This window comes from Acomys russatus, chromosome 27 (assembly GCF_903995435.1).
Source record: "Acomys russatus chromosome 27, mAcoRus1.1, whole genome shotgun sequence".
Taxonomy (NCBI): domain Eukaryota; kingdom Metazoa; phylum Chordata; class Mammalia; order Rodentia; family Muridae; genus Acomys; species Acomys russatus.
In genome coordinates, this window is record NC_067163.1 from 45,609,567 (window position 1) to 45,897,924 (window position 288,358).

Sequence of the window (288,358 nt, forward strand, 5' to 3'; positions counted from 1 at the left end):
ATATTGGTAAGTGATTGTGAAATATGTATAATATAGGAATAAATTGGGGTGGACATCAAGTCATCTACTTTTACATTGTAGGTTTGAAATTAACTGAAGATGTCAAGAGGCCCACTGGATAAGTATATGATGAGTTTGGGTGAAAATCAGAGCCACAAATCCAAGTTAAGAACAATTCTGTATAGATCTCTATATGTGTATTCTATATGTAGGTATACACACACACACACACACACACACACACACACACACACACACACACACACACATATATATATATATATATGAATCCAATAAAATAGTGATGAGATGGCTCATCAGAAAACAGTGCTTGCTGCCAAGCCTGTGACTACAGTTTATTTTCCAGGGCACAAGATGGAAAGAGAAAACCAATTATTACGCCGTCCTCTAAAATCCTCATGTATACCGTGACACGTGTGTACCACCTCCTAAACACACACACACACACAGCAAATCAATAACTCCAAAGAGTGGTCAGAGAGACAAATGCAGCACTGAAAATAAAAGTAAAAAGAGGGAGGCGGGGAGGGGTGGAAGGATAGAGCTGAAATGGTATTGGGTAAGTGCATCATTTAGACGCTGACCGAGAAGAATGTATCACTGGGGAAGACTGGAAAAGTAAAGTTTTGTGTGCTACCATTGACTTCTTGGTTTTATTGGGGATTTAAAAGAAAAGAACAGTAGAGATAGGACTAGCTAGGATATAGACTATACTTGTTGAAGTGGAGGAGGAGGAAATAATTTCAAAAGAAAATCAGTAAGTGGTGGTCATGGTATAAAATATTGCTGAGAGCTGAAGGATGAGCCACTGATCAAATCTGGCAATAGTACCTTTCACAGTGGGATTAGGAAGGCCAGATATAAGTACATACATAGCTGCACGGATAGATCTGGTATCAGAAGACAAAGGAATTTTCATTGCATTTCTTTTTCCTGACTCAAGGCAACAGTTAAACTGAAAAAAATGATGGTGGGATTCTTTCATTTATAAAGGAGTGCAAGTCAGTATATAATTCAAGGAAGCAAAAGCAGTGAAAGGCAAATTTGGAAAAGCACTAGTTGCTTGGAGCCTGCTCACACTGTATGGTAATGTCTCAAGGTGAAGTTCTTTCCAACTCATGAGCAGAGACTTCAGATATACAAACAACTCCAGAGAGCTGAGGCTATGTCACTCACAGAGAAACCTGACTGGATAGATTCATTACTAACAAAATTCAGGGTATCTGACTGCATATTCTGGTGTCAAACAGCAGTGTTTTCACCTCGTAGCAAGAATTCAAGAAAAACAATGACAAGTTGGGGACCATCTCTAGGACAGAGAAGGCCCCCCAGGAGTCTATGGGGTGACCCTGGATGAGATTCATAGCTGCAGATATGGAGCATGAAGTTGCCCCCTGCAGTAGTCAGGTGAGACTTCCAGTGGAGGGAGGGGGATGCCAACTCACCCAAAAACCTTCCATCTAAAGTTTGTCCTGCCTACAGAAAATATGGGATGAAGCTGAAGAGGAGATTGAGGAAGTGGCAAACCAATGACTGGCCCAACTTGAGACCCACCCCACAGGAGAAAGCCAACCCTGACAATTAGTGATGTTCTGCTATTCTTGCAAACAGACAGAGCCTAGCATAAATACCATCTGAGCGGCTCCATTCAGTGCCTGTTGGATGCAGTTGCGAAGACACACAACCAAACAATAGGCCAAGCTCTGGAGTCACGTGGATGAGCAAGGAAAAATTAAGGAAGCTGGAGGGGTCAAGGACACCATGAGAAACCTACAGAGTAAACTAACATGGGCCCACAGGGGCTCACAGAGACCAAACCACTAACTAAAGCCTACATGGGCCATACCTGGACCCTCTACACATATGTAACACATGTGTAGCATGATCATCATGTTGGCCCTTACTGGTGGGAGTAAAGAGCTATCTCTGAACCTGTTGCCTGCCTTTGGGTCCCTTCCCCTTAGCTGGGCTGCCTTGTCTGGCTTCAATGGGAGATGATGTGCTTAATCCTGGTGTGACCAGAGGTGCCAGGATGAGTTGGTGTGACCAGCTTAGGGCCCCCTTTCTCTGAGAAGGAGAGAGGGGAATGGGGAAAGGGGTATGAGGCTGGTACTGGGAGGAGAGGGGGGAGGGGGCTGGGATCATGTTCTAATGTGATTACACTAAAAAAAATGTCAAAGAGAGTTTGGGCAGACATAGTAATGGTAGGAAGTAAAGCTGTAATCTAAAACAAGCAGAGACAAACAATGCAAGAAAGAAAGAAAGAAAGAAAGAAAGAAAGAAAGAAAGAAAAGAAAGAAAGAAAAGAAAGAAAGAAGAAGAAAGAAAGAAAGAAAAAAAAAAAAAAGAAAGAAAAAAGACAAACTCAAGAAACTCTTCTTGATATTTGATAACAGGACAAGATGAGAATATTTAAAATACATGCTGCCTATTATGGTTTCATAAATAAAGGCCCTTCGAAGTAATGGCATTTTAAATCATAAGGTGCCTTATTAGAACTCCAGATCATCCAAGCATCTTTCCTCATTAATAGTGTGGTGGAAATGGGTAGACTTTGAATCCAGAGAGATCCCAACTTTTAACAAAAGTCAAATTATGCCAAGTACTAGGACAGTTCTTGAAAAGCAATGCATACTTCCTGGTTTCTTATGGACACAGGGGAGGGATGATATTATTTACAAGATGGTGCTAAATGACCAAAATTGTTTTTTGAAAAACTTGTGGGTTACCAGACTCAGTGAAAGCACTGAACATTAAATTAGTAGCATCCCTACCATTAACTACTATTATTCAAATTATTTAACTGAGTACATGGCCTTAGAAAGAAAAGGTAGCTGCTACAGACATCGATTTTGGTGACAAATATATGCCAGTAGCATGCATTTTAGAAGATATACATCTCTCTCTCTCTCTCTCAAACACACACACACACACACACACACACGTAGGCTCCTGCACTGATACACACATGCATGCACACACACACACACACCAGCACATGCACACCAGGCACATATGCACAAAGAGACTGAATATAAGCACCAATAATAAAAATGAAGTAGCCATTTGACACTTTTTTAATCCTTCTGGTTTTGTGTATCAGTTATACAGTCAGGAAGCTGTAGTCAGTTCACAAACACTATACAGTGAGCTGTGTCATAGATAAGAAAACATATGGCTTTAATTACCCTTGGCTAGGTTATTCAATACTTGGTGAAGTGAAGTTGGATTATCAGCAAGAAAGAAAAAGAAAACTAAAACAAATAGCCACATATCTTATTTAGATGACTAGAGAAATTGTTTTTACGTGATGTTTTTCACCAAAGTGTGGCGTAAGAATATTTTCAGAATTTATTATACATTGTAAACTTTGACTTCTTATAGTTGAAATATCATTCTGAAAAATGTATCAATCGCAGCTGTGCTCTAGTCTAGGAAGAGATTTCAAAATGAACTTTGGTTAAGTAGGGGTTCAAAAGCAAGTAGTCCTCAAATGGGCGGCACCATTTTGAAAATAAAAATGAAAATAAATTAATCTATAGAGATCATAGAGCATCACTTAATTTGTGATATGCTTCTTAAACCCTATAAGATATATTCTGTTCCTGTTTATTTCAATATGGCTTGATGTCATGTTCAGAAGGAAAAACTTGAGCTGGAAGATTGGCATATTATTTTAAGGAGTGCATTCAGAGAAATGATGACGTGAGCAAACATATTTTGTTAGAATAAAGCAAATTTGTACTTCCCATTTTCGCTAACTGTAACCTTGGGAGAGTAGAAATTGTGGAAAATAATGCTGTGTGAAAGAAACCCTGATGTTGTGTTCAATGCTGGTTTTTAAGCATGTGTTTTCATGAAGTACCAGAACACACATTACCATTGGTAGAGGTCAGCACACAGAAAATGACACATTATTAAAAAGTTGAGAGCAGCAAGAGACACCAGTTACCACTGGTGAGATCTCTATGGCACTCCCTTGGTGAAGGAGGTTGGTGTTCTGTCACAAGATAACAGGATCCCCTATATAGCAGGTACCATCTTGATATTTACCAAGTGGTTTGAAAATTGATGCTGACAGCAAAACGCACACATGCACATTCATAGCAGCTCTACTCATAAATGCTAGGCCTTAGAAGCGACTGAGATTCCTCTCAAATATGTGAGCTGGTAAGTAGCCTATGGTTAACGCAGACAAAAGATGGATATAAATGAGCTATCTAGATGCAGTTATGGAAACCAGAAGCAAGTCTGAAAGGACTACATGTTGTATTAATCCAATGATGCTACATGCTGGAAAAGCCCATATAATGGAGAGCAACCTATCAGCAGTGAGTAATGTGATCGTTCACTTCAGTTCTCAACATTACAGAACCTGGAATCAGCTTGCAAGAAAGTCTCAGGAGGCAATGGTTACACTTGGCTTGGTGTGCAGTAATGTCTGTGCGGATTCTCTTCAATGTGTTGATTGATGTGGGATGACCCAGTCCACTCTGCACTGAAACCATACCCTTTGCAGTGGTTCCCTAACTGCCTATGCATAGAGAAATTAAGCTTGCGTGCATGCCCTGGTACTTCTTTGCTCTTGATGTGAGATGTGACTAGCTACCTCAAGCTCCCATTGCTCTGAACTCCTGCAATTACGGACTGTAACCTGTAACTGTGACTTAAAACAAACCTCTTGTCTTCCGATTTTCTTTTATGTTGGGACATTTTATCACAGCAACAAAAAAGAAACTATAATAGGCAGGGCTTATGCATATGTAAATAATCAGAATAAAGAAAATCATTATAGTAGTTAAAATATTATGTGCAATACTTTAAAGGTGAATGCATTCCATGACGTAGTTGAAAGTCATAAAGCAATCAGTAAAGAGGTTACTATTGTGAGGGCTATAAACTTTGCAGACAATGCTGTACCAATGTAACTTAATCAATTATATATCAATCAATCAATCAATCAATCAATCAAATACAGTACTCCTGGAGAGATCTTGGCAATGGAAGAGTCTGTGAATGTGTGGGAGGTACCTCTTCCCTTTGGTCTCTGTTTCATTATGAAGTAAGAACTGTTAGAAATTAATAAGTTTTCCATCCCTTGGTCTTCCCACTTCCCCTAGTCTTCAGAATAGTTTAGCATCAAAAGTACACATTTGCCAATCTACGAGCAAAACGTTCTTCCTATGCATGTTGATGTGTGATTGAGAATATTTACTGATTTTGGGGTCACATAGATACATGATGATTATAAAGATTTATAGCCATAAGCTTTCAGATTACATATTATTGTCAATGTCTTGACAAGAGAAATAAACAAATTATATTTTTGGATGTTTATGACTATAAAATAGTAGCAAAGATTTTTCTAGAGACAATTAAAAATAATCATATAAGGAAGTGGTTCTCAACCTATGGGTTAACAACCTGTGTGGCTCAAATAACCCATTCACAGACTTCACCTAAAGCCATCAGAAAGGGCATATATTTATATTATGATTCATAATGGTAGCAAAATTACAGTAATAAAGTTGCAGTGAAAATAATTTTATGGTCAGTACAACTTGAGGAACTACATTAAATCATCAGAGCATTAGGAAGCTTGAGGAATACCACTATGAGCCTTACAGAATTATATTCCATACAATAATCATACAACATGCTTGTCTAAAAAGGTTTTGATTTTGGATATGATCAATATCAATAGATCTGATAGGATGTTGAAATGATCACCTTAAAATGAGAGAAATTTTATATTATTTTGGCTTTGGATGTTATATTAATTGTAACTGCCAGAAGAGAAACTAAATATTAAAAAATATTTTATTAATTTATTCATATTACATCTCAATTGTTATTCCATCCCTTGCATTGTCCCATTCCTCCATTCCTCCCACTATCACTCTTCTCCCTTTCCCTATGTCTGTGACTGAGGGGGACCTCCTCCCCCTGTATATGCTAATAGGCTATCAAGTCTCTTCTTGGTAGCCTGCTATCCTCCCTCTGAGTGCCACCAGGCCTCCCTATCAAGAGGACGTAGTCAAATATGGGGCACCAGAGTTCATGTGAAAGTCAGTTCCCACCCTTCACTCTACTGTGGAGAATGTCCTGTCCATTGGATAGATCTGGGTAGGGGTTCAAAGTTTAGTGCACGTATTATCCTTGGCTGGTGCCATAGTTTGAGCAGGATCCCTGGGCCCGGATCTGCCCATCATAATGTTCTTCTTGTAAGTTTCTAGGACCCTCTGGATCCTTCTATTTCCCATCTCCTATATTTCTGTCACCTAGAATCCCAATAGGATGTCCTCACCTCTATCCCACATTCCTGGTAAGTAAAGACTTTCATGAGACATGCCCCCTGCCCCTTGGGCTATTGTCCACTTATGTGTGATTATATACAATTTGAGTCTCTCTGCTTCTGGGTTAGCTCACTCATTATGATCATTTCTAGCTCAATCTATTTGTCCACAAATTTCGGGAATTCCTTGTTTTTAATAGCTGAGTAGTATTCCATAGTGTAAATGTACCACAGTTTCTTTATCCATTCTTCTACTGAGGGACACTTAGGATGTTTCCATGCTCTGGCTATTATGAATAAGGCTGCTATGAACATTGTTGAGCATATGTCTCTGTTGTGTGGTGGAACATTTTCTGGGTATATTCCAATGAGAGAAATAGCTGGGTCTTAAGGAAGCCCTATTCCCATTTTTCTGAGAAAGCACCAGATAGATTTCCAAAGTGGTTGTACCAGTTTGTATTCCCACCAGCAATGAAGGTGTGTTCCTCTTTCTCCACATCCTTGACAGCATGTGGTTTCAACTGAAATTTTGATGTTAGCCATTCTGATGGGCGTAAGATGAAATCTCAGTGTAGCTTTAATTTGCATTTCTCTGATGACTAACGAGGCTGAGCCTTTAAGTGTTTCTCAGCCATTCGATATTTCTCTGTTAAGAATTCTCTGTTCAGTTTACAAAAGATTTCAAAAGTTGGATGGGGATATTGGTTTCACCCAAAGTTTACAAGGAGGAGATAATGACATATTCAAAATCTATGCTTCCCATTCAAGTTATTCTAATCTCTTCTCATGACTGCAAAATTTCAAACACTAAGTCATCATGAGAATGAAAATTGCTCTTTGAATTTGCAAGCCTATTCATCAATAACTCTATTCACCTCATCACAGGAGGTAACATTATTAAACAAGAAATGTCATTGTATACGTGGTAGAAATGTTTTCACTGCATACAACCTGGGAAACACTTTAACAAATGCTTTGCTAAGGTTTAACTGTCTGATCTCAAGCTTATACTTATCAATCACCAGTTACAATTTATACCAAAATTGCTTCATATACGTAGCTCTTAAGGTCACATGATACAAGTGTCAAAGTGTCTTTAAGCATGTAATGACCGGGCTGATTGGTAGCAATGAAAGTAGAGTATTATTGAATGACTTGCCTGCAGTATCTATAGAATTAGCCAACCTATTACGCAATCTACTATGTCCAATTATTTTGTTCAGAAGAGCTCTAATATGGGCAACTTGAAGCCACATATTTAAAACATAATTTTGGTTAAACCAGAAAGAGTAAACATTAAGACAATAAAAATGCTACACAGCTTAAATTTTTTAGCTTACAAGTAAAGCTAATACAACTGTCATCTTGTTTCCTGGACCTCCCTGGAGAGAAACAAAGGGGATTCATGTACTGCTGGTAGCTTTCAAAAGCACAGAATAAATTGGGGCAAGAGCTGTGTTTTAAGTAGCCATTTTGGGTCAATAAACAATTCTTTCTAATGACAAAACAAGCAGCTTGTCTTGTTTAATTGGAGCAGAGGGGTTTTCAAATTACCTTCTTCAAAAACAGGTACATTTAGAAGCCAAAACAAAAATATTTGTTATAAGATAAACAGCATAAACTGTAAGTCGGTTTGGGGGTAAATAATTTGTATTATTCCATCAGTGTTGTGTAGTGCTGTACAGTCGTGTGTGTGTGTGTGTGTGTGTGTGTGTGTGTGTGTGTGTGTTTGTGTACACATACATATTAACCTGGGAGTGAATCACAGCGATGGAATGCCTACATAAGCTCATGTAAATTTCCAATGTCCATCCTTAGCATCACAAATAAGTATTATTAAAGAAGCAAAATAACATAAAAACCTTAGAGGGAAAAAAACCAAACCCTCTTATCACTATTTAGCTAATCGTGGTTTTCCTCAAATCATGAGGCCAATGAAACAAGATGGTTTTGTGATATCATTTTTTTCTTCTGAATTTCAGAAAACTCACAGGAAAAAGTGCGGCAAAACTAATGTGTATAGCTCCGCAGCCACATCATCATCTGAAAGGGAATATTTTTAATTAGCATTAAAGCAACCAGAACAGCAGAGCTCTCAGCTCTCTAACTCGTAAGTGCAGGTCTGCAGGTTTGCTAGCCCAAGGTCCCAGATGATAAGTCACAAAGAATGTGGAGCTAAGAGACAAAGGCCTATTGAGTGTTCCAGGGACCGGCTGGCCAAAAAAGATAGGGACAAATTCCTGAGAGAAACAGGTACCGGGCATGGTCGAGTGAGTAATGAGCCAAGGCCCCTCATCCGATCTTATGGTGTTTGTTTAATCCCCCCTTGAGGCCCACACACAATGTTCCAGGTTTGAGTTTAACCAGATGTGTCGTTAGCTCAGATAAACATCTACCCTCAGGTTCCCAGAAGAACAGGAACCAAGGAATGTTCCGTGTGATCAAGTCTGACCTTACCCCAGCTCTGCCTACGCAATTTGCTGATGTTCAAATGTTTGAAACAACCAATCATGTGTGGCCGCGCCAAAACTTCCCGCTCCCCCCCCCCCCGCCTTTGTCCATATAAACCCCAAACCCCTGGGGTTCTGGGTCAACCCCTCTACCCGGAGCTCCGCCAATAAACTACCTCATGCGTTTACAGCAAGATGGTCGTTTGTGTGTCTTTGGGTGCATGCCATCCCGAGGCTTGAGTGAGGGTCTCTCTTCGGGGGTCTTTCACATCCTGCTAGAGAGGTCCCTGGGGCCCAAGGTGCTAAGACGCATAAAAGGACTCCACATCAGTGAGAGCAAGATGCACTCCTGGCAATTGAAGGACCCTGACTGCTTATTCTGGGGCCAACACCAGGCTTTTGTTATCAAGGGCCTCTCAGAATCAGAAAACACTTAGTGAGGCACTTGGCCAAAATCTATACAGATGGGGGAAACACCTTTATTCAACTTATTAAATTTAACATGGTTTCTCCCTGGCAGCAATGGAACCTGCAAGGAGATGGAGGGATGACCTGTGAACCCCGGTAGGGAGGAGTTATTCATGCTCTCTCTGGTATTGGGACTTGGCAGGGGACTCAAAAGCTCAGACAGGCTTGCATTTCCCACCTCCATTTACATCTTCATGGCCTCATGCAGAGAAGGGCAAAAGGCCAACCGATTTCACTCAAAGGAAAAATGTGGCTATCCCTCAGAATTGTGCTTTTAAAAATGTGTAGCATTCTTTGTTGAAACATATTTTGGATTGCTGGCTGAAAGCGACCATGGTAAGTTATTTATTGCTAGCAAAATGTATTCCTGGTCTTTAATCCATAAGCAAATATCTCTCATGATATTTCTTCAGTCTTTTTTTTTAATGTAATTTTTAACCAAGTGAAAAAATAAATATATATGTTTGATGAAACAAAGTTGGGAAAGATGAGAAGAAAAAAAATCCTCAATATTTTTATAATATATAAATATAATCAGAATTTATTCTATTTTGTGGTAAAAATAGATGTGGTTTGTATGTCCGGTACTTGTATTACCGTAGAGGAGTGAGAAAAACAATGAGTTTGATTCACTTTGGGCTTCTTGGCTGGTCCTGTGGCATTAAGAAAATTGTTAATGTACTCTATTAATATTCTAACCTACATAAAAGGGCATCGAGTCAGCACTCTCCCAGACTGAAAATGAGTGGCAAATAGGCAGGGTATAAACTACTGCAAAAGTCTTCTTTATTATTTAAAATAAGTAGTACGCATATGCAGTGTTCTAGGTTGCTTCACTCCACCTATACACTGGATGACGTTTAAATCAAGTCCAGCAGAGCCTTTCCTCATTCACTATTGTGTTAAAAAACATTCATAACCCATTCTACCAGCTTTTCCAAATGTGCAGCCCTTTCCTGTTACCCATACTTGCCCTGTTGCGCAATAGCACAGGGGACGTTTTGTTCATTTCTAACTGTAAATTGATAGCCATTGGTCACCCTTCCTTGTCCCTTATGTTCTTGTTAATGTGCACAGCAAAAGTTGTCGTGACCAATGCTTTCAGAAGCAGAAAGTTTGCAATGTTGTGTTCAGAGTGCTAAAAATCAACTCTGGTGTTATCTAGAGAAATAATCATCCTCAGAATAGAGCACACAAATTGGTTATCCAATAACAGATGGTCAGTCCTGAAACATGTATACAGGTGCCATCATATGGATTTAGTTGGTTATACTTATGAATTTTCAATAATCATTGGGAAAAAAGACCATGGATTTGAAAGAGAGGGAGGATATAGAAAGAGGAAAGGGAAAGAGGGAATGATGTAATTACACTATAATCTTACAAGTAAAAACAACTATCAATTGAAAAGAAATAAAACTTTAAACATAATATCAAAATATAGAATAGGCTCACTAATGAGGCAAACTTCTTATTTAATACATAAGTAACAGAGATAAATTAAAAAGATACAGAATGCATCAGGAAAATTAATTTTAACTAAATTAAAATTTAAAAAATTGGCGAATGGTGGTGCGTGCCTATAATCTCCATAGTTGGTGAGGCAGAGGTAGGTGGATCTCTGTTAGTTCAAGGTCAGCTTGGTCTAAGAAGCAAGTCCGTAACTGCCAAGGCTACACAGAGAAACTCTGTTTTGAGAACCAAGTCCCCTAAATTAAATTAGCAATACACACTTGTCCATAAATTTCTATGAAATTGGAGTGTGTGTGTGTGTGTGTGTGTGTGTGTGTGTGTGTGTGTTGGTGTGTTGTTTATGTGTGTAAAAAATTGAATCAAAAAGATTTTGCAGAAGGTAAATATACTTGCTAGGACTAGAGTCCAATCTTCTGGGACTACATGTTAGAAAGAATGAGCCAAATTCATCAAAAAGTTATCTTCTGACACACTTGCCCTGTGCCACATTCACTACACACATACAGACATACGTATATACACACACATAATACATACATGCACATATGTATTTATATGTACACATGTGTGCATACTTACACAAAATTAACAAGTAAATAAATGACCGTATTTAAAGTAGAAATAAGTATTTGTGAAGTAGCTGGATTCTTACTTTCAAGTGTTCACTCTCCATGCATATGGTTAGGTTTCCTTTCCAGTTAACGAGGAACATTCAGTGTACCCTCATGTATACCAAAAATAATCCTAATGTAGGCTATGTACTAATTTGCATCTATCTTTTGACTTAGACTCTATGTGAGATGATAGTAGTTTTTATTTCCATAAAGGAGCAAATTTATCTTCAATGAACTGAAAAGAGGTTCAGAAATTTGCAAAATAAATTAAGTTCTTTGTCCACATTCACAAGACATCAGAATAGTACAAAAAGGTCTTTCCAAAGTCAAACAAAGTAGAATTCTGAGTACTCCTTAACTCTTCAATCTGTCATATGTATTTATGTAAGATATGGTAATATAAGGAACAAGAATTTTGATTAAAATAGATATTTTATTAATTTCTAATAGAAATGTTTCCTCCTAAAAGAAAGTAACTTACTATCCCATTTGGATTCAGAAAACATATGGAATCGTTGAGCAAGAAAAATAATTTAGGCAAATTAAAACACACATATTTAAATACTTACTTGTGAATATGCACTTACCAGTATGGTCATACAATTCCGTATAATATATATATACACACAAATGAATACTTAAATGTGTTTTTACTGACTTTTTTCTGCATACAATTATTAAGCCTTCATTGAGTTAGTTGTGGCTCAGTAACGTCGCATTAGAGATTGTGCCTATGTACCTGAGACAAAGCAACACATTATCCAACTCCTGTAGAATTAATTAGACAAGCTTGGCAGAAAATGTGGTATGTGTAACTGAACTCTTCAAAGTTTAGGAAAAGAACTGCAATTCTAGCTCAGCCCAATAACACCAAGAGAATTAAAGTGAAGAATAAATTGTCTTCTGTGAAACCTCTCCCTTCTTGTGGGCTTACTAAGCCCCCATTCCTCCTATACTTAAGAATACATAGCCTGATTTGACCATGTCCCCTGGAGGGGGAGACCTGGTGGCACTCAGAGGAAGGACAGCAGGTTACCAAGAAGAGACTTGATACCCTATGAGCATATACAGGGGGAGGAAATCCGTCTCCGTCACAGTCATAGGGGAGGGGAGTAAGGGGAAAATGGGAGGGAGGGAGGAATGGGAGAATACAAGGGATGTAATATGAATAAATTAATAAAATAAAATTAAAAAAAAAAAGAATACATAGCCTGGAGACGTACTGTGAGAGCTAAGCGCTTATGATTGCGCATACGTGTACTTTGTCTCACCTGTCACTTAACTATGGTTTGACTTTCGACTATAATTTGAACTGAGCATCCCAGAATCAATAAATCTACATGTATGCATCTAATCTAAATATAATCTAGCTCATTCTATTTTAGCCAATTTAGACTGAATTGCTTTTTAATTTATGTTTAATTGCTCTTTTTTAAAAAATTTCGGTTTCAAATATATCTTTTCTGTTTCAATTTACATTAGAATTTTTACATAATTCTATCAATGTTTTCCACTATCTTTTATTCCATTTTTTTTTCCGTCGAAGGGTTAAAAACTGTTGCTTACAATGAAAATTCAAGATCTTTGCATCTTTTTCTTTTATCTGCATGCTCCTTGAAAAGAGCTATTTTCTTTCTGTGTTTCATTTGCTGTGTTAGCCCATCTATCAAACAGAGGTTTTTCTGTTTTTATTTTTGTTTTTAAAGTCAGTCCAGTGTGTGAGGGCATCACTGTTTGAAGAATGGAAGATGTTTTTCCCTTGTTAGTAAAAGCTCAAGATCACTTCCTGAAGGAATTCCCCTCCACTCCCAGAGGTAAACAAGAAGAGATGAAATTCAAGCAGGATCACAAAGGCTTCTTCTTGCTCTACCAGAAAGAAAAAGGGAGATTCATCTTCTATGAGGAGCAGTTGGTGAGGAGAGCCAACATCTTCCTTCTCCTAAAGGACCTTTTTCCCTGAGCCATTTATCTGCCTGTTCCCTGGGAAACTCTTAGATGTACTTGGTTGCAGGAGACTGTCTAGAAGTTCATCTACTTTACAAAGAAAAACCCTGCGAATGTAATTCAATATGTGTGTATATGTATATATATTTATATTTAGATATATTACAGTAGATTATTTTAGTTACATTGGTAAATAGAACACAAAATAGAGAGTTTGGAGGGAGAAAGGAAGAGAAACAAATGCCAAGCACTAACGTCTAAAAATCCCCTTTAATACATGGAAACATGCATCAGAAAAAAAAAAAAAAAACAGTCTAGGAAAACTTAAGAGAAAGGTGCTATATATGGTTATCATTTCCTATAACACAAAACGGCTGCTTGATTACAGAAAAACTGCTAATAAAGACGTTAGCAACTATGAAAGTAAATAAGGTAATGGTTGCTAATAAACTATATGGTAAACATCTGAAAAGCTGTTAAAATACATAAAATGTAACACAATGTCTGTCTATCTAACTATCTATCTACCTATCTATCTATCTATGCATTTCTGTGCATACACGGTATCTAAACAAATCCTCTATGGCCTCCATAGCAAAACATCTCTAAAGATAAGAAAGTGACCCTTACATCTAAGCAATGACCAGCAGCCAGTTAATTGGAATTGAGCCTACTCAGTCGGAGGGAAATCATGACAGATACAGTAAAAAAAGCCTGGCCAACTCCCTATGGTTAGTGTAATCACAGGTCTTGCAGGAGGACCTAGGGTTCACAAGTTCTTAAACCAGTTTAATGTCTAAATGCATTATAAATAATTTTTGTTATGTCAACAGATTAGTGTAACTCCTACCTTTCATCAGAGAGGCTTCCTTTTGTTTTTTCCCCCCAGTGGACAAAAAAAAAAATCATTATAAAGAAATATTGGTCAAAATTCAGAGTATATTTGGATATGAAATACCCAAAGCCAGTTGATAGATCACAACGTAGCTGCCACACTGAAGCTAAGATAACTTTGGAGAAGAAGGGTTGAAAGAATGTTAAAGCCAAAACACTGACTGGGATGCCTTCAGAGATGCTGTTTATTTTTATTACATGACAGAGAAAATGAACCCATGGTTTCTGAACAAGAAAGACCTAAGCACAGCTGAGCAATGACCATACCAGCGGACAGCCTAACGTGGATAGGGGAAATATCATTGGACCTGGCCACTATATGACCAGCAACAGGCAATGTATGACTTCTGACATAGGAAGTTAGCTGTCCCTAGGCATGACCTCTAATTTGTTATTCATCCCAGCCATCGAAACATGTACAGATGAACTAAACTATGAAGTCAGCAAGTCATATTCGTGTGTGTGTGTGTGCATCTGTGTGTGTGTGTGTGTGTGTGTGTGTGTGTGTGTGTGTGTGTAAATTATAGTAATTAAAGACAAAGAGGCCATGAATTTGAAAAGGACATTGTAGGACACACGAGAAGGGTTGGTGGGAGAAGGCTGGAATGATGGAAATGCAGAGTTTCGGTATGAGTTCACAAAAAAAAAAAAAAAAAAAAAAAAAGAAGTAAATATTGGTGAAACCTTTCTGGAAACAGGTTTGTAATAAGAACAGTTAAATTTTAACATGTTCATGCATTCTATAGAAAGTAAATATGAATTCTCAGAGGCCTTCCTTAAAATAATTTGAAATTGAAAAAGCTGACAAGGTTTTATATTAGCAAAATGATTAATAGTATAATACATTACATATATATTAAATATTATCATGGGCATGTCATGTATCAAGAATGGTAGAGAATTATAAAATGTTGCCTGCAAGGTTTTCCCTGAAATTTACTTTGTTACATGATGGCAGAGGTCAATATTCTACACAAAGTATAAGTTGAAGTACGCAAATGGTTTATGGAGAAAAATATTCTGTGCAAAATGACTTTTAGTACCTTTGCTTTAGAGCAAAATTTTCAGTTATATCTTAGGATTAAAATATCTTCAAAAATTGTTTTGTTCAGAGGTACATTATCACTAAGCAATGTTTACACATGATCTATTGCTTGGTTTCATAAATGCTGCTCTAGGGAGCAGATGCTTTATTCAGAAAACAGTACTGAACTTGCTAAGTTGCTATTTCATTATATTAAACTGACAACTCTTTTGTGCACTGACATTGATGAATTCAATTTCACTGTGTCCATTTTCCTCTAGGCTTAATGAAGTCTGGGTGGGCTCGAATTCAATTTGATATCTGCTTATGAAAAATCTAAAACCAAAGGGCAACCTGGAAAGGACAAATGTGACAACTGTGCTGAGTTCACTCTGTGTCAAAGCCATAGTCCTGTTAGAGAGAATAATTTGAGGGGTGCCCTGGCTCCCACCACAGGTCCGAGCAACAGCTCACACAGAGCAGCCAACATGCAGGGACTCACAAGCCTCTTTAGTTCCATTGTCCAGTTGACAAAGTCAGTTGTGTATTTCCCCTGTGGACTTTGCTATCTTTTAGTTAGTTGTAAGGTAGGAGACAAAAACAGGTAGGGTTTTTATTTCTAGATGAAACCACATTCTCAAGTCTCACTTTAGTGCTAGACTCCTATTCTGATCTTTTAAAAATTTTTTTGAAACTCAACTTTCCCTCTGCCTTATAATGTTCTATAATTGTCTGGAAAGCACTCCATTTACTGTAATAAAAACTGTTGGGGGGGGGGAGAGAAAGAGAGAAAGAGAGAGAGAGAGAGAGAGCGAGAGAGAGACAGAGACAGAGACAGAGACACATAGAGACAGAGACAGACAGAGACAGAAGGACAGAGAAGGAGACAGACACACACACACACAGAGACATATACAAGCACAGAAGGAGAGAAGCAGGGGAGAGAGACAGAGAGACAGAGGCAGAGACAGAGACACACAGAGGGAGGGAGGGAGAGAGACAGACAAAGACACAGATAGAGAGAGACAGTGAGAGACAGACACACAGAACGAGACATGTACACACAGACAGTGGAAGGGAGGGAGGGAGGGAGAGAGACAGACAGAAACAGACACACAGAGTGTGTGTGCATCATGGTAGAATTCAGCTTCAAGAAAGGTTTTATTCTGGCCTCTAGTATCTATAGGTCTCAGTCTGTTGTGGCAGTGAAGGCATTTGGGGATTGCTCTGGTCAAGAATAAGTTGGTTGGTTCACATCTTCACAAGGTATAAGCAGAGAAACCTGGCCAAAACAAAGAGATACAGTGGCACACCCTTTATTTCTTGTTTCTGCCACTGAGGCTGCACATCCTAAATCTCCCATGAGTTTAAAAGAGCTATGGACTGACCATTCAAAACATGTGACTGTGGGAGGTATTGCATAGCTGATGCATTTCGAAATCGAAACCCTTGCTTTAGAAAAGCTGTATTCTAACTTCCTTACTCTTCATTTCTGGCTTACACCTGAAAGAGAGCTACAACTGCAATGAGATTTGGCAGCTCAGTATATGTGATAGCAAGGGCGATTTCTTTTTCTATCTAGTCGTCTTGCTTGTTTTGTCTGTTTTAGAGAGCTGTACAAGAACCACCAGACCTAGCCCACAGTAGCATGATATTCTACTACTTTCCTTTTGGATATGATTCAATGTATATAGTGCTAACATTTTGTTTCCATAACACTATTAACTGTAGAATTTGGATTACCCTAGTCCCCATTTTAATGCCAAGTTGATATAAGGGTTGCTTGTATATCACTTGACCACTTGTCCACATGACTCATATTTATACAAATGCTGAGGTCATATGAGCTCTACTTTGCCTATTTAAGTGTCCTACCTATTAGTTTGAAATTGCCTATATTGACCAATATAAATAAGTCTAGAATAATCATCTGGTTTATTTGTTTCCTTTTATCTGTTGTGTGTGTGTGTGTGTGTGTGTGTGTGTGTGTGTGAGAGAGAGAGAGAGAGAGAGAGAGAGAGAGAGAGAGAGAGAGAGAGAGAGAGAGAGAGACAGAGAGAGAGAGAGACAGAGAGAGAGAGAGAGAGAGAGAAAGAGAGAGAGAGAGAGAGATTAAGTATTAATCTCCCTGTTACATGCTGAAACTTTTTCTCCAACAGTGACTACTTTTAAGAGTCTTTAGAAGATGAGGAAGAGAGCTTAGTGAAGAGACTATCAAATTCCTTCCTCCCATGAAAAGATAAACAGAAATCTCTCATCTATAAACCAAATACGGAACCTGAGAGTGGCTTTACAGTCACACTTCTCAGCCTCTACATTATGAAAACTGTGCCACCCAGGTTATGCTGTTTCATTTTTGCTTATATAGAATGCGACACTTCCCAAGATTTATTAAATCAGTCAAAAAATAAAATGTTCCCCTCAAAATAATTCTTTTTAAGATGAAATGCTCAGTTTCTTGAATCAAAACAATTAAAATAACATGTATGGTGAGAACAGTCATAATATAAAACAGTTGCTGTGTATCAGTTATGAATAAGATGTCAGATACCTCATGGAGAATCCCTGAGTGTTTCACACGTCAGAGTTCGATAAACACTAAATGTAGCAAGCTTTCCTACTCTCAAATCTTGTCTGTATCTGTTAACAGGAACAAACATTTATTTTTTTCTTTTTTATTTAAATAAACTATTCAGATTAAATCTCAATTGTTTTCCCCTCACTTGGCTCCTCCCATTCCTCCCTCCCTCCCCTTCCCTATGTCTAAGACCTCCTCCCCCATTATATGGTCCTAGGCTATCAAGTCTCATCTTGGTAGCCTGTTTATCCTTTCTCTGAGTGCCGCCAGGCCTCCCCACCACAGGGAAATTGTCAAATATGGGGCACCAGAGTTCATGTCAGAGTCTTTCCTCACAACTGTGGAGAATGTCCTGTTTATTGGCTAGATCTGAATAGGGGTTCAATGTTTACTGCATGTGTTGTCCTTGGTTGGTGCAGTAATTTAAGGAGACCCCCTTGGGTCCAGTTCCATCAGTCATGATGGTCTTCTTGTAGGTTTCTAGGACCCTTGGTTCCTTCTATTTCCCCATTCTCCCATACTTCTCTCACCTAGAGTCCCGGAACAAACATTCTGATATTTTGCCCACATATAATTTGTAAAATTCTTAGAATAACATTCTTAACTTGATCCATTCTTTTATTCATGTGTGATTTTTTAAAAAATAATGTTGTGATTATATTAATTTTTGTTTATATACATTGCACTAATGGATTATAAAGGCTTAAAAGAACCTTCAAAAGATAAAATTTAAATAAGTCTTCCCTCTGTTTACTGGAATACGCCTTTACCAGAGAATAATCTTACCTTGTTCAAGTTTAGTTACCTGAACATACAAATGTGATTATATGTGTATCATACACACACACACACACACATTTACACATACATGCACACACATACATACATACACAGACACATGCACACATACATACATACACAGACACATGCACACACTACATACATACATACATACATACACAGACACATGCACACATATACATACATACACAGACACATGCACACACATACATACATACACAGACACATACACACATATATACATACACAGACACATGCACACACATACATACATACACAGACACATGCACACACAGACACATACACAGACACATGCACACATATATACATACACAGACACATGCACACACATATATACATACACAGACACATGCACACACATACATACATACACAGACACATGCACACACATACATACATACACAGACACATGCACACACAGACACATACACAGACACATGCACACATATATACATACACAGACACATGCACACACATATATACATACACAGACACATGCACACACATACATACATACACAGACACATGCACACACATACATACATACACAGACACATGCACACACATACATACATACACAGACACATGCACACACATACATACATACACACATACACAGACACATGCACACACATACATACATACACAGACACATGCACACACATACATACATACACACATACACAGACACATGCACACACATACACATATACACAGACACATGCACACACATACTACCCACTAGTACATTTTAATTGATGAAGACGGAGCATTTAGTCAGTAGCTATGATGTTCTGCCTAAATTTCAAGTGGGAGCTTGATATGAATATGGCTCACTAAGTTGGCTTACAGTGGGATAAACGCTCAGTTACTAAAAAGCCTTTTGTTTCTCTGCCAAGAACATGTGTTTCTGTCTTTTTCAGTAGCCCCTTTAGAGAAGGGATAGTTCCCAGGATCCCCAAGCTGTTCCTGCCAGTACTGTAGGCACAAAACAATGTGCTTTCAAGAGAATAGCTGTCTCTCTCGCACCTTGATGACTTTCCCCCTCAAGGTTTATAAGCATGCAGACTGTAATGGCAAGATGCACCGTTTGCTTGATCTGAACATCACCAGAACATGTTAAGATATATTGTATTTCCCTTCACAAAGATCCTGAGCCAGCTTTTAACGTAAATTACTGTCAACAAATTTCCAAACTAAAACCACTAAAATTTGGTATTGAGACTACCATTCTAGCAAAAATTTTATTTTTTATGAAACGCCAATTAGATTTAATATAACTTATCTTAAAATCGGTCTTTGATTTATAATAGCTACTTACGGAGGATCCAAGATGGCGGCGAGCAGTGTGGACCACGTTTGGAGGCTCCAGTGAACAATTCAGGGAATTGCACAGATTTCTGAGCCAGGAACTCAGAGGTCCGAACATCACGGCAGCGGGAGTGCTCCACGGTTCGGAGGGACCAGGGTGCAGAGGACCTGCGTGCCCCTGCACACGGGAGGAGCGTGGTTTTTCTCTGATCGGAGCGGCAGCTGCAGAGGCAACAGCACCAGCGGCACCAGCGGCACCAGCAGCAGCGGCTGAGGTTTGCAGCTCATAGCCTTCCGGTGGAGGCGATTGGTGTGGTGGCTGGTGGGAGTTGCTGCGGGAGAGGGGACTCGGGGCAGGATTTGGGTCGCGTGGAGCCTTTTGACCCAGGCTGGACTCGGCAGACAGTTCAGCCCCAGAGTCCCGGGTATTGGCCCGGCCCAGCAAGCAATTCTGCCTGAGGCACTAACTCAGCGTGGCCATAGCTCCCCTGCTGTGGCGCAGGCTTAGTTGAGCACGCTGCTCCTCACTAGGCACCACCTCAGCTCAGCGGCAGCTCCCCAGCGGTAACACAGTCTGGGCGGAGCACTTGGTTTCACCACAGGCGCTAACTCAGAGCAGCCGCAGTTCTCCTGCTGTGGCGCAGGCTTGGTGACGTGCTCGGTTCCATCCTAGGCACCACCTCAGCTCAGCGGCAGCTCCCCTGCGGTGACACAGTCTGGGCGGAGCACTTGGTTTCACCACAGGCGCTAACTCAGAGCAGCGGCAGTTCTCCTGCTGTGGCGCAGGCCTGGCCGAGCACTCAGTTCCACCCTAGGCGCCACCTCAGCTCAGTGGCAGCTCCCCAGTAGTGACACAGTCTGGGCAGAGCACTTGGTTCCACCATTGGCGCTAACTCAGAGCAGCCGCAGTTCTCCTGCTGTGGCGCAGGCTTGGTGACGTGCTCAGTTCCATCCTAGGCACCACCTCAGCTCAGCAGCAGCTCCCCTGCGGTGACACAGTCTGAGTGGAGCACTTGTTCCACCACTGGCGCTAACTCAAAGCAGCCGCAGTTCTCCTGCTGTGGCGCAGGCTGGACAGAGCTCTCGGTTCCACCAGCTCTAAGACTATGGTTGGACACAGTGTGCAGTTTGAATCCAGAATTCCTGGCTGAGATTGGTGGTCAGTTCGGGCCCTGAGTCAATAACTGACCACAGCACGCACTTTGGGCCAAAAGGCCCTAGCGGAGCTTGGTGCGTAGTCCCAGCCCAAAAATTCTGGCTGGACCCTGTGTGCATTTTGGGCCCAGAATCCCTAGCTGAGCTTGGCAGATGGTTCAGGCCCTGAGAATCTAGCTGAGTTCAGCCCGTGGTTCGGTCCCAGTGCTCCTGGCTGGACTTGGCAGGGAACACAGAAGGCTGTGGATACCTTGGCCTGACCCAACGCTCATTCAGAGACCCAGAACGATTGCAGGATCCACGGAAGAGGGGAGCTGAGGATCACTGGCTGTGAGAGACCAGAACAACAGGGCTAACCTCCTAACATCCACACCAGTGAAGCTTTGAGCTCCCAGCCTAGGGAAATCGTGAGAAAACAAGTGAATCTATCGTCAGACACCCTCCATTCAACTCTGGAAGCTACCCAACAAAAACAAAGATGGCAAGATGTCTAAAGGACAAAGAAAAAGCATACGCAAAAAACTCCAAAACAACATGGCGTCTCCAGTTTCCAGCTATCCCAAAGAAAACAACCCAGAGAACTCAAATACAACGGAAATACAAGAAAATGACCTCAAATCCTTAGTAATGAGGATGATAATGGAGGAAACAAATAAAATTCGTAATCAAATGCAGGAAGACGAAGACAAACAGGTGAGAGACATAAAAGAAAGCACATAGAGTGGAACTGGAAAAATGCAGGAAAATGCGAACAACCAGATGAAAGAAATAAATAAAATGGTTCAAGCTCTGAAGACCTATAAAGAGGGCAATGGAAGAAGACCTCAGGAATATACAAAAAATCAGATGAAAGAAATCAAAAATCAGTTCAAGATCTGAAAATGAAAATGGATTCAATGATAAACACACAGACAGAAGAAAAACGAGAACGTGAGACCTCAGAGAAGAAGGCGAGCAACACAGAGGTGAGCTTTTCTAACAGAATCCAAGAGATGGAAGAACGAATCTCAGGGCTAGAAGATACAATCACAGATATTGAATATCAACCATTAAAGAAAATGCCAAATCTGGAAAAACTCCTGACACAAAACATCCAAGAAATTAAGGACACCATTGAAAAGAAGAAATCTGAGGATAATAGGCATTGAAGAAAGAGAAGACATCAGACTCCAGGGCCCAGAAACTATTCTCAACAAAATCATAGGAGAAAATTTCCCCCAATCTAAAGAAAGAAATGCCTATAAACATACAAGAGGCCTACAGAACACCAAATAGAATGACCAGAAAAGAAAAACTGCCCGCCACATAATAATCAAAACACAAAACTTGCAGAACAAAGAAAAAATATTAAAAGCTGCAAGGGAAAGGGCCAAATAACATTTATGGTAAACCTATCAGAATTACACCCGACTTCTCAGCAGAGACCATAAAAGCCAGAAGGGCCTGGACAGAGATCCTGCAAACCCTAAGAGAACACAGATGCCAGGCCAGACTACTTTACCCAGCAAAATTATCAATAACCATTGATGGAGAAAACAAAATATTCCATGACAAAAACAAATTCAAACAGTACCTATCCACAAACCCAGCTTTACAGAAGGTACTAGAAGGAAAACTCCATCCCAAAGGATCAAGCTACAACCAAAACTACCCAGGAAATAGATAACTATCCCATGGCAAAATACAACTACACAAACGCTCGACTGGAAACAACATCAAAATTAAGACTCTTAACAGTCCACTGGTCATTAATATCTCTCAACATCAATGGCCTCAATTCTCCAATAAAAAGACACAGACTAACTGAATGGGTACATAAACAAGACCCAACATTCTTCTGCATCCAAGAAACACATCTCACCCATAATGAAAGGCATTACCTCAGGGTAAAAGGTTGGAAAAAAATTTTCCAAGCAAATGGTCACAAGAAGCAAGCAGGTGTAGCCATTTTAGTATCGAACAAAATAGACTTTCAACCAAAATTAATCAAAAGGGATTAGGAAGGACACTTCATACTCATCAAAGGTAAAGTCAACCAAGATGACATCACAATTCTGAACATCTATGCTCCCAATACAAGGGCACCCACATTTGTAAAAGATCTCCTAAAAAAGCTTAAACCACACATCGATCCCCACACAATAATAGTGGGAGACTTCAACACCCCACTCTCACGGAAGGATAAGTCATTGAAACAGAAACTAAGCCGAGAAATAACATCATTAACCAATGCCATGGGTCAAATGGATCTAACAGATATCTATAGAACCTTTCATCCAAACAAGAAAGAATACACCTTCTTCTCTGCACCCCATGGAACCTTCTCCAAAATTGATCACATCGTAGGTCACAAAGCAAGCCTCAATAGATACAAGAGGATTGAAATAATACCTTGTATCCTATCAGATCACCATGCTCTTAGGTTGCAACTCAACAACAACAGAAATAACAAAAAGCCTACACGTATGTGGAAACTAAACAACTCTCTGCTAAATGACACCTGGGTCAGGGAAGAAATAAAGAAAGAAATCAAGGAGTTTCTGAAATTCAATGAAAATGAAGAAACAACATATCCAAATTTGTGGGATACATTGAAAGCAGTGCTAAGAGGAAAATTCATAGCACTAAGTGCCTTTAAAAAGAAATTGGAAACATCGCACATAGGTATCTTAACGACACAACTGGAAGCCCTAGAAAAAAAAAGAAGCAGAAACACCCAAGAGGAGTAGACGCCTGGAAATAATCAAACTCAGGGCTGAAATTAACAAGTTAGAAACTAAAAAAACAGTCCAAAGAATCAACAAAACCAAAAGCTGGTTCTTTGAGAAAATCAACAAGATAGACAGACCATTAGCCAAACTAACTAAAAGGCAGAGAGACAGTATTGAAATTAACAAAATCAGAAATGAAAAGGGAGACATAACAACAGACACTGAAGAAATTCAAAGAATCATAAAATCCTACTTTGAAGGCATATACGCCACAAAATTTGAAAATCTAAGGGAAATGGACGATTTTCTTGAACAATTTCACTTGCCAAAGTTGAATGAAGAACAGATAAACAAGCTAAATAGTCCCATTTCCCCTACAGAAATAGAAGCAATCATCGATGGTCTCCCAACCAAAAAAAGCCCAGGGCCAGATGGTTTCAGTGCAGAATTCTACCAGACCTTTAAAGGCGAGCTAATACCGATACTCTTCAAGCTACTCCAAAAGATAGAAATGGATGGAAAATTACCAAATTCATTCTATGAGGCCATAGTCTCATTGATACCTAAACCTCACAAAGACTCAACAAAGAAAGAGAATTTCAGACCAATTTCTCTTATGAACATAGATGCAAAAATACTAAATAAAATACTTGCAAAACGAATACAGGAACACATCAAAGATATCATTCATCATGACCAAGTAAGGCTTCATTCCAGGCATGCAGGGATGGTTTAATATACGGAAATCCATCAATGTAATCCACCATATAAACAAACTGAAAATAAAAAACCACATGATCATCTCCTTGGATGCAGAGAAAGCATTTGATAAAATTCAACACCCATTCATGTTTAAAGTTTTAGAGAGATCGGGGATACAAGGCACTTTCCTCAACATAATAAAGGCTATATACAGCAAGCCAATAGCCAAAATCAAAGTAAATGGTGAGATACTCAAGGAAATTCCTCTCAAATCGGGAACAAGGCAAGGCTGCCCACTCTCTCCATATCTCTTCAATATAGTACTCGAAGTTCTAGCCAGAGCAATAAGACAACAAAAGGAGATCAAGGGTATCCAAATGGGAAAGGAGGAAGTCAAATTATCCCTCTTTGCAGATGATATGATAGTGTACATAAGTGACCCTCAAAACTCCACCAGACAACTCCTAAAGCTGATAAACACCTTCAGCAAATTGGCTGGATACAAAATTAACTCAAAAAAGTCTGTAGCCTTCCTATACACAAATGACAAGCTTGCCGCCGAGGAAGAAATTAGGAAAACCACACCCTTCACATTAGCCACAAGCAATATAAAATATCTAGGAGTTACCCTAACTAAGCAAGTGAAGGACTTGTATGAAAAAAATTTCAAAACTCTGAAGAAAGAGATTGAAGACGACCTGAGAAGATGGCATGATCTTCCTTGCTCATGGATTGGGAGAATTAACATAGTAAAAATGGCCATCCTACCAAAAGCAATCTACAGATTCAATGCAATCCCTATCAAAATACCTACACAATTTTTTAAAGACATTGAAAGTTCAATTCTGAACTTCATATGGAAAAACAAAAAACCCAGAATAGCTAAAACAATCTTGTACAATAAAAGGTGCTCTGGAGGAATCTCCATACCTGATCTCAAACTGTACTATAAAGCAATGGTAATTAAAACAGCATGGTACTGGCACAGCAACAGGCTGGTTGATCAGTGGAATCGAATCGAAGACCCAGAGATGAATTCACACACATATGGTCACTTGATTTTTGACAAAGAAGCCAAATCCATTCAATGGAAAAAGGATAGCATCTTCAACAAATGGTGCTGGTCTAACTGGAGGTCTATGTGTAAAAAAATGAAACTGGACCCATATTTGTCACCTTGCACAAAACTCAAATCCAAGTGGATTAAAGACCTCAACATAAAACCAGAGACACTAAGCCACTTAGAAGAAAAAGTGGGAAAGAGCCTGGAACATATTGGCACAGGAGACAACTTCCTGAACAGAACACCAACGGCCCAGGCCTTAATGTCAACCATTAATAAATGGGACCTCATGAGGCTGAGAAGCTTCTGTAAGGCAGGAGACACTGTCAAGAGAACAAAGCGACAGCCTACAGACTGGGAAAAAATCCTCACCAGCCCTACATCTGACAAAGGTCTAATATCCAAAATATATAAAGAACTCAAGAAATTAAACACCACCAAACCAAATAACCCAATTGAGAAATGGGGCTTGGAACTAAACAGAGAATTCTCAACAGAGGAGTATCAAATGGCTGAGAAACACTTAAAGAAATGCTCAATCTCCTTAGTCATCAGGGAAATGCAAATCAAAACAACTCTGAGATTCCATCTTACACCCATCAGAATGGCTAAGATCAAAAACTCAAGTGACACCACATGCTGGCGAGGATGTGGGGAGAGAGGAACACTCCTTCATTGCTGGTGGGAATGCAAACTAGTACAGCCACTTTGAAAATCTATCTGGTGCTATCTCAGAAAAATGGGAATAGGGCTTCCTCAAGACCCAGCTATCCCACTCCTTGGAATATACCCAGAAGATGCTCCAGCACACAACAAGAAAATTTGCTCAACCATGTTCATAGCAGCCTTATTCATAATAGCCAGAACATGGAAACAGCCTAAGTGTCCCTCAGTAGAAGAGTGGATAAAGAAACTGTGGTACATATACACTATGGAATACTACTCAGCTATTAAAAACAAGGAATTCCCGAAATTTGTGGATAAATGGATTGAGCTAGAAATGATCATAATGAGTGAGTTAACTCAGAAGCAGAAAGAATCAAATGGTATATACTCACTTATATCTGCATACTAGCCCAAGGGGCATGTCCCACGAAAGCCTTCACTTACCAGGAAACTGGGACAGAGGGGAAGGCATCCTATTGGGACTCTAAATGAGAGACGCATAGGAGAATAGCAAAATAAAAGGATACAGATGGTCCTAGAAATCTACAAGTAGAACAATATGATAGGCAGATTTGGGCCCAGGGGTCCCGCTCAAACTAAGGCACCAGCCAAGGACAATACAGGAGGTAAACTTTAAACCCCTTCCCAGATCTAGCCAATGGTCAGAATATTCTCCACAGTTGAGTGGAGAGTGTGATACGACTTTCTCACGTACTCTGGTGCCTCACATTTGACCATGTCCCCTGGAGGGGGAGACCTGGTGGCACTCAGAGGAAGGACAGCAAGTAGCCAAGAAGAGACTTGATACCCTATGAGAATATACAGGGGGACGTAATCCCCCTCAGGAACAGTCATAGGGGAGGGGAATAATGGGAAAATGGGGGGGGGGGAGGAATGGGAGCATACAAGGGATGGGATAAACATTGAGATGTAACAATAATAAATTAATAAAAATAAAAAATAAAAAATAAATAAAATTGGTCTTTATTTTAATTCATTTTATTTTCACCTTATTAATTAATATGTTACTGCCTAGATAATTATTAGTTTTTAAAGTTATTTCATACAGTGAAATTTTCACTTTGGTCTATCTTATATGCATTTATTTTTTGGAATTAAGATGTAATAACATCACTTTCCTCCTTATCTTTCCTCCCCAATATTTCCCATGTACCTCCTTGTTCTCTCTGAAATTCATAGCTCCTGTTACATATATACGTGTGTCACTAATACAAATACTTCTCATAAAATATCTTACCAATTTATATATATATATAAACACATATACCTATGTCCAAATAATGTACTTATATGTTTACGATTTTAAGGCTGACCAGTTGTTATTGTAGAATGTGGGAATGGAGAGAGTTGTTACACCCTCACCTGAGAGTATGACTGTTCTCTCTTATACCTTCTGGAAACAGTCTGTAATTCTGGCCCAATTCCATACAGCCTTGTGATTTCTGTTGGTGGTAGAGTATATAGATGCTGGAAGGTTAAGTGAAAGGGAGTTCTGTCTGAACCTATGTACTTTATTTGCCACTCGTGTCTTAGAAGAAGAGAGTAGACATTTGCCCATGTCTCCCAGGGAAAGCACTCTCACAATATGTGACTTCTTCTTCAAGGATATACCCAATTTCATATCTAAATTATCTCATGTGATCTTGGATTCTTCCACAGGAAGATGTGCACAGGCTTTACATTTTCTCTCCTTTGGGGCGCTCCTAAAAGTAAACGATGGGTGGACAATTTTTCTGACTAAAAAGTGAGGAGTAGAGATAGACAAGATTTAAGAGGGTCTCTTAAATTATCTTTGAGGGTTTCCTTGCTGGTTTTCATTCAAACAGGCTCAGATGAGAACATTAATAAAATAAAGGTGACTTCTTCACAGATATGATTCTAAAATCCATGCTATATCCCAAGGAGTCCTGTAAAAGATTCAGCACTATAGGATTCCATGGTGTTACCATGCTGTGAGGAAATGCTGGTGGGTTGTGCCTGTAAACACTGCCCTGGCGTTTGGCTAGTGCCTAGGCTTGGCTGCCCTATGCATTTTTTTCCAGCATCCTAGGTCCTAGGGAGCTCCTTTGTCTTGCAGTCTCAACCAGAGATGGATAGTGATCAAAAGACTGGTGAGCATGAAGCACACTCACCTACACTACACCTAGGAGAAAATGTCTGAGGTGTCCTGTTGCTAATTTTTAGACAGCCCATGCAAAAATAAGTCTATTTTCCACAGTAGTAGTCTGTATGTATCCATAATTTATTGCATATTGCTTCCTTCATTGTGATCCTGTTGTTTCTAACACTTGCGCACATTCCCCTGAAAGACCATATTTCTACCATCACCTTATCGACGCTTCAAGGAGCAGAACTTATCACAGCCAGCACCGGAGACCGTCCAAAATGGATGATGGGAAGAACACCGAACCTTTACTCAACTGGCCATAAGTTCTTAATTTGAAATAATGAATGGTTTCTTGACTTGACATAATTAGATCTTGTCACTTTGGGAAGAAATGTGGCCTTCGAAAACAATGAAAATATAACTGAGCCTTTCCTGCCATGATATTGTAACTAATATGCATTTTCCATGTGCCATTTCATGATCAGATGGCTCATTTGTGGAGAAAGTGTGAATTATTTTTAATCACTTAAAGAGATACAAATAGAAACTAAAATGTAAAGGAATTAATATAAATAAAAACATAAAAGGAAAAAATAAATAAAAATTTTAGTGTGAGCAGTATTTAATGAAGGTAAGAAATAAGCCAATACTTAGTCTACCTCAACCCTTTCTTCACTGAACTTTTCTCTATAGTCAAGCGTGGAAAAAAGAAAGACAAATTAACTTAAATAATCTGGTTATGAATATATATATATATATATATGTTTATATATATATATGGAAATAGCCTAAACATACTCTAGCATAGGCGAAGAGGTAGAAAAGTTGCATTCTCGGAAATAATCATTGTAAAGTCTACTATTCTTTTTTTGGCCACAAGGAACACTCCCATCTCTTTAAAATACAAATTATTCTCCTGCTACATCGGGTGCAATATCAGTGCAAACAACTCTATCAAGCGTCCTATTATAAACTATAATTCTAGGCTTTATAGCTTGGCTCTTTCAGACTAAAGCATGTTGGGCAGAGACTAAGCATACAAATCGTCAGCCAAAAGACATTACATTGGGTTGAGCTGTCCTTTTTCGAAGACTGTAAATTGGAGCATTCTGCTCTGCGTGCAGAGAGTGCTTGGCAGGGTCCTGTACAAGTGCCTTCTGGTATTGTGACAAAACCCACAAAGTTTTAAAGGAGAAATTTGATTTGGATGGTTTATTTTTCCAAATTTGAACAAATTATATATGTTAGAGTTGGGTTTTATTCTGTGAAGAAAAACTTCATCTCACATTTAGTCCAAGTGTGCACTGGATGGTGTAGCTGATATCTATAGCACTTGATGGAATCACTGCATCATGATAGTCTGTGTGGTGATAGCCTTCTGTGGCTACTGGGTGATAGAGGCTTAGATTAGCATGCATATATCAGTCAGAAAGATGTGTTTACAAAGATTTCTGAAGAGCTTCAGGAATAGAAACAGAATTAGACATAAAAGACTAGATATATCAACCAGTAGAATATTTTCTCATATATATTTTTATATGCATGTATGTATGTATTTATAAGCATGCATATATTCCTTGAAAAAATATCCATTGAAATAGCACATAGAGCAGTTGGGTTTGTGTTTGATTTTCTTTTTGGATTATACTATCACTGTTCATGATAGAATGATGTTGGAAGTTGATGGTGTTAGAGTGTCTGAGTGATGGAGTGTTGAAACCACAGAATGTTATTCATTGTTTGTTTGGTTGGTTAGGTTTGTTTTGGTTTGGGTTTTGTTTTTGTAGCTTTGGCTGTCCTGGAGTCGCTTCATAGACCAAGCTGGCTTTGAACTTACAATGATCTGTCTGCCGCTGTCTCCTGAGTGCAAATATTCTACTGTTGCTCAGGACCTCCAAATGATTTTTGTTTTTATAAACACTGGCATTGTGGGATTAACAGAACGTGGCTCCATGTTCCTGCCTCTGTGAAGCATTAGAAGACTTTCTACTTTTATTAATAACACTGCTTCTGGGTTGTGAGGGAATGTCAGCGGCCAGAGGAGCAATACCAGAAAATATTCAAATGTATGCTCATGTGGAAAATATTTTTAGTTATCATCGCCTCATTCAAAGACTTACTTATAATAATATAATGCCAAAAAAATCACCTTTCACTCCATTTTACACATTCTAAATCTTTAATGTCTATAGGAAATTCCTTTAATAATTTGACTATTCTTTCTTTTTGATATTAGTTGATGAATGTGTTGTCTCATTAAATGTTAAACGACAAACTACATCGTCTTTCCTTTAACACTGTATCTAAAAATTACCCAACGAATCTGCTTTTCTACTAGCTGCTAACGATATTGACTACCGAAATCAATATACAGGAAACATAATGACCTCTACCTGTTTGTTTTTATTACATCTTCAGGGAGCTCTGATATCATTTATTCTGTCTCCAGATTTAGTTTTCTTTTTAAAACCCACTCCCATATTTGTCTGCAGGTAGAGAAGAGAGAGGAAAGCGAGGCAAAATTCAAGTAATGCATCATTCTGACACATCCGTTGTTCGGTCAGTGGTGTGCAGTCTGCTATATCTGATATAATAAATGTTTACTGTATTTCCACCTTAATGAATGCTGTAGCCTTCTGGACTTCTTTTTGTAATTCCATGGTGTATGTGTGTAGACAGAAAGAGACGGTGTTGTCTGTTCAAACTAATACAGAGTAAAACTGGATGGAAAAATTAGATTCAGGAGCAGCTACTTCAATGCAGCTTTCTCAGAGAATCAACACACAGCTGCAGGGAGCATGGTGCAGCAAGAGTGACAGCTGCTGGGTCAATTTAAAAAGGGGCAGTGAGCAGAAGGCCTTAAAAAGAGAGGCAGGCTTTGGTTTGCAGCGATCAGGGTCATTGTCAGTGGGAAAAAACTGCCTTTCTTTTAGAAGAATCAAATAAATGGTCTCTTTAAAAAGTTTTAGAACAGGGGACCCCATGATCTATGTGAATGACAATTACCATAGTCATGTTTGGTAAGGTAAATATATAACATAAAAGAAGTAATTCAGTTGGGTAACAAATACAAGGTTTTACTAAATGATGTAAAAATGCAGCATGCATCTAGCAAGTGATGGAATACATGCAGAAGTGTTCCAGTCTCATAAATAATTTTTAGAGAAAATTGAACTGACTCACTTTCTTCAAATGTTGAGTAAAATTTGTGGGAGGCTCCTTTCTTACCATACCCAACTTTGTTTAATGTGTAATTTCCTTTTAAAGAAGATTTTATTTGTAATTTTAATTAGTTGGACAAGTGTGGGGTGGTAGGCAATGTGTATTTGATTGCAGTGTCTGAGGAGACCAGAATGGAAAGTCAACTCCCCAAAGGATGGAATTACAAGCAGTTGAGTCACCCTAGTGGATGCTATGATTCCAGGCCACTGAAAAAGAACTGCAGTTACTCTTAACTACTGAACTATTACTGCGGCCCCATGCACATTTCTTTTTCCTTTTTAAAAAAGATTTACTTACTTATTATGTACACAGTGAGTTTTCTACTGTGACAATGCAAACAAATCTGAAAATGAAGTCCATGCTGTGATCTCTGTGAATTTAGAGGGAGCCAGGTCTTTGAACTCATTTCTTAACAGTGACCTGGGTAAAGGCTGACTGTGCTAAGAGAAATTTTCTGACTCATATTCTTGTTCTTTATTAAGAAGTCCTTCCGTTCCTTCCTCCCTGCCTCCCTCCCTCCCTCCCTCCCTCCCTCCCTCCCTCCCTCCCTCCCTCCCTTCCTTCCTCCCTTCCTTCCTCCCTTCCTCCCTCCCTCCCTCCCTCCCTCCCTTCCTTCCTTCCTTCCTTCCTTCTTTCCTTCCTTCCTTCCTCCCTTGCTTCCTTCCTTCCTTTTCCTTCCTTTCTTCTTTCCTTCCTGCCCCTCCCTCCCTCTTTCTCTCTTCCCCTTCCCTTTCTCCCTTTCTCTAGGATGAATTGACCACAGGCCTTAAAATGTTTGACCATTACTGTTTCTCTCAGCTATAAGAGCAGCCATATAACACTTTTGGAAAATAAGACATATAATCAAGTTTGAAAGTAGATGTTAAGTCAACAAATATTCAGAATTAAAACTAATAGCATTCTTATTATGCATAAATTTCCCATTGATAGTATTACTGTATAATTTTGAGGGAATTTTTTTGGGAAATTTAAATAGTGACATTTCCAATTTGGTTGAAATATTTTCTTCTCAAATTCCCAGGGCTCCTTTCAGCTGCCCATAGAAGTTCTGACTTCATCTTCTAACAACTGTTATTATTGTTACTCTGGGTATTATTTCTACTTTAAGACATGTCCTGATCTTTCTTCTTTTCTCCATACATATATGTTTATTCACTGTACAAAACCATGAATGTTTACATCCGTGCCAAAGGGATCAGTTCACTGACTGACGGATGGGGTGCTGCATAAATTTAATCTTAGAATTTTGGAGACAGAGGCAGTAGTTCTCTGTGAGTTAGGAGCCAGCCAGGTCTACAGAGTGAGTTTCAAGACAGCCAGGACTACAGATCATCCCTATTTCAAAACAAACAAACAAACAAACAAATGAACAAAAGACAAACAAAAAAAAATCCAAAATAATTCAGCTTCAGTTATAGCTTACCAATATTCATTCACTCTATTTGTGAAACAAGTTCTCCAAACTTATCTATAACATTAGCAGATAGGAATGTGTCCTTGCTATATTTAAAACTCATCTCAAATATGTTTAATTTAAATTTGCAAGTAGATGAAACTACATACAAGTAAAGAACAGAATGTGACTATACAAATAGCATGTTTAAATTTAAAGAAATATGAAATAAAACAAGCAAATAAGATTTTAAGGAAATTTGAAGAAAATAAGTGTCTTAGGGTTTTATTGCTGTGAAGAGACAGGATGACCACAACAACATTTATTAACAGAGACATTTAATTTGGGGCTGGCTTACAGTTTCAGGGGTTCAGTGGCTTGTTGTCATGGGGGGGGGAAACATGACGTCATGCAGATAGACTTGAGAGTTCTACATCTTGATCTGTAGGCAGCAGCAGAGAGTAAGACTGGACATGGCTTGAGCATATAGAGGAACTCAAAGCCCACTTCCACGGTCACATACTTCCTCCAACAAGACCACACCCCATTCGGGTAAGGCCACACCTCCTAATAATGCCATTTCTCATGAACCAGGCGTTCGCATTCATGAGTCTATGGGGGCCATTCTTAATAAAATTGCCACAAAGCAAATAAAAATTTAGTAGCCATAGTGATTTAGACATTAAACATAAATGTTGTATAATATAATCAGACATTAATGTACAAATAATTATAGTAAGTAATGCTTTGAGAGTTATATAAGAAATGTTAATTTTAAATTACAAATGTAATGAATTGTGAGGTGTTAGAACAATGATAAGCTTATTATTTTTTATTTAAACTATGAAAACACATGTAGATGAATATAATGCACAAAAATATAGTATAATATAGTATACCTGATACATCTTTCACTTTACATGACTATAGCTTTTATTAGAAGATTTTAATAAGTGTTTATTTATCATGAGAAATTTAAAATATTTTTCTTGAATAAATATTGATATTCACCTACTCTTTGACTATATTATGTTGAACAAACAATTTGAAACTATATTTACCAAACATGTAATTTTATATAAATAAGAAGAATATATCTAGTTTTGTAGCTAAAATAGATTTTTTTAGTGATTCAAATAAATTTTGGGGACATGCATTATTATTTTTGTCATGATTTCGAAGAGAGAAATATCTGAGTTTAAAATTGTTTAAATTCTGATGCAAAATATCACTAATGCTCAAAAGCCTAACATATCAATTAGTATGAAAAACAATAAAATTAAACATATCAATTGCCCAGTATTATTAAATAATTACAATTTTCATAGACATTTATGAGCATTTACTTAGAACAAAAAAGTGGAATAGTAGGACAAGATAATGATCATTAAGTTTTGAGTTTCATATGTAATTAAAATTAAAAGTAAAAATAGTAGGTTTAAAAATAATTTAAAAATAGGTGGATTGGAATACTTTCATTTTTACTTAAGTTTTCAAAAGTCTGCTGAGTTTGTATCTGTATGGAAAGCATGTCTGAAGGTTATATCTATATTTCCAGGCTAATTTCGTCATTTCTTGTCTTGATATTGACTGTATATTCAAAATACGATACCAAAAGTTAGAGTCATGTTAAGTTCTAAATGATCTTCAAAAAAAAATTGATGCTAGCTGCATAACTATTTTAAACACATAATGTATTTATGTTTATATAAAGAGGCCAAAGGAAATTGTAGAGACTTAAAGAATTATAACATTACCAAATATTAGAACTGGAAGAATAGCTGCAGTTATTTCAGGATCGCCCTGGTTTATTGGAGACTCACATGATTAGGCAAGAGCCTGTTGCCAGGGGGAAAGTTTAGTTTGGGTCAACATGCTTCATGTTCCTGAACGCTCTCAAATCAGGACATAAATGAAAATCTATAGCAAGACAGTGATTGTGGTTGTTTTAAACCCAGCTAACAAACCCTTCAGAGTGTATTCTCTCTTCTATGAAGTGCGTCACTTCCTGATTATGTACACGTGTAGCAGAAGTTGTCATCTTTAATACAGAACCTAAGGTGTAGCAAGGCTTTGCTTATTATTGGGGATAGGGCTACACTGTTCAAAATGGAAGACATCATCACTCTTAAATTATTTCTTTACTTAGATTTGTGAAAAAATTTTAACTACAACAACAACAACAATAAACAGGGAGCGGTCATATGCCTTATATTGAACGGCTGTAGTTCCAAGTCTCAGCTAATTGCCTGATATTGTGATCCATTAACAAATGCTTGATGTAAACAGTTTACATTCCCTTTAGGAAACATTTGTAACTCAATGGAAATCTCATAACCAAGACCTTTGACATCTGGTCTTTCAAATAGTTCTTCCAGCAGGCAGGTCAGTCCTGGCTTCATTGCAGTACAGGAATTTCATGAAGTTAAATTTTTTACTTGAAGGTCAAAGTTTCAAAAGGAAGAAGGCACCAACAGCAAGCACTCTTTGAACTAGACTAAGAAAGGTCAACACTATTTCTACTGCATTATACTGTTCAAAACAATCAATCAGAAGTAGAATGAAACGTAAGGGAGGAGTCTCACTTCTCAATGGAAACAGCAATATATTTGTTGCCATCTTTAATAAACCATGTCTTCCAAATATTTTGAATTACTGTCGATATCTGTAAAATGCACCTATATCAAAGTACCACATTAGTGAGTAATCAGAAAATGTTTGCTCAATGAAATAACTCTACTTAAATGGAGGATGGTCATGTCATTCATGAAACTGGGGGTATAGAGGTGGATCAGCAGTTAGGTACACTTGTTGCTCTTCTGAAGGACCTGAGTTTGCTTTCCAGCACACATTATGGAGGCTCATAACAGTCTATAATTCCTGTTCCAGGAGATCTGATGCTCTTCTCTGGGCCTCATTAGCATCAGACAGGCATGTGGTGAACGTGTTTAATTGTACTGAAACTCTCAAAAATATGCATATACATATATATATATATATATTTTAAATGTCTTTAAATAGGCTTAGATGCCCTATAAGTTTGCATAAACTATGATGTTTGCGATTTCAACAGATATAATGGGACTGACTTGCCAATGGTTGAATTGTCTAAGACAGGTTTACAAAAAAAGCTCTTTCAGACTGTGCTCAAAGACTTCAGAGTTTTTATATATCTTCTTGAAAATATTGTTAGTGAGTCATTGTATGAGAACAGTGTGAATACTTTCCCATGAAATAGCTAGCTCGACTTGCATTGAATTGTAAGAACTTCAACAGTAAACATACTTCCAACAAAAAGTTAAATGTTGCCTTTGGCAGAATAAATTCCATAGGAAAATGAACACCATCACAGACCAGTCTCTATTCTTAAGGCTGACAGTGGTCTGATTCATAATAAATAAATAAATAAATAAATAAATAAATACAGTTTCCTAAGTAATGTCATAATCTGTATTCTGTGAGATGAATAAATGGAGCTGATTAAGAACTCCAATTATCAAATAATGGATGTAATTTTTCTTGGATTCCTAAGAACTTTAAAAAGTACCACACTATATATCTACAGTTTTTATAAACTATTTTATAAAGAATATAACTGGACTAGTTTGAGGAATATATATTATGCAATACCCCTCAGCAAATTAAGCCAAATGATGGTGTTTCATTACACCCAGTTCTTACGGAATAATGACGCTGGTGCATCGATCCAAAGACTCATTGATAATTTGCTTATCATAAATATCAATGGAGGAAGGAAGGACTGCATGTGCAAAGATCATGGCTATTATAGTTGTAAAGCTAGCTCTTTCAAACTCTTACCATAGAGCCTTAGTCTTGTAAAACCACTCAGTCCCTCTGCCTCAGCACCTCAAACATACAGTTGGAAGTATTGGTTTCATGTTGAGGAGTCAGTTCAAAAAGAAAGAGAATATCTGAGAAAAATCTTTCTAGAGAGACACCTTTGAAATATTTTTAATGTGTTTTAATGGTAAAGCATTAACCATGGATATTATCATAAAATATGGGTCTTGCCTAGAGTAGAGTCAATAAATGATATTTTTATGCATACCTAATTCACTGCTTCCCATTTAATCTTCAATAAATTCCATAATATACTACTTTTTTTTTTGAGACAGGGTCTCTCTGTGTTATCCTTGGCTGTCCTGGAATAGTTTTGTAGAGCAGGCTGGCCTTGAACTCACAGTGATCTGCCTGCCTCTGCCTCCCAAGTGGTGGGATTAAAGGCATGAACCACTATGCCAGGCTAATATACTACTCCTTAAAAATATGAGTCTCAGTAATCACAAGGGTAGATTTTCCTGTTTCTTCCCAGAATGTTACTCATTATGATTGACTAAATTACTGTTTTGTAAAGAAATTGTTTCTATATACTGATACTTTGTTGACTCATTTAATCAAACATATGTTGTGAGAGCATTTTTATCATTTAAAATCTAAAGTAAGATTTATTTAGTAGCTCCGATGCTGACTGTCACAGCAACTATACACACAGAAATTAGCTTCTCTGTGACATTACTTTGAAATGAAACCTGTTACAATTGTTGACCATTGGGCCATTTAGCTAGTGGTGTTTGTTTTCTGTAGTTTTCTCTGTGAGTATCCAGGGGCTGCTTCACCGCTTCCCACTCTCACATTTCTCTCCTAAAGTATTTGCTCAGCTTCACTGGGAAGTCCTGTCTTTGGTAGGCTCCAGCTTCCCCTACAGAGCCCTTCTGAGTTACCCTGTTGGAGAAGCTTCTTGGGGATACACGTCACCCTGACCTGAAACGGCTAGTGTAGCCCGTGCTTCTAAGAAAACAGGGAAATACACAACCTAATTTTATAATCTATTTGCCTCCTAAAGGCCAGTAAATATTATTTCCTTCCCTATTTTTGTAAAAATTATTATTCATGGCACACTCAATAATTTTCTTTCCATTCTTTGAACATGAAACTAAGATCAGGATGTCTCAAAATGGAAACTAGGTAATATCATGTCTTCTTAAAACAGTTTCAAGTTAATCCACATAATCCATTCTCCTTTGTTTAGAGACTTCCTTATTAGGAAGTTCACAGTTATGCACAAGTATTTTTAAATCTTCCCAACAACTGTTTAAAAGTTTTTATGATAGACCCATAGATGTCCAAGCTAGAGTTTCCTTTGCTCTCCTTAATTAAGTGCTTGGTATTTTCTCTCCATCTTGAAAGTTGAGAAAGTATAATTAACACTGTGACAAATTGTTTTAAGTGCTATGTTTGAGAAAGAGCATCAATTAGCAGTTAACATCAATATTGATGATGTCTATGTGAAAATTGTGAAAAAAAAAGTCTTCCTACATGTAAGAAAATGATTCTTTGTGTTTGCTAATGTAATCCTGTTGCAAAGTACAGTATGATAATAACCTTAGCATTTTATTTCCTAAGTAAGAAAAGATTACATGTGAGAAAAACTCAACTATTTATAGTATATAATATCTTAAAGGAAAATAGTATCATAAGTTCGGTTTCATTAGTTCAACAAAATGAAGCTTGGCAACCAAAGGAAGTATTAACATAAGTAGAAAACGGTGGAATTAAACCAACACTATATGATGCAATGTGTGTGTGTGTGTCTGTGTGTGTGTGTATGTGTGTGTATGGATGCACTTTGCTTATATATTCAAACTGTATTTAACAACATAATACAACATTCAGTTTCTTAACTTAAGTCAAAATAATGTAGATTTTTATTAGGAGCTCTTATCAGTTTTGTGTTTACATAAATTATATGGATGATATATGTAGGATATTTAAATAATTCACTTGATATGTATTTTTTAAAAAGTTTCTGTGTAGTAGATTAATGATGTCCAGTTGAGCACATGAAATAAAATATGCTTTGCTATTGCATGTGTGGGATCAATAAGACTTGGCATAATAAGTCTGAGATCAAACTCATCCAGTAGTAATCAGTCAAACAAAGAGGAACTTCAGACAGAAATTCCTGATAGGTTATAATTTTTCAGCTTAGACATAAAAATTAAGGACTAACTGAGGGAACATGTAAGGTAAAAATAACAGTGTTTAAAGAAGAAACTTGGAAACTTAGAGCAACATTTCATCATGGCTTAGCAGGAGGCCACTTCTTAAGTCCGTGGCATGAAGAGCAGCAAAGGAGTCTGGGATTTAAGAGGCCAACGCCTTTGGGGTGGGAGTAGTGGATAAACCAACTGGAAGTCTAAGGGCTCTCCCAGAGAAGAGAAAGAATGGAAGTAAACAGGAAGTAAACAGATGAGAAAACGAATAGAAAAACATAGACTGGACAAACAAAAGTGTTAAAGATGAGTGCTGTGAAGAAACAGCTCCAGGGCAAAATAGGAAATGGAAAAGGATCCCGGAAAAAAAAAAAAAAAAAAAAAAAAAAGGGAAGGGAAGGGAAGATAAACAAACCGGAAATAGAAAAATGAGTCAGGAAGATGTTATAAAGAAAAACAGACAGGAGGAAACAGCATAAGAAAGATGAAGGCGTTACAGCAGGGATATGCCAAGGATCCTCTTTTGAACCTTAGACCTCAAAATCAGCTATTTTGAGTAGATAAAATCAGCTATATAAGCCAACAGGTTGATACCGGTCAAGACCGCCACTGCCACTTGGCGGTCCCAGTTACACACTGAGTAGGGAGTTCTATAATGACAATTCAAACCCATTAAATGATTGGACGAGATACCAAACCCCTCACCAAACTGGTACACAGGCCACAGGACAATGGCGGTGGTGTATAAGAGGACAGACAGGAAAGCTATGCTCGTCAAGAAAGTCGGAAAGGGGATGATACAATGTCCCAGATTCAGCAGGATGGCCACCATGGTTAGGATGAAACATATGATATAGACGCCCACGCACCACTCCAGGGCTGATATATGCATGTAAAGTTGTGGGTTGTTGATGAAGACAAAGATGAGGCAGCCTACGAAAGATTCAACAATCTTGAGCAGCCCCGACACAGTGGCCATGTAGCTAGGGATCTCACCAGGCCTTGCCAGAGTCCAGGTCACTTCTGTCGCATAAGCCACACAGGAGACGCAGGAGATGACAGTGGCTCTAATAGCCTGTGTTCTGGGGTATCCATAAGCCATGAACCGCACATAGGTGGTCGAATAGATGATGGAAGAAGACAGACTGAAGAGGAAACCATAGCAGGCACAGGTGATGGGGAATTCCAGCCATGACTTGGCGTAGCGCCTCTGAAGTCTAGTCAACTCCACACTCAAGACCATCAGGGTCATGGCGAAGCAGAAGCACCAGGAGAACAGGCACCAGCTGCCCAAGGTGCCCTTCCAGGCACCTACGTAGAGCACTAGTGAGAAAGCCAGGCAGGTAGATGACAGCTGCAGCAGACGGATAAGGCCCAACGGCCGGACCAGCACCCGAGGGGACCCTACGATAGTCAATGACTCCAGTCCTGGGGTTACCGAGTTCGTGATGACGGTGCGAGTCACTTTGACTGGAGTGTCAGCCATCTATGTTGAGGACCTGATGGAGAAAGTTCAGGATTGTGAAGAGAGATTGGATCGCAAACTGGAAAGAGACGGGTTAGAATCCGTTCCCAGACTGAGGCTTCTGAAGCTGCTCATGCCGTTGGCCTTGAAAAGCTCCTCAAAGTGAAAGCGTATCTGTACTCCCTTGCTGTGTCTTAGGCAGTTATGTGTGTTTTAAAGGCGGTAGGTGTAGGGGTAGGCAGTACGTAGTATACTTCCCCTTTAAGTTAAAAAAAATTCCCCAAACTCTGGCGGTCAATAATTTATAGCATCGACTTGAGGCTTTAAGTACAGGTTTTCAGTACCTAGATCCCACCTGACTTGAAAATGGCTCAAGAGTTTTTTTGTTTTTTTGTTTTTTTTTTTTTTTTATCAGGCTTACTGAAATCTCCCTGTCCTAAAGGAAGGAAGACATGGACTGATGCCTTTGCTCCGTACTCTCTTCTATGTATCAACAGCAACAGCAACAACAACAGCAACAACAACAATACAACAACCACACACACACATATATAACACACGCGCGCGCGCGCACGCACACACACACACACACACACACACACACACACACACACACACACACCCCTATGTGAAAAATGTACATTGTCAGCTCTGGTGTCCCCTGTCTCAATGTTAAAAATAGACGTGTTGCTGCCTTTAAAAGTTTTCTAAGGCTACCAAGAAAAGACTTGATACCTATGATCATATACAGGGGGAGGAGGTCCACCTCAGTCACAGTCATAGGGCATGGGAGTGGGAAAGCAGGAGGGAAGGAGGAATGGGAGGATACAAGGGATGGGATAACAATTGAGATGTAATATGAAAAAATTAACAAAATATATTTTAAAAAATTTTCTAAGACTTAGAGCCTCTCCCCCCTTTTTAAAATAAAAGACGATGACTAAGTAGCCTCATTATTATTTTAATAGTTTTTTGAGATACGAACCTGATATGTAGCTAACACTGGTCTTCAACTTTTGATTCCTGTCTCTGGGATTACAGCTGTTCCTTTGTGCTGCTCTTGTAGCCTTATTTTTCAATAAGGAAGTTTCCTTTTTAAATACATATGTATTATATTATATTGTTGCATTTTATATTTTCTTTTTTTAAATTAGTTTACTTATTCCTTTTACATCTCAGTTGTAACCTCTCCATCTTCTTCTGACAGACTCACCCTCCCTCACTCTTCACCTATCTCCTTCCCCTGTTCCTCAGGGAACGGGAGTGCCCCCCCCCCCCCCGCCAGAACCTAAGCAGGCAAGCTCATCCAGTCCCATCAGGACCGAGGAAATCCTCTTCTCCTGTGGCCTGGTGAAGCAGGTGCACCAAGGAGAGGTCATCAAAAAGCCAGCAACAGATTCTTTGTCAAAGATAGCTCCCTAAGCCCTTATCAGGGGACCCACATGAAGCCGGAGCTGCCCAGTGACTAATTACTGTTAATGCACGAAAAAATAAAACTTTTAAGATTGATAACAATGACCTACATGAGGATATTTTAGTTTGCTTTATAGTTCCATAAGCAAGATATATAGAATATGCTTACAGAGATAAACCTTTGTGATGAAGGGAGCTTCTCTTATCTTTTGCTTGAGGGCTGAAGAGATGGCTCACAACCAAATAATACTATTTTTTCCTAAACAAAATATTAAATATGTTTCAATTATATAAGAGTAAGAGATAAAAACTTGTCCCCGTGTATGTGTCACTTGTGTTCTCATGGTGTCCAGTCCTGGCAAGTGTCAGGATACCTACTTGCCTGTGTCTTTCAAACTGAATTTATAAAAATAGTTCAACCTTTAAATGTCTGAGGCTGACAAAATTTCCTGGAATATTAAGTATACATACAGCTAAGTAGTATATGGAATATTTTTAGGGCCTATGAAGATTTTTATATCTGTATAATTTTCATATAAGCTGGGCATGCAAATAATACCTTTCAGAGAGAATGCATATGTGAATGACTACACAGTTTTATGTGTGGCAAAAATCATAAGTCAAATTCCTTACTGATGAAGCCGTTTCTCTACTTGACAACTGTTGAAGACATCTGAAAAACCCCATGAATATTAAGGCACTGTTCACCAGCACATTTGGCACTTAGAAGTCAGGCAAATAGAACTCATGAAATATGAAAGGAGTGTGCCATGTCGCTTTGTGGAAAATATTGCCATTAAGATGATGTACGGAGAAATTCACACCTTCATCTGCTGGGAGTACTCAACAGTATTTTCAATCAACTGTATTGATTGATACTTGCTTTGATAGCGTTGCCACTGGTTTATGCTTTCCTTTTCTTCCAGATTTAAGTGGTCCCAAAGCTAAGGTTATGTGAGAGACTAATGTTATTTTTGTATTTATCTTTTAAACACAGAACTATGCCTTTCCTGGTATTGTAATCATTAATATATTACCCTTTATACCAGCTACCAGTAATAAGACAGGTGTATTTTTTTTAATTTAATTAATTTATTCAGATTATATCTCAATTGTTATTCCATCACTTGTATCCTCTTGTTCCCTCCTCCCTCCCGCTTTCACCTTATTCCCCTTCCCTAGGTCTATGACTGAGGGGGACCTCCTCCCCCACTTCATGGTCATAGGCTATCAAGTCTCATCTTGGTAGCCTGCGTATTCTTTCTCTGAGTGCCACCAGGTCTCCCCACTAAGGGAAAATGGTCAAATATGGGGCACCAGAGTTCATGTCAGAGTCAGTTCCCGCTCTCCACACAGTTGTGGAGAATGTCCTGTCCATTGGCTAGATCTGAGAAGAGGTTCAGGGCTTATGCTTGTACTGTCCTTGGTTGCTGCGGAAGTTTGAGCAGACGCCCTTGGACCCTGATCAACCTGTCATGATGTTCTTCTTGTAGGTTTTTAGGACTCTCTGGGTCCTTCTATTTCCCCATTCTTCTGTATTTCTCTCACCAGGATCTCAATAGGATATCCTCACATCTATTCCAATCTCCTGATAAGTGAAGACTTTTATGGGACATGCCTTTTGGGCCAGTGCCAATTATAAGTGAGTGTATACCATGTGAGCCTTTCTACTTCTGGGTTAACTCACTCATTTTTAATTCCATCCATTTTCCCACAAATTTCATGATTTCCTCGTTCTTAATAGCTGAGTAGTATTCCATGGTGTACATATACCACAGTTCCTTTATCCATTTTTCAACTGAGGGACATTTGTTTCCAGGTTTTGGCTATTATAAATAAGGCTGCTAAGAACCGAGTTGAGGATATGTTCTTGTTGTGTGGTGGAGCATCTTCTGTGTATATTCCAAAGAGTAGAATAGCTGTGTCTTGAGGAAACTCTATTCCCAATGTTCCTGAAAAAGCGCCAGATAGATTTCCAAAGTGATTGTACAAGTTTGCATTCTCAACAGCAATGAAGGAGTGCTCCTCTTTCTCCATATCCTTGCCAGCATGTGGTGTCACTTGAGTTTTTGGGACAGGTGTATTCTTATGCACATGCTCTATTGAAAGATTTCTATTGCACCTTGGGCTCTGAAAATCCAGGTTTCTTATTAATGTTACCTTATAATGCTAGTGTCAGGAACTATTGGTCCGGCTTAGTGACACGGTGCATTTGTTAATTATTCTTTTTTTTTTTTTTAATTTATTTATTCTTGTTACATCACAATGTTTATCCCATCCCTTGTATCCTCCCATTCTTCCCTCCCTCCCATTTTCCCCTTATTCCCCTCCCCTATGACTCTTCCTGTGGGGGATTACCTCCCCCTGTATATGCTCATAGGGTATCAAGTCTCTTCTTGGTAACCTGCTGTCCTTCCTCTGAGTGCCACCAGGTCTCCCCCTCCAGGGGACATGGTCAAATGCGAGGCACCAGAGTACGTGAGAAAGTCATATCCCACTCTCCACTCAACTGTGGAGAATGTTCTGGCCATTGGCTAGATCTGGGTAGAGGTTTAAAGTGTACCGCCTGTATTGTCCTTGGCTGGTGCCTTAGTATGAGCGGGACCCCTGGGCCCAAATCTGCCTATCATAATGCTCTACTTGTAGGTTTCTAGGACCCTCTGGATCCTTCTACTTTGCTATTCTCCCATGCTTCTCTCATCTAAAGTCCCAATAGGATGTCCTCCCCTCTGTCCCAGTTTCCTGGTAACTGAAGGCTTTCGTGGGACATGCCCCTTGGGCTGGTATGCAGATATAAGTGAGTATATACCATTTGAGTCTTTCTGCTTCTGGGTTAACTCACTCATTATGATCATTTCTAGTTCAATCCATTTGTCCACAAATTTCGGGAATTCCTTATTTTTAATAGCTGAGTACTATTCCATAGTGTATATGTACCACAGTTTCTTTATCCATTCTTCTACTGAGGGACACTTAGGCTGTTTCCATGTTCTGGCTGTTAGAATAAGGCTGCTATGAACATGGTTGAGCAAATTTTCTTGTTGTGTGCTGAAGCATCTTCTGGGTATATTCCAAGGAGTGGAATAGCTGGGTCTTGAGGAAGCCCTATTCCCATTTTTCTTAGATAGCACAAGATAGATTTCCAAAGTGGCTGTACTAGTTTGCATTCCCACCAGCAATGAAGGAGTGTTCCTCTCTCCTCACATCCTCGCCAGCATGTGGTGCTGCTTGAATTTTTTATCTTAGCCATTCTGATGGGTGTAAGATGGAATCTCAGAGTTGTTTTGATTTGCATTTCCCTGATGACTAAGGAGGTTGATCATTTCTTTAAGTGTTTCTCAGCCATTTGTTAACTATTCTTGAAAGCTTGACTTTCACTTAACATACAAAATCTTACATCCCAACCTTTAAGAGCAAAGCAATTCATTTCTCTTCTCTTTAGTTTATGGTACTTTGAAATATCAAATACAGAATTCTTATTCTAAAAGACAAATGCAAATACCACATTTAAAAATTTAACATTTTGAGAATGTGGAAAATTATACTGCCTATTAATAATTACATTATTATAACTATTTGATACTATTTACCTTAGCATTTCTTTTCTAAAATATTCTATAACATTTTAAAATATACGATGTGAAGCAAAATTATTGTATGTATGTATGTATGTATGTATTTTATTTATTTTTGGCTTTTAGAGACAGAGATTCTCTGTGTAGCCTTGGCCATCCTGGACTTGCTTTGTAGACCAGGCTGCCTGCAACAGACAGTGATCCAACTGACTCACCTCCCCCTGAGTGCTGTGATTAAAAGCATGTGCCACCACACCCAGCTAATTATTTTCCTTTTAATTCAAAGAAAATGTTACCTCTGCTGCATCAAGAGATATAGAAGATATGAAGTATCATTTTCTCTAACTCTCCTGTTGTGTTCTGTAGTACAGCTACCCCTTCTTGTTTCAACTAAGGCATCAGAATTACAGAAAACATACACTCCTTTCTTAATCAGTGGTTCTTAACCTGTGGATTGAGACCCATTTTGAAGTTGAACTACCTTTTCACATGGGTCGCCTAAGAACCTTGGAAAACACTTATATTTACATTATAACCCATAACAGTAGCAAAATCACCGTTATTCCATAGCAATGAAAATAATTATATGCTTGGGGGTCACCAAAGCATAAGGAACAATAATAAAGCATAACATCTTTAGGGAGGTCAAGAACTACTGTTCTAAATGGACTCAGTAGGCTATACATTTGTGTAAAATTATAAACACAGAGAAATATATATTAAATATCAATAGTAACTAAAAAAGAAGAGGTTATATATTTAGGAGCGAGAAAGTGAGGGTAAGACACAGGAGGTTTCAAGTAAATAAATTTAAGAATAGCAAATAAATATTTTGCTTGAAGTAAATTTTTAGAATTCAGTGTTCTTATTCCATTATTAAATGGAAGCAGAGAAATTATATATAGAGAGAGTTATCATGTATGATTTTCAGCAGTAAACTCACTGTTTCCATCCCTATGCAGGGCAGGCTCATGTGTGTGGTGACATTGCATGTTACTACACATCTCCAAAGTACACACAGAGATAGAAATTCACTATCTCTGCCTCTCTCTTCTTCCCCTGGCCCCTCGCTCTCTAACTCATATACCCATAAAATTTTCATTAAAATATATGTCATTAAATTATAGTTGATTTGCTTTTTTGTGTTATTAAAGCAACAATTCAGTATAATTCATCACTACATACTTTTTGTATTTTGTTTTGTTTTGCCTTTTTGTTTGTTTGGTGGTTTTTTTTCCCCCAAGACAGGGTTTTTCTGAGCAATGTTGGCTGTACTAAAATTTGTTCCGTAAATTAGGTTGGTCTCAGGGATCTGCCTGCCTCTGCCTTCTGATTAAAGGCGTTCATCATCGCCACCTGCCTCATGATTGCATTCTAAATATACACTCTTATATCCATAAATAAATGGAGATCTTACTTTCATCAAAGAAGCTTCTCATAGCAGCAGGCAGAGATAGTTAGGGAAAGCCACAACTTGTCAAAATACAAAGTTTAACTGGCCATAGGTTGCCTGACCAAAGTTATTAAATCTAGAGCCGACTCCCTCTGCAAGCTCTGGAAATATTTTGGAAAAGGACATTAAAAGTGTGCAAGAACCAGAAGATCAGAGCAAATACTGTTTGATCAGTTGTGCCTTCTAAAGAAATAGATATAATTGGTGAGGGTGTAGGGAGGAGCTGTGGCAAGAAATATGATCAAGATATGTTGCAGAAAGTTCCAAAAGATTCAGTAAAAATATTATAATAATGAGAATCAAATACATGGTCAACTCTTCAGATTGTGGAAAAGCACTTTAAGATCTGTTTTAGTTCTTGGCATAGAGAAGAAATTCAAGGATGTGACCTTATGTAATGTTTCATTTTGTCTGCCTTCCATAAATATACAAGGAAACACAAGACCTCAAGAATAAATCTGTTATGCAGAACAGTGTCTCTTTATGATAAAATATCCTAATTAAGTTCTCAGAAATCTATCAAAAATTGTTTCAGCATCAGTATTGGGTCTTATAGACAAAATAATTTTGTGTTTTCAGCCAATAATTTAGTTTCCTCCCCTGCTGATAGAGCTGTTAGGCCTAGTCTTGTATAAGTAAAATAAAAAAATGTGTACTTGGCTCAAAGTAATCGTACAGTATATTTCTGTATTTTGGTTACCTTAATCATCACTTAAACATAAAATTAATAAACTAATATCTGAAGAAAATGAGAGTGATTGTGAGCATGTGTATCCACACTTCTATCTGAAGTAGATTGTATTTCCTGTATTTACTATTGATAACATATGAATCAATATTTAAATTATTCCAATTTGCTGAAAAATTCAATTGTGAGGTTTTCAAATGTTATGTTAGAGACAAAAGCAGGTATGTTTGCTCAACGCTATAATGTGATGAGAGTTAAGTTAGCCTTCTGTTTATGCCTGAAAAGCACCTAAGAAAAGGCTTTAACAATACAAATAAGCTCAGGAATTTTTTAAATTGAATGTCTGTTTACTCCACATTTCCGATCAATGACACCGTTCTCCTTAGAGGATGGCTATCTCTTTTAATATAGATTGTTCTGCATTGCTTAATAGAATTCATCTGTCTCCTTGCCTTTATTTCCCTAAAATAGGAAAAATGAATCACTTATAAATTGTTTTTAATTCATTATGAACAGTGCTTTGAATAAGTTTACTCACTTATTGACAATCATGGCCCCTGTATGAGAGTTTTGCTTTTTACTTAGACATTTTAATGAACAAAGCGGTTATCCTCTATATTTTTTATGTTTAAGCAAATATGACTGAGAAGTTTGAAATAAGATTCTCAATGGTAGCTGTGGTATGTGTGTGTGTGTGTGTGTGTGTGTGTGTGTGTGTGTGTGTGTGTGTGTGTGCTCCTGTATGTACATATATTACGTATATTTCTATGGCTGAACATGTGGAGGCAAGAGGTCCATGTCAGGTATTTTTCTTGGAGTGATGTTTTTGTGCACTGTATGAAGATTATCCTTATATTATTCAAATAATGAATGCTGATGTCTGTGCTGATGCAGAACTGATTACAGGCCAGACTCTGGTATTCAGTAATATGAAGCATCTCTTGCTTTAGTATTTTGTAAACATTGCTATCGCTTTCAGATTGGTTAAATAAAAAATTGAACAGCCAATAGTTGGGCAGAAGAGTAAAAGGTGGGACTTCTGAGGTGGGAGAAAGTTTCTCAGGTGGGAGCAGAGAGGAAGGAGGCACATAAATGGAGAAGCAGTTGACAGAGGAGAGACCAAGATGGCAGGTAACAGGCTGTGGGGTGGAATGTAAGCCAGGTACCTATTGTGAGGTCAGAATCGCTAAGCGTCTTCCCAGCTATAGTGCCCTAAACTTATAATAAAAACAAGGTCTCCCTGTCATTAGTCAGAGCCAGGGTGGGCATGGAAGGCCATTGGATTATATATTTTAATACATTGCTCTCTGTTTTCATAAGATTGCATCTGGCTTTGAACTAACACTGCCTTAGATGCTCTGTGGTTAAGCAGTGTACAGATGAAAAAGATGACAATATGCCCCCAAAATATGTAATAATTTAGCTCTGTTACTGTCATTAAGAAACTCTATATAAGTTTTCAGATAAAATAAGTCAGATAAAATAAGGCCTCAATTTATATCCAATAATAATTATCAACCTGTCATTATATATATATGTGTGTGTGTGTGTATGACTTCTTTACATGGTTATATAATCTATATTAGCATGTAAATTATATAAAATATCATATATTCATGAATATTAGTATTTACATAAACATGAATATGTTTATTATACTAACTAATATATTTACATTAATATATTATATTTTATGTAAAAATTATATTTTGCTTGGTGATATAGTTATACTTAATTTACATGGTAATATATGATACAAAATATATATATAAGCATGCAACAAATCCTTCAGCAGGTATGGTCCAAAGTTATATATTTAGAAATGTGTATATCTTTATACATATATATGTGTATATATGTGTGAAACAATAATTACATTACAAGAGGCCATGAATTTGAGAGAGAAGAAGGACGATCGATGCAAAAAGATTGAGGGAGAAAGATGAGTGATGAAATGAGGTAATTATATTATCACTTAACTATATACTAAAAATAATAAAATATTTCTACTTGTTATCACGGAACTTCATTTCCTTGAGATGAAACAGGAACCATACTTCAAGGAAATGAGGTTCATCTTCACACAGAGGCAGGAGATTTAGAGACCAAAGAACGTGTCTCCCTATTAAAGACAAGAGATGGCAATGTGAAGATTGTTAAAGAAAGACAGGCACTCTCCCAGTTACAGCTCCTTTAATACTTCACTCCTACATGGGCGTGTATAGCAAAGTGCTAACAGAGTCAGTACACTGACATCCAAGATATCAGTGATCTCCAACCTTCTGTGCTATAAATAACACCTTCTATGTCTGCTTTGCTAAGCATCAGTAACAAATTGGGCACTTTCAAAAAAAACTAATTTTAAGTTAAAGTTTTATTCTCTCAGTTGATCTAAACACACTTCAACTGTTTAAATAGTTGTATGTTTCTATCAATGGGTCAATGTAGATGCAGATCAGTTGAATCTGCCTGTTTTAAAGTAAAAAAAAAAAATTGTAAACTTCTGACATGTCATGTTTGACATATATCAGTAACAGACCTAGAAAGTAATGATGGCATTAAACTATTTAAATTGAAATTATACAGAATATCTGCTGTTTTGAAGATATAAGAGAAGATTTTAAAAAATCACAAAATCCCTCAGTTTAAAAATCCTAACATAAAGTATATAATTGCAAGTGTAATATGATTCATGAGAAACAGTTTAGGAGAAAGGAACATGGCCCATTTGGTGAAGTGTTGGCCACTGTAAAAGGACAGCTGCATTGGTAAGTGCTTAGAATCCCAGAGCTGGGAAACAGAGACTGTAAGTTCACTGAAGGTCATGGACCATCCATTTTCATAAATCAGTGAGTTCCTTGAAACAGCCTGAAGAAGTCATTGAAGAAGAAAGTAGCTGTCTACTCCCCCATGCACACCATAAATAACTTAGATATAATATTCTGAATGAGCAATTGACTTGATACATGCTTTGTTCTTTATTTTTTTTTTAACAATTTTATTGTTAAACAATTTTTGCATATACATTTATATTATTACACATATATACAATAAACTACCTACAGCAAGAAGAACCATGACACAATGGGGAATTATATATATATCTTACATTCATAGTGTTTTGGATATTTGTATTTGGCAGCCTTGAATAAAATATCTTTCCTATCTTGGTGAGCCTAAAATTCTGAATGTAAATCAATATCTATTGTATCTCATCATTATCAACTTAAAACTTCTATCTAGACCTAAAGTATCTTAAACAGAAAACAAAACAAAACAAAAAAACCTTAATTGTAAAGCTAAACTATCTGGTCTTTGAACCCATCAGAGACTTGAGAAGAATAAAATTAATTATCTGAGAATACAGGAAGTGCAGGTTAGCAGCTTCCCAAACAGGAAGATGACAGAGACAGTTTGCGGCCTGAACAGTCACCCAAAATTCTCTATAGGGTTGAAGCATCGTCTTCAGCCTTCTGGCCTAATATATCTGACAGATTTATTGTGAGGCAGGAACTATTGAGGACTTGCTTACCCTGTCTTGGTGGAGTTTGACTATCAGCATTCATGTTCCAGACTTAGGTCAGATATTAGTGGAGGAGGTCTCCCCTTTCTGAAGATCAGGACAGGAAGAGGGAGGGGATGAGGGAGGGAGTGTGGGATTGGGAGACAGTGAAGGAGGGGACTACATCAGGGATGTAAAGAATTCAAACTGCAGAACAAGCAGGTGACTTATATTGCTAATCCCGCTACATGGGAATAGCTCTGGGACTGGCTGAGACATATGCACAGCCAATGCTTCTTGTTGGTTACAGAGTCCCTATGACTTATTATTAGATGCCATATTTCTACGGCATAAATGAAGATTTACAGATGTCTTTCTTCTGCTCATACAAAGAGCAAAGAACCAGACTTTATCGTTCTGTGCATCCCCAACATCTCATACATTTATAACTTTGGGAATGTATAATGCTTGCAAGAAAATTTCTGAACAAAAGACGCAGTTACGGACACTGGATCAGACCTGGCAGGATTCATTCCTTTCAGCATGCTGGATGCTGACATCCTGTGTCCTTCACGTTCCATCACCAGGTGCTTCAGTTGCTGCTCCTCATCAGAACAGGACAGCTTCAATGAAAACTTCCAATCCCAATTGGTCCAGAATTTCAGACTGTCCTACACAGGACTCTAATTAAGCCTGGAATTTCTCAACATTCAGAAACTAGACCACAAATGCTATTGCTAGCTTATTTAACCATTTTCCCCAATTTTATTTGGGCCCCTGCAGAAGTATTATTTGTCCTAGATCCATAATCAAAACAAACAAACAAAAAACTTCAGAAAGTCCCATTGTGTCTTTAATTTTGAATATACAAGTTTACTGAAGGCTGAGAATTTAGATTCTCTACATTATATTTTAATGCAATCCAAAATTAAAGCTAACAATTTCTCCATTTATCTTGTTTTATTCTGAGTACTTTGGATTGTGTTACAGATCTGATCTTATTCTCGTCCAGAAAGAAAGAATTTAACAGGTGACTAAGTGACTTTTTTTTAAACCAAAATTTCCCAAAATTTTGAATAACTTCCTGAAACCTCTAAAAATAGTTTTATGAACATGAAAAACAAGAGAAGCCGACTCACTTATTTGAGACAGTTCTGCTGCAATTCTACCTGAATTATATCTCTGTTGCCCAATTAAAAAGCTAATATACTTGGGGCTGGAGAGATGGCTCAGTGGTTAAGAGCACTGCCCGCTCTTCCAAAGGTCCTGAGTTTAATTCCCAGCAACCACAAGTTGGCTCACAACCATCTATAATAAGATCTGATGCCCTCTTCTGGCCTACAGATGTACATGCAGACAGAACACTGTATACATGATAATAAAGAAATCTTTTTTTAAAAAAAGCTAATATACTCAAGCAATATGTAGCTGTTGGGGAACTAAGTTCTTATTGGCTGTCTTAGCATAGTGAATTCAATCTGACAGAAGCTCCAAACAAAACCGTGTCAAATTGCATATTGAAAGTAAGATTAAAACAGATTCTGCATGCTGGATGAGCACTCAGGTGCTCCATGTTTTCTTATGACAGAGTAGCTTGTAATGAGCCTGTTCACCTTTTTTTTTTTTTTCCTATCTCTTACTTTTTCCTTCTGAAAAGTCAACAGTAGCTCCAGGCAGTCACCTGGGGTGATTAATGACAGAGGCAGTGGCCTCTGCTTTGCAATGTTGTACTGTTACCACAAGTTTTCAAGGTCATTATTTCCTTACGAAAAGTTCAAAGGAAGTTAAATATGCATAAAACATGACCCACTTTTGTAATAGAGGCCACACATGGTTGATGGCAACCCATTTTAATGAAAAGAAAGACAAAGACAAGACATGATCACCATAAATACCTGCCGTGTGATTCTACTACAGATGATTTTAATGACAGAGGGAAATTAGCCAATGTTGTATAGGTGTCCCTTACTTTGGATGTCTATAAAAGTCTGACATCTCTTGACCTATATAAATGAAGTACACTCATGTGAGATGCACTAAAGAAAGTCAAGCTGGCCCATCCCTTCCGTGCCTTCTTTTCCTGAATCAGATTTGTCACAGTCAAGCGTATTGGACGAGGAATAATTTTTCTGGGTAAGGATGAAGGGCTTTGTTTCACCTTTTAGTTTATAACCCACCATTGAGGGTAGTCAGGTAGGGACTCAAGACAGGAACCCGCTGTCAGGAGCTGACACAGAGGCTACTGGAGGGTTGATTCTAAGATTCAGAGAAGCAGGAAGTGTGCCAGGGGTCAGAGTCTCCTGACAATGCACGGAAGCTATATCCATAACTTCTCAACCACACGGCTGCCTAAACAAGAACCTGACAGTCCCAATTACCAGTTAGACATGCTAATGTGTTAAAGGGCCACTTCATTGGAGCCTGTCCCTAGACAAAGGATTGCCATTTTTTTTTTCTTATTGACCTTTTGTAAAGAGAAAGTTGACGAATTCTTTCAAAGAGGAAACAAACAAACAAACATCAAAGCTCAAACTTTTTAGCTAAGACCGAAATGAAGAAAAGCAGGGAAAGAAGGAAAGACGGAGAAAGGGGGCCAAAGTAAAAAAGGAAATGAAGGGTAAAATGGGTGGGAGATAACCCCGTGCGCGCTCTGCGCTATAGAGACACTGAATTGTTTGAATTCCGCTTGCTTTATCCTATAGTCTACATATTAGTGATCTCAGGATACTTCAACATCCGTTCATATCATCACAGCTTATAACGCACCCCTGTTGCAAAAGTTGCTGGAAATGGGAAAAAGGATTGATACTAATCATTCCGAGGTCGATGTGATGGCAAATCTTGGTTATTTACTTACCTGCACCTGGTATCTACTCTACATAACCAAGCTGCTGGGCACACTTGGGAAGGATTTTCTTGATCAGAGTATTTGTAGCCTAACACCTACTCTAAAGGAGGGCAATAGTGTCTGCTGTCAGGCCAGGCACAAGGCCACTTTGTTCCTTGCGTTTGCTCTTACTTGCCGGTGAGCTTCTTCTAGCCGGTGGTTGATGGTCTCTTCTCAGGTACTACAAGTAACTTCATCAGGAGGCCTCTTTAGACTGAAGAGCAAAAGCTTATAGGAGTGCTTCAGGACTGAAGGGAAAAGCCGGAGCTGATACAACATCCAGTCTTATGAAAGAACAATTACAGGATTTCCCACCTTTCTTATGTGACTACAGCATTGTTGGACAAGACAGACCATATCCTCTAAGACAAAGTAATAAATACCCTATCAATATATATTCTTTCTATGAGTTCTGTTACTTTAGAGAACCTTAACTAAAATAAAGTTTCTTAAAATATACATAAAATTAAATAGAAGTTTCCTTAATATTTACAAAAGTGAAATATTTTTCTTTTGCCTTGTACTAAAATTAGAGAGATGGTTTATCTGTGTTTATAGTTCTTCTTTAATGATGATATTATATTTAAAATATGTTGTCAGTTTGTCTTAATCTATTTCTACTTGTGTTGAGCTATTAATGTTATAAATAGAGTAACTTAGGTACCATAGTATACAATGTCTTCAATAGAACAAAATATATTAAGCATGTAAATGAAACTATTCAAACAAAAATAGATAACAAAGGATAGCTCTTGTTAAAAATATTTTAAGAAAATGTTTCCTATGCATCATAAATAGTACTATAACATTCTCAATTGCAAAATGTATCTTAAGTGCTTTCATAAACCAATAAGCTCAAATGGAAACCCAGAGGAAGAAGAAACCAAAATAAATTGTCTATTAGAAAACAGATGTCCTGCAAATGTTGTCACTTACTATAGTCACAAACCTAAGTGAAGTGGGATTAATTATTTTGAATGGTGGATAAATATACCCATTATGATTTGTATATTATATTATATATTGATGTATGTAAGTATAACAAACAAATGTAAGCATATAATGTGATTGGAAAATCAAGTTCTTTGAAAGTTGTTTCTGATCATTGTGCCTAATCAATCAGAAAGCACTGATACTTCAAAGAACAGAGTGCTGCATGCAAATTTATATTCCATTGTAGAAATTCAGGATGTCTTATGCTTTTATAAAAAAGATAGTATTACTCAATAATTTATTAAAATATAAATATTGGTGCCATATTTTAATTCCAGCAGTGGGAAACAGAGACAGGGGCATAATTGTGAATGCAAAGACATAATGTTTTACATAGTGAGTGTCAGGGCAGCCAAGACTATATAGAGAGATCTGTCTTTTAAAAAAAAGCAAAATAATGAAAATAACATAAAAACAAATAAATATATCTTTGAAAGAAGGAAACAGTTTCAAGAAACAGTATCAAAGGTAAAATAAAAACATTTTCATCTCTGGGATTAACTGTTTTCTTTTGATTTTGTAAACTCTTGTCTTCATATTATTTTTTAAAAAATCTATGAATTAGATGCCTGTTTGTCTGGGTCACAAGAAGAGATAAAATTGGCAATGTTGAATTTTTCTCATCTGAACTGTACTGGAAGTAATCAGGGGTTAGTGAGATGTTATCATCCAAGAAATAAAGCTCCCTTTAATTATTTCAGAAGAGACAAGTGAGAGGCGGAAAGAAAGAGAGAGAGCAATGTAAGATTTCACACCTGATCGTAGAAAGTTGGGTGGTTGTACATAAAATGTTGACTTCATTTCTGTAAAGAAATTTAAGGTCAGTGAGTGTACCTTAAAAGGTCTGATGATTTCAAATGCCTCAATGACACTCATATAGAGTCATAAAAATGAGGAGGGGTGGTAAGGTGGTTTATGAGATAATGACCTTTGCTAATCAAACTGATTTGTTATTATGGCTTAGATATGAAGTTTCCTGCCACAAAGCTCAGATATTAGAGCCAGTTCTTGCATTGCCAGTGACACAAGCAGTGCTTAGAGAAAAAGCTTAGACCGTACAACTTTGCTTTCATTTCTGGTTCAACCCTTTGACGGACTTAAGATTAGACTAGAGTTGAGGTGGAACTCTTAAAGGAGGGTCCTGGTTGGAGGATATAAATGTCTGTGACTTTGAAGATTATTTTATAGCCTGTGGATTTGGCTTAGTGGATAAAACTCTTGCTTCTTGTTGTGTGTGACCGCAGGCCTGCAATTTCTGTGCTCTAGAGGCAGAGGCAAGGGATCCTGGTGCAGCCTATTTAGCTGACTCAGTGACCTCTGGATTGGTGTGAGAGATCTTGTATATTTCCATAAGATGAGGAACATTTTGAGTAAGAAAGCAATGTAAACCTCTTGCTTCCATGCATACATGTGCACACAGACCACACACACACACACACACACACACACACACACACACACACACACACACACACACCACACCACTACCACCACCACCACCACACACAGAATTAGAAGGAAAGAAAAAACAACAAGAAAGTGATTTCTTACATTTGGCCTATTGCTCAGACTTCCTCTTTTCTGCTTCCTGGGGATAATTTAAACACCACTGGTCTTTTATGCCCCTTCTTCCATAAAATAGCTGAATCAGCCAATTATGGACATAAACCTCACAAACTATCAAATAAAATTGCGGCTTCTGTGTTTAGATTGTTTATGGCAGGAATTTTGTCACTCTAACCCAAATCGAATGATCCAATGGTTATTTCTAGTTATGCCCTTATAGCTGTACAACAATGTCTGACTTTGCAAGGCATACTCAGTAGGCAGCCTTGGCTTAACATAGAGGGGCTTGGGATCCCAAGTACTCTAAGCAAAGGAGTGTTTTCCCTATGGAGCTTCACTGACAAAATGGGTAAGACCTTGTAGGATAACAAAAAATATGAGATACTATTTTTTTTTTTTAATTACAAAATTTCTAAACTGAACAGTCATGAAAGCCTGCTACTCAGGAACTGCTACAGATGAGTGGACTCCTGAGTAATCTAAGAAATGGATTTTTAAATAATTTCCCCAGATGTATCTTAGTTGAAATTCTGCCTCCTTTCCTGAATTGTTTACCTTTCCTTCTTTCTAATATTTCTGCTTAGATGGCAGTATAGTGTTACTGTACCATTTAAGTCCCACAAAGGGAACACTGCTACATAGCAGCCAAAAGGATGGAATCTATATCTGTGTGGAGACATGCTATTTTCTCTGCTCTTAAGAATTCATCCAGTTGGGCCAGCCAATCACCAAGCCAGGAAACCATATCTCAGGAAAGCAGGTCCATCCTAATTCTTGGTAAAATGATGGGTGGAGGGGCCAAGGGAAGGCAGTAGTAATCTTTTCTTGTGAGGTGTGCTTGTTCCTTATAGGAGTCTTTCCCTGAGTGCAGTGTCTTACACAGAAATAGGTGTGCCACATGGTAAAGCTGCTTTTTCTGAATTGTTTCCTTTCTTCCCTTCTTTCTGTGTTTTTTTCTAACTATACTTTCTTTGAACATTTTGGGCTTATACTTCGGGCTTTATTTTTTTCAAGCTCCTCTCTTTGTCCTAATGCTTCATACTCTTTCTCTAAGCAGTTGACAGCTTTGCTGCCCTATGCTTTTTATTTCAAACTCTTGTAAACATGTCCTCAAACTTCTGTGTGAGCCTGTTCTTAACTCTTTTAATCACTGAGACTAAGAGCCTCGGAAGAAATCTTCATTATCCGTACTTCTACTTACCTCATATGTTTATTATATGGAATAAAATTTTCCATTTATGGGACAGGCGTGGTAAGGAATGCCTTTAATACCAGCCCTAGAGAGGCTAAGGGAGGTGGATCTCTGTGAGTTGCAGCCAGCCTGGTCTAGAATGTGAATCCAAACCAGCCAGAGCTCTGTTATACAGAGAAACCCTGTCTCAGAAAACAAAAACAAAAACAAAAATCTCCACTCTTATTATTTATTCTGTAGACATTTGAATTTTTAACAAGGAGCCAGGCACTGGGTTGTGATTCCATAATGTATTAGAAATTATTGTTCTGATCTTAAAAGGATCAATTAAAAAATTATTTACTCTCTGAAAAATTACTCCCTCAATTCCCTTGTCAGCCTAATGCTGAATTCCAAGATCATGTTTCATCTGTGTTGAAAGCTACTACTAGGCATTTAAATGTATCGTTTCACAAGCACAGATCTCATCTTTTCAACTATAACTTAATAGAGTGAGATATTGATAGTGTTTCCACTTCCTCAAATGTCATACTGTATGGCTTTTCTTTAAAGTTTATTTACAAACAGAACAGGCTGGTGGTTCAACAGATATTCAGAATGATTGATTCAATGTCTCTATTTAATTTAGAAATTGTATTGCAAGGTAGAGTATTTTCACGGACGAGAAATAGTGACTAACATCAGATGCATCTCTAGCCTTACGTTGTGTATATATGTGTATTATACATGCATAGTACAACAAAAAATACATTTTTGCAATTAGAACATAATTCAGATCTGTGAAATAAGGATGTACACTTGAATAAAATCTATTTTCCTGCAGTTCACTTCTATTCTACCTTCCTCTACTGCATGAACTAACAAGAAGTATTCAAAAGTACTAGACAAACTAGTTATCCTTTACCACGTTGACATAGCATGTTAACAACTATTTATATAGTCTTGGCAGCATTTGGGTGATAGGCAGAAGTCTACAGTTTAGTGAACGTCCTTGCTAAAAACAAAAACAAGACAAAAACAAAAAACAGGAATCTCGTGCTCACACTATCCATCATCTAACTTTAGCTGTCTCAAGTGGCAGCTGTTGTTTTTATTTGTGTGTAAAATACCTGACTTCTTCTGTAATAAAGAAGCTAAGGATCCCACTGCTGTCTTTCCAGGAAAAGGGAGCAATAAAAGTGCTGTTCTGTAAACTCCACGCTTTCTAGTTAATAAAACACACGATGTAAGAAGTAAGAGCAGTGGAGTTGATCCGGTCTACAGGGCCCTCTAAAACAAGACAGGATGTACTGTCTCCTTAATCGCTTGACTGGTTTGTGTAGCATCCAGGATGAAAAAGTAATCCAACCATATTTCTAGTCTTTAACTCTGCCACATGCATGAATTGATGACGCAGAGTTATGTCCTCATTGTCGTGTGGAATTCCGCAATCTACGGGACATCTCTAGTTGTGAAATAACAAAGACCTTCTATGATTATTTAACTTTTTATTCGAACCCCAGATAAAAATTGAAGCTCACCAATGTGACTGATAAACTATTAACATTCGCAAAGGTTTTGTTTTAAGATTTATTTATTTTATTTATTGCATATGAGTGCTTTATCTGCAGAAGGGGGTATAAGATTACATTATAGATGGTTATGAGCCACCATGTGGTTGCTGGGAATTGAACTCTGGACCTCTGGAAGAGCAGGTGGTGCCCTTAATCACTGAGCCATCTCTCTAGCCTCATTGTGAAGGTTTTGAAAGAAATCATTGTAAAATAAAAGAAAACAGGAAATGAACAAATATGCCACAAAACTCATCTACTCATTTATTATCTCTTTGGAATTTATAACAATTTATGTAACAATTGAAGTGATGCTTTCTTTATTTTCTTGGAAAAAAAGGTTTGTTAAATAAATAAAAAACATGTGCAAGAATTCAGACTTATTTAACATATACAAAGCAAGCATTACCATTCACCAAAGAGCCTGAAACAAATGTTAATTGCCTTGGTAGGATAGAGGGGAAAGAGTTAAAATACTTTGATACCTAAGTTATACTCAAGAGTTTAGAAATATTTACCTGGTGCCATATCATAAGTTAGTTCATGTCTGTCATAGCACACCATGCACTCAGCTTGACAGTATGACTGTTTTCTGTAAGTTTAATTTTGTTTCAATTTACAACTTAAATGCTTTGGATCCATTATAAAAGGTGGAGCACCACTTGTAGTGTCCCTGCATGTTTGTGTATATGTGTGCCTCAGTGTGTGCATCTAAAGCACATTTTAAGGTATCAAATGAAAACCCATCAGAATTCTTTTCCACATCAATAGATGATAATGCATCATAAAATGAAAATACTCTGCACTACAAAGTCTGATCTCATGAACACATAGACAAGAACAATTAAGAACTGTCTAGACATAGCTGAACCAAAAAAAAAAGAAAAAAAAAAAAAAAAAAAAGAGAGAGAGAGAGAAAAGAAACTTTTAGTTCAGTGTAAGGAAATGGCAAGATTCCAAAGCTCCGGGATTTGAAAGAAATCTAATAAAAAGATCAGAGTTACAACTTGACCTTATTTTATTAAAAAGCCACTCTCTCTGATCCACCTGTGAAAGGGGGTTTAATTTAATTTCAGAATAGAAAAAGGAGAGATATCTTAAAATGATCAAAGGCACGCTAGATGGACCATGCGTTCATTAAGAATATTTAATAGACTACATGTAAATGCCCAGAATAGAGGTTTTATAAGGTCAATGTTCACTGAAATTTTAATTGAATAATTAGTCTAAATTCTAAAGTGGGTATTAAAATGATGATCTTTTAAAACAGAATTACTGAAGGCACTCAATGATTTTTTAATTAGGTAGTTAATTAATTATATTTTCAATTTTAAATTGTAGGTTACAGTAAATTTAACTAGACTATGTGTTCATTGTATATGATACTAGGTACCACACCTTAAAGCTTATGCTATAATTATTCTATTCCTGTTTTTATTGTCATCTTTAGTGACAGTGTGTATGATTTACATGACTCAGTTCTCCTTTTCCTGATTAAATGCTGGACAGCCAAATCAAGTATATGTTCCCATATTTCAGTTATATACTATCATGTTCTTATATAACACAGAGCTTTTAATTTAACAAATTTTAGAAAAGCATAAAGTTTATTTTTATTATTCTTATTATTAATGAGAACTGTGTTCTATGTGTATATTATGAAAATAGTTTAATGCAACTTATAATGGTTGATATCAATGAGTTAATTATATGTCCTCAGAGTCTCTGTGGGTGCTCTTATCTTCAGACTAACAGACACAAAATGTGACTGCATTTAAGGAATCGAAAATAACCACAGTGGACATGTTTTAATCTTCACCATTAGGAAATGAAAGATTTTCCTTAGTAAAAAATTTTGCACATAGATGAGTTTTCCCAAAAGCTGAATGTTATGACTTTAAAAAATAACTTTAACGTTTATAACATTAAATGGATATTTAAATAATATATTTCATCCATTTTCTTGCTTTTTCAACCAAGAATATTGAACATGATTTAAACTTTTCTCGATGACTGTAGGTCAAAAATGAATGCAAATTAATTTAACCTAAATTAAGTGCTGGGGTGTCTAGAATTGCCGATGATGTCAAGAACTTAATTATGCATCTGTCTGAAAATTAAGAATAATTGTTGCACCATGGTTAGAAATTGGGGACACAGAATATTTTCTTAGAGGCATTACTTTTATACAATTGCCACCAACAGTGATGCCTGTCACACCTTACAGGAATGGCTATGAAGGTAACATTCTTTAATTGCCCTAATACGTTGATGACTCACAAAGGTCAGACTATAGAAACATTTTTCAGAGATGCTCTGAGTAGGACTACATCCCTTAAGATTGACATACTCACATTGCATGGATTAAAGGTATAAGCAGAGGCAGAATGCATTCTGTTGATATATTGTTGAATTTATGTTCTAGAAAGCTTCTGGGTCCTCAGCAATTACAAGTGGAAAAACAAAATTCTCTCTACATATAAAGACAAGTACTAAACTGTTTGGGAATTTATGAAACTAAATCTTCATATTTCAGAAAGAGTTACAAGAATAAAAGGTACACCATTAGCATTGTTGCAATTATAATAGCCTTTTGAGATTAAAGCACTCACTTATTCTTTTGGAAAGAGTTCAAATGAAATACTAGATTTATATTGTTACATTCATTTCTCCCTTCCGTATTAATTACAGGTAAAAGCATACATATCATGATTCCTAAAACTTTACTTGTTGATTTTCACTAAATTCTAAGACTGAACTTAGATTTTGTTCACAGTTGTAGAAGGTTAAGCCCACTACCACACATAAGTGCATGGTGCACATGAATCATATGTAACATGAGATACATAATGAAGGGATATGTTGAGTGAGGTGTGTATATGTGTCATCATTTTATAAATTATATTAGCTCATTTAGTACTGTAATGCTTTGTTTGAAATTTATTTATATTTTAATATTCAACAGCAGTAGCCAAAGATATACCTCAAAAGTATTTTTAAGGAGATATTTCTTGAAATACTTCCTAAGAGAAGAAATTCATCTCAAATATTAATACCAATAATTGTATTGTTTGTTTTGTTTTTAGAGAGGGTTTATCTGTGTCATGGAGGCTGTCCTAGGACTTATTCTGTAGACCAAGCTGGCCTAGAACTCCAAAATTTGCCTGCTTCTGCTTCATGAGTGCTGAGATTAGAGGTGTACGCCACTGCCATCTGCATGGACATCAGAAGAAAATGGCTCAGAGAATCAACTAACCATGCCTCATAGGGGCTCACAGAGATGGAACACACAATCAGGGAGCCTGCATGGTTCTGATGTAGGCCCTGTGCTTAAGTTACGGTTGTGTAGTTCGGTATTTTTGTGAGACTCCTAACAGTGTGAGGCGGTCTGGCTTTGACTCCTTTGCCTGCCTTTGGGACCCTTTTTCTCCTAATGGGTTACCTTGTTCAGCTTTAATATGAGGTGAGGTGCCTAGTCTTATTGTAACTTGATATAGCGTGGTTGGATGATTTTCCTGGGAGGTCTGCCCTTTCCTGAAGAGAAAAAAGGGAGTATGTCAGTAGGAGAGGGCTGGGGGGGGGGGGGGTGGGTTGGAAGGAGAAGAGGGAGAGTAAATTGTGATCAGGATGTAATATATAAGATAAGAATAAAATTTAAAAATATTAATATTGAATGAAGATGCTATTTGCAGTTGGAATTTTTTTAATTTTAATTTTGTTAATTTATTCAGATTACAGCTCAATTGTTATCCCATCACTTGCTTCTTCCCATTTCTCCCTCCCTCCCACTTTCACCCTATTCCCCTCCCCTAGGTCTGTGACCGAGGGGGACCTCCTCCCCCAGTATATGGTCATAGGCTATCAAGTCTCATCTTGGTAGCCTGCTTATTTTATGACATACTAATTAATTCTCTGGCCAGTGTCGGCTCCTGTTTCTCCATTCTTTGCATCTTCCATGGTTCCTGGTGCTTTGCACTGCAAAGTGAGGGAGTTGTTTTGGTCCTTGACAATGTGGAGTGGAACAGCAAGTGGGCCTGCCTTCATGTTTGTGCCTTGAGTCCCTTGCTACCCTGACTTGCCCAAGGATAAACTGTTACCTGGATTTGGAAAATGAAGCAAACCTTTTCCTCTCCAAAGCTGCCTTCTGCCAGGGCATTTGCCACATCAACAGGACTGAAAGTAGAACAAGCCATGTCAAACTCTCAAGAATGAAGAATGTCGAATTATTCTCATGCCATTTACCGGAAACACATTTAAAGTGCTGTTATTAACTTTATCTCTGCCAACAATTCATTTTTTTCTTGTCCTGAAAAAAAATATCTCTACTTGTGCTTTCCTGTTCTAATTATTTTGGTTTTTTTTAAATTTATTTAATTTTTTTATATTACAACTCAATTGTTATCCCATCACTTGTATCCTCTCTCCCTCCCTTCCTCCCTCCCGTTTCACTCTATTCCCCTCCCTACATCTAAGACCGAGGGGGATCTCCTCCTCCACTATATAGTCATAAGCTATCAAGTCTCATCTTTGTAGCCTGCTTATATATTTTGAAAACAAAAGATCAAAATGTAAGTTTGCCTAAAATTATCTGTGAAGTCAAATACCATCCCTAATAATGGTCTGAAGTTAGGAACAAACATTTATCTTGATACCAGATAATAAATCATTTTGAATGTGGTGATACTAATACTTTAATTAGGCCTCAAAGTGCACCCACTTATTATTGTGACTTGCAGCTGGGCAGACTATTATTTTTATCCCATCAACTCTGGTAGAAGCACAAAAAGAAATAAGAAGTTGTTAAATTCTATTCAATTCTTCAGAATACTGGTAGTCATTGCCCTCACATGCCAGAAATTGACCAGCAATTCGTATAAGAATAAATATATGAATATAAGTATATTGTACACGCATTCATGTATGTCTGTGTATGTGTGCAGTTTCTTATGAAAATCTGAATAAGAGAAAATTTAGCTTTCTTCATAAACACATCAATATCATGGAAATGAAAACATTCACATAAACCCAAAACTGGAGATATTGCTGAAGGCTTGTGGTACTGTGTGGAGGATATTAGCTAAAGATATATATTTTTAAGAACTAAATTCACGACTCAAAGAAGTGAAGAAATTAAATAATCAAACTAAAATCTCAAACAATTATCTGTAAAAGAAAATTGGGTTAAAGTTGTATATTATTTTGAGGAAACAATAACTTTTGAACATAGGAAGTGTTAAGGAAGAAAACTTTCCTGGACCAAGGCATGGAGAATATTAAAAAATGTCTAATTGTTCCTATAAGAGACTGTAAACGAGTAAGTTATGCCATCATGACTTGGAATGACATTTAACCCTTTACATGGTTAAAATTTTACAAAATATTGTAACTATCAAGTTATCATATTTACAACAGAGTTGGGGCACATTTCAAAAAACTATATTCCTTTCCTTTGAAAAAGTCTTAGAGAAGTTGATAATGTCCCGAGGAAACCAAATCTTCATAGATGTGTATAATGATTCAACCTGCGCACAATTTCCAATATTATTTGCAGTCAAGGGCTTTTAAAGAAAATTTTGGAAAGCTCTAGTTTGCATAGTTACTTTGGAAGAGAATTCCTGTGTATACATGTGTAGTGTGGATATGTATTTGCTCATGTGTTGTGGTGTACGTGCTTGTGGACATGTGTATGGAGACCAGAGTTTGATGTCAGTGTCTAATTTTTTGGATATAAGTTTCTCACTGAACCTGTAATGTGTCAGTGGTTGGCCTAGCTGGACAGGATGCCCCACAGACTCCCTTGTTCCAGCTCAATCTAGCCATTCCTAGCAAAACTAGGGTTACAGATGCACACCACCATGGGGAGTTTTTAGATGGGTACTGGTGATGCAAGAATAAACTCATGGCCGGGCGTGGTGGCGCACGCCTTTAATCCCAGCACTCGGGAGGCAGAGGCAGGCGGATTCCTGTGAGTTCAAGGCCAGCCTGGTCTACAAAGTGAGTCCAGGATGGCCAAGGCTACACAGAGAAACCCTGTCTCGAAAAAACCAAAAAAAAAAAAAAAAAAAAAAAAAAAAAAAAAAAAAAAAAAAAAGAATAAACTCATGGCTTTGTGGTGACTACTTTACCCACTGAGCTATCTTCTCAGGCCCATTTGGACATATTTTGTACAAAGTTCCAAGAGACAAGGAGTACAGACTAATCGTCAAGACAGTGTTATCCATAAGGGGAAGTTCTCAGTCTTCCACTTCTTGCTGCATATATCCCTTTCTGCAATCTCACAAGATCTCTGAAGCACTGATTGCTGAGGCAGCAAGAGTATTGAATGCAGCTTCAAATACCAAAGTCGGAGAAAGCTGCTTAATGATGTTTAAGTTTGAAATTAAAAAATAAACAAGCTAACCATTGTGTGCCTATTCTTGGATGTTACTGAGAGGTTGCCTCCAGTTTCCTACATCTCTCCTCTTCAGTAAGCCATGTACTGTTGGTGGTCGCCATCATATAAATAAGAACATTTAATGCATCGCAGATAACTCACAGGGAATGAGCATTTGTGAAAAGTATGGACAGGATTTTCACTCTTAGGTGGGATCATGGCAGAGAGGCACTCCACATTCTGAGAAGTTCAGCTTTCCTACAATCCCACCTTCCTCATATTTACGAACATGTTTTATCGGTAAATTTTATTTCTATGTGAACAGGGAGATGTTATCAAAAGAGAGATCATTTTTTCATATTATCAGGCTTCATAGTCATAAATATTTCATAATTAGTCATATTGTTAAACTTCGATCTCATTTTATCATTCATTGATTAAGGAATCAATAATATTTTTGATCTATTGGTCTCTAGGGGGTGTATTGACAACTCTAAATGCTTGTGTTAGTTATCTGATTTTTATTTGAAACAAATTCTCTTGTATCACAAGCTACTCTGTGTCTTGCTATGTAACCAAGGATGACCTTAAATGTCTTATCATATTGTCTTTACTTCCTAAATGATGGTATTACAGACCCGTGGCAGCTAAGTTTTTCACTGTTGTGATTAAACCTACAGTTGCATACATGCTAACTGAGAAGTCTGTTAACTGAGCTATATAACCAACAGCATTTTTCATGTATCTTTCTGAGGCTGTTTACATCCATCTTCTGTATTCCTTAGAGCTACAATAAGTACCAGACCCACCACGACTCAAAGAAGCCTTGAAAAAGTCTTCTTTCTCACCATGCTCCATAAGCAGTTATATTGTTTGCAAATACACTGTACCATATATTAACATTATCAATTTGTCAAGTTATTATGAATTAGAAAGTATTACTTGAGTACTCATATATAAAATTAAGACCTATAGTTTCCTTCTTAAAACTACAAAACCATTGAGCACAATAAAAGAGGGCCTAATCACAGTTCCTAAACAGTTTTCAGTGTTCTCAGAAACTGGCATGTGGTATCAGATATGTAAGAGCCAGTAAATGGAAAAGAAAGTTAATATAAATGTCAGAAATGGGAGTGAGGGCTTCATGATTTATATTAGCAGGGGGATGAGTGCTCCAGCTTTTTGCCAAATACAGGAAACAAAATTAAACAACCAATGTTCTCAGTTAAATGTAACACTATATCTAGTAAACAAATAGCGTGTGTCCAGAGAACAAATACACAACCAACTTATTTTCTTATGGCTAAGGAAATTATACTCACTGGACCATAATCTAATAAGGTAAAACAAATATTAGCCTTCACATGCTTGTCTCCTCAGTCTCCAGAAATAGGACATGTTTGCTGGAAACTTGCTCTCTTTTCCTGTGAAATATAGTCTTTATTTAAGTATGTATACTTACGCTCATCTTTTTAAATAGATGTTACATTTTTCTCCCACAGGCAACTAGAGAGGTTATATGGTGTTAGTCATGAAAAAAACCTTTGCTTCCACCCAACCACTGGATTTTTAAACTTTGTATGATAAAAAGAGATTGCACTGTAATGTTAGTAACAATACTTTATTTCTTTTTCACATTATATAATGTGCAAATGTGTTTGAAATATTAATAAGCATGAGGGGTTTCAGGAATGAAAATATGACTTTAGACAAAAACAAGAGCTAGATTCTAGAAGTTTAAGTTTAAATTTCCTTGTGCTTACAGTGTAGTCTCAAAGAATACAATTTTCTAACAGTGGGAGTAGGGACTGTCTCTGACTCTGGTGCCTGCCTTTGGATCTCTTTCCCCTAGCTGGACTGCCTTGTCAGGCTTCATTGGGTGTGGGTAAGTTTAGTCCTGCTGCAAATTTAGGTACCAATGAGGGTTGGTACCATTCTCTGCGAATGGGGAGAGGGAAATAAGAATGGGTCTGGATGAGAGGAGAGAGGGCGCTGGGATCAGACTATAGAGTGATTACATGGATAAAGAAGGGAAAAAAAGAATACAATTTAGTTTTCCTTTGCGCAAGGTCTTTGGGAGGTATGATGTTATAACTAAGCTGTCCTAGAAGCTAGTGCAAAGACAAAGGTGGGCACAACAATAGACGTTTGAGCGAATCATTGAACACCAGACTCTAGAGCATTGCTTGTAAATATGAACTGATATTGCTGTCTCCCTTTCAGGGCTTCATGACCCACATTAGCAAGATGTATTTCACCTCATGACATTCCAAACACTCTGGAGTTACTTGCAAATATGCTTTCTAACAGGTATGTGTAAATAATAGGAAATGCACTCAAATTCCTCTTTTATTACAGAGATAAGCAAAATAGTTTAAAAGCAAATTCAATCTTTCTTCTTCCCTCTCCATCCCTTGAGTAACCAGGATTTGCAATTATTCATGGATACCAAATAGCACATAGTGATTTTTTGTTTAGCAAGATACAAAGATTCAATTTATTCATAACTATTTAAACAAAGCTAGTAATATTCTGAGACAAATGTACTGAAATGTCCATATAGCACACAGCATTCTTAAAGTATACCAGCAAAATAAACTGAAGTACTAGTAATGTTCATAGTAACTATATATCTCAATATTTTCTTGAACCCATATATATTTCTTTTTAATTATACACTTAGTATAAAGGCTATCACACATAAATATATAATGTAAAACAATTTCAAATGTTAGGAAAATAAAGTATAGAAGTAGTTGAATAAGATATTGACATCACTTACATCCTAATTATATCAAGAATTTGGCTCATAATATAATGGTTTGTGAAATACCACATCAATATAAAGGAATGTACATCAAGGGCAGACTAAATTGTCCTTACTCATGTTTAAATCTGCCAAATTGCATCTTCTCTTTCTGAAATACACATTACCTGACACATTATATATTTGTAAATTGCTTCCACTTCATAAAATATTTCTTATGCTAAATGAAACACAACATTAAATGATAAATATCATCATAATTCTAAATAAATATGTATATCACTATTTCAGAGAAACACCTACTTAATACGAACAGTACTGACTGAAGTGATTTGGGCTGTTAATTTTGTGTTTATGTAAAAGCAAGCCAGGGAGGGTGACAGCAGGAATTGGCTTGTAAGAGGGCATTTAAGGACCTGTATAAAATGAATTTCAAAAAAGCTAAAATGCCCCAGTTGAAGATGAGATTTTAAAGTAGTATTATCTTTTTATTTTGTACAAAAATCTTAAGCCTAATATTAAACTCTAACAGATATTAACTGATATTATCTGAAATCATGTTGACCAATACAATATTTAGTACATAGTGTATGAACTCTCTAGACTGTTACTTTTTTATTAAGATAACTTTGAAATAGTTCAAATGAATACAACAGAGCTAGTTTTGGATTTGTTTTATCTGATCATGAAGTATTCAATATTATGATATACAGATAACATAAAATTTCATCAAAAGTTCACCTGTTAAAAGACTGCTTTAAATGTCAGAATTATTCATGGATCCCTTGCACATTACTAAGACATTCCATTTTATTATGGTTTACATTGGAAATTTCCCCACATTATTACAGTAAAAATTATTGCAAGACAGCAGATTGTATGGGTATGTTTATAGTTTGTGTGTTATTGCTCTAAAGAATAGACTAGTTTAGGTTTTCCTCATGTTTTACTAATATATAAAATGCTTCATTTAACCTAATTGAGCAACTGTTTAGCTCCCTGGTAGGTATTTTATTTCCTATGGGTAGAAATTCTGTGCTAAAACAGATTAATAAATTGTTAAAAAAAAAAAAAGTACAAATTTTTATCCAGAAGTAATAGATGTTACATTCCAATCAAACCCTGGGTGTCTTTCCTTGTATTCAACATCCTGTTAAATTCTTTCTCATTATGCTGTTTTGATCCTTATAAACAAAGTGATCTTTGTAGAAAGTGTCCTGATTAAAATCTTTCTTACACTATATCAGAATGAGCATTTTGTCATTCTTTTGAGACTATGATTACAATTTTCTAAAATGGATTAATTTTATCAGAATAATTTCTTACTCTAAATTTTTCAAATCTCTGAATTTTTCTAGAGTGTCACTTCATATTACATTATTGTTCAGCTGTCTGTCATTGCATCTACACTTTTGGAAACTCTTTTCAAGTTCATTTTCAGTTGTGCTTGTCCTCTTATTTTCTTGTCTTGGGATTCTCTTTACTTTAATTTTAAATTCTTGGAGTCCTCCTAGCTTTGGCCTTTCCTTCTCTTCAGTGAGTCCTTGGGTCACCATCAGTACTTCTTTATGCTCCCGGAATATTTGTGCTTACAAAATTTCAATGCTAGTGTAGCCAGTAAGAGAATCAAATAGTCATGCTGCTTAGGGATAAACAGCGCTTTAAATCTCTGTTTGGCCAATGAAATTCAAAAGGAATTGATTCATTCTGTTTCCATGTTGTTTCATTCCACTGCCAGTTAACACCAATGAGAACCACAGACATCCTCCAGTCCTGAGCAGTGTCTGGGTTGTCACTTTGCCGCTGGGATGTGCTTACGTCTCTCGTACCTTGTAGCGTGTTTTGCTGTCTGAGATCATGGCTTACGTTAATTGACATAGGTGGTTTCCATCATCATAGTCTCATAAGTGAACTTGATTGGGAAGAGCAAAGAAAATATAGACTTTTAATTTTCTTCTCAACACAGAAGCATTCAACAAAATAAATCAATAGCACAAAGGCAAAATTTTATAGAAACAATGGATCGTTTTACCCTATTAATAATACCAAACCACCATACCCAAAAATGTTGACAAAAAATAATGGTAGTGATTGTCTGAAGGTATAGTATGAGAACCCAAGTCAGTTATCATTCTCTTAATGCAGTTCTGAAACTTCATATCCCACACAGATGTACACTCACAGATTTGTGTGATGGTGTGTAATGGACATATGACTACATATGTGTATTGTGATTTTTTTTTTGGGATGCTTTATATATATTTGCATGATTTCAGCCTATACTCAATAATGGCAGCTTGATCTGATATAATTTTACAAAACAATGACTTTTTCTTGAAGCAAGCCTTAGGACAGATGCTATAATTCAGTGAGTAAAATGACTTCCCAACAAACCTGATGACGCGAATTCCATGACTGAGACCCAAATGGTGGGAGGAGAGAACTGACTATAGAATGTTGCCCTGTGACCTTCACATGTAGGCTGTGGCCCATGTATGCCCACATAAAACACACAAACAGGAGCCCTTGTGGCCCTCAAAGAAAGAATAGGCAGGCTACCAAGATGAGACTTGACAGCCTGTGACCATAAAGTGGGGGAGGAGATCCCCCTCGATCGTGGACCTAGGGGAGGGGAATAGGGTCGGGGTGGGAGGGAGGGAGGAACGGGAGGAAACAAGTGATGGGAGAACAACTGAGTCGTAATCTGAATAAGTTAATAAATAAAAAATAAAATAAACACACATAAACACATACACACAAAGTAAATACCTAAATGGAAAACATCAGGAAGCAAATTAAGATGCATGTTATTTGAGAAACTAGTTTATTTGAAATTTTAATTGTATTTGGAGATATTATTTATGATTTTGATAATACATAAGTTTATGTTATACACTAAATAAGAATTCTAGTTTTCTTCTAAGTAACTGTAAAATATGCCATCTCCATCACTGAATCAGAGTATTTTCTGATGGTTTCTTAAGATATTTATTGAAGTGATGGTACTGAGAAAAGTTACTTTGCAACATACACAGGTACATTAGATGGATGTGAAAAAACAGCTGCACAGACTCTCCAATTTGAGATGAAGCAATCCCTTTCTATGTCTACTCAGAATGCTGCTTATGATTAGGAATATATAGCTGGAACAATTATTCAGCTCTTAAGAGCTCATGCAGAGGACCAGTGCTTGATTATTAGTACAAAAGTGATAGTTGGAAACCACCCAAAATTCCAGTTTAAGGGTATCTGATGCCTTTGACCTTTGCAGGTGAGGGGGCCCGAACAGGGATATGATGCTCAAACATACATGCAGGAAAATATAGTCACACATAAAGTAAATAAATCCAATAGAATTTAAAAAATAGGAACAAAATGTAGGATATATGAAGAGAATAAAAATAATAATAAGAAACACCAGTGTGCTGGACTATGTTCTTTACTCAGCAATTTGAACTGAAGCTTCTGAGTGTTATTTCAGGAACGTGTAGACAGACTGAAATAGAACTGATGTAATTGGCAGCAGTTCACTCTTTCCATTAGATATTCAAGTCATGAAATGCAATGAGAATGAAATTTTCTTTCAGACCCAGTAACATTTGATCTAAATAACTGTAATGCAAAGCATACATAATTCCTTTGAACAAAAGAGATATAGTTAGTCATAAGTTTTAAGTAGCCATATTTGCTACATGAATGCAGCATTAGGCATTTACTAGTTGACAGTAATATTTATTTGTTTGTTTACTTATTTTTTTAAATGTAAAGTAACTAAGGCTAGACTCAAACTCATGACCCTTTTGCTCCTAACAAACTAGAGCTTCTTGTGAAGGTCATGGCTCTTAATCATATGATTTGGTAACTATGAAGAAGATTCAAACACTGATATGGCAAAAATTGTCACCCCTAATAGTATATACCTCTAATCTCAGCACTCAGCACCCAGAAGGCATAGGCCCGCAAATATCTGAGTTCAAGGCCAGTCTGGACTACAGAGTGAGCTCCAGAAAGTACTTGGCTATACAGGAAACTCCTGTCTTATAAAACAAAACAAACAACAACAACAACAAAAAAACCAAACCTGGCCTTGTCTTGCTGGCTAATTTGCTGTTGTTAATATTATTATTATGACTTATTTTATGTTATGTGCGTGAGTTTTTTATATATGGATATATGTGCACCACATACATCCTTGCTGCCCATGGTGGTCAGAAGAAGGTGTCACAAACTAAGGCAACTAAGACAAAGATGCCTGTGAGCCACTGTGTAGATGCTGGTAACTGAATCTGGTTCATGCACAAGAACAAGCTCTCTTAGTCACTGAGACATTTGCCCAGTTCCTTGCTAACTTTATTAATCAGAAACATGTACATGGAAGGCGTAAAATATATAAGATTTAATTAATGTTTTGATTCATAAGTTGGATTGCAGACAACTAGGTAGTATGGGAAAAATTCACTACAGTTAACCCAGGATCTGTCTTTTGGTTACTACATGGGATTTAATGATCAGCTGGTGTGTGGACTAATCATATGCTAGAAGAAAACTATTATTTATGATAGATAGAAAAACATTGTACATTTGTAGGCTGACTTATTTCAATTTTAATATTCTCTTGACTTAGCCTTTAATTGGTTCTTCAGCAAAACTTTCTTGTAATTTAAACTGCTTTAGACATCTTTACTTTGATATCTATAGGCAACTGATATTTTTGTTATATTTCTTTCATTCACAGGCATGATATACATATATAACACACATAATGTATTTGTATGTAACACACACACATGTATGTATACACACACACACACACACACACACACACATACACATTGCAATGAACATGAAATTTTCTTTCAGAACCAGTAATATCTGACCTAAATATCTGTAATGCAAAAGATTCATAATTCCATCCAATAGAAGAGAAATCATTCATTATACTTGGATCCATGGCTTCAGTGTTAGCCTTTTGCTAGTGATTGTGATAGTGATGTCATCTACTTATCTCTCTCTCTCTCTCTTATTTATTTATTCATTTATTATAATGCAGGGTAGCCTCAAACTCACAATCTTCTTGTCCCCAACCAAAAACTTTGTGTGATGATCACGGATATTAATTACATGATTTATTAACTACGAAGAAGTTTTAAAACACTCATAACGCAAAACTTATCTTTCATATATATATATATATATATATATATATATATATATATATATATATATATATATATATATAGATAGATAGATAGATAGATAGATAGATAGATAGATACAGATAAAGCTTCACTGGTTAACTCCGGAGGTAACATTAGTGAAAAATAATGCCGCTTCCCTTTCTTTTTTAAAGAAATATTTATTCACTTTAACATCCTAATTGTAGCTTCCTCCCTTCTCTCCTCTCAGTCCCACATAGCGTCCCTATTCACCATGCCCCACCTCCCCTACCCCTTGAAAAGGGGTATTTCTTATATTTCTTCTTTCTTTTTCTTCTTATTTTGTAAGGCTAAGGATCATTCTTTTATAGAACGAGTGGCTGTTTAGGTTATGCTTTTAAGTTAACATTTATTGAAATATGTCACTTAAGATTCTCAGTAGAAATTATTTGCCAAATTTATCTCTTAATTTCCTAAATTTTGTTAAACTGAATGTTTATTAGGTACATATCACCTTTTATTCTTAAGTGTTACCTCTGATTTTTATTTCTTGATTTTTTTCTAAACTGTATTATTGCATTCCAAAGTGTTGTCTAAACATTTTATTCTATTTCACAACTGAAATAGTTTTTTTTTTCTTTTTAGATTTTTTTAATAGCCTTTTCTAATGGAGGGTTGAATGTTGAATTAAGTGTGTAAGAACTATTGAAATACAATTCTTCTCCATTTCTGACATTGTTTATTTAAATTTGGCAAAGTAATACAAAGGTTGACCTACAGGAAAGTTCCAACACCCATTTACTGATAGAGTTCAGTGTGCTTGTGGCTCAAAAGCTAAGCAATTGAATAGATTCACTTTGTCTTGATTTAATTTACATCATCTACAATGAGACTAAAAGAGACATTAAGTCAATGGTCACTGACTGGGCACTTATGAAGCACAATGCAAAATCCTAGTGCATGGTTTGCTACATTCAAATAACTTTTAAGTAACTCCTTACACAGACGTTAGTCAATAAAGATGGGAATATTACTAACAAAAGATGATACATTGAGCTCTGGGGAATAGATTAAATTTCATGTGGTTATAGTATAAAACTTAATGTTGCATTATATTTAACAGAGAAATAGGCAAAGTGTCTGCTATAGAAAGCAGTGGGATGTAGTTGCTGCCAACCTACCTAAGATGAAGACTAAAGTTAGAGACAGTTTATTATCAGACTTCGACCTTGTAGGAGACAAATATACAATCTGATCCATCCATAAGAGAAGCAGACTGTTGGTCCGTGTATTAATGTTGACAATCATAAATGATTTTAATGAAGAACTTTCAAAGACTGATAAAGAGAAATTAAGAATATGAATGAAAAATCTAAATTATTATCCATATGAATACACACACACACACACACACGCACGCACACACACACACACACACATATATATATGAAGGAATGGATAAAAGTGAATTAGGAGAACCTAGAGAAATATGTGGTTTTACTCAGTTCCATGGGTGGACCTTTTGTAAAACAATTGTGAAGCAAATCAATTGTCACAGTGGTCATTAATGTTTCTGAAATATTAATTTCTAAGGACTTTACTATAACAACACATCGAATTGTACATTGTCTCAGTAGAAGCTTTGGTCTCTCAGTGACTGATTAGTAAATGTTTTGAAAATAATAGAAATTGAGTATGGGTATTCTTTCCTTTTATTTCAGTAACAGTTTTAAAGCCACATAAAATTTGAAAAATTGTGGTATATTTCGTTGGTTCTACAGTTTGTTTTCTAATTTTCCATGATACTAAAATGTTGTAGAAATTTTTGAATAAACAATTTATAAATAGTTCATTACTTACATATTTGCAGTTTAAACAAATATATTTCTGATGATAAGTTGTCTGAAGACAGATTAATCAATGATTATTAATATGCCTGGTTGAATTACATAATAGAATCAACTTCATTGTCAAAAATAGTAAAAAGTATATTTATATTGCTTCTGCCATTTAATAAGTATTGTTGTTGTGTTTGTTATAATACTTTTTTCAGAGATAAATATTTTAAAACATTTTTGTAGAAGTAACTTTTCTTTCCTCAAATGAAGGGAAGAGATGAGAATCATACCCAAGTTGTGTGAACACATATTTTCGGCTGAGCCCAAAGTGTTTCCCTACGCCTAAGCTTTGAAGCTTCTAGCTGCCATACAGTTTAATCTGTTGTAATCCTAGACCTTCAGCTTTCATCCTATGTCTGTTAACCTAGGTCTAAAATGTCTCAGCCTCTGAGAGTTACTGCTGAATAAACTCACTTTTTCTAGCTTTTTCTGAACTCTGGCTGGCTGATTCAACTCAGCTCTTGTGGCTCAAACTCCTTACCAAGCTCACTGATTCAATCAGGCTTCTCCCAGCTTCTGACAGAATTGCTCTACTTGAAAAAACTGACTCTGAACTCCACAAATTTAATTGCACAAATTGTACTGACTACACTAATTTAACAAAACTGAACAGAACTACACTAACTCAACTGAACTCAACAGCATTGCTTTTGAATAGCTTCTCCCGTGAGAGTTGGATGTATTGTATCTCTGACCCATTCTGTCAAATCTTTGTCTGATTCTTCACTTTGTCAGTCCCTTATTTAGATGTCATTGTTTGGGATATCATTATAAAAGAAACTTTAAGCCAGGTAGAGGTTCTCAGTACCTCAGTTATTATGATAAGCTCAATTGTGTGGAAAGTTCTGGAAAGAGAATGAACACAAGCCTCAAACATATCCCACTTAAGGGAAAAGTAGATGGATTAAAAAAAAAATAGGGTCCTCCATTCATTTATCTGAGTTGTTAGCTGTAGCATCTGTGGGACTCTGCATAATGCCCAAGGGCAAGGAATGCAGCCTCTGTTTCCCAGGATCCTTTGCTCTTACCTAGGGAAGTGTCTAGAGCCAAGAAACTACAATCTCTTGGGGAAATTGCAGCTGGAGACGTAGCTTGAGAATGCATCACTGAGTTAACAATTTGACAGTCTGATTTGGGTTTGACTACTTTCTGCCCAGATGCTTCTCAACAATGACCACCAGAAGAAAGAACCGAAATGCATATATTGACTCGTGTATGCCCCACACCCCACCTCCCTTTCTGTCTTCACTTCTTATTGTCTCAGCCCCATACCTCCATAAAGCACCTGCAAATACCGGTAGAACCGAAGGAAAGGCAGTGAAGGAGCTGCTGAGCACAGACAAGGGTGTCCTGAAATAAGTCTTAAGTATGCTGACACTCTACATCCTCCAAAAGCATGCTGCATAATCACAATGACATCACTTACAGAAGACAAATTCAAAGACAGCCATAGTAAAAACTTTCAGAGGGATGCCAGAGATCATTCAGTTTTTAACAGTCTGACTGTGGGGGTCTGTCCACATGTGGCTGGCCCAGCCCATGATACTGACCCTGAATGGCGTATTCTACCATGCCTGAGAAAAGCTATAGCAGGATGTGGAGAAACTAGACTTATGAATAGAAAAGGGGATATGATAGCATGTGTCATAGAGGAAAGCACATTAATTCTGAAATTGGTTTGTAAATATTTTATTCATTTGAACTGAGAAATGATAAGTATTATCAAGAGTCACCCTTCATAAAATAAAAGCAATGTATATTAAAATCAAATACCAAATATTCATTATGTCTCTTATTTTTTTATCTTTCTCTCATATATCATGACCCCAGTTTCCTCTCTCTTCCCAATCCCTCACCTCCCACCTCTTCCCCCATTCCTCCATCCACTCCTCCTTGGGAAGAGGACAACCTCTCAGGGATATCAACCAAACAATGCATATCAAGTTTCAAAAAGACGAGGCACATGCCTTCATATCAAGGCTGGATGAGGCAACCCAGTAGGAAGAAAAGGACTCCAAAAGCAGGCCAAAAAGTCAGAGACACCCCCTCCCACTTTTAGGTGTACCACAAGAACACCAAACTGTACAACTGTAACATTTATACAGATAACCGAGCGCAGACTCGTACGGGCTCCCTGATTGCTGGTTCAGTCTCTGAGAACCCCTGTGAGCCCTGGGTATCAGTCATGAAAGCAGATTATGTTAATTAACTGGAGGATTTTCTCAAAGTTCTTGAAGGTGAACATTGACATTTATCTCAGTCATCTTGATTTACTGAAGTTATATAGAGAACGTAGGTGAAGAATCAAAGAATGAGATCATTATGATGAGACAAAGCACCTCACAGAAAGTGCTTAAATATTGGACTTTTTTTTTTTGTCTTCTGAAGTTAAATTTAATTAGGAATTTAGTAGGTAACTAAAAGTAATAGTGTATGACTAACACTGGAAATCATTAAAGCAGACTGAATATTGTTAATATCAGACAGTTAACAGTAAAAACTGAGGACACATATATTCACACATGGAAAGCAAATTTAGTATATAAATCACAAAAAACATAAGTAGATTTCTTTATAAAAAGACTGTCTATCAGACTGTATAAAAATTAGCATCTGTTTCAGTAATTTTAATGCTGAATTTCACTTCTGCAGTAACAGTTAACTTACTCTTCTAGCAATTTATCTACAGTACAAAATAAAACAGAATTAAAAACTTGTTTGACTAGAATTGAGGAAGAAAAATATAATAAACAGTTTTATACAAATATACATATTAATTCAATATGAACTTTCTGCTAACACATGAGACAAATGCACAGGGAAATAATATTGAAGGCTATCCAAGGAACTCTCAAGTCATGTGAAGTCACCTCACCCAGAAATTACATGATATAAATGTTAACTTAGAAATTCAGTCCATATACATAAATAGGTGGCCACGATCTCCGTGTGTGTGTGTGTGTGTTATTTTTAATGTTATTTCATTTCTCTGCAGTAATGTCAGTTACAAATATCCTATTTAAGTTATTTAGTTTACTGTTTGTGGTGTGTGTGTGTGTGTGTGTGTGTGTGTGTGTGTGTGTGTGTGTGTGTATGTGTGTGTGTCTGTGTGTGCGTGTTTGTATGTGCTCTTATGTGTAGAGACCAGAAGGCACCTTTCACTATTACTCTTCAGGAGTTATCCATCTTAACTTTTTGAGAAAGAGTCTTAATTTAATTACAGTATTCAGTTGTTTCAAAGTGAGGCTCCATGTTATAAAATCATTATATTTGCCAAATTGGGCTTGTTTCTTCATTTCACATTACTTTATAGTTCAGGAATGCATATACTACTATGTCGGAAATAAATTTTTCCTGACACTTGGAATAAATCAGAGCTTTACTTACCACCATGTGCTAGTTTCAGTGTGCAGTTTGGTGTTGACCTTTTCACTGATATTTTTGCAATTAGTAAGTTTCTTTCCCCTTGGGTTTTACATACATGCACACATATAAACAATCAATACATCCTCACAGCAATAAAAATAATTGGTGGATTTAATTTTTACCCTCATTTTTGCATTATTCAACCTGAATTTAAGTTTCTTCAATTAAAAAATTTAAATTCATATCAGGTTTAGATTGCTTCATTCTTCATTTCTCCTGTGATCATATCCATGACATAATTTTAAGTAGTGAAAGTCTGTTTCAGTCCTTGGTTGACTTTTACCATCTCTTTGCTACTCTGGTTCTATATTCAGTCATTTGCAAAACTTCTAAGTGTTAGGTTAACACGACTGAGTGATTTTGCAAAACCTTAAAATACTTTCTAAACAAAACAAAAAAAATTACAGAAACTGACAGCAAGTAGGATCAATTTTGTGTGTGTGTGTGTGTGTGTGTGTGTATATGGGTGTTTTGCTGCCTCTATATCTTTGCCTGATGTTCATGGAAGCGAGAGAGGTGGACACTAGGGTCTCTGGAACTGAAGTCGCAAACGGTTGTGAGCTGCCACATAAGTGCTAACAAAAGAACGTGGGTCTGCTGGTAGAGAAGACAGGGCTTGTAACTACAGAGCCATCTCTCCATCCCTAGTACAGGATTCTGTCAATAATAAGATGATGATGATGATGATGATGATGATGATGATGATGATGATGATAATAATAATAATAATAATAATAATAATAATAATAATAATAATAATAAACAACAACTAATACAAAAACAATGGGGCTAGAAAATGTCTCAATGGCTATGTTGCTCTTGCAGAGGCACAAGGTTTGGTTCTTAGCCCCTGTATAGTGTTTTATAGTTGTTTATAACTGCAGGACTCAGAGGGATGAGTGCCCTCTTTTGATCTCTGAAGGGACCAGGCACATACTTGGTGCACATACTACAAGCAGGCAAATCGTTCTTACATAAAACATATTAAAAACAAAACAAGCAAAAAATCCAGAAGAAGAAATATGTAGAAGCACATAACAGAACTAGTTTCTTCAGGGTGCACAAGCATGTTACGTCATTTGAAGCTCTAATGAAGTTTGCGATGTTCATGTGATTACCTGCATTTTATAGTTGAGAAAACATGAAAAAAAAATGAGTTTAAATGACTCATTTGACTACCAAGCTTCCAGGCAATGAGAGAAAAGAAAATTACAGTTTTATTTCACTTTAAAAGTGACACATTTCCCCTTATATCATGTAAACATTTAAAATGTATATTTTCACTATTTCAATGTAAATTTTTATTACTTGTTTTATTTTTGATATTATTATATAATTTTATCTCTGCAGTCATCTCTTTCCTCTCTATTTTTAAGCCCTCCCTTAAACCCTTTTTTTTTATTATGTTAGAAATTTGTGGCATATTTTTTTTATTAAGAAAAGTTGATTTCTTAACAAAGATTTTTATTGTTGTTGATTTGTTTTATTAAGGTAAAATATTTTCTATGACATTGTTACATGTATTAACTGGGAAATGTTTTCTATCTTAAGGTTTTTTATTTATGTCTATTTATGTGGAAACAGCCACTATTACAATAAACTTAAATTTTCTTTCTGTTGTGAGTGTAACTCTGGAGACATTATATCATTAACCCCAACTTAGCCTGGACTAATTTAGAAAAAATTTAACTGAGACATTTTAGGGCATGGCTAATCTCAACTGTGGACCATCTATGTCTAAGGGTAGCTAAGTGCTCATGAAACTCACTCTTTCTGTTGAATGTGCAGCAAAGCTGCCATAAACAGGCTCTCAAGTCAACTGCAAGTAGCTGAAACATGTGGTGAGCAGACGAGTCACATGGGATCCAGGGAATGAAGTTGCACCTTCCCCAAACTCCCTTTGGAAGAAAACCCAATGGAGCTCCAGCAACCAGGACATTGACTGTATCTGTTAGATAAGTGAACATTTAACCACTGATGATTTTAAGGATACTATGAGAGACGGTTGGGAACCTTTGTACCTTCCTTCCCAGGTATCTGTAGGTGTGCTATATTCAAGGGTTCCCTACAGGAGCCATAATCTGAAGATGCTCAGTTCTAGTGTAGCATTAGAATACATGTGTTTTCTTTAAGTCATATTTTTGTTATTTCTAATAAATAGTATAACATAAATTCTTTGTAAAAGTTATACTATAATATTTAGTGTGAGAAAATGTCTTTATATTTCCAGGATACATGATGTATTTCAGAATATTTTTATACATGGCTAGTTGGATTTGCTTATAAAGAGCACATGGATTGGGAGAGACAGAGCTGTGCCTGACTAACTCCATTCCTAAGATCTTTAAAATGGTGAACATGTCATTATTTTACATTGCTTTTTTACAATATTTAAGTTTTTCATTTCTACTCGGGTTAATTTTGAATGTTTGCTCTAATATCATTAATAAATATTTTATTTTCTTATGATAACCCAGAAAAATTACAAGGATTACAAAGCCTAATGAACATATTCAAAGCTTAAAGCAAAAGTAATGACATATACAAGTGTAGATTTCAAAATTTTATTAGAATCAAGAAACATGCATATAAATTGTTGTTATTCAATAGTCAAGGTTGATTTCTTTCACAAACAAAATAATTTAATATTAGAAAATATAGAAATATTCACAGCAATGTTGCTTTGAATATTTCTCAGCACTGAATTAAGCTTTTCTGTGCCATAAGAGGCAATTTTATCTAACATGTAGAAGCTCAGATGTTAACTTCATAATTAGACTGCATTGTGTATAGGGTTGGTTAAGAGGTAACTAAGTTGGTAAATTTTAATCCATGCATGTCCTCATTCAAAGAGGAAAATAGAGAAGTCATTTATAAAAAGCAAGACATGAAAGAGAAGGCAGAAAGAACAGGAAAAAAAACCAAGTGCTCAGAGAAACCGATTTGGTTTGACCTTAGACTTTTATCACCTAGACTGAGACCATGCGTGTTAGCGCCTGAAGTTATGATGCTTTCTTATCACCATCTTTAGAAGGTAAACACATTTCTTACTTGGTGTATATTCAGGATTGTATTTTCACGGATACTTTTTAAAAATCATTAATCTTTTGGATGTATATAGCTGAACAATTAAAGTCACAATACCAAGTCTAGGCTAAATGGTACATCAAACATATTAATTCATATGTTTCAACTGCTGTCTACAGTTAAAATGTGAGCCCTGGGCATTGGCTGGCAGCTGTCTTTCCTACCTCACCTGACCAGGTTTGCTCTGCTTTGTTCTACTCCAGCTCACTGGCTTAATTAATCCTCAGTTTGAACCTCTGATGTCATGAGTCAGGAAATATCTTTACCTTTCATAATATTACTGAATCAGGTATTGTTACAGAGAGACAGTATAATAAAGTTGTGAACAGCAGTTTTGTACTACTGAACTCCCCGTATTACAAAATTGAAGGGTGAATTCAGGTGTAAAGTCACTAAGTCTGTGTAATTAGAATATCATTGCTTTATTTTTTTTTCTCCAAGCACCATTCAAGTCTACTTTGGCCTCTAACCCTCCCAGAAGCCTTTTTATGTTTTCTTAGTATATTTTTTCAATTTCTATTCAATTTCTCTTTCAATGTTATTTTTTGGTTGGTCTTTGAAACATAGCCTTATTATGACAGGTTTGTCTGCAACCGTTAATATCCCTGCATCAACTTTCTCAATAGCAATGTAGATGGGGGCAATTAAATTTTAATTGTACCCCAAACTAGTCCCTGCTCATGTTAGCATCATTCATGTTCTTTTAAAGAAAAACTTATTTTTAACATATACTTCTTATAATTAATATTTGTTTCATTTCACATGAAATAAAAGGCAGGGATTTCATTCCCTTTACTTGGTGACAAGATCAGTAGGTAGTATAGAGTAGTGAGTATGTCATTGTAGAAACACATGATGTCCAGAGTATAATTTTTATAGCTAATCCCAGGGCTACCATCTATTGGAAATGCTTTCAATAAATGATAATTCTGACAATATAGATTCATTGAGGAGAATGGACAAGATGATGGAGACACTCTGCTTGGCAAGTCCTTTCTCTCCATAGTTATGGACAGTTATAAGTAGTTATAAGTAGAACCTTATTCTTCAGTTGAAACAGGCTGATCTGTCACTAGGGTGAAATCTGTGTTGGTAGCAGACTAACATCATATTCTCAAGCTTTAAAGAAAATAAACATTTTTAACGTTGCAATAAGAGATGGTAAGTCTATTTTTAAGGATCAGAGGAAAACATAATTATTACAACTTTAATATATAATAGAATTGTTTTTCTTGTGAAATAATGCATGGATATTTGTTGCAAAAGTTATATAACTGTTTATCTTTCTTTAATTAATTAAAAAATTCTAAAGATTATGAATGTCTAAGGATTTTCAGACCAGTCTCAGCTACATAGGGAGGCCCTTCTTCTTCAAAAAAAAAAAAAAAAAAAAAAAAAAAAAAAAAAAAAAAAAAAAAATGAAAGTAAATAAAATAAAGAGAAAATGTCTTTGAATAAGAGATGTACTTAAATAAGAAAATATTTAATTTAGAATACTATACAAATGCATTTCCAATTTTTTAGTACATAAGATTAACTATTGACATAGATTTTGTCTTGCAAGTAAAAATGAAAATACCTTTAAATAGTTTAGCTTAAGAAAAATTAAGATTCAGAAATAAACATGTGTCTTACATGTAACAAATCTTTTCTATTCTCAAACCAAAATATGCATGTCATTACCAAAGAACCTTATCATTACCTGAGAATGCATTTTCTCCCCTTTGTGTTCATGCTACAGTGGATGAGGAGAAATGTGACAAGGGACCAGTTGTGGTAATGTGGTAATTAAAGCCTGAACGGATGTCAGCATTAATAAGAGAATCAAATGAAGTGTGTGTAATAAATGGTTGCCCTCAGCTGTAATGGCGGGTCTTGTTTCACTGGAAATGGAGTCTGGAACTAGTTCAATCCTCCATAACGAAGAAACAAAAAAATTGCTAAGTCTACAGAGAAATTCATCTGACTTACCAGTATGCTTTGCAAGTCAAAATTTCAAAGGTGTTTAAAACTTCAAACTTTAGAGGTTAATACAACCACATTTAATGCCATTAAAGAATCTAAATATATAGTTTCAAATTTTCTAAAAGATAACTCAATATGAAAATATCGGTTTGGACAACAAACTTTCGAAACTCAGAAACGTGTATTATATTTAAAGGGATTAACAATCCTAACTAGTTAGAGATGATTTTGAAAAAAAATTAATCATGTAATTACTATATATTAATTTTTATCATGTAACATAAAATACAGTATAAGTCAACATAAAAAGTAGTCATAACTGGAAATATTTTCATACTAAGTAGGTATACATATATTTGTGAAATATATTTGTCACAAAGTCTCATGTGGTACAAGTAATATATTTGTAATTCTCATGTGAGTAGTTTTACACACTGAATCAAAATATTCCCTTAAACTTGGAACTGGGAATATTTTTGAACAACAAACTTTAAACACAGAACAAGAAGTTTTAAAAAAGTCTTATTTTTTTTTTTTTTCTGCTGAGAGTCCCTTCACCAGTACAACTTAACCACTTTCTACCTTCCAGGAGGAGAAGCGAACACAATGGGGCACTAATGTCCACACAAACATGTGACCCAAGGGGCCTTTGGCAACTTGACTGAACCCTCCTAAAACACACCACACACACACACACACACACACACACACACACACACACACACACACACACACACACACACACACACACACACACCACACACACCCCAAACAAACAAACAAAAAGAAAACAAAATAGGAAAAACCAAAACACATAGCTGCAAAAATGAATGCATTTGATGCTTAAGACACTTTGACAATCTGCTACCAAATAAACAAGTTTGTTACACATCAAAATTCTACATTTTCATAATATACTGCCATAGAATTTTCAGAAAAGATCATATTCATTGCGTTCCATGGGACTTGAAAACACTTTCAGATTGTTCCAATTTTCCTATCATTTGGAAAACCCTGTTATGAAAGGATACCATGTTAAGTGATACAGTCCCTGAAGACTACAGTCCCTGAAGACATGCTCAAGAACTATTTCCTAATTGGTCTTATTTGAAACTAGCTAAAAGGAGTAACATATATATTAGTTATTTGAAAATATACAATCATGTCCTTGTCTTTAATGGCTCATTTATGAGTTTAAAATCCGTGACACACAGAAAAAATCAAATTCCCTGTGTTAGTGAGCTCCCTTCTCTGAAAGGCTATAAAACCTCATAGTAGAACATGAAGTATGAACAGGAAAGTAGATCATTCAGTTCTGCCTTCAGATGTAATCCACAAAAAAAGGAACAGTCATGCGACTTAGAGGACTTCAGAGGTTTGATCTTACTAAGTATGACATTCCCATTTTTCCCTGTCAGGTTATGTAACCTCAGCTCTTGCTCCAGAATAGTCCACATTACTGATCAGTGAGATCTCAATGCCGCTACTCTGTTGCTAATCAAAAATAAGAGTAGACTCCATATCGCCTCCACTGCAGAACTGTTGACTCTCATTACAGCTATTATGGTTTCTCTAATAACTGTAGTGTAGAGATACAAAATAGATTTAATCATTCTTTTCTATCATGTGATTGACTATGACATTCCAACAAAAGTCATTGACTTCAGAAATTACCCAATCTCTTGATTGCTGCTTGACAGAATTTTAAATAAGTAATTTAGTAAATTTTTGCCCAGGCTCAACCAAGGGTTGGGTTTTAGCAGTTAAAATTTCTCTGTGGATCTGTGCTTATTTATATAATCCAAATGAAACTGGAATAATCAAAATATCCTGGAGCTTTTTAACACCTTTATTTATATAATAATAATTAAATGTGAAATCTGTAGATGCTTGATTAATTCATTGAAAACAGAAAATGATGATTTAATGAATTGCCAAAAAACAAAACTGTGAAATCACACATTCTTACTGTTTTCACTGCAACCATTGTAAAAAAATTTATGTTGAATATTACAATTTAACTAATCAAACATATATGGAAAGGAATAAATTATTTCCAGAATATCCTTACTTATAATAATGTTTCTGTATTGAAATTTTAAGCACTCCCTAGAATTCATGTATGTTGTTCTCACAGTCTTCATGTTGTCATCATTAGATTGGAGAGCTATCACATCTGACATCTGGATAGGCAGACATTTTCAAATTTTTGTCATTAATTGGCCCGTGGATGAATATTTTGATGGATAAGAAGTCTCCCAATCCTTTGCATTGGGAAGTGTTAAAGTTTGGGCCTTCTTCCAAGTTTGTGGTATTCTCAAGTGTGCTGCCAATCCAAAGTAGAAATTTTGATCTGAGATCAATCTATAGGAATATTAAATATTTTATGGTAAACAAATTCACTTTCCTTCAGTTATATACCAATTCAAGTTGAATCTACAGTTTCTACCAGTATTTTAGAAACCTCTGGGATTAACACAATAGACAACCCATATTCACCTCTGTCTATTTTTGATAAATTGATTCTGTGCTAATAAATATTAATATCATAAGGCAAAGATAATCCTTGTCTATGATTGGCTAATATAGGATTGACTTCAAATGTACTGTTTTAATTTTTCTGAAAAGCTCCCTTCATCAAGAACAAAGACAAAACAAATATTAATATCTCAAAGCAGAAATGACAAAAGTAACAAACTTTATGAAAGCCTGTACAGAAGCTTAGGGAAAATAATTTATACAGTTAATGAAAATTAACTACATTCAGTATCAATTAATTCACTAGTCAAACCTTTTATGTAAGCAATGACAAGAATTAGAATCAAAATCCAAGGGAGGAAAAGATGCATTGCAATCACCCTGGGAGGTAAGAGAAATTCTCCTGCTTATAATCGTAAGGGATTCATTTCAGACTTGCCTCAGGATGCTGATATGTAGCATCCTCTTCTGCCGTATTCTCCTCCCCTAGCCCTCTGATGGCGGGTCCTCCTCCCTCACCATCTGACCACAGCCTACCAGCTCCTACCAGAAGATCATGCTTCATATTTACAGGTGCTAATTTATCATTTCAAATACTACAGTATTTCACACAATAGCTGAACCCTTCTGGCCTTAGAGGAAAAATCTGAGGAGTATATTAGATTGTGTTTAAAACAATTTTTCCTCCACCGAGGTGGGGAAAGTGATCAAATTGTGGGCAGTAGAGTCCATGTTAATGGCAGTCCCCGCTCTTGCACCCCTAAACATGGAGAGTGAGTTGTCCAAGGGCTACATCTGAACGGAGGGTCTAGATTCTTTGCATGCATTGTACTTAGTTGGTGCATCAGCTTGTTCAGGTCTGATGGGCCCAAATCCACCAGCCTTGTCTTTGAGAGCTGAGTAGTATTCCATTGTGTAAATAAAAAGCTCAGGTGACATCACATGCTGGCAAGTTTGTGGAGAAAGAGGAACACTCTACCACTGCTCATGGGAGTGCAAACTTATACAACTGCTTTGGAAACCAATCTGGTGCTTTCTCAGAAACCTGGGAATAGCTTTACCATAAGACCCAGCTATAAAACTCTTGACCATATAGCTGAAGAATGCCCCACCACACAACGACATTTGCTTAATTATGTTCATAACAGCTTTATTTGTAATAGCCAAAAATCTGTAAACAACCTAGATATCCCTCAACTGAAGAATGGATACAGAAACTGGTACACTTACACAAAGGATGCTAACATGAAACAATCTATTAAACAGTTCTACCTAACGTAAAATTGCTCCGCTTAAAATCATACACATTGAAAAAGTAACTCAAAGGACTTTGTGTTTTGTATATGTCAATGTTTTTAAGGCCCGCATTGGATTTTTGTTATCATGTCTTTATAAAGTACATTCCCTACTTTATAAACATTTTACTGATTATTTATTAATAATGTGTATGTCCATGTATGCAGAGGTTCTCTCAGATGCAAGAAAAGGGCACTAGATTTCCTGGAGCTAAAGACTCAGGTGTTTTTGAGCTACTGGTGTGGGCTTTGGGAACCCAAATCTGACCCTCTGAAAGTGCAGCAAGTGTTCTTTATCACTGATCACTTTATCTAGTCAGACACCACCTTTGCTACTATTATTTTTAATTACTTTATTCTTGTTACATCTCAATGTTTATCCCATCCCTTGTATCCTCCCATTCCTCCCTCCCCTCCCCCTATTTTCCCATTATTCCCCTCCCCTATGACTGTTCCTGAGGGGGATTACCTCCCCCTGTATATTCTCATAGGGTATCAAGTCTCTTCTTGGCAACCTGCTGTCCTTCCTCTGAGTGCCACCAGGTCTCCCCCTCCAGGGGACATGGTCAAATGTATCAAATGGCTGAGAAACACTTAAAGAAATGCTCAACCTCCTTAGTCATCAGGGAAATGCAAATCAAAACAACTCTGAGATTCCATCTTACACCCATCAGAATGGCTAAGATAAAAAATTCAAGTGACACCACATGCTGGCGAGGATGTGGGGAGAGAGGAACACTCCTTCATTGCTGGTGGGAACGCAAACTAGTACAGCCACTTTGGAAATCTATCTGGTGCTATCTCAGAAAAATGGGAATAGGGCTTCCTCAAGACCCAGCTATTCCACTCCTTGGAATATACCCAGAAGATGCTCCAGCACACAACAAGAAAATTTGCTCAACCATGGTCATAGCAGCCTTATTCATAATAGCCAGAACATGGAAACAGCCTAAGTGTCCCTCAATAGAAGAGTGGACAAAGAAACTGTGGTACATATACACTATGGAATACTACTCAGCTATTAAAAACAAAGAATTCCCGAAATTTGTGGATAAATGGATTGAGCTAGAAATGATCATAATGAGTGAGTTAACCCAGAAGCAGAAAGAATCAAATGGTATATACTCACTTATATCTGCATACTAGCCCAAGGGGCATGTCCCACGAAAGCCTTCACTTTGCTACTTTTAATAGAAAAAAAGGTTTAAAAAATACAGAAAAACTGTATTGAAAGTAAAAGTAAAAAAATTCCTTATTAGCATATTATTCTGTCTTTCTACACATGAAATGATTATAATGACATGTGATAAAGATTTACAGGTATTTCCAAATAATAAACAAATGCTTAGAGACTATAAAATAGATATGAACTGTGCAGAATAATAAATAATCAATGACCATATCAGTACGCCATGGTTTCTTTTCTTTTTTCTTTCTTATTTTTTTCAACACATTTTCTCTTTGAATGGCATTTTAAGAAGATAAACTATTTCTGGAATATATATATACATACATATATGTGTGTGTATGTGTGTTTCATAATTTATTTATATATACTTATCAACATATAAATATACTTATGTGCATTTCTATGCATTTAGACAAGCCAAATCACTAACTTGTTATTTTGGTTGTTAAGAGCCAAGAGCTTAAACTTTTATCTGAAATAAATAGATAAAATATAAGCTGCAAGATTAAGAATATTTCCTTAATGGAAGTCCATGTTCTCTTGTTCATTTCAAAGCCAAACAATAAACAAGCACACCTGCTTGCATTCCAAACTGCGATCACCTTGCCCAAGAGCAAACATTTGTTCATAATCTGGAACTGCTATAGTCAAACTAGAAACATATTTCACAAAATGGCATCAGTTAACGTTCCTGGTGCTTTAAAGAAATAGGAAAATCTGTAAGAGGGTGATGGCTATTGTTGAAACATATTCAGAATTTCTGATGATATGGGGTTATTTATCATAATCTTAGCGTTTAACAATGAGTATACTGGCAAATCATTGCTATATATACTCTCTTGGGCTATTGGGGAATATTTTTTTTAACATTTCTTAAAATTTTCAAAATTGATTTTTTGAGAATGTTATCTATAACCAGTATTTGTAGCAGAAATGTTTAACATAGTTATGATCTCAACTTCTCCTCTGAACATTGAGTACAGGACAAGGTAACACTAGGAAATCCGGTGAAATCTAAGAAGGGAAACTAACACTTAGGAAAAACCTAATTATTTTACAAAATATTAATAGGCATAAGCTTGTCCTCATTTGGATGGAAAAAGAGCACGATTGTGTTGGGGCAAGATGCTATTCTTATTTTTCAAAGTTATTTGGGATTCAACTTCTTTGAAAAGATATACCAGAAAAAGTGTTTAGTACATCTGTTTTCAAGATACAGAAATATTTTAAACTGTTGGGAGGCTTACAACATGACAGATCAACCTATTTCCATCTCCTCTTCCACTTTTCAGTTACAGATTGAGTATATAAAATTCCCCCAAGAAGCTGTTTATGGTTTATATCACTGTGGTATGTTTAGGACTATTGGTGACAAAGTTTACTTAAAATAGAAGCAACCTGTACTCATATTCAGAAAGATTCTTAAAGTCAGGTTGGCATTATTCCTTAAACTTAATGAAGTGTTACCTTTAGCTTCCTACTTTATGTATACAAGTGAGTAATTAATTTAAATGTTGAAACTATAAATTTAATGTATGTAAAACACACAGGACACACACACAAACACACACACAGACACACATACACACTTACACTTTTTCCCCAACCTATATTCCTCTGGGGCTGAGAAGACTGCATCTATTTAAATCACTATATAAACATTCCTTTTTCTAAAATTATAAATTAGAAACTTTCAGATCTTATATTTTCAGAACAAATATATGGACTGCGTAAGTTGAAGCCTATTGGAAAAACACATCAGAAGCCTTTTCCCTGAATCTGCGCCGAGCTGAATCTTTTTCTATGCTGTTGCACATATTGAACTTTTATAGCATGAATAAAATGACAGTCTTGCTCTCTTTGATCATCTGGCATCTTTTGCAAATGTAACATAGATGGTTTTATGAAGTAGGTCAAAGCATTAAAAATGTCGCTTATCTTAGATTATACTGTTTCTCTACTGACAATAGAAGAGACAAAATCCACTCAATTATAAATGCCAATTTAATGTATCTAGGCCTTAGGTGCTCATTACTTGTAATCCTTCAACACCAGATGTCCCATTTTTCATAGATGATCTGTTATTTACTTTCTCAGTGAGATTCTAAAAATCCTGCTGGCGTACAACATTGACTTCTTTCATTTCAGAACACAAAAATACACATTTCTCAGAGTTTTCAATTTTTAGTTCATAAAGTTTATTTGTTTTCAAACAGAGACAGTTGACTTACAAATCACTCAGTGCAACCATTCTATTTTGCCAGACCATAGTCTACAGTAACATTTTTATTTCAAATTTAATTCTAATTTTGTTTCCTTGATGTTGTGAGCAAAGTAACCATATTTAAAAATAGAGGCTACAGACTAGATGGCTATCACAGCTGAAGAAATACACCTACATAAAATCTGGTATTGTAGATCATTTTGCATACAGAGTAATAAGTTCTCCATGCTCCTAGTTGAATCCTTAATAAGAATCTTAAGATAATATAAAAAAAAAAACAGGATAAACAATAAACAAGTTCCTTGCAAAATGATCCCCTCTGGAAAAGAGTTAAGATTGCTTTTGTGCTATACTTCAGGCAAGAAATGACCAATTTTACACTTAACAAGATGACATTTGTTTCTTTATTTTAGTTACTGTCCTTTTGTATTATTGGGTGTTTAACCAATAATGTTGCTTTTTTTCTGGAGGAATAAACAAGATCATTTTTTTTTTCATGATATGTCATACCTGTCACTTAAGGCAGACGCTCTGAGTTAGCATAGCCAATTGCTCTATGGGACATTCATTATTATAAATAGATATAGAAAGAAAAAATAGTGAAAAGTTAATCGAGCACATGCGAATTATTAAATTTAAGGGAAATTTCATTCATAAAGTAGGTACTATTCTAATTATCTCATGATTAATATACATATGAAATGATTACGCATCCCAATTTCCTCCAAAAAATGTTTCCTATTACATCTTCAAAACATATTTTGTATTAAGGACCTTTAAAATCAGCTGTACCTAATATAACATTATTCATAAAGTTGTGCTTTCACTTCAAATATAATTTCTTTTATTAAATTAATCCAAAATTTTATAATGAACCTAGTTGTGTGTATTCCCTGGACTAAGGCATATGTTGCAATACTTATTCTTAAAAGTTTATTTATTTACCCTGGGTTAAAGCTGGAGATTTTAAGTTCTGTTAAAGAAACAATAAAAATACATTTCTATATAACATATATTTTGAAATTTCATATAGTAAATTCGTTTCTCTAGTTAAAAGTTGGATATAAGTTCCTTAAAAACAAAGATAGAACACACACAGATATCCATGTATCATTTACTAACATACATTATAAATGCATTATTAGTAATTTAATCTTTCACAAACACTGCAGAGGACATACAGAGCAGCCTACCACACACAGAAGACAAATAATAGAGCCTATAGCTCCAAGATTCTGTGTGCAGCCTATGTATTCACTGAAGAGCCATTATGCAGAATGTGGTTATATTGTAAAAAGGAAATATACATAAAGGATTACAGACCGATAATAAACCTGATGTATACAAATACAGCATTCCTTTCATTCTTGCTCTCTGATATTAGTTTTCTATTTCCAATAGAAATATGGGTTGGTTATACCTATGTGGTCAATAATAGTTGACAGAGGAGTAACGCAGACTATATAGTCTATACTATCTAGGATATAACTAGCTGATAAAAGATGTTTTACAAATATTTTATCCTATAATAAATGATGTATAAGTATCAATGGAAAGTCGGTTCAAAAGAGGAGTTTTAACTATTACCAATAAGCAAAAGTCAACAAAACTAAACGAAATCGATAGATCCTGTAAAAGTATCACATTTGCAGCACTAGATCCTATACTCCATCCAGCCAAGAGGGTGTGTCCAGTGTTGTACTCTTCATAGATTTGTGCTACTCCCAGGTTTGGTCAGAGAAGCTCATTATTCCAGTGGGCAGTGATTGTAGCAGAGAAACACACCTTGAGAAAGATCTGAGAATAAGTGACCATATGTGATCAGATAAAGTCGAGACATTGTATCAGTCCATCATCCAACTACCCAAGGCTTAACAAATAGTCATCATAGAAGGGGAAGAAAGATTGTAAGAGCCAGGAGACTGGGAAACATACTGTGAAATGCTATTGTCTAGACACGACATGGAGTTTAGACACAAAATCTCAGTCGCTGGAAAAGCCACTGAGCACTCAGAGTTTAATAAGCTGTTTTGGGAACCTGGAAGATAAGCTGACAGAATTGTAGGCTGTAGAGGAGGCCTCACTGTAAAATCTTAGAGGAGAGTTTGAGACTTACTCAAAGACTCTATTGGAGTCATCATATGATATTTTGAGTTAAGAGTGTATGGAGAGTGCGGAGGCTGAAGATTCACCCACGTTTCGAAATGAATTGAAAGTTAAGATTTTTTAATCAATTACTTCATTTATTCACTTTACATCCTGATCAGAGCCCACTCCTTCCTCTTCTTCCATTCTTACCCTCCCTTCCTCTTACCGCACCCTTCCTCCCCTAGTCCACAGAAAAGGGAGCCCTTCCTACCCACCCACCCCAGCTCATCAAGTTGTATCCTCTTCTCTTATGGCCTGGCAAGGCAGCTCCTGGAGAGGGGAGTGATCAAAAAGCAGGCAACAAATCCAGGCGGGGACGGGGAAGGGGACGGAGGGGGCAGGTGTTGTCATAGAGATTGAAGGAACACCAAGGACCATGCATGATGAGAACCTAGACCCCTTGCTAAGATGTAGCCGAGAGGCAACACAGTCTCTTTGGAGGTCTCATAATTTGAGAGTAGGGGCTGTTTTAGACAAGGACTCTTGTGCCCACTCATTGGTCTTGCCAGGGTACAGAGGAAGAGAAGGCAGGCAGTCCAGATGAGACTTGATAGGCTAAGGTCAGATGATATGGGAGGAGGGCAACTTCTTTCTGATGACTAGGGGAGGGGGAAGTGGGGATTAGAGAGGGAGGGTGAGACCAGCGGGAGACAAGGGATGGGGCTCCAATCGGAGTGTAAAGTGATCAAATTTAAAGACAAAGCAGACAACAAAATCCACATCAGACAGCCCCTGTTCCCCTTACTGTGGGACTCATATGAAGCATAAGTGATCCATTCACCACATTTGTGTAGGGGGCCTAGGTCTAGTCCATGCATGGATCTTGGTTAGTGCCTTAGGTTCTGCAAGCACTTCTGAGGCCTGCTTAGTCTACTCTGTTGGTCTTATTGAGGAGATCTTGTCACTTCCAGATCCTTCTATCCTTCCTCTCACTTTTCCACAAGACTCCCTATGATTCACCCAATGTTTGACTGTGGTCTCAGCATCTATTTCGAAGCACTGCTTGGTGGAGCCTCACAAAGGATGATAGCTGTGCTAGACACTGAAAGGGAAATCATCTATCTAGACAAGTCTTCTAGTGGTAGGAGGGGATCATCAATCAATTCATAAAAACTTTGACTCAAGATCTACCCTTCCTACAAGATGTATAAAGATAAAGATAGAGCAAAGATTGAGGGAATGGCCAGCTAATGCCTGGCCCAATCTAAGACCCACCTCATGGGAGAGAGCCAACGCTGACATTATGAAGGATATTCTGCTATGCTCACAGACAGAAGCCTATCATAATTGAATATTTTAAAATATTATGCACAAAGCTTACCTTTTACTAAGGTTTGAGCCACTATTATCGGCAGCTACCTGACTGCTAAATCATACTGAAAATTATTTTTAAGATTTATAGGTGTGTATTCCCAGTATGTAAATAAACAGTAATTCTTATAAAGTATATTCAAACTCTCTGCAATACTGTGTTTTGTGCCTCAGGAATATTAAAGGTGTTATTATTACAAACAACATAAAAATGCAGTAAGTTATTAAAATTTAGTTATTGGATTGTAATCTCTTACTAAATTAATGTATAAGAAAGAAATAACTTGGGACTTTTGATATTATCCCTAACATTTTATTTCTCAATGTTAAATTAAATTTAAATTTAAAAAAAATTTTAAAAATTGCTAAATGTAAAAGAAAATGTGCTTTACCCTCATCCTGGGATGGTAATTTAATGAGGTGCTCCAAATACAATATTTTCAAGTGAACTAAGCTTATTTTATAGACAGATTGGTTTTTGTTTTGGACCTATGACATATAAAACTTTCTCAATAGGAATAACTGTTCTCAGGAGGATATATATATCATTTCAATAGTGAGCCCATATTTTATAGCTCAAAGGTAGCTTGTTTATTTATTTGTTTGGTTTCTATTTATTTATAATATGTATTTTTTCATTAGTTTCTAAACATGTGGGTCATGACCTCTTTGGGTGTTGAATGACACTTTCACGGGAGTCACCTAAGATCATCAGAAAACACAAATATTTACATTACAATTCATAACAGCAAAATTATAGTTATGAAATAACAACAAAGATAATTTTGTGTTTGGTGGTCACCACCATATAAGGAACTGTATTAAGGGGTTGCAACATTGTGAAGGTTTAGAAGTACTGCCTTACTTGGTATCAGAGAAACTGCTAATGTTGGAATTTACCTGTGTAGACGCACATAGTAACCAAAACAGAGAATGATTAATTAGCCATGATTTAAGAAACAAATATCCTTTTGAGACAATGGGGGAAATTGCTAAGATCAGAACACTCTACCATATGTGGAGCAAGGAAAGTGAAAGGGAATATGACAAATTTCTTATATATTGAATACAATAAATTTTATTTAATAAATTAAAGTCTGAACAAATCAACTAGAGACAAAGAGACCCTCTGCAGTATTCATATTGCATATTATATATCCTGCTAGGAAAAGCCATAGATAGCTTCCAGGCTTGGCTCCTATTTGTATTTTGAATACAATTTTTATTTCAGTTATAAGTATGCATCCTCTTACGTTGCTTATAAAGATGGCCAATAATCTACATGTCAAATCCTTCAAGACTGAGGAATGATAAAACCAGAGGGAGCTATGACAAGTGTTCATTGACACTGCCCTCCTCCCTTTCTCTTGCTCTCATCAACTTTTCTTTTTACAACTAGCCTCCTTCAGCTTCTTTTCATGTCGTGTATAGCTAACGCCAGTTCCTCGTGAGCCTCCCATTAGTGACCTGGAGAAGACACATCACTCAGAAAGATAGAATCTCCATGTAAGTCATGGATTTTGTCAATTATCTACATCTACCTATATTTCTCTTTCTCTGATAAATGATAATTGTCACCCCTAAAAATATTCCTCCCTGAGATTGTGATGGAGATAAAGGAAAATCTTCCCTGTTTTCTTCAGGTTTGAGTTTGAATAAACCTGCTTGTTTCACCCTGCATGTTTCCTGAACCTTGGTATCACAGTTCACAGCAGCATGAACATGAAATTCAGGGAAGAGATGCAGGAGCAATTTATTAAAACACATTTTTATTCACCTTGAAAACACTGATTCAGTTTTTGGTTGTTATTTTTTTCATATAGTTTTAATGGAAATAAGGCTGCCTTATAAATGTCACAGATTTGATAGGAAACTGCAGACTTTCAATATTATCCCTCCATTCCTGATAACCAACTCTTGTTTTCTATAGATTCTATAAAAACCATCGTCAAATGAATCTTGGGTGAATCAGACTTTAACCAGGTTGGAATTCTCTAATAATTTCAAGGAAGTCAGGGATGACAAAAAGCCAGTTGAAATAGGCAAGTACAGAATCACCAACATATATGCACAGAGTAATGCTTGCAGGGTTAGAAGGTGCTCTGGCTGGGATTAACATTTATGATCCCTAAGAGATATATGAGACCATATTACTTATACACGAAGGACTTTTGCTAAGAATACAGGGTGGGATTACACTCAGTTTAATATATGTGAAGACATTCTAAAGGCAAAATTTCCCACTAGAAAACACCATTAATTTGCCCAATTATGTGCACATGCTGACAAGGACATCTGAACAGGTCAGTCAGTTTCATTCCTCATCAGTCATTTCTTACTCACAAAAGGGCAGAATTACAGACTTGGTGTTCCGTTGTAGATTTCCCAAACCATATAAAGATTATTTTAGCCATGCTTAATAAAAGTTAAGACTAATGCAAGTGGAAGTTTAAAGAATCAGCATTTTAACTAGTTTAAAAGAAATATAGACACTCTTGATGATCTGAGTGTAATTTTCCAGCTAACATTGTGGAAAGTGGAAAATAAATACTTGTTCCTTCATGTGTTCAATCAGGATGACATTCTTTCCTCATATTTTGGCTGCTTCTTTTTCATAGTTGTCACAGCAAGGTTGGCTGTCAATAAATTTTAGTTACTAAAACACAGAACATAGTTTATGACAAGGCCTGGGGTGAGTAATGGTCTCTTAGGCTTAAAAGCTTCTAAAACTGAAGTATAGAGTATAGTTATGCATACACACTTTTACAGAAATGGTTTTGAGTAAAATTGTTCACACAAAATCCCCATAATAAAAGCAGAATTTTATTTTTGCTGTCTATTCACTTTATCAAATGATCATTAGGTTGCTAGAAATCTACCATTACATTAAGATCAGAAGGAAAGGATATTAGAGATTACATTTTCATTTGTTTAAGCCAAAGAAACTTTTCTCTAAGGATCTGTTTTTGATTGATTGATTTATTCTTGCAGACTCTTACAGAATGAGCAGGGGTAAGACAAATGAGAAAGTAAACAGAAGACCACATTTTGCCTGTATCCTTCACCTGAGGAAACCTTGAAATCTGTTACAAGAAGATGCCCACTGTGCTCAAAGACTCACAAAAGCCAGCATAGATAAAGATGAGGACGGTACCAAAGACAAATCATGAGTATTGACAAGTAGCAACAGTTCACAATGTAAGAGTGCTGGCTAAACAATGACTCAGGAATTTATTCTAAGGAGAAAGTAAACTTACTAAACTGTCTGAAGCAAGACAGGTGCATGGAAATCTCTGGTGCTATGAGGATGGCTACCATGTGTAGCACAGTTGTAGAATGCTTCTTAGCCTAGACAAGGCTCGGGGTTCAAACTTAAGTAATTAAAACACTGAAGATGAACATAAGGGGCCCAAAATCTATATCAGTGTATAATCACTGTGTGGGGATAAAGGGAAAAAAACTCAAGACTCTCACACAAGCTGTGAGATAGGATTTGATGATTAGCAGAATATAGTAGAAGTTAATGATGATATCAAAATGATGCATACCATCATTTTTACTTGTAAGCAGTAGAAATTTAATCCAACTGATTCCAGAGGAAGTGAAATATAAAATTCTAATTAGACACTAACAGCATCAGTGACAGACATGAGAAGTTTAGCTCAGACATACCTTGACAAAAGTGACTTTCCACATCAGGGCTGTTCCCTAGACACAGATCATACATGAGCTTTGGACCGAAACAACCATAGTGTTTTTTTGTTTTTTGTTTTTTTTTAATTTTTATTGATTGGTTGGTTTAGTTTTAATTATTTATGTTTTCTTCTGCTGTTATTTTGTTTTATTTTTGTTGTTGTTGTATCTGTTTGTCTGTTTGTTTGATTGGTTTTTTGAGACAAGGTTTCCCTATGTAGTCTTGGCTATCCTAGACTTGATTTTTAAAACAGGCTGGCCTCGAACTCACAAAAATCCACCTGCAACTGACTTCCTGAGTACTGGGATTAAAGGGGTGCCCCACCACACCTGGCCATTTTTTGTTTTGTTTGTTTGCTTAATAAGGAAATTATGTTGTCTATAACACTTGAGATCAGTAGTTTTTTTTTTTAACCTTTCTTTTTTCTTTATTTAGTGCCTTCTTACACATTCACTTTATGAGATAAGGAGATGACTCAGGAGACAAAGGCTTGACATGCAAATCTGAGGATTGGAGTGCAGTTCAGAACCTCAGACCCACTTTAAAACAGAGCATGCATTGTTTCCATCAGCGGTTTCACCACTCAGCAGACAGTGGCAAGGCAGACTCTGGGCTGCCTACATCCTTCTGTATTCTCATTCTCCTCTCTCTTTTGAATGAACTCTAAAAACAAGTTTGATTGACTTGCTATCTCAGTAAGAATATATGTAAAAGTATATATATATATATACATATGTATGTGTGTCTATTTACATTTATATATATTTATATTTATTTAAATATAAATATTGTTTGCTAGCATGCAATTCTGTTTAAAGTGTAGAAGTTGAGGGTATGTCGACATTTTGTGACCTTGTCTCAAAAAATGACTGAAAGAAATCACACTTAGACATTTCAACAAGGAACTAGTATTTAAAAAGAAATGAGTAAAGCCAAGCTATATATATTTTATTTGTTTCATAGTCCTAGTATTTGTATATGAAGTCTTGTGTACATGGCTATATTTAAATGTTCTTATTACAGGTATAATAATAAACTTGCAGAGTATTAGAATGTGCACTATCACATTCACATATGACATATGTTCTAAACCTTAAATCATTACACAAAACAGTATGATGATGTATATTTCTCTTTCCCTGCTAGAAACTTACTCTGGCTCTGCTTACTCACACAGTGTGAATATATGCCTAAGGCCTTTGCCACAGGCATATCTAAATTATTTCATATACTACTTATTATAGGTTAGAATTGAAATTTCTCATATTGTCAGAGCTTATAAAACAATTCCCAATATCAAATCCTTCCACTTGCATGACAAGCAACACTGGCTTCTGCCCCAAAGCGATTTTTCCCCCTGGTTTTGACAACTTTAAGGGAAACAAAGAGACTTTGTATCATACAATGCACCGCCCCCCCTTTTTTTTTTCAGAAATTGAATTTCTTTTAAAATTTATTTTCTCCTTAGAGAAATCCACATATGAAACATGGAACTAAAATGTTATATCTCTCATTCATTACCAAATACAAGGTGATATTCTGCTCCTTCTATCACTTGTGACAACATAAATTAAAGCTGGAGTTTAAGTAAAGGAGTTTAAGGAGCAGGACCACTTCTTATATAAAATTATACCATTATATACAAAATGCCCCATGATAGTTATTGGGTTTGATCAAAGTGCTCCACAGTTTATGTTTAATGAGTGAGATCATTAAGTAAGTTTATAATCAGTGATAAATGAAGAGCTTTCTCTAATTTCATGTTTTTCTTGGTAGAGCAGCTGGAAGCAGAGAGCATCAGAGATGTAATACAGGCCCTGGATCATGTTAGAATACCAAATAGACGAGCTGGTTGACACCTGCTCCTTGCACCCCAACCACCGGGAGTGTAATTGGTCCGGACCCTGGTCACATGGGAGAGAAGGGATTCAGAGTGAATCTCCTTTTGATATTCCTTGTCAAGCCAGTTCTGGGTTTGTGGAGACAGGACTGGGGAACGAGACAGGAAATTAGTAACCCATTGGGCCAGGGCCTTCGTTCCCACTCTTCACTGCTGTGTTGAGCATTTATATTACACAGTGAGCCCTACGGTGTGAAAAAAGGTAGTGGAAACACAAGCTCCTTACTTTGAATGTGTTAAAATGGAAATACATCCTATGTGGGACATTTATTGCCTGTGCTCTCACACGTGTACCTCACTAAAAAAAAGCCAAAAAAAGTAAACCCTTACTATACGTAGTATGTACATTTTTTCTTCCAAATATAAACTATATAACTTGTTCCAAAGCAAGATTCTTAATCCTGCTGGGTATGAGTAGGTGGTATTTGGGGTTATGACATTTTTTCAAACAGAGTACTTTCATGTATATAAATAATTAAAATAAATATCATACACGCACATACATATGATATATCATATAGTTTTGTCATTTATGCAAATTTTAAACTAACACATATTCAGTCACTCACTATTTCAAGGAAGATTAAGTTTATAAATATAATGCTTTGAAGATGTGAGAGGGGAAAAATGCATTGAGTGATCCAGATCATCCTAATATATGCATGATTCCAGAAGAAAGAGAAATAAGGAGCCTAAATCAGTGAGAGGTTTTGAAGATAATATGCTATTTCTCTTTTTTTGCAAAGATGGAAATTGAGCAATGGACCATGAGTCCCACTGCAGAAGCCCTCTGGCACCCTAGTCCAGCAACGGAGTACATTCTTACATAGGTCTTCCAGAGATCAGCCCTTCTGAAAATATTTTATGTTGGTGCAATCATGTTCATTTTATACATTTCATAGTTATGATGTAACAACTGATTGCTGCTTTGGATTTCTAGGAAAAACACTATTAATGTAGAAAAAAGTATTTACCGCCAAGTTAAAACTTAAGTAGAAGGAAAACAACTCAGTGGATACAATGCTTGCTGTAAAAGCACTAGGTGAAGTGATTTGATTCTCACTATTTGTGTACATGGTGGGCCTTGTGACCAGGATATTTATCCCCATAAAGAGAAGATAGCAGAGTCACAGGATCTTACTACTTAGCCAGTTATCCAGGGTCCATGGGAGAGTCATTACGGAAGATATTCTATATTCATGTCAGGTCTTTGAATGAGCACACATACAAATCTGCAGATGATGCACATTCGTGTACGTGAAGACGAACAGGTGTCAGCAAGCATGGTGAATGACATAAAGAAACCAAAGGGGGCATCCTTGTTTAGTTACATAAAAATGTGAGAACTTAAAAGGAGAAATAGGAGAAAATGCATCCTTGTGTTATAAAATATCCATAAAAAGAATATGCAATATGAAGGTCAAAAATGAGGTAATAACAATACAGCCTTCATGTTTCCAAATTTCCCAGCTCTTGGAATGTACTGTCTGCGTGTAGCTAGAAGAGGCTTTAAATAGAACAGAGATTTCTATTTACTTAGAAGCTTTCATTTTATCTTTCTGTAGCTAATAAAACAAGAAGTTGGTTCTTACTCAAAACCTGGCGGTCACCTAATCATCCTTTCTGGCCTTTCTTGCCCCCCAAATAAGCTGAGGATTTGCTTTGTTTGTTTGTTTGTTTGTTTGTTTTTTCACTTTTATTTTTCTTTCTTTCTTATTTTTTTACTTTTACTGAAAATAGATTCTTCTCTCCTACAATATATCCTGACTATAGTTTTCCCTCCCTGTATTCCTCCATGTTCCTTCCTACCATCCCTACCATCTGAATCCATTCCCTTTCTTTCTCTAATGAGAGAAGAACAGATTTCTAAGTTATAACAACAAAGCAAAATGAAAGATAATATGTTGAAGCAAAAACTATCATATAAAGCTGTAAACGGCAACCGAACATGACTGGAAGAGTACCAAGTGCAGGCAAAAGAGCCAGAGACCCACTGCTTCTCACACTCATAAGAACACTAAGCTAATTGCTGTACTGTATATACACAGAGGACCTGGTATACATCCCTGTTGGTCCTGTGCCTACTGCTTCAGCCTCTGTTATCGTATGTGCTTGCTTACTTGATTCATAGGGTATAGTTCTTCTAGCATCCTCCATCACTTCTGGCTCCTACAATTTCCTCACTATTCCCTGAGCTCTGAGCGGAGGGATTGAATGTTTTCCCTCAAGTGCTCTAGCTATAACAACTAGTAACTGCCGATGAGCAGTTTTTCTGTAATATATTTCCTTTACGCATTTCTTTTTTTCTTTTTTTTTTCTTTTTTTACTGTTTCTTTTTTTTCTACTTATTTTTTTATTAACTTATTCTTGTTACATCTCAATGGTTATCCCATCCCTTGTATCCTCCCATTCTTCCTTCCCTCCCATTTTCCCCTTATTCCCCTCCCCTATGACTGTTCCTGAGGGAGATTACTTCCCCCTGTACATTCAGAGGAAGGACAGCAGGTTACTTTATGCATTTCTTAATCTGTCATTTATTTCACTGTCTGAAGAGATTGCTCTGAAGTTCACACCATTTATAATATTCTAGACGACGAAAGCTCAGTTTCTAGAAACCACAATATATGCAGTGATTTCTTTTCTTTGTAGGGGGCATTGTTTTCAAGATAGGGTTTGTCTGTGTAGGCCTGCCTGTTCAGAAACTTGGTCTATAGATCATTGAATTCACAGAGCTCCTTCTGCCTCGGTCTCTCAAGTGTTGGTACTAAAAGCATGTGCAATCACTGCCAAGAGGCACAATTTGTTCTTATACTAGCATGACAGTCCAGGTCAAGAGTGTTGAAAACTTTCCCCTGGTGTCCATGGACCAAATATGCACATATCAGCATGTATCCCCACCTAATTATTTTCTTGTTTGAATGTAAATATTATTGCCCATAAGTTAAAGATGGGCTACAAAAGTATTTCCCCTTCACTATAGTAAGCGCTGTTTAATGTAGCCTATCTTACGATATGATTATATAGCGTTGATAATCTTATCTATCAAAGCCTGTGTGACATTTGTATTTTAATCATTATCAAAAGTAATAGGAAGAAGTAAACAGAGACATATTTTGTTGATGATATCTACTAGACATTGACATCCTGTTTGGAGTAAATGGTTCAAAAGAAAGAAGGGGGACTATAGACACGTTCAGGAAAGATAGAAAAAAAGTAGATTAGTGAATCAACTCCTCGACTTAATGCCTCAATTGTCACTCAAATATATTTTTAATACACTGATATAGAATTTTGTACATAGATGCAAAATAAATTCTAGATACAGTGGTATGTAGAATTCAACTGTAAGATTATTCTTCTCACAAATTTCATACATACATATATAATACACATCTTAGAATATAAATATGCTAATATGAGTTATTGTACACATATGACTCAATTATAATACAAGGTTCATTTCCAATGCTTTGAAAGTGCTATCACGCTGTTTAGGAGAACTACATTATACAAATTAAATGTTAGTAAATTAAATCAATGTCATGTCAATTGCTAGTCTACTTTTATCACAAGAATATACATCTTAGGTACAGCAGATAGATATGTCTCTATAGAAAAACAAAGTCTTCAAAAACTCCAGAGACATGCAGAATATGGCATTTAAACTGTTTTTATTACTTTAAAGATTCACTGACAATGAGACAGGTTAACTCCTGGCAATGCCTAGCCTACCTCAAAGAGGATGATGAGCATCAAAGAACCTCCTTATGGAAATGGCTTCAAAGGTGGCAAATGAGCCACTGAGAAAAAGATCCTCATTTCTACCACAGACAGATTCTGCCTAAAGAAGGGCAAGCTTGGATGCAAGCAGAGTCAATGGCCAAACTCTTCCAAGACAGGATAAGCAAGTCCTCAATAGTTCCTGCCTCACAAATATGACTGTCAGATACATTGAGTCAGAAGGCTGAAGAAGATGCTCCAATGTTATAGAGAGTTTTGGGTGACTATTCAGGTAAAAAACTATCTCGTTCAACTTTTCATTTGGAAAGCTACTAACCTGTACTCTTGGCATACTCAGATAATCAAGTTTCCTCCTTCTCAAGTGTGAAGGAGTTGAAGACCAGGTAGCTTAGTTTTACAATAAAGCATAATTGTTTAGGGGTTAAGATGTTTATAGGTCTAGATAAGTGATCTATGTTGATAATGACAATATGTGATGGAGATTGATTTAAATTCAGAAATTTAGATGCACCAAGACAGGAAAGATGTCTTCTTCAAGGATGTCAAATACATATAGCCAAGAGACTAAGAATGTAACCTTTATATAATCCCTGATTATGTCACAGTTCTTCTTGCCAATCTATTGTATATATGTGTAATAATATAAATGTTTATGTACAAAAATAAATTAATTAAAAAGTAACAAATGTTAAACTAAACATAAGTCTGTGTTTGGCAATGATATTTCTCTAGACATTCTGTGGAAATGAAAACTTTTGTCTGCAGATTTGCACTTCAATTACATAGTGACTTAGAAGTGGCTTTTTTTTTTTTTTTTTTTTTTTTTTTTTTGCTTCTTTTGCCTTCCAGATTCTTTCTTATTTGAAAGTATAGAGAAGATAAAAGATTGAGGGCAAGAAGACAAGTACATTAAGATGACATCAAGCAGAGCTCCATCTCAGAAATTTCTCAAGTCTTGGTCCAACTGTATTTCCTTTGGGAACAGAAACTGGGAGTTCTTTCATGTACCATGTCTACATTTACAGCACAAGACCTAAGTACAGGAGACAGACACTGATGGCTCCTCCTTATTTAATGTCAAGGACAGAAAGACTAGTTTATTGAAAAGCATTTGCGAATCTGTTTCTGTTTCCATACAGGAGCATTTCAGTGGAGTGTTTTCAATCACTTCCCTCTGACTGAACCGCCATGCTAGGCCACAAGGGAAGAGGAAGAAATCAATCCTGATGTGACTTGATTGAGCTGGGCTTTGTGGGTGTGATTGCTTCCCTTTTTTGAAGAATAGGGGAAGGGGGTGGGGGGAGAAGAAGGTAGAGAAGGGAGGGGATAAGACTGGGATGTAAAGTGAGTAAATAAATTAATTAATAGAAAAAAAAGAGTTGACTCTGAAGTGCCCCAGAGTGTTAGGGTTTTTGGTCCTTACCTGTTGGTGCTGCTTGGTGGAATTATAGAACCTTTAGGACAGCCAGCCTAAAAACAGTTTTTAAGCAATGAAAGAAAGTGGAGAAAGGAAAAACCTGGTGAGCAATGTACCTTTCAAAGAATTTTGTGTACTGTTTACCAGTAAATAAGGTTTTGTTTTCCATAGGCATGGAATTTCTCATCAGCCTCACTTGGTTGCTGGTTCAGAGGTCAAATATGAAAAGAATTGAGTTTCAAATGTACGGGTGACTCTGTTATAGAATTTTGAAGTAAGCCGAGGCCAAATGTCAAAACTGTTTTTCCACTTATCTACCACATTATACCCTTGGGAGCACTGCTGTATTCATATGATTGTGAAGCCCATAGGAGGTGGAAATATTGTGAAGGTTGCATGCAGAAAAGTTCTTATTGACCCAATAGCTTCCACCTAGCCTCCTTCACACATATAATATTTTCTACCTCTTGAAAATAGTCTGTGAATAAAAAACAAAACTTAATTCTAAAAAAAAAAAAAAAAAAAAAAAAAAAATAGAATAAAGGACTATTAGACCAGGAATGAAACCGGAGAAATACAATGCTGTCATTGCATGCCATTTGCGATTCATTTCTTTAAGTAAGCTTTTTTTTTTTTTTTTTTTTTTTGTTTTTTTTTGTTTTGTTTTGTTTTGTTTGTTTAATGTTCTAATGTGGTGGTACAGCCTCTTTCTGTAGATTAGGTTAGCTTTGAACTTGTGGTGTCTTTTCTGCCTTCCAAGTTCCAAGTTCTGCAGTTGCAAACATGTATCATAATGTTTGGTTCTTACATTGTTTTATAGAAAATAAAATTACTATATTCATACATTATCTTATTGCCAATAAATAACATGATTTGTGAAGCACTAAAATATTTTCCCCAATGCCTCTGCACAGAGTGTATTGGATGGATATGCTTAAACTTCATACAGTCCACTTTGTTAACTTACTTGTTCCCTCTCTTTTATTTCCCAACCCCCCTGTCTGTTTGACAGTTCCTCTCAGATAAGCACTTACTGAATCCTGCCTATGTAAAAGGGACAGGCTTTTCACGTGGCATTCTTAGGAACTCATAATAACACTATACACATTTTCTCTGTGAATTTTTGTTTTGTTTTGTTTTTTTGCTGAGAACCATCTCTAGCGAAACATCCTGCCAGCTTGAAGCAAGAATGTCACTGAATTTTTTATACAGTGAAGAGCCATAAAAGTAGGGAGGGAGGCTGTTGAATCAGTGTCTTTTCTCCAAGGTAGAAAACCTGCAGTGCAACAACTGAAGTATTCTGGCCTTCAGAAGGATCAATGAAAAAAAAGAGCTTACTCAAAGCAGCTATGCAGTGGCCAACTGTGGGGCAGGTATAGTTGGCATTTACTCAAAAATAAAAGCATAAAGGATGTTTGGGTTTAAAGTGCTCCCTACTGTCAAAATTATAAAAGGATTTTCCCCTATGTATCTGGCATCTTATAGAAAATTGATACTCACTGCGCATAAGTGGGAAAAGATCATATTTCAAGAGAAAAATGCTTGGGGTGGATGCCACCTTCTTGCCAAGCTAATTACCCCTGGTATCATATATGAAAGAATGGATGAAGATCGGAAACTACTTGTGGGTTAACGATATAGACCATCTGTAAGGCTATGAGTTCCATATGCAACAAAGCCTGAAACTTCTCTCATGGTGCAGGCAGATTGCTAAGTATGCCACTTGCAACTAATGACTCATAGTGGTTTTTACATGCAGACATTCACACCTATGTGCTATATTGTGGATCTTAAAAGTCAAAGGATATTGTTAGTCTCTAAAGTGCATCACTCATGAACAAAGGAGTCCAAGTACAATCTGCAGAATCCATATAAGATCGCTAGTCCTTTCAATGTGAACTCATAATCTTGGCTCTTGGAAAGTAAATGCAAGTAGATTCCTGGGTCTCAATAATTTGCCACTGTGCTTTAAAATGGTAATCCACAAACCAATGAAAGTTGTCCTCCTGCCTCCTGTCTACATAAATGCATGTGTATGTGCATAAGTAGACACACACACACACACACACAAACACATGGCATACAGAGAAAAAACAACAATGAAAACAATTATGAAATACTACAAAGGCCTGTGTATTGGAAGCATGGCTCATGTAAGAGGTACAATTAGGAGATGGTGGAAGTGGGGTTTAGTGGGAGGAAGGTGGTCTTAGTGTGAAGTTTGAGGTGATTGTATGGTATCAGCCATATGTCTTCCTGTCTCTTGATTCCTGGTCCCAAGTCAAGCAGGTTAGCTACCTGTGGTCGTTCCAACATGTACTATTTTGGCCAAAGCAACAAAGACAACTGATGATGGAGAAATCCAAAATAAATTCATCTGTTGAAGTAATTGAAATCCTAGGTTTATAGACAAACATTTTGTGTTTCTTCTTTAATATTATTTGTCAATATTAAGATATCTTAAAATAAAATATAGTTAACTAAACGTGTGTTATCTCCTGAGATATATGACTATCATGAAATAATGATTTTAATTGCTTTTGTTTTTTAATTTTTCTTCCATTGATCTCTAATATTGCTTTTAATTTTTAGTTTACATAAATAATGAGTATATATTGAGAGACACTGTTCTTTTATGACAATATTTTATTATTTAAAAATATTTACATGCATATAGACTGTTTGGGTCAAGACCAAAGCTGCCCCCCCACTCCCTATCTTCTTGCACCCCTAATTTGATGTACCATTTTTTAAATATTACTGAACCCACTTAGTGCTGCCATCCCAACTGAAGGCGTAGGACTATCTTTTGAAGCATGGGTAACCCCTCAAGTGATGCATCCCTGATAAAACTAACCCTCCCTCCCCAGAATCCATCAGTTCCTAGTCAATCCTCAGATTGGAGTGCACATTCTTGAACCTCCATCTATACAACAGCCATTTAATACTCAGCAGACACTGCATTCCATACACATCAAGGCAGAAAATAGGTAAGTGTTTTAAAACCGAGTCAGACAAGGATATATTTCCTAATCCAAAATTCCAGTTTTCAACTTTGATTTTTAATAATTTCACGATCTCCCACTAGACTGGAGGGAAATTAAGACTGGGGCTAGGAAGGTCCTGGAGCTTAGAAAAGATCCTATGACTGCTCCCTTGCCAATCGGCATAATTATTTAAAACATTCTACTTCTTATCCTTGGACTTATAGAGAAATGTAGCTACCGTTCGTCATAAAGGAAGCCTATCTCTACCACAAATGGAGACCATCACCAAAAGAAACAATCAGACATAGTGCAAAGATCAGCAGATCTAGACAGCCCAGCCTCAAATGAAACAAATATCGCAGATCCAGTGTCTGTAGCAGCCACAATACCAGGATGTCTGCGTGAAGCAATCACCTAGAAATAGTGGCAGGGACAAGACTGGAACAATAGCACTCTCAATGGATACGTTAGATAGAAAAGGGAACTTCTATTGGCTCCTACCACTTAGAAAAAGAACTACAATCAACTAAACACTGCTTGGTGAAGGAAAATCAGTTTTTCACAGAGATGAGATTCCTTATTGGTTGTTTAGTGCAGTGTGGTCAGCCTGGAAACCATATACAAAATGGGCCCAGAAGGCTAAATGTGTATGAATGCACGTATGTATGTATGGATGGATGTGCATATATGTACATGTAAAAAATATAGATAGATATGTGTATGTTCAAACATATAAATAACCACACATATATATATATATATATATATATATAACTATACACAAACATATTTGTGCTCGCATACATATGTGTCTGTGTGTAGCAATAATAAAGAAAAAGAGGATGTTAGCCTGAGAGAGAGTTGGGAGGAGAGGTTTGAGAGAGTAGCTGAGTGATGTTGGAAGAAGAAAGGGAGAGGGAGATTAACGTAATTCTATGTTAACTAAATACACGCCGAGAAAACAATGCTCCTATTTCTTTTTTCCTTTCAGGAGTACACAATTTAGTGTTTCATGAAAGTTGTTAATGAGCTATGTTGAAGTTGAGTGCATTACACAGGACTAGCAATGTGTTTCCTATGAGGCTTTCAGTGTCTTCTTAGAGAAACACATAAGGCTGATAAAAAATTCCCAACAGTACTATTATTATAGAAGAAATAACAGTCACTTAAAAAGTAAAGTAATTTGTCTAGGTACACACAAACAGCAAAGAACTATTTTCCAGACAGGTACCAAGGCTGTCTGACCCTCAAGGTCCTTCCATCATGGCCCCTCAGAAGTATATCGTGTATGCTAGTATTCATTTTCTTATCAGAAAATACATCATCTAGAATTCTCAAGGTATCGATCAAATTTATATCTACTTAAGATTCATGGATTCTGAGTGTGTAGGGCAACATACCTGATAATTACTTATTTGTGCCCCATATAATCTAAATTGAGTCATTTTAATAATAAGCCGTTAATAAATTATATAGCTTAATATTAAGCTAAATTTTGTTTTGATAAAAAAGTAATTTTGAATCTTTACAGGTTTACTGTTTCTGCATTTCTTTTTAAACAAAATAATCTATTAATGAAATAATTAATCATAGTTTGCATGACTGGGGTTCTTATCCACTGAAATTCTGAGTTGTTGTTTGATTGTTTATTTTGGCTTTTCAATACAGGGTTTCTCTGTGTAGCCTTGGCTGTGAAATTTTGTATTTTAATCAACTAATAAGATTAAAAATATAGTGTTCACAGGATGCAGTCCATAACATTCTAAAATTCTAATTGTTCTAAATATGTAGATTTAGATAATAAAATCATATATATATTCATATAAATATACATATAAACTAATATTACATAGACAAACATAAGAATCTTGAACATACATGTTTCCCTTATAAATATTTGTGCTAATATTCAAGATTTATCCACTAGATTTTTTCACAGAAAAGAAAAATATTTTTGGCTCATCTAAAGAATTCACATTAGGCTAATTTTCTTACTATAAGATTAGACATTATTTATTTTATAAACCTGACTAGGAATTAATTGTGTCTAGTTGAGAAATCTAACCAACTACCCTAAATTGTTTTCATCTAAAATTATTAATTGAATTGAATTTTTTCAATTACTTTGGTTCTAAATATTAGGACTCCTGAGTAAGACAAGGAAAAAGATTTATGTGGTTTTTAGAAAAAAAGTTTTTTTTTGGAAATCCTTACATAATTCTCCCTTTTTTCTCTCCCTTCTATACTCTCACTTGCTCTCTATAAAATCCATGGTCCCTTTGTAAAATTAACTATTCTTATATGCAAGATATATATATATATATGTATGTATATATATATATATATATATATATGTATGTATATAACTTATATACATGCTGTCAGGGCTGATCCTTTGATAAAAAACAAGGACAACAATAGACATGTTAAAATAGACGGGGTGGGTTAGGAGGATAGTTCAGGAGGCCTCACCCCAACCCAAAGTACTGAAGGTAACTAAGGAATGCTAAGAACAATTGCCATAGTCTTCACCAGGAATGAGCATAACAATTGATAACTTATTTGTGTTTTGTTTACAGGCACACTAAAATGTTTACATTTGGTTGAACTGCATTATTTGTATACTTATTTATTGTTTATTTATTATTAAATAAAGTATGGTGTTAAATGACTATATTGTTTGTGTGTTAAAATAATAGTATAGGCAGATATTTGGTATATAGAACATGATAAAAATATAAGCTACAAAATTATATCCAGTTGAAATATCACTGCCATAATGACATAATGTTTTGGATTCCTTCATAATAGTATGTGGGATATGAAGAGTATTTAAAGATAAAATAAGATGAGCAATGATCTGTTGGAGGTTGGTAATGTGTACATAAAGATTCACTGGATTATTATTTGTTTACATTGGGAATTTTAAAATAGAAGTTTAATAAGTATGTATAACAAGTATTTATCTTTAATTAATTGCAACTGTCATGAGGAGACTGAGGTCAGTGTTAGGTGGAAGTAGCTACTCTGTACTCCACCACTCCTTCCAGAATAATTTGTTATAAGCCAGCCAAGTCTGATATAAACACAAAAGTAAAATAAGCAAAATTTTAACATATTCACACTTAGTTTTTAACACATTAACCTACCCATCTACAAAACATGGACTCTTTAAAGGAGTAAAAATGTGGTTGCATCCTTGACTTGCTCTATAAATGGTGTTAGCCAAAGCTTTCCCAAATAGGACATCTGACTGCTATTGCTTCATTTTTGTGATCATCATTAACTATATTTATGATAAACATACATTATATTTGTATTTACCAGCCACCAACACTTGCATTTGTATAAAAGAAAAGAGTGAGCTTTATCTTCTGCTTAGCCACAGATTTCAGTTCTCACTTTTGAAATTACTTCTGCCTATACAGTTGGGGTCTTTTGCTGATGGTATGCTGGACAAAGGTAATGCTTCCCCGTATTCTCACGCAAGCAAACTTGTAACACAATTTCACGGATGGTTGCGCACTACAGGGTAATGTCATGCAAGGAAATGCCATGTGAGTGTGACAGGTGGTACTAAAGTGGAATAGAAAGTTTGGACCAGAGGTCGGAATTCTTAACTAAGGTCAAACAGCACAGAAACTCAGCACAGAAACTTTGCAACGGTTGCAAAGATATGAAGAGATGGAAAGGGCAGGCATTTTGAACTAAATTTTGCCTATGGGATGAGACTGAGACATAGTTAAGCAGTCATAGGGCAGGGAAACTGACAATACTTAGAATTTTCTAATAGTTGGATTTCATGAAACTATGGAAAAGAACAGCAGTCTTGAATTTCATGTAATTAAAAAAGAAAGTGAATTAACTTTTATCCAATGTTTTTGATGCATTTGGAATCTTAGCTGTAATACTGACCTTTATTGTAAAATAATAACTGCTTTTATAAATTCCTGGCGTATGGCAAGACAGTGAGAAGTCCGTGAAGGAAAAGCTGTCAGAGGTAGCCACAGGTGGATCTATGTCACAGATCCAGAGACGTGCTGCTGTTTAATAATTACTGGGATTTTTCTTGCTAAGTTATATTCGATTTCAGAAAAAAACTAAAGTAAGACAGCAAAATCATAGTCCTCCCCACTAACCAGGCAATAGAGCAGCAATCCACTTATTTTGTTTTCATATGAGTTGAAGTGTTTCTGGACAACTTTTTAATTAAAATATCAGGGCACTCTTTATCCTCAGGCCTTACTTTGTAGTTTTAATTCACCTATCTGTTGAGATAGAATTATAAAAATGGAAGCGATTAGATAAAATCAATTATATACTTCTGTCAGAATTCCTAGTTTTTGGAAATCAGGGTCTAAGGAAGAGACTGCGTTTGCAGGTAAATAGGGGCCAATCTCATATCAGTTATGTTCTCTTGAAATTAACATGTACACTTTTTCGGAAATCAATATATTTATATTTTTAAGATATCTTTAAACATTTTCAAATAAATTCAAGATGATTAGTTTATTCAATAAATAGAAACAATAGGCAAGTGAGAAATTTCTGAGATTTAACTTTAGGCGCTCGCCTATAATCCCAGCACTCGGGAGGCAAAGGCAGATGGATCACTGTGAGTTCAAGGCCAGCCTAGTCTACAAAACAGGTCCAGGACAGCCAAGGCTACACAGAGAAACCCTGTCTTGAAAAACCAAAAAAAAAAAAAAAAATATATATATATATATATATATATATATATATGTATATATATACATATATATATTATTAACAAAGCAAAATAAATCTTTATAAAGTTCTTCATTTTTGATAACCATTTGAGATGGTGAGTTGCTTTCCTTAAAGAGAAACTCTTACTGAAGTAATTAGGCTAATTTTTAATTCAGAACATATTCTTTAAACTTCCCAAGTACCCTTTGCCATGTGACTTGGAATTATAGTGAAGATGTGACAACTGGTCTGTATAGCAGTAAAGGAAATAGAATTTTTCACCCCACAGACAAGAACATGAATTGAGATATGGGTTTTGGTTTTGAGATTCATAGAGAGGACTTACGCTGTGAAATGTGGTCTCGTAAGCTAAGGAGAAAGTTCTTTTTTTTTTTTTCATATTTCAAATACTTTAATATAATCTGTGACATATTGTGACCCTTAGGTAATAGGGCCATGATGTTGGCCTTATTGGACATTGTTGGAGATTTAACTTAATAGTATTGGTCATGAGCTAATATCTACTACAAAACAAACATAGTGGTTTCTGTTATTTTCTTCACTGATTAGAGAGTCAAAATCCGAGTGCATAATGTTCAGCCACCATTGAAAGAGGGAAGAATGCACACTATCATTGAGGGCTGAGTATGGAGATAAGTGCATTAAATACACACTTTTGGCAATATTTCATTTTCATTTCATCACTAAAATGAGCTTATAAATTCTTTTCTCATTTTATATTATTGGCCTTGATTTCCATTAAGTGCAGGCTACAAGAGCCCCTTTATGCCAGAATCAGGTACCCATGACCATATATGAATATTTTACATAGTGATTTATTAATATATGTGAGATTTATTATTGTATGTGAGCTTCTGGAAACTACATTGACCCAAGTTAAGACCAGCTGGGTACTGAGCACTTTCAGTGCTCCTGAGTTCTATGTTAAAGATTATCACAAATAGACGGAAAAATACTTCCAAAGTTTAGCATTCATGAAGTTCATTCTGTTGACCCCCAGGCAACATTTATGACAAAAGCAAGATCAATCATAAAACAATTTAGGTGACGTTAGCAATTTTATCTTCTCCTCTAATAATTTGTTAACAACCACCCTTTAATCAGGTGACATACAAAAAAATTAACAGTTCTTAGATTCTTACACAAAACAATCTTAATTAACAAACAATAAACTAAACATCTAAATTAGTTCCAAATTTATGTTATAAATCTTCTTGGTTTGTTGAATTAGTTAATAGCAATGCCTTTATCAATAGTGATTTCCTGAGTTTGAAGACTACATAGTTTTGGTCTTTGCTTCTTTAAAGCAGTACAATGAATTAGCACAAATGCGTATGAATAGAAGCACTTGTCCCCCCGGTGCCCCCCCAACAATGGAATATTAAAGTGTGGAACCTATCAATGAATGTAAAACAAGACTCTTGCCACTCACGACCTGGCTTAGCAACTTCACGAGATGCTTTCTAAAAAGCTTAAACAGACACACAAATAATCAGCAAGGGACAATGAAGTGAGATATAGCTCAGGGGCAGAATGATTATCATGTGTGAGGTGCTAGAGTCAGCCAGTGCCACAAAAATGAATAAATAGTAACTTTAATATCTGTATTAAGTTTTATAAAAAATTAAACACTTAATTGAGTTCTTATTTCGGGGATCAAATTATGCTTGCCAGACTCAATAGTTTTCTACAAAATATAAACTTATATGTACAGAAAATTAGACATTTTCCTCTATTTTCAGCATTTGCATTATTATATACAGAGAGATAATCTTTTAAAACCAAATTGCCATCTTTCACATCACAATTACATAAAGTTAAACTGGATTAATGACCCAAGAAGAGTTTTCTTTCTCGTCATATCCTGTAGCTTTGCATCTCGGTGCTTCATAAACATATTTGTTACTCATAAACATTCTCATTAATGATTCATATGATACATGCCATATTGAGAACTGCGCTAAAACAAAGGGTGATTTACTGATATCTGAGCCTGAGAGTTCATGTTTTCTAGCCAGCTAATAAGAGATACTGACACTGGCCTACAGATCATATTTCAGATAGCAATAATTTCATAATATGAAATAAATTACTGAGCACTCCAAAGATGTACCTGAGATTTCAGACTATCAGATTATTGTATTCACTTACTCTGTATAATTGCGTTTTTAGCAACATTGTTCTGGTTTGTAAGATATCTGCATATTTGTGACCAAATTTATTACAGTTATAGGCTTTGTAGATCACATTAAACATCCTAGTATCACTGTTTATTTATTTAAAAGTAATGTTTCCCAAAGACACTTGCCTATAAAATGATGCCTAGAGAACTAACAGAACTGTAAATACATCCTCTATAAAGTGACCAGAGTCTTTGGCCAATTCCTTGAGGGATGAGGCATACACAAATCTCTGCTTTGTTGACACACGTCAGCCACCAGCTGACTCAGTCTGATTTCAGGTGTCTTTTTTTTTTTTTTTTTTTTTTTTTTTTTTTTTTTTTTTGTGGTGGGATAGATTTTTTTAACACATTTTTATTGAAAGATAAAATAATTCATATTATATCTCATTTTCTATCCCATTCCACACATCCTCCCATTCCTCCCTCCCTCCCACTTTCACCCCAATCCCCCTTCCCTATGACTGTGACCAAGGGGGACCTCCTCCCCCTGAATATGGTGCTAGGGTATCAAGTCTCTTCTTGGTAGTCCTCTATCCTTCTTCTGAGTGCCATTGGGCCTCCCCACCAAAGGGACATGGCCAAATATGGGGCACCAGAGATCCTGTGACAGTCAGTCCCCAGTCTCCACTTAACTGTGGAGAATGTTCTGTCCCTTGGTTAGATCTGGGTAGGGGTTTGATGATGGTGGCATGTTTTCTACATGTAGAAAAATGCAATTGGACCCATACTTGTCACCATGCACAAAGCTCAAGTCCAAATGGATTAAAGATCTCAATGTAAAACCAGAGACACTAAATCAGTTAGAAGAAAAAGTGGGGAAGAGCCTGGAACACATTGGCATCGGAGGCAACTTCCTGAACAGAACACCAACAGCCCAGGCCTTAATGTCAACAATTAATAAATGGGACCTAATGAGGCTGAGAAGCTTCTGTAAGGCAGGAGACACTGTCAAAAGAACAAAGCGACCACCTACAGACTGGGAAATAATCTTCACCAACCCTGCATCTGACAAAGGTCTAATATCCAAACTTTATAAAGAAATCAAGAAATTAAACGCCATCAAACCAAATAACCCAATTGAGAAATGGGGCTCAGAATTAAACAGAGAATTCTCAACAGAGGAATATCAAATGGCTGAGAAACACTTAAAGAAATGCTCAACATCTCTAGTCATCAGAGAAATGCAAATCAAAACAACTCTGAGATTCCATCTTACACCCATCAGAATGGCTAAAATCAAACATTCACGTGACAACACATGCTGGCGAGGATGTGGAGAGAGAGGAACACTTCTTCATTGCTGGTGGGAATGCAAACTAGCACAGCCACTTTGGAAATCTATCTGGTGCTACCTTAGAAAACTGGGAATAGGGCTTCCTCAAGACCCAGCTATTCCACTCCTTGGAATATACCCAGAAGATGCTCCAGCACACAACAAGAAAATTTGTTCAACCATGTTCATAGCAGCCTTATTCATAATAGCCAGAACATGGAAACAGCCTAAGTGTCCATCAGTAGAAGAATGGATAAAGAAACTGTGGTACATATACACTATGGAATACTACTCAGCTATTAAAAACAAGGAATTCCCGAAATTTGTGGACAAATGGATTGAACTTGAAATGATCATAATGAGTGACCTAACCCAGAAGCAGAAAGACTCAAATGGTATATACTCACTTATAACTGGACACTAGCCCAAGGGGCAGGTCCCATGAAAATCTGCACCTACCAGGAAAGTGGGATAGAGGTGAGAACATCCTATTGAGACTCTAGGTGAGAAAAATATAGGGGATAAGGAAGTAGGTGGATCCAGAGGGTCCTAGAAACCTACAAGAGGAACATTATGATGGGTGGATCTGAGCCCAGGGGTTCTGCTTGATCAAAGGCACCAACCAAGGACAAAACATGATTTCAGGTGTCTCAATTCACATAGAGGTACTTTTTTGCCCCATTGGCTCGGTTTCCTTGTGCAGCTGTTTTCAGTTGATAATGACCAGGGCCAATAAGTTTTTCCACATCTTTCCTGGTTTCCTTTTAGCATAATTCACCTTTTGTTATGCATAATAGAGACAAATGTTCACTCTATTATACTTTGAAACTTCACAATAGTTTTAATAACTTGCAAAACCAGTAATGAACTGAAAGAACTATAAATAGCAGAAGGGTATTCAGTGACACTTATTTATACCACTGTAAGTGGTATGAGGGCAAAATGGAATAGTTTCATACAAACAGACATATTTTCCTAAATTATATTCAGTCATCCATGAAAAGACATACTTACTTCAATGTATACAATCACTGTGTATACTATGCTATAATGCAACAATATTAAATGAAAATATAGAAATCGGATACACATAATGAATTAATAATTTACATAAAAATTTTACTGTAAAAATATCATATGCTATAACAAACTCAGTAAAACAAAGAAACTGTGTTATCAACTATGGCACTTAACAATGCTGATTTTTTAAAAAAGAAACAATCTAATTGTTTCTGTAAAATCAGCTTTTGAGAAACAATTTAACTAGCTACTAGTATGAAGGTATTAATTGAAAATTTGGTTCTATTACATGAACTAGCATTTCTTTTATTCACTAAAGACATACGAGTTTGAATACTTACTCTCTACATTAAGAAGAGAAAAGCTGAAAGCTGTCATGTGTAGTAAGTAAAGTCAGAATCGACAAAGCAAGATTCTCTTCATCACTGTTTCCCCGTCATTTCAAAATTCCTAATTGAGATTCAAACTTGCAAAACCTTAAACAAAATGTCAGAAGAATTCTGACAAGTTTTTAAAATAAGTGAATAGTGAGTTTACTCATCTGAGACTCAGTATTAATTGATTCAACTAAAATTTAGGTCATTATGATCTGTAAATTTATATTGAATTTGAATTAAAATTAAAAGTCTAATGAACTCGGAAATAATTACACCAATCAAATGATCCCTTTCTATAAATACAAATTGTCAGTACATCTAAAATATAACTTCCAACAAGACTATCCTAAAATAACCTGCTTACTCATGTCCAATGAAGAGTGCACAATAAAACCTGCCTGAGTTCAGCTATATTAAGAGGGACGCTGGTAGGATGCCCGTTCACTGTTAAGTGACAGGGTACAGTTGAACAACGACCAGCAGACAGAGCTGAAGAAATGCTTTGTGAACAGGAATTGCTAGGAGTTCAGACAAAATGGTATTGCGTTTTGGGAAGAATAAGAGTAGTACACTCTTCTGGAGTGTTCTTTCCAAAAAAAAAAAAAATCACCCACTGTTAACACAATAAAAAACATGGATACATGAATTTATAAGGAAACCCACTATTTGTATGTGCTATGAAAACATCACAAACACTACACACACACACACACAAAAAAAACTTGGCTTCAACTCAAAGACATGCATGAAGTAAAGTCTTGCATCTAATTTATTTTTTAGTGTTTTCTTTCTGTTGACTATGAACATAGTTAAAATCATACATAGGTATATTATATGCACATGTATAAGAATGTTTATACATTAAAAAAATGAAGCCAGATAAATGTGTGCTGTACACTTAATGAGTAGGAATACTTGTTTTATCTTGTTACCTGTAAGTGTTGCTTATGTTTTCATTTTCTCATTTCCATAATCATATTTTACACATTTAGTCGGCTGAGCAGCTGCATTAATCCATGCATTGTATTTGTGTCATTTATAGATAAGTAAAATGAGTTACAAACCAGATCATGATTTCATCCCACGTCATCTACTTCTCCCTTATTAGACTGCCTCTACTATGATGATATGAGAGGATAGAGGTCTGCAAGAAGTTTAATAAGAGAGACCAGAAGTAAAAGAACAAACAAATACTAAAATAATGTCCAGTTCTTGCAAAAGAATTAGTGCCAAAGCTATGCACTGGACATAGAAATCTCAAGCTTATATGTAAGGGGACAAATAAACATGTTTTGTAGGGATGCTTATGTCTCAAAGGTTCAATTAAAACAGTCCCCATGGAAGCAAGTAGAGTATATTCGATTTAAATTAGTAAATGCTATTGATTAATGGGTTCTGAAATTACAATGAACAATCACAGAGTATTGATTGGAAAACAGTCCTCCTCTACCTAATATTTCTGCTATTTTGACCTAGGCATTTACCTTTTGATCTAGGCATGAATCTAGTGTAATAGAGCTTCTTATCCTACCCCCTGAATGGTATGAGTAAAGAGAGAGGCTGTTGCTCGCAAAGCAAGTTATGTCAAAGGAAGTCAATCTACTGAGGTTGCAGTGCTGCTGGCATTTTCTTAAAATGAGTGTCTACCCTTCTGCTTGTACATCAACAGATTACAGACTCTCCTTCTTATTAAGACAGACTAAACATAGACACCTTTGTATGGCATTCAGAGAACATTCTAAAGTTGAGCTACCTTCCAGGCATGAGTTGGATTAAAAAACAAACCCTGATGGCTTTGAAATACAGAAAGGATAAATTATGGTAAACACCATTCTGATAAAATAAGAGAGCCACGTGAACATAAGGGTAGACTGTGACAGATGTGTTTGAGGAACAGTAAGTAGACAGTGCTGAGTACAGTGAACAAGGCAACCATGTGGGGACACATGCAAACAAGGATAGATGGGCAGTGCTGACCCTGTGACAAGGCTCTAAAAAATCTGCAAGAGGAGCATAAAAATATCACAGAGGCCTACAAAAATGAACAAATTTTGGCAGAAAGGAGGAAAAAAAGTACAAGATCAGTTAGATATCGGGGAGACTATCTATCGATTATTACATAGTTGTCTAATATTTTCAATCACAAGTGAAATAAAAACAATTTATGTTTAGAAAAATTATGGCATATTTTGACAGTGCGTTTGTCTTAGTATTCCTTTCCCAGACATTGAAAATAAAATAGGAAATTTTGGTATGTCATTTTTGTATTTTCAAGCAGTTTCTAAAGTTCACTTCTCAGGTTGGATTCCATTAATCATGCTTAAGATATACCTTCTAAGTTGTGACTTTAGTCCTGATGTGAAGCCACTAATCCCTCTTCACCAAAAGTATCCTGTTCTCATGTTTTAAATGATATGACTGTGACTGAGTGGGACCTCGTCCACGTGTATATGCTCATAGGGTATCAAGTCTCTTCTTGGTAGCCTGCTGTCCACCAGGTCTCCCCCTCCAGGGGACATGGTCAAATATGAGGCACCAGAGTTCATGTGAAAGTCAGACCCCACTCTCCACTCAACTGTGGAGAATGTCCTGTCCATTGGTTAGATCTGTGTAGGGGTTCGAAGTTTACTGCACGTATTGTCCTTGGCTGGTGCCATAGTTTGAGCAGGACCCCTGGGCCCAGATATGCCCATCATAATGTTCTTGTAGGTTTCTAGGACACTCTGGATCCTTCTATTTCCCCATTCTCCCATGCTTCTCTCACCTAGGTCCCCCTCAGTCACAGCCATAGGGAAGGGAAGTAAGGGGAAAATGGGAAGGAGGGAGGAATGGAAGGATACAAGGGATGGGATAACCATTGAGAAGTAATATGAATAAATTAATAAAATATATTAAAAATAAATAAATAAATGATATGTTTAGATGCTTGATTTCACCATTTACTGCATCATCACCCATGGGAATGTAACTATATCATGAGTCGTTATATTACAGTGCTGTCGTGAAGATACACTGAATGTTGTTTGAAATTAATCGTGGGGAAGATCTCCAAGACATTTAAGAGCTTCAAGCAAGCATCTCAATAATGACGTTGATTGGAAGTAACCATAACATTGTGAATTAATATCAATATAGAAGTCACTCTCTACCCAGTGTGATCAGTCCAATGTGCTGGTGTACTACTCTTTCATGTAGCTGACAGTGCTTTTCTCTCTGCTCTAATATTGTCCCCCTTGATTGTCATAGTTTTTAGTTATTACCCTCAACACTTGACTTGGAAATAACTTCAGTTATAATTAGGAAAAAAAATCAAAATTAGAGGTGTTGTTTAAAGTCAGAGTGTGTTATATATAGGAGACAATGACAACACTGGACTCTTCTCAAAGTACTTTGTTATCCTTTAGGAACATTGGGAACTGCATTTAAAAGTCTTCCTCCAAAACTATGGGACTAAATTCTAGATATGGGAACGAATCAAAAGCTTTCAACACATTCCTAAATGTGGTGCTTCAAATACCCTGAAAGATCCTCCATTCTCTTCCAGGATTTTTATTTGTAGGAGAGATTTTGAAGGTCATGGTGTCATTGGGCATCACACTTAAAGACAGTGGAGCTTCAGCCTGGGTAACTTAATAACTTCGATGAGGAGAGAATGCACAGTAGTAGGGGAAGCGTATTTAACAGTGAGCACAATGTGTGCATCTCTACTGCCTTATGTGCTTCACACAGCTCAGGTTTTTTTTTTTTTTTTCAGGCCATAGGACACAGCTTCTCTTTTGAGTTCCTGAGCATAGGCCATTGTTCATCTAAAAATCAAGTCCTTCTCTACCTCAAATAAACCCGCCAGCTTCCTCTTTTCATACCTGTTCCTTCTGAATAGTATTTTATGGTAAAAAAAAAAAAATCCCCTAACAAAACCGATATCCTACTTAACTGCCAGAATTTGTGAATATTATCTCATCTGTGAATGTATTCAATACCTTCAAAGGAAGAATATTTATTCTGATGTACTTATGTGGGACATAAATGATTTCCAAAAATGAAAAAAGCAGTTAAAGTTTTCAGTAATTTGCATATATGTATATATATTAGTGTATACATACATACATATTTTTATATATTATGTGTCTCTGTGTGCTCGTATGTGTGTAAGTAAATTTTGTTTATTTTATATAATTTTAGGTAAACATAAAATAATGATTCCTTATGTCTTTATCAAACAACCTTGGTTTTGTTTTGTCCCTCTTCTGTTTTTCCTCAACTAGAGCTACATCCTCCTATTTCATATCACCTATATCCCTCTATTGCCCTCTATAGTCCTTTTGCACATTCTGTGTGTTTCCTCCAAATTATGGACTTACTGCTGAAGATGGGTGCTAAGAACTGCAGATGAAAGATAATGTGCATAGTGTATCTTTATGAGTCTGAGTTATGTCACTCAATACCTTTTCTAGATGCACTGATCCATTTACCTGAAAATTTCATGATTTCACTTTTCTTACAGTAAAAAAAGCGTTTCACTGTGCACATGTACAGCACACATTTTCATCATCTGTTCCTTTACTGAAGGAAGTTTAGGCTGTTCCCATTTTCTGGCTACTGTGAATAGAGCAGCAATAAACATTACTCATCAAAAATCTGTGAAGTGGCATGCCACTTCCCACTGGGCTGTACAGTACACTTATCTTTTGCTTTTTAAGCATTCTCCATACTGATTCCAGAGTAGCTACACCAGTGTATTTTCCTACTAAGGGTGAATGAGGGTTCCCTTTTTCACACATCCCTGCTAGCATTTGTTTTCAACTGCATTGTTTACCTTAGTTTCTGTGACTGGAGTGAGATGAAATCTCAAAATCATTTCAATTTGCATTTCCTTAGTTACTAATAATGATGACCACTTTTTGAGTTATTTCTTAGTCATTTTTATTTCTTCTATTGAGGATTATTTTTAGAATCAAAGCTCCTTTTTAAAAATTTGCTCATTTGCTTTCTTAATTTATTTTTTAAAAAAATTTGTACATTTAGTATATCAATCACCAGTAAGATGTACAGCTATAAAAGTCTCTATAACGCTCTAAGTTTCTTCTTCACTCAGTTGACTGTTTCCTTATTTGTTTAGGAACTTTTTAATTTGAGAAAGTCCTATTTGTCAATTGTTGGCCTATAAAGTTAGTGTGAGACTTTGTCTCCTAGAAATGGCAGAAGAAACAATCTGGAGCAATGACAAAATCAATAGTCATACTAACAGAGAGGGGAGAATGTCACATAGGTTATCACTCCTAGACAAAAAATAAAACAAACAAAAATCTAAAAACACCAAAACAATACAACGAAAAAGACAGGCAATTAGTGATTACTGTTAAAGCTAGATTAACGTCCCCTAGGATGAGCGTTCTAATTATTGCTGTCGAATGCAAAGTAGTCATCCCTGAAATCCGCCCCCACTGTGTGTGTGTGTGTGTGTGTGTGTGTGTGTGTGTGTGTGTAAAAATCATAGAAACAATCAAAGAAAAAACAAGCCATCCATAAGGATGGGAGTGAGGTGAGACCGAGAATAATTTGGAGGGATGAGACATGAAAGAAGTTGGAAGAAATAGAAGGAGTAAGTGAATTAATTATGTTTTAACTGGAGTATATTAAAAAATAAATAAACTTAAACAAAAATACAAAGAAACCTTGAAATCGACACATGAAAGGGAGATACACAAAAAAGAGAGTCACTGTGACAAAGGTGGAGACAAAAATCACACACCTAAGTGTGAATTTAACACTAGAGTTTGGGAAAGGAGGAAGCTGTGCTGACATTTGCAGTCTTTTTTTTTTTTTTTTTGTAGCAGTTACAACAGGCATTAGTGTTTAATTAATTAAGTAATTAGAGTTCATTTTGTTTTTGAGATATGTTCTCAATATGTAGTTCTTGTTGGCCTGCAACTTATGGTATGGCCTAGGTTGGCCTCTAATTTGCAGAGATCTACTTGTCTCTGCCTCTTGGGTCCTAGGGTTAAAGACACTAACCACCACACACCGCTCAACCTCCAGTGTTTACTGCAGTGTTCCTATTAACAAAACTGAATCCTTTGTGTAGGCACACTCTGTTTCTATTCATTGAATGTCAAAGTTCAGATATTTCTAGGTCTAGCACAGAATTTCGATCAACTGAGTATTTTTCACAAACGTTATTCACGAAATAGATGTTAAACTGTAATGTGTTGGTTCAAGGATGAGCCACACCTGGTTGTGCTTCTTTGGAACTCAGCATCGATAAGTAAATAATTAGATGACAGGTTTCTAAGTAGCTGCATTATAATGTGGCATGTTTCTGTAAAGTATTAAAAGACCTGGACTGTCTTATCTAAACTCTGTACTCTCAGTCCTTCCCCTGATGTCCCAAGCCGTAGCCCACCGCTAAGGTTTTAGAAGGACCTAACACACTTCCTCCTCAATTTTGTTACAAATTTCACTTCCTAATCCAACTTTAATTTTTCTTGACTAATTCTCTACCTAACTAGAAATGTCCTTTTCTATTATTTATTTATTTTCCTTCTATTTTGTTCTTGAATGCGGGCATATGGTTGTGTCTTATTCTGTTTTTTTTTTTTTTTTTTTTTTTTTTTTTTTTTTTTTTTTTTTTTGTCTCATATCTCCACATCTACATTATGAGTACTTAGCATTATTTCTGCCAAAAAAATGTTGAATAAGTAAGACATATTGACAACCAACATTTTGGATGAATTTGTCTTATCTGAAGAAAGCTTTTTGTAAACTCCTTCAACAGAGTGGTTTCGTATGTTGCTTGTGAAATCGGATGAGAAAATTAAAACATCCTTAAAATGCACTAGAGAGAGCTAAGACTTGTACTATCATTATTTTTTAAACTTCATTCAGAAACAAAATTAAGAATAATTAGAAGTGAGCAGTAGAAAATGTGCTAAAGGTGAAACAGCTGGGAGCAACTTACATCATCCAGTTGGCCTTTCAAACAAAGCTCACTTCAGAAAAGTTAGCTCCATGGCCATTCTTTCTACTTGAAATGCAGTCTGTGCTAATAGACGACCATGCAGTAACAAGAGCATTTTACTGCCATGACACTTAGTACATTCTTCAGAGCTGCAATAGTAGCCTCATACAAAGCAACAGCCCCAGAAATGAATTGGTGTGAAAGCACTGCTCTCACAAATAAGTTCCAATTCCACTTTTTACCATATTTAATAAATATTTGCTATGCTTAACATATGTGCTTTAACCTCCTTTTTGTCATAGATAATATATATACATATATGTATGTGTAATGTAGTTTAAATATGTAGTTCATATTCATATAATTATGTGTTTGCTATAGTAAGTATAAAATTATTCATTAAATATTTTTAAAGAGCTATTATAATTTTAACACCTAAGCAATTAAAGGTTTTGAAGTTGATGATTATAATTTTTGGTGGATGAGATAATAAATATGATTTTATTTTATCTAGTAGAGTTTATGTTATTAAATGTGATAAAATGATATATACTTGTCTAAATATTCAGCATTTAAAAAGAGATATCAATTAAATAGTGAAGGCAAATAAGAGGAATAGTTAAGAAAAATAAATGGCAAGTGAAGAACATATATAAAAGTTTTATAAATATACTTAAGTACAATGAAAAATATTTCATAAATTCTCGGCATAATGGTGTCTATATAGGTTGGAAAATGTAAATTTAATCTGAAGTTTTCTAATTTTTCTGGAGTGAGCAGAGAAAAGGAATTTGGATGCCAAATTCAAAGTATGAACTTAACAAATAGCTAATGCTGTAGTTGCAAAGTAACCATGTAGAAATGATCACAAATAAGTACATAATATAATGTTCTTTCTAGTCTATGACTCAGGGTTATTTAATATTTACTATCAGTTTTTAGTAGCAAATATTTACTTCTGAGATTTTTGATATATTATAAAACAATACAAGCCAAACAAACAAATGACAAAAACGAAAATGAAATTGAATTGGGAAGGGCAGGGAGATAAGTTCCGGATCCCAGAGTTAGGACAGGAAAATATAAGATTTAAGGCCTGCTTCACAGGAGAAAACACATGTCTGTTGCTGTGAATGTGGCCAAGGGCCCACGCCCAGGGAGCTCCTAGGCACTAGGGATGGGCCTACTATTACTTTGCTTAAGGTCATGGTTTCTCCAACTTCCCGCTAAATCTAAATCTCTACCCACAGGTAAGTGCAGATCTCAGGCCTCATCAGAGTTGTATGTGTGTAAAAGACAGTGATTAATGAAAAGATTCACACTGTGTACAAATTAAAGTACTGTGAATGGGATCAAGTAAAACGGAAGATCTATACATAGACTGAGCAGGTTGTACTTATATATTTAGGAAGAAAAGGTGCCATGAATTTGGAAAACAGCATGAAGAGGTGTATGAGAGGACCAGAAGGAGAAAATGTAGAGTGAATTGATGTGATAATGTTATAATCTCACAGTATAAAGGAAACAATATAAAGAGTTACAAGGAAAAAGTATAAGATGTTGGGAGAAAGGAGAAGGTGACTGTAAGAAACTTCAAGGAGAACAGTGGGATATCAATGTGATCAAATCACACTTTATGCATTTACAAAATTACACAAAAAATAGATTGCATTCATCTATGAATTTTTTGAGATATTATACATCCAGAAGCCACAATTCACTGAATGTGAAAGAAAAACTGGCATCAGCTTCCTACTCAAAATGAGATTCAAGTAAAACTTTTAGAAATAAAAATATCCTTAAAATGCATATGAAGAAAATTGAAGAGATTCGTTCACTTAAAAGTTTGACTTGAGGCCTAAGCACTGTGTGTAAAATATTGAAGGAGTCAGTAGTGCAAAACATAGAAAAGATTTAATAAGATAAAAGTCAGAGTGCAAGTCAAACTTATGTGTTAGAGCACCTGTCTTCTCGATGCTTTCATCATCCGAGGAGGATGATTGATTCCGGTACAGTTCCAACAGTTTAGATGAAAGAATGTATCCGGCTTTGAAGTTACTCTCTGTACAAGTAGCATTTCGGAAATAAAACGATGGATTCCTCTTCCTTCTGTCATGATATTGTAATTATAACTGAACATGCAGCGGAGTTAATAAAAAAGAAATAAAAATACGGATAAATATAAAAGTACAATAAGGATACAAATTCTGTTTTATTTCAATACCTACACTTACAACTTTTCTAAGATATTTATAGTCACTATATAAAGCATATGCTCCTATAGTAAGTCTTTTTAAAAGAAATTGATGTAATACATGATAAGATAAATATCTTAATATCCATCTTGTTTCTTTGTGTTATATATTTATTTTGCTATAGCAATCTTGAAAGAGGGAGTTTTTAATTTTCTTTGCTTCTTATTTTCCCAAATTCTCAAATTGTTTTTAATCAACAGCTAAACATATTAATCTGGATGCAGAGATTAAAATCTTCATAGAAATAAAAACTGTCTAAAAACCAAGGAGTGTAAATATTTTGTTACTGTCAGGACATGAAGTTTGTGGTACCCATGGTCATTAACTCATGCTAAAGGATAATTATGATATGTCTAGATTATGTAAGAAAGGTAATTCTTCAGAAAAAGCTAGAACAGTATTTATTTACATTTCCCTTTGTCTTGAGAAGACTCTAGTCCTTTTAGCAAATTAATCTTATGCATGCCAGAAAGTAATAAAGCACATAAGAAGATGATGTAATATAAAGCGTGCTTAAGTGTGAGCTGTTGGTATCTTTGAATATTGGCTACATTCTCTAATCTCTTGAAATGCTTTTTTAAAATTGAGGTGAATGTAAATGTATATTCGTTCCCTTTTACTATGTTCATTTAGTCAGAGACGGCAGGGCAGGATTCTTTCTATGTCCCAAGACTAAACCTGTATAGAGGTCAATTACACTAAGGAGACCTACAGTACTTGAGGGGCATCAAAATGAATAAGGGTTCATGTTTGTGCATAGCTGGATGCCTTTATCTATATGGGATCAATTAGAAACTGTAAATGCAAGTTAAAAAATGCACCCCATGGAAGAGAGCCAACCATTAACACTACTAATGATACTCTGCTGTGCTTACACACAGGAATCTATCAGAGTGGTCCTCTGAGATATTCCACTCAGCAGCAGCTTGAAACATGCTGAGACATGAAACAGCCAAACATTGGGTAAAGCACAGAGAGTCTAGTGGAAAAGTGGGTAGGAGTGGAAGCCTAAAATGACCTAGATGTGAAAGGAGTTTCACAAGATATCCTATCCTATGAGCATATACAGGGGGAAGAGGTCCCCCTCAGTCACAGTCATAGGGGAGGGGAGTAAGGGGAAAATGGGAGGGAGGGAGGAATGGTAGGATACAGGTGATGTGATAACAATTGAGATGTAATATGAATAAATTAATAAAATACATTTTTAAAAAAGAAAAGAAAAGAAAAAGAAAGAAAGAAAGAAAACCAACAGAGCCAACCAGGGTCCAGATGCGTCTGTGGAATCTTAGTCACCAACGAAGGACCAGGCATGGGCTGGACCTAGGTCCTCTACATAGATGTATCCGAAGTGCAGCCCAGTCTTCATGTGGGTCCATTAGTAAGGGGCCGAGGGGCTGTCTCTGACATGGACTCTGTTACCTGCTTTTCGATTGCTTTCCCCATGACAGGACTCACTGCCTTGCCAGGCCACAGAGAAAGAGGACACACTCAGTCCTGATGTGACTTGATGAGCTGGGGCGGAAGAGAAGAGGGTGCTCCCCTTGTCTGAGGAATAGGAGAGGGAAAAGGAGGGCGGGGCTGGGAGGAGAGGAGGGAGCGGGATACGACCAGGATGTACGGTGAATAAACATTTATTTATTTATTTATTCATTAAAAATAATAGAAATGTAAAACCTTGATATGACATTATGGGACAAGGAGCCTCCAAAGATGCCTATGAGTTCATTTTGGGTTGGCTTTTTACTGTTGATCAAGCAGCCTAGCCTTAAGACTCCACCCAGCAGAAGATCCAAGCAGATGCTGAGACACACAGCCAAACTCTGGGGGCTGCAGTGGGGGCATAAGGAGTCTTATGGAAGAGTTGGGGACTAGAGAAACCTGGAAGTGACAGGAGCTCCACAAGAAGACCAATGGAGTAAAAAATCCCATCGGAGGATGGGGTGCTGCAGAGACCGATAAATCCCCATATTATGGCACCCACAAGGAGACTGTGGGTCTACCCCATCTGAACAGAGGACCATGCATAGGGATGACCTAGACCCTCTCTGCTCAGGCGCAGTAGATAGGCATCACAGTTTCCTTGTGGGTCCCATAATATGGGGAGTAGGGTCTATCTCTGACATGGAGTCTGGCCGCTATACTTTCATCACTTCCCCTTGATGGGCCAGCCTTGCCAGGCCACAGAGGAAGAAGATACACAGACCAGGTGAGACTTGATAGCAGAGGTTAGATGTTAGGAGAGGAGGGCTCCCCTTTCTGAGGACTAGGGGAGGGAGGGAGGGGGGTGGGATCAGGAGGAGATAAGGGAGCGGGCTACAATTGGGTTGTAAAGTGAAGAAATTAAAAAAAAAAAAAAAAAAAAAAGAGTAGTTTGTTTCCATCGTGAAACTCTCTCGGATAAAACTATCATTTGCAAGTGGGTTTCTTGATGTCTTCCATCCTTTCTGGCTCTCACATTCTTTTCTTTCCCGGACACTTAGTGGCAGGGATTTGATGGAGATATGCCATAAAGCACAGAGTGTTGCAGGGTATTTCATTCTCTGAACGACTTCCGGCTGTGGGTCTCTGACTTGTTCCCATTTGCTGCAAGAATACTTTCTGTGTTGGTGGCGGAGCAAGGTACTGATCTGTGAGTGTAGCAGAATGGTAGAGCTCTTTTATTGCTGTATTTTGTTGTTGTTACTCTTGATGAGTAATTCACCTAGGACCCAGGGCTCTCTAGTATCAAGTTCTTGGTCACTGAAGCAGTGTGGCATATGGGTTCCATCTAATGGAGTGGTCATTAAGTTAAACCAGATAATTCTTGTTTACTCCCACAGCTTTGTGCCACCATTGCGCTGGCATGTCTTGCATGTAGAACACGGATGTAGATCAAAGGGGTCGAGGGTCATCGCTGAGTTGACGTTTAAGTTTTCCTTTGGTATTGTGCAGAGGACTTCCAACACTAATGACGCTGGTATGTAGGGATGAAGGCTAGGGATTAATTCCACTTATTTTTATTTACTTAAAAAATCTGTTTTTATTCTGTGGGTCTATATATACATACATATATATATCATATATAAAAATCCACTTTGATATTTTTATCTGATTCCTGAGTTAACAAATGTGTGGGTCTCTACATATATATCCTTTTCTTTTGTCTTCTATTGGTCTCTTTTCTTCTGTTACTTTTGTCCTTCCTATTTCTGATGTGTTTGTTTTTGTTTTATCTTATTTTATTTATTATTATTTATTATTATCTCATAGTATCGTCTTTTTGTTGTTGATGTTGTTGTTTTGAAAGATACAGTAAGGATCTGATTCTGGATGTGACAGGAGATGGGGAGAAACTAGAAGTAAGAGGAAACAGTAATAAGAATATATTATGTGAGAAAACATTATTTTCAATAAAAGGAAAAATGTTTACAATTATATTTGTAAGGCAAGCTAGATTTTATCCTCTCACAATTTGAAGTGCTTGCAAAAGATCACATTGATAATAAATAAATTCAGTCATGGAATGTTAATATCTTATCAATAAATAGCATTTAATGTACACGTCTAGACATATAGGTAAATATAGCAATTGATTTATGCATACTAAATTATTTTAAATGTGTGCCAAAATGATCCTACAGACTATGCCCAGATTTCACTCATGAGTTTAAAACAAAAGGCAAATTTGGATTATGTAAATATTCATAGAGTAACCACCTAACAATTGTCAAAAATAGGACACTTGAGATCTCAGTGGATGCCACTCTGGCTGCTGCACATAATACCCAAGGAAACTGAGAATGTCTGCATAGTGACCACTTTCTGGGTCTAAATGTTTTGATTATTCTTACTGTTTGTGTGTATGTGTGATGTTAGCATACTGTATAAATGTGGTATACCTGTGCTGCAGTGTGCATGTAGAGAGTGATCCTCCCAACACGGGCTCTGGAGATCCAATTCAGATAACAAGGTTGGCAGGGTAAGTGCTATTTCCCAGTGCGCCACCTCCTCAGCCCTTTCTATTTATCTTCAAATAAACTGTAAAAATAAAGGGGCTTTCCTAAAGCATTTTACCAAAATTAAATTTGTCCTGGGTATTTTGGTATTTTCTTTGAGGAATGGTAGTTTTAATTTAAATCATATAACGACTTATTAAATTATTACATAAAATTATCCAACACCTTTCGTAAAATGTTTATGCAAAAATTTAAGATTAGTCGCTAAAAATATCATCATAGAAATGAATGTAACTTTTTCATTCACAAATATATAACTCGTCAGTTTAATACCAAATTAAATATAATATAAAGAGATACATGTTTTATATGTGTATATATATGTGTGTGTATGTACATATATGTGTATATTTGTTTGTGTTACTTTTCTCATTACAGTCATCGTGTAGTTTCAGTGCACCAGAGTGACGAAGACTGGTCATAGTAACTCTAGTCTTGACTGTGAGAGCTTGTGGCTAATTTCCTCACTTGGCATCAATATCATGTGAGAACCAGGTCTAGCTTACAACCAACAAAAGATTAGCCCCCCTCCATTACCTGGTCCCACAACCTATCCTAGCTAGATCCACCAGCTGTGGACCAACTCTTCATATACAGAACAGGTATCTTATGTTGTACTATTCCTGCGTATTATGTTTCCCAGTTTAGTTTTTTTTTATTTTTTATCCTCCCATTCCTCTCTCCCTCCCATTTTCCCCTTACTCCCCTCCCCTATGACTGTGACTGAGGGGACCTCCTCCCCTTGTATATGCTCATAGGGTATCAAGTCTCTTCTTGGTAGCCTGCTATCCTTCCTCTGAGTGCCACCAGGCCTCTCCATCCAAGGGACATGGTCAAATATGGGGCACCAGAGTTCATGTGAAAGTCAGTCCCCACTCTCCACTCAGAACCTGGAAACAACCTAAATGTTCCTCAGTTTCCCAGTTTCATAGTTTAACTGGTTATTTTTCTTGGGATGTTCCACTCGGCTGGCAGGATGTAGCTCTATTTTTTCACCCTGAAGTCAGATAATTCACATTGAATTGGCAGGAAATCTCAAGGGCAAATTTCCTATGCAAAAAAAAAAAAAAAAAAAAAAAAAAAAAAAAAAAAAAAAATCCCTAGATATTCATTGCAAGGCATGTCCATCTCTGTACTTCTGTTAGGTTGTGGTGTGATTACACTCTTACCTTGGTGAGGCTTCATGACTTTGCTAGTGTTTTTTATTATTACTTTTGATTTTATTTACTTGCAGAGTGGTTATCTTTATCATATACTTTCCATTATATATTCTTCAGCTACTTTATAAGATTTGAAATTAAAAAAGCAGAATTAAGTTTTAAATGCAATTTAATTGTTCAGTCTTTAGTTAATATACCCTTTTATAATTTTAGGTTAGGGAAAAGAGGGCCATTTCTTTATGGATACACTTCCTCATATAGAAAAGGAACTAGTGATGAGAGGGACTGTCATCTCATCAGCTTTTTCAGTGTACTGAATCCGTAATTTTTAAAATTTATATGCAGAATTTACATACTTGACTTTCATAAGGTAATCTGGAAATTTTGAATTTCCGGCAGCACTTAATAACTCTGCAAAGATACTGTTTTTTGGCTATAGCAGCAGCAGCATATGTGTAGAGCACAAAACTCATCTAGTTAAAATTTCCCTATCATCCTTATCATGAAATGGTTTTACACTTTGTTTACATTTCTAATGTTGTACAAATGGTTTGTTCTGAACACAATTAGGTAATTCCTTCGTAGAGTCAAATCATCCTGCATGGCTTTGTTATTAGTAAAATTGAGTAACTTTGCATTACCAGATGTATTTGCAAGACATGGGGAGTGTGCTGGTAAGTAGCAATGGGATTGATACTGTGTTTCAATTCAATATTTTGTTATTTCTTATAATATTAAAATCAATCACTGGCCAAACATAGACCAAACAAAGATGATGCTAAAACCTTATGCAAACCTAAACTTAGAAAAATCCATGAAACCTCAGCCCTATAGAAAGAACTAAAGTCAGAAATCAGCCACTGCAACAAAACAATATCAGTGCCCACACACAAGGACAAGCTGCTATCCACTCTACCAGTACAGGACTGACCATCAGCACTTCCCTTCCAAGGTTTTAGTGCCCAGGTTATCATAGTGACCTTTTTGTCTGGTTTCTTGATGCATCTGCATTTCAGGTCCACCCAATAAGATGTTAGCTAACTCTTTTTTTTTTTTTTTTTAGCTTTCTTTTTTTTTAAATTTTTTATTTTTTTTATTAATTTATTCTTGTTACATCTTAATGTTTATCCCATCCCTGTATCCTCCCGTTCTTTCCTCTCCCCGACCATTTTCCCATTATTCCCCTCCCCTATGACTGTTCCTGAGGGGGATCACCTCCCTCTGTGTATGCTCATAGGGTATCAAGTCTCTTCTTGGCAACCTGCTGTCCTTCCTCTGAGTGCCACCAGGTCTCCCCCTCCAGGGGACATGGTCAAATGTGAGGCACCAGAGTATGTGAGAAAGTCATATCCCACTCTCCACTCAACTGTGGAGAATGTTCTGACCGTTGGCTAGATCTGGGTAGGGCTTAAAGTTTACCGCCTGTATTGTCCTTGGCTGGTGTCTTAGTTTGAGTGGGACCCCTGGACCCAAATCTGCCTATCATAATGTTCTATTTGTAGGTTTCTAGGACCCTCTGGATCCTTCTACTTTGCTATTCTCCTATGCTTCTCTCATTTAGAGTCCCAATAGGATGTCCTCCCCTCTGTCCCAGTTTCCTGGTAAGTGAAGGCTTTCGTGGGACATGCCCCTTGGGCTAGTATGCAGATATAAGTGAGTATATACCATTTGAGTCTTTCTGCTTCTGGGTTAACTCACTCATTATGATCATTTCTAGCTCAATCCATTTATCCACAAATTTCGGGAATTCCTTGTTTTTAATAGCTGAGTATACACTATGGAATACTACTCAGCTGTTAGCTAACTCTTCATCAACTTCTACAGCCTACTTTGTGCTGAGGAACGCACATGCCATAACAAAAGAATGAGGCATACAAACAGATTTTCTACCTGTATTAATGTAGATATTATTTGAAGACCACTCCATTCAATTAAAAGAAACGTCCCAAATCACATTGCTAGTGCTACAAACATACAGCAACCTAAACATTGTCTTACAGAAGGTTGCTTTTGTAGAGATTTAGCTTGTATGGATGAATCATCTGTTTTACTATTTTTAAGAGAAAAATTTCAATATTATCTTTAATGCTCCACTGCCAGTTTTGTTTCATTTGTCACAATATAGTAAGCTTAATATTTCATAGTTCCATGAAAAAGATGTGTTAAATATAGTTCTAGTGCCATTAAGATTATGCAGAATAATTCAAGGTAAAATTAATACTGCCAACAAGTAGATTTTTGAGAATCTATTCTTATGTGACTAATAGCCCATATTTAATTAAAAGAATATATTTCTTTTTTATACTTACCAATGAAATATACCAAAAATTTAAATGTATGTATTTTATGCTCTTATTAAAGCCTTTTTATAGAACCAATTACATTATACCGATTTAAATGGTTCAAATAACATTATTATTATCATTTGTGAAAATCATATATTCATACTGTATTTATATAATTTTCACCCCACACTGTCTCCACGTACACTCCTCCTCAGGACTCTGACTCATCTTCAAATTTACCATCTCTTATTTAATTATTATTATTGAGCATGCATGCACACATGCACATACATACATATATACATAAGAAATACATACATCATACACATGTATAAATATATTCCATTGAGTCAATTTAGTACTGGTAAGATGAATGTGTATTTAAGGATGACTACATGGGATTAAATGCACAATTTTCGCATTCTGAGAACACTGTGGAATAAAACATCATATATACAGATGTTGCTGATCTTGACCAATGTCAAGTATGTTTTTTTGTTTGTTTGTCTGTTTTTTGTTTTTTGAGGTAGGGTCTGTCTGTGTAGCCTTGGCTATGCTGGACTCGCTTTTAGAAGAGGCTGGCCTCGAACTCACAGCACTCTCTCCTGCCTCTGCTTCCCATGTGCTGGGATTAAAGGTGTGCACCTCCACGAATCAACTATGTTTTGAAAACTTCATGGCTTTTTTCCCCCTTTACCATGACAAAGCAAATAACAAAATCATATTCATTGCTCTTAACTTGTTTTGTCATGAAAATTTTTACTCAAGGTTCTTCTTTCTTTAGGAAAAGTAATGTCTTGGATTCCCCCATAAAGCTGAAGGCACCTTGATATGCTCTCTACTGCTGTTTGTGAACAATGGTACATGGATTGCTCACCAAGTAATAGAGTATCTGAGACAGAGGCATTAGCAGCTCTTGAATTGTAGCTTTTCTGGAGTATTACTGAACTATGTTCTGAACATATTGTAAAGGACTATCATTGATTATAAAATTCAAAGAGTGACTAAGTAAAAAAGATTGTTTATTTTTAATGTATTCACTTTACATCCTGATTGCATCCCCCTTCCTCGACTCCTCCCAGACAACATTTTCAAGCAGTTAAAAATCCACATTTTCTGAGCCACAATTTTGTCACACAGGAGTAAAGATATGTATCTTTTATGTATAGCTGTAATTTTGTCTTTTAAAATATTTTCATTTATTTAACGAGAGTTTCTTGCATATGTATAATGTATTAAGAGCATATCCAACCTGTTATTGATACTCTCCAACTCCTCAGGGGTTCCCGTATAATCTTCCTACCAAATTCATCATTTGCCCCTTTTTTTAATATTCCAATTTTTCCAATTAATGCTGTCTACATGAGTGTGGATATGTCAATCATCCACTGCAGCCTGGATAGCATATCAGTGGCCACATCCTTTCACATCAAGCTATGACCATCTGTCAATTGCTCCCCATAAGAGAGAGGGACTTAGTTCTCTTAACATGCTAGATGGTGCCATCCGGTAGATATCCTGCATGTTCCAGAGTCAGGTGCTTCAGCTCCTGTTACTGATCAGAACAGGACAGCTCTCAGAACACATTTGAAGAAATCTTCCAATTCCAATTGTTCTAACTTTCATACTGTCCCACACAGAACTCTTATTAAGCCTGGAATTTCTGAAAATTTAGAAACTTGGCCGGCCACAAATGCTACTCCTGGCTTGTTTAACCATTTTCCCCAATTTTATTTGGGACCCTGTAAAGGTATTATTCACCCCAAATCAGCCAAAATAAACCCTAAGAGAATGATGTCCTATTTCCCCTAAGGGGGGTTGGGTATTGTTTTAGTTTGCTCTTTTGGGCCACAGATGTTTATTTTCATTGGCAGTTGGTTATAAGTTATTATTGGTCTTATTCAGAAAGAAAACAAGATTGGACTTAGGGATGTCTCTGTTTTTCTTTCTTAGGTATGGAGATAGGGGTTGAGAGAAGGGGGCACATAGAAATATATAGGGATGATAGAACAAAAAGTAGATTATTGAACCACCTCCTCAACTTAAGGCCTTAATTATTAATCACAAATAAGGTCATTTTTAATTCATTGATATAAAATTTTGTATATTGATGCAAAATAAGTTTAATTTTGATACATTGGTATAGAATTCAAATTTAAGATTATTTTTCACACACACTATATATATATATATTTCTACTCTAATAGCAGGTATTGTATGCATACAACTCAATTATAATTCAAGGTTTATTTCCAATACCTTGAAAATGGTATTGCAGACTGTTTAGCATAATTACGAAGTGCAAGCTAATTGTTAGTTGATCAAATCATGGTAATGTCAATTACTAGTCTATTTACACCACAAGAATATACAATCTAGGTTTATCAGATAAATATGATTTGATAGACAGATAAGGTAAAATAGTTAGATAATGTCTTCAAAAGCCTTAGAGACATATACAATATAACATTTAAAGATGTTTCTATTGTTTTAAAGATTCTTTGACAACAAGACAAGTTAACTCCTGGCAACACCCAACCTATCTCAAAGAGGATGATGAGCGTCAAAGAATCTCCTCATGGGGATGGCTTCAAGTGTGGCAATTTAGTCACTGGGCAAAATGTTCTCATTTGTGGCACAGACAGAAATCTGCCTATAATAGGCAAACTTGCGTGCAGGGAGACTCGACAGCCAAACTCTGTCAAGATAGGATAAGCAAGTCCTTAATAGTTCCTGCCCCACAAATAATGTCAGTCAGATACATTAGGCCTGAAGGCTGAAGATGATGCTCCAACTTTATATAGAGTTTGCAGTGAGTGTTCAGGCAGCCGACTGTCTCTGTCATTTTTTTTTTTTTTTTTTTTTGAAGCTGCTAACCTGCACTTCCAGTTTACTCTGGTAATTACATACTATTCCTTCTCAAGTCTCTGATGGGGGTGAAGACCAGATAGTTTTGTCTTAGAATTAAGCTTAGTTGTTAGGGATGCTGGCGAGGATGTGGAGAGAGAGGAACACTCCTTCATTGAGATGGGAATGCAAACTAGAACAGTCATTTTGGAAATCTATCTGATGCTATCTCAGAAAACTGGGAATAGGGCTTCCTCAAGACCCAGCTATTCCACTCCTTGGAATATACCCAGAAGATGCTCCAGCACACAAGTACATTTGCTCAACCATGTTCATAGCAGCCTTATTCATAATAGCCAGAACATGGAAACAGCCTAAGTGTCCCTCAGTAGAAGAATGGATAAAGAAACTGTGGTACATTTACACTATGGAATACTACTCAGCTATTAAAAACAAGGAGTTCTCAAAATTTGTGGACAAATGGATTGGACTAGAAATGATCATAATGAGTGAGTTAACCCAGAAGCAGAAAGACTCAAATGGTATAATCTCACTTATATCTGGACAATAGCCCAAGGGGTATGTCCCATGAAAGTCTTTACTCGCCAGGAAAGTGGGACAGAGAGGAGGACATACTTTTGGGACTCCAGGTGAGAGAAGCATGGGAGCATGGGGAAATAGAAGGATCCAGAGGGTCCTAGAAACCTAAAAGAAGAACATTATGATAGGCAGATCTGGGCCCGGGGTCCTGCTCAAACTATGGCACCAGCCAAGGACAATACATGCACTAAATTTTGATCCCCTACCCAGATCTAGCCAACAGACAGGACATTCTCTACAGTTGAGTGGAGAGTGTAGTCTGACTTTCACATGAACTCTGAGGCCCCATATTTGACCACGTCCCCTGGATGGGGAGGCCTGGTCGCACTCAGAAGAAGGACAGCAGGCTACCAAGAAGAGACTTGATACCCTATGAGCGTATATATGGGGAGGAGGTCCCCCTCAGTCACAGTCTTAGGGGAGGGGAGTAAGCAGAGAATGGGAGGGAGGGAGGAATGGGAGGATACAAATGATGGGATAACAATTGAGATGTAATATGAATAAATTAATAAAATATATTTTTAGATTTAAATAGATGTTTTAGGTTAAAATGATGAGATATGATAGATATTGATTTACATTCAGAATTTTAGACACACCAAGATAGGAAAGATGGTTTCTACAAGGTTGCCAAATACAAATAGCCAAAGCATTAAGAATGTAACAGTTATATAATTCCTGATTATTTCTTCGTTCTTTTTGCTGTATGTAGTTTATTTATGTGTAGAAATATAAATGTATATGTAAAAAAACAAATATGATAAAAAATTTAAAAAAAGGAGTCAGGGCCTTGTGTACACCTCCCCATAATGGCTTAGTTCTATTAGCTTAATACCATGTAAATCATCTGTAATTATTAACAACTGTCATGAGTTCATGGGTCTAACAGCCATCATTTTTAAAAATAATCAGTCAGTATGGGTTATTTCTTTTCACTTAATTTGTCATCTACATTGTCTTATGTGCCAAGTTTACCTTTTGTGGGGAAAATCTCAAAATACATTCTTGTTCAAATGGAACAAAAGTGAGAAGAATTTAGACTATTGTAATAAAATGAAAAAGGAACATTAAACCAAAAGGCAGATAAATAGGATCACAATATAAATGGTTTTTGTGGGGTGAGTGGGACAAGATTTCTAGAGAAGACTGTTTCTGGAAAAGTCACTCATTTATTTCCCTTTCTTTATGTCCTGTTGATATGCTAAAATCCACGATTGTTAACATCTGACTAAATATAGCACTCACATACACACATACACAGACACTATATTTAATATTTATAAATTTTATATATTTACAAATATATATTTGTATATTGTGTGATCCATTTCCAATTGATATCTTTCTTACTCTTTCCAGTCCCAGATTACTGATACAAATCTTGGAACTAAGCACTTGTAAAATTATATTGACAATATCTCTACTCAGACTTTTTTTATCTCCTGTTTTCAGGTGCATTACATTTTCATGTTGTGCCAAGTAGAATGTAACATAATGTTCAAACACTGTTCAGATTAAAACCGTCATATTTATACTTAACATTAGATGAATTGATGAAAATAAAAGTAGAGCAGACATTTACAAGTTTCATATAAGGTAAAAGCTAGTATCAAAATATGGAATATTTTATCACAAGAAAGACCTTATTGCTTATTTTCTGACATTTTCTAATACATGTCCAAACAGAGAGGCTTTAGTTTATAATTTCCACCCCTTAACAGCCTATGAAAATTATAATAATTAACAATATGACTATGAAAAATATTTCCGACTCCTAATATTTTCCTTCCTTTTGACCCTTCCTTCCATAGATTTCAATTTCATTAAGCTTTTAACTATTCCATTTCAGTTAGAATTGAGATACCAATTTTCTTATTGAAGTCTGCCTTCACTTCTGAGTCTATGAACAGAATGTCAACTTTAATGTAGACTTACCTAATGCAATTCACTTTTCCGAATATCTTCTCCTAATTATGGAAAAGACACAACCCATGACAGAAATAGTAATTACATTTGCCTCGATGATATAGAATTAATGCAACCCCAGCAAAACTCTTTGTTTATTAATGGTATGTTTTTTTACATTCTGTTCTAAAAACATCTCCGAATGAATGATTAATACTCACATCTCTATTACCCTTATACTTATATATAGATTTATAAATTCGATGTGGGAGCTATGGTGATGAATACAGTAGGCTCGATGCTTCACAGAGGAGTCTGTGGCATGCAAATAAAACTTGGCTCTTTTCAATGTCTCATCTTCCTACCAGCTCCTGTCAGCTCACCTCTTTCATTTGTTTCTGCCAACACACAATTGCTTTCAAGCTAAGAATCCCTCTCTTATTTTCCTTGGCTTCCGCGTGAGCTCCTGGTTGGAGTTAAGATGTGTGCTCACCCTTTCAATCAAAGCACCAGTCATATGTCTAGTACACTCATGTACCACTCATAAAGGCGATAAAAAAATCTTTTACTCATCAGTTTTCCTGCCTTTGGGAAATTTATAGATAACCAAATTACAAATATTTTCTGTCATTAACTACTTCAAGTAATATGTTTCTTCATCTCTCATTATTTATTCTCTAAATAAGGAACAATTTTTTTAGTGTTTTATTTGTATCTGTACTTTTTTTTTTTTTTTTTTTTTACTTCATGTAACTTGTCTGTCTGATTTCTTTAATTAACTTCTGCCCATGCCCTTCCCTACTTAAGTTGTGCCTTTCAGTTTGACTATAGATATTTTGGTCTTTGATGTTCATCCCACTCTTACATATTAAATAAATTTGAATATGTCCTGTTCCAACATATCTCTACAAGTATCTATATCATTACAATCATAAAGACACATGATTAGAAGTTTATAAACATATTTTAATTTTGTTATAATTTATTCATAAATCTAGTCATTTATGTGACCTATTCTTAGCTAGTGTGTAGAGGACAATAACCTTGCTCTCAGGGAGTACTCTATTCTAGTAATTACCTGACATCGTCAATGATGTTTATATTAGTTCCTTAATTTCTAAACACAATTTACCTCAGCTTAGTATTATGAAACAAATTAATTCATATAGCCTCTCTTCCTATTTCAGCAAACAGAAGAAAAAAGATGGGTGCATGTGGTCTTGTGGTAGTCTTTTGACTACTCCTATTCTTAAAGAAAATTTTTCCTGAATACTTGAGGTAGAGAAGGATAGAAGGGTGGAAAACATGTCTTGATTGACTTTTCTCAGCTGTGTTCTTTGCAATGATAGTATTCCCGCCTTCTCTGACCAATCCTTTGAGATGTGTATACTCCCCTAGAGCAAGTACCAAGTTGGCATTGGTTTATTGTAAGGAAAAAATGAGAAAGAAGAATTATAGCAGGGAAAACCTTTTCATCAGAGATAATGAAAAAGTAATTTAAGAAACCATACAAAAGGGAAATGCACTACATATAATTATATTAGTAATGTTAACGCAGTAAAAAACATTTTTATGAATGTTCTATAATGGATTCTCTTTGGGTGTTTTATAACAAAGTGCAAATATCAGTAGGTTGCATTAATATGATATTTAGTTTTTTCAAGGCAGGCTGTGTAACAAAGCCCTGGCTTTCCTGGATTCACTTTGTAGACCAAGCCGGCCTTAAATTCACAAAGATCTGCCTGCCTCTTCCTCCTGAGAGCTAAGATTAAAGATGTGCACCAGCATGCCCAGTGATTTTCAAACATTAATTCTTAGCATTCATCTTTCCTTCTTTATTCTGTGTACAAATCATATAATATGTTGATTTGTTGATTTCTAAATGGTGAGTTTTGTGAATAAAGAAGATCCCAAGACATATTTTTTAAGGTAGATTCAACAATTAAAAATAAGGAAGATGGCTTGAATCTCACAGGCAAGGGAAAATAAAACAGATATCTGAAGTAGCAGCAGGAAGGCAACTGGATGGAAAAGGGATAGATAGTGGAGGGGACCAGGAGGATGGGGGAAGGCTTAGAGAGAGAAGGGAAATCAGTGGGGGGGGGGGATCTGCGGGGCAGAGGAGGCTTCCAGGAGTCTATTGGGGTGACCCTAAATGAGACTTCTACCAGCAGAGGCATGGTGCCTGAAGAGCTCACCTTCTGTAGCCAGGTGGTGACTTTCAGTGGAGGGAGGGGGACACTAACCACCCAAACAGACCTTCAACTCAAAATGTGTCCTGCCCAGTAGATGTGCAGGTATTTAGATGGAGCAGAGATCGAAGGAATGGCCAACCAATGACTGGCCCGGTTGAGACCTACCCGATGGCAGAGAACCAACTCCTGACTGTATTAATGATGCTGTGTTGTGCTGGCAGACAGGAAGCTAGCATAACTGTGTTTTGAGAGGTTTCTGCCGGCAGCTGATAGATGCAGAGACGCACAGTCAAACAGTATGCAGAGCTCTGGGAATTTTATAGAAGAGGCTGGGGAAGACTTGAGGGAGATGGAGGGGTCAAGGATACCACAAAAATACCTACAGTGTAAACTAATCTGAACCAAAGGGTGCTCACAGAGACTGAGCCACCAACCAAAGAGCATGCATGGGCTGGATCTAAGCCTTTTACACATAAGTAACTGATAGGCAGCTTGGTCTTCATGTGGGTTCCCTAACAAATAGAGCATGGAATTTTCTGACTTTGTTGCCTGCCTTTGAATCCCTTTTACATAACTGGGTTGCCTTGTCTGGCCTCAGAGGGAGAAATTGTGTCTAATCCTGCTTAGATTTGATGTACCAAGGTGGGTTGGTATCCATGGGGGGGGTCTTTTCTAAGGATAAGAGAAGAGGAGAAAGGAGAAAGGGGTGTGAGTATGGGAATGGGAAGACAGGGGGTGAGCTGCAATCAGACTGTAAACTGAATTTAAAAAATTAGTGACCTATCTAGCCAATGGTCAGAACATTCTCCACAGTTGAGTGGAGAGTGGGATACGACTTTCTCACGTACTCTGGTGCCTCACATTTGACCATGTCCCCTGGAGGGGGAGACCTGGTGGCACTCAGAGGAAGGACAGCAGGTTACCAAGAACAGACTTGATACCCTATGAGCATATACAGGGGGAGGAAGTCCCCCTCAGGAACAGTCATAGGGGAGGGGGGTAATGGGAAAATAGGAGAGAGGGAGGAATGGGAGGATACAAGGGATGAGATAACCATTGAGATGTAACAAGAATAAATTAATAAAAAAAATTGGTGGCCACCATGCATATCAGCAACATCATACCATGAGACTTCATGCAAGGCTTAGTGTACCTGCTAGGGACCTGGCAAGGGATATGTTTTCTCTAATTTTACTACATTTCTAATTGGTCTGTGGCTTGCTGATACTGGAAACAAATCTGTAAATGTACAAGGCCAGAATATAACAAAAAGTTTAAAATACTTAATAATTTTATTATAATTAATTCACGTTATATCCTGATTGTAATCCCCTCAATTTAATCTTCCTTTCCCACCCTCCTTCCCTTTTCTGCTGTATTCCTCTCCTCTAGATCTCTGACAGGTGGGGTCCTTGTCCCCCACATCTGACCATAACCTATCAGGTCTCACCCGGACAGCCTGCATCCCCTTTCTCTGTGTTCCCACAGGGCCTCTCCACCAATGGGCAGTGATCAGATCGCAGGCACCAGAGTTCATTATTAAATTTTCTTATTCACTTTACATCTCAAATGCTGCCCCCTTCCTCCACTCCTCCAATAAAAATACTTGAAATGCTTCTAAGCAAACAAAGTCACTAACTTCAGTAGCTTTCATGTAGGAGTGTTGAGTAAGAACTCAACATTCCATTGAATCACACTGTAGTTGTTTCAAACCGTATTTAAAATATATTGATTTCTGAATAATTGGAACACATTTGGAAAAAATGTGTTTTTCATAAATATTAGTTATTGCAAACTATAATTTCCATTGGGGAAAAAAATCAGAAATTAGTACCTGGCAAGATGTCTCTTGTTGCACAAATAAGAGCACCTGAGGTCAAATTCCCCATATCAATGTATGATGAGCAATGTCGCTATGTGCATACCTGGAACCCAGCACTGTATGTAACAGAGCAGGTGTTTCACTGGGTCCTATGGACTGCCCCCTTACCTCCAGTTTCTGTGAAAGAACTCATCTCTGTGAAAGAACTCGGGAAGGCATGATAGAGATACACAAGAATGGCCGTCCTCCTCTGGCCTCTGTGTGTACAACTAACAGTGGAAATTCATTCTAGCAAATGAATATTAGGTGATGATTTTGCTATGCACTTTCCCAAAGTTTATTAAATAGCCCTTTCTGGAACAAGCCATGTCCTTCTCTATAACCTAATATTCTCTGGGTTTTATAGATTGTTACCATAATATATGACTCCAGAGTATGTCAAAATAGTGAGTGACTCCTACAGTCACCTTATTATGATGATGTCTGCGTATCTAAAGATATGTAAAGGCAAAAAAAAAAAAAAAAAAGACTTAATGAAAGATATGGTATAGAAGATCAGAAACGGCACCCTGCTTACCCCAGTAATACCAGGAGAAAAAGAGTCACAGTCCAACTTATTGGAGTTTGTATAACATGAGAAATACCAGTTTTAAAGAATCATTAACAGGAGAGAGTCTAAGTATCATGGGAGCGGACATCTCAATCTCAGAGCAAAATGAGTCCCCTCAAACTAGACATAGGCCTCTGGTGTCACGCCCAACACACAGAAGATCTTAGGAGTAATTAACCATATGGTTGATATGTCTCAAGGTTACTATGAACAGTTTTTCCCTTAACCTCAATACAGTGCCGTAGGTTAGAAAAGTGTTGGCTACTCTGTGGGTGGATTGAGCTCATTGAGGACAGGTTGCTGTGGACACCTGGATCTGACTAATGTAAGACAAGGGCGACCTTTAGCAAAGCAAGGGAAGCCTATGCAAAGCCACCAGCAAGATGACCAATAATAAACTGAGTTGATGTGAAATAGCCAAACTGGAGCCATTTTTTACACTATCCATAGTAAATTTTTCTTCAGAAGAACCTATTTTAAAATAAATCAGAAAGCTTAAATTCTGAATTTAAAACTACTCTGGTGAAATACAAACCTTAGCAGGAAAAAAGCAACACTTTTATTTTTATTTCCTGTCTGTACATGAAAATATAGGTTAAGAAAATGTAAAAAAAATTAACAAGTGTGAATCAAAAATGGGTTTATTGAATGTGTTAGTCTATTCTTTTAACATAAGCTTCACCTTTCATTGTAAAGATCCTCATATATTTTTATTTAATCCTTCAGCTTTATGTTAGTTAATTTTTCTTGCCAATGTTAGAAAAGAATGCCAATTACAGGTGACAATAATGTGGCATTCTTCTGTAACTCGTCTTGAAATTGCCTGTTGACAAAAATATAATATTTTAATTAAATTTGCCTCTTGATCCTAAACAAATACTAGACAAAAAAAAAATGTAAAAATGGAATATATGTGTAGAGCACTAACCAGGGTGGACTTTCAGAACAAGAAGATGCTCTGGGTTAATCAGTGTGTAGGTGACAAGCAATTAGGAAGGCCAGAATAGTCATACATAATGACACATAGTACACACTTTCCACATGGACTCAACATTAGTTCCTGTGCCACGGTGAACAAGATAATGTGAAATTGATTCAAGCAAGAGAGGAAATGTTACAAGGGGCAGATGCAATAGCTAGGTGTGATAGCATATGGAATAATGAGGTGTAAAGACTGCATGAGGCCCTCCTTGGCGTCATAGCAAGACCTTGTCTCAAATAAACATACAGTACAATAAGAACAAATGACAACCAAAAGGAATAAAGTAAGAAGGACATACCTGTGTCCTGCCTATTTAACACCGAACTTTTGAAAAATACTCTAGCATAATGATTAAATGCTTATTATAGTAAAAAATAAACTAGTAACAAGGCTGGTTATCAGCAAATACTTTATTTTTATATGATTGATAAGAGAAGAAGGTTGTATACATGCTAGTGATCAGGGACAGGAATAGCATGGTGTGTCATGACACGAGGATGACTACAGCAGCACCAGCACCCGCCATGAAGACCTCTTCAGTGTTGGTGTATCATCTTAGGTGATAGCCCTCGTTGATATATTCTTTGGCTAACAGAAACATTCTTTTTCAGCACATGATTTTATTTATGAAATTTGTACTGCCTTACTTCAAAAATAAAAACTAATCTCAATAGCTTGCCTTTCTGTACAGACACTCTGTTTTTACAAATTAACACATAACTCATAAATAATATGCTGACACAGATTTCAGCCACTTACACACATATGTGTGCATATGGTTAGATATTCAAGTGGATCAAAAATCCATACTAGTGTATTTCAGGTTGTAGTTCAGTGTAGTCTCCTTCCTTCATCTTTAAATTCTAGGCTTTTATCAAGATGGATAAATTCCTCAAATCTATGTAGTTAGTCCCTTATTTTAATTTAAAGTACATGGTAAGTAACTGTGCACTACCATCTTAGCCCTGCTTGAGCATTTCTGGGTAATTATTTAAAAAGTTTCTCTGTGATGGTTACATGAATTACAAAAATTAGTTAGTAATCATACTGGAAATGACAGGATCCAACTATCATTCACCTAACTCACACCTGGGAACGAGTGCTTTCTTAATGAAGATCTCCATCTTGCCCTACATGGGCCGTTTATCAATTTCTCTGGAGTGACACTAAATCAAGTGGCAGCACATGGTAATGTAAATCACACTCTAATTTAGTTGTCACTGTGTTGTGACACTTGGTTAAAAATGCTTTTTAATTGTGAGTATAAATTATACATGAACAATTCTTAGTGACAGTCTTAATACTCCATCCGATTATTTCACCCAAGGGGGACTAGCAAGCATCATCAACATGAGGCAAGAGTATGCATCAGACATCTTAAATAGCAATTTAGGGAGAGATAATGATGCTCATGTGTTCTGCTCATTTTCAACCCAAAACTAGGTATAGAGAAAAGGGAGAAAGTAACAGAGAATGGAAGATGTTTGAATATTTGGGGGACATGGTGCACAGATCTGTGACCCTGGAAGATGATCGTAGATCTCTCGTGGTCAGTCTTAGAAATGAACTCTGTAATCTTGGCAGGCTTTTTCCTGGTCAGAAAAGAAATATATGGACTTAGGAAAAGAGGGATTTTTCTCCATCCCTATTTCAAATTAAAGGGATTTGGAATTTGCTAAATTCTACACTTTCTCACTTTCAAATCATTGGGACTTCAAATAAGTAAATGCTATCAGAGCCCAATGTGGTCAGTATACTACAGGATCATAATCATGAAAATCATCCTTACATAGTAGCAATGATATTGTGAGTTTTCTGCCTTCTTGAATAAAATTTAACATGACTTTGCACTGATAGCCTTTGGAAACTTAATATATGCTCTTAGATATGAAGCTATCTCATTGGTACTATTAATATGTTACTGTTACATAGATTGCTAGAGAGGGAAGCACATATTGAAAATTAGATGTCATTGACACTTTAAAATAAAGACTGAAATTTCATCTTACATAATTGTTTTGAGGCTCTAATGTTTTCAGGCTCTGATTAAGTATCATAAAAGCCAATGTGACATAATACACATGACTATATGCTTCAGCTTAAAATCATCACTTCTACAATATGTATAAATTGTTTAAACAGCATATTTGCCTGCCATTTTTAGATCTTTTAGGTCCTAACATTGTATGAGATTTTGAACCTTGACCTTAAAGGGAGAGTTTTCACAATTCCTCTTCTAGCCTAGCTTTTAACATTTAGGACCTGTTTTTATGAGGATATAGAGTAAGAGGAAGACTAATACATTGCTGTTGGGAGTGCAAACTTGTACAGTCACTATGGAAATCGGTATAATGTTTTCTCAGGAAGATGGCAATTGATAAACCTCAATATCCAGCTATACCACTCCTGAACAGATACTTCATCCTACTACAAAGACACTTCCTCAACCATGTCCATCATTACTCTATCCAGAATAGCCCGAAACTGGAAAAAGCCTAGAAGTACCTCAACAGAACTATGTGATATGGTACATTTACACAATGGAGTATTAGTCAGACATTAAAAAAATAAGAACATGGAACATTCAAGAAAATGAATGGATTATAAAAATCATCAAGTGTGGTAACTGAGACCCAAGAAAGAGGAAAATGGTATGTATTTATTTACATGTGGATACTAGCAGATAAGTCAATTATAACCAAGCTACAATCCATAGAACTACAGAGAGTGGTTGTAGATTAACGGATTTGTGGGAACATTAAGATGTCACTAAGAAAGGGGAAAAGGATGGATAGTTATAGATAGGTTGAAGGGTGGAATGGAAGAATCCAGTGTGGAATTGGAGTTGATAAAGAGTTATAGGAACAAATAGAAAGCAAAAATTATGGGGCCTGAGAGGGGTAGTAAAATATATATGTATATGAAGGCAATCTAAATAAGTAAATAAATCTAAATAAAATCACCAAATAATTGGGAGACAGAGTTCCAACTGAACATCAATTGTCAAAACCTGAATCTTCCGGTAACCTCTAATTGAGTAAAAGGACCTCACATGTTTCTTCAAACAACCTAGGCTGTTTGCTATAGGTTGCTCATGCAAATGACAGCAAGGCCCTGTTGTTGAAACCAAAACCTACACAACTATTAAAATGAAGATGTCAAATTGGATCCTACAGACTTCACCTCATATCTGACAGCACTTGGATGATGAAACTACTAATGATATTCATTATCCTCATAGACCAGCGCCTAATCCTGCTATCAGCAGAGAAACTTCCTCCTGCAGCAGGCGTTCCCATAGAGACCCACGGGCGGAACATAAGTGCAGAGTAAGAGGACTTGGAATACTCAGCCCTAAATGTTATGTCTCCTTCAAATGCCTCCCCTCAGAGCTCTGGAGACCCAGAAGAAGGGAAAGCAGAGAGAATGTGTGTAAGAGCTAGAGGGGAGGACACAAAGCAAACAAATCCATCTAAATCAGCACAAGCAAAGCTCATCTGAACTCACGGTTACTGACGCAGCATGCAAGGATCCATAGCTGGTCCTCTGCGCATATATTAAGGCTGCTAGTTTAGGGTTTTTAGAGGATTCCTAATGATCACAAGTAGGTCTCTGTGATTCTGGTGCCTTCACTTCACAGAATCTCATTCCTTTTGTTTGGTTATCCTGCCCAATTTTGATATGATAGTGTTTGTTTTATCTTATTACATTGTGTTTTCTTATATATTTTTTAAAAAATGAATGAATGAAAAGAAAACATAGCCACTAGTGTAAAGGTTATCAGTGAAACTGTCACTTAGAGCTGCAGGACAGGGAAAATGAGTTTTCCCCAGTAGAGTGACACTGGGCATATAAACTATTCTGAAAGAGGCCTCTCATGTTCAGGAGCAGCTAACCCACACATAATTGGACTCCACCATTTTTCATGTTAGCTCTTATAGTTTGGAGAGGTTATTTTGTTTATTTTTTGTTTACTTTTTTGGATGTAGTTTTATATTGTTTTCTTTGCTCTGTGTAGTTTTGTCTTAGTTTCGCGGTTTTTGTTTCTTTTCTGAGAAAGAACTTAAAAGTTCGGAGATGGTAGGGAGGGGGAGTGGATATGGAGGATCTTGGGGGATGATAAGAATATGATAAAATGTTCATTTGAAGTTGAATATCATATTAAATAATGAAAATGCAGTGATAAAAAGGAAATTACATTAAGCAGTGAAGCAGCTTTAAAGTGTGTATGTGTGGCAACAGTTATAAGAGGAATGTTCCTTTATCTCTCATTGTACTATTAAGGAGAGAAAGGTATGGCTAGCAAGCAGTTCACAATTGGATTGCATAGCATCACCTGTAAAGTGTCTAGGGCAATGAGAAATTAGTAAATATCTATATGGCTAAAAAAGACAAAAAGCTATAATCAAGGCAAGATCTGATCATGGTATACATATAAATGGTAAGACAGAGGGAAACACAGAAGGGTGGAAGTATAGAAATCACACGCTGGGTGACTGAGAAAGCACTCATTGACATAATAACAGAGAGTCTACTATGTCTTGGCACTCACAGAAACCAAGGTGCCCAGGCCATGCCCCAAATAAATTCTTCTTGAAGCCCTCTTCAAGGGAAGAAATGAGCCTTATTCCCAGCAAGAGTGACTCCTGATTAGACTTACCGCTAGCAAGCAAGATGATAGTATATCATCTTATTGAGAACTATGTAGACAGTGACCGATAACAATCCCTCATTTGTGTAGATTGCATTGTTTCTGTATGGATGCTATCTTGTTAACAAAACTAGTGGGAGACTTGATTTCTATTGAGTCCATTTACCTGATGATGAACTGAAAAACCTAGCGGCGCTTTTAATCTGAGATCTGACTAAAGTCTAATGGTCAAAAAAAATATAAATGTCTGCTTTGGAATTTCATATAATCAAACCTTCTGACATAAAAAAGTCTGTGATTTTTGAAAAATTGTATACTGAAACCTCCCCAGAAACAGCTTGCCAACTAGATATACTTTAAGATAATAAAAAACAGCTTTAACCAAGCTTTTAATAACTTTCCTAGGATTGAGAACAATCTGAATCTAGTTTGCATCATGATATATAATATATTAAGGAATAATTATTAGCCCCTTACTATGTGACTAGTCTGCAATAATCACACTTGTTGGAATTGCCAGGTGATGTGCTGCCACATACACTTCAGAGAACCCATATATGCACTTGTATTGTATGTACACATAATATGAGGCTTCTATAGCTAAACTCTTCACTCTGGTAGAAATAACTGACAAGATCTAGGAACAATGTTGGTGACTAAACATGATACTCAACACCTAAGATATCACATATGGTATAGGCATTGCCACTAAAATATTTTGACTAGAAGATAGTATCTTAATTTAACTTCTGGTATTATTTAATGTGTACTTGTCCCAAGCCTCCATTTTTTTCTGGTACACAGTTCCAAGGATGGATAGGATGATCATGTATATTGAACTATATATATATATATATTTTTTTTTTATTTTTTTTTATTAATTTATTCTTGTTACATCTCAATGTTTATCCCATCCCTTGTATCCTCCCATTCCTCCCCCCCCCATTTTCCCATTATTCCCCTCCCCTATGACTGTTCCTGAGGGGGATTACGTCCCCCTATATATTCTCATAGAGTACTATATATATTTTTTGAACTATATATTTTTTAAAGAAAAATTTTGTCTGTTTTGCCTGCATACATGTCTGCCTACCATGTGTGTGCACTGCTCATGGAGGTCAGTAGATGGCGATAAATCCCTGAGACTGGAGATACAGACGGTTGGTTGTCCATACCGGAAGTCCTACTTCCAGTGCTCATAACTTTTGAGCTATCTCTGCAGCTCCTCATAGAAAAGTTTTGATGCTCATGTGTTAAAAAATGTTTGCTTTTATTTTTCTTTCTATTTTAATGTTAACCTTCATATTTCTGTTAAGGAAATTTTGTCATACAAATGTGTCATCGTGTAGGGTCGTTTGAAGATAACAATGGAAAGTGTCATAATTAGTACTTTTGTAGGCTTAGCTCACCTTCCTTTTTCTACACCTGTTGATATCCTCCCACAGATGACAAGGTTGCCTAACCTAACAATTCAAAACTGAAGATACCTCATAAAATTTTACTCCTTATAAAAATAATAATTTCAAGATGGCTAAACTGTTGCTTTGGATGTTCTGGTATAGCTGGGTATTCTGTATTATTTCTGGTCATTCCAATCTGTTAAAAACTGGTGTATACTCAAGTATATTCTCTTCAATAAATAAGCCTAAGTAAATGAGTCTAAATTAAATAGTCAAAATTATGTTCAATGCAAAGTGAATATAAATGATGCAGTGTGTCTATGACTTTGTGTTTAAAGACTTTAATTTTGTCCCTCTATGACATCTTTGAAGTCTCTGAAATTTTTCAACAAAGTTCAATGAACAATGCTTCTTTCAAACTTTCTTCTTCCCTTTTATTTGTTCCTCAAGACATTCATACAGAAATCAAGACAGCATATGCAAAATGTAAAATCAGGATGATACAATTCATCTCTATCAACATTATCAAGGCCAAGTAGCAAGTGTGAGAGTTAAGTAACGACTCGTGGTTAAGATCATCCCCTTCTCTTTCAGAGGCCTAACAGATGCTAGTATACAGTTTAGTCAGGGCATTGCATGTCCGTATGTTGGACTCCAAGGGCACCTGTATTTGTGTTCTGTCTCTGTCTCTGTCTCTTTCTCTCTCGTTCTGTCTCTCTCACTTCTTAAATAAACAAGTCTTATACATAGAACTGCAATTGATGAAAACCCCTAGTTCCAAGGGCCGTGATGTTTCCATTTTGATGTCAATAAGACAAGTCCTTCTCATTGGCTCTACTAGGTGCTAAATTTTTATGTCTTTGGTGGATATCTGGAGAACATGACTCTTCAATTGTTTACCTTGCACAGTGAGAAACACAAACAGTTCAGAGGCCTCCAAATATTTGACTACAATACAACTGGACTAGTGGTACAAAACAGTTATTTTAAATCATTGAATCATTTTTTTATATTTTTGTTATTTTTCTTTTTTATATATAATCTATACTACTAGACATATATGCAATAAACTACCTACAGCAAGAAGAACTATGAAACAATCAGGAATTATATAAATGTTTCATTCTTAGTGATTGGGTATTTGTATTTGGCAACCTTGAAGGAAACATCTCTTCTATCTTGGTGAGTCTAAAATTCTGAATGTAAATCACTCCCCATCATATCTCATCATTATTAACTTAAAACATCTATCTAGACCTAAAAACATCTTAACCTCTAAACAACTAAGCTTAATGGTAAAACTAAAATATCTGGTCTTCAAACACATCCGAGATGTGAGACAGAATAAAATTAGTTACCTGAGTGGACAGGAAGTACAGCCTAGCAGCTTGTAGAGTGAAAAATAATGGCAGAGACAGTATGCTGCCTGAGCAGTCACCCAATACACTTCAGAGTGTTGCAGCAGCATCTTCAGCCTTCCGGCCCAAGTGAATCATTTTGTTATAACATTCACAACTAAGAACGAAAATAGGCAGGGGAAAGCTTCCGAACCAGGAGCAACTAATATCAGAGACTTGGAAGGAGAATCAGAATATGAATTTTTTCCTTAATAAGGAATAAATGAGGCCAGTTAGACACAGTATTATCACAATAGGAAAGAGTGGAGCTCATACCAAAAACTAAATTTCATTGAGGATGAAACGCAATAATATTGCTAAAGTCATGACTTGAATTACTTATTATCTTAAATGTTCACCTTTTTATAAACTTATGCATTATTTTTATTATCTTTTACATTTAAATTATTATAGCAAAATCTTTGCAATTAAGATAGTAAGCAAACAAATAAAGAAACAGGTTGGATATTGACTTCAAGGACATTAATATTGATTATGCTTAGATATGTAGGATCAAAGAGACTAGGAAAACACAGGCTTTAGTCTTTCCTTAAGAACACCTTTGTGCTTTCAAAGCTTTAATAATTATAGTCATCACCATCATACATTTTTTAAACTTAATTTTAAATGATTCATTTTGTTCCTCTGAGACCCACTGTTATTAACAGTTGGGTACTATATGCTAGCTGTCAAAATATTGGAAGACACTTAGTACATTTATTCTTGGACTTTGCCAAGTGTGGTAAAATGTTTGCAAAATATACCGTATGTTAGGAGCAGAAAATGACTTGACATCCACATTACACCTGCTCACTGCAAATGCTGTGCTGCAAACTTTCATGGTGATGACTTATTCAAAACCATTGCTGGAGAAGCTAGTGTGAGTCTCTTCTGCCTTGTTAATATGTCAATACTGAAAACATACTAGAAGCAGGTTTGTCATTCTTTTCCTTATTCCGGCTCACTTTTTTTCTCATCACTGTGGATATCTGGACAGAGTGGCAGCTACACCTTAATCATTATGGAAGGCAGTATCAGAATAAATCAGTTCTTTAGGATGATAGGCTTAGAGACAGAACTTAGGTAATCTCATCTTCCCCAAAATAGATTTCTTTCAGTGACTGATTTTCTCATAGAGTCTATCTCGATTAATTTGATCTATGCCATTCTCTCTATGAGAGTCCAAACCTTGTCAGATTTTTGCTACTTCTTTGAATTTGTATAGGCATGATAACTGTGTGATTTCCTGAAGATATAACATCCATCAGGATCCTAAATATGGAAACTTGATTATTCCTCAACGAGTCACTAAGAGACTAGGACAATATAAACTATATTTTTACATGAACTGGATAATTTAAAATACTTTTTTTCAGACTACAAGTAAATTTTCTCCATGGACAAATGATCTCTTCTATCTCAGCTACAAAATTGATGCGTTCACTCTGCAAGGCAGAATCAATAATTTTATCATAGTGTTTCCTATGTTGCTTTTCATCTGAGTGGCTTCTCCATAGCCTCTCAAGCTTAGCAGCTGATAAATTTAAGAAACACTGAGTTCTTGTAGCTTTTTTAAAAAAGAAAACACATATAAAAGCATCTTTAATGTCTAGCTTATGCAATAATTTTTCTCCTTCATGTTTCAAGGTATTAATTCAGTTTTGGCAGAGGATGGGATACTACTACTAGCTTATTTGTTCTATAGAACACAATACTGACATACAGTGACTCAAACAGAATTCCGGCCAAAAAAGCAAATGGATATTTGTCATCATTTTCTTAGACACATATGCACATTTGAGTAGGTATCAAGTCAGTGTTAAAGATACTGTTTTCTTGTTTTTTATAATTAAAGGGTGTCTGACATCCATATTTCTCATTTTCAAAGTAAGACACTGCATAAATCTGATTTTTTTTTTACTCTGCTGGTTTTGATTTTTAATTAGGCCTCCCTTGAATTTTCCCATTTTTCATCCACATGCTCCACCTGAGTCCTTAACAAAGGACTCAGGAAGAAACTCAGAGCAGGCAAGTTCTGCTTGATGAGAGATAGTGACCAAAACTTCAAGGAAGATCCAAGTCTATTTGGGACTTCATCATTTGATGATAGAAATTACAAAAACAGATAGAATTACTTTGTGAAAAAGATTCCTATGCAGAGTATACAGAAAGATTGAGAGAAAGTCACTTTGTGTGTTTGTGTGTGTGTGTGTGTGTGTGTGTGTGTGTTTGTATGTGTGTGTGTGTGTTTGTGTGTGTGTGTGTGTGTGTGTTAGCCTGGATGACAACCACACATATCATTTCCTAAGATTCCTTTCCCTTATGTTTATGTTTTTCTTATTTATTTATTTATTTATTTATTTATTTATTTATTTATTTATTCATATTATATTTCAATCGTTATCCCATCCCTTGTATCCTCCCATTCCTCCCTCCCTCCTGCTTACCCCCTAATTTTCTCCATAGTGTAAATGTACCACCGTTTCTTTATCCATTCTTCTACTGAGGGACACTTTGGAAATCTATCTGGTGCTATCTCAGAAAACTGGGAATAAGGCTTCCTCAAGACCCAACTATTCCACTCCCTGGAATATACCCAGAAGATGCTCCAGCACACAAAAAGGACATATGCTCAACAATGTTCAAAGCAGCCTTATTCATAATAGCCAGATCATGGAAACAGTCTAAGTGTCCCTATGGAATACTACTCAGCTATTAAAAACACAGAATTTCTGAAATTTGTGGACAAATGGATTGAACTAGAAATGATCATAATGAGCGAGTTAACACAGAAGCAGAAAGACTCAAATGGTATATACTCATTTATATCTGGACACTAGCCCAAGGGGCACATCTCATGAAAGTCTTCACTTATCATGAAAATGCCATATATCTTTTTCTTATTCAAGTTTTTAAACTTAAAACATTACATCATTCCTTCCCTCCCTCTCCTCTCTAGAACCCTCCCACCTTCTTCTGTCTCTCAAATTCATTACCTTTACTTTGATTGTATTGCATGTTTGTTTGCTTGTTTGTTTGTGTGTGTTGTGGGGGTTGTGTGGGTTTGGGTGTGTGCAGTCATAACACGTACACATACATACACACACACACACACACACACACACACACACACACACACACGATTGCCTAAATATTGTCAACACAAACATGGAAGACTGAAGTCCCATAGGTCCCATGCCTAATTAATAACTATAGGCAACTAATGACCACCAAGATGGAAACGAAAAACCATCTGGAATAGAGACCCTAATTGGTTACCCAATAGCAACTGGATAGGCATGCAGTGTGCAAATGGTATTTATATGTTTTATTAAGTTTTTTTTTTTGAGACAGGGTCACTGTCAGTGGCTCTAATCTCACCAAACTGCATTGGCTTGTTATATTACATTGAGATTATAAAATACTCTAGCACCCTTAGCTGTTTTTGACATGGATTCTGGTGACCCAAGCCAAAAATTTTAGCAAGTGAGCTGCCTTTCCAAGCAGAGAAACTAACTTTTAGTGGTTTTTAATTCATTGAACTTAAAATAAAATTTCGTCACTTTTCACCTGTTCCTTCCTTCCCTCCAATCCCTATCATAAACCTCTGTCTCCATCTTCGGTCAAATTCATGGCTTCTCATTTATTTTGCTGTGTGTGTGTGTGTGTGTGTGTGTGTGTGTGTGTATGCATGCATGCATGTGAACGTGCACACACATGAGTATCATATAAATAAAAAAAAACCACCTTTTCAGTCATATATGATTAATAATGACCATTTGTTATTGGAGAACCAGTTAAGTATGTTTTCCCGTAGAAACACTATTCATCCTGCTTTCGGTATTCCTTGGTTGCCTGCAGTTCTTTGTCTATGACTGTGATTTTCTTATTCCACTTAACATGTCTATTGGTATAAGTTTTTCCCAGGACTTGTTCAGGTGTTCATGTTATCAAGAAATCATGGCTGCAGCTTTCTTGGCATTTCTAGGAGACACAACTTTATAGCAGACACAATTTTGTTTTAGCTCATAAAAGCTTTCAGGCTTTTCTATGGTGAAGTTCTCTGAGCCTTAGGTGCAGAAACTGTGTAGGAGATGGGTAAGTTGTGTGTGAATTAGAAATATAGCCATCTAGCTTTTTACCAAAGGACCTTGGCAAGTAAGCCTCACCTGAAGTTACAATTATTGATAAAGTGACCTAAGGCAATTACTTCCTAGTCATTAGTTTTTCATATATCTTATTTCCACATTGGAGTTTACTTTTAGTGTAAGCATGAACAGTGCTATAAGCACAGAACTATAAAAATAAAAATAAATGTGGGAAAACGTACTGTCCCTGAGATTAAGGTTCGATGGGAAAATTGGTAAAGAAAGTGTAGCATACTTACAAAGCTTTACGTTGACAAAAACAATCAGAAATAGCTGTTCATTTGTCAAGTAACGGCAATACTTCAATAAGTAGTCTTATTTTCTATTGAAGGTTTCTAATATTCTAGATGGCCATGTGTTTGGGTTTAGGCTTGTCCGTGTGAATGTACATGCACATGTCAGGGCACATTACCTAGGTCAGAGGGAAAGCTTGGTGTAGTTCTTAGTCATCTGTCTCTTTGGGCCTACACTCCAGGAAAAATGTGTACTAGCATAAAGACGGAAGATATTTACAGATAAGGATGTGGGTTTCAGGATATTTGTATTGATATGCACGAGGCTGTCCCTTTTGATAAACAACATTGTGATCCTTAAAACTTAAAACTCAATCTGTTATACTGTTTATCACCAACTAATAGATGTACTTGAAAAGAAATTAACTCAAATATATATCTTTAGTCCAATTCTTTGTAGCACAAAAGATTTAAAATGGGAAAAGCAATTTAAATGCCCACTAAAGTATGAATGTATAAAGAAAATATGGTGCATAAAGAATACCAGTTAAAATGGGCATTTAAATTACCAGTTCCCACAAGGGTCAGGGAAGACTGATGAAAATGGAGCAGAGAGACTATGAACATCACAGGTTAGGGATGACCAGAGTAAAATAGTGTCTTCTAGAAATGACAGTGAACCAATGAACTCAACGTCTGTCAACGCCTGTATAAGATTAAGGCAAACAACGTTGTAGCGTGATGAGGAGAGGGCCTCTAAACCTGTCACCATGAACTGAGAATTTTTCTTCTAGCAACCCAAGGAGATGGAGTCAGTTGTCCTTAAGGAGGCAGCGCCTGTTCACCACACATCTAGGGGACAGCCCCACAGCCATGCATATGGGAGGAGAAGCACTGTACTCCTGAGGTGAGAAAGACAGAGGAGGGAGGACCAGAGGGAGAGGAAAGAGAAAACATAAACGTTGGGAGGAAGTGAGGAGGCAGGGATGAATCTAGAAGGAAAAGGGGTGGATTTAATAGTAAATATCAGATAATAAACTCTTACGAAATTCTCAAAGAATCAATAAAAGATTGTGTTTAAAAAGGAGCAAAATTCTTTCAGTTGTGCTAACTTCAGCTGTGCAAGGAAAGGTCATTATATTAAATGAAAGAAAGCTGTCCTCCTCTATCCCAAAAAGGTAGCACATAATTTATTGTTTTCCTGATTATCAACTAGATAAAATTTAGAATAATCTAGAAGATACGGCTTGTGGTATGACAATAGGGGAGCAGATTGCCTTGATTACAGTAATTGATGTGGGGCAACCTCAACTTAATTGAAATGAATACATTAAAACAAACTTACATTATCATCTAGTCTTTGATTAGGGGAATTTCTTGCTGGACCATACATCTTCTTTTAATTTAAATAAGGAAGCTTAGTTAATTCATAAACAGTTATATTACATTTTTTTTTGTGTATGTACCGCAGCTTTTGCCATCACTTGTACTCCTAGTTATCACTAATGTCTCAGATGTGTCTTTGTTGTTTTAATTGCGTCTTCATCTTTGTATGTATTTAAATTTCAAACATTGCCCACATGTGCTATGTAACACTGGACAAACAAGCTAATATTGTTGTAACTTAGTCTCTTCATTTTTAATATAAATGTAGCGAGATTTGGTATTATAACCTCTAATAATTTTGGACTATTTGAAAGCTTAAATTAGCTAAGGCATGTAGGGGACACAAGTAAACACTTGGAAGGTAGTCATAGTCCGGGCCATCTTTTCTATTGGTGGGTTTTCACTACAGTAATGAGATCTTCCTATGCCTGAGTAAGTGTAGGGTAGCCCTAGAGTAAAATGAAAAGCAAAACCAAGGACAATTGGTAGCTAAAGATTTGGCCTAAGAGAGAGGATTTGAGTCTGGCATTAAGGAGAAAACCACATCTACCAAAAGAAGCGACCACAAAGAACATTAAACACAACTTTCAAAGAAATTAAACAGCTTTGTTTTATTTAAGTTGCTTCATTAAACATATCAAAGTATTGCATTCTAAAAGCAAATAGACTGAGGATGGTTTGGACATTTCTGTGATATTTTAAAGTGTTGGCTTATGAAAATAAAACAGGATATAGAACTAATAATCATTTAAAACCCCACTATTATTTGTATTGTTGTACTTAAGAAAACTGGGGTTTCAGTAAGAAGGATATGCCAAGAAATTCCCAGAAACAGGTGAATGAGGATTTACCTCCAGATATTAAGTATTTTGTATCACATGTGCATCACATTAAAAAAGGCAAGGGGCTGAATAGTGGCCAAATTGGGGTAATGGATGTGTCAGGGAACTGAAAATGTCCCCTAGTCTTCATGATTCTCAGAGACTTATTATTTGTATAAAGCAGATTTTAAAAACCATATTTAACATTTAAAGTGGAACTCTAGGGCAGTGTTCAAGAAATTGCTCCAAACAGTGGCAGGAAAGAAGGCTATACAGTAAGGGCATTTGTTGTTCTTTCTGGGGACCCAGTTTCAGTTATCAGGACTCATAGCAGCCATCAGGGGATCTAATGTTTTCTCTGGCCTATGCAGAAATCTGTACATATAATGGACAAACAAACAAATAAACAAGAGATCAAAAGGTACTTCCACTAACGAAATTTAGCTTTGTGGCCACAGATAACCGTTGCTATCTCACATGAACAAAGAAACTTCTCTTTGCAACAGATGGATATAACAACAGAAAACCTTGACTACTCAAAATATAGAGAACTGAGAAATACACAGCACAACTGCTGCCCTCAAGGCTCAGAGAAGCTCATAAGGGCTAGAGAGACAGGATGTCTACTGTGAAATTACATCTCCTAGAAATGTCAGGGAAGCAGCCACGTTCACCTGCCCAGAAATCATGTCCCTCACATTAGTCATCAATCAAGGCAATTCCTCAGAGACATGGCTGCAGGTCTGCCTGATCTCAGCAGCCCCCCAACTAAGACTCCCTCCGATGAGAGCTGAAGCCAACTACTACAGTTGTGGGGGGGGGGTCCATGAAACCTTCTTAACACCGGAACAGAAGGTGTTATACGGGAAACAGAACTTGCAAATTACTTAAGAACTCACCTACTGGATGTGCAGCTCAACCCACCAGCTTACAGAGCAGTTGTTAGGTGGCTTTGTTTTCCTCGGTCACAGATAACTCTCACTGTTTACTTTTCCCAAAGGGGGTCAGACTGGCATGAAGGAATTAGAAAAAAATAACACATTGCATATGGAGAAATTTGGGGAAAGATCAGTGTTAGGTCAGGTACCTATGATCTTGCTTTCTTGATCTCTCTTAGAGCCTCTTGTGTTCTCTTTGTCTCCTGTCTGTCTTTGTGTGTATGGGGACTATTTTGACTTGTTATTATTTTAATCCATAATTTAATTTTTACTGTTAACTCTCACTTTATTTTGAAGAATTAGCACTTGCTACACAACAAAATATGATCAGCTTTTCAGTTCATTTATCTCACTGCCACCTATCCAAATTAAACATAGTTCAATATTTTACATGTCTTCCTCTGACCAATAAAAATATTATTGATCTCCTTTTCTTCTGAAAATACAAGATATTGTATGCAAGCTGCAAAAGTACATAAAAGCTAACTGCCTTGAGTTATTTGTTGCCACTGTTTGTTGAATCACTGCTCAAATCATCTATAAACAACTTGAATGAAAAAGCTGTATTTTGTACTCCAGTGTTTGTTAGCATGACTGGCTTAGGAAAAACACTAAATATTGGCATTTAATTATTATAGCTTATAAATGATTAAAGTTTATTATAAGCAAGGATTTTCATCAGTATAGCTACAGGTGAGCTGAGAAGTGACTGACCTGCAAACTTGAAGAATTGAATTTTGATTCCAAACACCCATGTTAGACATCAGTGTGGCTGAAGGATATAATTGTTAGGCCAGTACTGGGGGGTGGTGATGGTATTGGGGAGGACTTCTAGAGTTTAATAACAAGCCAATTGAATCAGTAAAATGTGTGCTAATGATAAAATAACAATGGTACTAAGTACTACTACAATGTGAAGAGAAATTGAAGAAAGTATGAAGCACCAACCTCTGACTCCCTGCATACACACATGAACAGTGGGACATGTACACACACATGCACCACACACACACACACACACCCAACACACATTCATGCACACACAAAAGACATGGATTTTGACTAATGTCAATGATGACATTGTATTTCTTTTTTTCTTTCTTTTTAACATATTTGGTGTTTTTTAAAACATGACTTCATGTTTTACATTATAGTCAGAAAGCTATAAGAGAATCCAGCTATGTCTGTAATCCTAGCACTTGGGATGCTGAGAGAAAACGTAACAAAACAAAACAATATAAAAACAACAACAACAAAAAAAGACCCCTTGAGTTGAATAGGCAGTTTGAAGCCTTCTGGGTTACATGGCAGGAGCCCATCTCCACAGTAAAAATCAACAATGACAACAACAGCCTGGAACAGTAAAGCATCTCCTGTGTGCTTCTGATTAGCACCCAGGAAAGCAGTTTATACATAGAGCTAATGAGTGTAGATTTGTTGGATTCTACCTCCTTGGAGTCAGGTTCTTCTCTGGGCAGAAGACCACCAATGGAGAAGTGATATAGCCTTCTTTGTTTGAAAGAATTACTGCATTTGAAAGGAGAACTAATTGAAAGATGTATAGATTGTTTATGAATATTAAAAACTGTTAATTGAGATTACAAAATATTCAGAAAAGGCATCTCAGTGTTTGATCACATAGAATCCAGTTGTACTTGTGAGTCTATTACTATAAGAATGCTGATAATTTTAACAGAGGCTTTTCAACTATTGACAACTTGTCTATTCCTAAGCAACAAGCTTGACTATTATCCTTTCTTTGTCACTGGGGATGAATGAAAATTTCTTAACATTTTACTAGTCATTTCTTATGCTAACTCGGTCTTACTCTTTACTGAGTTCTGTAAATAATCGGCTCCCAGAGGACTGGTCTTTCATTTCTGCCTTGCCCTTTCCAATTCTGCTTTTATCTGACTTCCTTGCCACCTTATAATTTATCATTTTTTATGTCTTATTATTTTGTGCCTGCTTCAGCATAGTTCTGAATTTGAGCACACAATAGTTCCTACAGTTCCAATTAATTGGCTTACCTACCCTTCAGGTGACCTATTCTGCAGTCTTGTGTGCTAATTACACACGCCTGCACACACAGACGCACCATCACTTCAAAACATAGAATGCTGTAGAGGGAAAAAGAATAAGACAGAACAAGAGTCTCCCTCACCCATGTCACCACACAAAGCAGACAAATTGCGGGGCCATCTCTCCCAAGCTCGCACCCTCACGCCAGTACACCTACACACCCACATCCAGGGACAGCCCTACTATGCTGCCCGGGTGAGATGCAAGGTCCTCTCTCCAGAGTGCAGCAGCAGGGAAACGAAGGAGCCAGTTCTCTCATTCTCATGACCTCAAGGAGGATCACAGTTTCTCTGTGACACAAGAGAACAACAGGATATCCAAGAAGAGTCCCAGGAAGGTTCCAGGACTGATTGTGTCACAGAAGCCAGAGGTCTCATACCAGACCAATGACTCATTGCAATGAACATATGCAAGAAAATGAGCATACAGTTGGTCACACTGTGACACACTGCAGATTCCACAGTGAGATTATTTTTTCTGTCTGTTGTCAGGGAGAGTGCAAGTGTCTAGGGCATGCATGGGGGGGGGGGAGGGGAGCATGACGTGAAATTTACAAAGACCTAGAAAAAAAGTAAAACAAAAACAACAACAACAACAACAAAAAAACATAAATGTGATTTACAAAATAAAGAAAAGAGCAAGTATCTAATTCCTAAAGAGTGAAGATAGCCATCTAATCGTCGGCCTCCAACTCCCATCACCCAGTGTGTGACTATTTAAGGGAACAGGTAAACAGTGAACACTGCTACACTTACCATACTGGCTGTCCTGAGAGATCTACTTAGAAGAAACATTTAGTTACTTCTACAAATAAACATCGTTTTAGTATAGGGATAAACATGGTGCAGCATTTAGACTGGAGTTCGGACTGAACAAGGAGGCGTGGAGGCAGAATCATAAAGCCAAAACTTAAGTAATGGAGCTAAATGTTATTTACTAGAACTCACTAGATATGAGTCAGGTGACGAGGTGAATGCTTGGGCTATGTAATATCCATGTTTGTAGGTGGTTTGGAAAACACCCTATCAATGACTCTTTCTGTAACTGTACATCCTTAACAAATGACCCACCATATGGAGGGAGCTCGGTGATATTTAAGACTTAATGAGACTAATGAGGAGTAAAGATACATCAAGACAAAATGAAAATGATATGTGTGAGAATCTTAAGATTTACCAAAATATCTATCTGGAAATAAACTTACAATATTATAAAAACACCCAGAGAAGTGAGCTAGAATATACATTTTTACATTTATTATTGAGTAGATGTATGGGGCATGGCATATGTGTGTAGATCTGATGGTAACTTGCAGGGAACTGTTCTGTCCTTTGACTTACTATGTAGATCCCAGGGATAAAACAGTTCATGAAGTGTGGTGACAAACAAGGGTTGACAGGATTGCTCAGTAATGACAAATTTATTGTTTTATATAAAACTTATTAAAATGCATGATATATAATATAAAATATATCATTATTATATCAGCACATGAGTCTTCTTCTCAAGTAACTCTAGATTCTGAAGTTTTCTGACAATAAAGGGCAGTAACATATCCAAGCATGTAAAAAAACAAAGCTGAAACTTCAAAGTCAATATGACTCTAATAATTAACACCTTTGCATATGCTGAACAGAGTGTAGTAAATTAGTTGAAGCAATGTAGCTAAAGAGAATAAAGTCAGGTTTTATACACTGCTATAAAATCATAGCCTATCCAAGCATTCTGAGAATACATGATGGTTTGTCAATACGACCGTGCATATATCAAGTGCCCAACCTTATTGGTAAATTACATGGTTTAAATTCTATGCATAGTATGTTGCCAAATTACCAGCAGTAGGCAAAATTACATGTAACTTGGCATTGTAAGTGTTTCCTATAGTACAATCCACACACAGTAGGGGGTAGTGCAGGGACCAGTCCTGGTGACAAACAGCTGTGCTTGGGAGAAGAGATTGGAAGATGATGAGAAGCTCAAGGCTGTTGGGACTGCATCTTGTTTGAGGCTGGCGTAGACAGTTGAAGAGGAGAGACAGCAGCATTTCCATGGCATTTCTATGGTTCACACAGAATGTTGTCCGTGGAATAATGTTATATATGACTGTAATTTTATGAGTTCAAAAAGGATGAAGATGTCAAATCTGAAACTTTCTTTAACTGGGATAACAATCCTTCATTCTTCTGCGACATCTTTCCTCACAAAGCCTAATTGGCAGCAGTTTTATTAGTGCGTTTTCAACATCAAAAGTTGTGTGTGAAATTCATGTACCTTTTAATCATTATTCTTCCAATTTAAAATTAGTTCTGCCTGATTCATCATCTTTGTTAATTATGAAAATGAAAGAAAGAGGTCAAGTAATTCTGTGTGTACAAAAGCAGCATGGTTATTAACACAGTACTTTACAGGATGCTAAACTTAGTGCATTCTCCTGACTTTTCCTCATTGTAGTGATAGAGTGGGTAATTTTAGAGGCGTTTTTCTGCCTTATCAGAGGAGATAAAACATTTTCACTTTGTTTCTCTCTTTTAACTGTGTCAAAACCAGAGACTTAAGAGAACAGTAATGAAAGAACCTCCTGCCAGGATGGCACAAGTATTCTGATCTGTTGCTGTCTCTGATTCATGCTTGGCATATTCTGAAACTCGCTTAGTATTGGGAAGTAGTTGATTTATGGCTTAGCATGAAATATGTTTTCAAGTTCTGAGTCAATATTCTGCAGTAGTTTATTTCAACCAGTGGCATTTTGACAAAGCCACTTCTCCTTTAGAGGAAAGACTAAAAATACACCTTTTATTTTCATTTTGAACTTCAAAAAGGGTGTAATTTGTAGCCATGGTTTAGGCAGTTTCCGGAAAATGAGAATCCCAAGAGCTTGTTGGAGAATTGGCCAAGGAAATTTGGGATGAATCAAAGTGACTTCTGAGAAAATCATACGTAAAAATAATACTTTTCGAGATTATAATATCATGACATAATTTTCCATTCCATTTCCTCCACCTCAACCTCCCTATGTGCCCCTCCTCCTTGCTTTCTTTAAAATTCATGAACTCTTTTGTGCTCACTGGTTTGTGTGTATGTGTGTGTGTGTGTTTGCATATGTATTTTCCCCCAAAACTATAAATATAACCAGTACAGTCTGTATAATGTTGCCCATATGTATAAGTTTTAAGAACAAGTTCATGATGTCTCAACTCTAGACAGAGAATCACAGACAACTGAGGAATTCTGCCAGTGGGAGTTAAAAGTCTTCTCTGCTTCTTGATTTTGGATACAGGATGACCACTACTGCCATTGTGTCTTCCCTGTAATGAGGGGCTCTACCTTCAAACTGTAAGCTAAAATAAACCCTCCTCTCCTAAATGATTTTGTTACAGTATTTCAACACAGGAAGAGAAAACACTGTAAACTTTCCTCATGGTCACAATATACACTCACTTTGTGGTTGCATGTAAAAGTCATCTGGCTTAAGGATCTTTCAATTCTTGAAAGTAATAGTCTCTTATTAATGAAAAAAGTTATAAAATGTTAACCATTAGAGTTCTTATTTACAGCTTAAGAAATGAGTGCTGTTTTTCATCATATCAAAATTATATTTACAACATAATTATCTAAGTGTACGACAAAGTCAATTATCTTTGTATTAGTAAATGGGTCTTCCCATTTTTTATAAGCTATATTTCTGTGGCACCTGTAACTTTCCTGGAGTTTTGTTGCTTGTTTCAGAGTTTTACTAATTTTCTTTGACACCTAATTATGACACTTAAAACTAATCAAGTATTGGATTAATATAAAAACTACAATAATATCAAAATGTTTATATAAATAATCAAGCTAACAGAATCATATAGATGATAAAAATTATGTAACAAGTTCAATGCATAGCACCTCTGTTGTATGATTAATAGAGTTACATTGCTTTATATTTCATTTTCTATTCAATATTTCATCACGATCATGGAAATGATAATATTACATTATCTTTCGCTAAGAGTTTGTTCCAAATTAGATTTGGCACAGTTTTCCTAACATCGTGCTGATTGAGATTGTTAGAATATCAAAATCTGTTCCACAGCACATGATTCATTATTAAGCTTCAATGCCCTGTGTCTTTTCATGATGGACTACTGAACAGCCTTGCCAAACACTCTTAGATTAATCATAAAATCCAAAGAGTCCTGGAATATCGTTTTTGTACCTATACATGTAATCAATATTTCTATTGTCCCTTCAATCATGAAAAAGGCTTCCTTCTGTTCTTTTGTTTGTTTTAAATACCTGAAACTAAACAGAGAAGATATTCATTTGCTAGTCTTTCCTCAGCAGAGGGCAGGAATGGAATGAATCCTCAAAACCCATGTAAATGCCACTTGCTATGGTGTAAGTCCTGGAGTAGAGGAGTCAGAGAAGACCCTGGGGCTTGTGTATGAACCAGTCTGGCCTCCATGGTCAATTGCAGTCAATGAGAGTCTTTGTGTCAATATAGAGTACCTGTAGTATCTAAGTAACTATAATCGGAATTGCCTTCTAGCATTCATATGAATGCAAACACATCCATACAGTCTGGTACATGTATATGTATTTGTATACAGAAATAAATAAATAAATAAAATTTAAACAAAAGCATTGAAACATAACTGTAATTTTTATTTGCTTCGATGACCTTTTATGATTATTTTATTTTGTCCCAACATGTTCCATAGAGCTGCTCCCTTGAGATTTACCCATCACCCTAGTAAAATATATAACAGTTGTTTATAATAATATGATTATTTACATCACATCTTTGCATCTCACATGAAGCATTTCTCTCTCTTAACCTACCTAATATCATATATATATATATATATATATATGTCCTTGTATCTTCGGCCATTAGATAGCCAAAGAATGCCTTTCTCTAAGCCTATTTCAATAAAGACAAAAGAACCTCATGACCTACTTTTACAGATTTTTTTATTACTAAACTTGTCTTTCGCATTCCAATTTCACAAGATTGTTGTTCGATATTAAAGCATACACAAATAAATGTCTCAAATCTTCCTCAGAACTTATTAGAAGCCCTAGCAGAACAAAACGTGTTTGAAAGTTCTGCAACATTTTAAGAACAATTGATATCATGAGACATATTTACTGTTTCTTTTGTTTCTAAATATCCTGTTAATATAAGGCCAATTATTCTATACTCAGAACTGAAGATACAATTTTATCTAGATCAACTTGATACTCAACTTATATAAACCTTTCAAAAAACCCCCAGAGAATTTAATTTTATGCAAATGCCACAAGGAACAAAAATAATGTAGATGCCAATATATGCATTGAATTTTCTTGGGTTGATTGACTAAGAGTTACTACAACAGTTGTCTGCTGACTAAGGGAGGATATGATAGGCCTCTTAAAAATTTGAACACAAACATATAGATTTGAGTGGATTATAAGGAGGATCTGATAGGAGTTGGTGAAAGGGATGCCATTCCAGAAAATATTGCATGGAAAAAAAGCTATTTCCAAAAAAAGAAAAATATAGGGCAAAATCAAATACTCAATCTTACCTTGAGTGCACACAATATTTTTACTACATAAGTAACGCTCATTTTAGCATTCATAACTTTAATATGGACTAATAATATTTCTACTCATAATCCACTTGTCCATCTATAAGTAAGTATTCAATCATGCCAATTCCAGGGTGTAGAATAGCTTGAATTATGTCCTTAATGGCAAAACTATGAAGTCCCAGCAGCTAATGTCATGGAATAATGGACTTTGTCATGTAATAATGGACTTTATTGGCAGAGATCATATCTACAGAATAATCTAATTGTAGTGAGGTTAATAGGTGGGAACTCACATAATACGGGTGCTGTCTTCATAAAAAGAATCTATGCATTGTCTTCAAAGTTCATGAAAGGAGAGCAGCACATAAAAACAAAGAACTGTTAAATACCAGTAGAGCAGTCTAAATCTGACCTCGTCTTTCAAGGAAACATTGTCTTGATAACACTTTTATTTTGACTTTTAGAACTATAAGACAATGCATTTTTGTTGTTAAGGTTATTTATTTCTTGATACTCTCATGTGGCAACCATAGTAAACTAATTCACATTTCAAAAAGGAAAAAAAGTGAAATCCCTTTCTTTTAATTTTTGAGATTATAACATAATTACACATCTCCTAGTCTTTTTCCTCCTTCTTTCTTTCTTTTTTTTTTTTATTTTTCAGATTGAAGAAAGTTTATTTGAACATTGAATAAAAATTAAACAAAATGGAACATAAACTGGACATAAATTAAACACAAACTGACAGGTCAGGGACATAATTTGGGCTCTCTGACTTCTTCTCTTGTCAGAAAAAAAAAATTATAGAACGCTTTAAAGAAGAAATGAGTAAATCCCTTAAAGTAATAGATGAAAATACAATGAAAGAGGAATGAAAGTAAACGAATAAAATTATTTAAGACCTGTAGATGGAATTAGAAGCAATACAGAAAACATAAACTAGGAATTCTGGGGATGGAAAACCTAGGTAAGGAAACAAAAAAATACAGCTACTATTGAAACTGGTTTAACCTGCTTAAACTCTATAGCCCCTCTTTGGAGACCTACTTCATTTACTAGCATAAATATGTTAGTTCTGCTAACACCAACTATTGCTCTTAGCACATCAGAAACCATTTTCCCTCCAAGTTTCCAATTTGATTGTAAAGTGAAATTAAGTTCAAGTTTTCAGGCTTTGCCTTCCAATGATTATATCTCTATGGTTTCAATTTTTAAACTTTGTATACTTTGTTACCTGGATACTCCATAATGTTCTCCAATAACAGAACCAGTTAAATGAAAGGTCAGTTAGAAAGAGTTTACCTAACTAGTTAAAATGATGTAATGTTGCTTCCTACACATGGATAACTGGTTGTTACTTGGTTGAGATTTTGTTAGCTGGTTATCACCTGGTTATGGTTTTGTTGGTTGTTACTTGGTTTTGTTACCTGGTTGCTACTTGGTGGCAGTTTTTCTTATAAAATGCCTGGCTTGGAAGCAGAGTGATGTCATAATCTTTTTCCTGCTTTCAACCACTCCCATAATCCCCTCCTTGCAATTAATGTAAAAAGAAGTCACTTACTTTCCTAATTGAGTTAGAGATATGTTGACCTTATGACCTCAAGCATCTTACTCAAATATTATTTTTCTGAAGAATAATTTAATAGAAATTAAATTAAAAGCTACATTTTATGATCATATCCATATGAAATACATTTTACTCTAAAGGTTTCATCGATAATATAAGGCAAAACATAAAAATGATAAATATATCTGTTTTCCTTAAACCAAAGTTCAGTTTTGGCTTCAAGCACAAGCTAAGAAACAGTTTTGTCAGGTGTAGCATATCCATGGAAAAGAATGCAAATGATTTCTGGAATATACTATAAAATAACATACTGAATTTGCTCTGTGCACAGAAATATAGATGCACTTGAATATATCCAGTAAAATATATTTAACAAAATCACAAATATGATTCGAAACATATCTGAGATGACACCTGGCTTGGAACTAAATATTTTTTGGTAGCACAGTAATTTTAGAGTAATTTAAAATTTACATTTGGAGTATAGGAATATTTGCACTGGAATATTTATAACGCGGTTAACACACACTGCCACATTAACATCTCAACTTTGAGGCCAACAGGAAATGAGGCATCCTAGAGGTCTCCTCTGACAGCTTATTTTGACTGTGTTGTATTTTACTGACAATATGATCCTTACAAGAGAAATTTTATTCACTGAACTGGGTATGTGCATTCTCTGAGATGGAGTGAATTATAGATCTTCAGGTCCAAATGTAACAGGTCTTGATGATGAAGTCTTTCAGCAGGAAGAATGCACAGAAATACAACCCTCTTTAACTTACTTTGCATTTTGATGTAACCACCGTCCAGTGTATCGTGTGTAAGAATAAAAGCATTGTAACTGTCAGCATACTTAGGCTGCATCATAGCTTCTTCTTAAGGGGAGAAACAGTTAAAAAGACGCATTAAATATCAATTATAAATTTAATTTACCCACAGCTGCACAATAATTTAGCTTTAAATATTTTAATGTAATTGTTCACTACTTTATTCATGCACATTTACATAATAACGATGAAATAAATTGGTTCTATTTTTAGTCTATAACAATCCGCTTTCATGTTAAATTACTAGAGGAAGAAAAAGTGACTCTAAGGAATTTCTAGGTCTCCAGTCCTAAAACACCTCAATGTGGGGTATAGAGCAATAGAAACATGTTGTGCCGGAGTTCTGCGGGATGGAAATTTAAAGTCAGAGTGTGAGTAGAGCGACGTTTCCTCCAAAGTGTTAGGGCAGGATTCGTTCCCGGCTGCTCTGCCAGGTGTTGATGCACTCATGGTCCATGGGAATTTGGTTCCAGTTATCATATTTTTTTTCCTTCACAGTATGTTTGTTCTTATGCATCCATTTTTTTTTACACCGACTTTGGTTGTGTTGGAATAAGAACCTGTTCAACTCTGATATGACCTTCTCAGAAGTGAATGGCCATTTTCTGAAGTAACGGATATCAGGAGTTTATCAACTGATGGCTTGTACTTTGGGTGTTTTCTGTTATTATATATTTATTTTTTCCTTTCTGTTCAGACAGTATTTCTAGATAGTCTTGGATATTCTCCTAATTACTATAACCGTGGTTGGCCAAAATTTTACAGCAATCTTTCTATACAATGTCCCAAGTAGTAAAATTATAGGCTTGTGCCACTATGTCCTAAAGTATTTGAATTATTAAGGGATGTACTTTAAACCATAAAGTCACTAGAGAAAATAAATTCATACAAATTATTTTGATATTTATATCAATATGTAACATTTACTTTAAGGTATGGGTATAAAGCATATGAAGCTACGGTGGCTTAAAAATAGCAGGACATTTATGCTTCTTACAAATAAATACTCTTGACTGTCTTTATTTTTACCAAGCACAGTTGGTTATCTGGCCTTTTACAAGCCAGAGGCTCCCTTCCCCCTCTGAAAGGGACATGGATCCACTGTTTCAACCCCAGCTGAGTGTGGCTGCCCTGTGGCCCATCACTGCACAGACGGCCTTCTTAATTACCGGTTCTCAGGGCAGAGCCTTCTTCAGCTAGCCTCCGGAAGGCTGAAGACAACTCTGTGACTAGATGCTCAGCCCAGCTTCCCAGAGAAAGGAAACCACAGAAGACAACAGAGGCAGGAGAACAAAAGGCCTGTAGAGAAAAGAGAAACTGTGGGTGGGGACATCTCTGTGACAAGCTGGAGACCTAAGTTAGGGTTGGCTCCTGGAAGGGAAATGAGAGGGAATCTAGTAGAGACTCCTAAAAGTAAGGGAGATAGAGACTGGAGAGAACAAATCTCCTGGTAACGGGAGGGGGACATCAAACCACCCACAAAAACTTCAACTCAAAATTTACCCTGCCTACAAGATGTGCAGGGATAAAGATAGAGCAGGTAAGCAGAGATTTGAGGGAACATCCAACCAATTCCTTGCCCAATCCAAGATCCACACCATGGGAGAGAACCAACCCATGACACTATTAACAGTACTCTGCTATGTTTGCAGAAAGGAGCCTAGCAGAGCTGTCCAATGAGAGGCTCCACCTAGCTGCACATCCAAACAGATGCTGAAACATTGGACAATGTGCAGGGAGCCTTATGGAAAAGTGGGGGAAAGAGAAAAAGACAGACATGGAGATGACAGGAGCTTCACAAGAGGACCAAGACAGCCAACTAATCAGGGCCAGGCTTGGCCTGCTTGGAGACCTTGCATGGGGTCTAGTGAACTCTCTTAACCTCTTCACTATGAGAGGATTCGGCAAGCAGTCAGCAGTCTTTAAGACTGATCCACACCAGGACCTGAGCATGTTGCCACCTATATGATTTCCAGCCTCCCAAACCTAATACAGTGCTGGTTTTGAAAGTTATTAGTCTAGAGCACTTCCTTTCATATAGCAGTCCAAACTAATTAAAGCAATCATAATCCTATTATGTAAAACCATCTTAATGAAATCAGTATGAAAAATTTTAAAAAATCATAATAATGTGAAAATAGAAAATATTTTTAACACCTTTACATTTTCTTTTTGTCTCAGATTATGTCTTTTTTGTTTTTTGCTTCAAAATTAATGTTAAATAATGCTGACAGCAGCTATTTCTCAATTTTCTTTACTTATTTTAATGACTATATATCATTATAATATTGACAGATTAAAATGTGTCATCTTTAAAAAGTCATCTTTGAATCTAAACTAGGAAAAATATCTAATTGATTAATTGATATGGAGTATATTAGAGGATTAATGAAGATGTTCCCAAATAAATTTATCTTATCCAACTTTATCCTTTCAAATAACAGCAGTGTTGTGAGATATTCATTGTAATCCAGTGCTATAATCTACTAGTGAATATATTGTTTAGAATGATTTATTTCTAGTTTATAAAATTAAGCACAGATTGAACATGCCTTATGCAAAATATTTAGACAAGAATTTGCAGACTGACTATTTTTCACAATTTGGATTATTCACATATACATACAGAGATACCTTGAGAATACAACCAAAGCCTAAATTTAAAACACATTTCTGTTTGAATCATACAATTTTCAGTGCACCTGGACCTCTCCTGGGACACCTAGCCTGGCCCAGGCATGTGACTTGCACTGGTGACATCATGCCAAAGTGTAGACTATCTGTGTGAGTTTCAGCATTCAGAATTTCAAGTTAGAAAAGCTTTTAACAGGCTGCCATTTATTTATGAGAGGACAGATTGTGAATACCGCATTGGTTATATTTAAAGTCAGATTGAATGGGGACATGTTCATTTAGTTTCTACTCATAGGTACTAAAATCACAAAATTATTTAGAAACGTGTTTATTTCTTACTTGGAGGCCTGGCAGAACATAATCACGGAGAGGGCTGGCTTTGCACAGGCAATCCTTCTTAGACTAGCTTTTCAAATTAATTCTGGCTATTGAATTTTTACCTTCTAAAGCATAACAACAGAAACTTGAATATACAGCTCTTATTTTTTTGATGACTTAAAGAAGTAAGCTAGATAAAACTCATAGTTTTTTTTTTTTTTTTTTTTTTTATTAATTTATTCTTGTTACATCTCAATGTTTATCCCATCCCTTGTATCCTCCCATTCCTCCCCCCCCCCCATTTTCCCATTATTCTCCTCCCCTATGACTGTTCCTGAGGGGGATTACGTCCCCCTATATAGTCTCATAGGGTATCAAGTCTCTTCTTGGCTACTTGCTGTCCTTCCTCTGAGTGCCACCAGGTCTCCCCCTCCAGGGGACATGGTCAAATGTGAGGCACCAGAGTATGTGAGAAAGTCGTATCACACTCTCCACTCAACTGTGGAGAATATTCTGACCATTGGCTAGATCTGGGAAGGGGTTTAAAGTTTACCTCCTGTATTGTCCTTGGCTGGTGCCTTAGTTTGCGCGGGACCCCTGGGCCCAAATCTGCCTATCATATTGTTCTACTTGTAGATTTCTAGGACCCTCTGGATCCTTTTATTTTGCTGTTCTCCCATGCGTCTCTCATTTAGAGTCCCAATAGGATGCCTTCCCCTCTGTCCCAGTTTCCTGGTAAGTGAAGACTTTCGTGGGACATGCCCCTTGGGCTAGTATGCAGATATAAGTGAGTATATACCATTTGATTCTTTCTGCTTCTGGGTTAACTCACTCATTATGATCATTTCTAGCTCAATCCATTTATCCACAAATTTCGGGAATTCCTTGTTTTTAATAGCTGAGTAGTATTCCATAGTGTATATGTACCACAGTTTCTTTATCCACTCTTCTACTGAGGGACTGTCAAGAGAACAAAGCGACAGCCTACAGACTGGGAAAAAATCTTCACCAACCCTACATCTGACAAAGGTCTAATATCCAAAATATATAAAGAACTCAAGAAATTAAACACCACCAAACCGAATAACCCAATTGAGAAATGGGGCTTGGAACTAAACAGAGAATTCTCAACAGAGGAGTATCAAATGGCTGAGAAACACTTAAAGAAATGCTCAACCTCCTTAGTCATCAGGGAAATGCAAATCAAAACAACTCTGAGATTCCATCTTACACCCATCAGAATGGCTAAGATCAAAAATTCAAGCGACACCACATGCTGGCGAGGATGTGGGGAGAGAGGAACACTCCTTCATTGCTGGTGGGAATGCAAACTAGTACAGCCACTTTGGAAATCTATCTGGTGCTATCTCAGAAAAATGGGAATAGGGCTTCCTCAAGACCCAGCTATTCCACTCCTTGGAATATACCCAGAAGATGCTCCAGCACACAACAAGAAAATTTGCTCAACCATGTTCATAGCAGCCTTATTCATAATAGCCAGCTCATAGTTTTGTTTTAAAAATTGTACCCTTTCTTTGCTTGTTTTGATTCATGAAAAATATCTTTAGTTCTTCTGAAATACAAAGCATTGCCTAAAGTGTTTTGGATGTATGAACACAAAATAGTAAGAAATAATTAAATAAAAGATTTTGTTCATACATAAAAATATGTTTTACTTCTAATCTGGTATAATTTATGTAATAATTCTGACTGTCTAGAAAAATAAATAGTTGATGAATATACTTGGCACTTTTTAACTTTGAAACAGTTTTCTGATCAATTGTTTTTCTTTCTAGCAACCTAGAACCTGCTTGTTTTTCTGTGAGGTTTTTCGCTCTGTCCTATTTTTTTTTTTTTTTTTTTTTTTTTTTTTGTCAGTAGTGCAGACAGTACTAAGTGTCTGCTTCTTGTCCCTTTTCACAATTTATTTCTTGGTTCAAAAAACTGTATCCCAGTCTGTAGGCTCTTGTTTTTTTCTGTTGACAGTGTCATATGCCTTACAGAAGAGGTCTCATTTGTTATTTGTGGACCTTAGAGCCTGAGCTCTTTGTGGTGTTCTCTTCAGGAAGTTGTCTCCTTTGCCAAAGAGGTCAAGGTTTTCCCCGACTTTCTCATCTGATCCTATCTGACAAAGGGCTAATATAAAAAATATATAAAAAGCCCAAGAAAATTAACACCATGAAACCAAATAACCCAATTAACAAAGTGGGGTACAGAGTTATACAGAGAATTCTCATTAGAGGAATATTGAATGGCTGAGAAACACGTAAAGAAACAGGTATCAAGTTTATTCCTTCTATAGTCTCTGATGGGGTTGAAGACCAGATAGTTTAGTTTTACAATTAAGCTAGTTGTTAAGGGGTTAGGATGTTTTAGGTCTAGATAGATGTTTTAAGTTGACAATGACAAGATATGATAGATATTGATTTACATTCAGAAATTTAGATGCACCAAGTTAGGAAAGATGTTTTCTTCAAGACTGCTAAATACAAATAGCTAAAACACTAAGAATGTAAAATTGATATAGCTTCTGATTGTGTCATGGTTCTCTTTGCTGTAGGTAATTTATTGTATATATGTGTAATAATATAAATGTATATGTAAAATATAAAAATTAATAAAAAAGAATATACAGTTAATCCAAAAGGTAATATTAATTTTTTCAAACATATGTTCTAATATCTCAAAACTGTTAGCATGTTCTCAAATGACTTGATTTACCAAGAAAAGAACAGAATATTCTAAGAGCTAAGGAATTGGTAGAGACCACTGGGAGAGATAGTTACTCCAAGTAAAAAATACCAAAGTTGAATAATATCAAATTATCCTTTACAGTTTTGGAGATGGCCATGAATTTTATAAATATTTAATCCATAATTTTATTATTTTTGGTAAAAGTAGTATATACCAATAAAACAGATCATATTGATAAAGTGTCATTTAAACTTTTCATTTGATTTATATAAAAGTAATTCTTCTATGTATGTCAGTGCATATATGCTTTATATATATGAGCATGCAGTCTTTAATAAAATATGCTCCTTAAATTTGAAAAAAAAAAGAAATGCTTAACATCTCTAGTCATCAGGAAAATACAAATCAAAATGACTCTGATATTCCATCTTACACTTATCAGAATGGCTAATAAAAAAACTCAAGTGACAGCCCATTACTGGTGAAACTACAAACTTGTACAGCCACTTTGGAAATCAATCTGGATCTTTCTTAGAACATTTGGAACAATGCTACAGTAAGACCCAGCCATATCACTCCTGGGCATATACTTGAAAGATGTTCCACCATACAACAAGGACATTTGTTCAACCATGGTCATAAGCAGCTTCATAATAGCCAGAATCTGGAAACAACCTAGATGTCCATCAACCAAAGAATGAATAAAAAAATGGTGGTAATTTTACACAATGGAATACAATTCAACTATCAAAAACAAGGAAATCTTGAAATTTTCAGGCAAATGGGTGGAACTAGAAAAGTTCCTGAGTGAGGTAACCCTGACTCTAAAAGATGCACATGGTATATACTTACTTATAAGTAGCTATTAGGCCAACATAGATGTCCTCTGAGAGACTACACCCAATGGGGGGGTCAGGACAGATACTGGGATCCACAGCTGGACTCTGGGTAAAGCTCTGTAAGTTGTATGGAAGAGGTGGGGGATGGAAGGATGGGGGTTGTCAGGAACTCCACAAGGAGACTATCAAGGCTGAAAGATGGACGATCTGGACCCAGGGGTGTCTGCACAAACTGATGTACCAACAAAGGACATTAAAAGTAGAGAACCTAGACCTGCCTGTTCAGATGTAGCTGATGGGCATCCAATCTCCATGTGGGAGAGGAGGGGAAAGAACAGGGAACTGCCTCTGACAGGAACTCTGGTGCCCAAGATTTGATCACGCCCCTTGACTGAGAGGCTCTCTGGGAACACAGAGGAAGGGGATGTAGGCTATCCAGATAAGATCTCATAGACTGTGGTCAGATGGTGGGGGGAGGAGGAGAGTAGGGCAGTAGAGGGAGAGTGGATGGGGACAGGAAGCTAAAAACAGGGAGATTACAATTGGGGTGTAATGTGAATAAATTATAATAAAAGGAAAGGAAAGAATAAATTATATATCTTGGAATCCATCAATAGACTAGATTTTTTTCAATCTGTCTAATATTTACACATTTGATATTAAATCATTTTTCCAATAACATGTATACCTACTGTTAAATATGTTTTTCCCTTTTTATGTTATGACATTATTTTTTGCACTGACTCATTTAAGTAATTTACATTTAAATGCTTTTATATTTATTTATATTTTTTATTACCTTTATTTTGTTTGGTTAAACTTGGTCCTTCTTGTAAATGCCTCATTTGTGTATTCTTTTCTTTTTTTAACTTTTAAATAACATTTTTATGAATGTAGATAATCTACATGAATAGGGCATATGTTGTTTCTATCCACAAGTACTCCTTCGCTATCACTCCTGTTAGGAATCCATCCTACAGGAACACAGATCTCTTGTTCTCTTTTTAAATGATATTTTTCAACATATTTTTTAGTGACTCTTTGGGAATTTCACAGGATACACCCTGATCATACTCACTTCCCAGTTCTTCCATGTCTGTCCCCTGCCCTTGTGACCTCTCCCAAAACAAAACAACAACAACGACAAAAACCCAAACAAAAAACAAACTAACAAAAATCAAGTCCAATTTATGAACATTTTTTCTCTGGAGCTTGGTCAGACACTCAGTGGCCAATTTGTGGGTTCTCAAATCTCATTTTTTTTCTACTTGGATATTTTTCTGGAGTAGCAGAAAGCTACACAAATTATTTTGGTGTTATACAAGACATAAACTAAGGGCTGAGCAAGGGAAGGATATTTTTAAGAAACAAAACAAACCTTGCTTTGTTTACTCCAAATGCAAGCTCAGTTATATTGCAATCTATGTATTCTAAATAAAACATGGTTAATGTGACTTGGAACTTGCATTTTAAGACAGGAAAAAGTTGATCTGCCGTATATAGCTTACAGCATTTCTGAATTAGTACAAATATATCTTCATTTTTAAAAAAACAGTAAAAATGAACAAAAGTATCTATTGCTGATGTGTCTTCATATAGCATTTTAAGTTATTTAATCATTGTATTTGAACATGTTTTTTACATGTAGCATTAACTTGATTTCCTGGTATTATGTTTTGATATAGGTTCTCATGTAGCCTAGGCTATGCTCAAACTATGCCTTTGAGGATCTTGAATATTTGGTAATCCTGATTATATCTGCTGATTTATGTGATTTTTTAAATGCATCTTCAAGCCTGGGTTATGAGGTGCCGGCGATGTATAGACATCAAATTATCTTGTATGTTGAAACTAAAGCTCAAATTCTATTTCAACTAAAACTGCATTTAAGGTGCACTTGTGATCCTATCAATCCTATTCATATGAAAACGGAATAACGTGAAATCCTTGGCGGGGTTATGAGGCCAGAAGTGGTAAACATCCGGGGTACTGAGATGTGAACGTTTTAACAGTCACTAGACAAGAATTCTGCCATATTAGCTTCACATGAATAGCCGCATCTTATGTTCTTTCTTTCTTTTTCCAAAATTCGTAATCATGAGCTTATAGAGAAGAAAGACTCTCACCAAATAAGAAGCTAAATCTGTGGTTAAGCAACATGCATTGGGTGGTAATCATCGTTATGGAGATACCATGTTAAAATATGATTGCAATGACACAATGCTAACTTAAACACTTTATATCTTTAAAATAATAAATACAAAATTATTGATGTTGATCTTTAAGGCGCATTACCCTTGCTATAAACTATTCATTTTATTGGGGGTAATCTACTTTATTGAATGGATTCTCTTCTGCCAGAAAAATCTCACTTTGGAAGTCCTAGTAAGACGTGTAAACTTAATATTTTTTGATTGATGAATTAATTATTAACTCTAACCATTTTCCATATTATAATTAATAACCTATTAACGCTTTTACAGAGATTTCACAACAACGAGCTGAATATGTTCTGTTGTTTATGATTTTTCAGAAAGATGAAACAGATTTTCAAGTGTGTCGTCAGGGAAGATCACAGGATAGATCAAAAGCAAAACAGAAGCAGCGTACCAAGAACTCCGCTCTGAAGTTTGCCTGCTTCAGGAAGTTCTAAATTCCTTTAAAATAGAAAGACAGTCCTGTAGTGTCTGCCTACAATGTAATAGAATATTGCGTATTTAAATGTCTTAAAGTTAAGCCCAAAATGTTTAAGGGGCATTAGAATTGCAATTGACATTGATCATAATCTCCTTTAATGATGTAACATCTGGTAGATTGAATGCCCAGAAAGAAAAGACATGGTCCCCACACTACCACAACGCAAACTGGATGAGATGTGCAAAGAAGAAGGGGAAGGCAGAGGCAGAGGAGATGAAGGAGGACTTGGGAGAAGGTAAGGAAGGGGTGTGACTATGTCCACAGTACACCCTATGAAATTCTCAATACATCAATAAAAATATATGGAATACTACTCAGCTATTAAAAACAAGGAATTCCCGAAATTTGTGGATAAATGGATTGAGCTAGAAATGATCATAATGAGTGAGTTAACCCAGAAGCAGAAAGACTCAAATGGTATATACTCACTTATATTTGCATACTAGCCCAAGGGGCATGTCCCACAAAAGCCTTCACTTACCAGGAAACTGGGACAGAGGGGAGGGCATCCTATTGGGACTCTAAATGAGAGACACATGAGAGAATAGCAAAATAAAAGGATACAGAGGGTCCTTGAAACCTACAAGTAGAACAATATGATAGGCAGATTTGGGCCCAGGGGTCCCGCTCAAACTAAGGCACCAGCCAAGGACAATACAGGCGGTAAACTTTAAACCCCTACCCAGACCTAGCCAATGGTCAGAATATTCTCCACAGTTGAGTGGAGAGTGTGATATGACTTTCTCACGTACTCTGGTGCCTCACATTTGACCATGTCCCCTGGAGGGGGAGACCTGGTGGCACTCAGAGGAAGGACCGCAGGTTGCCAAGAAGAGACTTGATACCCTATGAGAATATACAGGCGAGGTAATCCCCCTCAGGAACAGTCATAGGGGAGGGGAATAAGGAGAAAATGGGGGGGGGGGAGGGAAGAATGGGAGGATACAAGGGATGGGATAAACATTGAGATGTAACAAGTATAATTAAAGAAAAAAAAGAAATAAATTCAAAAAAAATATTACTGTTATACTGTTATAAGCATTAGTTATACTTAATGCTTATTGTCATACACTTATTGTTCACTTTTTAAAAAACCCCATGTTTATCACTGCTTACCAATTTCTGGTCTCATAACCCTGGTAAGGATTTCACTTTAATCAATTTTCATATATGTAGGATGCATGGAATAGAAAGTGCACCCTGAATTCAGTTTTAGTTGGAACAGAATGATTTAATAGTTTTTAACATACAATGTAATTTAAAATTAAAATGTATACAATAAGTTTTGTGTTCTTTCATATACTTACTATCTCACATTCTATTGCAAAATATACTTTACTTATTCTCAATATGCATTTTTTGTAAAATAACTATTTTATTGTTCACTTATAATAATCAGGTTCAATTATAAACCTAATAAGAGAAGTCCATAAAGTAAACAAGGTAATTTCTGAATTGTTAAAACTAGATGGCATTTATATATTTGGACATAAAAGTGACTTAAATAATTAACTGAATCAATTTATATCATTAAAATATAATATATAATTAAGTCAAATAGTTAAATAAAAAGTTCAATATTACTAAAACCAAGCAATTTGTAATTTTACTATTATATAGAAGTTGACATTCTTTTAAAAATACAATTATCTTTAATAAAGTATGGTTTCATATAATAAGAAGTTTTCATTTGAAATATTTAGCCAACTATATCTCATTTCTTAAGTAAATATTAATTCATGCTTATTTATGTTCTCAAACACAATTAAAGTATATTCTCAAAAGTTATGTTTTATACAAATTGAATTTAAATAAATTAAAATATGTTTAGAATTTGTCAGTCTTTATACTTTATTAATAAGTGGTTAATCAAGCATTCACTCATATTTAAATTTTTCTTTCTAGGAGGTTTAAAGTCTCTCACCAAATTTATGGCCTGTTAATGATTTTCCCTAAGTGTAGACAACCAAGCCAAAAGAAAAATTGCACTCTTTCATATTACATTCCTGCTGTTCTCCAATAGCTGCAAATATAGAGATGGTGATGATGGAATGTTACAATTCAAGTGTTGTCACGCCAAACCTCTAATCTGTTGATGATGACCTCACTTGTTTTATATGCTACCTAGTTACGATGTTTGGGAATTGCTTGGGGGCATATCTAGAATAAATTCCTGCTTCTATCAACACTGGGTTGATTATTGCTAAGCTTTACCAAAGTGTCAATCTAGTATTTGTCAACCCTACCACTTGAAATAATTGGAATGAATAGGTGAAAAAATTAAAACAAAACATTAATCACCATGAATTACACTGAACACCTGTAACTAGCAACCACACCCCACAGTTGCTAGTGTAGATGTGGCACATTGATTTCTTAATCCTTACTGTCAACACAGCATTTGATGTGTCCTAAGTACTTCCAAGTGGTTTCTATGCTGAAACATGTGATATTTATCCCCCCAAAACATCTTTATTTATCTTGGAAGTTAATTTGATGCACTGAAACCTTTAAACTTGAAGTGGTATAGAAATTGTAAATAATAATGTGAAAGGGGAAGGCTGGATGACAGAGTTAATGAAGGTGCCTAGGAGAATCCAGACAGTGTACTTTTCACTAGTGAGCACCTTACAGAAAAGGGGAGGGGGGAAGCAATCTCATTCCTGAAGGAGAAGAGAAAGCATTGGGGTTTAAATGTGTTTGAAGAATGCGGAACATAATTGAGTGCTGTGGAGAGGTAGATCTTGTCAGGAGAGTGATATTAAATCGAAAAGGGTTACAAATGTCACTTAAACTGTTTGATGTGACTTCCACATCGGTCATGACCTCAGTACTACTAGAGAGATTCACAGGATTAGCCCTCTTACAGTAATTGTCCATTTACGAGCATCCATAGTAAGGTTTAATTTTAAAGCAGTGAACAAGAAATAGTGAGAATTGCTACTAAAGATTATTTAAGCAAATAATTGTGTGTCTGCACAAAAGAGTTAACTCAAAAGCCCCAAAGGATTCGAATTTCATTCATTCCAGTGAATACCTAGTGTTTATAGTTAGCAGTTTTCTTAGGACATACTTGAGCCCCTAGAATATTATATCTGACATGTCAATGGTTCCATATCGAAGGCACTCAAATACCCAGTATCACTGTAACTAAGCTTTATTGCGTGATTACTATGTTAACTTAGTTTGGGAGGGCAGGAAGAGAGGTACTGGGAGGTGCTACAGTGTGAGTATATGGTCAGTCATGTGTCATCACATTCATATGACTGATCCTGGGCATCAGTGGCAAACATCAAGCCTGCTGGACATTTCACAGGCATTGCCAGTCACTACAGTTATCAGTTTTGGGAGTTAGCAGAATCTGGGGACCACTACTAGAAAGGGCACATTTCTTTTCTTTTCTTTTCTTTTCTTTTCTTTGTCTTTATATTCTTCTGTGGCTTCTATTTTGATCATTTTGATTTGTATCCCATGTCTGGGCTTTCTGATACTCAATAATCATCCCATTACCCATTATATCACTAAGTTGTTGGGTGGGATCACCATATCATTCTTAAGGGGATCATCTTTCCCTGCCGTTCCACCTCTCATATTAGTCACCATCTAGCCATGTGCAAATTATTGCTGTTCTTTGGAATTCTGAGATTCCATAGATATATTGATGAGGGTCCATGACTAATTTGTGAAAACAACACAATGCTGTTTTCATTTAAATTTAAAAAGCATGTCTTGAACTAACAGTGAGCCTAGTACATAATCAAATCTTTCCGAGACATTTATCTCTGAGGCCCAGCTGCTGAAACTGACTCCTACAATCCTACAGGAGGATGAGAAAAGAAAAGAAAGACATGCTAAGATACATGCTTTTATGGAAAAATCATGTCTTACTGATATGCTCTAGCCAAGAAGGCGCTCGGAATGGCCTGAATCACCAGAAGGCATGTTCTTGTTTCCATGGAAAAGCATAGTCATGACTATCTGAGAGGAGGTAGTGTCAAGCATAGCATACTAAAAGTATTATTAAAAGGAAAAAAACTAGATATACTTAACATACCCTTTGGTGTTTACATACATGTCTCATCATTCCTATCCTTCTATGAAATGAGAACTGTTTGCTCAGTTTTACGGTATATACATGTAACTAATTTGATAAAACTAGTTTCATTCAGCATTTTGAACCGGTAAGAATTTTGTATTTTAGTGTATTTAAATTTATTTTTTTTTGCATTTATTTATTTTACTTTATACATGCGAATCGTTTGCCTGCATGCACATTTACACAGTCCATGTGTGCATTCTCTGAGCATGACAGAGAAGGACACCTGATCCCCTAGAATGTAGTTAAAGATGACTTGTGGGATCTAGGACTTTTACCATTGTCCTCGGCAAGAACATCAACAGATTCTAACTGGTGACCCGTATTGTCTGTACACAACCCCCTTTGTATTTTATAAGACACCTGTGATTATTAATTTAAGAAGCCTAAGTTGAAAGATATGGACATTTTGGTGAGACAGAAAGTATAGAAAAAAAGTATATATTGTGAGCTAACAAATGAGCAGTTTCGCCTCAGAGTGCATAAACCTGTTAGGTACAGTTTCCAAAATTCTGAAATTTCTATGGGTTTCAGAATTAACATATGAGAAATATGAATGTTAATACATACCTTACAGGGCTGATTTCAAGCAGTTAATGCAATTAGAATATGATAAATATTTTCTGTATTTCCTCATTTTATGAACAGTTCTAACCCATCCACTTTCTTGTGCTTCAAAACTAAGTTCAACTCTTAATAGGAATATTCATTTCCTGTACTAATGGTTCTTAGATTTGCAGAGCAGAAGATTAAAAGCGCAATAATGTATTTGGTTATTTCTGTGAAAATAGACGTCTGTAGGTTAAAATTTCCCTAACTTTCCTCTGTTTAATCATGAATTTACATAAAAATTTGAAAAGCTGTGTTTGAAAAGAATAAATAATACCTTCTGCTTATATTACACACTGCATTCTCATGACTGCAAATGAACCTTCAAAACAAAACATTTTCAAGCAAACCTACACCTGGGTACCTCTAAGTAATTGATCAAATCAGGAAATGGGAAGACAGCAGAAAGGACTATGTAGCCTGGTCTTCTCTGTTCACCCCGTTCACTCTGTCTTTCAGTGGCTGTTATTTAGTAGGTTAATCCGGGAGCAAGAGCTCTGAAGTGCATAAGGCACAGCTGTTATACTAACGCACACGGTCTTTTGCCTTCAAAGATGTTTTGCATTGGGGAGTGTTCCTTGCCTCATCTCAAATTAAACATAGTCCAATGAGCAGCTCCTTTCTAATTTTAGTCAGAATGTTATAGGAATAAATCTGCCTAATCATTACCTAACAGAAAAGTCACCAAATATTCTACTTCTGCTTGTGTACCCTACAAAACTGTACATTTTAGTGCCATCTCCATAATTGCATCATTAATCCCCTCAGTTCCCCCTTATTTTTATTATATTAACCATGTTCCACACTCTCCAGTGAATCAACTGTGGCCAACACTAGTTTTCTCTGGATAAATCTTAAATTTACTGAATGTTTCTCTGTCTATTGTTGAATTTTATCAGTCTATTCCTTATGTCTTTCCAGGGACTTAAAGCCAAGATTCTCTGGGTTCAATCCATCAGCTTAATATCCCAGGCATACTTTTTTGTACATTGCATCCTTGAGTTCAAGCATTCTACATTGTTGCTTTATAAAAAATCCTTTGCAATAGTTCATGTTTTCCTAAATAATTTTGTATACTGGAATGCAATTCAACATAAAAGGCCAAGAAAGAAAAAAGCTACTATATTTGAAAAGTTTACTAGACTCCACTTAAAACAAAACATTTAGTATGTATACACAAAATTATGTGACTGTTAGTTAGATAGTGACATTTTATCAGAAGCTTTATAATAGTTTCTGGACACCTACTTATTTTTCTGTCTAAATGAATTAATAAAATGTGGCTTGGCTATACATCTATGAATTTGTAATAGATACCTTATACAATGAAATTTATACCCACAGGTCATTCGTGGCTTGCAACCACTGAAATGTTTACTAAAACAATGTGAGGTAGAGACCAAAAAAATAAAAAGGGAATAAGATGATACTGGCAGAAAAACAAATAAAAGCCTGATACTAATATAATTCAAGATTTGCTATGAAGTATAAAGATTCAGTAATGGGCATCAGTAAAAAATACAGGTAAAGTGATCAATAAAACAGAATGAAAAACCCATGGATATAAGCACAGATGTAGTTAACTCATTTTAATAAAGGGGCAGAGAGGATTCAAATAATCTAAGCTAATGTGATAGAGTAACTAGATATTTACATGCAAAAACAAAGAAGTAAATTGATAATAATCAATGCACAAAATGGACATTTATCTCTTTAATGTGGTTTGGAGCAATTAGAGTGACACGGCCATGGACTAAGCACGTACTTTTAATTTTTTTTAAATTATTAACTCAAATTGATATGTAGATTTATGTAATAACAACAAAAATATAAAACTCAATAAGAAACATACAAGGGAGTCTCTAGATAATTCTGTGTTTGGTAATAACTTGTTAGATATAGCATCAAATGAAGAGCCCCCTCAAAATGTTCAAACGTTAAACACTTAAAGTAATAAACCTCAGGTCTTTACAATGTACAGTGGAAGAGTGGAGATAGACAAGATGGCGGCACCCAGTTTATACGATGTCTAGAGAGGAGAGGAGCAGAGGCAGGAAAACTGACTGAAGGGAACAATCCAGGAGCACCAGACTGCAGCGTGACACCCTCAGCATGGAAAGCACATCCCAGGTGGTTTAATGTACAGAAATCCATCAATGTAATCAACGATATTTTAAAAAACTGAAGGAAATAACACACGATCCTCTCCTTAGATGCCAAAAAGCATTTGACAAAAGCCAACACCCTTTCATGTTAAAAGTCTTAAAGACAGTAAGGATACAAGGCACACCTAAATATAGTAAAGGCAAATAAACAGCAAGCCTGTAGCTACCACAACCTAAATGAAGCCAACTTAAATCAATTCCACTGAAACCAGGGATAAGATAAGGTTGTACACTCTGTCCATATCTCTCCCATACAGTACTTGATGTCCTAGCTAAAGCAGTAGGGCAACTAAAAGATATCAAACAAAAACCATACAATGGAAAAAAGGACAGCATCTTCAACAAATGGTGCTGGTATAACTGGATGTCTACATGTAGAAATATAGAAACATTTCCATATTTATCACCCATACACAACAAAAGTCCATGTGGATTAAAGATCTTCGCATAAAACCAGATGCACTAAATCTGCTAGAAGAAACAGTGGAAAAGAGCCTAGAACTCATTAGCACAAGAACAGTTTCCTAAACAGAACACCAACAGCTCAGGTTCTAAGTTCAACACTTAATAAATGGGAACTCATGAGACTGAAAGGTTCGTTAAGGCAAAGGACACCTTCAATAGAACAAAGGAACAGCTTACAGATTAGAAAAAGAGCTTCACCAACCCTTCATCCAACAACGGGCTAATATCTAAAACATATAAAGAACTCAAGAACTTAAATACCACCAAACCAAATAATCCAATCAAAAATGGTGTACAGAGCTGAACAGAAAATTATCAACAGAGGAATATTGGATGGCCAAGAGATACTTAAAGAAATACACAATGCCCCTAGTCATCAGGGAAATGCAAATCAAAATGACTCTGAGATTCCATCTTACACCTACCAGAATGGCTAAGACCAAAAACTCAAGTGACAGCATATGATGGTGAGGATGTGGAGAAAGGGGAACACTCCTCCATTGCTGCTGGGACTGCAAACTTGTACAATCACTTTGAAATCAATCTGATGCTTTCTCCAAAAATTGGGAACAGTGCTACCTCAAGACCCAGCCATACCACTCCTGGGCATAGACCTGAAAGATTCTGCAACATACAACAAGGACATTTGCTCAACTATGTTCATAGCAGCTTTATTCATAATAGCCAGGATCTGGAAACAACCTAGATGTCCCTCAGTGAAGAATGGATAAAGAAACTGTGGTACATATACACAAAAGAATTCTGTTCAGTTATTAAAAACAAGGAAATGTAGAAAAAAAATTGGAAGCAAATGAGTGGAACTGGAAACAATCATTCTAAGTGAGGTAATCTAGACCCAGGAGGACACACATGGTATATATTCACTTATAAGTGGATATTAGTTCTATATATGTATCCTCTGAGAGACTCCACCCAGTGGGGGATCGGGACTAATAACGGACTAAAAGCTGGACTCTGGGCAGGGTGCTGAGAAGTAGAGAAGAGTGGCGTGGGAGGGGGAAAGGATGGAAAATGCAGAAGGAGCAAGAGTTTCACAGGTAAACCATCAAGGCCTGCGGATGCACTGCCGATTTCCCATGTGGGGTGAGAGGCATACAGCTGCTGAACCTCTGACATGCACTTCGGTGCCCACCATTTAATCACTGCCATTTGGCAATATAGCCTAGTGGGCACACAGAGGAAGAAGATGCAGGCTATGCTGAGGAAACATAATGGGCTGTTCCCAGAGTTCTAGGACAGGGGAATAGGCAAAAGAGGGTGGTAGTGGGAGGGAATGGGTTAACAATAGGGAGGGGATAACAGCCAGGATGCAAGGTGAATAAATTATAATGAATAAAATATACATTTAAAAATTCCGGGTGGAGAAAAGGGGGTGCTGCGGAGACTGATGCATCAGCAAAGGCCTGTGCATGGAGAAGACCGAGACCCTCTGCTCAGATGTAATATGGGTCCTTGTAGGTCCCATAATATGGGGAGTAGGGACTACTTCTGACATAGACTCTGGCTCCTCAAAGTTGATCACTGTCCCCTGGCTGGGCAGCCTTGCCCGGTCACAGGGGAAAAGGATATAGGTAGTACAGATTAGACTTCACAGGATAAGGTCAGATATTAGTGGAGGAGAGCTCCCCTTTCTGAGGATTAGAGGAGAGAGGGACAGAGGATGATGGAGGGAGTGTGGGATTGAGGCTATGAGGGAGGGGACTACAACTGTGATGTAAAGAATTCAAACTGTAGAAGAAGCAAGTAATTTATATTGGTAATCCTTCTACATGAGAATAGCTTTGAGACTTGCTGTGTCATGAATATCTATGCTTAGACAATGCTTCTTGTTCATTACAGATTTCCTGTGAATTATTATTAGATGTCATTCTTCTATGGCATGAATGAAGATTTGCCACACAAAGAGCAGAGAACCAGCCTTCATTGTTCTGTACATCTGCACACTTCATACATTTATAATTTTAGGACTGTATATTTTTAGATTTTTTTAGGAAAAAAAATCAGTCGTGACACTGGATCAGATCTGACATGATTCATTCCTCCCAGCATGCTGGACTCTGACATCCTGCATTCTTCATATTCCAGGACCAATTGCTTCAGTTGCTGTTACCCATCAGAACAGAACAGCTCCCATGACAGATTTGAAGAAAGCTTCTGATCCCAATAGGTCCAACCATTCAGACTGTCCCACAGAGGACTTCTATTAAGCCTGGAATACCTCAACATTTAAAAATTGGAGCACAAGTGCTATTCCTACCTTACTTAGTCATTTTCCTCAATTTTATTTGAGTCCCTACGAAGGTGTTATTCATCCCAAATCAGCCAAAAGGAAACTTAAGAGAATGATGAATGATGCCCCATTTCCCTTAAGGTGGGTTGGGTAGGTTTTGGGGTTGTTCCTTGGGCTATAGATGTTTATTTCCATTGAGAGTTGGATATCAGTTACTATTGGTCATATTCTGAGAGAAAACGAAGTTGGACTCTGGGATGCATGTCTCTTTTCCTTTACCTTTCTTTCATAGGTATGGAGATAGGGGTTGAAAACACAGAAGGGGGATTTATAAATATATAAGGACTATAGTACAAAAAGTAGATTATTGAATCTATTCAACTTAAGGCCTTAATTGTTACTCACAAGGGTATTTTTAATTTATTGGTATAGAATTTTGTATATCATTGAAAGCTAAGTTTAATTTTGATACATTGGTATAGAATTCAAATTTAAGATTATTCTTCACACACATTATATATATTTATACTGTAATATGAGGTATTATACCCATAAAACTCAAGTAAAATACAAGGTTTACCCCCAATACTTTGAATGTGCAATTGCAGGCTGATTAGGATAAATAAGTTATACAAATTAATTGTTAGTTGATCAAATTATGGTCATATCTATTACTAGTCTATTTATATGACAAGAATATACATCCTAGGTTTAACAGATAGATATAATTCTATAGATGGATAAGGTAAAATAGTTAGATAATGTCTTCAAAAACCTCAAAGACCTACAGAATCTGGCATTTAAAGATATTTTTACTGTTTTAAAGATTTATTGACAATCAGACAGGTTAGCTGCTGGCAACATTCAGTCTACCTCAAAGAAGATGATGAACATCAAAGGATCTCCTTATAGAAATACTTCAAATGTGGCCAACAAGCTACTGAGCAAAATGTTCTCATTTCTACCACAGACAGAATTCTGCCCAAATATGAGCAAGTTTGTATGAAGGCAGAGTTGATAGCAAAACTTTGCCAAGAAAGGTAAGCAAGTCTTCAATAGTTCCTGCCTCACAAATATGTCTGTCAGATATACTTGGACAGAAGGTTCAAGATGATGCTCCAACATTATAGAGAGTTTTGGGTGACTGTTGAGGCAGCCAACTATCTCTGTCATTTTTTCATTTTGGAAACTGCTAACCTGCACTTCCTGTTTACTCAGGTAATTAATTTTTTTTTTCTTAAGTCCCTGATGGAGTTGAAGACTAGATAGTTTAGTTTTACAATAATCTTTGTAGTGGATATAAACATGTTTTTGTTTTGATCCTAAATGTGGGGTAGGTGTTTGGTGTAAACATGCTTTTTTTTTTTTTTCTGATCCCAAGAATGGGATGGGGAACAGACTTGTGAAAGAGCGGGTGACATTTATCCACTTAGAAGTTGAATCACTTTGGGGGGCCTTGGGTTTTGCCAGGTGACTCACATCCTAGTACAGATTCTGAGAACGTGTGTGTGTGTGTGTGTGTGTGTGTGTGTGTGTGTGTGTGTGTGTGTGTGTGTGTGTGTGTCTACAACAAGAGGAGGGGGCTTTTTGGGTCTTTGTATTGTTTGGCTGTTCATTGCTCCACTTCAAGACACTCCTAGAGAGAATCTCACCAGAGAATGTATTGAGGATCCTGGCTCTGGCTGCTGTTCTTGGTTCCAGCAGCAACTTTGGTGGAATTGCTGGTGTGCTGAAATCTTATTGACTACATCAGGGAATATCTCCTAGGAACTGAGTTCCACAAGATCTACTTCCCCTGTTCCCATAAGCCTCCATTCTCCTATATAGGGTAGGTGCGTTGAAAGAGAGATATAAGCATTTAAAGAACCCAAAATAAAGTAGGGTGGGAAAAGTTGGAGGCTACAAATCTTAGATGTTTAAGGGTTGAGGTGGTTTTAGGTTTAGATAGATGTGTTAAGTTGATAGAGATGGGATATGATAGATAGTGATTTACATTCAGAATTTTAGACATACCAAGATAGAAAAGATATTTTCTTCAAGGCTGTCAAAAACAAATAGCCAAAACATTATGAATATAACATTAATATAATTGCTGATTTTTGTGTTGCTGTGTATGGTTTATTTTATATATGTGTAATAATATAAAAGTATACATATATATAAAAACTAAAAATATAAAAATAAAATATATTGTGAATAAATAGAAAAAACAAGCCACACACTAAAGAAAATATTTATAAAAATTGTCTAATAAGCAATCAGTATTCAAAAATATATAATTAACTTATAAAATCTTACAATAAGTAAGCAAGCAACTCATTAAAAAATAGACAAAAAAGAGTAATGGCGGTGCACTCATTTATTTATGTATTCCAGAGGCAGAGACAGGTGGATCTCTTAGTGCAAAGCATGCCAGTATACAGGACAACTTCCAGGATATCCGGGCCTACACAGAAAACTTTGTCTCAAAAGCAAAAAACAAAACAACTCCAAACAAAACAAAACAACAACAACAACAAAAACAGAGGGCAATTACAGATAATAAAATTCCACAAAACAGATGCTCAAAATATTGTGCTTAGGTAATTTCAAGTGAAACATGATTGGGATACTTCTCTGTATCGATTATAATGGCTAAATACAAAGCATTGACAATGAGAAATATTTGTAAGAATGTAAATCAGTAGGAATCACTGCATATTGCTGTGAGTGTTTTAAAACACATAGAGATAGTCCTTCGAAGACCACTTGACAAATTCTCGCAACTGTCACGCCATCTCTATTGTGTTTCCTGATACCTTATTAAGCAGCATGAAATTTATATAAGCATAAAACTGGCATATGATGATTGTAATAGCTTTATTAATTAATTCCGAGACCTATGATATTCCTGGTGTGAAAATTGGAAGAAAGGTAATTAGTATGTCACAGAATGAAATCATATTCGGCATTGAATACAAATGAGATTAACCCTCAAAAAAGTATATGGAGGAACTCCATGTTCCTGAAGGGGAAAAAAAGAGACAATATTAAAAGCTCCATAAACGAACATTTGCAAATATATAAACATTCTCATAAAGGCAAAAGTAACGAGACCATGAGAAACTAGCTGCTTTCCTGGAGTTGGAGGGAAGGCTAGAAGGGCTCAATTGCAGACTACAGGAGACATTTGGAGAGGTTGACCAATCTGCATGACTATGTACAAATTGAACCTTATACAAATGTCAAAATCCAGAAAACATATATGTAAGGTCTAGTGTGAGGCTTGAAACTTAATTAATAATAGTGAATTAATATTGGTTCTTTGCTTATAAAAATGTATGAGAGCAATGTAATACCGTAAAACTAGAGAAATTCACTGATGATAGGATTGTACATTTCCTGAATTTGGTTTGAATTGTGAGAATGGAATAAACCCTTAATCCTTACACATGTCTAAAACCTTAGCATAACATCAAATCTTTCTGTTACTAAAACAGCCTCCAAATAAAAATCATTATGTTTTAAAAAGGTAAAATGTATATTTTGAAACTGAACAGATACATATGATGCAAAAAAAAAATAATAATGTTGCTCCATTCCTATACATTTAAGGGTTTCAACAAGGCAATCCAAGGATTCCATATGGAGAGCTTAGGTACACCAATATCTTCAGAGTAGTTAGCACTCCTTGGCTAATGGAGAAAAGTTTTTCTTTAAGAGATGATAAGGGAGAGATGGATGGAAGTTGTTCACGACAATGAATCTCTACAAACATCTGGGTATTTTTTTTAAGCATTCAAATGTAAGGACATATGGATTCTATATGCATTCAGTTCTGATAATAATTTTTGAGTGAAACCCAGTTCTCACCTTTTGCTCCTTGGTAAAAGTCCAAATCATCTCAGGAGCAACACAGAAAGGAGTTAATTCTTTCCTTCTTTAACTTTGAAGTGGTGCTTTCTGTTTCTAAACTTTTTAGGAAAATCCATTACAGAGACGTGGAACTATCTTGATCAGTTGGCTTAGACAAATGAAATCACCATTATCTTCCCATCTCCACTTTATCATGGATTTAGTTCCCATAAATCTTTAATTAAATGACTAAGTTTATCAATATACCAATAGAAAATATCAGTGTATCCTTGGAGTCATTGTTTTTTAAAAAAATCTCTTGGTGATGGAAAAATAGGGAAAAAGCTTCCAATTCACACAATACAGCTAGCTCCCAGTTAACTTGAAAGCCATAGGAGACAGTTGAAATATATTTTTCATTCCAAACCCTAAGGTAAATGTGGTTGTCACTAGAAATAAACATAAAATATATCTGCCTCTCAACCATTGTCAAGAGCAATACAGAAAGGCTGACAAGAGCTCTTCTATGGGGCTTTAATGAACTTTCTTTTCTTGAGTCAGCCTTACTGCTGTTTATTTTTTAAGCAATTGATCTTACCTTTCTAGTAGTAACATTTCAATGATACTGTCGAAATATAGAACAATAAAGAATGACAAAAATTCTAACCTGAAACTTAGAAACAGGCTTTGTGATAGGGAGGGAAGATAAAACTTGAACTTAGTGTCATGTGGTTGCACTAGTGAGGAGACCAAGGCCTATCTCTGATGTGGACGCTGTTGCCTGTATTTCAGTCACTTCCCCCTGGCAGATCTTCCTCCCCAGGCCACAGGGGAAGAGAAAGAACTCAGTCCTGATGTGACTTGATGAATTGAGGTGGGTGGGTGATGAGGGGGCTCCCTTTTTCAGAAGGATAGGGGAGGGGAGAAAAGAAGGGAGAGTGGAACTGAACAGAGAGCAGTGAGAGGGCTATGGCCGGGATGTAAACAAATTAATTTTAAAAAGAATTAAATAGTATATATGAATTTCAGAAATAGAGACAAATAATGAATACTAAAAATGCTCTCAGTTTCATATTTGTGTTTGTTTCCACTATTTATTTTGTTACTTCCTTTGTGAATTACATACATGAACCACATTTTCAGCCTTTATTAAAAGGCTAATACAGCCAGCAAACATATTTTAAAATACACAAAATCTATAAGACACAAATGCTAATTTTCTGTACTGCTATGAAACTAACCAAGAATAATCCCTCACATGGTTTAAAGTATACAGTAGGCAGTAGGCAAATAACTCTTATTTGCTTATCATTGATGTACTTATTGATTATATCAATATACATTCTCGTTTAGAATGTGTGTGTGTGTGTGTGTGTGTGTGTGTGTGTGTGTGTGTGTGTGTATAAAAGGTGACATCTCTGAATGTTTGTGTGTTAGCAAGAATTGCTTTCCCAAGACTTTTGCTTCTATTTTTTGGTGTAGATGGCTTAATGCTGACAAAAGCTGAAGCTCAATGCCTGGAAATCAGAAAACTGCCTCTCATAGAAAGGACTCAGTAACTAGTGTCACTCTTCTCAGAGCACTTACAAACCACACACAAAATTTCCCTCCAGTAAGGTATTTCTTTTACTCTCACAGGGGCAAAAGAACAGCTAGTTATGTCACTTTTTTGTTTTATTTTTACTTCATCCTTTACTAAATCTGATCATTTGCTGATACTGCCAATTGTTTCCTCAACTCCTTTCAATACACAGAAGCAAGGTGCCATAGCTAACTTACTTTAGAAAAAGTCCTTGCTATAGTAACAAACACTGCAGCTTGACCACTCAGGAGGCAAAGGCAAGAGGACAGAATGTTCTAGACTACGTAGTGAGACACCATTTCAAGACAAAATAGAACAAATAAAACAAAACAAAGCAAACTCAGAAATGGAAAGATAGGAATTAAGAAACATAGATAGTAAAAGTGGAATTGACAACTTCTTTCCTATAATAGAAGACTTAAGCATAAGAAACCCAGTGCAGTTAAATCACAGGAACTGAAATTTAATGACTTAGCTTGGAAAACAAACCCTAGATTTTATTCCACATGCTTTACAATGCACCATCAAACTGCAGCTAGGAGTGCAGGAAACAGGACTCGTTAGTCTTTTCACATTGGTTGCGTCAACACAGTAAAAGTAAGAAAGAGAAAATGTCGTCATATCCTGTTGCAGTTTTTGCCTATGTCTTATAGGTTACAGTGACCATTACATGACTTTAATTTGTTTGATGTGAATCAATAACATGACTAATCTGTAGAATCTTTAATAAATTAATGGGTATAGATGTACTAGGGAATAATTCTAGTTCATGTAGCTAAACTCTTACTCTAAAATTATTTATGCTTTACATCAGAATAAAATATAGGTAATCATGTTTAATTACTTGATACTATTTAAAGAAATGGATTTTCTCTCTGGTTTTGATATTATAGTATATTGTAACAAGGACCAAGGGTACTAATATAATACCACATAATTCTATAAAACTGACTGTACAATTCTCCAATAAAAATTGGGTGTCTTTTAGTATAGAGGTAGAGATAATCCTTTAAATCTTATGACTTTATGCTTACACCATACTTTGATTATTTGTGTGTGTGTGTGTGTGTGTGTTTGTGTGTGTGTGTGTGTGTGTGTATGTATGTATGTATTCATATACTGTCCTGTGTACTGGGGAAAAATACAAAGAAGCAAAAGAATATTTCATTTTGAGAATAAACATATTTTGAAAGCTTCAATAGCTTATATATGTTAGCTTACATAAAACTCATTACTCCTAGAGGTGTTGCCAGTTGACAGCCTTTCAAAACAATGATGAAGGAGAGTAAGAGGTGGATTAGTGTTTAAGAGTTGTACTAGTGGTTTAGAAGAACTGAATTCTGTTCACAGTACCTAAGTCCAGACGTTCACAACTTTCTTTAACTTCAATTACAAGGGACCCAACACTCAGCCTCCACTGCACTGGCATTCATGTACACATACTTACAAATGTACACACACACACACACACACACACACACACACACACACACACACACACACACTTAGAAGTAAATTTGTTGGTCAGGGTTGTAAACGAGACTCCAAAAACAGACAACCCTATTGCTAGTACCCTCATTACCCCCACAGAAATAAAATATATGTTCCTACAGCTAAAGATACAAAGTCCTGAATGCCTTCTCAAGAGGGCTAGCTTCTATAGTAGTGGCACACATATCTTTGCAGTAACACTTCTCTTATTGGACTTAAGACATGCTCAACAAGAAGGAAATCATGCATGGTACTAGACACTTAGCCAACTACTTGGGTCTAGTGAAGCCATTATCTTGAAATAGAATCTACAACAACTTATTTATTAAACCAGCATAATACCCGACTATACTCTAAACATTACTGCTTATCCCTGTAGATAAGTGTAGTCCTCACCTCTCATCAAGGACACATCTCTTTGAAACCTACGTAATTATTTCAGAAACCACAGCCACTCAAAATACAGAGTTATGGAACCCTGTCCTACATCTGCAATACAATCCCTGCACTGCAACCCCAGGGAGCACTGAAGAAGATGGGGTGGAGAGATTGTAAGAGCCAGAGGGTCAGGGATTTGCTGAAGAAAAGTTTCTCTTAGTAATGACAGAGGCTACACTCATGAAGATGAGACCTCCAAAGACAAGTGAAAATTAAATAAATAAAAATGATAAACAATGAAATAGCATGGTCAAATTTATCACATTATGTAATTTGTAAAAATGAAATGATCCAAAAATCCTTTCTGCTATATATTTATGCTCTTTTTTGGTTTCTCAGAGCCAATAAGGAAAGGCCCTTCCAAGGAGGCAGGGCTGCTATTTCCAATACAAATTTTGGGTTGATAGAAAGTAAAAAATGTTCCATATTGAACACCAGACATCTGCTGTGAATTTTTATGCTAACAGAAGCTTAGGAGTCTATGAAGGATGCAAGGAGGATGTTGTATCAGGGAAATTGACTCTCACTTTGGTCCCATATTATTAGATTTTTAAAAAATAAAAATAGTGTAGACTTTAGTTTGTACTTACAAATAAACGAAAATTATTTCTTTTATCTATATGTAAAGAATGCCATGCCAATTAAGACTGTGTATTGTAAAACTAATGATGTTGAAGAGAATATTATCAAACCAATATTAATTGATACAAACTTAAAACAATGCACTTTTCAATCACATGAAAACTTCAATAGCCACAAAGTTTCTGTACCTTTAATTAACACCTTGTAGTTCAAGATAATTTGTTGTATTTTATGTTTAAAATTTATTTAATAAAATTTACTCACATTGCATCCTGATTCTTATGTCCTCACTTTTATTTTCCAGTTCCCACCCTCCTTCCCTCTTCTGTCCTATTCCCCTCCCACAGACCTCTGAAGAAGGGAGGGCCTCCTCAGCCAGCATCTGCTCACAGTCAGAGGAAGGGATTGCAGGCTAACCTGACAAGACCTCATAGACTGTGATCAGGATCATTTCTTAAGAAAAGTAAATGTAGTGTAAGCTTTGTTTCAGTAACATCACACACACATATCATAATGCAATGCTAAACTAAATATTAAATGAGAAAATGTTCACTAGGCAAGAAACATTATTAATTTTCCTTATGCATCAGCATATATTATGGGATGAAGATGCCAAAAACTTTGCAAAACACCATCCTAACTGTACTAACAGACAGTATTATGATAAGCTGAGATGCTTCTCAGGTAACAATAAGATACCTGCTGATAAATGTGTACCACCTACAGTGCTTTGAAAAGTCAAGCTATATGATCGTTGATTTAGAGGGAGAGGGAAAGCAAACAGAACAGGTTTAGCACACAAACGAATTTTCTTTCTTAGAGTGGTTATTTTCTATTCTCATAATCTAATGCAAGTATAACTGAAAATAACAAGAGAATACTCATGTCTTTCTACTGTGAATTTTAAAATATAACTAAGAGCATAGTTTAGCAAAGCCAAATTATTTGTGTAGCCACAAGTCTGTCTCTGAAGTACCTGTGACTGATGGCTTAGTAACCCTGGCTACTTCACAGCCCCGCAGAGGAAGATGAATAGACACATCACTATCTAGGGGCTAGGAAAATTCACATCGTTATATTCTATTATCATTACAATATAAGAATAAATTTTGAAGTATTGTGACTTTAACCTGAGGCTCCCACATTAAGAGGTTCTTGAACTGCCATTCCAAACACTGTCTCCAGAGCAAGGGCTTCTTGCACTGTATTGACCCCCCTCCCATTGTCTGCCTCCTCTAGTCAGCTTTTTGGACAATGAACAGGGAAGAAAATCTCTGGTCTCTCTTCAGCTAAAATACTGTATGAGGAGATTCACACATTCCTTCATTCTGTACAATCATACAAAGGACATGAGAATCTTCTGAGCAGCCATCTCAAGTTTACAAGTTTACCAAAGTGAATAAGTGAATCTGTAAATATGTAGAATCTATTAAAAGACATAAATAATCAAAGAAACCATTAGAATTGTATTGATACAAAGGCAACAAAAAAAAATCCCAGAAAACAAGCCTAGGATATATAACAAATAATGAAAATATTTCAGAATATCATATTTAACATGACTGATATCGTGGCAGGTATCAAGCTATGTTTTGATGGGTAAAGAAAAGAAGTTTGAACATATTCTGAAACGTTAAGCAGTCAATCACACTGTTGTCTCCTGCAGAGAACATTATCATGTTCAGCACCTATTGTGTTGAGTCTGTTCACAATTGTTGGATAATGAATTACAGAATGCACTCTCTGCCTACGTTTTGCCATTATTATCAAGTGTTACCACAAAGAAACTCCATATGCTAGCTATTTAATGCAGGAATGTGATTTGTTTCATTAACATGACAATTCAAAATAAATGCTACCATTTAATTAGTAGGGCTACTTCTTGCAAAGATTCACAAGCTTGAAATCTCCCATCCCTTGAGATTTTTAGTTTCTCACTATCACACTGGTTAAAGGGACAGGAAAGGTTCTAGACAGCACATCTTCTTTCTAAAAATCTTAGCTAGCTGTGACATATGCATGTTATGTTTATTATCCATTAATAAGAGCAGATTCAATGCCATCCCTATCAAAATACCTACACAATTTTTCAAAAATATTGAATGTTAAATTCTCAATTTCATATGGAAAATCAAAAATCCCAGAATAGCTAAAACGATCTTGGACCATAAAAGATCCTCCAGAGGAATCTCCATACCTTATCTCAAGCTGTACTACAAAGCAACAGTAATTAAAACAGCATGGTACTAGCACAGAAACAGGCTGTTTGATCAGTGGAATCAAATCAAAGACCCAGATATGAATCCACACATATATGATCACTTGACTTTTTACAATGGAGCCAAATCTATTCAATGGAAAAAGGATCGCATATTCAACAAATGGTGCTGGTCTAAGTGGATGTCTATGTGTAAAAAAATTCAATTGGACCCATATTTGTCACCATGCACAAAACTCAAGTCCAAGTGGGTCAAAGACCTCAACACCAAACCAAAAACACTAAGTCAGTTAGAAGAAAAAGCAGGGAAGAACCTGGAACACATTGGCACAGGAGATAATTTCCTGACAGAACACCAACAGGCTTGGACCTTAAGTCCAAGCCTTAAGGTCAACAATTAATAAATGGGACCTCATGGGGCTGAGAGGCTTCTGTAAGGCAGGAGACACTGTCAAGAGAACAAAGTGACAGCCTACAGACTGGGAAAAGATCTTCACCCATCCTATATCGGACAGAGGTCTAATATCCAAAATATATAAAGAACTCAAGAAAGTAAACACCACCAAATCCAATAACCCAACTGAGAAAGTGGGTTCGGAACTAAACAGAGAATTCTCAACACAGGAATATCAAATGGCTGAGAAACACTTAAAGAAATGCTCAACCTCCTTAGTCATCAGGGAAATGCAAATCAAAAAGACTCTGAGATTCCATCTTACACCCATCAGAATGGCTAAGATCAAACATTCAAATGACACCACATACTGACAAGGATGTGGAGAAAGAGGAACACTCTTTCATTGCTGGTGGGAATGCAAACTAGTACAGCCACTTTGGAAATCTATCTGGCCCTATCTCAGAAAACTGAGAATAGGACTTCCTCAAGACCCAGCTATTCCACTCCTTGGAATATACCCAGAAGATGCTCCAGCACACAACAAGAAAATTTGCTCAACCATGTTCATAGCAGCCTTATTCATAATAGCCAGAACATGGAAACAGCCTAAGTGTCCATCAGTAGAAGAACGGATAAAGAAACTGTGGTACGTTTACACTATGGAATACTACTCAGCTATTAATAACAAGGAATTCCCAATATTTGTGGACAAACGGACTGAACTAGAAATGATAATAATGAGTGAGTTAACCCAGAAGCAGAAAGAGTCAAATGGTATATACTCACTTATATCTGCATACTAGACAGCCCAAGGGGCATGTCCCATGAAAGTGGGACAGAGGGGAAGACATCATATTGGGACTCAAGGTGAGAGAAGCATGGGAGCATGGGGAAATAGAAGGATCCAGAGGGTCCTAGAAACCTAAAGGAAGAACATTATGATGGGCAGATCTGGGCCCATAGGTCCTGCTCAAATCATGGCACCAGCCAAATGCAATATGTGCAGTAAACTTCGAACCCCTATCCAGATCTAGCCAATGGACAGGACATTCTCCACAGTTGAGTGGAGAGTGGAGACTGACTTTCACATGAACTCTGGTGCCCCATATTTGACCATGTCCCCTGAATGGGGAGGCCTGATGGCACTCAGAGGATAGACGTGTCTTGATACCCTATGAAGATATACAGGGGAGGAGGTCCCCCTCAATCACAGTCATAAGGGAGGGGAGTAAGGAGATAATGGGAGGGAGGGAGGAATGGGAGGATACAAGGGATGGGATAACAATTGAGATGTAATATGAATAAATTAATGAAATATATTAAAAAATATTGGCATGTGCACATTAATGCAGAAGATCACAGAAGCCAGAAGGTGTTGGACCCCTAACAGGAGTTACAGTCAACTGTCAGCTGGCAATATAGATGCTGGAACCTAAACTCAGACTCTCTGTATGAGCAATGCTCTAAATTACTGAGCAACCACAACAGCTCAGGAAGCACAAGTTTCTTAACATACCATTCATATAAAAATGAAAATGCCTGACATAGTTTACAATTAGATGTTCTTTTTACCATTTTGTTTTTACTCTGTCCATAATCTCCTTTTGAGTCTTACACTGCCATTGCATAGTCACATTTTTATATTACCTTTAATCTAGAAGTCAAGTCATTCATTTCTCTGTCAAACTTTCTCCGAGAATAGAGACACTTGCAATCATTTACTTTTGTCACTGCAAGTTACTCATTTAAATAGGATAATTTTGTGTGAAGAAAGAATACATTTAAGAAGCATCCACTTCCTAATCAACTGGAAATTTATTATAATACTTTTTTTGCAGTTAGTATCTATTACCTTGCAAATGGAATTATAAATACATGAACCAGTTAGTTACTGAATAAGTATATGAGTAAATAATTTTAACATTTGGATACTCAAGGTTATTGGATGCTATTCATACAATGTAGAACAAAAGATTAATGTCTACATGTGTGGAGACAAGCAGGGCTGTAGAGATGCTGGTTACACTATTTCATGCTGACTGTAATGGACCAAGAAAGCAGGAGGCTTGCAGAGATCTCAATCAGCCGAAACCATGCCCTTCCACAAAGTATATCTGCTAGAACCACCATTGCTGGCTAAATTGCTTGCTATCTTCACAATGCAACCCGCTTCATGCCATTTATTTATGTGTTTCACAGCATCCTGAGACTGTGTCTCGTTATTATATCAGTTCCTGGGGAATTGTTTTTGGTAAACTGAAATCATTACTTCTTCTACTCTCAAGTGGTCACAGCCCCACATACAGCACCCACAGGTGCAGAAGCTCAGGGCAGTTGCTTTTGCTTCAGTTTTATAATCAATCAAGTCAATGAACTGATTGGAGCGTTAGCATCATGCTATCACAAAACTCACACCCTAAAACAATAACTCTAATAAATGCTAACAATTTGAATGAGAAGGTGAAAAAAATATTGTCCAATTCTTTCACAGAAAACTTGGCAGGCATCAAGAGAGCCAGGGTGACACACAGTAATAGTGCTTGCATAGGGAAAGGAAATAATGCCTCTAATGCAAATAACAAAATGGCAGCAGAGTTAATTAACCAAATGATGAAGAGAGGATAAATTAAACAATGTTTTTGTGGTTGGTTTTTTTTTTTTTTTTTTTTGCTCTTTTGGTTTGATTTGATGGCTTTGGTTTTGCCATGCAGGGTTTCTCTGTGTAGCCTTGACTGTTCTGGACCTCTGTAGATCAGGCTAGCCTCAAACTCATAGAGATCTGCCTGTCTCTGCTTCCCTAAGTGCTGGGATACAACTGCCCAGCATTTTTGTTTGTTTAGTTTTTTTTTGTTTTATTTTTTAGAACAGTAATCTTCATCATGTTTTGAACAAAGAATTAAGAATTGACGGCCAGGCATAGTGGTGTATACCTGTAATCTCAGCATTTGGGTAGGCAGAGGCAGGCTGATCTCTGTGAGTTCGAGGCCAGCCTGATCTACAAAGTTAGTCCAGTACAGCCAAGGCCACAGGAAAGAAACCCTGACTCAAAAACAAAACAAACACACAAACAATTGGCTCCCTCCATGCTGCAAATTACCCTGACAGAGTAATGGTGACAACTCAACTTACTTCTAGAATTTCAAAGATAAGATTAATAAACATCAATGGTTAAACCTCCATCCATTGAACACCTGCAGTTAGAGTGTTTGGTAGTTCCACTGTATATTTACAGGTACATTAGAAGGACATTTATATCAATTCAAAGTTTATGTCATGCCACACATATTTGCAGATAGTAATTTTGATCCTAAACCCAAGCAGATATTTACAGAAGAGGGATTATCTGCTTCTTGTACATGCAAAAATTTCACATCAGTATTAAGTACTGTACTTTAATCATTTATATATGAACTCAGGAGCTTTTCTACTCTTGGTTGTCAAAGAATGAAAGAATTCTAGTATCCCCAGGCACTTTTGTTTCCAGTATGTTCCATGGTTTCTCCAACTATGTAGAGCTTTTGATTACGTGTTTTTCCTTCTGACATGTCGCGTATTCACCCTCTACAAGCGTCAAAGACATTGTGCAAACACGAGCCTCTATTGATACAAACCACACTGGTTCACACACGTGTAGGCCTTAGTCGCTAAATAGGCGAACATTGTAGTTTACTACAGGATTAAGCCATGGAAGTAACAAGAGCAGAAATATAAGCCCAGACAAAAGCTGGAAGATCTATAAATGCAGATAGTTTCCACATCCGCCAGAATATTTTGCAAACCATGCTAAAATAAATTTTAAATTACTGATTATCATCATCATCATCATCATCATCACCACTATTATTAGTCAGGATCTGACTATATAGAATTGGCTGGCCTCATACTTATTATGTAGACCAGCCTGTCTTTGAATTCACACATATTCATGAGGCTCTGCTTTCTAAGTGCTAGGACTTAAGGCATATGCCACCATACTCAACAACATTTATTAATATGATAGGCATTTCTTCTCAGTCCCTCTAATTGTTCTAATTAGATCATCAGCCACTATGTCTATTTTAGAATGACAAGAAAATGTATCCCCTCTCCTTCATGATTCATCTACTTTTTCTCTGTTAATTTTCTTTGTCATGTTAAAAGCTCTATTTGCTGTTGCTAATCCACTTGTATTTTATAAAATTACCTATTTGTATGAAAATTTATAATAGAGAGCACAGGTGATGCTTCAAACATAATATTCCATTTTAAAGCCATTTAAATTGCATCCAGCTATAGTGGCGACACAGGAGCTTCAGGCAATCCTTGGTATAAAGAGCATTAAAAACTAAAGTAATGCTGAAATGGGTTAGTGAGGGGTGCTACCCTCTTATGAGAAGTGTAAGGATGGGACCCAGAGGACAGGAGAGAGGTGGCTACAATAGGGATACAAGGTGAGCTAATTAATTAATTGAAAAAACTAAAGTAATGCATCTGGTGATATAGCTCAGTGGGTGAGCTCTTGCCTTGCATGCACAATTTGATTCGTAGCTAATGGAAAATTTTATTATTTCAATGTTTTTGGAGTCAACTCATTGGCTGTTCTCCATTTTAATAAAGCTAATTTCATAAAAGGGAGGAAAATATTCTAAGGAGGGCATGACCAAATCAAAGCTTTCTTGCCAACGAATGGTGACGGTATTGAAGCATAATTTAAGGATATCTGAAGATATATAGAATGGATTATACTAAGCATGTAGTATCTAAGGCTGTCTAAGGAACTTGTGGATTGACTATGAGTGCAAAGAAATTTTAAATGTAAACCAAGCTGCAGAAACAAGCTGGTGGTAGGACGCAGCTAAGCACCTTTCCTTGTGTGTGCACTAAGTGGCCAGGGATATTCACTGAAAAATGTTGTATCTCTATGAGGACTGCATGTTAGAGAATCAAAAAGTTAAATAAGCAGAAGAAATAATGTGATAACTAAAGTTGTAAAAGTAGTGCCTTAATGTCCGTGGTGCATTAGTCAAAAATACAAGTAAACACTGGAGAGACAGCTTAATCTCAGGTGGGTGTCTTTCAAACATGAGGATCCATGTTTAATCCTCAGACCAACCTAACATGCCAGGTATGATGTATCATGCTTGTACTTACAGTGCTGGACACAGGAGAATCCCTGAAGCTCACTGGAAGGCAGCCTAGCTTCATAGGTGAGTTCCACGTCCCAGTGAACATGGCTGTCCCCACAGTTGAGAGACAGCTCTTTTTTTTTCTTTTCTTTCTTTCTTTCTTTCTTTCTTTCTTTCTTTCTTTCTTTCTTTCTTTCTTTCTTTCTTTCTTTTTCTTTTGAGAGACAGTTCTTGATAAGCATCCTTGGAAAGCAGATGCACATCACTCAACTCACACATGTACCTTTACACAAAAGAACACTCACACACTTCCCTCGGTTGAGCCATTTAAATGTCAACTTGCCCAGCAATGATTTCAAATAAAATATGTTTTATTACCCATATGATGCATGTAATTCCATAAAAACAACAACAAATTTATATGCAAAGGTTCTTTGTCTTTCAAGAATTTAGTAAAATAAACAAAGCAAAATCTTTATGACCATTTTTAACAGAGGTTCAGCTATTATTGAAATTTCACAACTTAAATTGGAGCAAATGGCTAGAGTGCAGAGTGATGCCATCACAGCCCACTGGGAATGAAGACTGAAGAATTAATAGCCACAACCCTATCCCCCTCCTTCCGCCAAAGGAGGACCAGGTGCAGGGTCGACTCTTTCTGGATGTTGTAATCAGAAAGGGTGGGGCCATCTTCCAGGTCCCTTCCAGCAAAGATGTGTCTCTGCTGGTCAGGGGGATGTCCTCTTTATCTTAGATCTTGGCCTTCATATTCTCGATGTTGTCACTAGGCTCCCCCTCCAGGATGATGATCTTGAAGGTCAGAGTCTTCATGAAGATTTGCATCTTGATCTGCTAACAAATGTGATGAAACCACAAACCTCCAGGTGCATCAAAAGACCTAAGGAAAAGAGCCAATGCACCGGACGAGTCTCCCGTCACTGTGCCATGTATTTGTATTGTCTATCTATTATCTCAAAGACTTATCGACGTTAATAGAGTAATTTGTATTTTCTTTTATCCTCAAATATGTCAGCGCTGTGAGTTTTATAAAGAAAAGCAAAAGCTGTAGTGGGTTGCAGAGTCGATATTAAAATCTCTTCACATGTGACTTTCTATGTCTAGCTTGCTTCAGTTAGCATGATGTCCCTCAGTTCCACTTGTTTTGGTGAAAATGCAGGATCTACTTTTTCTTCATGGCTGAATAATATTTATATATATGTCATATATAGCATGTATGTGTATATAATCATATGTACACACACAAACACACACACACACACACACACACATATATATATATATATATATATATATATATATATATATATATATGTAATTTGTTGTTTTGTTTTGTTTTATTTTGAGACAGAGTTTGTCTGTGTAGCTTTGGCTGTCCTGGAACCCACTTTGTTGACCAGGCTGTCCTTGAACTCAAAGATAGGGTTAAATTTTCTAAAAGGACAGCTAAGTATATTTCTCCAATGGCAGTAAAGTTCCTAGACTTTGTCATTTTTTTTAATGCCTGCTCTGATAGAAAATATCAAAAATCTGTTTTCCTCAGCTTCCCTTCCCTTCCCCTTGCTTCAGTACTCAGTATTTAAGACTTGTGCAGAGATTTCGTTTTTAGTCTCCACATGCAAGAGAGAATATGCATATCTGTCATTTTATGTCTGGTGTCTTTCATTTAATAACAGACATTTCTCAAATGATGTAATATAACCCAAGGATAGTGACACACAGCTTTAGTCCCAGAACTCCGGAGGAAGATGGGGGTGGATCTCTGTGAGGTGGAGGCCAGACTGGTCTACAAAGCGAGTTTTAGGACAGTCAGTGCTGTTACACAGAAAATGTCTCTCAACAAACAAAAGATGCAATTCAAGATATGTATATCTTCATGTTTGTGTGGTAAATGGGCAAAAGCGTGTAGATCCATGACAGTATACATGTGCGTATAGGGCCAAGGTTAATGTGAGGAATTAACCTAGCTCAGTCTTGCCCCTTATTACTTGATGCTGAACTCATTGTCAGTCCCTGAGTTCCATGATGTGGCTATTCTCCCCAGCTAGTTTGTTCTGAGTGTCTGGTCTCTGTGATTCTGGCATTGCATGCTGGCTGACACAGCTAGCTGATTGCCTGTGTCTCCATTTATGTAACTTTCAGGTAGCCTTACTCTGGGCTCCTGTTTGGTCATAAATGCTTTAACAAGTACACATCTGCCTATCATAAATGTAAAGGTGTCCTTGGCATTTATATAAATCAATGGATAAAACAAAGATGGCTTGCCTACTTATCAATATTATTTTAATAGCTTGGAATATCCAAACTATAAATTCCATAAAGCAATGTAATACTTATGAGTTGAAACTTTATTTCTTAGGTCTGACATCTTACATTTTATATGTAAGTAAAATGTTAATTGTTTTACATAACTTTTGTTACTGAAGCCATAAATTTTCACTGAATATTTTTATTGATAGCTATATTTGTATTGTCTTTCATCAAATTTTTAACATTTATTAATAAACTATACTTCAGTTTTTCATCCTGACAATGGTTGTTTCACTGTTTTGAAATTTTCCGAACAGTTTCACCTCATGGAAATAAACACAATGTGTAAACAAGATTATTTGTACTAAGAACCATATGTTAAGCAAGACAGATAGCAAAGAAATAGCTATGCTTCCGATATTCAGCAAAAATCGTATCTTCAGATAGCAGTGTGTGAGATAAGTTTTAAAAATGTAGACATTTTCTTCTTCCTTTTTTCATTATGGTTTTTCTATGCTGGTTTGATCACAAATGCTAGTTAAGACCTCTACCAATGAACCACAGCCACATGGCAACAATGACCCTTGAAACAATTTAAATGTTTCAGCCCACAAGATTTCACTAAATAATGATATGCACTGCTGTGATCCCTTCCTCCCTGTTTTTAATTCCTTGAGAAAGGGTCCAGTAGAATTACCTCTGTCATTCAGTATTACAATTTTTCCAAATAAGCATTTAAGCTGTTTTTGTTGAGTGAGTTAATAGAGTTGTTAACAAACATGACCAGGAAAAACGTGGCTAGAACAGTTGAAAATGGCCATTTTTTAATCCTTTCAGCATATGAATTTAAAACATAAGGCACAAGGAGATAGCATTTGGCCGGGTGCTCCCAGGACATTCTGTTTTGCTACTTAAAAATCCATTGTGTTTCTGCAATCTGGTAGAGAAATCAAGTGCTTAGTCAATGGCTTTGTGTACTTTTCTCATCTAAGGGCTTTGGCACCATGAGGCATTGCTTACTCTGATATCTTGCAGCCTACTCCACAAAGTGTTCCCACCTGTGGATGAGGACATGAAGAAGAGGAAGGCAGAGACTTTGCCCTGAAGCTTCAATGATGACACTGACACTCGAGTGAGTGCTTCATAGAAGCGCTGTTAACAATGTCTTATGCAGAATTGCAGGTGAAAGTGTCCAGATCTCCTTTCAATCCATTTATTGAGTTCTGCATGTGTAATGCCATGATGTAGGATGCCTTCTACAGAGCCCAGAGCTAAGGACAGGACTCTGTGAGGATGCACTTTCTTTCAGAACTATCTTGTTAATAGCCAAGAAAAAGTCATTCAATCATAGTTAAAAATATAATTAAATATTGCCTATCATAGGGCCCGGATTATAAATAACTATTTCCTCCTTAATGAAATTTATTTGTAACTTGTATGGAACATATTTTTAAGTCAGTCAGTTACTTTGTGTGCCATGTGGTTAAACAAGAGAGTAAATGCTCACTGCCATGAAAAGAAATATCCCTGGCTGGCACTACTTCAGTAATTTACCTAGCCTAAGGTCATTGTAAAGCAGTTTAAATGCATCATTAATCCACAATTGTCTAAAACACTAAAATACTTAAATAAATTACAGAGGAGCAAGATGAGCCTGAAGAAAGAAAAAAAAAATCTTTCAAGATGTGGTACATTTAAATGATGCAAAAATGTCTCCAAGATTCATGAATAAATTATTGTAAAACTCAAGAGGTATGGTGAGGAGCCTGAAGGATGTATTGAATCCAGTATCATAAGGTACAGAAAGATTACAAAGATGAATGTTGAATTGCACCTTTCGGCTTGCAAATTTTTATTCCCTTGCTTTTAACTTTGAGTACTCAAATTGCTCCTGTTTTTTTTTTTTTTATACTATTTTTCTTACTCCAGTCCCTTTTATGCCTTAAATATGATCCTTTAAACTCCTAGCACTTTATACATCAGTGACACCTATGCATTTGATGGTGTGGACATTGGTGGCTACAAGTGAGGCTACCAAGATCAAAGCTGAGAAACATGTAGAAATTAAAAATACACCTGGGCAGTGAAATGTACATATCGATTTATGAGCTGTAACCTCATCATTTTAGTAGCCAAAAACTTATTTACTCTTAAGTAGGTGCCCTAAGTAATTTATAGAATCTTTCCTTCCAGATAAACTCCTGACTAACTAGTAAGGTTAATTAAAATAAATCAAAGACTATGGAATAATATGCAAATTTACACACAGGTTTAAATATTTATTCAGGTATGATTCTGCATGAGGATAATTTTAACAGGACAAGAAACATGAGGTCCTGAGAGAAGGACTTTGCCTTGCTCATTCTCTGTTACTGTATTGCTGCTGTCAGCCTTGTGCGTTTGTTCTACATTCCTCCCCACATCCCCATGTCTCCTTGCTCAGTAACCAGGGACTGATCATTTACAGAAAAAGATTTAAAAGAACTGTATTTTTATTTGATCATGCTTCACCACTTATATGGTATTTAGGCTTGGAAATTTCTTAAGTAATTTGACTTATTTGACTGTATAAAATTGCAAGTCAGATATCAAGACCTGATGAAACAAGGTATGTGTCTATTGTCTAAGTATTTCATGTGTAAGTATAGCTTGTTCAATTTCTTTATCACCTAGCACACCACCTTTGGTACCCACACCTTGAAATATGCACAAATAGAGCACTTATAATCAGTGCTAAAACCAGGTAGGCATGTGTTAAAAATTTTAAAGATATACTTAACATTTGTAAGGGTCTCCCCAATAGCCATTTGTTGAATAGCTCATGGATGTCATGGAGGATAGATGAGGATTAAAGAGTAATCAACACCAATTCATTTATTAAGAACATTGGAGCATCATTGTCAGCCTTCTGTCTCAATATATCTGACAGTCATATTTGTGAGGCAGGACTTATTGTGGACTTGCTTACCCAGTCTTGGCAGAGTTTGGCCATAGACTATACCTACAGCCAAGCTTGCCCATTTTTAGACAGAATTCTGTCTGTGGTAGAAATGAGGACATTTTGCCCAGTGGCTTGTTTGCCACAGTTGAAGCCATCTCCATAAGGAGGTTCTTTGATATTCGTCATCTTCTTTGAGGTAGACTGGGTTTTGCCAGGAGTTAACCAGTCTCACTGTCAATGGATATTTAAAATAGAAAAAAAAAAGAAAACATCTTTAAATGCCATACTATGAATATCTCTGAGATTTTTGAAGACCTTGTCTATTTTACCTTGTCTTTCAATAGAATCATATTTTTCTGTTACCCCTAAGATGTATATTCTTGTGATAAAAATAGCCTAGTAATTGATATGACCGTGATTTGATCAACTAACAATTAACTTGTATAACTTACTTATCCTAAACAGCTTTCAATATCACTTTCAAAGTATTGGAAGTAAAACTTGTTTTATTATCTGGGTACATGGGTACAATACACCATATTAGAGTAGAGATATATGTAGGTGTGTGAAGAATAATCTTAAATTTGAATTCTATCCCAATGTATCAAATTTTATACTTATTTTGTATCTATATATAAAATTCTACACCAGTGAATCAAAAATAATCTTGTGAGTGACAACTGAGGCATTAAGTTGAAGAGTATATTCACTAATCTACTTTTGGTCCTATCATCCCTATATATTTCTATATTACCCCTTCCTTTTTTTTTCAAACTCTATCTCCAAACTTAAGAATAAAATATAAAGGAAAAGAGAGACATCCATGAGTTCAACCTTGTTTTCTCTCTAAAAATGAGGACTGTATAATGCTTGTGAAAAATTATATGTTTTCAGAACATAAGAAATGGACACTGACAAGATTCATTCCTCTCAGCATGCTGGACACTGAGATCCTGCATCCTTCATGTTCCAGCACTAAGTGCTTCAGTTGCTGTTCCCCATCAGTACAGGATAGCTTCGAAGAAAGCTTCCAATTGCAATTGTTCCAGCATTTCAGACTGTCCCACAAAGGAGTCCTATTATGCCTGGAATTTCTCAACATTTAGAAATGTTGGACTACAAATGCAGTTGCTAGCTTGCTTAAACATTTCCCCCAGTTTTACTTGGGCCCCTAAAAGGCATTATTCTACCTCAATATTCTTTATCAGAAAAGGCCTACTTTGTAATGTGCATCACATTCAGAAGTTCTGCTTTCCTAACTTAGGTAACATTTTGAGGATGGACTTGGTCCCTAACTTTTATTAGTTCGCATATTCTGAAATTAGAAAGTTAAATAATTTACATGTATGTTTGCATGTATGTGCTATTCCCTGTCCTTCAATACAGGTTGCTTTATTTTTAACAGAAGGAATACTGCTGCAGGATAATGTTGTCATCATTTATTCCTAGCAACTTACCCAATTCCTACTGCCAAGCCATAGGTGTCTGGAGCACTTACTGCACTGTCTGCAATATTTTCTACCTACCCCACCACTGTTCTTTTCACCATTTAATTATTTAGTATTTACATGAACACATTTCTGTGTGTATTCATTTCTTTTTTTTTTAACTGAATCTATATCATTTTATTTTTTAATATATTTTCTTAATTTATTCATATTACAACTAAATTTTCATCCCATCCTTTGTATCCTCCCATTCCTCCCTCCCATTTTCCCCCTTCTCCCCTCCCCTATGACTGTGACTGAGGGGGACCTCCTGCCCCTGTATATGCTCATAGGGTATCAAGTCTCTTCTTGGTAGCCTGCTATCCTTTCTCTGAGTGCCACCGGGTTTCCTCATCCAGGGGACGTGGTCAAAAATGGGGCACCAGAGCTTGTGTGAAAGTCAGACACCACTCTCCATTCAATTGTGAAGAATGTCCTGTCCATTGGCTATATCTGTGTAGGGGTTCAAAGTTTACTGCTCATTTTGCAATCATTTCATTTCCATTGTATAACTGTTAATATACACATCATAAATACACATTGATATTTCTAATTCTGATATTTGTGGTTCATTCTAGCTTGCTTGCTATCCTTTTTTTTAATGTGTGTACTTATATAAGTCTTACATAGAACCAGACTTTCATCATAGTTAGCACTCAGCTAGGATGTGAAAGTGTCCCCTTATTTTGCCAAGGAAAGTAATGAGGACCACAAAAGAATGGTGGTGCAATACTTGATGATAGTAAAATAAGACAGCACAAAATCTGTAAAATAAACAACAATGTATTTAAAAGTGAAGGACAGTTAACTGAACAAACATTACAGTTACATCATATTTAGGAAAACATATGGTCTCCCTAAACAATGATGAAATAGCCCATGACATCTTTAAAGAGAGAATTAATCTATAATTGTTTTTTGTTTTTCATAGAGCTAAGGTCTCGGTGAGTAGAAGGCATGCCTGTGGTTTACAATTATGCAACAGCTGAAAACTTACATATATAACATAAGATAAAAATAAATTTTAAAGAAATGTTGGATACTACGTCATAAGTAACCCATCTCCCACTTTAATAAAAATTGGAACTCAAACTCTAATCAATATTATTAAAGTTGAGACTTAAATAAGTTATTAGTAAATGAGAACTTTAAATAAATATTGCGTGTGATCTCATGTCCAAAATGTTGACTAATACAGGATAAGGCAAAACTCTTAGGAATTTACTCAGTTGGTAGAGTGCTTGCTTAGCATAGTTGCAGCCCTGTTTCTGTCCTTACCATGCCCCAAAAGGTGTATGGCATAGCTCTATAATTGCAAAAATGTAGAGGTAGACAGAAGGATCAAAGTTCAAGTTCATACTCTTCACATATTGATGGATTTATATTCCATTTTAAAAATAAAAAGTAAAATACAATCATTATGCACTCACACAAGAAAAATTCACAAATCTTACTTGAACTTAAGGCATTTTTTTTTCAAGCAGTGTATTTTTAAAAGTATAGCATTGTATTCTAGTCTTGTCAAGATATTTAAATAGAAATCAATGGAAAATTAAGTAGAAAAATGTGTTTGGAATTTCATAAATCCATGAAAATTTACTCCTAATAACTAAGTGATGTGTTCGCCGATCTTTCTTTTAAAATCTAAACACACTAAAAATGCACAAAAGAGCAGACAGATGGCCCTTACCTTTCATAATCAGTGTAATTAGCTATTGTCAGTTCTGATGACTGCTCTTTCCCTGTCCTAACTATAGTGAATTACTGAAGTTTGTGTCTAAGTGTCTTCTGTGAAAGCCTCCACAATTAAAATAACTCCACATATGTTATTTTTAAAAAAAAACAAGCCAAACAAAATGACTGTAGCTCATCATTTTTGTGATCATTTGTCATCCTTGAATCCGTTATCTAACATGTCTAAAATGGAGTCCTTTCTTTTTCCACTCTTCCATTCAATGTCAGAGAAGAGCTAATTGTCACAAGTATTCGAACACATACATCTTCTCAGAGAAATCTATTTAATCCCCTTTTGTAATATTTGTGGACCATTACATTGCAAATGAATACTATGTGAAGTTTATTAACCAATGCATATTCTATCTACTCACTAGATGAAAGATAGAAAATGTTCCAAATTCCTTAGTGTGCTTCTGTTCTCATAACTAAAAGCTTCTAGGGAGTTTTCTAAGGTCATTATCATATTTATTTAATTTTTTTAGTAAAACAAATTTTTGTTTGCAGTGTGAAAACTCTATAAACAATAGTATTGGTGAGAGGACTGGAAAGCAATGGGACTTCCAATAGCCTTGGCATACTGCAAATATAATTATGCCAGACACACATGTATTTTTGGCAAGTAACTTCCCATACTTTGTTTATGTCACTTATGAGAAAATTGGACACCATCACTTCATACATGCTGAAGTGGCAATCTGGCAAGTAAGGAAACACAAATTTGGCTCAAACTACATAAAATCATAGAATGCTTCCAAATATAAACATAAATATTTTTACCATAGGGTTTGTTTACACACCCACCCATTCCAGTAGTTCCAAAACTTGGGGAATAAGAAGACTTTTCTTTAAACACAATATTAATATCGAGTGAACATTTTTAAATCCTAAAGATTGTATAGGATAATGAAAAATATGAGCAAGGTTTTATAAAAATGGGGAGAGTAGTTTTAGAACTTTCCTCAGTATTTTTAAGCGGTCGTTGAAATACTTCTGAAGCATTCTATTTTATAAGACCGAGATCAATCTAGCTTACAGAAATATAGTGGCATAACAAAGAAAACAAGAAATTATAAAGTAGGCCTTATAAAATACAAATTGTGCCTGTGTGTTATAATGTGTCATTTTATTTTAAGCGTGTATCTCTTTGTAACCCATAGTGGTCTTGAAATCACTATACAACCCAAACTGGCCTACTAATTCCAGACTTTCTTGTATTTTCCTCTCAAATGATAAGACTATGGACATTCCCACGATATGCAACACTCTATTTCTTTTTACGGTCTCAAAGAAATATTTACTCAACAGGTCAAATTCTGTGCTGGTATGGAATGTACATCAAGGCTGACTTAACAGTGGGAACTACCTGATATAATGTAGACAATACCATTAAAAAAGCAGAACTGAGGACTGAAAGCATAAATCCTCTTTATGGTAGCATGTAACAAATTATACAGAACATTCGAAATACGACTATGTGCCTCAATGACAAAACAGGAATAGATACAAAAATGAAATAAAATTTGTGCGTAGACAGTCAGTGGAATAATAAGAGGGACTGTGGAGAGGCTCAGCTGGTACAGCACTTGCTGCACGAGGGAGAGAGGCTGAGTGTGGTCCCACGAACCTACCTAAAAGCTCTGGGTGGTGACACAAGCCTATAATTACAATGCAGGGGAAGCTGAGACAGGGGATCTTTGAGATGTGGTAGGCAGCAGTTCTAGCAGAATAGACAAGGCTCCAGTTTCAGTGAAATACCTTTTATCCAAAAAGAGGTGAAGGGCGATTAATGAAGACACCAGTGTCAATCTGTAACCCTGTGAGATACATGACTTCATAAACACACATGTAAGCACACACATGCAAGCACACATAGAGGGAACACCCAGATGCCAGTACACCCAGACACAATGTGAGTGATCCAAATTTCAGAGTAACCACAGTCTTAACCAGATCTAATACAGTAGAATATGTTTACTTGCCCTAACTCTTCTTTACAATTAATACTAACATTTTCAGCAAGTTGTGATTAAACATAAAGCATCCACTGGAGATTAGGAACAAAATTAAGTGAAAAATACAATCACTTTCAGGTAGAAAATTTATTGAGCGGCCACTATGTGCATGAGAATAGAAAGAGCTAGTAGCAGTGGCTCAACCAATAAAGTGCCTACGAGGGAAGCTTGGGGAGCTGAGGTTGGATTCCCAGCACCCACGTGAAAAGCCACGTGCAGTTGCAAGTATTTCTAACCTACTGCTGAAGAAGACAGAGGTGGATCCCAAGACCTCAATAACCATCCAACCTAATGTAGTGTGCTCTCTGCTTAGTGAAAAACTATCTCAAAAAATAAAGGTGGAAATGAACGAGACGGACACAGTTGTTGAGGTCTGGCATACACAGGTATACACATGTGTAAATGTGTTAGCATGTACATGTGCACACACAGAGAGATAATCAATTTGTATTGTACTTCACATGAATTTAAAATTAAGAAAAAATTCAAGCTGCCTAAGCACCTAGATTTTATATAGTGTTTTCCTGATAGCAGGTTACCAAGAAGAGACTTGATACCCTATAAGCATATACAGGGGGAGGTAATCCTCCTCAGGAACAGTCATAGGGGAGGGGAATAAGGGGAAAATGGGAGGGAGGGAAGAATGGGAGGATACAAGGGATGGGATAACCACTGAGATGTAACAAGAATAAATTAATTAAAAAAAATTTTAAAAACCTAACTTTTCTTAACACTTTTCATATACTATTAGTGTGTCTATATATGGAATTGGCCTTAGGGGAGAAACATTAAAATCAGTTTTGGATCATCCCATGCCACTTTGTATTAACTAAAACTAGCATTTAGTGGCAGCTTAAAAATTGCAAAATAATTCCCTAATCTGTAACTTGTGAGCTTAATGGGGATGAGTATTTCAAAGGTTCCACTTTGATGGATGGGAAGGCTCGGAAGCTCATCACATGCTTATGATGTCTAGCCGTGCACATACCATGCACATACTTTAGCTGCTGACACTCAGCATCACAACAGTGGGACCAGTTACTTATCATTTATCCTTCAACCTCACAACACATTTTGCTTGGGCTTATGGGATTATGTCCAAAAATAAATAAAAATATTTGTATTCAAAACTTTTAAGCTACAGTTCAGGTTTTAAACAATCACTCAATTAAGCCTAACCAAAGAGAGGCTGAAGTGACATTTCACTGCATAAAAAAAGCAGAGATATTATTCAATGGTGTTTAGCAGCACACTTAAGTTGTCTCCAAACTGGTCATCGGAAACCTTTCTAGACGTACAATTGACCTAACTATCTAATTTTTTAAGCGCCTTGCTGGAAAGGGAATACTGTTTAAGATCTAGCTGACACTTGCTGTAGTTCTAGCAATTCAGAAGTTGATATCGAAGATCAGTCCCTTTGAGGTCAGCTGGACAACATAGAGAAGCCATGACTATAATCAAACACACAAGAAAACAAGCCAGCCAGAATAAGAAATAAAAGTAGACATCAAATAAGAAGACGAGATATATATTGATTTATGAGAAAAGTGACCATTAAACTATAAAAAATGCCTTAATCAATTTAAAGTTTCAGCAACAAAAATAATAAAACAGGAAAAATTATAGGCCAATATTTTCCATTTTAAATATCAACTATATATAACAAAATTAATTCTGTATAGAGGAAAATATTTACATTATATTATTTAGTTTTTCAACAGAATACACAGATTTTGCTTATAAAATCAAGCTGAATTGGCTAAGATTTTCATCAAGAGACCAAAATGGAATTTAGTTAGCTATAAAGAAGATGGAAGAGCTGCCATTTACAGTGAAATGGATGTAATTGGAAGACTTTATATTAAATAAACAAGCTGGGCACTGAAAGACAGGTACCACTTTTCCTCACTTGTATATGGAAGCTAAAATAAGCAGATCTGAAAAAATTCTCTCTGATTATTAGAGACCAAGAAGAGTATGGGTCACAAAAATGGGAAGACGCCACATGAACTTCCTGAGCAAGCAAAATGCACTAAGAAAATACCACACCGCAGCCCGTTAATATGTATAAGTCATAGTTGTTAATAAGACATTTCTAAATAAGTGTATTTCTATTACAAAACAAATTAGCATTTATATATGCATAAAAGCCCACTAATCAATTGTTCAGAGTCAGTAAGCAATGAATCTGATTCAACGCATTCTTACTAAATCACTGCAATGACCAAATGTGTCTCAAAATATAGAAATAGGAAATTAGGGTATACAGAGCAACAGCACACAGCAAAAATAAGGTATAACAATTCAGACAATACATTGCTAGTACTCAAGAAAGAGAAGTGGCTTAAACTGTTTGTGAATATTTTCACATAACAAATGCCACAGCCTAGGCATTTTGTGCATGCCATATTTTCACATAGAAATCCTATGATATGCAGTCATGCCATGGGACATTTTTCTTAACTATAGGAATACTTACAAATACTGTAAGTATGATAGTTTTGCTAGTAGTGCCATTTTTACTAATAATATTATGGGAAAGATCTGATTTTAAACAAATTTCTTCATTTCCACTGAGTTTAAAAATAGAATACAGATGATAAACGTTAAAAATACTTTGAATACATTATTGGAGTGAAACCCAAACAGCAAAAAGAAAGGAGTTCAAATAGGTAATTGAGATTCAGATATGTCTTCCTTCTCAAGTCTCTGATGGGACTGAAGACCAGATAGTTTAGTTTTACAATTAAGCTTAGTGGTTTAAGGGTTAAGATGTTTTTAGGGCTAGATAGATGTTTTAAGTTGATAATGATGAGATATTATATATATTGATTTACATTCAGAAGTTTAGACTCCATGACAGGAAAGATGTTTTCTTCAAGGTTGCCAAATACAAATAGCCAAAACACTAAGAATGTAACATTTATATAATTCCTGATTGTGTCATGGTTCTTCTTGCTGCATGAGGTTTATATATATACTTATATATATGTAAAAAATAAAAAAGTAATAATAAGAGAAATGTCAAAATAAAAACATCAAAAATATGAAGCTGACCAGAGTATACTCAAACAGGAGAGACATAATTAACTCGCTTGAAGTAATTTAGCTTTATGAAGTACGGTGTGGAGTCAACATATCAAACATAATGCTATTTAATTACTGGAACAGTAAGACATGTCCCCTCGAGACATTTCCTTTAATATGTCTCTCCCAAATAAAACTTGACATATCTTTTCTTGTGCCTGTAAGTTCTTCCTAATCTCTTTCATAAGTTTTATCCTTGAATTTCTCCCTCCCTCTGCTTCCGTGCTTGTACTATACCACCATTAATTACAGTCAACCCAGAAAACTCAAGGGAGACTTTTCAAAAAAGAAAAGAGCTGTTCCAAGGGGGACCCACACTGGAGAGTCAAACTAATGAAAGACTTAATGTCTGACAGTACTCAAATTAAAATAAATCCCATGAAATATACCAGTCTAACTTACAAAATAAAAAATTTTAATGGTACATGCTTTTTAATGGTCCCATGTTTGCTGTATTAAGGAAATCAACTACACACTCCTTTTGTAACTAGCAAAGTTTAATAATAAACAAGCCATTTCTAAGTTTCTGTTTTTCTATTGAAATGGAGATTTATGCATACACATTTTTATACATTCTACTAATGTTACCATAATTAGAGAAAGAATTCATTCAAAGATTGCATTTGACAACATATGAGTAGCTTATTTAAGTGTGACTATCAGTTTTTGAATAAATTGATTAGAATCATTTATGTATTCTACCACATACTCAGATGCGGATATGGTGGACGATATCTCCCTGTGACGTTCAATTTTAATATCAATCATGTCTTGAACTAGCAGAATAATTAAGCTGGATAAGGTTGACAGAAGAAAAAACTTCCTGAAACATTAATCGATGGCAATGATAATACTATGCTTTCTTATATTCTTATCTGTTTAGTAGTATCCACATATATTTAAACTTATACATTAGGTTACTCTTTGTCCTTGAATGTAGCTCAACTTAAAAATACATGAAAAACAATTGCAACCTGTGACTCCTCATTCCTCCAGAAAATATTTTCAAGTGCTTAGTCTGTGGTTAGGTAATGTTAGGACAAACCAAAATGGAAAGAATTTCTAACTTATTAGTTTCCTGAGGCTGCTTTGACAAAGAGTCAATTCCATGCAGTCCCAAAGAGAAGTGTAATTTGAGTTAAAAAAAATATGAAATCCACATGTTGTAGGGTTGCATCCGCCTACAGGAATCAGAGTATCCTGAATGTGGCTTCTTGGTTTGGTGACAACGGGCATCCACTGTGTCCCTTTTCTTGTGAACATATTATTCCAGCCTCTACCTCAGCTTTCAGATAGCCTTATCCTCTATATGCATTTGACACATGGGTAGATCACTTCAATTCCTGCCTCTTTCTTCACATGGCATCTCCTATCTGTGTCTGTATCTCAAGTATTTAATCTCACCTGCAGACATCATTTATCAAATACACTAACATGAAGTTTCCAGAAGGCATAAATATATCTTCTAAGAAACCACAATTCAAGCACCTGCAAGTTCTGAAATTTATATATTAATGATAGCTAAATATATAAACATACAGTGAATATAAAGACCTAATGATTTTATAACTGTAGAGAAAAAAATAAAGAGCTAGCACAAACTTTAAGAAAGTGATCTAAATCTAAGCATGTGAAGTCAGGGATAGTTATCCAAAAAGGTTGAAGAAAAGCAAGTTATTCAAACAAGACTGAAGATGAAATATATATAAATCACCTGGTGGGGGGTAAAGATTAAGATTTCCTGGGAAATTCATGAAATGCAAGGTGTTTTAACCCAGAGACTTGTCAGGGAAGTGATAAGCAGCCATACATGACTTCATATGCAGAATTGTCTTACTATGCTGTACTGAAAAATTGAGCTTTATTCTAATAGTATAAAAGCTCAATGTTAATAGCCAATTCTTAAGTACTCTTCATAAACAATTCTGGCCTCTGGGAGAGTGGACTTGTAGACAGGTAAAAGGCTAAAGTCCCAAGCTGAAGCATCCCTTTAAAGTCAAATGTTTACACTGGTCCAAACACGGTAGGGACATTGATGCTAAAAGATGTGAAGGGAACCAAAAGAGACAGAAGGATTAGCTACTTAGTAATCAATTGAACTTGAAACAATGATACTGAGTGCCCCAATTATGATAATTAGACCTTGACCTTTGAGAAGTGATAGTCTCCTTCATTCAGATAAGAGAGGTGGAATGAGCTCAGGGAGTAGAAGTGGGTGATGAATTAAATCAAATCTCTGAAGCCTGGGTTATCTGGGTTTAGAATGTGGGTTCTTTTGTAGATATGCTCTTGGAGGGAAATGTCAGTCAGAAGTAATAATTCATGAGATAACTTACATTTACTAACTGAAGTCATGAGGAGCAGTGAGAGATGCCTGGGGAGAGATTAGAACATTAGGTGGTAATTGCTCAGATCCTCTACATACATACACACACACACACACACACACACACACACACACACACACACACAAGTAATAAGAGATATTTAGAAACTGCATTGATTAGTAAGTGTTGCTTCCTTACTTGGTACCACAAGCAATTAAAAGCAGGAGGAAAGCCTGGCATCTCTGCCTTCCTTACATGTCTGTCACCTTTACGGTAGTCCTGTGCTTAGTTTACATGCAGGGAGGTCAATCACTCAGGGGAGATCTGTCTAGAGACTGGAGGGACATCTTAACTTACTTTACTCCACTTAAAGAATAAAGTTAAAAGATAAGTGTGGTAGATATTTCCTTTCCAGATATATACAATTTCATGCTCCCAAACTGCTGAATGACACCAGTTGTTGTCCTCGACCTGCAGTCATATTAGATTCCAGGAACAGCAGAGCTTCATGAGACACACTAAAGTCCACATGAGAATCAGGTCATTCCACTCAAGCGATGAGAGCGCTATGAATTTGCAGAATTAGAACTGAGCAATCAAGAAGACCAAGCCCCAATTGTACAGATTTCTTCCTCCTCCTCATCCAAGCATTTGTTCCATAATCCAACTGGACACACTGGGTGTGGGGGGGGGGTCACTGTTTCTCTTTTCAGTGTGCATTGACTAAAAACCCTCTCTTTGTTTTTCATAATTCCTCTTCTCTTTAATAAGTAGATTAAGACAGATGATCAAGATTAATTTGTTGGGATTCTCTGTGCTAGGCTTTTGTTCAAAGCCTCTGGTAACAGTGTTATATAAAGGATACTGTTAATACATACATAATACATAAAGGAGGGCAGCCTAGATAGAGAATTAGAAAAAAATGTACAGTGAAGCCTAAAGTATCAGTAATCCATTCTTTTTTTTTTTCAAAGTGCCCTTTAATGGCTTCTCTCCCCTAAGGGTTCTCAGGCCACAAGCTCTTTCCTTTAGATGAAGATTGTTATCAATAGGAGCTAGTGTTTAATAACATTCCATAAAATGCTGACAAATGAGAATGTTGTTAGAATTAGCTATTAAGGACTTTTTGGTGAAGCTGGTGGTTGATGCTAAGGTAGACTTTGGATTAAGTCTGAAGTGCACAGAAGTAGAAATCCAGTTAAGTGGTTGAACCATTTGATTAGTAAAACAGACAAACAAGTCATAGTATCAACAGTGCTATGTTCCAAAGAAAGATGATGATGATTGTTGTTGTTATTATTATTGTTGTTGTTATTATTATTGTTGTTGTTGTTGTTGATATTATTATTTTGTTTTTTTGAGACAGGATTTCTCTGTGTAGCCCTAGCTGTCCCACACTCCCTTTGTAGACCAGTCTGGCCTCGAACTACATTGACCCGCCTGCCTCTGCCTCCCAAGTGTTGGGTTTAAAAGGTGTGCACCACCACGCACGGCCCTATTATTTTGTTTTTTTTTTACCAAACTTCCTACTACTAGTGGTAGAAAACTCTGATCTTTAAATATTAGCATGGATTATGGATCACATATGAAAAGACTGCAATAGCATATTTTTTACTTAAGAGTTGTTGTGACTTAAAGTCTGGATGGAGTATCCATGTTTATCATAAGCAAAAGACACTTTTCATAGAAACAGGAAGCAAGCAGGAAACTGGAAAAACACCCAAGGAAATGTGGTTGCTTTCTGTGTTTTGATGACCGAATGTCTTAGTTCTCTCAGGATGAAAATGCCATTTTCTACATGAAGAATGGAGCAAGTTATTTGGATCAACACACCAACACAGATAGTAGCATGGGAAATCCGAGTGGGGAAAGGTTGACAGAGCAGCTATGGAGAACAGAAAAGAGGCAAGTAAATATAGAGTCATCCTGGGTGGTGGTGTGGGTTTTATTCTGTCAGTTGCCATTTTGAGGTTACAAATTGTGGGGTTTCTTGTTGTTGTTGTTGTTACTTATTTGTCTGTTTCATGGTGACAAATTAAGTAACAGTTACTTTGGGACGTGAATGCAAGTCCCATTTGGAGAAGTAAAACAACAGCAGAGAGAAGCAGCATAAGACTAAGGTCACAGCACTTCCCTGGGCATAGACGTTTCAATAACTGGAAGCACATTCAGGGGAAATTTTCAAAATACAACCAACTCCCATTCTCAAAGCCTTCCAGGAAGTTGCCCATTCATTGGGCCAATTACTGATCAAATTAATACTCAGCAAACATTTTTTTCAAGGAAATTTTAAAGAGAGAAAAGCAGATTCTGAGCAGGGAAAGTGGGATGTAGAAGGAAGTGAGACTTCTGGTGCATTCAGAGACAAGCTTGTCTCAAACCCCTCTGTCCTTTACAAACTTTTCTCCACATTTCATCTTAGAACTCAATGTCTTTGTCTTGGAATGTAAGCAATGTTTTTTTTTTTTTAACCCTGTATTAGCTTTCAAGTTGTGAAAGAAAATTTAAAAGTTTCTTCAGAATTGAAGGAGGGCAGTCTCCTGTATTTGTTATTGTGAGGCTATTTTGGTACATTATCTAAAATAGAGAAAACTTTAAACACTATTGAAGAATGTTAACATGCCCAAAACACCTAGTTTTATACAGCTTTCCAGCCAATTGTTTTTCTTGAGGCACTAGAAGAGGGATTTTGATGCATATCCAAGGTCATGAGGCCAGTAAAATAATAATTTCAAAATCCTAAAAAGCCCTAAGCAGAGGATAGTATTAGAAGAACAAAATGGCAGCCTACAGAATGGGAAAGAATCTTCACCAATCCCACATATGACAGAGGGCTAATATCCAAAATACATAAAGAATCCAACAAACTAGAAATCAACAAACCAAATAATCTAAATTTTAAAATGGGGTACAGACCTAAAGAGATTTCTCGACAGAGGTATCTCTCGTGGCTGAGAAGTGCTTAAAGAAATGTTCAGCTCCCTTAGCCATCAGGGAAATGAAAATCAACAGGATACTGAGACTCAATCTTACATTCATCATAGTAGGTAAGATCAAAATCCAAGTCACAGCACATGCTGATGAGGATGTGGAGCAAAGGGAACACTTCCATTGCGCCTGGTAGTGAAAACTTGTACACCAATTTTGAAAATCAGTCTGGCAGTTTCTCAGAAAATTTGGATTCAACCTACTTCAAAACCCAGATATACCACTCCTGGGTATATACCCAAAAGATGCCATAGCAGATTTATTTGTAATAGCAAGAAACCACAAACAACCTAGATGTCCCTGAAATGAATAAAGGACTTAGGTCCCCCACACATATGTTATAGTTGTAGAGCTTGATCTTCTTGAGGGACTCCTAACAGCCAAGGCAGAAGATGTGTATAGCTCTGTTGCCTGCCTTTGGGAGCCTTTCACATCTTGAGTTTCTGTGTCTACCTTTAGTAGAAGAGGAGGTACCCAGTCTTATGGCAACTTGATATGACATGGTTGTTTGATATCCATGGAAGACCTTTCCTTTTCAAAGAGAAACTGGAGGGGTGGAAGGGGGTGGGTGGAGAGTGAAGGTAGAAGGAAGTACTGGGAGAACTGGAAGGAGGGGAAACTGAGGTTTTCTCCACCCCAAAAAATAATAAAACACTTGGCCAAAAAGACATTCTCTGACAATAATCTTTTGTCATTTAGATCGATGCTGTGACATGATGGTGAAAGATTATTTATTTCCATGAAGGCAGGACAGAACTCAGGAATTAATACCAAAGTGAAAGACCAGAAAAAACTAAAAATGCGTGTGTGTGTGTGTGTGTGTGTGTGTGTGTGTGTGTGTGTGTGTGTGTGTGTGTGTGTGTGTGTGTGTGTGTGTGTTTAAAAGAAAGTCATCAACTTAGCGTTCCTTGCTAAAGGTAGATTCTGTGAAGAACTTGATTCCTTGTTGGAATCAAATTAGATGCGATATATAAAAATCTAGTTTTGTTCTCCAGGGTATATTGTACAAAATCCTTTAATATAAGCAACAGATTGTTTCTGTATCGGGTACTTAAAAATAAAATTAGTAAAACAACAACAATATATGTCACCTTAAAATAAATAAAATATTCTTTCTGTAGTTGATATCTAAAAATAAAATGAGTGAAACAACAGTTAAAATCACTTTAGATCACATTTTCAAAACAACCTTATGCAAAGTCAAACATGTGAAGGAGATAATGATTTTATGACGATTCATGAAATGAAGGTTGTAGAAACACATTCCCTTTTTGGCAACCTGTTTACTGAAAGCAACTGTTTTGAGCATATTGTGTAGTTACTACATAAAATTTCTCATGTTCAATGGTTTCAGAATTTTAAACGAGGCTGAATCACATGGTGAATAGTTATATCATCACCACTTGATACCAGTGGAATAACCATTTTATGACTAATAAGTTCTTTGGTAATTCACTACATTGGACTGTAAGATTACATATGTCATGTGTTCGTTTTCTTCGATGAATCAAAAACATTGTCAGTTATTTTTTGAACACTTTTTGAAGATCAAACTTAATGCTACTATTATCTCAAATTTTCAATGACTACACTCACTTCTCCTCAAGTCCAACTTCCAAAAATTAAATACACTTTTAGTTTTTACCTTCACTCTGTATATCTGGTCCTTGTCTCATCTATGTAACAAATGGTTTATTGACTTATTTATAATATGGCTTTTTTAAAAATAGAATTGGGCTAAAAACAAATATTACAAAGCATTCCTTTTTTCCTACCTCTTCTAAAACTTCATCTTGAACATTCATTATTGTAAAGCAATTTAGCCCAGATCCATGCCATATTAGAGATGTGCATGGAATCCTTCCTTCCTTCCTTCCTTTTTTCCTTCCTTCCTTCCTTCCCTACTTTCTTTTTTTATTTTTTTCTAAATTAACTTACACATTTATTCACTTTACATCTTGATCATACTACCTCCCACCTCACCTCCAGGTCCCATCATCCGTTCTGCTTCCCCCTCCCCCCTACACACATCCCAGCTCATCAAGTCACGCCAAGATTGAGAAAGTTTTCTTCCCTTGTGGCCTGATGAGGCAGCTCCACTAGCGGATGTGGTCAGAATGCAGGCAACAGAGTCCATGAGTCAACCCTCACTCCTCCTTACTAGAAGACTCACATGAAGCCTGAGCTAACCATCTGCTACATCTGTGTAGGGAGCCTAGGTCCAGTCTATGCATGGTCCTTGGTTGGTGCTTCAGTCTCCCAAAATATACCCTGATTACAAGATGTGCAGGAATAAAAATAGAACAGACATTGAGGGAATTGTCCATCCAATGCCTGGTGCAACCTGAGACCCACCCTATGGGAGAGAGCCAATCCCTAACATGATACTCTATGTTCTTAGGAGCCTAGCATATCTGTCCTCTAAGAGGCTACACCCAGCAGAGGATCCACACAGATGTGGAGACTCATAGATGAAGATTGGGCAAAGTGCATACGGAGCCTGTGGAAAGGTGGGGGGGGGGCATGAATAGAAGGACCTGAAGATGATTGGAGCTCCACAAGGAGACCAACAGAGCCAACTAACCATTCTTAACTAATAGTGAACTAGAACTAACTAGTGGCCATGCTGTGTATTTCTCTAAGGGTCTATCCCAATATCATGTGGAAAGTGCACATTAAGTATTTTATCAACAATATCAGACAAAAAATTATTGCATGCTATATTGTACCCTCAATACATTTATATAATACATGAAATTTTTAAATAATTAAATGGATTCTTTAAAAATTCAGAAAAGATACAGAATATGATTTGCTAACATTTGCTTAGTATTTTCTAGATATGTAAAAATTACACGAGAATTCACTTATTTTCCTCAATTATACATTAATGAACAAAGTAATCTCTATGTCTTCAAATTATCAAATTAATATTCAAGATGATGACTTGTGCATATATATATATATAAATGAGGAATCTGGTTCTTGAACTTGGCTGTATCTGAGCCCACCTCACATTAATTCTAGAACCTCTTATTCATTTACATTTGTGGGGCTTCTGGCTACTTTCCCTCCTTTTCTTACTACTATGCCCAGATGCTGTCCTGGACTCCCTTTGCCTTGAACTCACAAAGTTTTGACTGCCTCTGCCTCCTAGAGTGCTGGGATAGTCTCCCCTTTCTAAATGTGGTTCATTCACTAAGAAAATTCTTATTGTGAATACTGTTTGTTAAATATGCCTTCTATATCAAATAGACTGTTTAAAAATCTAAGAATGCCCAGAATGCAGAGGGTTTTTTCCCCGTCCTCTACCTTTATGAGAATTAAATATTTAAATTAGCTGTAGTATACTGATATTTTCCACCTGTTTTTTAAACTTTCTTTTATCACTAAGTGATGTCACCTTTTCCAAAAGAACCCAAATTAAGGAGGAGTGGGATATATAGTTCTTCAATTCTTACTAATAATTAATGTGGAAGCAACATCTAAATGTCATTTCCATTAAAAACTTTAATTTTTTTTTTAAATTATTTCAGGACAACACATCAGAAAAATTCAGCAAATTTTTTTGTGATAAACGACATAATGTCAGCAAGCTGTTCTTAAGTGCTAGAGAAAACCAATGAAAATTTCTTATTTTCTAGACCCTGTTTGTTTATTCCATATGCTCTGTAACAGACTTACCACATCAGTGGCATGGTCCTTCTGTATCATATTGATGCGGAGAAAGCATCTCTAAACATTTTCTATACAGACATCTCCTTGCTAAAGGCAATGACTGATGATAAATAGCCACAATAAGAATAAAAGTAATCTGTACCATTTGTGCCTGTTCATCGTTTTCGATATGATAAACATTTAATCCTCACTGTTTCACTACAAGAGAAGTATCACCATACTCAATTTTCTTATAAGAACGTCCTTCTTCGGAAGACCCATGGGATGTCAAATGTCACAGAGTGCTAAACTAGGGGAAACATAATTTACAACCACATAGTTTGATTGCAAAGCTTACATAATGCCCTACTAAAAGAGAGCAAAAATCCCGTGGAGATTGGTTATCTCTTCCTCTTTTACATTCATTATACTCTCTAACTTGGGAAATGTCAAAAATAAAGGGAAATAACACCCACCTCATTTAAACGTAAATGACAGCGTTGTCAATTTGGTCATTTTAATGTGACAAAAATATTCAAAATTATTACAATAATTGCCTCTGGTTTTCTAGACTTCAAAATCTTAAATATTATTCCATGAGCACTTGGATTCTTGAAATGATTCAAAATTTAAATTTGCTGACCCTCATTGAGATACCAGTGCTGCTTACAACAGTTTGTAGCTGCCAGCACACTCTATGGAAACCAGAATTATATTAATTATATTAAGACATCTACCAGACCTAAGAATTCTACCAGACTTTCAAGGGCGAGCTAATACCAATACTCTTCAAGCTGCTCCAAAAGATAGAAATGAATGGAACATTACCAAATTCATTCTATGAGGTCATAGTCTCATTGATACCTAAACCTCACAAAGACTCAACAAAGAAAGAGAATTTCAGACCAATTTCTCTTATGAACATCGATGCAAAAATACTTGCAAAATGAATACAAGAACACATCAAAGATATCATTCATCATGACCAAGTAGGCTTCATTCTAGGCATGCAGGGATGGTTTAATATACAGAAATCCATCAATGTAATACACCATATAAACAAACTGAAAATAAAAAACCACATGATCATCTCTTTAGATGCAGAGAAAGCATTTGATAAAATCCAACACCCATTCATGTTTAAAGTTTTTGAGAGATCGGGGATACAAGGCACTTTCCTCAACATAATAAAGGCTATATACAGCAAGCCAATAGCCAAAATCAAAGTAAATGGTGAGATACTCAAGGAAATTCCTCTAAAATCGGGAACAAGGCAAGACTGCCCACTCTCTCGATATCTCTTCAACATAGTACTCGAAGTTTTAGCCAGAGCAATAAGACAACAAAAGGAGATCAAGGGTATCCAAATGGGAAAGGAAGAAGTCAAATTATCCCTATTTGCAGATGATATGATAGTGTACATAAGTGACCCTCAAAATTACACCAGAGAACTCCTACAGCTGATAAACACCTTCAGCAAATTAGCTGGAAACAAAATTAACTCAAAAAAGTCTGTAGCCTTCCTATACACAAATGACAAGCTTGCCGCCGAGGAAGAAATTAGGAAAACCACACCCTTCACATTAGCCACAAGCAATATAAAATATCTAGGAGTTACTCTAACTAAGCAAGTGAAGGGCTTGCTTGAAAAACATCTCAAAACTCTGAAGAAAGAGATTGAAGATGACCTGAGAAAATGGAATGATCTTCCTTGCTCATGGATCGGGAGAATTAACATAGTGAAAATGGCCATCCTACCAAAAGCAATCTACAGATTCAATGTCATCCCTATCAAAATACCTACACATTTTTTTAAAGACATTGAAAGTTCAATTCTGAACTTCATATGGAAAAACAAAAAACGCAGAATAGCTAAAACAATCTTGTACAATAAAAGGTGCTCCGGAGGAATCTCCATACCTGATCTCAAACTGTACTATAAAGCAATAGTAATTAAAAGAGCATAGTACTGGCACAGCAACAGGCTGGTTGATCAGTGGAATCGAATCGAAGACCCAGATATGAATCAACACATATATGATCACTTGATTTTTGAGAAAGAAGCCAAATCCATTCAATGGAAAAAGGATAGCAGGTCTAACTGGAGGTCTATGTGTAAAAAAAATGCTATTGGACCCATATCTGTCACCTTGCACAAAACTCAAATCCAAGTGGATTAAAGACCTCAACATAAAACCAGAGACACTAAGTCACGTAGAAGAAAAAGAGATCAAGAGCCTGGAACATATTGGCACAGGAGACAACTTCCTGAACAGAACACCAACAGCCCAGGCCTTAATGTCAACGTTTAATAAATGGGACCTCATGAGGCTGAGAAGCTTCTGTAAAGCAGGAGACACTGTCAAGAGAACAAAGAGACAGCCTAAAGATTGGGAAAAGATCTTCACCAACCCTACATCTGCCAAAGGTCTAATATCCAAAATATAAAAAGAACTCAAGAAATTAAACACCACAAAACCAAAGAACCCAATTGAGAAATGGGGCTTGGAACTAAACAGAGAATTCTCAACAGAGGAATATCAAATGGCTGAAAAACACTTAAAGAAATTTTCAACCTCCTTAGTCATCAGGGAAATGCAAATCAAAACAACTCTGAGATTCCGTCTTACACCCATCAGAATGGCTAAGATCAAATTTTCAAGTGACACCACATGCTGGTGAGGATGTGGGGAGAAAGGAACACTCCTTCATTGCTGGTGGAAATGCCAACTAGTACAGCCACTTTGGAAATCTATCTGGTGCTATCTCAGAAAAATGGGAATAGGGCTTCCTCAAGACCCAGCTATTCCACTCCTTGGAATATACCCAGAAGATGCTCCAGCACACAAGAAACTTTGCTCAACCATGTTCATAGCAGCCTTATTCATAATAGCCAGAACATGGAAAAAGCCTAAGTGTCCCTCAGTAGAAGAATGGATAAAGAAACTGTGGTACATATACACTGTGGAATAGTACTCAGCTATTAAAAACAAGGAATTCCCGAAATTTGTGGTTAAATGGATTGAGCTAGAAATGATCATAATGAGTGAGTTAACCCAGAAGCAGAAAGAATCAAATGGTATATACTCACTTAAATCTGCATACTAGCCCAAGGGGCATGTCCCACGAAAGCCTTCACTTACCAGGAAACTGGGACAGAGGGGAGGACATCCTATTGGGACTCTAGATGAGAGAAGCATGGGAGAATAGCAAAGTAGAAGGATCCAGAGGGTCCTAGAAACCTACAAGTAGAACATTATGATAGGCAGATTTGGGCCCAGGGGTCCCGCTCAAACCAAGGCACCAGCCAAGGACAATACAGGCGGTAAACTTTAAACCCCTTCCCAGATCTAGCCAATGGTCAGGACTTTCTCCACAGTTGAGTGGAGAGTGGGATATGACTTTCTCATGTACTCTGGTGCCTCACATTTGACCATGTCCCCTGGAGGGGGAGACCTGGTGGCACTCAGAGGAAGGATAGCAGGTTGCCAAGAAGAGACTTGATACCCTATGAGCATATACAGGGGGAGGTAATCCCCCTCAGGAATAGGGCAGGGGAATAATGGGAAAATGGGAGGGAGGGAAGAATGGAGAGATACAAGGGATGGGATAAACATTGAGATGTAACAAGGATAAATTAAAAAAAAAAAGGCTTGAATGTTCCTATGTGTAATATGTGCAGCCTCTAGTATCAAAATCTTTTTGTGATTTTCTCTTTTGCTAGATGCACACATTTCCAGAGACAGATGAAGTTTCTGTGTCTCTCTTGTATATGATGCTTCAGATTTGACTAACAGCCTATCATATATTGAAAGCAAGGAAAAAAAAACCTCCGCTTGTCAAAATAGGGTAGAAAATGAAATAGTTGAATATGCACATTTTCGTAGTGAGATCACACGTGTCAACTGAGAGTACTGCTAATCCAACCCTCATTCTTCATCAATGATAGTGGAACTAAAACCTTACACAGTTTAATATTTTTTTTTATCCCGTCTTTCTGCTATCTACCACCTCGTGAATATATTTCAATTAGACATTACTATACTAAGAGAGAAGAGCGAACGAGATGGTATTGATCCTTTGCAGATGTTTTACCTGTCTATAGAGTTATCTAGTGTATGTTCTCCATTGGGCAGACGATTTGGTTGTGTTCTTGTCTGCCCCCAAGCCAGCACAACAATTCCATGTTGAGGACAAACATCTTGGAATCCGGAACTTTACGGTGTGACAGGTAGAGTTTGTAGGATCAAATGTCTGGCTCCTGGTGGGTTACTATTCTCTTCATTACCATCGTCTGAGCGGCTCATACATGTTTGGTTCTATGTGAGTACCTACTGTAAGCACCCCCACCAACATGAACAGCACAACTTCATCCTCTTACGTAACTTGTGAGGATCCTGAGTACGGTGTTTTGAAAAATCTCCTTACTGTTAGTAAGCCAAGCAAGAAAAAAAAAAAAAAGAATAATTTCATCACAAATGCGCCCATGTTTCATTCCATACGATTTTAGGTGAGGGTACTCCCTTTTCTTACTTTATTTATTTTTAATGTATTTTATTAATTTATTCATATCACATCTCAATTGTTATCCTATCCCTTGTTTCCTTCCATTCCTCCCTCCCTCCCATTTTCCCCCTACTCCCCTCCCCTATGACTGTGACTGAGGAGGACCTCCTCCCCCTGTATATGCTCTTAGCTTCTGCTGTGAAGTGAGTCTAGATGTCCCATGGCTGGTTTCCTTGTATACAATATTTATGAAGACACATGGTTAAAGATTTCCTAAATGTTGCCATGACTACTCCTAACATTTACTCAATGTGCTTCTGTATATATCTTAAATAACTCAGTCTTTCTTATACTTTCCCTGTATATTTAAGCTTGGTTCAGTTCCTACTACAATAATTTATTTGAAAGTAATTGATTCAGCATAGCATGTGTAACTCAGAAATGGGAAGAGGAAAAAACCATATTTCTTTTCTTTTTCTTTTTTTATTGTATCAGCTTGGGTAGCACAACACAGCTCTTCACATGATCTCCCATAGGGCAGATTGATGAACTCATCTTGTAATGATATGCTGTGTCACAGGAAATAATTAAAAAGCTTGTTACTGTGCTATGTGTGGTGCCGTCCTATAGTGATTCTGAATGAATTTTCCATAAACTTTCAAAAAAAGCTCCTCACAAACTCTACTTTAAAATCCACATTACATCTAATAAAGAACAGCTTGGTCAAATGACCGCGTCATTCTACCCATATCCTGTTAAGTGTGGACTATCCTGGGGCATAGTGAAAACTATAATTTTTCATTTTCTTTGATTTTCTAATGCCTAAAAAATTTTATGGGAAAGGATAGCATATTTGGTTCAGCTATAATAATTAAGATAGCAAAAAGCGTGAAACAATTTGCATATGCTGGGCACCAATTATCTGATATGTTTATATTAAAGAAATAAAAATAAACACACACCATTGAGGAAAATAATGTCCCCTGTCAAAAGGAAGACTGCTACTCCTAAGATTATGATGTGATAAACATTGGATGAGCTGGACACACTTGAAGATGCTAAAGTATCTATTTCAAGAGAGGATATTTGTGTGGGGGAAAGAGATGTCAAGCTTCTGCTAGGCATAGTCATATGTTACATAGTCAAATGTCACATAGTCACATATTACTTAGTCACATAAAAAACAGGAAACAGCTTCGTAAAATTTCTACATCCAAGATGGGCATACATTAGAAATAAATGCATCTATCTCTTTTTATGTCAAACATGACAGAGATGTATTATAGAGATAAATTCTTAAGTAAAATAAAAATAAAGAAAACCCACATGATTTCAAAACAACTTAGAATGTCTAGTTTGGGTTTGTTGTTGTTGTTGTTATATTGTTTTTGTTTGTTGGTTTGTTTGTTTCTTTTCCCATCTTTTAGAAAATTCAGCACAAGCATAAGCTTCTGGAAATTATTCATTCTAAACAGTTATTAAAAATCTGTGCTTTAAAATATGTGGAATTGTATCTTTCATTTTTTAAGTGACAAATTGCAAAGGACTTTTTATGTTGTGAACAGTCTCCCATTGTTTTCCGCAGCTCCCATTTCCAACTTAATTTAAAGCCAGTTAACTTACTGAATATTATAAGAAAGGAAAGTGTTCAGGTTTGTCTTTCAACACACTTGAAAAAAATACTATAGAAAATATGTATAATACTATGAGGGGCAGTAGTTAACTCTAAATTATTGCAGTATCCTACATAGCATCCTATTACACCACCAATGACCCAAGGTTGTAAGCAAGATTCATGTAGCTTTAACCAAAGGATAGTAGCATTTTGTAGGTTTAAAAAGCAAAAACAATTACGGCTTAGCACCCAACGATCACATAGTAATCATTAGTATCTAAATACCATATTCACAATCAATAACCTATTATTTGTTGTCCTATACAGACATACTGTTTAAATAACATAACAGAGATACATTTTTCATTAACAAATGAAGAAAGAGCAAAGCATGTCAACTGAAAATATCATAATCATAAAAATGCCAATACCTGATATTACTTATATTAAATACTAAAAACTCAAGATTAATTTTAGATATTTGATTTCAAACTTGTAATGTCCATGTGCTTGTCTTGTGTTATTCACATTATCTTAACAATATTCTTTGGGTTTATGACAAAAAATAGAAACCTATTTTAAAAAACTTTAAAATAATGATTTGTAAGCCCTTATGTACTTTGCTACTCCTTTGGGAATATGCAGATTTATTATAAATACTATATTTAAGATAAAACTACTATAAACTTAAACAATTTATACTAATACAATATATTTTCAAAATGTGTTACACATTAAACTTCAAAAATTAATAAAGTTTCCTCCTGTGCCTTATGTATTACCCTTTTTCCATTCATCTCACATTGCAAAATAAAATGCAGTTTAAATTAGATACTAGCTAGAAAGAGTATCAGTAAAGTAATCTGTCAAGAAAGAAAAAAAGGAAGCGGACATTTGGGAAAGATTCAAATAATTTAATGGTTAATAAATTTTAACTTGAGGTATTTCTCTGCCATGCTTTGTAATAATTTCCTTATTTTAATCTGTGTAGAGTTTAACTCTAGTGAACAAGAGCCACTGGCTGTTTCACGCGCAATAGCTGTGCAAACAGACCTTCTCTTATCAGCATGTAACATGCTCTGAATAGCTGCCATGCTTATTCCTACCAGTTGTATTTCATTCTTAGCCTTTGCATTTTTACAACAGTGAGACGATTCATATAGTAACACATGATTTCTGAACTAATAATGTCTTTTTAAAATAAATTGCTGAATTTTAAATAAAAAAGTTTTACTTTGGTCAAATCACTTGCCTCTTTGAAACCTGTGTGTGCAAGTTTTATAGTATATGAATCACCAATGTTGAAATGGAGAGACACTATCAAAACAGTACAGCCTAATATCACACTGTGCAGTGTATGCCACACAAGTTAACTTTTCATTCAGACATGCTTGCTAATGACTTAACTTTTACTCATCCGAAATTTACATAATGATGTGAACATTCCACACCTTTATTTTTATCTGTAAGAAAGTGAAAATTATAAAACTGTTATTTGGGTTAAAATTCTAAAGTACATATGAATACTTATGATAATCTTAACAGCACCCTTACTTCCTATCATGTTTTCAAAACTTTTCTCCTGGAGTTTTCTACTGCATGGTCTCTGGGAAACACCATCATTTCCCTCTATGCTGTAAGAAACTTTCAGACAGTACGAACTAACTGCTTTTCTGCCACTCACATCTGTCAGCTCCATCATTCCATTACTGAAGATTAAGAATTAGATTCATGTCACAAAACCAAAAAAAACAAGGGAAATTTCCCTGGAGATTAGGATTAGTCACAGTTGAAATCTAACTTTTTTTATGCTAATGACAAAGGACTTTCTCATTAAGCTTCAAAATCAATAGCCAGCATTAAAGTTGTTTCAATCTCATTAATAAGATAATTTAGAGTTTCATGTCAACTATCCCAGCAAATCCTTCAGATAGCATTACTAATTAGTAAATAATATAAAATATTTTTATTTTCCTAACTTGATGAGAATTTTTATAGTAATATAGGGATGACTACTATTAACATTATTCTGCTTTGAATAAAAGATTGGAAAAACAAGCGATGACTATGTGGCAGGGAGTTCACATTCAAAGTTCCCGTCTGCTCTGGATTTATTAGGATAACAATATCCATAATACTCCAATTGGAAGTTAAATTCCAACTAGATAGTGTGATGAAGATCAAGCACTAAATGAAAGTCAGTTCACTAAAAATAAATAGCACATATATCAATAGCATAAAATTTTTTTTATTTTAAAATATTTTCAATAATGTAATGATAAATTTTTAATAATTTAATAATATTTTTAGTAGTTGAGGTACTTAAGTTCTCAAGGAGCTAGATTGAATAACATGTTTGAAGGAGTGATGTTAAGAGGTATGGGGGAAAGGGTGTGCTGACACAAATGGAGTTAAAAATTTAAAAAAAAAATCAGATTACCTCATATAATTTACAACTATCCACTCTCTTCATAAATGCAAGTTTATACTTTATTACATATAGGAACGAATATACAATATCATTAATACATGTTGCTATTGTTCAGAAGTGGGCTACCTAGTATCTTCTATGTTAGAAAAGTACATAGAATACACAGATGATGACCCATGAAATTAAGAATATTAATACTTCAGGGTAATTGTTGGTATCCTCTAGATAAGTATACTTTTCCTAAAGTAGGCTACAGTCCCCTTTTAAAGTTCTTTCTTTCTTTCTTTCTTTCTTTCTTTCTTTCTTTCTCTCTCTCTCTCTTTCTTTCTTTCTTGTTTTTTAATACAAGCTTATTTACTAATCAGCAGGAATCCAACAATACTGATTTGCATCAGATTTTGTAAAAGATATTTGACTCTCTTATTCTCTATGAAAGTTATTTGGACATGGGATTAACATCTGCATTCTTTCAGTTACATGCTAAGTAGAGGAAAAACAAAATACCTGGCTGTCTGTTGTTTACCACAGGAAGGAAAGATTTTTAGCAACAAACTTATTCACTGTTGTGGGGGAAATTGCATATACACTCTTTTAATAGTTATCTCTACAGATAACTCTACAGACCACATTAGCAGCAGAAGAGACAAAAGCAGACTTTAAGTTTCCACAGGATAAGATGCTTTTTCTGAGCACAAATTATAATAAAGAATACAACAAACAGTGAACTGATTTTGGAAAACCACTTTAAAACCTGAATGACTTAGTTGGCCAGATGCACTTAATATAGACATGCACACAAGGCAGAAGGCAAAAACAATCCCTTTAATTGAACTTGTACCAAACCTACTTTTGCCTTCCACAAAACCCAACTGCTTCTCACCCTCACTCCCCTTCAAGAAAAAAAAATCAGTCAATGACCAACTGGGAAAGTATACCTTCTCTTCTTGACCTCGGATTCTTCTTTCTTATTTTATGTTCCATTCACCACGTCATTGGCTGGGAACCAGGACCTGCTCAAAGCCCAAAGTACCCAAAGCCTGTAAATTCAATTTTAAGAGAACTTGGGAGAAACTCCCCATACCTTTATCCCATGTGCTCCTAAGCAGGAGTATACTTAGCCCATCCTACTGCCACCCTTGCCCTACCTGGTACTTACCTGATGCTCCGCAGGGTCTGTAGATTTCACCAAGTGTTTATCCTTGTACAAAGACCAGAGACCAATATTGGGCAGGAAAATTAAAGCCACAGTGAATAACAAAGTCATTTGCAGAAACCTCTTCTGTTTCCTCTTCATTGCAAATGGTAGCAGTGGAGAAAAGTTACAGAAGTCTCTCTGACTGCTTCTTGTCTTTAACGCCAAAGTCCTTTCCTCTCTTCTGGAAAGCACCAGAAACTGAGGGGAAGCTAAAAACTTTTGTTGCGTGCTCAGCACCAATCTGCAGAATTCAGAGGGAGTTGGCCATCTGCAGAACAAACGCACAGTTACTTTCCCCCAGAAAACTATGACGACGGCATTATCTATTGGCTTAGAAATAAATGACTCAACTGAGGAAATCATTAAGTCTATTGACCTCCATTAATATAAAGCAGTGGAGTAAATACGATCGGTAAGTTATGAGGAAGTCAAGAGCATGCTAGATATGTCAGTCAGTAAATAGAAGGTATTTTTCTGTCGCTGTTTGCTCACCATCCCCCGCCCTTAGCGTGGGAGGTCCGGGATGTAGAGTCGGATATTAACAGCAAGAATCAAATGGGAGGGAGTGGCTTGGTCCAGGCAAGTGTCTGGAAGAAGAGTTTCCGCTTTTGACATTGGAACATCACCTTCCTTATCTTCCCCAAACAGCTTTTCTTTTGCTTGCCTTGGGATAACCCACCTGATCTCAAGTTCAACTCCCTCTGGAGCCAGCTTGCCAGGCAGGATCCAGGGACACCATAACCAGGTCAGAACTATGTTTGGATAGGGGCTCACAAACTCCTGGATCTTCATGCGCTGTCAGAACACTCCTCTGCAGGCAGCATTTAGGCAGCCTGGGTACCTGGCTGAAAGGAGGCTACAGATGTCAGCGAAGTCCAGCCAGGAAGTGCAGGCGCACAGACGTCCCTTCCTCGCTCAGTCCTGGGAATAAGAGCCTCTGAGAAGCGTGCTTTCTGCACATCAATCTTATCCCCTGCCTCTGCCGACGCTCTTACGCTCCACTGTTCATGTTACCATTCTTTTTCAGCAACTGAACGAACCCAGCGAAGCATCACCTGCACCCCCAGGGCAGTATTTCGGATCTCCTCTTCAAGTCAAGGGACAGATGCCAGGCGGAGAATGCCAAGTGTGACTGGGCTTTACAGGCAAGTGAGAGAGGGCGCGCGGAGGATGAGTGAGGATGGCGAGAGCGCGCGTGGCGCTGATACCCAGGCGCCCATCTCCCGCTGGCTGTCGCCTGCTCTCTGGCGACAGTACTGATGCCTACCACGTGTGGGAGCCTAGAAGCCAGGAGGGGAGGGCAAGCAGCCTGGAGCGGATGACCACTGCCTCTCGGCTGCCCGGATGCTATATAAACAAACCCAGAGGCTGGGAGGAAGGAGAGGAGGATGAAGATGCTGATGGAGAAATCGATTTACAGCTCCGGATCTAGAAGACTTCTTTTGTCGGGTAATCTCGAAACGGCAGGGGGACTGATTCCTTTCTGAGCTCACCCAAAAGGCGCCAGGCCAGAAATTCCGGAGTCAAAGTCGCCCGAGAAGGCAGGTAACGGAAGAATTCCTCCATGGTAGTGCTGGGATCACAGAGAGGAAGGCGCGGCAGCGACAGCTTAAAGAGGCAACCCAGTCTGGACTGGTCCCTGAGAGAAGGGTTCCCTCAGAACACCGGTCCTGCAGCTCTGGCCAGGTACGTAGCGTGGAAGGAGGAAGAAGATCCCCACGCGTGGATGGGCTCTCTACTCGCAGCTTCCAGAGAACACTGGAGAGGAGAGGCAGCTCCGCTGGAGTCTGCCAGCACCTGGGGCCCAGGTTAAGATTTGGCAGCACCAAATGATGCTTCTCCTCCCTTGCATGTCTGTACCTACTGCTGCTAGTAGCTTGGAGGTCCTCCTGCCCCTCGCCTTGCTCACACATCCCACCCCATAGCCAGAAACATTAGGACCGGGATAAGTCTCCAGCAGGTGGGAAATTCCCTCCCATTAGCACACACAGGAGAACCTGTGGCCTCTCTAAGGAACCTGTGTGCCTGCCTAGTACAGGATCAGAGCCTCTAACTCCTGGTGTGAACTTAGGTAAGGCTAGAGGCAGGCATGCTGTACAGCATCAGTCTGTCCAGAGCTCTCCCCACCACCCCCCAAAAAACCCCACATCGTGGTCACCTCTTTGTTACAGTCTAGATAGTGATGCCTATAGGCTTGAGACATAAGAGACTGCACTCCAGATGGCATTCTCATTCATTCTCTTCCTCTCCTCCCTCCCCCTCGCGCTCACCCCTCCCCCGCCTTTTTTCTCCTCCCCAGCGCACGCCCCCCCTCCTTGCCTTCGCTATCCACCTAGGCTTTAGCCTCTCACTTGAGAAAGCCCCTGATTTGATGGTGGAGAGTTAAGGTTTAAAAGCTCCAGGTTGTGCATGTAAAACAAAAGGAATCGGAACAATAAAAATGGGCTGTACATAAATAAAGGTTTATGTTGTAGTACTTGTTTTTGTGGGTGACTTGCATCTCAGAACACTTTCAAAACACATTTAATAAACACTTTGAATGTGTCTTTTCTGTAAATGAAAATAGGTTCCCTTCCATTTTACCCAAGTGCGATGTGAAAATCTAAAGGGAAGAGGATTTTGTTTCCACTTCTAAGCTACTTACGTATTACTCTTCACTGTAGTGCATAATTTTCAAATCTCTTCCTTCTATCTGAGTTAAAGGAATCCTAGAGGCGAGGAGTATGAAGCAGATGAAGCAAGTTACCAGGGAGAGGTGCTTTGGAATACATTAAGCCCCAAGCAAAAGTGTGTGGAGAAGTATTTATGTTGGTTGGCTATTTCCTCATTTTTGGATATAATCAGTGATGATTTGAAAAGAAAAACAAAGAACAAGCTTTAAAGCACTTTGGAAATTAAACAGTGAAAATAACATTTTAAGTAGTACCTCTTTTTTTTTTAAAACACCTTATTAAAATTCCTGAATCCATATACCAATACTCTCATTCTATCTGCTAAACCCATGATGATTGGATGACACATCACTATTTTAATGTTAGTAGATGAACTTGCATACAGTTTCCAGTCACAGAGCAAGATTGCCAATAGTGAGTTGGTCCCATTATTTATGTCCTGGCGAAGTGCATACAGAACACAAGGTTTACTTATTATATGCTTATAAGTGTTTTAACGCATATGCGTGCGCGCGCGTACACACACACACACACACTTATAATTCTGCCACCAAGTAGTATGTCAGTGTACCAGATGTGTGCCAGGTGCCTGCAGGGGCCCTAAGAGGGCATCTTCTCTGAGTTCACGTTGTGGTTCTGGGCCATCACTTTTGCAAAACCCCACTTATTAAACATTTACTTACATAATTTCTCTTTTTTCTTATGCTGTTCTTTTCCCTTTATAATCCTGTAGCTATGGCAGTCCTTAAAAACAGAACAAAGAAGAGATTTTATGTTGAATCTTCTGGAAACTCCTAAGTTATTGTTAATTCTACTGATTGATCCACACCTACTGAAAGCCTCTGCAGACATGGCTAGGCCTGTTGGAAGTGAGTGTTGATACTAGTTTAATGCACTTTCTTACAGCTATGAAACATAGGCCCTATATCAGAAGGTCCGTTCCTTGTGTCCTCTTTTCTTGTGACTCATATACAACCTCAGGTGGTCACATCCCTATGTACTTAGCAATAGGTTCGTGACTCGGGGACACATGGAGGAAAACAGTTTGACCTTGAGTAACAATGAAAAAAAGAAGGAATAAGACTCTTTAGGCAGCTTTGGATAAGGTAAAAAGGGCTTCCCTGCAGTGTCTCTTTAATAGACACTTTAGTGACTTACAAATAACTATTCTGTTTTCATGATCCTGCGTTTTAGCTGTTCTGAACTGGGTAGTTCTACTCCATGTAATGAAAGCAGCGATCCCGGTGTTAGAGTAGCCTGGGTAAAGATGGCTAGAAGTGGGCAGTGGCTGCTATTGCAGGGTCACCTTGGTACAGGGCCAGTCTTGGTACAGTCTTATCATCATGCTTCTCCTCTGCTTGGTAGCTGTGTATGACCTGAGTTACTTACACCATGGTGGGTGGGAGCCCAACAAGGGCATCCCAAGCACAAAGAAGTCAAGGAATAATCAAAACCTGCCCTCTTCTCATAAACACCCAACCATGAGTCTTCACTGTCTCACTTCCCTGTAGATGGTGGTGTTTAAACTCTGTTTTATTTGGCGTTCCTTAATGCCTCTACTTCCCTTCCACCAACCCCTAACACGAGGTAGGAGAGAAAGAATGTCAGTTGGGAGGGAGCATAGACCTCTTTACTTCTTCCAGCTGGGTAGGTTCACAGGGTCCTTTGGGGTAATACCAATCACAGCCCTCACGATACCCAGCAGTCCAGATAACCAGCAAATGAGCAAGTGGCAAATGCAGTAGCAATAAGAACCATTAGTCTTCTTCCTCCTTTCAAGCATTCTTGAAGCGTCCCCTTCTCTGTCAGATTTCTGGGATTTATACTGTCTCAGGAATAAACTAACTGTATCTGGCCTCTATGAGCCTCATGAGGCTGTTATCAACTGTGGACAACCTAAAACCATCTCTATATTCCATACTGGGATTAAAACCAAAACCCTGTTTACATAACTGAGTTTTTAAAGAACCAAAACTTCCACTACAGGTCCTAGTATTCAGGGCACCTTCCCAAGTTCCAGTTCTAGGTGAGAGATGGAAGGAAAAAAATGGGAACTCAATAGAAGTTTCCCAAAGAACGCATGACTGCCTTTAAATAAAAGTAAAACTCAAAGATATATTAATAGGGCTTTATCTGGATATCTAAGTGGCTAAGCAATAAAATAATGGACCAAGTTTTTAACTAGTGTCCTGTACCGTTACTAAATTACTAAAAAGATAATGAGGTTGATTGCTTTATAGCCTTAAATATATCACCATGGATGTGATTTTATAATTTAACCACTCTTAATTTTTCTATAATTACAAAATTGCTTTACAAATTAAATAACTTTATATCTGAAAAGATAATGCCTGTTCAAGATCTGTTGTTCATATGACAAAGCAAAGTCATAATTTACTATGGGGTGAATACAATTATGAACAAACTTAGAAACTTGAATTGATAAACTGTTGCCATTTAATGTAGCATAAATACAATATGAGGAGAGGTAATTTATTTTTAGGAACATAAGATATAACTCTTAATTTTTCTACTTACATTGAAATTCATCAGTGAAGCAACAATTTGTTATAACTTCAAGTTAACATTGTAGAACTTCATGTAGACATGATTTTTAAATATATTTTTCAAAACATAGAAGCTAGAAGATAGAAAGTGTTGTTTAGAAATAAAAATACATCCCATACTACTTTCACTAACCACATCTGGAAGTTGAGGACATATAAGATTATACATTTGGACACATTATTAAACACTGTTGGTTTTATGTGTTTTAAACCTTAGATTAAAGCTAAAGAAAGTTGAGATTGATCTCTGTGTAACTACATTGATTTAAAGATAAATTCTGGCAGCATGCACAGAACTGATGGGGTCCTAGCACTGAGAATAGAACTGGAAAGAAACATGCATCTCTAGCCCAGAAACTATCTCCAATTGATAACAGCATGCAAATGAAAATTTAGTTTTCTCTAATGAAGTCTCACTGGGTACACAAAACACTCTTAAGGCCAGGTTCCATCCCAGCAGTATATACCCAACACACAACAAACTTAATGGTATTTCTGTCTCATTGTTTTGTCTGGGATTTCTCTTCTCCTTACCCTACAGATCTATTGCTTATATATTATGGTTTCCTAGTTTGTACCTCTAAGGAATTTTTGGGTGTGTCAATATGTGTTTCGTGTGCTTTTCTTTGGCTCTTTGGTTTTTTTTTTTTTTTCCTATCCATGTGTTTGTTTTGTTCTATCTATTAAAAAAATCTTGTTATTATGTTTTCTTGTTTTTCAGAAGCTCTTATCTTTCTTTTTCTCCTTTTATATTTTTTTGTTGTTGTTGTTGTTTGAGGGAGAGTTTCTCTGTGTATCCCTGGTATCCTGGAACTTGCTCTGTAGATCAGGGTGGTCTCAAACTCGGAGATCTTCCTGCCTCTGCTGGGATTAAAGGCATGTGCCATGATTACAAGGCTTATTCCATTTTCTATTCAGATCACATGAATCTTTCCTCTCTTTGTTTTCTAACGAGAAAACAAAAAAAGTGTATGGATTTAGATTAGAAAGGAGGTGGAGAGGATATGGGAGGAGAAAGGAACCATAATCAGAATATGTTGTAAAAATCTGTTTCGATTAGAAAAAAAGAAAAAAAACTGATTCTGGAGATTGGAGAGATGGTGTAACAATTTAAGAGCATCAGCTGCTCTTCTAGAGAAGTCGGTGGCTTACATCACCTGTAACTTCAGCTCCAAGAAAAATGTCCTCTTCTTGCCTTTTCAGACTTCCCCATATATATCACTTATAAGAACAAAAATACATAAGCAGAAATAAATGAAACAAAAATTAAAGATGATAATATAATATAAGTTAAATTTAACCCTGTAATCAAAATAAAATTACCTTTATTTAAATTAATCAATAACATTTAATTGTGTAATTATATATTTGTTTTTCACAAATAAATTATGCCATATCAATGAAAATGTCATAATATATTTTATGAAATACAACATTTAGCATGGTATTATAAATGAGAATGAAGAACCACCTTCTATTATTAAAAATATTCCTAAAGAGCAGACACACACATGCATTCACACAGGGCACAAGGGATTTAAACTTAGCGATATTTAATGAATGTCGGCACCACGATGCAGTTGCATTCAATTAAATAAGCTAACAATTAAAAAGCAACAAATGCTAAAGGGGAAGGAGAAGATTGTTTCCACTTGACCTAAATAATTCCAACCAAGCAGAGATCTTGATGTTATTTCACATTAATTCTCTGTATCAAGTTTTCTTACGAATAAATTATTTTTTCCTTTATTAGTAGAAAACTATGGTTATCTTATGGGAGACTGGTTCAGAGGGGCATGCCCAAATCAAAATTTATGGATACTCAACTCATATGGAAAGTAGGAATGAGTTCACATGTTCACATTTTCTTTAAAAAGCATCTTTCAGATGTTTTAATACAATATAAACACCATGTGCAACATTATGCTTGCTGTTTAGAGGATCCTCACTAGTGAAAGAGTCTATAAGTGTATATAGTCTGAAGCCACAGCATTTTGATGTTATCCTCCACTTGAAGAGTTTAGTTAATAGACAGGGAATCCATAGTTATGGTTGCCTGGATGTATTTTTGTGTATTTTTTATGACTTGGTTGTCAAACTAATGTTAAGTACTTACCATTTCCGGACATATATCTAAACATACAAGGGAAGATGGTGGCCTACATCAGATTTTCTAATCTATTACACATGTTTTATCTTCTAGTCTAAGATTAGAAGCAAACAAAAGATTTGAGTAGATGGCAACATGTTCTAACTTGTATTTAAACATGAGAAACCCAACAGCTGAACTTCGGGTTTGTAGAATAATAAAGGATACGGAATGATTACCATCAGCAAGTCATGCACGGTGGTATCTTACAGAAGACTAACTGTAACAGGCTTGAAGAAAGAACATTCCCAAACGTTCTCATCATCAAAGCGAATTCAGCAGTTTTAAGAATAAATATGACAAAGTGGTCTAAAGGTACTTAAAGCTCTCGAGAGAGGCACTTTCAAAACAGTGTTGGTCACTTAATAAAAGGCAAAAGCTTGTGAGGTTCAGATTTTAAGGAGAGACAATTTCTTTTCAAAACTGTTGAGTTTTCACAGATAAGCATCAGAAGATTTCAGTCTCCATGCACCCTGCTACTGGGAGTCTCAGCTGGAGTCTCCCTCGTATCTTCCCGGAAGCCTACCTTTCCCTGTCTCCAGTTTGTCCCAGAGATGACCTTACCCATGGTTTCTCCTCTTGCAGCAGGCTACCACCCTTTCCAGGTCTGATCTCCACCTTCATTTCTCACTGTTTTTTTGTCTCCTACCTTGTTCCTTCTCTTCAAACACTTCTGTTCTCTGTTCTGTTTCCCCTTTTGAGTGAGATTTAAGCATCCTTCCTTGGGTCCTCCTTGTTACTTATCTTATGTGGGTCTGTGAATAGTAGTATGCTTATCTTGTACTCTATGGCTAAAATCCGCTCATAAGTGCGTGCATACCATATATATATTTTTTTTTCTGGGTCTGGGTTACTTTAGTCAGGATGATCTTTTCTAGTTCTATCCATTTGCCTGCAAATTTCATGACACCTTATGACTAGACAGGACTCCTAGTGGAGGGAGGGAAACACTAAGCAGCCCACAAAAACTTCAACCTAAAATTTACCCTTGCCTACAAGATGTACAGGGATTTTAAAAAATAGAGCAGATATGGAGGAAATGAATATCCAACCAATGCCTGGCCAAACCTGAGGCCCACCTCATGCGAGAGAGCCAACTCCTGACACTATTTATGATACTCTGTAGTCCTTGTAGACAGGAACCTAGCATAGCTGTCCTCTGAGAGGCTATACCCAGCAGCAGATAGAAACACATGGTGAGACTCACAGCCAAACTTTGGGTAAAGCATAGAGAGTCTTGTGGAAAAGTAGGGGGATGGATAGCAGGACCTGGAAGTGACAGGAGATCCACAAGGAGACCGATACAGCCAAATAATTGTGGAAACTAAAGCACCAACAAAGGACCCTGAGTAGACTGGAACCTAGGCCCCCTGCAGAGATGTAACAGATGGGCATGGGCAGCTTAGTGTTCATGTGATTCCCCTAGTAAGGCTAGCATGGGCTGTTTCTGACATAGAATCTGTTGCTTGCCTTTAAGTCACTCCATCCCTCCCCACTGGAGGGGCTGCCTCTCCAGACCAAAGGGGAAGAGGATGTGCTTAGTCTTGATAGGACTTGATGAGCTGAGGTAGGTGGGTGAGGGGTGCCCTCCTTATCCAAGGAGAAAGAAGGGAGGGAGGGGGTTGAATAGGAGGGAAGGAAGAACCTGGAAGAGAGGAGGGAGGGGGCTATGATCTGGATGTAAAGTGAATAAATAAATTAATTAATAAAAAAAAGGTCAGAAGATTTATAAGCATCTGCAATTTGTAAGGAAATCAGGTGTAGGCTGTCAGTGGAAATATAAATATAAAAGACATTAGAGAACTCAAGTCCACAAGACAATGGACATACAAAGGAAATGAGCAGTGGTGATAGAGAACTAGCAACTGTGTGACGAAAAGACTGGAAATAAGAAGGACGCATCAGAAGACCTTAAATAAAGTTGTTCGTATGCGAAGAGGAAAAATGGCAGAACCAAATAAAGAGGGCAGGAGGCAGCTCTTTGTAAAATGAAGTTGACAAAAGTGCTGAGATTGGGGAAATCTTCTCTGTATATAACTATTGCAAAATTTGCTCTAAACTATTAAGAACTAAAGTGTCAGCAGCCTTAAGAACAAGTAGCTTTTTAGATGCTAAAAAAGATGACCTCTACAGAAAATCTGATAAAGTTTTAATTATCGTAATTGTGTTAAGCACTTAATGACCAAAGCAAGGAATACATTTAATTTTGTGAAATATAAGCATACTGTATTTGTCTCTGAAAGCAATTATCAAAATAAAATGAAAGGATTATATAAATCATTTGTCCACAAAAATGTTGAGTTATTTTTTTCCTTTCTGTGAAAAAAGATTTTATTTTGTTTTGTTTTATTTATTTATTTTGCTCTTTTCATCCTTACTGTTCAAAAAATTATAGAAAACCCCAAGGCATCTCTGTAAAGTTGAAAGTTATATAGTGATGATAGTAATGTGACTGACACAAACTCTGTGTGCACATGTGTGTGGAGCATGGAATTCTATCTATTTGAAGGGTTATTGTGGTGGCCTAAACCAAATAACATATTTTTGGATGTTAAGAATTTTCATTTACATAGCAAAGTAGAAGAAAAACTATCATACAGATAATAGGACTTATGAATTTGAATTGGAATTGAATTTAAGGCAATGTACCTTCCAAAAAAAGTATCCTCCAAATCAACCTTATTGGTAACATTTGTGTGAGGCTCAATTTAATTCTTAACACAAGGAATCTTTTGGGGGAACTAAGTGATTAATGAAGATTTATTATTAACATAAATATATTACTTATGTAATATGTTATTATCACCATAATACTTCCTTAAATGTATTATTATGATAATATATTATACTACTTATTATTGTTTGACATTAAAATTTAGACATATTATCAACATAGTTTACTTTACTAAGTGATTTACTGTTTTCCAAATCTTTGGATCACAACTAATTTTAATAAGTATCATTCTTGTTTTAAAGATGCAACAGTCAAGCATCAGCAGGTTAAGGAAATTTGAAATTTTAATTAGCTAATGCATAAAACATCTGGGTAATTAATATGTATAATTCTGATGTTAACATCTAAATCCATTATAATACAGCAAAATGCAAGTACTTTGTTGACATTTTTCTCAGCATCATTGGTTTCCGTGTAAATCAGCTTAGGGTACTTATTTCTATGACCATATCAAAATAAGGTAACTATATCCTAAGGCATACAATATGTGGTCATTTATCTGGTCATTATATTTTTCTATTTCCTAATGGTACAAACAGGGGTGGAAGTGGGAGTACAAACAAAAAAAATTCATGAGAACATATTTGTCTCTTTGCTTCAGGACTGGGTTGCCTTTCTTGCCCAGTGATTTACAAAAAGCTTTATCCTGGTCCACTTGACTGTGAAAATTACCTGATGCTAATTTATATGACTAATAATAAATACATTATTAAATAGAGTCTCTAGACCCCAATGGAAAACTTCCCATGATACTCAGGAGGCTTATGAGTTCATAGCACCAGTAAAAATTTACAAATACTGGTGCTTGAAGATGTCTGGATAATGAGAAGAGTAGTATTCATCACATCTGTAAAGGAGAGAACAAGTATCATTCATCATATTTTTGATTAACACCAAAGTAGCCAAATGCCTGTTAAATTTCTCTTCTTCTTGTAGATTCTCTTACAACTACAGAGTATTGTCCCACCATGGGTAGGGCAGAATACCAGATTTGAAGGAGCACATACCGAAGACAAACTCTGCTTGTCTACGCAGTGGTTTAGGAAGCCAATGATGCAGCACACAGTATTCCTAGTGGGAAATAATGTCATCGAACACACAGAACATCCACAAAATAATCACAACATAGCCTCTAATCTATTACAACAAGGAGAAAATAATCCTTTCTTGAAAAATAATTCCTGATAGGAAGCTGGTCTTGATAAAGAAATTGCTTGGTTATACATCAGCAAGTGACCACCCTGGGAGAGCTATCCCCTATGGGAAGAAACTTATCTGATTTGTGTGGGTCACAAAGTTAGGTGACATTTGTAGACATCACCCACAGTATATGTTCATCAGGGATCAACACAAGTAACTCCAAAGCCAACAGCCCAACTGTGCAAACATGAAGTGAATATATCTATCAACATCAACTGTTACATCACACTACCCATATCCCTGGATATTGTGGCCAACAACGTCTAATAATGAAGAAAACGTGAATGTCCATTTTTAGACAGAGAAGTTTAATTTAAGGTTGACATACAAAAGTATACTATGTTTGGGAAATTTTAACATTCAGCAGTGAGAGCTCCTTCCAACAAACATGGCCATACCATATGTCATCATCGTTTATAGATTCGGAGTGGCCTTTAGTAAATTAATATATAGTGATATGTCAATGGAACAATATTTAGCTTTTAGGAACATGTAAAAGTTATTAAAATTATCTACAGAGCAATCTAAAACAGAGAATGAAAATCTTGTATAGAAGAACGTTGCCAGTCAGAGACTCTCTGTAACAGAACTGGCACAATACAATAAATAAATAAATGAAAGTACTTAACTCTGTTGACATCAGCTGGAGGGTATCTGAGTTTCCCTGGCATAGGCATAACAGACTAATTAGTGGAGAAGCTGTAGTGGCAAGAGTGATGGTCATGATGGCCGTAACCACAGCGGTTTGCAATCAGTAATGCAGAACTAGCTACCCTTTAACTAGCAATGAAGATTTAGAGCTAAGCTAATTACACTGGCCTTTTTCCAACCAAGGAACCATGGAAGTTCATTATAAATGGAATCAGTCCAGATATGGATTGTCTTCTTTGGCCTTAGCATCTCAGAGAGCACCATCGCCTAAAGGTTTATAGCACAAAATGCACTAAGTATCTTGTCAACCAACATAATATATCTTGTCAACCAAGATGTTTTATCCTATATGGTGCTAAATTGCTTTAAGAAATGCACTTTGAAGAAAAGGAAAGGAAAGGAGGAATGGTCAAACAATCAAAGAATTCATCTTTTTTTTTTTTAATCAACTATAACACCAACCCAGGGTGTACCTTGGTAGTACAATGAACCAATGTTTTGGAGACAAATAGGAGAAACTCAGTGGGAGTGGATATACTTTATGTATCATCATTGAATGTTGAAATATTTAGAGAACATGCTCTAAAAAAATGGGTAGTTATAAGTAGGAATTAGCCATAACCCAATGGGGAATTTTTATGTCTATCTTTCTGCTTCGTCTGTAGTAGCTGGAGGTTTGGCTATTTGAATGTTTTGCTTCTTTGGAGACGTGAGGTCTAGCTTATTTGCACATATTATTAAACTTTAGGCTCTTGTTGACACCAAATCCCTTTCTAGTTTTGGTTCAGGAAACAAGCTGTCAATGGAAAGAGTAATCATCCTAAAGCAAATTGACCCTGTTCAGCAGAGGCAAAAATACTTTCAGATACCCCAGTAATTAATGAAAGCAGTTCCTCATAGTATTTATACATCATGGCGTGGCATAGAGTAGACACATCTAACAATTACAGGCTGATAAGTACACAACGATTAGGATTAGATAAGGACAGCTGGCTATGTGTTGGCCACAAAGGCAAAAATGAGTCAGCTACACTTGTCATTACAACCAAAGGTGAAGGCATACTTCATAGAGCAGGGAAGGGAGAAGAAAAATATATTAAGTTTCTGCCTTACACATAGTAGTGGCTTCAGAAGCTTCCTTTATCTTGCTATTTTCTGTTTTGTACATTACCTGTGGCGGAATCAAAGCCATCACCTTGAATCACAGGAAGGTGTTTGTACTCAGAGCAGGCTCAGTGAGGGAAAAGTGAGTAAGTATGGGTGCTGAGAGGCATGCCTAGACCCCATTGCACCTAAATTCTAATTTCCCTAATGGTTGGGAATATTAGCACCTTCAGCTTGTGGCATACAGCTATCTTGTGTTCCATACTTTTCTCATCTGCCGCTTCTTCTTTTCTCTCTCTTCTCCCTCCTCTATTCTCTCCGCTATTTCTTTGGTCCTCCATGAAGAAGGCTGTCTCCTGTAAGACTGTAGTTACCTGAGTAAACAGGTTAGCAGGTTCCAAAATGAAAAGTGACAGAGAGAGTTAGCGTCACTCGAAACTCTCTATAATTCTGGAGCATCACCTTCAGCCTTCTGGCTCATTATATCTGACAGACATATTTGTGAGGCAGGAACTATTGTATGTAGAAACAAGGCCCGGCTGGGCTGCCTGACTGTCTTGCTGTTTCATGTCCTGTTTCTAGCAGCTTCCACGTCTGTGTTTATCTTGGTTAGCTAGTCGTGTTTGCTGCTCTGAGAACGCGCCCTTCCCTTCCTTGAGACTTTTCCTCCTGTGTGTGATTACCTCTTGAGGGATTTCACCTGGGAGGAGGATTCCTGTTTGGCTGCCTATAAGGCTCTTTGGAACTCCGGGGAAGAATAATAAACCACTGCCGCGGCTGGTGCTGTGGCTGCTGCTCTCTTAGCATGAAGGACCCACTGTGTTATTGTGTGTGTGTGCATGAGTTAAATCCGCAGTCCCTCACCGTCGACTCGGTACCGCGGTGGCGTGGGCGCCACAATTGAGGACTTGCTTGCCTTGTCTTGGCAGAGTTTGGCCATCAACTTTGCCTGCTTACTCAGGTAATAATTTTATTCCTTCTGAAGTCTCTGATAAGGTTGAAGACCAGATAGTTTAGTTTTACAATTAAGCTTAGTTGTTTAGGGGTTAAGACATTTTTATGTTTAGATAGATGTTTTAACTTTATAGAGATGAGATATGATAGATATTGATTTACATTCAGAATTTTAGACTCACCAAGATAGGAAAGATGTTTTCTTCAAGGCTGCCAAATATAAATAGCCAAAACACTAAGAATGTAACTTATAAAATTCCTGATTGTTTCATGCTTCTTCCTGCTATATATAGTTTATTGTATATATGTGTATATGTAAAAAATAATAATAAAAATTTGACTCTACCACTGTTTCATTTGAAGGGTAGTCTATATCAGGAAGTTGATGGATTTTTTGCTCATTAGGACAACAGAAGAAAATCAGCATTGTTCCAGATTTTCTCATGAAATCAGCTGACATCTCCACTGACACTGTCTTAGTTATGGCTTCTCCCCCAGACATTTTTCCTCACATATCACTAATGAAGTTTGTTGTAACAACTTCTAATAAAATTTCTTTATGATACACAATCACCTAATTCAGCAGGCTAACTCATTCTATACTCATCCTCAAGTAACTATGGCATTTTCTTAAAATTACAAGAATATATTAAACCATGTTATGAAACTGCTTTGAAGACATTTTCTGAAAATGACTTAAGGACTTTTTATAGTCCCTGTTTAATTAACATTGATAACATACTTTATAGAAAAGATTACTTGGGGAGGAATAAAAACAATATATTCCAAGCCATCATGACTATTTTAAATGCCAAAACATTAAAATAAACTCTCCTAAATATTAAGTATGTAGTGTTAAAACTTAATACATTACCAATGCTTGGCTCTTTTTCTCTAACTTGTTTGTATATAACATGGGAAATTGTGAGCCAGAAAAAAAAAAAAAACAATTTAATAGAAAAAAATCAAAATGCATTTTGGATTCGTAGAAGGTATAAGTAACCTTGAATACTAAATAATAGCATCCTTACCCTCTTATTTTAGATGTCCTTTTAACTTAATTTTTTGCAAGCTAAGATGTACCTTGGCAGGATAATGGCTGCTTGTCTGCCACTCACCTGTCCTATTACAGAGCAGACTTCAAAAAACTGACAGTTTTCATGAATAACAATCGTGCCACCAAATATGTTTCCAGAAAAGGGCATTTTATTGATGTAAAGTGAACAATAGATTTTTAAAAAACCTTTTCCTTTAGCTTTGCCTTCATGAAAGGCAGAGTACATAAGGTACTTTTTCCTTGAATTGTCTCCCTCTTCTTTTAGAGAGGCACACAGCAGGCAAGATGTCTAGCTATAAGATTGTGTAAAAATGTCTTCTGGAATAATTTTAAATGTCACTATTTCCTTAAAGAATATTTCTACCCAGAAGATGATCCAGCATACAACAAGGACATATACTCAACCATGTTCATAGCAGCCTTATTCATAATAGCCAGAACATGGAAACAGCCTAAGTGTCCCTCAGTAGAAGAATAGATAAAGAAATGTGGTACATTTACACTATGGAATACTACTCAGCTATTAAAAACAAGGAATTTCTGAAATTTGTGGGCAAATGGATTGAACTAGACATGATCATAATGAGTGAGCTAACTCAGAAGCAGAGAGACTCAAATAGTATATACTCACTTATAACTAGACACTAACTCAAGGAGCATGTTCCATGAAAGTCTTCACTTACCAGGAAAGTGGGATAGAGGTGAGGACATCCTGTTGGGACTCTAGGTGAGAGAAATATAAAGAATAGGGAAATAGAAGGATCCAGAGGGTCCTAGAAACCTACAAGAAGAACACTATGATGGGGGATCTGGGCCCAGGGGTTCAGCTCAAACTATGGCACCAACCAAGGAGAATACATGAAGTCATCATTAAACCCCTACACAGATCTACTCAAAGAGACAGGACATTATCTACAGTTAAGTGGAGAGTGGGGACTGTCACATGAACTCTGGTGCCCCATATTTAGCCATGTTCCCTTGCTGGAGAGGCCTAATGGCACTCAGAGAGAGGATAGCAGACTACCAAGAAGAGACTTGATACCCTACCATCATATTCAGGGGGAGGAGGTCCCCCTCAGTCACAATCATAAGGAAGGGGAATGGGGTCCAAGTGGGAGGGAGGGCGGAATGGGAGGATGCATGGAGTGGGATAACAATTGAGATGTAATATGAATGATTTTATTTTTCAATAAAAGAATAATATTTCAAACTATTGTTAAATAGAAAAACATAGATACTCATAAAACAAGTGGATGCTACTGTCATTTTTAATTTTAGCTAACCCTTGAGATTCAGGTTTCCTAACACAGCTGTACATTAATTTAAATGACTTGGTAGGATGCTAAGCACTCATTTATAATTCTGACTCATTCCTCAAGTATTCAAATGTAAAACCATACCTATGCATATTAAGTAGGAAGTTAATAAGTAATCCATTTCCTTAACTAGCTAAAAATGTGTGTTAAATTTCAAATAAAATAACTATTCCACCGTTTTCTCATAAATCAAATTTTCTCTTACATGTGTTGCAGCCAATCTTGTAGGAAATGTATATACAGTAGAAAACAATATCATTTGTCCTGGTGCATCTTATACTATAATGTGGAAAGTCAAGAAATAAATGGTAACAGTATATAGACATAGAGGTAAGGATTAGAACAAAAGTGACGGTTAGGGATGGAAAATCCACTATGGGAGGAATTTTTCCAAGGTTCTATACAAGTTATAAGTGCCATAATGTACTTTATCATTTTCTGTGTTAACTTAAAAGATACTGCTTTAAAAAAATGAAGGAAAGTAGTATGCCAGAGGAGAAAGAAGAAAAGCTGAAAATGAGGCTACACATGGGTAAGGGTATTCCATTCAGAAAATATCTCAGGGCAAAATCTCTGGGACTGTTTGTATTATTAGTTCTGCAAAGTCTATAGCCATCTAGGAGAGAAATCTGAACTTAACACTTCTACAAGATTAGCTAAGTAACCTTAACCTCAGAGGAAACCCATGACAATTATCTTTATTGAATTAATTCAGGTGTGGATGACTAACCTTGTGGTGATAAACTCTCTAAATCGAGAAAGGCAACTGAGCAGCACATGCATTTGTCACCCTCTCTAATTCATCATTGTGGTTGCAACATGACCAGTTCTTTATGATTTTTCAGCCTTGCCTTACTTGGACTGATGAACTGTAGCCTTGAATTGTCAGCCAGAATAAACCCTTTCTTCTTAAGTTGCTTTTATCTGAGGACTTAGTGCAGCACTAAGAGAGAAAACTAGGACTGTGTCATTGAAAGAATAGCCATTGAGCCATTTTGAAGGAGGAGAGATAAACAGTAAAGTGTCCAAGGAGAAAAATGCATATGAAGAGCTTTGGGTAGGGTAGATCCAGAGATCTTGATGAGTCATTATATTATAATTGTATTTCCGGTAGAAGATGATTTTCCGTTGCCTTTAAAAACTTTATTTTTACTAAAATTATAATTGTAGCAAGAAATAGTTATGAAAGATTTTTTAAAAATTTGACTTAAGTATATATTTACCAACATATGATATGTATTTATGCATTTATACCTTATATATATCTTTGCATATGTTATTATATATTGTATGTCATCAAATATTCATATATATTTGTCAATACATGGAGATACTTGCTCTTATATATGTAGTCATGCAAAGTATGTAAGACTGGATGTATATTTTTGATGATTCTTCTCAAATTGGTTTTACAAAAGATCTCTTTTTTATAAAATGTAATAATATGGATAAGAACAGCAATGCTTTTCAAGATATTATACAAAGTATTTCTCCAAATGAATATGAATTTACACATTAGAAAGTGTATAAAAATCCTATTATCATAGGAATTTCAACCACCTTATATACAAACTAGTAAGTGAGACATATCTTACCACTAACAGCTAGGAACTGATCTATGCTACATATTGTCTGTGTTCCAGAACAAAGCATAGCATTGTTGCAAATAAAAAGCACCTTTCCCTGCATAGACACACCTGCAGTATCTACAATTGAAATGGGTTATTTTGGTCCATGCTACTGGAATGGCAGAATTACCTTCACATAGGCTGCCAGTTACATGTCTACCTCTGTCATAGACTACATTAGTATATCACTATTCATTTCACCATAAAGACTTAACGAAAAAAATCACTATTCTTATTATTGTCTCTTTTCATCTAGTGCTCCAGATATATCTGATGAGAAATGAAAACCACATGGACTCGATTCATCTTCCTGCACATAGGAAAGAACAACTCACCCCATTATGTATACAGGTACATGGATACAGAATTCATATGTTGGTATTATGGAATATGAATTATCTTGTGAGATGTTTGAAATAAACACAAATCCTAATAAGGAGGCATTTGAATAACTAATATTCAATTTTAAATTAAAATAATGGTCTCCAGAGTAAGATGCTAGCATCAGGAATAAGGATAGGTTCAGAAAAGTGGTACTTCCAGAAAAAGGATGTGTACTGTCTTTACTATTGATAACAGAGGCAAAGAAATGTAGTAAAAACCTGATTGCATCATGCCTTCAGATTTTCCTGTGTATGGATCTATAATATGGAATTTGTACATTGCAGGTATATCAATCTGAAATTTAAGCAGAAGAGCTCTTAGCAACATGAGTACAAATTGGATAAACAAAGCTGTTCCTACAACAAAAGTCCACCTAAAATTTTTAACTCATTCTATCTAAGTAGAAAAATCCAAAAAAAAAAAAAATTTTTTAGAGTGTGGTATGATGACTGAATATTTTCACAAGCAATCATAGTGACAGAATTTAAACATTATGCAAATTAAGAAAGCAAGGAAGCAAGGAAGTTAGCCAATAACTACCTTTCCTGTCTATGAAAGACAAAAGCAAGCAAACAAAAATACATCCTGAAAATTTGGACAGTATATTTTTTAAGTAATATTAATTCATGGTGGGAAAGTTTACATTAAGAATTACTTATAAGTTTGTATTTTATCATAAATAACAGCCAAACCTCTGTTTGTTTGTTTGTTTGTTTACAAAATAGGCTTTGGGGAAATTTTATTATATTCAGAAAGAAAAGTAACCATGTAGGCAAATATTATATCTTAGCAGCCACCTGGAGGGAGGAGATGGACAAATAGAAGAGAAGAAGGGGAGATATGCTTTGAGTTAGGAGCCAAGAAATTATTTAAAAATGATAAACATAAGTGGATATGATAAATATAAGATAATAAATGAAATGGCCAAAATATGAGTTGTAGCATGCTCAGGCTTTGGTCAGATTAGAAAGAAGAATTATGGAGAGAGAGGGGAGAGGGAGAGAGAGAGAGAGAGAGAGAGAGAGAGAGAGAGAGAGAGAGAGAGAGAAGGGGAGGGGAGGAGGAGAGGAGAGGAGGAGAAAAGACAAGAGAAGAGAAGAGAAAAGAAGAGAAGAAACAGACATGGATAGAGAGACACAGACAGAAGCAGAGATAGAGATGGGGATAGAACATCAGCTTTATCTTTTCTGGACATACTAAACAGACTGTTAAGACAATATGAAAATGTTGGGAAAGAAAAATCTAAGTTTACTTATATTAAAACAATATTTTAAAAAAATATATATTTTATTAATTTATTCATAGTACATCTCCATTGTTATCCCATCCCTTGTATCCACCCTTGCTCCCATTTTTCCCTTACTACCCTCCCCTATGACTGTGACTGAGGGGGACCTCTTCCCCCTGTATATGATCATAGGGTATCAAGTCTCTTCTTGGTAGCCTGCTTCCTTCCTCTGAGTGCCACCAGGTCTCCCCCTCCAGGGGACATGGTCAAATATGGGGCACCAGAGTTCACGTGAAATTCAGACCCCACTCTCCACTCATTATTCTAAAGGATAATTCATGAAAATAAAAATGTTGAACTCAAGTGAAATAAATTCAGTGGATCTGTTACTCTGAATATAATAACTGGTGGAGATAATTGCATCACAATTACTTCTCACCAAGTTGGAAATTGTGTTCAGCTTCAGAATTCTCAGAGTGGAACGGATACTGTAGTTTCAAGTGAAATATGGAATTTTTATCTTTCCCCTTTTCTATGAATTATGACAAACATGCAAAACACAGTAAAGCTAGTGACACTTTCCTTGCCATCTCCCAAATGCCATCTGCAGTCCGTGCTCCCAATGAATGGGTGAACATAGGTCCTTTTTTTGGTACTGATTATTGAGAATTAAGACTTGTTGTTGTAACTATCATTATAAAAGTATTAGCAATTATTCCTTTGTCATGTAACACACCCCTAGTCAGTAAGTTGGAAGTGCCAGATCACTTTCTAAGTAGGACTATGTGGTAATGATATCCCAATTGGTTATAAGTCCAATAAGTGCAAATATGTGTCTTATTATTAAGAAAGTAAACACATTTGGTTCATGTTGAGGGTTTTGAAGGTATGATACTGATGATAACTAGGTTGGTGACCACTGCTCACTTTGAAGAACAATTAATACTACTTGTCACTCCTTAGTCCTGAAATACTTATTGAGTAACCTTTGTTAGCCTTGTACAAGTGAAGAAAATATCAATATGAAGAATAGAGTTGATAATATCTGTTTGCTTTTAATAAAGGTTTATAGCACCCCAGTCACTAGTCTAATAATATGAGCTCACTCACTGAACTGTAATTAACATCCTGTTTACCAGATGAGGTAGACATTATACGTCCTGCTGACGTCATAGACCTCACGGACAGAAGAGCCAGGATAAGCACTTGCTAGATGGGCAGACAAAAAAGTAGCCACTGTCTCATTATGGAAAGTCTAAGCAACAAGTTTGACAACTAATAATGAGTAGTAGCAATTATTGTAATGTACACAGAATATAGAGACTCACAGTCCAGGATGAGGGAGTGAAACTTTCAAAAGGGGGCTTGAAGCACTAGGTAGTTGTGGAAGCTCATGTCATAGCATCTGTTTTAAGATAAAAGTGTCATCTTGTTGTAAAGAGAATACAACAGAGAGTTTGGATGGAGATGTGGCATGGTCTGGAGCCACCAAGTCCATGAATAAGTAGGTAGAACAGGAGATGTAGTGGACCACAGGGTTAAAAAGCCACAAAGCTCACTAGGGAAGCTGATCTGATAGCATTGACAATAATATCTTTTAGCTGACATTTAAATTGTCAACTGGACTAAGAATAGTGCCTTTATAATGTAAAGGTGACACCTTTTTGAAACTTATAAAAAATAATTGGCTATTTATAAAACAATACAGATTAAACATCACTTATATTCAAAAGAAAGTTTAGGTAAGGGACTTTTTTAAATTAAGAGATGAAATTTATAAAATCAAGAACTCATGATTTTTCTTAATCTTTATTCTCAACATTTAAGTCATTACAATAATTCTGGCTATGATAAAGAAGTGCAAGAATATGCAATATTGCTAATAAATAAACAACGTATTTGCTTTAGTGATTACAGAGTTATGAATTATGTTACTTTTGTAATGGTTTCTAATGTCCTATATTTTTATTGAATATAAATTCTTCTCTCATACAGTATATTCTGATTACAGTTTCCTCTTCTTCCTCTCCTAGTTCCTCCCACCTACCTGCCTCTTTAAATCCACCCACTTTCTTTCTCTCATTAGAAAAGGTCAGGCTTCAATGGACAGTTCATTCTTCAGCATTTGGGGAAAGCAGGGACTGCCTCTGACATGAACTCTGGTGTCCCTGATTTGATCACTGCCCCTCGGTGGGGAGGCTCTGAGGGCACACAGAGGAAGGGGAAGCAGGGTATCCAGATGAGACTTGATAGGCTGTGGTCACATGGTGGAGGAAGAGGTCCCTTTCTGTCAGAGGTCTAGGGGAGGGGAATGAGGCAGAAAAGAGAGGGAGGATGGGAAGAAAAAGATACAGGCAAGGGGATAACAATCAGATGTAAACTGAAAAAATTATAATAAATTAAAATTTAAAAAAAGAAAAAAAAGCAGGCTTCTAACAGATAAAAACTGAACACGACAAAATAAAATATAATAAGATGAATCAAAAACTTTCATATTGAAGTTGGAAATGATAACCCAGTGGAAAGAAAAAGAGTCCTAAGAGCAGGCAAAATGAGTTAGAGATCCACTAATTTTCTTATTCTGAAGTCTCATAAAAATCTTAAGCTAAAAGAAAAAAAATCCTAAGCTGATAGCTGTAACATATGTAAAGAATTTTAAATAGACCAATTTTTTTTTTCTTGGAAGGAAAATATAAGATATTATCTTTAGGAAAATGAAAACTGCCTTAACAACAACAAAAAAATAAACAGAATTATTGAAATTCAAATGCAGAACTTTTAAAGTTAGAATAAGGCTATAAGACAACATTTTCCAAAAATGATTTGAGAAACCTAGCTTTAAATATGAATCATGTCTAATTCTAGAGAGCCGTCTCTCTTTTCTCCAGTGTCGTTTGTAAAATAACACGTTGGAGACAAGATTTTCAAGCAGACTGCTTTTTTTTCTCCCAACATCCAGGCATATGTTTATCCCTTATCATTATAAGCATTTCACAGCATATGTTGTGCACTGGAAAAATGATTCCTCCTGTGGCCTTTTTTGCCTGGACCATTACTGTATAAAGTATGGGTTCTAAAGCTTGCAGTTACTTGTCTCAGCTCCATGGTGGAGCTATAAGCATGGTCTTCCTGTATTTCTCTCTATTGAAAGCAGCGCCTATGTAAATCTTGAGAATTTGTACAGAATTATAACAGCTAACTATTCATAAGATATATTTACAAAAATATATGTCTCCCAAAAGTTTATTAATAGCAGAATGACAATTTACTTTTCAGTTTCATTCATCAGCTGGCTACAAATCAATGAGATCAGACACAGTAACAAGCATACTCTTTTGAAAATAGAGGGAGAAAGCTACAAAACAGACAGTAATTTTAAGAATTTACAGGGTTCATTTTTTTTGTGTATAAAAGTGGGGTTTACTTAAGGTTAGTTATTTAGCGGTTAGGATGTTCTTTAGGTCTAGATAGATGTTTTAATTTGATAATGATGAGATATGATAGATATATTGACTTACATTTAGAATTTTAGATGCAAGAAGATAGGAAAGATGTTTCTTCAAGGCTGCCAAATACAAATGGCTAAAACACTGTGAATGTAACATTTATATAATTCCTGATTGTTTCATGGTTCTTCTTGCTGAAGGTAGTTTATATGTAATAATAAATATGTATATGTAAAAAATAAAAATATTGAATAAAAAAGGAGTAACTATATGCATAGAAAGGACATCTAAAGAAAGTAGAAAGGGAGCATACCTCACGATTTTGCTTAGAGATGCTGGAAATTTAAAAGGTGAAAGAAACTGCTGAATCTCTATTTACTGATTAAGAACATTTTGCATTTAAATGGGACCTTTTGCATTGACACATTCATCAAGACATACTAATTAATTCTTAAAACACTTAAAGAAGGCCAATCAATCACATTCAGAAATTGGTAAACTGAGGCTGTAGGGTTGAGTAGTTATTTCTTTGCACCAGTCTGAGAACTTTACTGCAAACTTTTATAAAAATGATAGAAAATTGATTTGCTTAGATCATGTTTTGGCATATTACATTACAGAGTTCTTTTGTTTTTTGAAGAAATAATATTGCTGTGATGTTTTTATTATGGAAGTAATTTGCCTCATCATATACTTTCCGGTCTTTCTTTAACATGTTCCCACTTACCATTATAGAGTATCTGAACAGTAATTTGTGTTCTGTGCAGCTGCTATTATGTGCTCAGAGTAAATGCCTCAGTTTTTTAAAGTTTGTGCAATTTATGGTGGTCATAGTTCCTGTGTTGCAATATTGTATTTTCATTTTATTTAAGAAGTTGACATTGTAATAAGGTGAAAATGAAAATAAAATGTGACGTTAAACAAACACAACAATGAAACCTTTACTTAAGAACAAACATCTTTAAACTTCTTAAAAGTAAAAATAAAACAAGAAGACCAATTTTACATTCAAGTTTGTATTATCTTAATGGTCAGCAGTTTATTTTTAAAACTGAGCTTTAGGAAGTTGACATGTCCTTAGCTTAGAAACTAAGTAACTTATAATAGTAGGATAAAAATTTCAGTAAGTGAGTTGAGAGAGGTTCATCGGTTAAGAACAATTAGCTAATTTAGATTCTCAGTACCCATATCTGGTATCCCACAACTGCTTACTACTTTGGCTATAGGGGATCCAGCACCCTGGCTCTTCTGACATCTCACAGCCATATAGGTACATGGCATGAATACAGATAAACAGGCACACACACATATACACATAAATAAAAACTAAATGCATAAATCTATAGTAATGAATATAACTAGGACAGTGTTAGAGATGAATGTGTGAAATCACACAGGAGAAACTGAGGCAGAAGAATTATGAGTTTGAAATCAGCCTGAGCTATATAACTGGACTATGTTCTTTAAAAAATAAAACATCATTGTCTCTTCTTAAATACTCAGAAAGAGAATCAGAAGAGAAAATTCTCTAATACTGAGGAGTGATGACCTAATCTTAGTTGCATTTGTCCTGCTGAATATTATATTTCCTTCTTACAAACACTTGTTAACTTAACACTTAAATACAATCAAAATCAGGAAAATAATAACTAGCATTACTTTCCTTCTTTAAACTTTATTCTTTATGAAGTATCTATAAAATTTTTTTATCAATTGAAATCTATAGTTGATTTGTTGACTTATTTTCTCCAACTTATGTATACAAAAAGTTGTCATAGATTCAATACTGCTTGATGTGTTATAATTATCAAGCTGTTTATATCACCTTCGCTACTGTTTAGCCATGTAGAAATGTATTTACTTTATTAAAAGGTAGAAATTTCTGTAATTTATAAAATATGTCTATACTCATGAATTTATGCATATTTAGATAACAAAAAGATATATTAGATAGGCAGATTGATAGATAGTAGAAAGATACAACATACTTAACAAAGCTATTTAAACAGGATTCATATATTTGTTTCTCATAGAAAACAGATTTGTATCAACAGAGGAAATGAGAAAAGAAGCCTAACAAAATGAGAGTTTACACCTGCAGAGAAAATTTTAGATATAAAATTAAAACTGACAGAAGAGACATTGTTGGATAATTTAGAATTTAACAAGACAGAATGAATGAGTCTGTGGAGAAAGCTTCATTACAGAGGTCCTAGCCTGAGTTTGACCCCTAGACACAAAGTAAAATTTATCAGGGCGCAATTGCACATGCTTAGAATAACAGGGTTATGGAGGTGGAGACAGGCAGATGGCTTGTTGGCCAGTTATACTAGCCTACATGGTGTCTTCCACACAGTGAGATACTATGTTAAATAGATAGATAGACAGATAGATAGATAGGTAGATCAGTAGACAGACAGACAGACAGATGGATAAAATAGTAAATGCTAACTAAGAAAACGATACCTGAAAATGTTTCTGGCTTCCATATGTGTACTTGTGCAAGTATATGCATACCCAAAAATACATGACACACACAGAATCTAGAATATGAGGAAATTTCACATGCTGAGACTATAAGAACAGTGTCCACATCATAGAAACTGAGGTAAAAGTTAAGAAGAATGAGAATCTTGGCTAGCTTAAAAAAACACAATAAAAATCATTATAGAGACCTTAAATAGTTTCCATGAGTTTAAACATGAGACCTGAGACAGAAATTGTGTGTCATGAATGTCCTGGATAACTTTGTCTAGCCCGGACATGGGTGGTGAGATAGACAAGAACTGATAAGTCATCACATAGAGATAGTAACAGAAAGTGTCTAAAATGATGGCTTTGTTTACAAAGGATCTTATTACATCTATCTACAGTATTTGGAGTTCTACCCAATACAATACTACAATACAACTGAATTTGATCAAGGAAATGCAAATTGGAAAGCAAGAAGATAAAGTATAATTATTTGCAGATGATATGATAATACACATAAGTTACCCTAAAACTTCCACTAAGGAACTCCTATAGTTGATAATTTAGACATAAAAAACCCAAAATAATTCAATTAAAAGTGGGGTACATATCTAAATAGAGAATTCTCAATAAAGGAATCTCAAATGACTGAGAAACATAAGAGAAAATGTTCAGCATCCTTAGTCATCAGGGAAATGCAAATGAAAACCGCTTTGAGATTCCATCCATAGCTGTCAGATCACAAGTGACAGCTCACACTATCAATAATGTAAAGCAAAGGTAGCATGTCCCGATTGCTGATGGAAGTGCAACATTGTAAAGCAAAAATAGAGATCAATATGGCCATTCCCTCAAAAATTAGGAATTAACCTACCTCATGAGCCAGCAAACAGGATGTTCATACACAGAACAGTAAAATTAAACACATATTTATTACTCTTCACAACAGGTCCCAAAGAACATATATACAAAACAGCTTCACGCTTAAAGCTCAGGAAATAAGGAAGAGGGAGCAGAAAAAGTTAAAAAAAAAAAAGCCAGAGGTTCATTGAATTTGTTGTGAGAGTGTGTCATCTGGTAATGTCAGAAGCTACACATATAAAGTCTCATCAACATGACTTCCTAAAGATGGGCCCAATATGGGCAACAATAGAAATGCCAAGTCCCATGGGGGAGAAAGAAATATGAAGCTTCAATCCTGAATAAAGAACTACAGACAACTAAGAAATACTGAGTGGGAGAAACACTTCCCCAGAAAAGAGCACAACAATTGGCTCTTCTGTTACTTGAACGTTTGTCAAGTCTATTTAGTTGAAGTGCTTTAGTGCTTATACCTCACTTCCAACCTGTCTTTGCTAGATAGGAGAGAAAGGACGTTAATGGGAACAGGAGATGTAGACCTTCTTAGATTCAGGTCCTGGGAGCAATTCCACAGGTGTAGTCAGCAGAATTCCAGCAGAATCTTTAAACAACAAACTAGCAATTCAGCAAAGGTGACTGCAACCTCAGAGACAGAACACAGAACAGCAGACATAACCCCAAAACCTCAAAGAGTTCTCTGGAGTGGTTCTATCTAGGAATGTCTCAAAATGGAACGATGAAAAGCCAAACAATAAAAAATGATGTCAAGACCAAAAAGCCCAGCCTCTTATTTTGGACACACACACACACACACACACACACACACACACACACACACACACACACACACACATATATATATATAATATTCTCAGATTCCATACTAGGATGCTTTTCAGCTGGCAAAGACCAAGCCCCCGAAACAGGCAGTTCCCTCTTCTAGTGCATAAACATCACTTATTCTCTGAAAAGTCTGTCTCCCATCCCATACTTGGGGTCAAACAAAAACATGTTCACAAACACTACATATCCCCCTTTCTATTAAAAAATAAACTATATACATATGATTAATTATGGCAATTATCAAGTAAATATTACATACACAAGGTCCATCCATTTATATCTGACAATCTTAAAGTATTCCACTATGTATCCTATCTTAGTGAGTCCTATCCTAGTATCCAAAATTTTCTTAAATCACTTTCTTATAACTTAATCAACCTAAAACATGTTATTAGAAGGATCCTAGAATGGATCCAGAGGGTCCTAGAAGCCTTCAAGAAGAACATTATGATAGGCAGAAATGGGCCCAGGGGTCCCGCTCCAACTAAAGCACCAGCCAAGGACAATACAGGCCGTAAACTTAAAACCCCTACCCAGATCTAGCCAATGGTCAGAATATTCTCCACCGTTGAGTGGAGAGTGGGGTATGACTTTCACACGTACTCTGGTGCCTCATATTTGACAATGTCCCCTGGAGGGGGAGACCTGGTGGCACTCAGAGGAAGGATAGCAGGCTACCAAGAAGAGACTTGATACCCTATGAGCATATACAGGAGGAGGAGGTCCCCCTCAGTCACAGTCATAGGGGAGAGGAGTAAGGGGAAAATGGGAGGGAGGGAAGAATGGGAGGATACAAGGGATGGAATAACCACTGAGATGTAACAAGAATAAATTAATAAAAAAAAGAATATCAACAAAATACATGTTATTAGCTCTTAAACAACTAAAGATTAATTTTAGTAATACTATGGATATCTAGTCATCAACCCTATCAGAGACTTAAGAAGGACATATTACCTAATATGTAATAAGTGCAGACAAGCAGCTTCCATATGTATAGACATGACAGAGACAGTTGACTCCCTAGACAGTCTTCTAAGTTTTTTCTGTATCATTAGGGTATCCAGTCTACAGCCTTCATGCCCAGAATATCTGCCAGACTTTTCTGTGAAGCAGGAATTTTGAAGGACTGATCCACCTAGTGTCCGCAAAGTTGGACAGTTAATTTACCGACATTAAGAACATTTAAGGTCAACAAAGCATTATTTAATCTGTCCCTGGTGTCTTTACCTTTCCTTTAATAGAAATCACTTTTAAGGTATGATTAACTCTTTCTATAACTGCTTGTCCTATAGGATTATGTGGTAAACCAGTAATGTCATTTATATTATAATACGCAAAAATTCATCTTATTGGATACATATGCAAGATTATTGTAATTCTTATTTTGTTCAGGTATCTCCATAATTGCTATTATTTCCAATAAATGTTTAATTACACAATCAGCCTTTTCAGAACTAAAGTAGTTGCCCAGTGAACATCTGAGTATATATCAATGGCATGATACATGTATCTTTGTTTTGTAAATTCTGCAAAATAAAATACACCCACCTGCCAAATTTTATTCCTTTTGGTAGGCCTAGGATTACTTCCAGCAGGTAATGGAGTTTGGTTGTACAAACAACACATAGAATGCTCATTAATTTTTTCTTTGGCTTGTTCCCAAGTAAGAGATAATTTTTTCTTTAAAACTTTACTGTTAATATGAAGCTTTTCATGAAATTTTGAGTCTTCCAATACATTTCCTATTAGTAATTGGTCAGTTTCCTCATTTCCTTGTGCCAATGGACCTGGTAAACTTGTATAAGACTGAATATGAGTAACATACAAGGATTGTTTCTACTTCTTATGGCCTTTTGCAACTCCATAAATAAAAAAGTCAATTCTGTGTTATCAGGAGTAAACTCAGAAGTTTCTATGTGCAAAACAACTATTTCTGCATATTGAGAGTCAGTAATTATATTAAGAGAGTCAGGAAAATCTAATAGCACCATAAGAGGTGCATGAAATTCTGATTTTCGAACTGAGCTATATTGGCTTTTGGTCACCTTATCTTATCAGATTTATAACCTGCCATTGCCATCTTGTGATCATCAGTATAAAATGGTGGTGCCTCTGGAATTTGTGTTGCCTTTACAACATGTGGAAGAATCCAATTACTGCTTTTTTATAAACTTTATACATTTGCTTTTTAGGGGTTTGTTATTAATTTCTCCCAGTAGTTAATACCCGCTCTTTGGCAATATTCACTGATTACCCAAATAGACATAATCTCAGCATTAGAAAAAGACCCTATAATTTCAGCCGGGTATGTTCCTGACAATTGATACAGTCTTATTCTATCTTTTATAATTAATTCAGAAAAAAAATATTTATGTATTTAGTTTTTCACTTTACTTAAGTTCTAAGAAACTCCTTTTTATAATATTATATTCCCGTTGCATAATGAGACCAGTAGGAGAATGATTTGAAGGTAAAATAACCAAAATACAATCCAGTTTGAGCTCAATTTTATCCATATACTGGAAGTGTCACTAAATTCTATAGTTCTGGCAAAGATTTCAGAGTTGTCAGTCCAACAAAGCAGTTATGGGTAGAGATGCAAGCACTTGGGAAGCAAATAGCACCATTAGTTGGAGTCATCCTGAAACAAGGATTGGACTTGCCTGAAAGAACCCAAGGATCCTAAACAGAAGGAAGCAGCTAAGGAAGAGCATGACCCCTCTCCCCAAAAACTTTTTCTCCACTACCTGATGTTGGGGTTTTGGAAGGTATTGGGGTATAGTACAGAGAAAGAGATTTAAGGAACTCAAAATAAAAATAATTGGTTAAAAGTACGACCAATTAGCACCCACCCATACATGGCTTGGGTAATAATGGGTAACTTAACTTCTAATGTAGAGGAATCTACTGGTTTTAAAAGTAAAACACTGTTTCAAGATGTTAGCAAAATGGCAGCTTCAGTTGCAGAGTTCTTTCCTGTCTTGAAGCCAGAGGGGATTTTCTGATTTTGCTTTGTTTTCTTTGTATTCCAATTTTTAAAAGATTGGAAGAAAGACTAATGAGACAGGGAAAACAGAAGTGTCACTGAGTTCTATAGTTCTGGATAACTAAGCCCCATCTCCACACTAACTTTCTTTCTCTCCTATCTGATGCTGGGGTGTTGGAAAGGATTGTGGTGTAGTAGCGAGAAATAGATTTAAGGAACCCAAAATAAAAATAGTTGGTTAAAAGCATGCCAACATTAATCAATATTAAATGGTTAGCCGGGAAATACTAAGAAAGTACTATGGAAGTTCTCACAGAGGGAAACAGTTTATCATAAACAAATTTATCTTTTAACAATTAGCAAAAATATTTTAAAGATGCTGAGAATATCTAAATTATGTATGCATACCATTTGGAGACACGTACCAAGTAGCAGTTTAGTTGGTAAAGTTTGTGGGGACATACTAATTATGTAATTTTCTCACAGCAGTCCACTCTAATGTAGAGTGAGTTCTCTGACCAACGGAGACACAATACACTCTGGAAACCTAATCATTTTAGTTTGTAAAGTTAACATTCTATATGTGAGCTCAACTTTAACGTACACTCATTCCTTCTGTCTTTGCCCTGTTGTGTTCCTTTCTGTGAAATGGCGTGATTATTACAGCGATTATGCATCAAAGGGAAAACATTGCATAATATTAATGCTTGGAAAAAGAGACTCTTATTAATGATTCCACTAATTACCTCACATCCTAATATTTGGTATGAGATGACAGAAAGTACACATGTTAGATACATTATGGATGCACTATTTGTGGCTATTTTAAAAGGATGTTGTTTCCCTAATTTCTTTCTCAGCCCATTTGTCTTTTATATACAGGAAGGCTACCAATTTTTTTTTTGTTGTTGTTTATTTTGTATCCTATCACTTTGTTGTAGGTGTTTTTCAGCTGCAAGAGTTGCTGGGTAGAATTTTGGGAGTCAATTATATAAACTATTTATCATCTGCAAATAGCAATATTTCGATTTCTTCTTTCCTAATTTATATCGACTTGATCTCCTTTGGTTGTCTTATTGCTCTAGCTAGAACTTTAAGAATCATGCTGAATAGATATGGAGAGAATGGGCAGCCTGTTACTTTTCCATAGCAAGGCTGCCTTGTCACTCCCAGGTGGGAGCGGATGTATTTAATCTTACTTGACATGCCTGGGTAGATTGATACCACTTGGGGGCCTCCCCTTCTCTGGGATTAAGGACAGAGGAAATAGGAAAAAGTAGGTGTGGGAAGAAAATAATAAAAGAATAAAAAATAATTATTATAAGCAAGCACAAAGAGACAATTGTTAGCATCATGTGTTTTAATAGGAAGTCATCCAAGAAGGCAATTTAATCTTCACCCAAAAAGTGTTAAACACACATCTTTACAGAGAAAACCTCTGGGCAGCAAAACAGAAATCAGCGAAATTAGAAAATCAGGAACAAATATAAAAGCACACAAGCGATCCTCCTAAATTCTTCAGCGACATTTTATTACTTAGTGATAATTAAATAATGCTACATTTTATTTCAATGATTACTTATCACCTAAGCAAGAGCAGAGTGAAACAAAGGAAACTACCCCAGTGAACATTACAACAGTGGTTACTTAACAGTGAGCTTAAATGCTGTAAGTGGTACATATCATTCTTTTCTTTCCCACAGAGATACTGCTGGTCTCAGTTAATTAGGGATTGAATAGCACTTAGAGATCCTTAGTTCAAATGTGTAAACTATTGCAGAAATATATCATTATACTTCCTTGAAAAGGCAGCTCCACTGATAAGGTATGCTGTTCTTGGCATAGCAGGCTCTCTTGTAATTTTCAGATCATTTTTTTTTTCTAGCTCCATTTCCATGGTGGTTTCATCAGTTCTATGACCCAGCTATAATAGCAGTGAATTTCAGTTCTTAGAAGTTCAGGATATGTTTCAAAACACCATACACTTAGATTTATTTGGTAGCTATCTATGTAATAATGGGTTGATTTGTTTTAAAAATTAAATATTTGTATATAGATGTATACAATATTTTATGTGAGAAATGACAAGTTTTCCAGAAAAAAATATGTGATAAAAATTAAGGTTAGACAAATAGTTCATCATACACAAATAATTATATGCGTAAATCAAAATACATTCTATCAGAATGGCAAGATCTAAGGGATTCCACAATTTTTTATTTATTAATTCAAGTCTAACAAGTTAATGCGTAGATTATCTAACACATATGAAAAAATGATCCTCCAACTTGAATACTCCTTTCTCTAGTGCGAAAGCCTTAAAAAATACATCCACAAAGACAAAAAAAAAAAAAAAATTAAATTTCAGGGCATTGGTTTAAAGACTCTTACATTCAAAATGTTGTGTATTGGAGAACTCTTTCTCCAGTTTCCAGGGAGTGAAGGAATCGTCCCTTGCTCCGTTTATCAAGTTCCACTGTGGTCCCTTGCCAAGGAGTATGAAAATCTTTGAGACACACAGGAAAAGACATCTTCCTGTGGAAATCAGTTAGCAAACACACCATAATTCCTTAGCTTCCTACTTTGGACTTTATTATGCATATTTTTGTGAAGGGTAAGGTGTCCTTTTAGAATGCATTATTTTGGCTCACTCTAGGGGTAGCCTAAATTCATCCTCGATAAGCAATGTGGTCTGCTATGTGTTTAATTAGTTCTCACTACAGCAATAACATATACACATAGGGAAAATTGTAGCTCACTCAAATTGCCATTTCAACTCACTTTAGACTCAGATAAAAATCTGATTACTTCCATGAGTTATTAAGATTTTCCCAGTTTGTAAATTTATAGAAAAGTTCTTTATAACATTGTTATTTCCAGGCAGTAGAGTTTTATTACCATATAAAAACAGAGATTGGAAGTTAGTTGACTGTTCGGGTAGGATACAGTTTTAATAATGCACTGCCTAGAGCTAATGGAGATAGATACCTGCTGATGGAGAGTGGGGCTATGTGTGGATCATGTATGAGGAGCTTTAGTTAGTGGCATCTCCACGTAGAACAACGCTGGTATTTACTAAGCTTAATGAGATGCTGTTTCTTTGGAATTCCAGCGCTACTAAATCATCTTCAAAACATCTATTATATCTTTTCTAAAAGACGTTGTAATTTCAGTTTCTGATGCCATATACAAAAGCACATGAATTTCATATGTATGTATAAATGTAACACCAGAGCAATTTTTTAAAAGTCAGAACATTTTATCACAAGAAGGAAAGAAAAAGCACTGCTTAAGCTATTTAAGGGATATAGTCTTTCAACATCTAAATAGCTATTGTAGTCTTCAATACAGTCAAAATGAAAGTAAGGTAAGACTTTTTAAAAAAGATGACAAAATATTTGTCTCTAATAGGATGAAAAGGATTGCAGTTAATACCTAGAATATAAATTCTTTAATGTATACGGTGTTGAAAGATTGTTAAACCTGTGCAGCCTCTGTTGTAATTTTGCATATAGAACAAAGCTGTAAATAATTTCTAGTGACATACTCACAAGTCGTAACTCTGGGTATCAAGATAACACAACTTCACCATAATTAAGTGCTCCCAGGCGTACCGTGCGATTTCTTTACATTTCTTCTTGAACAGTGTATGGATATATGTGTATTTCATAGATGCGAGTTTAAGAGTGACTAAGTTATCACATATGTGAGATCTGTTGAAGGCAAACAAAGCTGGCAAAAAAAAAAAAATGCTGAAACATGGGAGACACTGAGGAATAACCACAGCATTAGTGAAGAGACCTCATTGTCAAAGGGAATTTTTGTCGAATCTCTGAAGATTCAACTGTATAATTTAAAAGTAGAATGTAAAAAATAGGTCATAGAATGAAGAAACTTTTAATGGAGTCAGGGTTAGGGAGCTGACAATTTATATCAAGTGGAATTGGAAGGTAGTTAATGTGTCTAGGCCATCTAATATTATTAATTGTTAATTCCTGAAGTCTGGCTTCTCTCCTCTCACAGACAGTGGGAAGTAGAAGGCCTTTTTGTATGTGCCTGCTGGAACACAGTAATATATATGTACATATCTGCTTAGAACATTATGTGCCTAGGCAGTAAAGCTGAAGTTGTCTTCCTAAGGATGTGGTTTTGTCCTTCCAGTAACTCTTTTGGTGTTTGCTCAGTTCTCCGAATACTGGGGAGAAGAGCAGCCAAGTCACTGTTTCTGAGAGATTCTTGGCAATTATTAAAAGATAAGATAGAAATTAATTTATAAAAAGACTTAAAGGGCTGGAGAGATGGCTCAGCTGTTAAAGGCTAGGCTCACAACCAAAAATATAAAAAGACATCGAAGAACCTGATTAAATTTTACTCAAGGAGAGATAATTTTTCACCTCCAAAATCATAGAATAAATACTTTTGGTTTTGATTATATTTTATGAATTTTATTAATTCAAAAGTTGTGACTTGTGCTTGTGAGTATTTTGGATAATCTGAGACTGGTTTGCTTATTACCTGACATGGTAATTCTTCCTCAGTTCTATTTTGTAGATAGAACTATCACACAATTTCTTCTGAAAACTAGAATTTACTCTTTATTTTATGATACTACATGTGTATTGTGTGGGTACATGTGTTTACTTGTGTTAATGGGCATGGGTTCATGTACACCTTCATGCATGTATGAGAATATTGGAAGTTGGCTTCTCTCTTACCTTAATTAAGGGTCTTTTGCTGAACACAATGCATGTTCATTCAGCAGGCAAACATCCTGTTTGCCCTGGGATACCCTGTCTCTGTGTCTCCAAACATCAGGATGAAAGGCAAAGCATCACGACCCCCTGCATTTTATATGGAAGCAGATGTTCTGAACTATGATCCTCATACTTGTACAGAAAGCTTTACTCATTAAATAATATTCCCAGACCAAGAAATTTAATTTTTAATCTGTGAATTTTGCCAGATTAAACCAAAAGGAAACCTGCCAGCACTTGGGTCTATTATTAGACATAAAAAATTTATTTTCGAGATTGTTGGTCCGCTGTACACACCATTAAGCATCCATCAATAAAAAGATAGTTACGGATCACAATCAGTATTAGAATCATTTACTTAAAAGGCAAAACTTTGGTTAACGGAGATTCCAATGAAAAAAAATTGACTGGGTATATTCCAAGGAGTGGAATAGCTGGGTCTTGAGGAAGCCCTATTCCCAGTTTCTGAGATAGCACCAGATAGATTTCCAAAGTGGCTGTACTAGTTTGCATTCCCACCAGCAATGAAGGAGTGTTCCTCTCTCCCCACATCCTCGCCAGCATGTGGTGTCACTTGAATTTTTTATCTCAGCCATTCTGATGGGTGTAAGATGGAATCTCAGAGTTGTTTTGATTTGCATTTCCCTGATGACTAAGGAGGTTGAGCATTTCTTTAAGTGTTTCTCAGCCATTTGATATTCCTCTGTTGAGAATTCTCTGTTTAGTTCCAAGCCCCAGATCTAGGCAATGGGCAGAACATTCTCCACAGTTGAGTGGAGAGTGTGGGGTATGACTTTCACACGAACTCTGGTGCCTCATATTTGACCATGTCCCATGGAGGGGGAGAACTGGTGACACTCAGAGGAAGGATAGCAGGTTACCAAGAAGAGACTTGATACCCTATGAGCATATATAGGGGGAGGAAATCCCCCTAAGGAATTGTCATAGGGGAGGGAAATAAGGGGAAAATGGGAGGGAGGGAAGAATGGGAAGATACAAGGGATGGGATAACCATTGAGTTGTAACAAGAATAAATTAGTAAAAAATTTTTAAAAATTGACTAAAATTGGTGTCACCATTTTCTTTCTACAAAATCTACAGTACTATATGCTATTGTCAATAGTAATAGAAGGTTAAAGTTCATAATTTGGAATACATGGATAAGCCATAAAATTGCAGTTTTTTTACTAATCACTTAAAAACTTTATCATCTTTAAAAAAACATATGGAAACATTGCTACAATCAAAAGGTGCAAGCAAAAGAATCATATATATAGATAAAGTGTGTTTAAACCTATCATATGCCCAAACACTTAACATTTTCTTGTATATTCTTCTTGCTGTATAAGTACATATATATATACATAACAGCTATATATCCTCTAAACATAATATATTATGGCATTATTATGTATACATATTTATACTAATTTTAAAAACTGATAAAATGAATATATTCCTTGATATTTTATATGTAAGACAATTGTTCAAGTTATTTAGTAACAAATATATAATGTTTATGTAATTATATGTGTTACTGTAGAATGTCATTTTTAAAACATCTAGCCTTTCATTATGGAAGAAATTTTAACATGGAGAATGATTATGGATAGATTTTTCTGATTTGTTTTTTAATAATTAGAAATATGTTTAGCAAAGACATCATTTTCCTTTCTCTTTCCTTTCATTGCTCCCTTCTGCTTTGTGTGTGTGTGTGTGTGTGTGTGTGTGTGTGTGTGTGTGTGTGTGTGTATGTGTGTGTGTATGTGTGTGTGTGTATAATTGCAAGATCGAAGAACTGGACTATATTACTATATTTTGTGAACATCAATTTATATCATGATCATAGACTATAAACATTCAAACAACTTGTTTTAATTTTATTTGATTTTACAACTTATGTAAATGAATCATCCCAACAAACAGTTTGAGTCATGTAAGCATTCACCCGTTGCCCATATTTCGTCAGCTTATGTAGCTGCTCTTCCAGAGTCTAAACCTATGAGAAAACTTTAAAAGGGGCTCTGCCGGGCCCCTTTAGTCAAGACCTTTCTGTCAGCTGTTCAGATCACAGAATCACCTAGACTGTGCTGCTGAAATATACAGATATCTACAGATATAAATAGATGCAGATACATGGGTAAAAGAATGGAAAGGTAGGTAGACATATGAAACTAATCTGTATTGTTTTTTAGAGTTTTAAAATAAAACCTTAGGTGCTGTATTTTCTACTCTAGTTAATCAGTTCGTACCATATTTCCTCTCTTCCTCTGTTTCCAGTGAAGAGATAGAATTATATTGTTACTGGACAGAAAACAGGAAAAGAACAAATCAGATAAACTCTAGCTAGTAAAAAAAAAAAAAAAAAAGCTGGAAGCACATATTTATTATTAGTCCTTATAATTTCCAAACGTGGATGCAGAAAGTTAAGTGACAATCTACCTGTGATTTTCTTTTAGTTTTATTAACACCATTACAAGACCATTTTGCATATTTCAGCTACATGTGCTCGAAAATAGTATTGTCTGTTTTCAGCTAACACAGTAAGCAAGCTTTGACTCTCCCAAGAATTGTTCTCCAGGTCTTATTTTTGAAACACTAGCTCAGTTTTGACACCAACAGACTCCAGTGGATGTTCCCAGGCCAAAGATCATAAAGAGACCCCAGTTAAACCAACTCACTCTTACAATTAAACCAAATGTCCCAAGTCTAGGGAGAGGAAACAGGGGGAGCTTAATAGGAATAGGGGTGAGATAAGACAGAACAGTGAGAGAGAAACAAGAATACAGTGAGTACATGTATGAAATTGCCAAAGACTTAACTAGAAAAAAAAAACCAAAACCTTAGGTAACTAAAATGTAGCTGACTAGATCAATAGTTTAAAAAAGACATTTACATTGATAACTAGAAAACTATTTCAAAACCTAGCTTGCTAGTTAAATGTTATGGTTAACTTTAAAACAAAATGAAATTATATCATAAATCGTATTTTTGATATTTATGAATTACCTTGCAATGAAAACTAAAATTTTCTGTTTATGCATTTTTTTTTCATATTTAACACCAATACCTTTATACAAAGAAAAAGAAAAATGGTTATGGATGTCTCTTTGTGTTTTGCACATATGTATAATGTGCCTAGAGAGTAGAGAATAGCATAATGAATTCCCTGGAGCTGGAGCTGCAGGCAGTTGTGTCTGAGAAGGGTGCTGGGAACCAAACTCAGAACCCTTGTAAACTATAGTGAGTCACCTGTCCTAAGTGCTGGGAATGGAACTCAAATTCTCTGCCTGACAAATATGAGTTCTGAACCACTGAACCATGTCTCTGAACCCTGAAAAATAACTTTCTGCCATACATTTTTGTTAACCAGAACTCCAAAGGAAATGTAATGTGTGAACATTTTGGTGATAGCTTTCCGTGGGCTCAATGTTCTTCAGAGCTCTTATTAGTGAGAAGGTTACAAGAAAAATGGCTAGCATAAAAGGAAAATGGGATTAACGCCAATGACTTATATTCCCTTTACACAATCCTTTATTTTTTACTTACATATAAATAATACATTCTGATAATAATTTTGTGAACAAAAATCCTTTATGTTTCAGCATCCTTCCTTTAGAGGACAGACTACGAGACAACAGAAGTTTTGGGGGCCCCTTACTGAAAACGTGTGGTTAATACGATTGTGTTAGGATGCCTGTGCGCTTTGTCCTCTTCGTTGTCTACTTTTTCAGCCTCATGGCTGTTCAGTGGAGACTCGTGAGGTTTGTGCACATGTTTTTCTTAATTAGATTGGCATACCACTTCTTATGGAAACCAAAACACAAAACCATTTAAGTGTAGCCAGCTCTTGGAGAAAGAATGGGAGAAAAAAACAGAAAGCATAGGTGATAATATTATAACCACCTGGGAGCAACTTGGTGAAAATACCCCTTATTGCATTTATTGTTGCAAAGTATTAAAATCACTAACTTATTCAAAATAGTCCGGAAACAAAAATAAATGTACGTACAAGTCTGTTAGCCTGGACACAGGAATACATATAAATGTAATTTAAGGTCATTAAATACGAGCTTTTGCTAATCACTAACAAAAGTGAACTATAAAGTGACTTGTGAAATAGCATGATGCAGTAGGCACAAAGGTCCATGTTGTCACAGGGAAGCATGAGGAATTTGGAATGTTAAAAACCACAATGTTATCTCTTTAGGGGGGAGAAATGCATCTCCTGATTTCCACCCAGAAAGCTGGGAGCCAATGAGATTAGTAGACTGGTACCTTTGGGACCACACTGCCTCCTTTCCAGACCCTTATCTTGGGCTTGCCTTTCTCAGTCAATCTACAGAACCTATCTTTATAAGGAAGATGTTGGAGGTTTGAGTTCTTCTGTAGTCATGTCCTAAGTTTTGTTGTGTTATTTTCTACCAGAAAAAATTCTTGCCTGTTGCTCTGTGCTTCAATATGTCTAGAATAAACTCCTCAGGTCAGACCACTGGAGCTTGAGCCAATACCAGCTACGGAGTCTGGTTGAACAGAACAGTCTTCTTGCCTCCACAGATTGTTACTCTTTTGGCTGTGTGGTTCACCACCACAGTATGAGTCCTTGACATTAGAGGGCCTACGATTATATACTTTATGTTATTTACTATATCCGTGGGTGAATATTTTCATCTTTTTTTACATGCCATTAAAGCTATGTTCTCTCAAGATAAGAATAAATTTAAACATTTGATATAGCGCAATATAGATTTAATGACTCTCTATTAGATTCCCTTTTCTAGTGTCAAGACATGGTCCAAGAGCGGAGTAGTGTGAGGATTCTGAACTCTTGAGAGAAAACAAGAAAAGAGCCTTGTGACCCAGTTTCTTAAAAACACAGATGTTTTTTTTCTTGGAATGTGTTTTTGTGTTTTTCCCAGCTGTTGCAACAGGAGCGAGTTTGCTTCAGGTTGCTCATATCAAGTGGCTACTGCTTTCTATTTATGTGCCTCTATGGAATAATGTGTTTTTGCCATGTACAACATGTCCACAATGTGCAATTTGACCTTCTGATTGCACATTAACTCATGTGGCTCCTCTTAACCTTCAGAGTATAAATTGTATGATGTTTTAGCTATTGCCTGAGATTCTAGTCTGCCTCATTTATCAAATCCATTCTCCCAGGTCCCATGGCCTCTAGACCACTAAATATCTAGAAATAAGATATTAAATCCTTACTAGTGGATTTATTCTTTGCCATATGTGTGCAGTTGCACATTTGCATCTACATATATAAACACAATAAAAATTAAATATATAGATAGGTGTAATAAAACACCATATACAATTAGTGTATATGGTTTGATGAGCTTGAAATACTCAGGTAAGTCTGATACCATTATTTACTTAGAGCACATGCATATCTATCCCATGTAGAATTTTCCTCTTGTTGCCCTCCTTTGTATTGGTGAGAAATTTTTGCTCTTTTATTTTTGAAATTACAATAACATCACATAATTCCTTATCCTTTTCTTTCTTCAAACCCTCTCATATACCTCTCCTTGCTCTCTTTTAAAATTCATACCATTTTTGTGATATGTCTTTTAAACAAAGTTTTAAATGTACAACTTATTGTAAACTGTAAAACAATGTTATACAGACAGTCCCCAGGGCTTATCTTGCAAGCAGAAATATTACACCTATTAAAAACTCCCTTTTCTCTTTCTCCTAAATCCTGGCAACAACGCTCCTCTTCTCTGCCACACATGGATAAATTTTCTTTTTTTCAAATATGAAATGATATGATATTAAATCATATTTATACACATTTTAAAATTTGACTTCTCTTTTGTATTTAAAATGGCCAGAATCACCACATTAACTGCTCCGGAGAAGGTTAAATGTGAAGTTACTTTGCATAAGATGAAAAGGATCTGTTTTCTTAGCAAGTGGCATTTAGTATAAAAGATGTAAATGAAGTGAGGGCACGCATCAAATACGATTTTTTCCTGGCAGAGTTTTTGATCAACAGTGAAAGAAGTCTGAGGCTAGAGGAGACTGGAAGACATTATTATGAAAGATCCAAGGAGGTGAAAGAACGGCGGCAATCACACAGAAATATAAAAAAGGAAAAGTTGGTGGAAATAGCAATGCAGCATTTTATATTTTATTTATATAAGAACACATAGTAATTGTATAAAAATTAATCTATGCAAAATTTGTGTCACAATCAGATGACATTGGCTGTCACAGGTAGTTGTTTACTAAATATATAGACGCTATTAATATGACATATTACACATATATCCACATAATTTACTGTGTAAAACTCAGCTCTAGATAATGATGACATCATTCAGTTAATCTAACATGTTCTGTTCAAATTCTGTTCGCACTGTATCACATTTCTAGGCTTACATAAGATTTCATTGAGCTGTGATCCACATTTTAAGAAATGCAGAGCTCACTTCTGAGGCACTTGTTCTAGCAGGAGTTACATAGACTGTGCTGGCTAGTTTTAACCAGCTTGACATGTTAGAGTCACCTAGAAAGAGGGGACCTTAAGAGAAATTGCACCCATCATATAGGCCTGAGAGAATGTCTGTGGGGCATTACCTTGGTTAATGATGGATGCATGAGAGTCCAGCCTACTGTAGGCAGTGCCATCTTAGGGCAGGTGGTTCTGGGTTGTATAGTAAAACAGCCTAAATAAGCCATGCATAGAAGCAAATCCTCCATAAATTCTGCTTCAAGTCCCTCTCATGCTCAAGTTCCTGCCGCAGCTTCACCTGGCGATGGACTGTGAACTGTGAGATGACATAAGCCCTGTTCTCCTCAGTTTGCTTTCTGCTGTGATGTTTATCACAGCAGCCTAAACTGGAACAGAAGATGGTATTGTTGAGACAGGCGTATCTGTGTTGTTCTGGAAGGATTATGAAAGCATTTGCGACTTAAGGCTGGGCAAGCAGTTCGGCTGAATGATGAGAGCATGGCAGTGCTCTGTGGCAACTTGGGAAACAATGCTGAGAACAATGCGGCCCGTGGACGCGTGACTTGTAAAGTATCAGAATGGAGTTTGAAAGTCTCAGAGACTCTATGGTAGACATTCACATGGCAGTTTTAATTAGGAATCGCTGGTTTGTGGTCAGCTGAGGTTGAAGAATCAACTGTAGATAACAAGCACCATTACAGCCAAACCTTTGCTTTACTGGGGCAATAAACGCTGGTTAGCTGGCGCTGAGAAATCAGCTATACTTAATAAGAGTGAGTCCTGCATCATTGAGGTGAAACCTTCTGAGAAGCATGTCCTCATTAACTGCACACAGAAGTCCTGGAGCTGTGTGTGTGTGTGTGTGTGTGTGTGTGTGTGTGTGTGTGTGTGTTATAGTCAAAATTGCATCTCAAGTAGGGAGGCAAGCTAGTAAGGTGTAAGTCTCCTACATGGTACTGGTTTTGAAAATCTTGAAAAAGAGCTAAGGCATCATACTGTGTTGCAGGGCCGAAGTAACCACACACAATTTGCATAGGTTCATATACAAAAGAAACCACAGAATTTGTTATTAAATTATATTATAGGCATAGAAAGAAGTAGATGTTTTAAATTTATGATAAGAAAATTTAACAACTTGATTTTTATACTATAGTTTTGTGTGAAAACTTAAGACTGGCATATAATTTTTCAGAATATTTAAATTATTATAAACACAAAGTGAACCCCTGATTTTTTAAAGCAAATACTTACACAAGCATAGGCTGCTAGATAAGTAAAAACCTTACATAATGTCTGAAACTATGTAACTATAGAAACAAATCTCCACCTCATTCTTACTTGTGGATTTAGAGATCTAATAAGTGATCAAATGCCAATTTAATTGATTTGTGTACAAAAATCAATTATAAGACTTTCTGATATCTTGGGATTCATAATCAAATTAATTTTTGAAACTACCTCTCAGTATTAATCTTAAAAATTAAACTACACATAGTCATAATGAGACAAAGCCATTTAATTCATTTTACATGGTTTTATAAAGATTTAGTATAGTGTCCATTCTAACTGTCCACGTATCTATCTGTCTGTTTTTGTATCATCAGTATATCTATCTGTCTGTCTATCTATCTGTCTATCTGTCTATCAGTCATCTACTTTGCTTCTATGTTTATATAAATTTGTAGTTAGCATAGAAGGCAGCGTTTATGGGGCTTAGAGCAGTGCTTTTAAAGACACTATTTTATTTATGCTTTGAGAATTTGATCTGATGTGTTTGGCACAAGGCCTGTTGTAGAGTATGGTAGATATGTGGGGCGTCATTCCATCTCCATTTCAGGAAACTTTTTTGATTTTTGGTTTTTGTTTCTTTGGTTTTTCAATACATGGTTTCTCTGTGTAGCCTTGACTGTCCTAGACTCACTTCATAGACCAGGCTGGCCTCGACCTTACAGCAGTCCAACTGACTCTATGTCATGAGTGCTGGGATTAAAGGCGTACACCACCATGCATAGCCATTACAGGGAACTTATTTTCCCTTTTCAACAGCAATTTGCAGCCTATAGCTCTTCAGCTAGGGATGGGACTTCATTCCTTCATGTTCCCTTCCCTTCTTCCATGCTGGGATTTTGCTGACTTAAGCTTGTGTTGGCTTTGTGTATAGTGTCACAATCTCCATGAGTTCACACACACAACTCCCTTTTCTGGCAAACTCCATTTCCTTGAAGTTATATTGTTAAGAGATATCCGCCAGAGAAGATCACCGAGACACAGGTTCGGGACAACAGAAAGTCTTTATTAGCTGCAGTAGGTGCTCAGGAATGACTACAGTAGGTGTTAAGGACCCAAGTACAGTCCTGAGACCTTTTAGGGAGGCTTTAAGCACAGAAAACATACCTTGTGCTGACACACTTCACTTAGGAGGAATATTCAATAGAAGCAAAACTACAGAATCCAAAAAAGCAACCTTAGTGCATTTAGAAATTCCCCCAGAGAACGACTGGCTTTGAGGGATTAGTCTTTTGTTCTCATGTTGACCGTTCTTAAGGTCTACATGCTAGATTCTTAGATAAGAATGGTACTTTGCTCCCTCTAACACGGTGCCAGTTGTGTTATGATCTAAGAAGCTTTTTTGAAGAAGGTTGAGAGCTGCGCTAATGTATGTATTTTTAAAGGTCCTTCTCTGTCTTCTTCTCTTCTTCTCTCTGCTAACATGCATGTATTAGTGCCTATGGGGAATATAAATATATATTGCATTCCCTAAGGCTGAGGTAACAGTTGGTTGTGAGGCATTTGGCATGATTGCTGAGAATTGAACTCAGATCCTCTGAAAGTGTATCAAACACTCTTAACCGCAGAACCATCTTTCCAGCCCCCTTTATCTGCACTCTATTATCATCCTGTTAACTGCACTCAATGTTTTTTAACTATTATAATTTGTTTGTATGAGTCATACAATGGGATATTATTAACAATAGAAATTAAAATATCAAAATATTGTAAAATTTGTGGTAATTACTATAATAATGAAGAGAGATTTCAAGGTAATTTTATTTATATAAATTGTACTCTTTTGGAAATCGGCATAAAGATGGGGATGTAGCTCATTGGTGGAATGCTTATGCAGCACTCACTAGTTTCTGAGTTTGATCTCTACTTTAGATAAACCTGCATACATCTAGCATTGACCATAGCACCAAAAGGATAAAATTCATGGCCATTTTGGCTAAATAGCAAGGAAATATGGTTTTCAAAGCTCTATCCTGAAGAATTAACGTTGACAAAGCTGAGATTCCTAAAAATCACGTTTAAGATTTGTGAAAAATTAAGTTACTTTGATTAATTCATTCAACTATGTGGCTAGATTAATGAAGCATTTTTAAAACCATTATTAAAAAGCAAAACCCATTAATGTTGGAGAACCCTTAACTCCAATTCTTCATTTCACAACTCATTTGTTTTAGCAGTAGTCTGTGCCCTTTATGGATTAAAAATGAGAGGGAGGGATGCCAGAGAAGAGAATTTCATATTTATGAGCTGCCTACAAATAATTCTGAAGAATTTTGTTTCTGGGTTCACTGTCCTTTCAACTGTTTTATGTTCATAAATGAAAATTCTCATTTCTTTTAAAAATCTTTTGTGTATCCAGTTGCAAAAATAAATAACAGTAGACATGAAAATATGTAAATATTATCTTTTATGTAGAACGATTTTACATTATATATTTAGTGTGCCTGTGTGGTGGGGTCCTCTCTTTCTACCTTAATTGTCCTAGGACAGAACTCAGATCACTGATCCTGTCATCACGTGACTTTATATTCTAACACATTCCACAGGCCCATACACAGAATTTAAGATATTATATTGTATGATTTCTTCCATTCATTATTATACTTTTGGAATTCTACCCTACTGTCCTTAGTGAGAAATAAATTTTGATAAACATTCACATAAAAATGTACTTCTTTCCCAAGTATTGTTTTAGTGAGATGATATAATGAAACTAATCATTATGTTGGGCATAATTATTTCACAGAGCATTTCATGCATAAATTTTTATATTTATCAATTTGTAGATAGCACATTAATGCTGTCTTTGTTTTAAGACAGTTTCTTTTTCTTTATTATTATTATTATTATAATTTATTCATATTACATCCCTATTGTAATCCTATTGCTCTTATCATCCTGTTGTCACCCTCACCATTCCTCATATCTACTCCCCTCCCCTATCCCTCTGATGGGTGGGGTCCTCCTCCCCCACTTCAGAAGTCTGCATCCTCCTCCTCTGTGTTCCCACATGTCCTCTCTGCCAAGGGGGAGTAATCAAATCTCAGGCACCAGAGTTCATGTCAGAGGCAGTACCTGGCTCCTCTTTCCCATGTGGAAAATGAGCTGTCCAATGGCTTCACCCAAAAAGGGGCTTCAAATCCTCTGTTTGCACTGTTGGTGTAACAGTGCGTGTAACCAGCCTGGGTCCAGATCCATGATCTTTGATAGTCTCCATATAGAGCTCCTGACATTCCCCGCCCCTGCACTTCCATCTTTCCATCCTCGGTCTCTTCCATACAACTTACAGCTCTTGCCCCAGAATTTGGCTGTAAGTCCCAGTATCTGTCCCTAACCCACACTGCATGGAGGTTCACAGAGAGAATCTATGTGGGTCTCATATCCAGTTATAAGTGAGTATAGACCATGCCTGTCTTTCTGGGTTTTGGTTACCTCACACAGGATAGGATCATCATTTCTAGTTCTAGCCATTTGCCTGCAAATTTCAAGGTTTCCTTGCTTTGGAAAGCTGAGTATTATTCCATTCGGTAAATATACCACAGTTTCTTTATCCATTCTTCAGTTGAGAGACATCTAGGTTGTTTCCAGATTCTGGCTATTATGAATAAAGCTGTTTTGAACATATTTGAGTAAATTTCCTTATTTTATGGTGGAACATCTTTCAGGTATATGCCAAGAAGTGGTATAGCTGGGAATTTAGGTAGCACTATTCCCAATTTTCTGAGAAAGCATAGACTTGTGTAGTGAGTTGCAAAGCTGAAGACTTAACTCTTTAATAAAAGCTGAAAGATTTAATAACTGCAAGATTTTATTAATTGCTAGAGAATAAATATTTAATTATTTACATGACAACCAGGGAATAAGAAGAGTTGACTGAAAGGAGTTACAAACAGTAACTTTTACATGTAATGTCATTGTTCATTTCAGAGCAATCAATTTTTATTAGATTTAAAGTTTTTGAAGTTTAACTCTGAGTTGACCCTGTAGGTTTGGCTGATATGGAATCATATGAATAAGGATCAAGATCAAGTTATTTACCAATGAAATTTTATATGGATAGGAGGTTAAATGTCAAGGTCTTAGAGGGATTATTTAGACTTCAAAAGACTTTTATACTGAGAATGAAATTTTTACTAGTTTATCTGACACAAGACTCTTTATCAGGTTCTTGCTGGAATATTGTAGCTGATGCAATGAGTAAATGAATTAAAATTTCCAATTTTCTCTGTAAAGATTGTAGACTTTAGATACATTGGCATAGAATTCAACTTTAAGATTATTCTTCACACACATTATACATATTTCTACTCTAAAATGCAGTAGTGTACCCATAAAACTAGATTATAATACAAAGTTTACTTCCAATACTTTGAAAGTGTTACTGCAGGCTGTTTAGGATAAGTAAATTATACAAGTTAATTGTTATTTGATTAAATCATGATCATATCAATTACTAGTCTATATTTATAATGAGAATATACATCCTAGCTGTAACAGATAGATATGATTCTATAGAAAGATAGGGTAAAATAATTAGATAAGATTTTTCAAAAACCTCAGAGACGTACAGAATATGGCATTTAAAGATATTTTTATTATTTTAAATATTCATTGACAATGAAACAGGTCAATGAAACATGCAGCCTACCTCAAATAAGATGGTGAGCATCAAAGAACCTCCTTATAGAGATGGCTTCAAATGTGACAAAACAGCCACTAGGAAAAATGTCCTCATTTCTACCACAGACAGAATTTTACCTAAAAATGGGCAAGCTTGGATGCAGGCAGAGTCGATGGCCAAACTCTGCCAAGACAGGATAAGCAAGTCCTCAATAGTTCATGCCTCATAAAGAGAGTTTTGGGTGACTCTTTAGGTAGCAAACTGTCTCTGTCATCTTCTCATTGGGAAAGGCATTAACCTGCACTCTCGGCATACTCAGGTAATTAATTTTATACCTTCTCAAGTCTCTGATGGAGTTGAAGACCAGGTAGTTTACTTTTACAATTAAACTTAGTAGTGTAGGTGTTAAGATGCTTTTAGGTCTAGATAGATGTTTTAAGTCGATAATGATGAGACATGATAGATAATTGCTTTACCTTCAGAATTTTAGACTCACCAAGATAGGAAAGATGTTTTCTTCAATATTGTTAAATACAAATAGCCAAAACCCTATCAATGTTACTTTTACGTAATTCCCAATTGTTTCATGTTTCTTCTGGCTGTATGTAGTATATTGTATATATGTGTAATAATATAAATGCATATGTAAAAGAATGCAGCCCCCTAAAAAACAATTCTATACTTTCAAGTGAAGACCAACAGAAAGTAACCCAGTAAAAGAGAGCCATGGCAAATATTAACAGTTCACAAAATTCTGAGGTGACTACAAAGATTCCTAATTCTGTACACCATATATTGTCAAATAAGTAGCAAGTATACCATTATACTTCGTTTCACTGTTCATTTAACTTGCATAGGCCACTGAGAGGCTGCTTGTGTAAACTTCTTGTGTTTCTCACTATCCTGTTTGTTCAGCCTATGTTTTGCAAATATTACTATTTGCTGTTTTAACTCATATTCATGTACATGAGATTCAGATTCCTCATTCATATTTTGTTCAAAATTTTAAGTACCCTGTGTTCTTACCAGATCATTATCATTTTAATATAAAATGGGGATCAATGATGGGATCACACAATTTTCCTACTGATGGAGGGCTTGTAAACTAATTTCTTCTGCTACAGCTATATTTTCTCACAAATGGGATATAGATTATCATGACTAATTTTTAATTTGTTGAGTGAATTTCATCTTTTTTATTAATTCATTCAGATTACAGCTCAATTGTTGTCCCATCACTTGTATCACCCCATTCCTCCCTCCCTCCCAAATTTCATCTTTTGCTTTCAAATATTGCCTCAGAATTCTTAATCACATTAAACTTTCAAAATAAACCTTAAATTAAAAGTGGGAAATAATTGTCATTTATGCTACTTAAAGAGAAAAGCATCAAATCCTTCCAGTACATCAAAAATGCTTTTTCAGAAGTCTAAAGTGTCAAAGGATGTGCCATAGCTCATCTGTTTTTTTCAGCTACCAGGACAATCGATACTTATCCCAGGTGTTACTGATCATGCAGTTATCTGCATCAATCACTACTATGGTCACAAGGAACAAATCAAGCACCAGGGAGCTATTTCATTTTCCCTGTGATTTAAAATGAAATATGACACTTATCAATCTTTATGTTCACTCCACAAACTGCCATTACAAGCACAAGCCAGACTTTAGTGATATTAAATGTAGTTTTAAACTTTCACATCAAATTCTGGAATGTCCAGGTTAACCTTGGTTAATAGTCCAGAGGAAACTGTGACAGTACCTAAAAATATTTTCTTGCCTAAAGTCTTTTAGTAGTACACAATGATAATGTACAGAGGAATGAAAAAAATCTTGTGCATATTTGTAAATATTATTTTAATGGATATAAATACTTTTATAAATTATCTGAGTGTTTACATGTGAAGTATTGTTACCACAAGTGTGAAACTACAAGAAAAAGATAAGTACAAGTGTGTGTGTGTGTATGTGTGTGTGTGTGTGTGAGAGAGAGAGAGAGAGAGAGAGAGAGAGAGAGAGAGAGAGAGAGAGAGAGAGAGAGAGACAGAGAGACAGAGAGAGACAGAGACAGAGAGAGAGGACAGAGACAAAGACAGAGACAGAGAGAGACAGAAAGACAGAGAGGGGGATTGAGAGACAGAGATAGAGTCATAGAGAAACAGAAGACAGAGACACAGGTCCTTGTGTATTTAATTAGTCATTCTGCCACCTGAGATGCATCTCCACAGGCAAGTGTTAATGTTAAGTTTTATACAACTATGGGACCCCGCAGAAGTTTAAGCACATTTACAGCATGCACATATTCCTACTTAGCTTTTCCTAGTATGAAAATACTGCTCATATAGTTTAGGATTGCTGTCTTTGATTTTTTTTGTTATGTGTTTTGATATTAATACTTTGTTTCTTTTATTTCCTTCTTTTTAAAAAAAAATTAGCACTTGGTTTCTTGCTTATATCATTTGTATGCCATTTAGAAATCTCTCAACCATTGAAGAAGAAGTTAGCAGTATGTTTATTCTTTCCTGACTACAGATTTCTGAGTCATAGCTGCAAATATAATGACCAAAAATAAGGGAAAGGGTGTTAGGGAAACGTAGGTGTGAGGATTTCAACTTCCCAGAAACATGTTGCTGAGATCTGGTTTGTGTTTTCCCACATTGCAAATGTAAATGGGATTTTTTTAAAAGTTGCATCCTACAAGGATATCACATGGTATATTTTTCAATTTGCTGAAAATTAACTCTACTCGTTATTAGAAATAAAAATGGTGTTTGAAGTTCTATACATAGCAGGAATATGAAATTTCAACCAGGTAATATGATGTAAAGTGACCTGGGCCAAAGAACCAAAACAATTGTAGCAGGCTACTAATTGTAAACTGAAAGGGTGATAGAATCTCTCACATTATCTTTACAACATTGTTCTTATACCAAATTAATAATATCTGTTTCTTATATGATACACATTTAGGTATTCTGACAACCTTCATGGGACTGTCTTCCATATAGCTTGGTGGTAGAAACATTTTTGTCTTCTCAAATACTATGACTGCAACTGCTTAAACCACATTTTGTTTAGTTTTGCTTTTGTTTTTATAGCTGGGTTTGGGATAGAGGGAGAACAGTAGATTGTTTCATTCCTGGTTCGAATTTAGGCAAAGAATACACACACACACACACATGTGCACACACACTCACTCACACATGCACACACACAAAAATCATATAAATAAAGTACTGAATAAATGAATGAATGGATGGATGGATGGATGAAATAAGTTTACATTAAATGCTCACCATCCTATTATAGAATATTTGGTAATAATTCAGCAGTTGTAGACCAATGAATTATGATGATATGGTAATAAAATGAATGAAGGAGAAATGAATGAATCCTTCAACTTTGCCATTCTCCCATGCTTCCCTCATCTAGAATCCCAATAGGATGTCCTCCCCTCTTTCCCAGGTTCCTGTTTAGTGAAGACTTTCATGGGACATGCCCCTTGGGCTAGTATGCAGATATAAGTGAGTATATACCATTTAACTCTTTCTGCTTCTGGGTTAACTCACTCATTATGATCATTTCTAGTTCAATCCATTTGTCCACAAATTTCGGGAAATCCTTGTTTTTAATAGCTGAGTAGTATTCCATAGTATAAATGTACCACAGTTTCTTTATCCATTCTTCTACTGAGGGACACTTAGGCTTTTATGTTCTGGCTATTATGAATAAGGCTGCTATGAACATGGTTGAGCAAAGTTTCTTGTGTGCTGGAGCATCTTCTGGGTATATTCCAAGGAGTGGAAT

At 36.3% G+C, this 288,358-nt stretch overlaps 1 protein-coding gene and 1 pseudogene across 1 annotated transcript; one reads left to right on the forward strand and one right to left on the reverse strand.

The window, feature by feature from the left end:
- Positions 1-39,495: 39,495 nt before the first annotated feature.
- On the reverse strand, positions 39,496-40,434 carry LOC127210111 (myeloid-associated differentiation marker-like). Its single transcript, XM_051169800.1, has one exon. The coding sequence runs from the start codon at positions 40,432-40,434 to the stop codon at positions 39,496-39,498; it is 939 nt and encodes a 312-aa protein (XP_051025757.1).
- Positions 40,435-50,227: 9,793 nt separating this feature from the next.
- Positions 50,228-239,090, forward strand: LOC127210112 (uncharacterized; annotated as a pseudogene).
- Positions 239,091-288,358: the final 49,268 nt, after the last annotated feature.

Excerpts from the sequence above, each read along its gene's own strand:
- LOC127210111 (XM_051169800.1), bottom strand. The coding sequence starts at position 40,434 with ATGGCTGACACTCCAGTCAAAGTGACTCGCACCGTCATCACGAACTCG.